This window comes from Spermophilus citellus (genome assembly GCF_964194105.1).
Source record: "Spermophilus citellus genome assembly, chromosome: 1".
NCBI classification, from domain to species: Eukaryota; Metazoa; Chordata; class Mammalia; order Rodentia; family Sciuridae; genus Spermophilus; species Spermophilus citellus.
In genome coordinates this window covers 176,462,622-176,750,979 of record NC_138182.1, presented here as the reverse complement: position 1 = coordinate 176,750,979, position 288,358 = coordinate 176,462,622, and the positions used below count along the sequence as shown (strand labels likewise).

At 38.9% G+C, this 288,358-nt stretch overlaps 2 protein-coding genes and 1 pseudogene across 16 annotated transcripts; all 3 read left to right on the top strand.

Moving 5' to 3' along the window:
- Positions 1–79,806: 79,806 nt before the first annotated feature.
- Positions 79,807–102,866, top strand: LOC308651426 (glutaredoxin-like protein C5orf63 homolog). Of its 12 annotated transcripts, none has more exons than XM_081298446.1 (7): positions 79,819–79,862; positions 81,699–81,799; positions 86,850–87,038; positions 87,198–87,288; positions 95,925–96,045; positions 98,985–99,041; positions 99,673–100,822. In XM_081298446.1, the coding sequence occupies exons 5-7, from the start codon at positions 95,932–95,934 to the stop codon at positions 99,847–99,849; spliced, it is 348 nt and encodes a 115-aa protein (XP_081154572.1). In that variant the 5' UTR covers positions 79,819–79,862; positions 81,699–81,799; positions 86,850–87,038; positions 87,198–87,288; positions 95,925–95,931; the 3' UTR covers positions 99,850–100,822. The 12 variants fall into 12 exon arrangements, with proteins under 12 accessions (XP_081154573.1, XP_081154570.1, XP_081154572.1 ...); XM_081298442.1 differs by lacking the exon at positions 79,819–79,862 and adding an exon at positions 79,869–80,052; XM_081298440.1 differs by lacking the exons at positions 79,819–79,862; positions 86,850–87,038; positions 87,198–87,288 and adding exons at positions 79,869–80,052; positions 102,238–102,866 and having other exon boundaries at positions 99,673–99,728.
- Positions 95,983–271,105, top strand: MARCHF3 (membrane associated ring-CH-type finger 3). Of its 3 annotated transcripts, XM_081298412.1 has the most exons (6): positions 95,983–96,045; positions 98,985–99,041; positions 231,960–232,203; positions 235,145–235,349; positions 260,086–260,295; positions 266,565–271,105. In XM_081298412.1, exons 3-6 carry the CDS (start codon positions 232,016–232,018, stop codon positions 266,721–266,723), a joined length of 762 nt encoding a protein of 253 aa, XP_081154538.1. In that variant the 5' UTR covers positions 95,983–96,045; positions 98,985–99,041; positions 231,960–232,015; the 3' UTR covers positions 266,724–271,105. The 3 variants fall into 3 exon arrangements, with proteins under 3 accessions (XP_081154538.1, XP_081154537.1, XP_081154539.1); XM_081298411.1 differs by lacking the exons at positions 95,983–96,045; positions 98,985–99,041 and adding an exon at positions 123,538–123,724; XM_081298413.1 differs by lacking the exons at positions 95,983–96,045; positions 98,985–99,041; positions 260,086–260,295 and adding an exon at positions 123,538–123,724.
- LOC308651402 (elongation factor 1-alpha 1-like) lies at positions 270,928–272,453 on the top strand (annotated as a pseudogene). Its single transcript has one exon. The product of its transcript is annotated as an elongation factor 1-alpha 1-like (transcript).
- The last annotated feature ends 15,905 nt before the right edge of the window (positions 272,454–288,358 follow it).

Below are 288,358 nucleotides of genomic sequence, written 5' to 3'. Positions count from 1 at the left end.
TTTTTAGAATTTCATCTTTCCTCACTGATTTGGGATGTTGCCTTTATTGTATGCTAAATTTCCATGTGCAAATTTGCATATTCCTTGTTTTTATTTTTGTCCCACAGTTTGTCTGTCTATTCATTGTCAATACCAAGCTGTCACCTATATGGGGTTGATGGCCCGTTTTAACGTTTGGTACCAGCAGCCCCTTCACTCTCTCACCCGATTGCTTTTTCTTGTCAGGGTGTTTGGCTATTCTTGCTTGCTTGTTGTTCAAATTACAAATTTTATAATTAACTGGTCTGGCTACAGAGATAAAAAATATCTGATGATGTGCTTACTGAAAACTTCATAAATTCATAAGTTAAAATAGAGAAAATTGATATTTTCATGATGCTGAATTTTTCTACCCAAGAACAAGGTCATTTTCCATTTGTTAAAATTGACTTTTGTGACTTTCAAGTGTGTTTTCCTCAAATAGGCATTTTTTTTAGGTTTATTTCTAATCAAGTTGATATCTTGGCACTTATTTTCTTTTTTATATCATAAATGTCATCCGCCTTCCCATTATAATTCGTTTATGCTTTTGTTTCCATCGTGAAAACTATTGACATATAAATGTTGAATTTCAAAGCTACTACTTTACTAATTATTTTAGTTTGAGGAAAACTTTTAATACATTCTTTTGTATTTTCTGGATATATAATCATGTCATTCCAAAATAGAATTCTAGCTTTTAGTTTCCAACTATTCTAACTTTTAGTTTTCTCTTGTCTGATTATAATAATTAATAGCTTCAAAATGATGTTATGTAGAAATAGAAACTGTATGACCCCTTTCTGGAACCTGACTTTGGTGGGGAAAATTTCAGTGTTTCCTCATTAAATAAGATGCCGGTTTGGGGGCTGAATTATACATATTTTATCATTTATAAAGTATGTCAGGTCCAATAATGGTCCCCAAAGATATCAGGTTCTATTCCCTAGAAATTGCAATTGTTACCTTCTAGGTCTAAGACTTTGCAGATAGGATTAAATTTAGGATGTTAGGATAAGAGATTATCCTGGATTATACACATGGGCCCTAAAAGTAATCACATGTATCCTCAAGAAGGGAGACAGGAGATTGGACATCTACAGTAGAAAAAAGGCAATGTGACAGAGTGATTCTGCCACAAGCCATAGAACACTGGCAGCCACCAAAAAAGTGGAAGAGGCAAGGAACAAATTGTCGCCTGGAGCCTCCAGAGAGCCTGCAGATAAGCCAAACCTCAACCTCAGTCTAGTGACACTGACTCCATATTTCTGATCTTCAGAACTATGTAGTAGTGTGTAAGAATAGCAGAACAATGAGCGAATACATTTCTGTGATTTTAAGTCACCAAGTTTATGATCATTTGTTACAACAGCCAGTAAACTGTAACAGGAAGTATCCAATAAGACTTTTTAACATGAATGGACAATGACATATCAAAAGTCTTCTTTTCATCTACAGATACAATCATGAGGTTTTTTCCCTAGCTCTGTTAATGTGATGGATTATATTTATGCATTTTCTTCGATTAAACCACCTTTGTATTCCCGTAATAAATTGCCCTGAGTAGTAATGTCTTATTTCAGACCTGCTTTATTAATTCTTTAAGATAGTAGAATGAAATGAATATTATTACTTTATATATACTTTATTTATGAATGCATGACCAATGGGATTCTACAACACGTATAATCAGAAAAATGAGAAGTTATACCACATCTATATACGATATATCAAGGTGCATAAATGCATTCTACTGTCATGTATAACTAATTAAAGCAAATTTTATAAATTTTTTAAAAACAATTTTGCTTCCATACCATAGGCAGTAACATTGATATGTTTTCTCTTTTGGTGCAATCTGTCTCAAGTTTTGAGATCACTATTATTCTCAAATTCATAAAACAAATTCAGAATTTTACTTTATTTTCTAGTCTTGGGAATGATTTAAGTAACCTGTTCAGATGCAAATATCTAGAGCTGGTGCTGCTTATTGTGGGGGAACTCATAAACTACTCTATTTCTATTTATTCAATAAAAATTGATCAATTAAGACTTTGTGTTTTTTAATTTTAAATTTTCTTTTAAAAAATTGATTTTACCTCAATATTATTTATACTTATTTGCATAGATTTGGGCAAAATTTTCTCATGATTTAAAAAATTTCACTTATTTTTTTATTCTTATTGCTCTCTTGTCACTTTTAATTTTTTTGTATTTTTCCTTTCTCCTTCGTTTCCTTCATTACATTAGTTTTTTTCGAAAAAAAATGTCAGTTTTTTTAATTCCATTGTTTTAAATTTATCTTATTAATTTCTGTTTTTGTTTTTATTAACTTTTCCTTCTTCTTTCTTCCAAAATACATTTTTTTCTAGCTCTTTGAATTTGGTGCTTAATTCGGTCTTATTTTTTAAAATCATTATTGCAATAGAAGTTAATGTCATGATATTTTCCCTGATATAGCTACACACCACAACTCTGGTATGTTGTGTTTCCATTATCAATGTTTTAAAACAGTTTTCAGTTTTATTTTGCATTTCCTTTAAACTCCCAAATCATTTAATAACAGGTTTCAAATTTACAAATTGAAGACCTCTTTTAACATTTTGTTATTAATTTCTATTTGTTACATAAAACTCAGAAAAAGTGTTTTATTTCTTTTTTTTTAGAATTCATTAAAGCTATTTAAGATAAGGTCAAATTTTCATGGCTGTTCTATTAGCACTTAACAAAAATATACAGTCTCCATTATCAGTGTTTGATACTTAATATATCTATAGAATTATGTTATTTATTATGCTGTTCTCTGTATTCTAGCTAAATTTTTTCCTCTTCTCTTATATACTTACAACGTCTACCACCGTTTATCTTTGAAGATTAAATTACCTTGATTTAAAGGTCACAACTCGAAAAAGATGGCAGCGATGGGAGTGCATCACCCCAGTGTGCCGCGTCACTGTGCGGGAGAAAGACGAGGTGAAACGGCTGAAGGCTACCTTGTTGGGAATTCCCAGTGAAATCGAGGTGCTCCAGAATCTAAAGGACAGATTTCCAGTGTGCGGGATTTGACTGCGGGGGCTCGGTCGCGGGCGATTTCTCCGCACGGAGGGTAGCAGAACCTGCTCGGCGGACGGCCCCGCGGATGGAGTCTGGGGCGCGCGCTGAGTAGCGGCGAGGTACCGAAGCGGGAGTACAGCGATGCGGATTCTGGGGGCTCCTGCCAGCGGTGCACTGGCTGTGCATAGTGCTGAGTTCCGGCTTTGAGACAGAGGAGAGAAGCAGTCCAGTTCGATTCTCGACACCGGTCGGACCACGAAGGAGGACAGCAGCCGCCATCTTGAGGAGCTGATGTAATGATCCCTGTTTTCTACTGATCTCAGCTCATTCAACTACGGAACAGGTGATTCCAGACTGGTATTTGCCTGTGTCTCGCAGACAGATCGCTCAGGCTCAGAACAGGAGAACCTGAGGAGAATACTCTTCGGGGCTCACTCTTGGCAAGGCGGGTGCCGGACTTTGAGCGGCCGGATTCTGGTTCCCCGGGCTGCTTTAGCCCAGGGCGGGGGAACCTGCAGGGACTGCGTGCCGACACCAGCTCCAAGTGGAACATGCGCTGAGGGGCGGCGGGGCTCTGACTCCCGGAACAGTTTTGGCCCGGAGCTGGGGAGCCCGCGGGGACTGCGTCTTTGACCCTGCTCCTAGCGGAGCGTGCACCGAGCCGGGAGAGTTTGGAGCGACTGGGCTCGGGCTTCCGGGGCTGCTTTGGCCTGGGGCTCGGGAACCCGCGGGGGTCGCTCTGTGGAGCCTGCTCCTAGAAGAGCGTGGCTGGGATCGGAGAGGCCGAGTTCTGGCTCCCGAAACTGCTTTAGCCCAGGGCTGGGGAACCTGCGGGGACTGCGAGCTGACGCCAGCTCCAGGTGGAACGTGCGCTGAGGGGCGGCAGTGCTCTGACTCCTGGAACAGTTTTGGCCTGGGGCTGGGGAGCCCGCGGGGACTGCGTCTTTGACCCTGCTCCTAGCGGAGCGTGCACCGAGCTGGGAGAGTTTGGAGTGGCCAGGCTTGGTCTCCTGGGGCTGCTTTGGCCTGGGGCTTGGGAATCCGCGGCGGTTGCTCTGTGGAGCCTGCTCCTAGCAGAGCGTGGCTGGGGTCGGAGAGGCCGGGTTCTGGCTCCCGAAGCTGCTTTGGCCCAGGGCTGGGGAACCTACAGGGTCTGCTTCTCGGTCCGGGTCCTGCTGGGTGCTGTGGGGGCCTGGGGGGCAGAGTGGAACTGCCACCTGCGCCCAGAGCAGGCCAAGTGACCGGCCGGCGTGGTATCACGACACCCCAACTGCAGCTGGGGCCGAGGAGAGTAGCCGCCCACGCCTGGAACAGGACCAGCGACCCGACTGCGCAGTAGCCAAGTCACCCCATTTGGAGTGGGGGCTGTGAAGAGCCGCCGTCTGAGCCTGCAAGGTAAGCAGACCTGCGACCCACTGGCAGGACAGGCCCGGCAGCCTGCCAGTGTGGTGGACAAGTAGCATCGAGGCAGTCACGTCACACTGGTTGGAGTGAGAGTTGAGCAGAGCCGCCGCCCGTATCCGGAAAAGGCCCAGCGACCCGTTGGAGAGGCAGTTAGGTACCCCCACTGGGAGTGGGGGTTGAGCAGAACTGCCGCCCGAGCCCGCAAGGTAGGCAGATCTGCGACCCACCGGCGGAACAGTCTTAGAGGCCAACCAGCGTGGTAGACACGTCACACCAATTGGAGTAGGGGCGGAGCAGAGCTGCTGCCCACATCCGGATCAGGTCCGACGACCCGAGGGCGTGGTAGTTACGTCACCACAATTGGAGTGGGGGCAGAGTAGAGCCGCCACCTGCGCCCGCAGGGTGGGCAGACCTGCGACCAAACAGCGTGGTAGATAGATCACCCTAATTAGAGGAGGAGCATAGCCACTACCCGCCCTGCAAGAGAGATCTCCCGACTATACAAGAGCAATATAAATAAATAGGGGGAAAATTTCAAAAACACAACAGTTTCACCAAGCAGAAAGAAACGTGAGCAGTATGAAAAAGACAAGGAAAGAAAGGACCACAAGCAATGCAGGTCAACTCAACTCTAGAGGAGGTAATAGCTGCAACAGATGGAATGTCTGATAAAGAGTTCAGGATATACATGCTTCAGATGATCTGGAGTCTCAAGGAAGACATGAGACAGCAAAACCAGACAATGAAAGATCACTTTGACAAGGAACTACATAAACAAATCCAGGAAGTAAAAGACCAATTTCACAGGGAGATAGAGGTAATAAAAAACAAACAAATAGAAATCCTAGATATGCAGGAAGCAATAAACCAACTTAAAACCTCAATTGACAATACTACCAGCAGAGTAGATCACTTAGAAGATAGAACATCAGACAATGAAGACAAAGTATTTCAACTTGAAAAGAACATAGACAGCTCAGCAAGTCTGCTAAGAAACCATGAACAGAACATCCAAGAAATATGGAATAACATTAAAATACCAAACTTAAGAGTCATTGGGATTCAGGAAGGCACAGAGCTCCAAACCAAAGGAATAAACAATCTGTTCAATGAAATAATACGAGAAAACTTCCCAGACTTGAAGAATGAAACAGAATACCAAATCCTAGAAGCCTACAGGACGCCGAAAGTGCAAAATCATAAGAGATCCACACCTAGACACATTATAATGAAGATGCCCAGCATACAGAATAAGGAGAGAATTTTAAAAGCTACAAGAGAAAGAAAGCAGATTACATTTAGGGGTAAACCAGTCAGGATAACAGCTGATCTCTCAACACAGACTCTGAAAGCTAGAAGATCCTGGAATAACATATTTCAAACACTGAAAGAAAATGGGTTCCAACCAAGAATCATGTATCCGGCGAAATTAAGCTTCAGGATGGAAGATGAAATTAAAACCTTCCACGATAAACAAAAGTTAAAAGAATTCGCAGCTAGAAAACCATCTCTTAAAAAAATCCTTGGCAAAACATTACAGGAAGAGGAAATCGAAACAACATTGAAAACCATCAGTGGGAGGTAGGACAGTAAAGGGGGGAAAGTAATCAAAGAGGAAAACAAATCAGGTTTAGTAACATTAATAAACAAATATGGCTGGAGGAACAAACCATATCTCAATAATAACCCTAAATGTTAATGGCTTAAACTCACCAATTAAGAGACACAGGCTAGTTGAATGGATCACAAAACAAGACCCAACAATATGTTGCCTACAGGAGACGCATTTGATAGGAAAAGATATACATAGACTGAAGGTGAAAGGCTGGGAAAAATCATTCCACTCATGGACTGCGGAAACAAGCAGGAGTGTCCGTTCTCATATCAAACAAAATAGATTTCAAGCCAAAGTTAATCAAAAGGGATAAAGAAGGACACTGCATACTGCTCAAGGGAACCATACACCAACAAGACATAACAATCATAAATATATATGCCCCAAACAATGGTGCAGCTACGTTCATCAAGCAAACTCTTCTCAAGTTCAAGAGTCTAATAGACCACCATACAATAATCATGGGAGACTTCAACACACCTCTCTCACCACTGGACAGATCTTCCAAACAAAAGTTAAATAAGGAAACTATAGAACTCAATAACACAATTAACAACCTAGACTTAATTGACATATATAGAATATACCACCCAACATCAAGTAGTTACACTTTTTTCTCAGCAGCACATGGATCCTTCTCAAAAATAGATCATATATTATGTCACAGGGCAACTCTTAGACAATATAAAGGAGTAGAGATAATACCACGCATCTTATCTGATCATAATGGAATGAAACTGAAAATCAACGATAAAAGAAGGAAGGAAAAATCATGCATCACTTGGAGAATGAACAATAGGTTACTGAATGATCAATGGGTTATAGAAGACATTAAGGAGGAAATTAAAAACTTCTTAGAGTTAAATGAAAACACAGACACAACATATCAGAATCTATGGGACACGTTGAAAGCAGTTCTAAGAGGAAAATTCATTGCTTGGAGCTCATTCCTTAAAAAAAGAAAAAACCAACAAATAAATGATCTCATATTTCATCTCAAAATCCTAGAAAAAGAAGAGCAAAACAATAGCAAAAGAAGTAGAAGGCAAGAAATAATTAAAATCAGAGCGGAAATTAATGAGATCGAAACGAAAGAAACAATTGAAAAAATTGACAAAACCAAAGTTGGTTCTTTGAAAAAATAAATAAAATCGACAGACCCTTAGCCATGCTAACGAAGAGAAGAAGAGAGAGAACCCAAATTACTAGCATACGGGATGAAAAAGGCAATATCACAACAGACACTTCAGAAATACAGAAGATAATCAGAAATTATTTTGAATCCTTATACTCCAATAAAATAGAAGATAGTGAAGGCATCGATAAATTTCTTAAGTCATATGATCTGCCCAGATTGAGTCAGGAAGATATAGACGACCTAAACAGACCAATAACAATAGAGGAAATAGAAGAAACCATCAAAAGACTACCAACTAAGAAAAGCCCAGGACCGGATGGGTATACAGCAGAGTTTTACAAAACCTTTAAAGAGGAACTAACACCAATACTTTTCAAGCTATTCCAGGAAGTAGAAAAAGAGGGAGAACTTCCAAATACATTCTACGAGGCCAACATCACCCTGATGCCTAAACCAGACAGAGACACTTCAAAGAAAGAAAACTACAGACCAATATCTCTAATGAACCTAGATGCAAAAACCCTCAATAAAATTCTGGCTAATCGGATTCAAATCATATCAAAAAAATTATACACCATGATCAAGTAGGATTCATCCCTGGGATGCAAGGCTGGTTCAATATACGAAAATCAATAAATGTTATTCACCACATCAATAGACTTAAAAATAAGAACCATATGATCATCTCTATAGATGCAGAAAAAGCATTTGACAAAGTACAGCATCCCTTTATGTTCAAAACTCTAGAAAAATTAGGGATAACAGGATCATACCTCAACATTGTAAAAGCAATCTATGATAAGCCACAGGCCAGCATCATTCTGAATGGAGAAAAATTGAAGGCATTCCCTCTAAGATCTGGAACAAGACAGGGATGCCCTCTCTCACCACTTCTGTTCAACATAGTCCTCGAAACACTGGCCAGAGCAATTAGACAGACGAAAGAAATTAAAGGCATAAAAATAGGAAAAGAAGAACTTAAATTATCACTATTTGCAGATGATATGATTCTATACCTAACAGACCCAAAAGGGTCTACAAAGAAACTATTAGAGCTAATAAATGAATTCAGCAAAGTGGCAGGATATAAAATCAACACGCATAAATCAAATGCATTCTTGTATATCAGTGACAAATCCTCTGAAACGGAAATGAGGACAACTACTCCATTCACAATATCCCCCCAAAAATACTTGGGAATCAACCTAACAAAAGAGGTGAAAGATTTATACAATGAAAACTACAGAACCCTAAAGAGAGATATAGAAGAAGACCTCAGAAGATGGAAAAATATTCCTTGTTCATGGATAGGCAGAACTAACATCATCAAAATGGCGATATTACCAAAAGTTCTCTATAAGTTCAATGCTATCCCAATCAAAATCCCAACAGCATTTCTTGTAGAAATAGATAAAACAATCATGAAATTCATATGGAATAATAAAAGACCCAGAATAGACAGGCTCCAAATTCCTTAATAGGACACCCATAGCACAAGAGTTAATAACAAGAATCAACAAATGGGACTTTCTTAAACTGAAAAGTTTTTTCTCAGCAAGAGAAACAATAAGAGAGGTAAATAGGGAGCCTACATCCTGGGAACAACTTTTTACTCCTCACACTTCAGATAGAGCCCTAATATCCAGAGTATACAAAGAACTCAAAAAATTAGACAATAAGAAAACAAACAACCCAATCAACAAATGGGCCAAGGACCTGAACAGACACTTCTCAGAGGAGGACATACAATCAATCAATAAGTACATGAAAAAATGCTCACCATCTCTAGCAGTCAAGGAAATGCAAATCAAAACCACCCTAAGATACCACCTCACCCCAGTAAGATTGGCAGCCATGATGAAGTCAAACAACAACAAGTGCTGGCGAGGATGTGGGGAAAAGGGTACTCTTGTACACTGCTGGTGGGACTGCAAACGGGTGCGGCCAATTTGGAAAGCAGTATGGAGATTCCTGGGAAAGCTGGGAATGGAACCACCATTTGACCCAGCTATTGCCCTACTCGGACTATTTCCTGAAGACCTTAAAAGAGCACACTACAGGGATACTGCCACATCGATGTTCATAGCAGCACAATTCACAATTGCTAGACTGTGGAATCAACCCAGATGCCCTTCAATAGATGAATGGATAAAAAAAATGTGGCATTTATATACCATGGAATATTACGCAGCACTAAAAAATGACAAAATCACGGAATTTGCAGGGAAATGGATGGCACTAGAGCAGATTATGCTTAGTGAAGCTAGCCAATCCCTAAAAAACAAATACCAAATGTCTTCTTTGATATAATGAGAGCAACTAAGAGCAGAACAGTGAGGCTGAGCAGGAAGAAAAGACTAGCATTAAACAGAGACATGAGGCGGGAGGGAAAGGGAGAAAAAAAAAAGGGAAATCACATGGAAATGGAGGGAGACCCTCATTGTAATACAAAATTATATATAAGAGTTTACGAGGGGAATGGGATAACAAACATGGAGGGAAATGAATTTCAATAGATGGGGTAGAGAGAGAAGATGGGAGGGAAGGGGAGGGGGGATTTTAGAGGATAGTAAAGGTAGCAGAATACAACAGACACTAATATGGCAGTATGTAAAAATGTGATGTGTAGCCGATGTGATTCTGCAATCTGTATTTGGGGTAAAAATGGGAGTTCATAACCCAATTGATTCTAATCTATGAAATATGATTTGTCATGAGTTTTGTAATGTTGTGAACATCCAATAAAAAAAAAAAGACCCAGAATAGCAAAAACAATGCTAAGCAGGAAGTGTGACTCAGGCGGTATAGCGATACCAGACTTCAAACTATACTACAGAGCAATAGTAACAAAAACAGCATGGTACTGGTACCAAAACAGGCGGGTGGACCAATGGTACAGAATAGAGGACACAGTAACCAATCCACAAAACTACAACTATCTTATATTTGATAAAGAGGCTAAAAGCATGCAATGGAGAAAGGATAGCATCTTCAACAAATGGTGCTGGGAAAACTGGAAATCCATTTGCATCAAAATGAAACTGAATCCCTTTCTCTCGCCATGCACAAAAGTTAACTCAAAATGGATTAAGGAGCTCGATATTAAATCAGAGACATAGCGTCTGATAGAAGAAAAAGTTGGCTATGATCTACATACTGTGGGGTCGGGCTCCAAATTCCTCAATAGGACACCCATAGCACAAGAGTTAACAACTAGAATCAACAAATGGGACTTACTCAAACTAAAAAGTTTTTTCTCAGCAAAAGAAACAATAAGAGAGATAAACAGGGAGCCTACATCCTGGGAACAAATCTTTACTCCTCACACTTCAGATAGAGCCGTAATATCCAGAGTATACAAGGAACTCAAAAAATTAGATAATAAGATAACAAACAACCCAATCAACAAATGGGCCAAGGACCTGAACAGATACTTCTCAGAGGAGGACATACAATCAATTAACAAGTACATGAAAAAATGCTCACCATCGCTAGCAGTCAGAGAAATGCAAATCAAAACCACCCTAAGATACCATCTCACTCCAGTAAGATTGGCAGCCATTAGGAAGTCCAACAACAACAAGTGCTGGCGAGGATGCGGGGAAAAAGGGTACACTTGTTCATTGTTGGTGGGACTGCAAATTGGTGCAGCCAATTTGGAAAGCAGTATGGAGATTTCTTGGAAAGCTGGGAATGGAACTACCATTTGACCCAGCTATTCCCCTTCTCCAGTCTATTCCCTAAAGACCTAATAAGAGCATGCTACAGGGACACTGCTACATCGATGTTCATAGCAGCACAATTCAAGATAGCAAGATTGTGGAACCAACCTAGATGCCCTTCAATAGATGAATGGATAAAAAAATGTGGCATTTATACACAATGTAGTATTACTCTGCTTTAAAAAATGACAAAATCATAGAATTTGGAGGGAAATGGATGGCATTAGAGCAGATTATGCTAAGCGAAGCTAGCCAATCCTTAAAAAACAAATGCCAAATGACTGCTTTGATATAAGGGGAGTAACCAAGGACAGGGTAGGGACGAAGAGCTTGAGAAGAAGATTAACATTAAACAGGGATGAGAGGTGGGAGGGAAAGGGAGTGAGAAGGGAAATCGCATGGAATTGGAAGGTGAGCGTCAGGGTCATACTCAATTACATATAAGAGGAAAGGAGGAGTAGGAGAAAAATAATACAAGTGAAGAAATGATTTACAGTAGAGGGGGTAGAGAGAGAAAAGGGGAGGGGAGGGGAGGGGAAGGGGGATAGTAGAGAATAGGATAAACAGCAGAATACATCAGTCACTAGAATGGCAATATGTAAATCAATGGAAGTGTAACTGATGTGATACAGCAATCGGTATACGGGGTAAAAATGGGAGTTCATAACCCACTTGAATCAAATTGTGAAATATGATATATTAAGAACTTTGTAATGTTTTGAACGACCAACAATAAATTTAAAAAAATAAAAAATAAAGGTCACAACTCAGTTTTTTCCTCTCCCTGATATACTTAGATACATTATATATCTTCTGCCCTAAATCAGTACTGTCATGAAGTCTGATGATAATCCATTTTCCTTTTTTTAATTTTTTTCCTTTCTCCTAAATGCCCAGAGAATTCTCTTTCCTTTTTATAACAAAGTCCAAAAGTTTTGCTAGACTTTAAATGTTAGCCGTTCTGGGTTGATTTTCCTGGGAACACAGTGGATCTTTTTAACATATGATTTCAAATTTTTTGAATTTTAGAAATATTTTCTTAAATCAACTTTCGCCATTTATTCTCTTTCATTTCTTTGGTTTACTTCCCTGGGGGCTCTTTTTATTTGCATGTTGAATCTTCCTTGCTTTGCATCATTATTCTCTCCTTCTCTCTCTTTTTTTTAAATTTATAAAATCTTTATCCTTACGACATTTTATTTCTTTTGAAATATTTTTTTGTTATATATATTTGACCTTTTTATTTCTGTAATATTTTTTCTTTCATTTCTAATCCTTTCTTGAGTCATCTCCCTCAAATAATTTTTTTCTTAATGGCCACATCTCCATATATAATCTCAATAGTTGTTCTCATTCTGTTTTATATTATTGTGTCCTAGGTTTTCTTTTTATTTCTCCATCTCATTTTGAAATATTAAGTAGCAATTTTAATTTCTTTTCACCTCTACAGATGTGTTTCTTTATCTATAGAAATGTTATCTTGCCTCTTAGTCTTTTCTCTTTACCAGCTTATATATGATGTGACCATACCTCTAGCTTGGTGGCTGACACTTTCTGAGAATCACCTTCTTTGCTCCCCTCAGCCTTTTTCTCTTTTCTTTGTCCCTATTGATTCTATTCAGCTTGATTTCAATCATATTCTGGTCAGTTTCTCCTCAGTGTAAAGTTCTGCTTTGAAAGAATGGATTTGCTTGTTAATTTTAAGAGTTTATAGACCAACATAATTCCAGAATAGTCAGACTATTGAAATCAGGTCCATCTGCATACTCCTGCAAATGTGACCTTGCAGAGCATTGTCCTCCCTACAGTTCCAGCTTTTTATCTCTTCTTGGCTCGCTGTGCTTTTCAATGAGTACACCATGGCCGTTGGGGGCATTTCCTATTCACGGGAACATCAGGAACCCTGATACTTTTCCTCCTCTTTTCCCACTCAGATTTTGATAATCAAAACTGGAATATGACAGTGTTTTTCCCACACCTATATATTTAGAGGCTCATTAGGATGCCTTTTAGATATTGTCTGAGTCTTTAGTTTAGACATTCTTATTCCTTTATTTTTATGAGTCAATATGGGAAGATTCAAAGTTATGCTGCCATATTCCCACAATGCTAATTATGATTACTGGAGAAATTTTGAGAGTGTTCCTTTTATGATTGGGACTACATCATGGATATGCACATACATTACTACTTTCCATACTCTAAAAGTCATGACCAAAGCTATTAAGAATAAAAACAGAGTGGACAGATTGAAAGAACAAAGATTAAAAAAAAATTTGATTGCTCCAATTTGCACTCCCACCAGCAGTATTTGAGTGTACCTTTCCCCCCACATCCTTGCTAACATTTATTGTTGCTTGTATTCTTGATAATTGCCATTCTGACTGGAGTAAAATGAAATCTTACAGTAGTTTTTGGTTTGTATTTCTTTAATTGTTAGAGATTATGAACATTTTTTCATATGTTTGTTTATCAATTGTACATCTTCTGTGAAGTGTCTGCTCAGTTCCTCAGCCCATTTATTGACTAGGTTGTTTGATTTTTTGGTTTTAAGTTTTTTGAGTTATTTATATATACTGGCAATTAGTACTCTATCTGAAGTGTGTGTGATCAAGACTTTTTCCCATTCTGTAGGCTCTCTCTTCATATTATTGATTATTTCCTTTGCTGAGAAGAAGCTTTTCAGTTTGAATCTATCTCATTTATTGATTCTTGATTTTACTTCTTGGGCTTTAGGAGTCTTTTTATACATTGCTGGTGGAACTGCAAATTAGTGCAACCACTATGGAAGGCAGTATGGAAATTCCTCAGAAAACTTGCACCATTTGACCCAACTATCCCACTCCTCAGTTTACACCCAAAGGACTTAAAATCAGCATACTACAGTGACACAGTCACTTCAATGTTTCTGGTGCAAACTGAATTGGAATTCAAGTCAGATTCTTAGTCTGACTCTAAGTGGCTCTGGGCATAATCTGAGATGGACGGATGGATGAATAGATAGATAGATATAATGGAATATTACTCCACCCGAAAGAAAAATAAAATTATGGCATTTGCAGGTAAATAGATAGAGCTGGAGAGTAATATGCTAAGCAAAATAAGCCAAACCCCAAAAACCAAAGTTTGAAAGTTTTCTCTGATAAGGGGATGCTGATCCATAATCAGGGGAGGGTGGGTAGAAAAGAATAAAGGAACTTTATATTGGGCAGAGGGGAGTGAGGAGAGGGGAGGGGGTGTGGGGGTAGGAAGGATGGTGAAATGAGATGAACACTATTACCCTATGTATATGTATGACTACACTACCAGAGTGACTCTGCACCATGTACAGCTAGAGGAATGAGAATTGTGCTCCATTTGTGTACAATATGTCAAAATGCATCCTACTATCATGTATAACTAACTAGAACAAATTTTTAAAAATAGAAGGAAGACCAGTAGAATAGAAGAAGGTGATCAGGGGAGAGAGGGGGAGAAAGGGGAGCTACTGAGGAATGAAATTGATCAAATTATACTATTTTATTGTGTGCATGTATGAATTATTATAACAAAAAATTATATAGTATCTAGGAATTAATTTAGACTTTGTAAGAAAAATTAAAACTATAATGAAGGATATAAGGATTATCTAACAACTGAAGATTAGATTCTTGGATGGTATGACTAAATATTATAAAGATGATAATTATCTCCAAGTTGATCTACTTCAATGCAATACCAATCAAAATGCTAGCTGCATTTTTTGATTAATTGATAAATCAAGTCTACATATTTTATCGAACAAATGTCTGTAAATAGCTAGATGAACAATGAAAGATTGAAGCAAGAAACTTGCTAACTCAGATTATTAGATATATGATGAAGCCTTTATTGAAATTTGTGGTATGCTTTGCAAAAACAGACAAATAGACCAAAGTAACAATGCAGAATGCTCAGATTATGCCCAGAGCCACTCAGAGGCATACCCAGAATCTGACTTTAATTCCAAATGAGGTTGCACCACAAATCAAATTGAAGAGTTTGTTATTTAGGAGTCAATGTTAGAAAAATTGATTTGCTATGTAAGGAAAAACAAAGTAACTCTTGGATCCAAATTGGTCAGCAAGTGGATTAAAGACTAAGCATTTAAAAAATGGAAAAATATATTTGTAACCTAGCCAGAAAGAAAAATATTTTTAAAAAACCTCAAAGACACAAACCATAAAACAAAAAAAAAAATATGGACTTGATTAAAGCAAAACTAAGGATCTCTATAGTCAGTGAACAAAATGTGGACAAAATTAACAGACAAAAAATTGAGAGAAGATATTTTCAAAATGTAAAACTAATAAGGGCCTAATATCTAGAGTACATGCAGAAATGCTGCACGGCAACTAGGAAAAGTCTCCCCAGGAGCAAATGGACAAAGGTTATGATCAGGTAATTCACAAGGAAGAAAATCAAAAGACTAAGAAATATGTGGAGAGCTATTCTAACTAATCAGTATTTATAGAAATGAAAAATAAACTTAATTGAAGTCAGTTCTTCCCAATTTGATCTACAGATTCATCACAATTCCACCAAAAAATCCTAGCAAGTTATTGTTTAGATAATGATCAACTGATTATAAATTTGTATGGAGAGGCAAAAGACCTAAAATAGCCAACACAATGGTGAAGAACAAAATTGAAAGACTGACACACCCCACTTCAAGGCTCACTACATATCTAAAATAATCAAGACACTGTGAGGCTGGGGTTTTGACTCAGTGGTAGAGTGCTTTCATAGCACATGTGAGGCACTGGGTTCAATCCTCAGCTCCACATAAAAAAATAAGCTAATAAAATAAAGTTTTAAAAAAGACACTGTGGTATTAGAGAAACAATAGACAAATTGATCAATAAAACAGAACAGAGAGCCCCAGTGATAGACCCACATAAAGACAGTCAATGGATCTTTGACAAGAAAGCAAAAGCACACCCGGCAAAAGATTATTTTCCACAAATAGTGCTGTAACAACTGGATGTTACACACCCAGAAAAAGTGAATATAGATACAGACTCACACCCTTTACAAAACTTAACTCAGACTGGATCCCAGATCTAAATATGAAATACAAAACTATCAAACACCTAGAAGATAATGTAGAAGAAAATCCAAATGGCCTTAGGTTTGGGGGTGAGTTTTTAGATATAACCCAAAGAAAGGACAATCCATGAAATAAATAATTGATAAACTGACTTCTCTAAAATTAAAAACTTTTCCTCTATGAAAGACATTGTCAAAGCAATGGGAAGATAATCCAAGACTGGTGAAAGTATTGTCGTCCAAAATATATGAATAACTCTTTGAACTGAAAAATAAGAAAGCAACCAACTAGATTTTAAAATAGGCAAAAGGCTTTAACAGACACCCACCAAAGAATTGATGCAGAAGACAAATAAGCATAGGAAAAAAGTGTTCCATGTTATATGCTATTAGATAAATACAAATTAAAATAATAATGGGATACAACCACACATGTATTAGAGTAATCAAACTCTAGAACACTTTACAACACCAAAAATGTTGATCAAAGATGTAGAGCAACAGGAACTCTCACTCATTGTTGGTGGGAATGCACAATGGTATAGCCACTGTAGAAGACAATTTGGCAGTTTCTTATAAAACTAAATATACTCTTATGATATGATGTAGCAAACATGATCCTTGAAATTAATCCAAAATGAGTTGAAAACAGATCCACCCATAAACCTCCACACATATGTTTATAACTATCTTATTCATAATTGCCAAAACTTGGAAGCAACTAAGACATCTTTTGGCAGGTGAATATATCCAAATGATGGAATATTATTCAGCACTAAAAGGAAAAAAAATTAATCAAGATATAGATGAACCTTTAAATGCAAGTTACTAAGTGAAAGAAGTCAATCTTTTATATTAATTAATTAATTAATTAATACTACTTATGTATTATGACAGTAGAATGCATTTTGATTCATTGTACACAATTGCAGCACAACTTTCATTTCTCTGGTTGTACACCATAAATGCAGTCATACCTGGACCTAGGGAAATGATGTCCATCTCATTCCACCATCATTCCTGCCCCCCTATCTCCTCCCTATATTGCCCTCCCCTTTGTCCCATCAAAGTTCCTCCATTTTTCCCATGCACTCCCCATTATGGATCAGGATCCACATATCAGAGGGAACATTCAGCCCTTGGATTTGGGGGATTAGCTTACTTCGCTTAGCATGATATTCTCCAACTCCACCCATTTACCTGCAAATGCCATAATTTTGTTTTCTTTTAATGCTGAGTAATATTCTATTGTGTACATATACCACAGTTTCTTTATACATTCATCTATTGAAGGGTATTTAGGTTGCTTCCACAATTTAGCTATTGTGAATTGAGCTGCTATGAACATTGATGTGGCTGTGTTACTATAGTATGCTGATTTTAAATCCTTTGGGTATAGACTGAGGAGTGGGATAGCTGGGTCAAATGGTGGTTCCATTCCAAGTTTTCTAAGTAATCTCCATATTGCTTGGTTGCACCAATTTGCAGTGCCACCAGCAATGTATGAGTATACCTTTTCCCCCACATCCTTGCTAACACTTATTGTTATCTGTATTTTTGATAACTGCCACTCTGACTAGAGCAAGATGAAATCTTAGAGTATTTTTGATTTGCACTTCTCTAATTACTATAGATGTTAAACATTTTTTCATATATTTGATAATAAAATGTATAACTTCTAAGATGTATCTGTTCAGCTCCTTAGCCCATTTATTGATTGGTGTTAAGTTTTTTAGTTTTTTTATATATCCTGGAGATTATGTTCTGTCTGACATGAGCATGGCAAAAATTTGCTCCCAAAACGTAAGATCTCTCTTCACCTCATTGATTGTTTCTTTTGCTGAGAAAAAGCTTTTTAATTTGAGCCTATCCCATTTATTAATTCTTGATTTTATTTCTTGCACTTTAGGAGTCTTATTAAGGAAGTCAGGGCCTAATCTGATGTGATGAAGATTTGAGCCTCCTTTTTCCTCTATCAGGCACAGGATCTCTGGTCTAATTTCTAGGTTTTGTGCATAGGAGTTTATTTTCATTTTTCTGCATATGGATTTCCAGTTCTCTCAGCACCATTTGTAGAAGAGGCTATCTTTTCTCCAATGTATGTTTTTGGCTCCTTTACTAGTATTAAATAACTATATTTATGTGATTTGTCTCTGTGTCTTCTATTTCGTACCATTGGTCTACCTGTCTGTTTTGGTGCCAATACCATGCCATTTGTGTTGGTATAGCTTTGTAGTATAATTTAAGGTCTGGTATTGTGATGCCTCCTGCTTTACTCTTCTTGCTAAGGATTGCTTTGGCTATTCTGGGTCTCTTATTTTTCCAAATGAATTGCATGATTGCTTTTTTCTATTTCTATAAGGAATGATGATGGGATTTTAAATGGAATCACATCTAATCTGTGTAGCACTTTGGGTACTATGGCCATTTTGACAATACTAATTTTGCCTATCCAAGAACATGGGAGATCTTTCCATCTTCTAAAGTCTTCTTCAATGTATTTCTTTAGTGTTCTATAGTTTTCATTCTAGAGGTCTTTCACCTCTTTTGTTGATTCCTAAGTTTTGCTTTGTTTTGTTTTTTGAGGCTATTGTGAATGGGGTGGTTTTCCTAATTTCTCTTTCAGAGGATTCATCAAGAAGACCATCTTAAAACTCTACATGCTGTATGATTCCAAATACATAACATTCTAGAAAAACAAAACCATGCAGATAGAAGAGCAGAGAATGGAGGGAAGGGAGGGCTGAATTAGTGAACTATAGAGAATTGTTAGGACAGTGAAACTGTTCTGTATGATGCTATAATGGAAGGTAGATGTATACATTTATCAAAACCTATTGAATGCCAAGAGCAAACACTAATGAAAACTATGGATTTGGTTGGTGATGATGTATCATTGCAGGTTCATTATAACAAATGTACTTCTCTGGTACTGGATGTTGATTGTGGGAGAAGGCAGTGAGAAGTACAGACAAGAGCTCAGGATATATTGAAATTCTGCACGTTCTGCTCAGTTTTACTGTGAATCTGAAATTATTCTAAAAAAATAAGTTTAATTAAAAGGAAAAATTGTGACCTCACTTTATTCCTATAATATAGGCACATAGAAAACCAGCTAATGCCAAGTGTTAGTAGAAAGCTGAGAATACCACGCACAGCTGGAGGTAAGGTAGACAATACACATTCTATATCACAATCTAAAAAATTCATAGCACCATTTAGTCAGATTGAGGGGGGACCCATTCCTGGGTACTTATCTAATAGTCTCACACATCTGGAAGGGGGCATACAAAGGACAAACATTTCAGTGTTGATTGTAGGAACAAAATTGTATCTGGGTGCTCATGCCTTGGAGAAAGGAGAAGAAGATGAATGGAAGAAGGATGATGGTTGCAGCAGCTAGAAAACCACAGACCTGATATATACATGACAACATGTATGATATTAAAATCAGTGAAGAAAGGACAGATTTAGAATGAGATATAGAATATAGTTTCATTAAAGCTATATTTAAAATATTCATATACACCAAAAAAACATATATCAATAAAATATTTGTATTCTATATATATTGAAATAATATTTAACAGATGAAGATAGGAGGGAGAAACATGCATAGAATCTTTAATAAAGTTTTTAAAAAACTAAATTCAATAGCAGCCTTGTGCATTCCTGTATATCAGCAACAAAACTTCTGAAATGGAAATGAGGAAAACTACCCCATTCACAATATCCTCAAAAAAAATAAAATACTTGGGAATCAACCTAACAAAAGAGGTGAAAGATTTATACAATGAAAACTACAGAACCCTAAAGAGAGAGGTAGAAGAAGATCTTAGAAGATGGAAAAATGTACCCTGTTCATGGATAGGCAGAACCAACATCATCAAAATGGCAATATTACCAAAAGTTCTCTACAGGTTCAACGCAATGCCAATCAAAATCCCAACGGCATTTCTTGTAGAAATAGATAAAGCTATCATGAAATTCATATGGAAAAACAAAAGACCCAGAATAGCAAAAGCAATTCTAAGCAGGAAGTGTGAATCAGGAGGTATAGCGATACCAGATTTCAAACTGTACTACAGAGCAATAGTAACAAAAACAGCATGGTACTGGTACCAAAACAGGCAGGTGGACCAATGGTACAGAATAGAGGACACAGAGACCAATCCACAAAATTACAACTTTCTTATATTTGATAAAGGGGCTAAAAGCATGCAATGGAGGAAGGATAGCATCTTCAACAAATGGTGTTGGGAAAACTGGAAATCCATATGCAACAAAATGAAGCTGAACCCCTTTCTCTTGCCATGCAAAAGTTAATTCAAAATGGATCAAGGAGCTAGATATCAAATCAGAGACTCTGCATCTGATAGAAGAAAAAGTTGGCTCTGATCTACATATTGTGGGGCCAGGCTCCAAATTCCTTAATAGGATGCCCATAGCCCAAGAGTTAAATTCAAGAATCAACAAATGGGACTTACTTAAACTAAAAAGTTTTTTCTCAGCAAGAGAAACAATAAGAGAGGTAAATAGGGAACCTACATCCTGGGAACAAATTTTCACTCCTCACACTTCAGATAGAGCCCTAATATCCAGAATATACAAAGAACTCAAAAAATTAAACAATAAGATAACAAACAACCCTATCAACAAATGGGCCAAGGACCTGAACAGACACTTCTCAGAGGAGGACATACAATCAATCAATAAGTACATGAAAAAATGCTCACCATCTCTAGCAGTCAGAGAAATGCAAATCAAAACCACCCTAAGATACCATCTCACTCCAGTAAGATAGGCAGCCATTATGAAGTCAAGCAACAATAAGTGCTGGCGAGGATGTGGGGAAAAGGGAACACTTGTACGTTGCCGGTGGGACTGCAAATTGGTGCGGCCAATATGGAAAGCAGTATGGAGATTCCTAGGAAAGCTGGGAATGGAACCACCATTTGACCCAGCTATCGCCCTTCTCGGTCTATTCCCTGAGGACCTTAAAAGAGCATACTATAGGGATACTGCCACATTAATGATCATAGCAGCACAATTCACAATAGCTATACTTTGGAATCATCCTAGATGCCCTTCAATAGATGAATGGATTAAAAAACTGTGGCATTTATACACAATGGAGTATTACGCAGCACTAAAAAAACGACAAAATCATGGATTTTGCAGGGAAATGGATGGCATTAGAGCAGATTATGCTAAGTGAAGCTAGCCAATCCTTAAAAAACAAATGCCAAATGTCTTCTTTGATATAAAGAGAGCAACTAAGATCAGAACGGGGAAGAAGAGCATGAGGAAAAGATTAACATTAAACAGAGACGAGTGGGGGGAGAGAAAGGGAGAGAGAAGGGAAACTGTATGGAAATAGAAGGAGACCCTCGTTGTTACACAAAATTACATATAAGAGTTTGTGAGGGGAAAGGGGAAAAAAACAAGGGAGAGAATTAAACAACAGCAGATGGGGTAGAGAGGGAAGATGAGAGGGAAGGGGAGGGGGGATAATAGGGGATAGGAAAGGTAGCAGAATACAACAGTCATTAATATGGTATTATGCAAAAATGTGGATGTGTAACCGATGTGATTCTGCAACTTGTATTTGGGGTAAAAAATGGGAGTTCATAACCCACTTGAATCAAATGTATGGAAGATGATATGTCATGAGCTTTGTAATGTTTTGAACAACCAATTAAAAAAATAGCAGCCTTGTGCAAGCTAATGGTAATAATATGCCATAAACTAAGGAATATAATTAATTTATACCTCTGCACCTGAGATTTAATTAATGAAAGAGAAGAGGCACAATATTAAAGAAATAATTCTCTCTATGATTATGGCCATTGAAATATTACCACTACCACCAACTTCAGAGTATGGTCAGTCCATTTGACCTTGTTTTTGTAACAAAAACAAAATTTGAAGGTTTCTTATTACCAGACATAAATACCAGGCATCCAGTCCTCCACTCTCAGTAAATCCTCTCCCACTTTTTACACTGCGTGCCAAGAGTTCTGATGCCTTCCCTGCTCATTATAGTCTGACATGAGCTAAGCTAATGGGATAATAGAGAAAAGGTTTCCCTACACAAGTGAGGGAGAGAACATCCTAGAAAGGAAGAAGAGCATCTGCAAATGCAGGATGCATAGAGGACACATCTGGAGGACTACATTTAGGCCATTTAGAAGCCTGGTATAACAGCAACTTAGAGTAGTTACACCAGAGAGCTCTAGAAGATGAATCTGCAGAGGGAGATAGGTCAGATTAGTTCAGAGGGTGCAGGTGAGCCTAAGGAGTCTCAACTTGGACCTCAGACAACTGTGGAATCATCAAAAAAAAAAAAATGCTAAGCAAAGAAAGGAGTGACTTGATTGAAATTTTGTTTAGAAAGATCACTGACAGCCAGGTGGAGGAAAGGGAACAGGAGCAAGGGAGCCCAGTCAGAGGATGCCATAGTCATCTATGCTAGAACCTTCATGAATTTAACAAGGGAACAAGTAGCCTGATTCTCTTAATGGATTAGATATCAGATTGTAAAGGCAGAGAACTAGATAAAAAAAAAAGGTTTCCACAGGTTCCTCCCTGCTCTATAATTTTTAAATTCTGCTTATTTTATATTCAATCAAAGGTGGGAATGATGAGGCATAAACAGAGAAATTTGCAAATTTGTGATCAATATTCAGAACTCACACTCAGCAGACAGGAGGCATTAAAGGCCATACATGATGCTGATTGCCTAGATAATTCCCTGTGATCAAGCACACTTTACAATTAATGATTAACTTTCAATTCATGTGAGAACTGCTGTTTTAAAAAGTTTTCGTGTTTGAAATGTCATGGCAAAACTCTGTTGAATTTAATGCTGAATATTCTAAATAAAGGCAGAAATATTTTAACTTCACTAGAGTCACTTCTGTGTCTCCCATCCTAAATAAGATTGGATTTGATAGAAAAATCTAGGCCATTGCCATGACAATTACCAGGCTTAGTCTTAGTTCCACTTAGGCTTTATATAACTCCAATCAGACAAAAAGCAAAGGTATATGAAGGCCAGAGTGGGAACTCACCCCTGCCTCTTGTTATTAGAACATTCTGACTCAACAGTAACTCAACATGACATTGGGCCACCAGTTCCCAACCCTGGCTGCGCATTAGAATCACCTGAGGATCTTTCAAAAATTGCTGGTGTCTGGGTCCTATCTCTGGAGTTCCTAAGTTAATTGGTCTGGAGTGAGAGGGGCTTTAAAAGCATCCCAGGCGATTTTAATGTGCAACCTGGGTTAAGAATCACAGCACCACGTAATTATCACAGCTCTCTAAAGGTGCTGCCCAAGGATAGCTAGAAGTAGGCAACATCTTCCAAGTGTCTGCCAGTCTGAATTATATTGTGGATTTGGGGGAAAAAAATACAGATGTATCACATTTAAAACAACTCAGCTATTGGGAGAAAATATTTGCAAACCATATATCTGATAAGGGATCAGTAGCCAAAATATATAAGAAGCTCAAAAACTCAACAGAAAAAAAGAAAAACCTGATTAAAAAATACACAGCACTTAAGTAGACATCTCTCAAAAGAAGACCTACAAATGGCCAAGTGTTTTAGTCAGTTTTTTCACTGCTGCAACTAAAAGACCCCACTCGAACAATTTTAGAAGGAAAGGTTTATTTGAGGGCTCATGATTGAAGAGGTCTTAGTCTATAAAAGGCTGGCTCCATTTCTCAGGGCTTGAGGTAAGGCAGAACATCATGATGGAAGAGTGTGGCAAAGGGAAGCTGCTCACATGGTGATCAGAAAGCAAAGAGGTCTCCACTTGCAAATATACATAGACCCCATAGCCATGTCTCCAATGAACCACTTCCTCCAGCCACATCCCATTTACCTCTAGTTACCACACAGTTAAGTCCATCAGGGAATTGATTTACTGATTAGGTTAAGGCTATAATTTAATTATTTCTCCTCCAAATCTTCTTACATTGTCTCGCACCTGAGCTTTTAGGGGACACCACATCCAAACCATAACACCAAATATATGAAAAATGCTCAACAACATTTATCAGCAGGGAAAATCAAGTCAAAACTAAAAAGATATATTACCTCACCTTTGTTAGAAAGGCTATCAAAAAGGAAGAGAGGGGCTGGGTTGTGGCTCAGTGGCCTGGCATGTGAGAGGCACTGGGTTTGATGCTCAGCACCATGGAAAAAAATAAATAAGTAAATAAGTGTATTGTGTCCATCTACAACTAAAAAAATATTAAAAAAAAAAAAAAAAGCAAGAGAGCCCAGTGCTGTGGCACAAGCCTATAATCCTAGAGACTGAGGAGGCTGAGACAGGAGGATTGCAAGTTCAAGGGCAGCCTTAGTAATTTAGTGAGATCCTGTCACAAAACACAAAAGAAGGAAGGAAGGAAGGAAGGAAGGAAGGAAGGAAGGAAGGAAGGAAGGAAGGAAGGAAGGAAGGGCACATAGCTCAGTGGTAAAATTGCCCCTGGGTTAAAAAAAAAAAAAGAAAAAGTGCCCCTAGGTTCAATCCCCAATATATATTAAAAAAAAAACAAGAGAGCATATAAAACTCTTATATATTGCTGATGGGAATGTACATTTTAGTATAGTCATTATGGTAAAAGTATGATGTTCCCTATAATAATTAAAAATAGAACTACCATATGATCCAACAACCTTACTTCTGGGCAATATTCATGACAGCATTATTCACAATAGCCGAATATGGAAACAACCTAAGTGTCCATTGATGGATGAATGGATAAAGAAAGTGTATATACACAATGGAATATTATCCAGTCATAAAAGAAGAAAATTCTGCTATTTGCTACAACATAAACAAACCTGGAAGACATTATACTAAGTGAAATAAACCAGACACAGAAAGACAATACTATAAGATCTCCCTTACATGTGGAATCTAAAAAAATCAAATTCATAGGAGCAAGAATAGAATGGTGGCTGCCAGGGGCTGGGGGGTAGAGGAAATAGGGAGATATTAGTCAACGAGTTCATTTATAAGAGGAATAAGTTTCTTGCCTTACTCATCAAGGGGGGGGGGGCTCCTTCTTTGCCTCTTCTTGACTTCTGATCGTTCGCTGGCAATCTCTGGTGTTTCTTGGTTTGCAGCTGTGTAACTCCAATCTGTGCATTCGTTGTCATATGGCATTCTCACCATGTGTCTGTGTCTTCACAGGGACATCTTCTTAAAAGGACACCAGTCATATTGAATTAAGAGCCCCCTATTTCAATATAACATCATCTTACCTAATTATATCTACAAAACCCTATTTCCAAATAAACTCACATTCTTAAGTTAGGACTTCAACATATCTTTTTTATTGTGGGGGTGGGGGCACAATTCAACCTATAATAATATCTGACTAGGTTATTTAGAGTTTAAAGATACGCAAAATCTTAACACTTATGGAACTGATTGACTTCCACATGCTGAGATAACTTTTGATAAAGCCATTTCATTTCCAATATTGTTTTGCAAAAAGCCCAAAAGTGAAGTGAGTCTCTGGGTTAATAAAAGAAATCCTTAACTAAAAGAATATACCCTTGGGGACTATTTTTCTGTAATTTATCTTCTTTTCAATTAAAGCAAAAGGAAAAGTGGAGGGAAACTTCTCTTCTGGTTACTTTTTGACTAAATTTTAGTTAAGAGTTCATCTTAAAACCTTGAGTCATGTTGTTAGAGAGGAGACTGTCTTTTGGGAATATGAAAAGCCATATACTTATCAGTGTGAAACATTAGAATTTAAAAAGACTGAGGAAAAAAAATCCACTCTAGTTTTTGAAATAAATATTTTCTGTTTGCAATACTTATGGCAATTTGAATTAGAAAGACCTTGATAATGCAATTTTATTCCTCAAGGTTTTTTATTGGTAAAATGACCCACATGGTTTTCAGTTCTATTGTATGAAATTTTATCTTTAAATCTATTGAACCAAAAAGAGTATCCCTATAAAGGATATCATGTCAAACAACCAAAAAGAAAAAAAATTTAAATTTTTTCTCTTTTGTATAGACTTATAGTACAAATTGATATACATAGGTAGGTGCATAAATATCAAAAGTTGAAATACATTGTATTTATTCACTACTGCTATAACAGAAAAAAAATGTATTTAAAACAGAACCAGACAGATCAGAAAGATAGAGTATCACAGATCAGAAAGATAACCCTCACATCCAAAGGAGCACCAAGGCATTACCTGGGCACCAAGAGAGATGTTCCCCTCATCCACACTGCCCAGCCCCTATGTGAGTGTGGTCATGGTTGTGCCTTACAATGACAGGTTGTAAATGACAGAAATCCAATACAAACTTCCCTAAGAAAAGAAAAAAATACTCATAGATAACTGAATACATAACTAACAAATTACAGCCAGAGAAAATGACAACAGTGGCATCAGAGTTCCACTCTCTTAATCTCTTCCCTTTGCTTTCTTTGGCATTGGCTTGGCTATCCATGTGGAGACACCAGGCACATTCACACTTTCAGCTTCAAGTTCAACATAAAGGAAGCACATCTCTGTAGTTCCAAGAGGAAGCCCTGCACCTGCAATATGCGTCCATTCTTGAGCATTGGCCAAGAGGATGAAAGCCCTTAATGGACAGGCTGAAGATCAGTGCCCTCTCAGAAATAGAGGAGATTGATCAGCATCACTTGGACTCCGAAGATTGAGGGAAGGAGAGACTGTGTCCTACACAAATCACTAACAGTCACCAGGGGCTTAGACACTAGACAGGCAAAAATAACCAATATCTACTTCAAATAAGAATAAAGAATCCAGAAGAGAAAGCGGTCTGGGGGGTGGGGGGCACACACAAAAAAACTGGACCTTAAGTCTTTTCTTTCTAAAGTTGTGAAATACACCATCTTTACTTTTTCTGCTGTCCATCAAAAGCAGTGATAACTGCTCCATGCTACAATGTGGATGAATCTTGAAACATAATACTAAATGAAAGAAGCCAGACACAAAAGGTCATATAAGACATTTGTCTGTTGACATGAATATTCACAAAAAACAAATCTATGGAAACAGAAAGCAGACTGGCAGTTATCAGTCACCAGGATAAGAGGGCAAGGGAGAATGAGCACTTAATGGTTACAGGATTTCAGGGGGTAGAGGTGGTGGAATATTTTGGAACTTAAAAAAGCATATATTTTAGAACTGTCTACAGGAGAGTGTTATGCGACATTGTGAATACACTAAAAGCTGCTGAACTTTAAAATAGTTAATTTATGTTATGTAAATTTCACCTCAATAAAAAATAAATAAGGGGGATTCCAGTTACTATGCAAGATGGGGTAGAAACCCTGATTGTTCTTTCCAATCACCTGTTCATGTGTTGATGGAGGTTAATTACCTATTTACCTTTTGTGACCTGGCCTACAGCATTCAATCTGCACTCTCAGAGAAGTGGTCTTCCCATCCTGTTTCTCTGCTAAAGCCAGCCATCTAGAAGTTTCCTGACCAGGTGGTTTTATAGGACTTAGCCTCTGATCCCTCACTTGCTCCCATTTCACCTTCATCAGCCTCCAGCAGATAGAGAGCTGGCATGCTTTGACTCAGGATGTATTCTATTCCCTTGTTTTCTGTCTTCTGCTAAGTTGGTTCTGTTTTCAGTGGCCAGGGGTTTAACTAACACCACATTGCCAAGTTCCCATTTCACATTTTGCAAATTCCAGCCAAGTCTCAACATTTAGGCCATGTAACATCCTGCTTAGAATGTTTTCAGCAGAGTCCAAGCCATTTGAAAGATGGCTCTGGTGGGTTTTGCTAAAGATTTTATTTCTTCTAAGTGTCATATCGAATTTTCTGGACTGAAGTTTCTGAATTCTGCATAGTTACCAGAAAATTGGTACCACAAGCAACCGCACAGTTTTGTGAAGACTGTGTAAATTTGTATATGAATCCTGCCTGTGAAATTTCAACAGTTCAAACAATGACAAGAGTAATTGTTTAAGACATATTTTGGGGAGAAAAATAAATTGATATAGTGGGAATGAATTTCAGTGAATATATTCAGGGATACCAGAAATAAAATTGTATTCTTCTATAGTAAAATATAACTTCTATTTAGAAGGCCTATCCGCCAGAATGCTGGAAGTTGTCTTCTAAGTTGAAGACTTTGACCCTTACCCCAGGGTTGTGGTTAAGTGCCAGCAGTCAACATCATGAGAGATTTCAGGAAGCAAAGCCTCTGGTCCTTATTTGCAGTCCATGCAGTCATGGCTAAGACATCCCCTGCTTCCATCACCTGACCCCATTTCCTACTTCCATGCACTATCATGATCATTCTGCTGATTCTCTGCTCAAGTGGGACATGGAAACCTTCAAAGCTGTCTATACCCTGTAAGTCCAGCCTCTATGAAGACATTCTCTTTCTGTAGTCTTTCAACCTCACCAGGACTCTGCTCAAGAAGCAGAATTTATTCCTCTTCTCAGATCTCCTCTTTCTCTTCTCACCTCAACTTCCCTTTATCTCTTTCCATTCACACCTCCCAGCATGCAAAACATGCAAACAAATACCCAGCTAGGGAGAATCTAGTGAGGATCCCAGAACTACCTAAAATGTAAGGGAGGGAATTGGTGTATATTTCAAAAATATTCTACTTGCTTTGTTGCTTTGAAGATTACAGACTAGGATAGTATGATATCACATGTGACTTTCCCTTGACTACCCACTGCCACAAAAATAGTTGACAAATCCCAGGCAAAAGAATTCACCTGGTTTCAAGACTTTAATACCAATTCTTTCCTGAGCTGGGGCACTGGCTTCTCTGTTTGCAGGCCCTCCCTAATCAAGGAGATGCATCACCTAACTGGGATACCTGCACATGTGTACTTGAACTTCAACATGATTGAGATAGGGAGAGTGCTCTAGCTTTAAAAATATTCAGAATGATGGCTAATGTCCTAAATATCTGTAAGAGCATTCTGATACACATCTCTAGTTAAGAATAAGAATCTGTTCCAGTGAGCATTTTTGCCTACATGAATGCAAAGACACTCAAATCTTGGTATTAGAATTTTGATAACCTATATTGTCATGTACTATTAAATATGCATTTGTTTACTGGGGAGCAGTATTTGTTCCCCAATTGATCCAGAGGGCTTGGACCATTTCACATTCCAGTGTTTGTTTGCCTCATTATTTTATTCTGTGTGCACAAAACAGTGTTCTGAAGATGCCTTAACAATACCTACACAAGAAGAAAAATGAATGAAAACTTTTACTATTAAGGCTAAAACAACCTTGAAAACTCATCTAGCTTTTCTGAAACCTTCAAGTGGACCATAATGAAGTCAAATAAAATAAATATTAATTGAAATTTTTAAAACTCCAGCAAAAAGAAATCTAAATCTGTTTTAAAAGATACTATTAACATGATATTCAACAACTCTATCTAAAACTTCCTCAACACACATAAACTGAATATTACAGCAATATTACAGCAAAACACACTGAGCCAGGGTCTGCAAATCTGGATGGCCTTGGTCCTTGCATCCCAAGGACTAACCTCAGCAACACCACTTACACTCTATGAGTTTCATTTGTAAAATTATTGGGATCAACCAGAGCACCACTAAGTCCACTTCCACCTACAAAATTTATCTATTTACCATCTTTTATTTCAGGACATAAATGGGTGAGGCTGTTTTAATATAGCAACTGAACCTTGTGGTATTCCTTCCCTTGCTTTACTTTTTTGAAAGGATAGAACATAAATGCTTTTCTAATTTTCCTGGGAAGAATGGAATATTAACAGCCTCTCCTGCCACCCCAGGAAGGAAGAATTAGATTTGGGATGGCTAATGCATACAGGGTCTATTTTTGAGGGGCCATTAAAGTCTATTTTTAAAGAGCAACAGAAAAGACGTTCATAAGAGAGGGCACATCTTTGATAAAACTCAGAGGGGAATTTCCTCCATACAAAAAGGAATTGAGATCATGAGCAAGGAATGTTTTGGGGAGAAACAGTTTGTGACGAAAATTGTAGTTCTATCCTGGGGAAGTTTCCCTTGAATTAAAAGGTACCTGTGAGTTCAGAGAAGTTCTTTAGAGCTGTGTCATTACTTACCACTGCCAGGGCTTTGGGCAAGGCATGAACCTCCCAAACCTGCATCAGAGCCCTCCCATTGATCCTCCTTTGGCTGTACTTTGAGTCTTCTTGGGGATGGACACCCACCAGTGCTAGGCTTTGTTCAGTTCTAGCCCAAGTACCCCATGGGAACAGCCATTGACACCATGCACCAGAAAACCCATAAACATGAGAATAGAATGGGGCAGGACATCTAAGGGAATGGTGGTTAAAAAAAAAAAATCAGACCTTTAGCCAAGACTCTGAAGCTATCTGTGAAGCCCCGAAAGAGGAAGACCCATGTTTTGGAGCTCAAAACATAGGCAATTTAAAACCCTTTTTAAGAAATAAATGCATTATACACGCAAAATTAGGCAAGAACAGGAAGATTTATTTAGTAGGATATAACAAATCACAAAATTTTAAAAACTGACAGAGACCACAAACATCATAAGATCCAGAAAAATAACCAAATATGCTTTATTCATTAACTACTTGACATAACTGCATCATTCTTGTTCTGTACATTTATTGGTTCATATTGTTTGATGGCCTTTTCACATGAATTATTTCATAACATTTTTATAGAGAAAGTAAAAAGATGTCAGTCTTTCTTCTAGCATGATTAATAAAGTTTTTATAGCTGGGATATGTAAAATGTGACTTCACACATGGTCATGATCACTGCTTTGTAGAGTGCTGTGAATTTGTGCTATTAATACAGAAATACTGATAGATTCTATTTTGTGCAAATCCCAACTAAAAAAAAACATGTAGGATGTTTATAATTCTATATACTACATTATGAAAAATATTTCTAATAGGTAAGAACTTCCAATTTAACTAGGTATCAATGAGAACATAATCCTCAACCTAAAACTTTACATATCAGATATGCTCAAAAGAATTAAAAGCAGACAGACATTACAGGCATGCCTGTAATACCAGCAACTGGAGAGGCTGAGGCAGGAGGAACACAAGTTCAAGGCCAGTCTCATCAACATAGAAAGGCCTTAAGCAACTTAACAAGACCGTGTCTCAAAACTTAAAAAGTAGAAAGGACTATGGATGTAGCTCAGTGGTAAAGTGCCCCTCTGTTCAATTCCCACACCCAAGGGGAAATTAAAAGAAGAAGAAAACAAACACAAACAAACTGGGATTTGTAGTATTTGTATAACCATTTTTATTAGCAGCATCATTCACAATAGCCAAAAGGTAGAAGCAATTCAAGAGTTCATCACTAGATTAGTGGATAAACAAAATGTGGTCCTCATATATAATGGAAGATGAATCAGCCTCAAAAAGGAAGGAAATTCTACATCTGGGGGTGTGGTTTAGTGGTAGAGTACTTGCCTAATATGTGCAGGCCCTGGATTCAATCCCTAGCACTGCAAAAATAAAAATAAAAAAAGGAGAAAGGGATGCTGACCCATGCACGAAGTGGATGAACCTTGAAGACATTATGCCAAGTGAAATATGCCAGTCACAAAAAGACAAATATTCTACCATTCCACTTATATGAAGTTCCTAAAGTATCCAAACTCGGGGTGGCGGGGGGAGGTAGAATGGTGTTTGCTGGGACCTAGGAGAAAGGGGAATGGAGAATGATTGTTTAATGGGTACAGAGTTTCAGTTTTGCAAGATGAAAAGAGTTTTGTGGATGGATGATTGTGATGATTAAACAACAATATGAATGTATTTAATACCACCAAATTATACATTTTAAAAATATTGATAAACTGTATGTCTATTTTACCAATATGTAAATGTCTCTTTTACCACAATTTTTTAAAAATTTTAAAAAATGCATCAGATGATTGAAAGAATGTTCCAGAGTACCTTATAGCCCTGTATATTTCAAACCTCTTCTCCTATACTACACAGATACTTCCAGATTTGGATGCTGTAGGACAATGTTTATATCACTATGTGACCTCTGGAACCACACCTTTATGGCATGATGCAGTGAACAGCAGTTCTCCTGGAGGTTACTTCTATCCCAAATAGCTGAGGACAACTTAAACTACTTATTGAAGTGATTGTTATCCTCATAATTGTGTTCCACTAAATGCAAACTAAAAGCATCCTTAACTCAATTTCCTCTTATTTGGATACTAGAGAGAGGCCTCCAGTCGTTCCAGCACCATCCAACACCAAAGGAAGTATGACAGAGGGGAAGTTGGATTGGAAACAGTGATCTGAACCGATTGTGTTTAAAATGTATTAATTACACAAATTTTTGCAAAAACAATAGAACGTGTGGATATATGTCTCTCACATTTCCTCAGTTATTAGAAGGGGTCCACACAAATAAGGGTACCTGAAGGGTCAGCTCCATTGGCCTCTTAAATCCACCTCTGAATGCCCACTTTACCATAAAATCCTTTCTATGTCAGGATATTCCCATTCGTTTTGTTCTCACATGAAATGTGAACTGCCAGGTCAAACTTTGTACAATAATCTTTTTCAATAGACATTTTATATCACCTTTTATATTCTTTTCAAATATTTCTATTTTTTAACTTGTCTTTGCAGCTATTTTTTTTCAAATATTTCATCATGCTTTTATCTGTGTGATCTATAACAGATTGTAAACTACTTGAAAACAAGAAATATTTGTCAGGAAACTCAGTGGAATAATACAGACATATATTTATCACATACTTGATAAGTACATGTGGACACTATGTGTGTGTGTGTGTGTGTGTGTGTGTGTGTGTGTGTAAGTGTAGTAGGGGCATCTACTCTCAGGAGCTTGCCAAATTATCCAAATACATCTTCAATTGTGGAATACAGAACCAGACACTGAACTCTGCCTGGGGTTAAAATTTTTGTTTGAGGTGTGTGTGTGTGTGTGTGCGCGCGCGCTTACTACAAAATATATACCCATCTGCATCAGTTAGGAATTGAGTTTGACTGTCAGTAGTAAAGACCTGCAAAAAGAGTGAATAAACTAATACAAATTTGTATATTTTTTCTCACATGATAAGTCCGATGGGGAGCCATTGGATTGCAAGGGAGCTCTCCATCATCACTAGGAAACCAGGTTTTTTTCAGATCAGTTTCAGCAGTGCTGGCTCTCAGCCTCATATTTACATGATTGTTACTGGAGCACAAGCCCTCTGTACCCAACGAATCCACATACCTAGCAGAAAGAAGGATAAAAGAAGTGGAAAAACAAAAAACAAAGAAAGAAATGTTTTTTAAGGACTTTTCCTGTTTTTCGGACTGTCCTGGAAAATTCTGCTAAATAACTTATGCCTGTATCTTATTGACCACCACTAGCTGCAAGGAGTAAGTTGGGGATGGGGTGGGGGTCTGGAAACAAGGTCTTTCATTGGATACATGTTCACCTAACATAAAATGGAGACTCAGGAACCACAGAGACAGATGGCTCTTGGTTCAGTTACCATCGCCTCTATTGCAACACCTCAGACTGCTCTGGCCCTAAGCAAACTGTGAAGAGCCATGGCGGCCCCTTGCCTGGCTTTTCTCCCTCCCACCTCCACCCAGAAACAAACATCTTCCTCCGTCAAGAAAAGAGCCAGACATTCATTCACACTTAGCAATATGATGAGAAATACTAAATGCCACCTTTCCCAGAATTGGTATTTTAATCAGGAGCAAAGCCTTGAAAGAGAAATAAAGCCATCTTCATACATATTCAGGTATCAGTAAGTAAGATACATATGATTAGGTTTGGGGAAAAGGTGTTTCTCTTGTTCAGAAAAAATCAGACCACACAAAACAATGTTCCTATGTTGCTGCTGCTGCTGCTTGCCTGATTTAATTTCAGTGCATCTCTGAGCACTAATGGTGAATGTTAACCGCCATGAATCCTAATGTTTTTTTTTCTTTTTTATTTGCACGCAGCTCATCATTTCCCTGATTATAACTATGTAATGTAGTATATTTTTTTCTCCCTGAAATGGGTGAAAGTCTTTTTAACACTAACACTAATTTGGGCTTTAGTGCCCGGGGTTTTTATTGGATGTTTATCATTCACACAGGCATAGTGGCAAAGTGCTTTTCATTTTGTGTTGTGGTTACTCAAGAGCAGGCCTGCTTCAGCACACACTTAGGCAGTGCGTGAGCGATGGCGGGTGACTTTTTATTCCACCAAGTCTGTCAAGTGGGCATTATGCAGAAAATGAGGCTTAGTTTCCCATGCTGCAATAAAACATATGCTTTAAAAAGGAATACAATTGCCTTTGAATTACTGTTGCTTCATTTTGTGCATTATGGGGTCTTCAGGCAAATATTTCTGCAAACAGTTTTTTAGAAAGGATGGCATTTGTGAAGCATGTTCTAGTTTTCAAAGCATTTTTATATTTATTGCCAGTGCCTAATTTTTCCGTCCTTAGCTGCTAGCAAGCAGGGATCTCAGTTGCAAACTCTGAGATGGCCTCTGGGACAAAGCTTTTGCTCTCCTTTGCCTCTACAATGGATACCATCAGTTTTAATAATGTCCTAAATCACAGGTTTCCAGAACAAAAGAAACTGACCATTTCCTGATCTTTTTCTACCCCCAGAATAACACTATTCCTTTTGAAGCAAATAGCTCCCTGCCAGAACAAGTCAGAAAGGGAGGGGGTGAGGCAATGATTACAAAATGGAGAGGAATGTTGGAAGCAAAGAATAATTCCTTTCCAACACTTTTTATCTTTTCCCCTGTTCTCTTTTCATGGTAGCCTAACTCAAGAAACCACTCTAGACCAACAAATGTATTTATGCCTCTTTGAGCCATCAATAAATCAATCAGTGAACCTCAGAGTTGACAGAAAACAAAAACAATCATTAAACCCAATCAGCCAGATCTGCACTAGTTGCCTTAGAATGGGACAGACTTAATCTTCTAGAAAAAGCAAAAGAATCAGGAGTTCTGATTCCCAGGAGGCAATAGGCAGTCCAAGTCAAAGATGATAAGACCTTGTTCCAGCCCAGCTTTCATCCTATCTTCTGAACATTTAATCCCTTAGACTATAAAAATGCTCAAGCATCTCCCATCGAAGAAGAAGAAGAAGAGGAGGAGGAGGAGGAGGAGGAGGAGGAGGAGGAGGAGGAGGAGGAGGAGGAGGAGGAGGAGGAAAGTAAAAGGAAGAAATGATCACTTAGAGTCTAATCACCTCAACTAATGCTTAGTACCTTTCAATCCTTTCTCATTCAAAATTCTCCTTATAGAGTTCCACACTGATCAACATCACTTCCCATCCAATCCTCAACCTATGGAAATCTGATTTATTCCTGTCACTGTTCTCCAAATCTTCCCCTCCTAATCTCCAACTTCTTACTGCTAAAAACCCAATGAACATTTTTCAATCTTTAATCACAAAACTGCAAAATTTGGCATGTTGACACTTTTTATTCTCTTGACTCTCCTGGCCTCTTCATACCTCCTTGGAGTTTGCTCTAACACCTTTCCAAGCTGCCTTCCCTGGTTCCTGCACTTCTTCCTCTCCTCACCTTCCTGGCTTAGCGCATTCCTTCCCTTCACTTTAACTACTACCTCTGTGCTAATGCTTCCTCAATCTGTACTTTGGGCCCAGATTTCTCCTTGCACTGCAGACTTGGATATCATTTTTTCCTAAAAGAATACCTCCACTGAATTGCCCTAAAACTAAATACATTGTCTTCCTTCAAACCATCGCCCTTTCCTACTCCATTTTTCATTTGATGCTTCTGCTATTCACTCATCCACCTGAGCAGGAAAGCCTAGAGAATCTTCTCTAGTCTACATTCAGTCTATATATTTCTCAGTCCACTTCCTCTCTCTATTTCTGCTGTTATGACTTTAGTTCATAACTTTGTCACCTCTTGCCTGAATGACTGCCACATCTCCTAACTGATTTCCATACTTGTGTATTATACTTCCAGGTGATTTATCTGAGGAAAAAAAAATCTAAGATTATTATTGTGGCACAAAGACTCTCACTGCTTTAATCCTAAGCTCCTTCTCCAAATCTCACTCTTCCATTCTATCTATCACGTCCTTTACATTCCTGCAAAATGGAGCTAGTGGCATCTCCCAGGACTTAACTATTTGTGATCTTTGCCTGTTTGTGGGCCTCTATGTTTGGAATGCTCCTTTCCCCTCTCCTTCATGTAGTTTAATAACACTCAGGTTTCAAAATTAATCAGGGGCAATTTCCACCAAGAAGCCATCCCTGACTCTGAAGGTTTAGGTGTCTTTCTGTGGTGCCTTCATAGTACACCCTGCATATTTTTACCTCAGAACTTGACCCCTTTAATACTTGCTTATCCACACAGGTGAGTTCCCCATGAAACTGAAGAAGCTTCAGGGTCTTCACCACATTGACCCCTTCCAAAGCCCTTACCTAAATATATACTACAGTATTGCATTTTTTTTCCTTAATGAGGGCTCCCACAAAATCAACATCCACTTCTTTTTGGGTCTATTTAACTTCCAGTCAGTGAATTCTATAGGGGCAGAGCCTAGGACTCATTTATCTTTGTATCAGCTACACACATTAGACACTGAATGATTGGTTGCTGAATGAATGAATGGCCCAGAAATCTAACACAAGTTTGGGGAAAAAGGAGAAAACCTGAAACAGGTGCAGGCTGAGGAAGGATACAGAAGATTAAGTTTCCCTGAGAAATGCCAGGAGAGGGACATTATACAAGACACCAGGATCAGAGCAAGGTGGTGAATCAGACCTCGCACAGAGAGCAAGGGTCAGAAGCCAGGCAGACAAACACAACCTGGAATGTGCAAATACCAGTGGGCAGAGCAGAGGAGAAGGTCCAAGTCCAGGCCAATAGCCAGGAAACAGAGGAGCAAGACAAGATTGGCAGGAAGACCGAAACAAAACAGCAACAACAAGCAAACACTTCCTGCATAGTTCTTCTATAGTTCTTTGGCTACAGAACCATCCCAGGAGGTCAGCTCACTGGTGGGTGGGAAAGGGGAGGGGGACAGGAATTCAGAGCACCCGGCCAAAAGATAGGGCATGTATGAAGGGGACAAAGGATTCTGGCTGTTAATGTTTTGTTGTTTTCCCACACACACACACTTGAGTTGGTGTCCAGGGGATATCTTTTTCCAAACCTGAGTATCTACTAGAAATTAAATCATTAAAATGCTGCTAAATTCACAAAGCCCTTAAAAAATTAAAAAAAAAAAAAAGAATCAAAACTCTGTATCTGCCCTGTTTTGAGGTATTCCTTTAAAGATTTGCTTTCAGTGATGGGACAATAAATGGTTATGGTGTAGTATGAAATCAGGACAGCAGTTATGTAAAGGAGGCAAAAATTGCTTCATTAAAATGCACGAAGGGAGAAGCGATGGATTATAGTATAGATCATGCTAGAGATGAGCAGATTACTGAGCACCAGGCACACAAGGGAGACAGATTAATGAAAAATAAATAAAGGGGCTTCAGAAAAATAGCATGAAGCTGAACACTGGTCTGCTGCATATCACAGAATATAAGTGCAAAGGTGTGGGGGAAACCATTTCTTTTCATTTGGAATGCTGATTTGAAAGTTCATGCTATTTGCTTCTTTCCCTATTTCACATTTTATTCATCTTTTAGGTAATTAAAGATAATTTTCAATGATAGGAAACATCAACATGTTAGAGCATCTAATGCAGTTTTGTTACCCTTGAAAAAGTCAAGGACAATACAATACTCTCAATGATATGGATAATCCTTGAAAACTATAAATAAAAGGAATGGAGAATAGGCCCGGGTCCATCCTGCCAGCAGCAGACACACTCTGGAGCTCAGGCTCCAACACAGGACCACCTCTTCAGCAAACCACCACGGGAGCTCAGGCCTGGCCCAGATCCTCCCACACTGACCTGTGCAGGACCCAGGCTCACAGTAGACCGGGTCCATCCCACCACTGGCAGACACCAGCAGGAGCTTAGGCTCTGGAATAGGACTGCCTCTTCAGACCAGCAGACCACCATAGGAGCTCAGGCCTGGCCCAGATCCGCTCACACCGACATATGCGGCACCAAGGTCCAAGGGAGGTCCAAGTTCACCACCACCCCCCATCTGTGAGCCCAAGCCTAACCCACTTCCATCTTGGGACACTGCAGACATTGCCATAGCCTTCCCCACACAGAGGCCCTACATTTCTGACAACAGACAGGGCCTAGAAGCAGCTGCATCTCACAGCAGGCATCCCAAAGACAGTGTAAGGCCCATCCTTTCAGCCCCATCTCTGTAAGACATTGCATTCATCTTTGGGCACCTCCGCTATTATCTCGAGTTACCTCAGCTACTGCCACCACCACCTTTAGTTGCAGTAGCATACTTTGATGTTGGAAGCCCAACATCAAAGTGAGGTACAGACAATCTGCACAGGTACTATAAGAATATAGGGTAGAAACTGCAATGTCTCAGATCCACACTGCAAGAAAGGAAGACACATAGACAATATGAAAAAACAAGGAGGAAAGTGCCCCAAACAAACAGGATACTACAATAACAGAACCTATGGACAGCAAAGTTGATGAAATGTCAGAGAAGCAATTCAGAAGGTTCATAATTAAAATGATCTGTGAATTAAAGATTGACCTAAATGAGCAAATACAGGCAAAAATTGATCACTCCAACAAAGAGTTAAGAGAGCAAATACAGGTATCAAAAGATTAATTCAAGAAAGAGATAGAGACTCTGAAAAAAAAAAAAACAGTCAGAAATACTTGAAACAAAGGAAACAATAAACCAAATAAAAAACTCAATAGAAAGCATAACCAGCGCATTAGATCACTTGGAAGATAGAATGTCAGATAAGGGAGACAAAGCATACAATCTGGAAAATAAAGTTGACCACACAGTTAAGACAGTAAGAAAACATGAACAGAACATCCAAGAATTATGGGACAGCATCAAAAGACCAAATCTAAGAGTTAATGGGACAGGGGAAGGCACAGAGTTTCAAAACAAGGGAATGCACAATCTCTTCAATGAGATAATATCAGAAAATTTCCCAAGCATGAAGAATGAATTGGAAAACCAAATATAAGAGGTTTACAGGACACCAAACGTACAAAATTACATTAGATCTACACCAAGGCACATTAAAATGAAAATGCCTAGCATTCAGAATAAGGATAGAATCTTTTTTTTTTTATTGGTTGTTCACAACGTTACAAAACTCTTGACATATCATACTTCATACATTAGACTGAAGTGGGTTATGAACTCCCAATTTTACCCCAAATGCAGATTGCAGAGTCACATCGGTTACACATCCACAATTTTACATAATGCCCTATTGGTAATTGTTGTACTCTGCTCCCTTTCCTACCCCCCACTATCCCCCTTCCCCTCCCCACCCTTTTACTCTCTCTACCCCATCTACTGTAATCCATCTCCCTCCTTATTTATTTTCCCATTCCCCACCCAGCCTCTTATATGTAATTTTGTATAGCAATGAGGGTCTCCCTTCATTTCCATGCAATTTTCCTCATCTCTCCCTTTCCCTCCCATTTCATGTCATTGATTAATGTTACTCTTTTCTTCCTACTCTTCCTCCCTGCTCTGTTCATATTTGCTCTCATTATATCAAAGAAGACATTTGGCACTTGTTTTTTAGGGATTGGCTAGCTTCACTAAGCATAATCTGCTCTAGTGCTGTCCATTTCCCTGCAAATTCTATGATTTTGTCATTTTTTATTGCTGCATAGTACTCCATTGTGTATAGATGCCACATTTTTTTTATCCATTCATCTACTGAGGGGCATCTGGGTTGGTTCCACAGTCTAGCAATTGTGAATTGTGCTGCTATGAACATCGATGTGGCAGTATCCCTGTAGCATGCTCTTTTAAGGTCTTCAGGGAATAGTCCAAGAAGGGCAATAGCAGGGTCAAATGGTGGTTCCATTCCCATCTTTCCCAGGAATCTCCAAACTGCTTTCCAAATTGGCCGCACCAATTTGCAGTCCCACCAGCAATGTACAAGTGTACCCTTTTCTCCACAACCTCTCCAGCACTTGTTGTTGTTTGACTTCATAGTGGCTGCCAATCTTACTGGAGTGAAATGGTATCTTAGGGTGGTTTTGATTTGCATTTCTCTGACTGCTAGAGATGGTGAGCATTTTTTCATGTACTTATTGATTGACTGTATATCCTCCTCTGAGAGGTGTCTGTTCAGGTCCTTTGCCCATTTGTTGATTGGGTTATTTGTTATCTTATTGTCTAATTTTTTGAGTTCTTTGTATACTCTGGATATTAGGGCTGTATCTGAAGTGTGAGGAGTAAAGATTTGTTCCCAGGATGTAGGCTCCCTGTTTACCTCTCTTATTGTTTCTCTTGCTGAGAAAAAACTTTTAAGTTTAATTAAGTCCCATTTGTTGATTCTTGTTGTTAACTCTTGTGCTATGGGTGTCCTATTAAGGAATTTGGAGCCCGACCCCACAATCTGTAGATCGGATCCAACTTTTTCTTCTATCAGACGCAGAGTCTCTGGTTTGATATCAAGTTCCCTGATCCATTTTGAGTTAACTTTTGTGCATGGTGAGAGAAAGGGATTCAGTTTCATTTTGTTGCATATGGATTTCCAGTTTTCCCAACACCATTTGTTGAAGATGCTATCCTTCCTCCATTGCATGCTTTTAGCCCCTTTATCAAATATAAGATAGTTGTAACTTTGTGGATTAGTCTCTGTGTCCTCTATTCTATACCATTGGTCCACCCGCCTGTTTTGGTACCAGTACCATGCTGTTTTTGTCACTATTGCTCTGTAATATAGTTTGAAATCTGGTATCGCTATACCACCTGATTCACACTTCCTGTTTAGAATTGCTTTTGCTATTCTGGGAGGATAGAATCTTAAAAGCCGCAAGAGAGAGGAATCAGGTCACCTGTAGGGGGAAACCAATTTGTATCTTAGCAGATTTTTGAACCCAGACCCTCAAAGCCAGGAGATCATGGAATAACATATACCAAGCTCTGAAAGAAAATGGATGTAAACCAAGAATCTTATATCTGGAAAAATTAAGCTTTAGATTTGATTATGAAGTAAAAACCTGCCATGATAAACAAAAATTAAAAGAATTTACAACTAGAAAGCAGAACATCCTTGGCAAAATATTCCCCAAAGAGAAAATAAAAATAGTGTTGAAAATCAGCAGAGGGAGATATTACACTAAAGGAAAAACTAATCAGAGGAGAAACCAAGTCAAGTTAAATACCAAAAATAAACAAAAATGGCTGGGAATACAAATCATGTCTCAATAATAACCCAGAATGTTAATGGCCTAAACTCACCAATCAAAAAACATAGACTAGCAGATTGGACCAAAAAAAAAAAAAAACCCAACAATAGGCTGCCTCCAAGAGACTCATCTCATAGGAAAAGACATCCACAGACTGAAGGTGAAAGGTTGGGAAAAATTATACCACTCATATGGACTGTGGAAGCAAGCAGGGGTTTCTATCCTCATATCAAATAAAGTAGACTTCAAGCTAAAGTTAATCAAAGGGATAAAGAAGGACACTATATACTGCTCAAGGGAACCATACACCAACAAGACATTATAATTATAAATATATATGCTCCAAACAATGATGCATCTACGTTCATCAAACAAACTCTTCTCCAGTTCAAGAGTCAAATAGACCACAGCACAATAATTTTGCATGACTTTAATACACTTCTTTTACCACTGGATAGATCTTCCAAAAAAAAAGCTGAACAAAGAAACTGCAGAACTCAATAATACAACTAATAACTTAGACTTAACTGACATATATAGAATATTTCATCCTTCAACAAGCAAATACACTTTCTTCTCAGCAGCACATGGATCTTTCTCTGAAATAGACCATATATTATGCCACAAAGCAACTATTAGCAAATACAAAAAAGTAGAGATTCTACCCTGCATTCTATCAGATCATAATGGAATAAAATTAGACATCAATGATAAAATAAAAAATAAAAGCTACTCCAACACCTGGAGACTAAATAATATGCTACTGAATGAACAATGGGATGCAGAAGACATCAAATAGGAGAATAAAAAAATTAGAGGTAAATGAGAACACAGATACAACATATCAAAATCTATAGAACACTATGAAGGCAGTTCTAAGAGGAAAGTTCATTGCATGGAGTTCATTCCTTTAAAAAAGAAAAAGTCAACAAATAAATGACTTAACACTATATCTCAAAGCCCTAAAAAAGAAGAACAAATCAACACCAAAATCTGCAGAAAACAGGAAATAATTAAAATCAGAGCTAAAATCAATGAAATTTAAACAAAAGAAACAATTGAGAAAACAAAAAGTTGGTTCTTTGAAAAAATAAATAAATTGACACCTTTAGTCATGCTAACATAGAGAAGGAGAGAGAAAACTCAAATTACTAACATACATGATGAAAAAGGAAATATCAAAACAGACACTACAAAAATATAGAAGATAATTAGAAATTATTTTGGAAACTTGTACTCCCATAAAATGGAAAATATCGATGGCATCGAAAAATTTCTAGAGTCATATGATTTGCCCAGATTGAATCAGGATGATATACAGAATTTAAACAAGTCAATTTCAAGCAACAAAATAGAAGATGCCATCAGAAGCCTACAAACAAAGAAAATCCCAGGACCAGCTGGATACACAGCCGAGTTCTACAAGACCTTTAAAGAAGAATTAATACCAATACTCTTCGATTTACTTCAGGAAATAGAAAAAGAGGCAGCACTTCCAAACTCATTCTATGAGGCCAATATCCCCCTGATTCCAAAACCAGGCAAAGACACATCAAAAAAAGAAAACTTGGGCTGGGGATGTGGCTCAAGAGGTAACGCGCTCGCCTGGCATGCGTGCGGCCCGGGTTCGATCCTCAGCACCACATACAAACAAAGATGTTGTGTCCGCCAAAAAATAAAAAATAAATATTAAAAAATTCTCTCTCTCTCTCTCTCTCTCTCTTTCTCTCTCTCTCTCCGTCTCTCTCTCACTCTCTCTTTTAAAAAAAAGTAAAGAAAACTTTACATAGATGCAAAAATTCTCAATAAAATTCTGGTAAATTGAATACAAAAACATATCAAAAAGATCGAGCTCCACGATCAAGTGGGGTTCATTCCAGGGATGCAAGGTTGGTTCAACATATGGAAATCAATAAATATAATTCATCACATCAATAGACTTAAAGATAAGAATCATATGATCATCTCAATAGATGCAGAAAAAGCATTCGACAAAATACAGCATCCCTTCATGTTCAAAACACTAGAAAAACTAGGGATAACAGGAACATATTTCAACATTGTAAAAGCTATCTATGCTAAGCCCCAGGTCAACATTATTCTAAATGGAGAAAAATTGAAGGCATTCCCTCTAAAAACTGGAACAAGACCACTTCTATTTAACATATATGGTTCTTGAAACACTGGCCAGAGCAATTAGACAGACAAAGAAATTAAAGGGATACGCATAGGAAAAGAAGAACTCAAATTGGCACTATTTGCTGATGATATGATTCTATACCTAGAAGACCCTAAAAATTCCACCAGAAAACTTCTAGAACTAGTAAATGAATTCAGCAAAGCAGCAGGATACAAAATTAACACCCATAAATCAAAGGCATTTCTGTATATTAGTGACAAATCTTCTGAAAGGGAAATGAGGAAAACTTCCTCACTTAAAATAGCATCAAAAAATAAAATAAAATACTTTAGAATCAACTTAAAGAAAGAGGTGAAAGACTTCTAACCATGAAAATGACAGAACACTAAAGAGAGAAATTAAAGAAGATCTTAGAAAATGGAAAGATCTACCTTGTTCTTGGATAGGCAGAATTAATATTATCAATATGACCACTATCAAAAGCACTATACAGATTTAATGCAATTCCAATCAAAATCCCAATGACATTGCTCCTAGAAATAGAAAAAGCAGTCATGAAATTCATCTGGAAAAATAAGAGATCCAGAATAGCTAAAGTAATCCTTAGCAAGGAAAGTGAAGCCGGTAGCATCACTATACCAGAAGTTAAACTATACTACAGAGAAAGAGTAACAAAAACAGCATGGTATTGGCACCAAAATAGACTTGTAAATCAATGGTACAGAATAGAGGATACAGAGACTAACCCACATAATTATAGTTATCTTATATTTGAAAAGGGCACCAAAAATGGACATTGGAGAAAAGATAGCCTCTTCAACAAATAATGCTGGAAAAATTGGAAATCCATATGCAACAAAATGAAATTAAACCTCTGTCTCTCACCATGCACAAAACTCAACTCAAAATGGATCAAGGACCTAGGAATTAAACCAGAGACACTGCATCTATTAGAAGAAAAAGTAGGCCCAAATCTCCATTATGTCAGATTAGGCTCCAACTTCCTTAATAAGAATCCTATAGCGCAAGAATTAACATTAAGAATCAATAAATGGGATGGAATCAAACTAAAAAGCTTCTTCTCAGCAGAAAAAAAAAAACAATTAGTGAGGTGATCAGAGAGCCTACTAATTGGGAACAAATTATTACACCACGCACGTCAGATAGAGCACTCATCTCTAGGGTATATAAAGAACTCAAAAACCTTAACACCAAAAAAAATAATAATAATAACACAATCAATAAATGGGCCAAGGAACTGAAAAGACACTTCTCAGAAGAAGTTATAGAATCAATCAACAAATATATGAAAAAACATTCAACATCTCTAACAACTAGAGAAATGCAAATCAAAACTACTCTAAGATTTCATCCCACTCCAATCCGAATGGCAGCAATTATGAAGACAAATAACAATAAATGTTGGTGAGGTTGTGGGGGAAAAGGCACACTCACACATTACTGGTGGGACTGCAAATTGGTGCAGCCAATCTAGAAAGCAGTATGGAGAATCCTTGGAAATCTGGGAATGGAACCACCATTTGACCCAGCTATATCACTCCTTGGTCTATACCCAAAGGACTTAAAAACAGCACACTACAGGGACACAGCCACATCAATGTTTATAGCAGCACAATTCACAATAGCTTAAGTGTGGAACCAACCTAGATGCCCTTCAGTAGATGAATGGATAAAGAAACTGTGGTATATACGAAATATTACTCAGCATTAAAAGAGAATAAAATCATGTCACTTTCAGGTAAATGGATGGCATTGGAGAATCTTATGTTAAGTGAAATAAGCCAGTTCCAAAAAACCAAATGCTGAGTATTTTCTCTGATATGAGGATGCTGATCCATAATGCGGGGGCGGGTGTGGAACATGGGCGGAAACTTTAAATAGTAAAGGGGAGGGGGGAAGGAAGGGAGCAGGGGGTAGGAAAGACAATGTAAGGAGATGGACATCATTACCCTAAGTACATGTATGAAGACAGGAAGGATATAACTCTACTTTGTGTACAGAGATATGAAAAATTGTGCTGTATATGTGTAATATGAATTGTAATGCATTCATTGTCATATATAACAAATTAAAATTTAAAAAAATAAATGATACTTTTTTCATAACTTTACTGTACATTTTGCCTGAAAAACTTTATGGATGTTATTCTGAAGAGGAGTTCACTTCAAATATTGAAAAGAGACCAGAATTTAGGGTCTGATGAATTTAGGGTTCAAAAGCCAACTCTAACATTTCAAGTGTGTTATTAGGACAAATCACCAAGTACCTTTGAGTTTCAATATTTGGTAGGGGGAAAAAATGGTACCTACCATAATTATTCCAGCATTTTCAGTGTATCTTAGATGATATAAGAAAAGAGAATTTTAAAAGGCTGTGCAGACATGAAATGTCAACTGTATATAACAAGCTCCATCAGATTTCAACTAAATATCAGTTTCACATAATCATTAAATCCAATGTGTAAGAAAACATGCAGCAATCACCCCCCAAAAAAATTACACCCACCATTTATGTGTCAGTAGTGACAGAGAAAGACAGGTAGTAACTATTTTTAAGAATGATATTAGTTTCTGATTATTTACTTAATCGTTTTTAAATTAATCTTATAATTTCTACAATGTGTAAGGTTAAACAAACACCTCTTTTGAATTTAGTAAGCTGCATTAAAGAGTTTTTGATAATTATATATACTTCTGAGCATTTATGTGCTTAGAGGCTGAAAAGCTATGACGCAGATAAAAATAGCTGCGCAACATGTAGGAACTCTGAGGAAAAAAATGTAGGAAAATGCTAGCAAAGAAATAAAACTCTGTGACAACAAACAATGAAAACAAAAATGAAGCTTTGAGACAACTCTGTACTGGGACAGTCCCTCCATTGTTCACGGGCCTTTTTCCCTGAGGGGAAACTTAGGAGGAGGAGGTTAATGCTAAGGCTGCATTTGATCTTGAAACTATAACCAGTACCACCTTGATCCCTTGACCATCCTCCACTCTTCATTCTGACTTCACCTTACTCTCAGATATTACTTCGGCTGGTCTTGGTGTCTTACCTGGTTGTAAGATCCAAGCTTTTGTATGAAGTTTGGATCTTACAAGCAGGTAAGTTGCCAAGAGAACGTGGTACCATATAGAGGTCTCCACACTTGAGGTCCATTCCAATATGTCCATACACATGTGTCTACTTCTTCAATTTCCCAGTGTTTTCCTTCTATGCCCCTGACCAGCTTACCAGATCATTGGTTACTCTTACTTCACACACAGTGAATGACTGGATGTACCAATTACAGCTTTACTTGTTAGCAAGAGTTCCATTCATGGATGTCTTTCAAAGCTAAATCTTAAAGAAATTGTAACACAGACACTGTCTATATATGGTTTACACTAATAGACTGGACTTATTCACCTGTAAAACAAGTTTGGAGATTTTTTTTTATCTTTTTTGACATAAATGTGAGCTGAGAGATGGCTTTGGTGAAACTGGTGACAGGAGATATGGACCAACACTATTCATGCAGTTTATTCATTCCTCCTGATTTTCTTGGGCTTAATCCTAGAGGCACCATTTCTGACTTAAGATGTACTGTTGCTAGTTCTCTATTACTTTATGGTGCATGGTTACTTGGTACCACATATTCAAGCATCCCATTTATATCAGAGCCCTAAAATATGTCAGGAATTGATTCTCAAATAGCTGTGAAGTTTTCTGCTGGGATGATGAGGCTTTGTTCCGAAACTTCAGGCCTGCATTATAAATCCCACATGAATTTGTTCCCACCATCAACACCTCTAGCTTCTGTAGCTGGATCATGTGGCCTGGCAATAGAGCTGTTTGCATTGTAGTCGAAACCTGCTGACATAGGATATGGGACAAAGTAAGGTTCCTGTAGAATGTGCTACTTCTGGAGCCCAAACAGATGCTATGCTTCTTTATGGTAAGGGACATAAGATGTGATGACTTGTCTTTTACTTTAGAGGGTACCCTGACTAGTAGAACTCTAATAAAAGTTTCCTGAAAACATATCCAGAACAATGACAGCAAGTTGGATTACCATTTGATTGAATTTTTCCTAGTTTACAATCTTTCTTTAGTGTCCATTCAGTTTGGGTAGGATCCAGGCTAGTCTATTTTAAATAGAGATCTGATAAAGTGTAACCATTCCCACAGCCTTCAGGTCTTTAACAGTGGTTATTAATCCCCACCCTTCCCCCAGGATTTATTTATACTCTTGGCCATAGAGGATTGGGAGATTCAGGAGCTTCCACTTGACCTTTCCCATAGCTAAGGATCTAGTGTGGGGTTACTCCAACTGCTAAGTATATCAGTTCCAATAATGGATTCAGACATCAGAGAAATTATCTGGGCATATCTTACAGAACTTTGTACCTCCTAGAAGCCAGATATTAGCCAAGACTCCATTTATTTTTCTGACCCATGTAGCCCCAACTCTAATAAAGGCAGTCAAGATGGTGCTTGGGGCTCCAGGTGTCAATTCAGACCTATACACAATAGATCTCAAAATGTCTAAGAATCCCTTTCTCCAGAATACACTCACTCAAAGAGTCATCACAGCATATTCTTGCTGCAGTATTATAAAGTCCTTCTCTCTAGAAGACCAGCCATCCTTCAGTCAATAGGTTCGAGCTCTAAATAGGCTAAAATCCAAGCCAGTTGGAATAGAACAAGGGATTCAAGCTCCTGCTCTTCCATTCCTGTTTCCTGGTTGTAGATAGTCAGCAGCACCCTTGTTGGCTGACGGTCTAAGTTGCCTATAGAGATCTTTTGTTTTAGTAACCTCACAACTGCTCATAGGTCAAACGCCCTGGGCTGCCCCTCAAACCTTTTAGTCATAATAGTAATTATGACCTCCTAGCTTCAGTCAGTTAGATGTCAACACCTGTCCTCTATTACTGTGGAAAAGGGTGGGATTATTCTCATGGTTGTTAATGAAGTCAGCTCTGATGACTTGTGATCAACATTAGCCCTGCTGAGGAGAGCCTCCACTGGGCTTAGGGATGCTGGTGCCATTTTATTGGCACATTCATGATGGCCTTATAAGTGGTGTATTATCTAGACCCTCCCATAAAACACAATCCTTTGGTAGATCTCTTGGCCTCACATGTCCTATCCATTTTGCCCACTTCCCTAAGGCTTTTTATTTCTTCTTCCTCTACTAGCTTCCAAAGAGACTTGGGTCTTTCCATTTTTCTCCTCATGGGTGATAAGAGTCACCCTAGCAGCAATTTTGCCCCAGCTCCTGAAATTATTGCCAAGGTATTAAATTCCATATCCTGAAAAAGTGGCTCTGAACAATGAATTCTTAAAATCCAGTCTTGTGTTTGGCCACCTTAATAAAGGTCCCTCAGCATCCAATTCCAGAGAAACTCCCCTGGATCCTATGGCACAGGACAGCTAATGCTTACTAATCCTTCAGGGCATAATCTCTTTCCTCCCTTATTGGGTCTAGCATGTCACCACCCAGGCTTAACCCAAGCTGTGGATCTAATAGCCAGGAGAGGAGATGGGGAAAATTCCTGAGGGAGATCCAGTGCTTCTCAGTGTCTTCTCTCATGGAAGAAATGCTAGTTTTACTAAGAAGTGGTGGGCCAATGGCATAGGTTCTAAGGATTCAAAGTTTCTGCAGAGTTACCATCCTCAGGAAGGTTCATGCTGATGTTTCCATCTCATATCTCAGGTTCCCAGGTTTTTCCAGTCAAGGCTCTAAAGTTAGTGTAACAGATCTGCCTTTGCTGAGCACTTAATTGTATCCCAAACTGTTGTATTTAATTACAGTAAGATTCTGCTTCTCAGCTGTGTATGATCTACCAGGGAATAAGGGCCTTTTTGTAAGGCATCCAAGGCCTTCAGCACTCATATTTAGCCTTTAGTTAGTTGTTCCTTATCCACCTCAGTTTTTTTTTTTTCTTCTTCTTGTGTCCCTTACCTCACTACAATCTAGTAATAACCAGCCAACCTTGCAGCCTTGATAGGCATTATCCCCCCATTTCTTTCAAATACCTGAATTATCAGAATGGTAAAGGTTCCTCTCTACCTGGACATTTTCATGCTATTATGAGTAAAACATTTTCAGCAACTGGCCCACCATCTATGCCAGGAACTATCCACATCCTACTTTCCTTTCAGGATGGAATCTTTTTGCCAACCAGGTAGTGAGTGGTCCCCAGATCTTGTATTATAACTATTTTCTTAGACCACTACTGATATCACCTGTCATTTTGATTCTTACAAAAAGCAGACACCAAAACGGGATTAGATATGCAAGAGATTTATCGGCAAACATGCCTATTAAGGATAAGGTTGCAAAAAGCAGAAATGAGCAGAGCAAATGTGCAGACAGCAATGGATGTCTGACATCTGTGGATAAGGATGAGGAAAGAAGAGCCTCAGGGTGCAGTGCAGTTCTGAACATTTTTCAGCCAGGTCAATATGGAGACCCTATGCAGAGGCTGCCCATGAGAGGAGTCAAGAACATACCTGGTTCCAGTGGCTCTGCAATGCTCAGTTCATTGGCTGGGAGCATGACCTCTGTGTGAGCTCTGGGGCATATCAGAAGATACAGCAGCAGCACATACCAACTGCACTCCCATAGCAAGTTCTCTGAAAGGGAAATCTGAACAGCACTCCTCCAAGGCACTACACACATGCAACAAAACACACAGATAATGACATATTCAAGTAGAGGGCACAGCTATGAAATTCTGAGTATTTTGCATTCATAATGGTCATATTAATGGGCATCAGAGCTAATTACCACCTTAGTATGCTTCATATTAGGATCAAGACAGAACTAGATAAATAAAACATAAGACATTTTATTAATAAAAATTGTGATTTTCCAAAATGATATATGTTATGCTAGATTAAGAGTCAATAAGAAAGGCTACAGTGATAGTTCATTGCCTCTTTCTGATGAAGAAAGTAGACATCTATCAGCAATAAATCTGCAGAAAACACATCAAGAAAACATAAGAATGCCAGGCCTGTACATTTTTTCTCATTCTGTCATTTTTTTACTATTTTTTTGCTAAGTGTATATCATATTTACTCCAAAGTACAGATGTAAAGGGGGCATTAAATTTGCTAAAGACACAAACATATCCAACTAATCCTGTCTTTTAACCTTTAATGAAGACATTTTTCTTTCCCATATAATAACTTCTCTTTTCTGCATTTGAAAGACTCTTAAGGCAGTTATAATATGGTTCTGGGAGAGGATAATTATAGGTGTGATGCAAAGATTGTAATTACACAGCAATAACATGAAGAAGGGTGAGTTATACATATTATCTGATCAATATGGGTAGACACTCTGGCTAGTTCAAATTTCAAAGAGTTTGGGTGTTGTTCTTTTTAAGTGAAAAGATCTAGATTAGGGGTCTTTTATCATGGCTAATACACCAGATAATCTGCCTCATTTGTGCTGCTTTTACATAGTTCACTTCAATCTCTCCTTTTTCCAATGTCCTTGAGAACTTAATATTCATTCAATACAAATTTATTTGTGTTAATCATGATTTATAATAGCAATACTACTTTTTACTACCATTTTATGTTTTAGAAACTGTTAAGACTTGAGTATATAAAAATTAAGAGGGCACCCTGAGCTTGAGGAACTCACAATCTAAATGGTGAGACGAATATATAAACCCATAATTAAGTGGTGGTGTCAAGATATGGACAAAACACTCTGATGTTGTACAATGAACAATGGATGAATACTCTCCTACATGGTCCTTCAGCTGAATGGCGTATGGTCAAATCTCTGAAATCCCACACTTCTTTCCCAAGCACTGCTTCAGTTTGGCCTTATTCTTTCAGTGTACCTGGTAGATGGGGAAGGCAGAGCACCTCACCATCTGTATGACATAGTGGTCTTTGAAACATCATCCATCTATCCTTGGGGTGAAACCATTGCATTCCTGTACTTTGTCTCTATTAGTCCTTTTCTCCAGTCCAGCAGTCAGTCTTACCTCTCTTGTCTAATCTCATCAAATCCAATGGGGTACAAAATTCTAGGAAAACCCTGGCCCAATTTCACAAGGATTTCTTCAGTTCTTACAATTTCAGTTTCTCCTTTAAAAATTCTGAGATGTTACTCTTACAAAAAATTTTAAAAGCATTCCTTTTAGAAACAACACTGCCCTAGAGGAATATTGCCTTTCATAATGTCCTTCCTGGCAAACCTATTATTTTCCATTTATAGATAGAATTTTCATGTTCATTTCCTCTTCAGTGAACTACTTTCCAGAATTTCCTTTCCTCCTCCCTGTAATTAGTGCCACAAACACTGGTAAAAGACCAACATTATTAGAGAGAAGGAAGCCACAGGAGCATGTTGCATGTTCTTGAAGGAAAACAATCCATCATATGAGTTTACATAATCAAATAAGAAGTCGTATCCCACATGAGCAAATGGGAAACAAACACACTAGAAAGCTCTTTTTTCTTTATAGTATTCATTTACTCAACAGTTACTTAAAGAACAACTATTATATGCAAGATGTGTGGATCCTTTAGAATACAGAGTTGATTCTATACAAATATTGCCCTAAAGGAACTTATTGTCTAGAGAGGAGTAAATAGAGAAAAATCTTACCAAGGTGAGTGAAGTACAGATTGGGGAGAGATTTTTTTTTCCAAGCAGAAGTCTAAAGAAGTACAGTGAGAATAGATGGGGGTGGGAGTGGGATTTGAAGACCACAATGAAGAGGAGAAAAATGCCAAAGGAGAGAACTGAATGAGTATAGGACAGTATCTACAAGGAAGTTGGTCAATGCAGGGTACCAAGGATTAGAGCGCTCAGTAGTGTGCATGCAGGAGAATAAGAGAAGATAAAATGGGAAAGATGTTTAGAGACAAGCCTTGCAAAGCCGAGACTGCCTGAGGGAAAATAAGACAGTAAGAATCCTCCAGGGGATGTGTGATCAGAGGGAGAGCAAAAAGAGAGCACTGATGCATAGGAGGGTTAGACTGAGGCAACACTGGAAAACACCAGCCAATTATAGGGTTTTTGTAATCATAGGCTGGGCCTTGATTAAGTGGTAGGATAGCAGATCAGTAAAATTAGACGGGAGGAGGAAGATTCCAAAGATGTTTTGTAGATAGAATTGCTAGGATTTGGCATCTGCTGGACTGTGGAAGATGGGAAGGAGGTAGGAGTTGAGGTTCACCCTCAGAGTCTGAAGCTGGCTGATTGGGATGAAAAATGAAAATTAGGGGATGAATTATTTGGGAGGGGAAAATGTACATGGGAGAGGCTATAGAAAATGCCTAGTGACTATTGGAAAAATCATTTTTTTTTTCAGAAAAAAAATCAAAGCTGGAGGTACAAACAAATGTTGAAATCATCTGCACAAATGTGACAACCAAAGTCACGACTTTAAATGAGATTTTTAATCGAGAAAGAACCACAATTACTGTCTATACATCACAAAGTCAAATGGTGTTTTGCTAATTATCCATTTAGTTTGATGAATGTAGACAGCCAATATCAGATCATTACAGCCTAGATATTTTGCAAACTGAATGGCCCAGTTTCGTAGTCCACATCAATCAAACTAAACAAATCATTGTCAAATCTGCCCTTAGCTTTATGCTGTGTCAATACAGCCAGTGGGTACATACATACACTGAAACTGAAAACCTAACACAGGACCCTGAAATGCCAGTGATTTCCATGCCTCCAGGGATCTCAACTGTCACCTGGCCTTAGCACCCTGTAGTCCCACTGTGTACATACTTTATATAGCAGTTTCATGAATAGCATATTCTTTAAATGAGAGTCAAACATATTAGGTAGGTTTATTTCCATTATAAAATACAGATTCAGAAACCCAAGGCTTAGAGAGGGGCAAATTATCTAGGGTCATATGGCTGATAGAAAGTGTAGGTAAAGCTAGCAGGTAGGGATTCAGACTCAGTAAGTTGTAGGGAGGTGTTTGTTATACTAAACTACGCTGTGACTGCCTGATCTTTTTTAAAAAAGGACTGCGGGCTGGGGAAGTAGCTCAGTAGGAAAGCAGTTGCCTACCATGAGGGAAAACCTGGGTTTGAGCCCTAACACTGAAAAGAATAAAAAAGGAATGTTTTTCTCATTGCTAATTAGCATAGCTGAACAGGGCAGGAGGTTATCTGTGCTCATGGTTCATTTATTTGCCCTTATGGCCACCTCTTTTTCCTTCTCTGTATTATTTCATTGGACTTGGTTGAATGAATGGTGTATATACTCACACACACACACACACACACTCCTTCTCCACTAGTATCAACCCAGTGGGCCCACTTAGAAGGAAATAATACATATTGTCAAAATCATAGGGCTTGTTTCTAAGTGTACCTTTCATAGCTCTTGGAATGTAAAGCAACCAACATCAACAACCAAATCTGCATGTATCACAAAATAAATCTGAAATTCTGACACTCTTCAGAACATAACTTCTAAGCCAATCATCACACTGAATTTCAAACTTCCAAATAAAGGCCACTACATTGTACAAGAAAAGATCAGCATAAATGAGAATCAGGATTATTTTCCAGGTAAGATGGTAAAAAGAGTAAGAGGCTGGTAAAAATAATTTTCTATCTAACTCTATGCTTAATACACTTACAATATTTCTCCAAAGTCTGCTAGTTGCCAGTACAAAAGGTTCATGATACTGTAGTTCACATTGGATTTTAAAAAATAGTCTGAGAAAAAGCATCCTTGCCCCAGTTCTGTCTTTCCACCAAGAGTCAAAAAGAAGAATCCACTGGACATTTCTTAATTATAACAGACAGCTAAGATGAGGCAAGCATTTTATCTTAAGTGCATTTAGGGAATGGCCTAAAGAAATAGGCTCCCTCCCCTTTACCACTGGTACCCACTCATTATCATTGGAAATGAAGAGGTTCCCCAGAAACAAAAAGATCTGAGCTATCATACTATTGGAATTCAGACATAGATTACCATGTGGGTGGCCCTAGTGAAAGTCACACTATAAAGAGGATCCATGGGACTTCTGAGTGAACATCTCCACTAAAGCATAGAGTTGATAAATGTTACAATCCAAATGCCTTTATTTCCATGCAAAACTTCAGAGTTGGTAACAAGAATTGGTGAGACATCTCTTAGACTTTTCACTGATATGGAGGTCATGAAAACACCTAGTCTCAGAAAGAGGTCTTTGAAGAAAGAGGTTTTGTCTGAAGAAAACGATGCTCTGTGAGTCATGCCTCTCTCACCCAGTATGGCAGGGTGGGTGGAACCTGTTCCTGATCTCAAGCCTAATGACCAGAATTTCAATGCATGACTGTTTAGGGAGCACATGGGCTAGTGTCATTAAAAAATTTAAGTGGGTTGATGAATAAGTCAAAGAATATGTGGCTATGCTGAGCAGCCTATACTTTCAGAGTTTATCAAGGGGAAAAATGAGTGTTTCCCCCAGGTTGAAGTAGCTTGCCTAGGGAAGAATTAATGTGGGTCATTTTCAGTCCTGCCCAATCAGATTTCCCAGAGGGACAAACAGACCTTAGGGGAAAGAATCTAAGAATATTGCCAGATCTGGGGGTGCAGGAATCAATAGAGACACCTTCACCAATCACTTGTCAGGCCCACAGACCACAAACCCAACTCAAAATAGTTTCAGTCAGGAGAATATTGTCCTGCTCCTCTTTTTTCTTCTTCCCTACTCTATTCCAGGCTGGCAAGGTTGGAAGCAGACGGAAGAGGAGGAGGAGGAGGAGGTGGTGGAGGAGGAGGAGGAGGAGGAGGAGGAGGAGGAGGAGGCACTGACTCCATGCTTTCTACCTCCATGGATGTCCTCTCCTTCCCCAGGAGGGGCAAGGCTTAACGGGAGAGGGGAGATTTGATTTTAAATCCACTTTGGAATTTGACTTTTTATAGGCTGGACTTGCTAAATAAGGATTATATTGGCAACCTAAAATTTTTATCTGAGGGTTGAGAGAGACAAATAAAATTGTTTCATGGTACACCCCGAATTCTGTTTCTCCACCTGTCAATTGCACACACTCTTCCTCTCATTTATCCATTTGCAACCAGTGTTTTCCATTAGTCTGAGGAGTGTCCTTAGTGGAGGGAAACTAAAACTGTGCTGGGATTCAAACACACACAGCCACATGGGATGTATATTTACACAGCTTAGGAGGGAAGTGAAAGATTGCAAGGGAGTAGGTTGTCATCCAGACACCAGTTGGGGTCATCTTGTCCTGAGAATTATATAAAATGGGCCAACACCCTCCTACCAGGTGGTTACTGGAAATACAGTCTCCTTCTAAATATTTCTGTAAGAACTCCAAATGTCCCTAGCCTATCCCATTGCTGTTCAACTTGCTCTGCATTCTAGTTACTCAAATTTGGCTTGGAGATTTCTTTGGTTTTCCTTGAAACACAACTCACACAAGATCTGGCTGCAGGCTATTCAGCACAGAACAAGCTTACAACAGAACATAAACATCCTTGTCTTTGAATATCCTCTTGCCACTGGTAGTATCTAACCTGTGGCATTCCCCATAGACTAACAACCTTCCACTCTGTGGCTTGACCTCTTGCTTTTCCTGCTCCTTCCTTTCTCTGCTCTTCTCCCCAGAAAATCCTTGTTTACTTTTTGTGCTGATTGGCTTAGTTATAGCCTTATTCCAATGTTCCTTCCAAATCATGCCCTGGGGGCTTCATTTTTGCTAAATAAAAGGCTATTTACTCCAGAGAGAAATTATGCTACTTCCTTCCAGGCTGAAGCTGCTGCAGTCACTTATGGTTTTAAATAGAAATTGCTGTATCTCTGCCATAAGATCCAGCAGTGGCTTGATTTGGAGGGGAAAATAATTATGGTTACAGGGTGGTGGCAGGTTTCAAAGCTCTTGACACCCAAGGAAATTAATAGCATGCCTCTGTCCTGAGGAGAAAGGGGTTCTGTGTGTTGACTGAAAATACAATTCTGTGACTCTTTTGGTTCTGATAAACTCATCATGGGACCTTTTAACTTTTCCTTCATCTCCACCTCTCCACTTGCAATTGCATGTGTGCTTGCATGTGTACATGTGCGTGCGCACACACACACACACACACACACATATACACACATAAAAAAGGAGAGTGTACTTCATTTGGTGGCCATGAGATGACCTTGAACACAATGGAGGGTGGTGGACTTCCAGTTTTACCTGCATCCATGCATATATAACAAAGGCAATGGGAAGGAGTGTTAGAATCACACATCCATTCGAATTATTGTTCCTAGTCTCTTTGAAACCCTGGCTTTGCCACCTGTAGATGAGAAGAACTCTATCAGCCATTGCTCAAGCAACCTTGCCAGAGCACTCCCAGCCGAGTGTGAAATAATAAAAAAGAAAGATCCTCTGTCCTCATAAAACCAACAACAAGGATATTAAGCCTTGAGGTGCAGTGGTTTTGTTCTATTTTTTAAAACAACATCAGGTAGGGAAACGTCCATCTTCATTAGCCACAAAACAGTAGCACTGATGGAGCAGCTTGGAGAGCTTGGATCAGCACCTCTGGGGAAGTGAAGGGACATAGAGCTACAAGTCTGGGCTCAGCAAACAGTGATAAGGAATAATTGTGGACATATGCTAGCACCCCTCGGTAGGTGCTCTGTAAAAGATTGGGCTTCCTTGAGTCAACAAGTAGTCAGTCAAATGGGGTTTTGCTCACTGATATTGACATTTGGGGTTTAATATGATGTGACTGCATTTGCAATCAGCAGCTGCTAAATCCTGAGACACTTGGATTACATGACTATAAACGGCTTTTGTCTCTAAGTCCATGAAATTTGCAGACATACAAGGCTGCATTGCTGCAGAATTACTCAGTAACTTTAAACCATTCTACTGGCAGTGCTTTCTAGAACACCATAAAGAGATTTTCATACAAAATATTGTTAGAAAAACTAATAAGAATACCTGAATACCACCTATAAGTATTAAGTGCTTTACCCACCTTATCTCATTAAATCCCTACTGTTACCCTAAGAGGTAGATGTTCTTTATTCTCACTTTAGAAACATAAAAAAAGGTTCAGAGATTTTAAATAACTTCAGGTCAGATGACTAATAAACATTGAAACTACTTAAATGAAGATATGAAAATAAAGACTAAACTAGAACAGCCAAAAGATTCTGAAACATACCTCTCTGATACCCTTTCTCTTAAGCCAGGTTCCTGGAACCAGAATTTGAGATGAGGGTTCAAGTAGAAATGATTTAGTGGGGAGGTCCTCTTGGAAGTCACTGATAATGGGATAAAGGAGACAGCACTGGGAAGGGCAGGGAATCTAGCAAGTGGGATCTCTGATAAAGACACACAGAGAGTGACTTCACCTAATCCCACAGGGGTCCCCAGGCTAAAAGCTACTTCAGAGCTGTCCCAACAGAAGCGTTCTCACACCTGTCATTCAGGGCTATCCCCAAAGGAAACAAAGTCATAAATATTCTAAAAGCAAACAACACCAAACCAACTGGCACACACACACAGAGTAGAAAGGGACCTGAAGAGTCGGTCAGAGGACTGACATTAACCAATGTACCCATTAAATGGTAGAGCTGGTTCACAACCAGCTGCAATCCTTGAAAGCCATTTCCAGTGAGAGCAGAATTAGAGGGCATTTCCATAATTATGGCTTCAGACTGAGGGTGTATACTCACAAACCATACACATAGGTCAGATTTTTTCATTGTTGAACTGGTCTGTGAAGGGAAGCGAGGAATGAGAGACAGGTAAGTGAGAAATGAAAGACAGAGACCAGGCAGAGATTCACATAAGAGTTTATTTGTCAGAGCTGACAAATAAAGGCCTTCTGTCTATAGGAGAGAGAGGCAAAACGGCTTGAATTCTGGGACTTTTATGGGAGAGGCTCAGGAATCAGAGCCAGGAGGGTCCTAACGCAGGCAGTTAAAGGTTGGATTGGTAAGTGGTGAGGCTTTCTCAGAAATGCCCTTGGGCCAGGAAAGTGAAACTTTTTCCTTAAAATGGCGGCTGTCACTTAAGATGGCCATCCAGATGCCAAGCAAGGACCTTATAGTTTGTGATTCAGGAGTCCAGCATTTTCAGGTTTCAAAAGGTAAACAAGTGTGTTGTCAGTGAGGCAGCTTTATGTGGTCAAAGGATCTCTGTCTTTCAACCCACAGTTGAGGTATGCTTCCTGACATTCCCCCCACTGCCTGTCTCTGTGACCCTGGGCAAATTATTTAACCATCAGAGCCTCCCATCCTTTAGAAGGAGAAGGAAGAAAATTACCCACCCAGAGTTTACAGGAATAACCAAATGAGTTGATGTTTGCTAAAGTGCTTTGTAAATGGTCAGCATGATACAGATACAAGTTTTTAGTAGCATTAGGTAGTAGTTGGATTAAACAGAGCTGTTGAGAGCCACAGTTTAGTCAGAATGACGCCTGGCATTTTGCTAGAGGGAATGGTTGAAAGGTGACCCTGCTCCGGGATTAGGGTGGCTCTGGGATTAGGGCGGATCCTGCTGCCTGGCACCCAATACTTTGGAGTTCCGTTGAGTTCTCGTGGGGTTCCAGGAGAATCGGTGTGCGGAGCCCGATGGAGGGAGTGTGTTCCCCGGAAGTGTGTGTAGAGTCCCGGTGAGAGTTCGGGAATAAAGAGTTGCTGTTTGGGTTGGGGATGTGGCTCAAGCGGTAGCGCGCTCGCCTAGCTTGCATGCGGCCCGGGTTCGATCCTCAGCACCACATACCAACAAAGATGTTGTGTCCGCTGAAAAACTAAAAAATAAATATTAAAAAATTTTTTTTAAAAAAAAGAGTTGCTGTTTGAACCTACAAGGCTTTGTGGCGGCTCGGTTATTTTCAGACTGCGGCACAGAGAGAATCATATTTCCATTTAAATGGGCTGCATGTGAGTAGTGGTTGGATGTAAATTTCAAGAAAATGGAGGCTTTTTTCTTTCTTTCTTTCTTTTCTCTTTCTTTTTTTAATTCACAAAGAAGCTTGACTCTGTTCCCCAACATCTCTATCCAATCCATCATCCAGCTGGAGATTAGATGGATTTGGGAAGAGAGCAGCCTTGAGCTTCAGGAAATCCCTGCTCACAAGGACACAAAGTGGCCCCACATTCTGGAAGCTTCTACACTTCACATCTCTCACACATCCTGTAGCCCCAGCTCTGCAACCCTCCCTGCTAAACTTGCACTGAACTCCCAAGCACCAGGAGAATATGATAATGAACACATTCACATGAAGGTCAACTGGCATAACAGAATAAACATCCTCTCACTGTGGAGTGCAGCAACCTGGAGGAAAAGCTCTATGAAAAGCTGGTTACAGAGTATAGAGGTCAGATTTGGGCATGCAGGACAATAGTCTAGAAATTGCACCAGAGACATGATTTGCAGTTAAATAAAGTTACCATTCATTGTTCATGAGAAGAATGTTCCTCTTTAGAGTGACTTTCAAGTGCAGGACACAAAGGAACTCAATTATTACAGAATATTCCTTTCTCAACATCTCTTGAGCAAATGAATAAAGGAAGAGATGACTTCAGGATCAGAACAACTTGGATTTTATTCCTGGCTTCAATATTCACCACCTTGAAAATTAACTGAACCTCAGTTTTCCCATCTGTGAAATGGAAATAAGAGTACCTCTCTCATGAAGTTACTTCAAAAATAAAGTATATGTAAACTGCATGGCACAGTTCCTGCTTTATGGCAGATATTAAACAACTATTATCCATAAGACCAAAATAAATATAAAGGGAATAGACCAGTAACCTTGACTAGTACTATTACTGTTGTTATTATTATTACTGCTACTATGCTCCTCAGGTAGCATTTCAGTGGTTGGTACTTGATAAGCATATGATAAATATTGATTAAATTAATGAATATACAAAGGTTGAGGTCAACAAGCTTCTTAATCCATAGAGAAAAGAGAATACTTCTAAATTCCTTTCCTAAGAATCCCTTACATCATAAACATCTTAAAAAATGGCCCCAGTACCTCAGCTCAGGTTTCATGTACTATGCTGTCTTTGTGCCTTCCTGAATGACAGGCTGCACCTGAGGGCTGTGAGTCACCAACTGTTTCTGTCTGGGATCAAAGCAAAAAGTGTTGTGACTGTGGGTTGGCGCTAATTTCCTTGACTCCAAAGTCAAATGTCAGAAAAGAACATCACAGATATGTTTGTTTCTGGCACCTACTTTGACTTTGTGTAAAATGTGGAGCTATCAGATATTCAAACACATCTCCAGTGACAGTGAAGAAAGTATAGAAATACAGAACACCATCAGTATCACAATGAGATATTCTCACTTTCTCTTTATAGCTGCCTTGACTAATGCCAGACAGTCCTTCCTTAGAATATTTTGAAGGGGCAGAAGAAGGTGTATTTGCTTATTCAGCAACCAATCCTAGAGAGGCCTCTGTCTTTGTGAGCTAGACCTGACAAAAGCCAGAGGGAGGAAACTAGGATAGGAATGAGGGTGGCTGAACAACCCACAAAGAGATTACATTGGACACAGGAAAGAATCATATGGGCTGAAGCCCAGTTTCAAACAGATATCACAAGGGTAATGGCTGTGGAATTCTGGGGAATGAGAACTTCAGTGAGGAAGGGGAGAGAGGTAATATTTACTGATAATCTACATGACAATAACAACTGAGAACAGAGGATGACCTCTGTGCAAAAATCATCTCACAAATCTGCATAATAAGTTTATTATAACAGGTACAGTGTATGTTTGTTAGAGTTGTCATAACAAAATACACAGAGTTGATGGCTTAAAGAACAGAAATTTATTTTCTCACAGTTCTGGATGCAAGAAGTCCAAGACCAAGGCAGCAAGATTAGTTTTCACTGAGAAACATAATGGAAAGAACTGTCTAAGACTTTCTCCTTGATTTACAAACAGCCGTTCTGATGTCGTCTCTTTTGTTCTTATAAGGACACCATTCAGATTGGAATAAGAACCTCACTAAAGACGTCATTTTTACCTTTTTTAAAGCTGTATCTCCTAATCCAGTCACAATCCAAGGTTCTAGGGTTAGTGCTTTAAAATATGACTAGTAGAGGGTCATAATTCTAACCATAGTTGGTACTATGATTCTTATATTATCAATGAGGATTTTAAGGACTGCTATGTAAAACATAGCCAGTAAAATGATGAAAGCAAGATTTGAATTGAGCTCTATTCGACATGAAAGACCATTGTCTCCACAGTATGATACAGCTTCTAAAAGCTCATGAACAGTGCAAGGACATGAGGCTCAGAGTGGTATAAACATCAGTATTTATGGGCTACTGGCATGTCTAGAAGGGTTTGGTAGGTGGTTTACTTAGAAGCCTGTTTTGAAATGCATAATAAGTGTAAGTCCTGCAGTTGTGGATTAATTTACATTTTGTTCCTTCGTTACTATAGAAAATTTCTCTAAGCAACAGAAAAATCTGTAATCCGCCCCTGCACAGGCACATACCTGCCCTGACTAATTATTTAAGACATTGTTCAAAGCTGTGCTCCTAATTAATAGTGTGCACTGCCTATGCCAAAACATGAGCCCAGCATCCCTCACAGTTTGTAATCCATCTGGTCTCCCGGCCCACGCACCCATGTCAGGTATGGTTGCCGTCCCAACGGTCACCTCTCCTTCCCGCATGAGGTGGGAGGAGGGGTCCATGGTGGATAATGAATCAATAACACTCAACAAATTCCCTGGACTCTGTTGACATGCAAGGCCAGTTTTCTCTCATGATTAATTACTTTTGCTTTTGCAGGAGGATTAATTCACTTTTCTGGAGAGCTTTTCTGATTTTCTGCTATTAAAAAGCCAATCTCAACAATCACCCTAACTCGGAAGGAATGGAGTCCAGTTCAGTGTGGGTGACCAAAACTGTCAAAATCGATGGCTTAAAGAAAAAGCACAGTTACAACTAGAAGCATCGGAGTGTGTGTGGGTGCATGAATGTATGTGTCAGTGTAGATACATATAATATGCACATACATGAGTATACATATAAATCTCTTACAATTACGATTTTTCTCACTAGGGATCCTATATGTCCCCCTTTTAATGGCTGCTACCTATTTCACAAAGCCTACTAAATTAAATGTGCAAGCAAATCAGATACTGCACATTTCAGATAATAATACAGTCAAAAAAGAGGAGCAGATAATTGGAGACATATTCACAATTAGACATAACTCTCTTCAAACAAAGAACGACCTCCAGTTAATTAATGTTTGTCAAGCACTTTAAAATCATTTAATTCAACATCCTAGACATTCCTACCTAAAGATAGGAAGACAAAGAGTCGGGTGGAGGGGGAGCAGCTTAGGCTGGCTCTGAGTCTTGTCTTACTCAGTTATTCATCAAATTTACCAAATAGGGAGGGAAAGATCCATATATACACAAAGTAGTTGGAACTAAATTTCCTTAAAAGCTATTGCTCTGTCTCTTCCTCTCATTTTTCTTTATGAGTGAAGGGGGAATAATTCTTCTAAAAATCATTTCACAGGAGCAGTAACATCAATTCTTAATTATTAATATCACAATTTGTTATTTATTGAGCATCAACCGTGCATTAGAGGTTGCACAAAATAGATAGCACCAAGTCTTAAATCAAGGTGATTCACTTAGAAATTTGGATCTTTAGTCATTTTTGTTTTGTTTTGGATTTTTTTTCTTTTCTTTCTTTTCTGGATGGGTTCTTGGGCAATGAGCCGATTGATGAGGAACTACCTGCCTTGAAGGCAAGTGTCTTCCAAGCACTTAGATTTTATCCCCCACTACTTAGGTAAGAGCAAAGGATATACCTAAGAATTGAAGACCTCAAACTAGGGATGGACCTCAAAGAATGTCTCATCTAATAGTCTCCAAATTTAGCTGAAAACATTCTCATCTTAGTAAAATATTTGAGAAGCAGACACCCTATTATTTTTATGTATTCACTTATAAGCTGCATGCATACACTAGTTTACTAATACATCATAATTATTATACAATATATAAAATGAAAAATGTAAAAGACAACATGAAGATAAGATATTTAAAATGATTTTTGTTTTATTAAAAGGAAGAAAATTACAGTAGATGGGGTAGAGAGAGAAGTTGGGAGGGGAGGGGAGGGGGGATAGTAGGGGATAGGAAAGGTAGCAGAATACAACAATTACTAATAGGGCATTATGTAAAATTGTGGATGTGTAACCGACGTGATTCTGCAATCTGCATTTGGGGTAAAATTGGGGGTTCATAACCCACTTCAATCTAATGTATGAAATATGATATGTCAAGAGCTTTGTAATGTTGTGAACAACCAATAAAAAAAAAAATGAAAGTGCTTAATAACCTAAAAAAAAAAAGGAAGAAAATTTTTTTGCTCTCACTAAATAGATGCCGCCATTGATAACATTTCTCTACTGAGACTAAGCAATAGAATATTTCATTTTTAAAAAACCTTGGTTTAGTACTTTTGTGATACAGAGATTGAAAGTTTTGTGCAGCTTTAATTGCTGTCGTCACTAAGAAAAATGATTCCCCTACTGCCACATCAATGATCACAGCAGCACAATTCACAATAGCTAGACTGTGGAACCAACCTAGATGCCCTTCAATAGATGAATGGATAAAAAAAAATGAGGCATCTATACACAATGGAGTACTACGCAGCACTAAAAAATGACAAAATCATAGAATTTGCAGGGAAATGGATGGCATTAGAACAGATTATGCTAAGCGAAGCTAGCCAATCCTTAAAAAACAAATGCCAAATGTCTTCTTTGATATAAAGAGAGCAACTAAGAACAGAACAGGGAGGAAGAGCATGAGGAAAAGATTAACATTAAACAGAGACGAGTGGGGGGAGAGAAAGGGAGAGAGAAGGGAAAGCATATGGAAATGGTAGGAGACCCTCAATGTTACACAAAATTACATATAAGAGATTGTGAGGGGAAAGGCGGGGGGGAACAAGGGAGAGAACTGAACAACAGCAGATGAGGTAGAGAGGGAAGATGGGAGGGGAGGGGAGGGGGGATAGTAGGGGATAGGAAAGGTAGCAGAATACAACAGTCACTAATATGCCATTATGTAAAAACGTGAGTGTGTAACCGATGTGATTCTGCAATTTGTATTTGGGGTAAAAATGGGAGTTCATAACCCAATTGAGTCAAATGTATGAAAGATGATATATCATGAGCTTTGTAATGTTTTGAACAACCAATGAAAAACAAAAAAGAAAAGTAAAAAAAAAAACAACTTAACAATGCTCAAAAAAAAAGAAAAATGTTTCCCAAAAATATGTGTAACCAGAAATGAATATCATGCTAAGTGAAATAAGCCAGACTCAGAAACTCAAGAGTCAAATGTTTTCTCTCATATGCAAGAGAGAGAGAGAGAGAGAGAGAGAGAGAGAGAGAGAGAGAAAGAGAGAATATGAATATTTCATAAAAGGTGAGGAGAATCCCACGAAATTAGAAGGGAGACCAATAGAGTAGCGAATAGAGAGGAAGGAAGGAGAGGAGGGCATGGGGAAGTACTGGGAAATGAAATTTACTAAATTATAGTATGTCTATATATATATATATGTGTGTGTGTGTGTGTGTGTGTGTATAAACACAAATTAAAATGACAACAATAGTAGAAGGCAAAACAGTAGAACAATGGAATCAGAGAAAGGGAGGGAAAGGGAAGGTACTAGGGACCAAGATTGATCAAATTATGTTATGTGCATGTATGAATATGGCATAAAGAATCTCACTATTATGTATAATTATAATGCACCAATAAAATAAACTAAAATAAATAGTAAACAAAAGTTAAAAAGATATGATCACCTAAATTTTAGAAAAAAAATACATTGTTGGCTTCCTAAATATGTTACTTATTTTTAATTTCATCTACCAGTTATATGAAAGTTTTCATTGAAATTTGCTAATAAAATTATTTTTTCCTGCTCTATCATTTGCTCTTGCCAACAACTGGAATTTTCTATATTTGTGTTTATTTAATAAATGAGTGCCTCAAATATGCCCAAACTCTTTATTATAAAATCAGTTTTGAAATTCTTTCAGTAGGTTTTCTAAATTTGCAACAATTTTTAAAAGTTTGCACACTTATACAGCTTTGGCAACAAAAATAACATTAATGATTGAAACATTTTTGGTCATTATTTCCAAAATGCCTTCTCTGTAGCACAAGTTTTTCTCTCTTTCTTTCTTTCTTTTTTCAAAAAGGAACTGATTTCACCATAGAGAAATTTCTCACTGTAAACTATGGACTGATGAAAAGCCTTCACTTAAAGCCCACTTTTTCATTGATTAACTGAGTGACATTGAGGAAGTAACTTCACTTTTCTGGGTCTCTGTTTCTTTCTCTATAAAATGAAGCTAGTGGTCCCTACCTCCTAGCATTGCATGTTGTATTAACAGCTTAACCCATTTAGAACAGAACATTGTCTGGCCTGTATATGTATGGAATTGGAACCTGCTGAATGTGTTTATTTTTCCAAAAATTTTTAAGACACTTAGTGTCAATAGCTACTTATCATGGCAGGAGGTCAATATAATTGCATGTATCTTTTTGCTTAAAAGAAAGCAATGGAATGTTAGTTAAATAATTTAATCATAGTTAAAGCAAACTTTAACTATGATTAAATTATTTCACCCCAAGATAACCCACAAACCTATTTGTAACACTAAAGATTGTCATGGCTGATTCCTCATTTCATTTGAATTATTGTAAAGATTCTTCTGTTTGTAATTCTTCTATTTAACCTTTAACAAGGCCCAGTTGAACTCTTAAGACATAAAAACACACTAATGTGAATGAACAAATGAAGATGTTGCTGCAGTTCGTGCTGCTGGAGGACTCTGTCCCTCTTTGCTGCAGTACCTTGGTCTAGTATCTGGTTCATTAGACATCAGATACTAGTAAGCATACTATTTTTATTTAGTTTTAGATAAAATGGCAATAAATAAAAAGACAATTTCATTTCTCTTCTGGCCTCTATTGTGGAGTTTGCTGCCCTGGTCCAATGGTTACCTAACAAATGTTCCCCAGATCTACCCGAGTGACTAAGTCAGGCTCCTTGGTTGAGGCCTGTTGCTCCACCAGCTCCCAGCCAGCTTCAGTCTAACCCAGTGTTACCTATATAATATCCCCACCTGGGTGGCTCCTTTCTTATAGCTTTGACAGTTGGCCATCTTCCTGAACACTTCTGATAACAAATAGCTTATTACCTTTTGGTGCAGTCCATCTCATTTCTGGACTCCTGTAATTGTCTGGAAATGTGTTCTTCTGCCTTCTTGTAATTTTACCCTCTGCTATAGTAGTTTGCTCTCTGGTGACACACAGAAAATAATTCATACCATCCCATCTCCTGTCTCCCTATATCCTTAACTCAATCCCCATTTCATATGGTTTCTAGAATGTTTTCCCCATCCCAATTCACCTCTCCTGCCTATTTTCGTATTTGGAAATGATAACTCGCTATTCCTTATGTCATCAAGCCATGTCAGAGCACTGTAAGCATGTAACCTCCTCTGATTGCTGCTCAACGGCTTTGTTAATGCTAGAGAAATTCATCATCATCAGCTGAAGTTTGCCTGTTCTTTCCATTTAGATACTTCATATAGATGTACCACATATCTTTGTTGATAGTAGAAATACCTTTAATAATTGAATTGGGGGACATTTAAACTCTCTTCAAGACAGTCCCTGTGTCTACAGGTGTATAATATTCTGGTTCACACTGCAACATCCTACAAATATGGTATTATCTATTTGTGTCTCTTAGTCTCATTTGTTACCATTTAAAAAATATGGCATTAAAACAAACACTGAACCTGGAGTCATATCAACAGAAGGTCTAGCTCTGTTGTGTGACTTTCAGCAGGACACTTTTTCTAAACCTCTCAACCCACACCAAGAATGAGAATATCAGTGCCTACTCTCCAGACCTCCTAAAGTTTCAGTGAGATTTAAATGAGTTACAAATTGTGAAAGTCTTTTTAAATGGCTTCAAAAATATAATATGTATTATTATTGCAATACAACCTGTAGACCCTTAATAAATATTAATGGAGAAATGAAACAGATAAATGATAGAGAGCAGACTAAATAATGACAAGAAGGGAAAATCAGAGGAAAGATAAGACATAACATCAATTCAAGCTCTTGGCACCTCAAGCCAGTGTCTGTCGCCGATGGCAACACAAGGCGAATCACAATGCTTTAGGTCCAGTGCAGTGTCTAAAGAATGCAGGGCTTACTTTCTGGTGAGGGATCATACATGATTTCCATAGCTCCACACAGTTAATGAGTCATCTAGTAGCCCCTGTTCAGAATTTACCCAGGAAGAAATGTAATGGGTAAGAGGCAGGAGCCAAGAGGTGGGGCTCACATTCATCAATGCACATTGCTAATCTTCTGGGGACAGCAAAATATTTAACTGCTGAGCAGCAAATTCCATTTGACTGTTTAAGTAAGAGGTAATGATTAATATCAAGCTAAAAGTATGTGCCTTTCTACATTTTATTATATAAAATACACTAATGGCATATTTATGAATAAAATTGCATTTTCAACAAGTTTTTCATTCTCCCTTGAGATAAGCATCACAAGATGTTTTCTCCCATGCATTTAATCATTCATCCATTTCTTTAAACAAATATCTCTTAAGTGAATATTATGTTCCAGGCTTTATCCCAGGCATAGTAGGACTAAAAGATGAAAAACCTTGTAGTCCGGGTATGGGAGAGAGGGGAGGGGTAGAAATTGAAATGCACTGCGATATGATAGAACTCAGGATGCAGCCAGCTGATGGATGATCAGACGGGACTCAGCTGCAGATCAGAAAATCTACTCTAACAAGTTTAAGTAGAAAGGGATTTAATACAGGGAATTGGGTGTTAACAAAAATCTTCAAAATTCAGAAGGAGCAGTCTCTGTTAAACCTGAGGGAATGAGGGAAATGAGTTCTAGAACAATACCACAGAATTGTACCCCCAAGGGGAGCTGCCATATTCAGAAAGTTTGGAAATCAGGCCAATGCAACCACTGTGGTTACAGGAATATACCTCATTTGCAGCTCTCCACAGATCACACTTGTTAGTTCCTATTATATGCATACTGAAAGTTCTGAGTTTAAGTCTTTTGTCAACGCACCTGATCAGCAAAGCCCCCAAACCACAGCTGGAACTCTAGCTGTAAGGAAGTATCTTTCCAACCTCTGCTGTACAGGAACACAGAAAAAGGGTTGAATAGCAGCAAGTGAATCCATCAAGCTCACCCAGTTCAGCAGAAATCTTAAGGATGAAGAGATCTTTGGTCAGAGAAGAGAGAAGTGCTAAAGGCAAGAGAAACAGTATGTGTATGTACTAACCAGCACTGGAATCAATTCCCTGATGAACTTGAACAGAGCCAAGGACACTGTTTTAAATATCCAATCCTTTTTGGTCATCGGTGTTACTGACATTGTAACACTAAAGTCAAATTCACAAGTGTGGTATTCTGGTGGAATAAATATGAACTCAGAGCCCTCCCTGGCTCTGCCACTAACAATATCTCTTGGAAAATCATTTAACATCTCTGATTTCATTTTTCCCAGAAGTAAGATAGGAAGAGTTTCAATGACTCCCTGCTAAGAAGAATTATGAAGAAATAGAAACATCAAAATTCTATCATCTTGCTATGAGTAATTGTACATTCACTAAAATATCCTATTTAATGGAAGGAAGAGAGAACTTCATGGTATTTGCAGAGATTTACTTTGTCACCAGTAAATTCCTATCCTAATAATATCATATTGTAATTTTGTTAGAATAATTTTAGAGCAGCGGTCATTCAACAAATGCTCATTAACATGAAATAAAAGTGCAATAATTATGGAATTCAGATTTTTGGGAATGTAGGTCTCTTCCCAGCTCTCTTCTCATGGCATGTACCAGAAATCTATAATTATGCAGCACATGTTGATTGGCCAGGTAAATAAATGAGAGTCAGAGCTTTGCATTGTTTGCCAGGCCTTGGACTCAGCCAAGGTGAGTGCTTAGCAAGCAAAGGAGACTACGTTCTGCAGTTTTCATGAATATGTAATCATTGAGTCACAATAGATGTATTTCGTGCAGTTTGGAAAGCCACATGTTATTTCCTTGTTATAATGGCCTCTTCTGCCCTGTCTAGAGGTTTAGCAGCTGTTGAAGATCAGCTACCACAGAGTTATCCTACTCCTGCAGACAATAGAAACCATGTGGCATGTAAATCACCTGCAGGAGCACAGGCAGCATTAGATGATGAACTAACTTGAAACACCTCCTCTCTCTCTTTCTTTCTCTCCAGACCAAGAGGAAAAAGAAGTCTAAGCAAACTATGAAAGATAATGTACAATCAGATAAGGTTTTAAAATGGATAATGGGCAGAGACAATGCAATGAAACATGAACTATTCCTTTTGGTTAGTTTTTCTCCCTCATCATCGGCACTAATGTGAAAATCCATGATGACCAAAATGGAGAACAAACAAGCCACCAATAACCCACAGTGACAACAAAACCAAGAGTAGGTATCTTCAAAGTGACCATCTACCTCATGATAGTGGAAGGAAAGAGTAATACTTCCACTTTCCCCAGATGAATGGAGCTAATAATACAAGTCTCAGCTGTTGTCTTCTTTTCCTAATTTACATGTACACACACACACACACACACACACACACTCACACACACACACTTATGAGTCAGAAATTTCATAGAAATGCTCTATGCCGTAACCAATTAACAATTACAAAATAAGAAATATGACCACACTATAACTGAATTATCACCAACAGTACAGGAGGGCAATGCCAAAGTTTCCTTGTACTTATAATAAAGAGATCTTTCTTTTATCTCACCAAGTTCATGCCAATTTTAACTGTCTTCTCTCTTTGACTAATAAGAATAACTGACCCCATATTTTCTTTCTAACATTCATATTTGTCAAAAAAAATTGTTAGCTTTTAGTCTTTCTGCTTTTTCCCAGAAAGTAGTTACTGCTTTTGATTTTATAAAGAACTGTTTTAAGTTTATTGCCATTTTGAGAGATTGCTTCTGAATCTTAGACAAATTGACTTGGTATTCCTAAAAAAAATGAAATTTTTAAAATTTAAGAATGTTATATGTCTGCAGGGTAGTAAGCACCAATGAACAGCTGTGTGACTAGTTTAAGTTATATTTTTTTCCTCTATATTAATGTTCTTTTTAATGTGCAATAGGTAGCCATAGAGTCTGCACAAAGCTATGAGAAGACAGTGTTAGACTTGGGATGTGGTCAAAATAAGGGTGCCATGGATGCTGGCACATTTATAGGTTGGCTGAATAACTGTCTTTAAAGGGTTTTTGTGAAGACTGACAAGAGGCAGAGCAGGAACTATGGAAAAGAACCATACACAGACTGAAAAAGGCTGGCACCTAGTGTAGGCCTTGGGTCAAAGGCAACTTCAGAGACCATTCCTCCAGGACTTCTGGCCCTGAAATAAGTGCTTTTCCTGTGGAGGACAATTTCTCCCAGCCTACAAAAGCACATGCTTTGGTTTAAGGAAGATATCTACTCATTCTCAAAGGCTGAAGCGAATGAATAGCAGGTTCATCAAGAGAAACTGTATTTCCTTAGCCAGCAGAGAACAAAACTTACCCTGACATAATGCAGGGGAATGGATGGGTTAGCCAATTCCTTGAGGAGTAAGAAAAACATTATCCAGCCATTCCAACTAACAACTCATGCAGGACTCACAAAGTGGGAGAAGACCCCAGTGGTTTCTTGCCTTTATATCCAACCATACACTCATATTGTATTTGAGGTCTCTGGATCATTGTTCTGCTTTTTGCTTCATTCTGTCTGCATAGCCTCAGTGCTCATGAAGCACCTGTGATCTAAGGTGAAAGTTTCCACATAGGTACAATGTGTTAGCCACAAAGAATACCTTTATCTACTGCTCTGGCAAATGTTCCCATTTTCCTTGAGCTGCTTATAGAAAAAAAAAACTGCTTTATTAATTATTCTAACCATTTGCCAGTTACTTAGGTTTTAAGGAGGCTTTTATGTGCTTTAAAACCACATTTGTGTTAAATACCAATGTAAATGAACCACAGAAACGAACAGAAATGCTGTAGTGGAGGATTGTAGTTCATGGAGATGGTAGTTTCCCTCCCCACTTCAGGCTATTTCACTCTGAGGACATTAAACCATTATTAAGATTGTCTTCCCTTCAGGCCTCAAGGACGGATTTAATTTTGTACAACTCAGACTTGATGGCTAATAGCAATAATGCTGAACACAAACATCTGGACTCACTACAGGAAATCGTTTCCTCTGTTTTGAGTAGAGGCACCCACCTGAGTGAAAGGAGTGTAAGAGCTCCAGCACCTCAATCACCAATCCAGAAATAAAACACAAAGCTGTACTATGAAGTAAGCAAGGAGATCAACAAAAAATGAAAATTGAACTTCAGAGAGCAGCCTCCTACCACCAAAGCGATAGGCTATTTCCAATTTTTATATTTAGAAAATGGTAGGACAAGAGATGCAGGATTTTTTTTAAGTTCACAAGCATTCCTAACATAGCTAAAATCCTGCATGGTACCCTGAAAAGGCTGACAGCCCCAGAAAAGCTGAACATTTTTCACAATCATATTGGAAATCCAGTCCAACAAGATGGAGAGAAGGTGGTCAAAGGCCCTTGCTAGAGACTGGGAAGATCTTACATTCCTCTGAATATCTGGGTATATGGTGGTGGTGTAATGTGTGGGCATGTATAAGGGGGGCAGGGGGTTATTGGCTAACAGAATTACCTTTTTTCCCTCCAGCTTTCTAGCCTCTATTGAATTGCTCTCAGGTGGTGGATGATACCCTTTATGTTAGTGACCCTAAGTCAGGACCCAAGAGCTTCTCTGTGACTTCACTTATCACTTGACCCTCATCTCCACCATCAAAAGTTTAACACAAGCATAGAAAGAACTTTACTGAAAAGGTATAAGTCACACAATTAGTGCAGTGGGGATAAAAGCACTTTAAAACTGCTTTTAGTTCTTCCAGGCATCCTGCCCTGGCAATTTCTTACTGGTTGTTGCTAGTCTACATACTTAATCTCCCATGAGTTTTCAGATCCTCTTCCCCTCTCTCCCTTATGCCTACTATAGCTTGAATTGTTTCCCCAAATAAAAGTCCTGAACTCCAGTACTGTAAATGTGACTTTATTTTGAGATAGTCTTTACAGCTGTAAGCAAGTCAAGATGAAGTCATTATGGTGGTCTTAATCCAATGTGACTGGCATCTTTAGAAGAAAAAGAGGCTGGGAAGTGGGCAGCAGAAGCAGGGTTGGATGGATACAGCTGTAAATCAAGGAACACCAAATATTGCCAGCCACCAAAAGTGAGGAAGAGATGCTAGAAAAAGTGAGGAAGGATTCTCTGCAGAGCTTATGCTGCTACTTTGATTTCAAATTTCCAGTCTCCAAAACAGAGAGAATAAATGTCTGTTATTTTAAGCCACCTGTTTTTAGGACTTCATTATTGCCACCTTAGGAAATTAATACAAAAGCCCCCTTCTTTCTCACTCCCTCCCTCTTATTTTTCTCAGCAGAGATATTTAGCATCTCTTTTATTATCTTGACACTTACCCTCAGATCCTCATCTTTGACCCACAAGCTGCAGGTGAATGCAATTTCCTGAATAAGGACTGTTCCCTCCCTAAGAGAAATCCCAGGGCCAGAGGTTAAGAAAATATTTTTTTTTCTCCACCACCTGTTTAGACTGAAAATATGAAGGTCTAAACTTTACCAGTTGGCCCATTGTCAACAGGGATGAAGACCTCCATGCTTATCAAGAGTCTAGAAAGCTGGCATGCAGTGGACATGACCTCCCCTCTCCTTCATCCTTGACTACTCTCTGGTCCATCTACACTGGCTTCCAGCTTATTTTCAACATATACTTCCTTAGGCCTCACACCATTGACCCTGTGTGGGTGCCTGGAGCTTTCTTTCTCTAGGCTCCTGCTCCAGCCCTTCTGAATTAACTGTAATGACTTCTGATCTCAGTTCAACTGTGAGGTCCTCTGAAGTATCTTTCCTGGCTTCTCAGGACAAAGGCATATCCCTCAATTAAATACCTTTATGGCATCCATTGCTTTTCCTTAGAAATGCTTATTAGTTTTTAATTACAATAGAAGCTCTTTTAATTGCGCTCCTTAGGGACTTAACTGATGTTTTCAAATCCTTTAGTAAGATGTATTGACTGATTGCCCAGAGCATGATAAATGCTCCTAACTTCTGTCCCCCGCCCAGTACCCTCATCACATCCACTCCCACCAGCTGAGTTCCATACTTACTAAGAGTGGGTTGTTTTTGTTCCCAAACCTGTTTATGGCAGTTGTGCTTGATTACTATAATTACATAGTTTAATTAAATGTCATATAAACTATTCAAATATGAACATAAAAAGAGAGTTGCTGTTTCCATGAAAGCTAAGTTAAATGCTTTGGAAAGACCTAGAAATGCTGGGGGAAAATTGCTCTTAAATTAGTTGAAGGTAAGACAAGTGTAAAAGATTTGTAGAAAAAACTTAAAATCTAAATGAATTCAAATTAGTTCTTTCTCCATTTTAAAGAATCTGAAACTGGAAATTGTAGATAATAATATATATTGGATCATTTTGAGCAGGCTTCATGTGAGAAAGATGATATAAAAACTTCAATTACTGCACAGGTCCTCTAAGAAAGAATCTTGGATCTATCAAATTTGGCAATTGGATGTTGACCTTTGTGTCTTAAGTAAAAAATATAATGTTTAAATATAAATATATTTGATTTTCTATTTCACATTTTCCAATTAACTAGCTATTAACTAGAATTTCTATTCTCATTGGAGAAAGAGACTTATATAGCAAATACTTATTAATGTCATCATTTGATTATCTCCTTTACTTGACTCCATGTGTTTTTTTTTAACCCTGGAATTCCAGTGTTTAATGCTGAGACAATAATAGGCAATCAGTAAGCATTACTCTGAATAAATAAATGAAAGATAATTTTCCTTTGTTTTGTGCTATGTAGACATAGCAGATGATATGGTCAAATATTTAAGCATATTTCTCTGAAGGAGGTTCAAATCTGTAAAGTAAATAAATATATTTCCTTCAAAATTCTAAGCAATAAATGTTAAATTCAAAGATGTGGAAGATTATTCAGTATGTTGTAGGGGTAAATAGGGACTTAAGAACAGAGAAATACAGAATCTTAAGGGAAACACCCTCAAGCAACTGAGATGCAAAAAACACAGTTGCAAACCTTGGTCCATGCTCTTGTAAAATGAGGGAAATACACAAGTGCAGGAAAACTAGTGTCAAATTGTACAGCTCCACCCTGGATCCACCTTCAGCCTGGCCCCTGATACAGCCCTGCTATAAATATTGGACCCCTAGCCCAAGTCAAGTCTGCTTCTCATGCTCAAAACAGCTTGCATTCTCCCTTGAATGTCAATCTACCTTCTAAATAAACCCTCTCATGCCTTTTTCTGGCTTGTGCTGAAATTCTTTTCTGTCACATATGCCAAGAAACCCACTGGTCCTGACTTGAGTTCTCCCCTCTCATCTGGGAACTCCTCAGACCCTTCTCTGGAGACATCTCTTGTCCTGTGACAGGGGTATGTTTGAGGACAGCATTCCTTTTCTCTCTGATAGCTGCCTGGTTTTGCCTGACCAGGGCTCGCTGGATAGATGTGGATCTGACCAGGGAACCAAGGAGGTGCTTCACACTCTTCTCTCCTCTTTATGCTGTGAAAAAAAATCTATCCTCCTCCATCATCCAGTCTTAGTGAACATAACAGATGGGTTTAATCCATAAAAATGAAAAACTTTTCCCATTTCAAATCCGTTTCCTCCTCCCTAGGTAAAACAAAACTTTCCCTGAGGAAATGATGTAAATGTGCTCAAATATTCTTAAAAGATCCTACATAGCACAAAATATTGCTGCAACCTAAACCATATTTCTTTTCATTGTCACTTAAAAAGAATTATGAATGAGGTAGTGGAAAAAATATAGATAGGAGTTAGAAAATGCTTTCCAATCCCTGCTTCATTGTGATCTCCCTCCCTAATTTAATTTCCTTGTCAATAAAATGGGATTGATAAAAATATATGCCCTGGGCTGGGGATGTGGCTCAAGCAGTAGTGCGCTCGCCTGGTATGTGTGCGGCCTGGGTTCAATCCTCAGCACCACATAAAAACAAAGTTATGTTGTGTCCGCCGATAACTGAAAAATAAAATATTAAAAAAATTCTCTCTCTCTCTCTCTCTCTCTCTCTCTCTCCCTCTCCCTCTCCCTCTCCCTCTCTCACTCTCTCTTTAAAAAAAAAAATATGCCCTACCTATCTTACAGAATTATTGTCGGGGATCAAATCAACTAATATGTATGAAAACCCCTGAAATACTACAAAGGGTGATACAAATGAATATTGTTGATGTTCCAAGGTCCCCTACACCATTTTTCCTTAACAGCTTCAGTCCCTGAACTTCTTCCTTGTGTCTGGCAGGCTGCACAAGATTCATTGCCTTCAGCACAGACACAAGCAATCCTGTTATCACACATGAAAGAAGAATGGAGGGTACTGAGCTTGCAGTAGACAACAATGGTCTTGCTCCAACAAACCTTCTGGGGAGATCTACAAGATACGGAACCCCTAGCTCACCCCAAAGTCTTTTTAAGATATATAAAGAGGCGTGAATCAAGGTTCCTGTGAAAACATAATTTCATCACCAGTATAAGCTTAAACTTTAACAGCTTTGGTATCCATCTGTAAAAATGTCATTTCTGTTGGTTCCATCCTAGTAGCTCAAACAATAGAAAAATCACATATTACCTCCCTCAGTAAAATATAAAAGTCTACAGCCTCTATATAATGTATGGGCACTCAAGCTATACTAATTTATTCTACAATTACTTTTATTTTTTAGCATTTTTATTTGGCTCTTACACTACATAATTAATGGTGTTTACACAGAAAGGTTGTTTAACTAACGTAAATGGCATAAGTGGATTAGTGAGCAAGCCTTACAACAAATAAACATTTTTCTCCTTTGAAATTTTTTTTCACTCTCCTCTAAATGTCTGGCATTAGAGCGGAGTTTTAAAAATGTCAAGGGGATACAGAAATCAGTTTTCTGAGGTCCATTCTCCCCTGGTGGGAGAGGCTTATAATTCTGTTTCCTACAGTGGTTGGCCTAGGGGGAGTCAACAGTGACCCCAATGATATCCCAGATTCAGAAGGATGTCTTTTCCTTGGGAGGTTGCCACTGTTTTTCTCCATGGTCTTAAACATAACACAATATCTAGTTCTTACAGATTGTTTGCTGTAGAGTTTTCAGTACTAGGGATGACAGATTCATGAAATAAACAAATATGCTCACTCTACATACCAGAAAAACACAAGGGGAAAAATCCTACTAGGTTTCTGAATACCTTCATCACAATTACATCACCCAATTGTGGCAACTACTGGGATTGCTCCTCCTAGTCAAAGTTCAGATCACATGTTGTTTGAGTGGTAGCCTAGAGCCAAGTTACTGTAAAATAGAGACGGCATGATAGTCACTATCTGCCAAAATGCTATTTTTCTAAGCTATTCTGAAGGGAAAGGCTTGACATCAAAGGCCACATCTTTACTCCTGCTTTCCCAGAGGCAAAGCCAAGGAAGCAGAAATAAAGCTGCCTCTCTCCAAACCCGCATGTCTAGACTTAAGGAGGACTTAAAGAGAAAGGTTCGTTCCAAGTCATCTCTGTAAGAACAGATAATGTGTCCTGTAAAGTATTCATGAGTGATCTCAGGAGTTACAGACCAGACTGTCCATTCTGGCCATTCTCTAGAGTAGGCTTTTTGGACTCAGAGCCAGCCACTGAGCTGACAGGGCCGGAGATGTAAGAGAACAACTCAACCCAGGTGAGTTCTGAACTAATAGTCCAGAATTCAGAGACTCCTGCTCCAGTCCTATCCGGATTCCCAGGTCATGAATTAGAATTGGGTCCAGACTTAAGAGGACAAAATGCAGGTCAAATGCCTATGACAAGCATGTCTGAATGAACAAAATTGTACAAGACTCAGTGTCATTTTAAGATCTTCACTTATTTTCACATCACCTGAACATTAAAAGCTGTACATAGCCCACATATAATAATTTTTCTATAAAAGAATTTTTATAGATTTTACTTTTACATTATTTGTCTAAAGTAACTAGTATGTTGTAATGCTGTTATCACATACATTTAGGAATTCTCACTTGGTGAGAGCATCTCATTTAAAAAACTGTTTTCAAATGTGATGAAGTTGTTATGAATGCTAAATCTAGCAATTAAGCTGACATAATGTTCTATTTTGTGACCACTGAATAAATGTTTATTAATTTTGCTTTGGCTGTTCTTTTTTTTTTTTTTTTCTTGGAGACAATCATTTTTCCTGGTCAGACACCAGACATTTTCCCAAGCAGATCTCTATGCCCAGCACTGGAAATCCTGGACCTAGAGGTTAAACTGATCATCTGGAAAACTGGCCCTCAGTCAGGAACTCCCAGATTGGCTGGGCATCAACCATAGTGCATGGGGGATTCCCAGGCACCCTCAACTGAAAGGATAAAGAGGTGGTTCCATCACTTAAAACCCAAGAAATTAATTCTTAAAAATTAAACACAAATTCTGGAAATGAGTGAACTTTTGACTCCTTAGAGGAATTTGCCCATAACCAATGCTAAGAAACCTTCACTGTTAGCCTTTGGCGAAGCCATCCTTCTCCTGCAATTTGTGAAATCAGGTTTCATAAATCTAATTTATTTTACGAAGCTTCATTTTTCAACAAGAAATAAGATTTGGAAGCTGATCTGGAGTTATATTTCTAGAAAGCTTTTCTATCACTCCACGAAATGCAAGCTGTGCATGTTCTACCAACATGTTTATAACTGGACCCAAGATTACTTCTTTAAAGATATCCTATCAGCAACTATTATTTTTTCCCCAGAAAGATCAACTCCTAGGTTGATACTCTGATACACTTATCGGAATGTATCAACTTAAAAACAACCAGAGGTGGTCTATTTACAGTCACAAAATCCCCTCTATTACCTACTATGAAATGCAGAAGCAATAAAATATGAACTTGAAAATTCTACTTCCTAAATGTGTCCTGTAGCCATGGCATATAATCAGTGTGGTTTGCTTAAGGGATTCATTCCTGACCTTGGTTTGCTTCAAATCTTTTTAAAAGTCACTGAATACACATTGAGTGTACACTGGCAAGTTCATGAAGATTGGCAGCAGACAGCATGACATGGAATTTCAACTGCCTTTTTCAAGCTGTGAGAATTTGGGCAAGTTATAAGCCTCCATTTCTTCATCTGTAAAATGGTACTAATAATACTTAATAGGATTGTTGGCAGGATTAAACAAGTTAATGAGTGTAAAGCTTTGGATGAGCAATCAATAAATATTAGCTTTGAATATTACTATAATTATCAACCATCATTTTCTCTCTATTTAAGGTATCACCATTCAGGCCACCAAACCTGACACCCAGACTACTAGTCATTTCCGTACTTCCCTTCTTGTTCCACTCTTCCCTATTCTAAACGCTTATCTCCTTCCTGAAGCCGAGATCCTTTCAGAAAGTTAAAGTGATCAGTCCCAACCTCCCTCCCACATAAGGGCAGAAAGAATCAAATGTAAAATCCTCCAGCTGTCCTTCGCACAAACTTGAAAGACTCTGCTTGGCCACCTGGCCTGGCTCCATCTCACTCTCTCCCCCATTCTCTTTGTGCTTCAGCCATACTGCTCAGTTCTTCTGTACAAGGCCCATGCTGTGCTCTCTCAGCCTGGAAGGCTGTCCTGGTCCCCAGCCCTTCACATTGCAGCCCCAAAGCTACCTCTTCAACATTTCATAGGTCATATGCCTACCCCCCAAAGCTCTTAGTTTAATAAATACATGACCTACTTATAGGGTAATTTGCTAATGTCTGCCTTGCCTACACCATTTTAAGTTTTGCTTGTCCTGTTCTCCATAACCTAGTTCAGCTCAGAACCCGAGGACAGTAAATATTACTTTAATCAATGAATGAACGCATGCAGTGAGGAGTTAAAACGGTCTGGATTATAGTCTTGAAAAAGTTGGTTACTAAATGGTTCCTAAACTTGCGGAGTCACTTTTCCGTGGATTTTCATTTCAAGCTCCGGCGCCACTTTCCCTGTGAGCTGAGACCGGGCCGGATCCGAGATAAGCGAGACCCGCCGGCAGGGCGGCGGGCGCGGGGCGGAAGTGCGGGGCGCTGGGGCCGGCGCGGGCGGAAGCGCCAGCTCGGGCGGAAGCGGCGACGCAGGCGGCGCGAGGCTGAGGTGGGTGTCTGCGCCCGGGAGCCGGCGGCGTGCGCTGGCGGAACTGCGGTTCGGAGCCCGCGCGCCGGCCGCAGAGGGAGACCCGTGAGCCGTTTGCTGTGCCGTTCGCTGACAATTTCGATTGTCGTTGGAGGGAATTTAATTAAGCCGGGAGCTATAAGTCCATGAACCACCGAGAGACATTATAAGCGTGCGTGTGTATGTGTTGTGATGGCGCTCTGGGAAATGAATAAATGACGGCAGGGAAAAGGCAACTTTTTAAAGAGAAGGCAGAAAACATCTCAACTCAATGCTTCCAGTGATTCACAGATGCCCCAGTCCCGGGTTTAATTGAATTCTATGAAGTGGCAATATAATCACACTTGGCAGCCTGCTGAGATGACTGCCTTTAAATAAATATTTTTGAGCAGCCGTATTGACCTTTAATTGGGGTGAAAAGGTTGAAAAGTGCAGGAAAGAACATTGCGAGAGCTAGGGCTCTCTGGATCAGCTGCCTGCACCTTTTCTCTGCTTTACTGGGCAGAAGCAGTCTTCTGGGCACGACACAATGAGAGAATAAATCAGCGACTGTACAATTCCCAGCAAATGTTTAGCCTTGTCAGTCACCCCTGACAAATATCAGCTCATACAATTTTTTAATAAGTCTGAAGGGTAGAAAAGTCCCCACTAAATTGTTACTAACATGAATAGGCATGTGATTGTTTCTAGGGCTGTCTTTAGCAAGGAATTTTCTTCCTGGGTGATCTTTATTCTGGTTTCTAAACAAATAGTGTTTATATAGTACTTTATATTTTAATATGGCCAGCATGACCCCAAAATTCTCAGCTTCTCAAGAACATTTCCCAACAAAAAGCCAGGCTTCCCAAAACTATACACTTGGTTAAATAGTAACTCGAGCTGTGTGCCAGTGAGCAAACTGTGGTGGCTATAGAGGCCACAGTCTTCTCATTTAGTAATAATCTGTGGAATAGCTTGTAAAATGCAATTGAAGTTCTCTACCAATATTCAGAACCATATACATTGAGATGCCTTATAGGTAAATAACAGATTTAAAACTTGGAGAAATAAGTGAACCCCGGCAACACTGAGTGATTATTGTAACACTAGGACAAGGCAGAACTAATCATGGTTCTGTGTGAAATGTTATAGCCTAGTAACCTAGGTCCTGCTCTACTAAGGAATTGTGTGGAATCAGAAAGGCCCAGTTGTAAAACTTAAGATTTGTGAGGTTGGTGCTTTAGGCACATTCCAGATTTTCTTTCTTCCCAGTTTTCTGGTAATAGCCATTTGCCAAGAAAGGACCAATATTTTTGTTTTCTTACCAGAGGAATATATCATTATATAGTTTTTTTTTTAAGAGAGAGAGGAGAGAGAGATAATTTTTAATATTTATTTTTTAGTTCTCGGTGGACACAACATCTTTGTTGGTATGTGGTGCTGAGGATCGAACCCAGGCCGCACGCATGCCAGACGAGCGCACTACCGCCTGAGCCACATTCCCAGCCCCATTATATAGTTTTATTTAGATGGACTATTCACCTGTAATATAAATGAGAATTTTCCAACTTTAAATTTATTGGATTATGTTTCTGTCTTGTTCCAGATGCCTGGCTATATTCATACTCTGAAGTACCTAGAGGCAGTGCCTTCAAAATGAGTTTGTTTTTTAATTAAAAATTTTGTATTTCATAACTTGTATATACTTGAGCTGGCTGATACATTCAGTCACTCTAATACTAGGGCTTGGGGTTTCAAACATAGCAAGACCTTGAAGTGCTCTAGTATATGTAGTAAGTTTTTTATTTTAAATCTAATTTTTGTCACTGCTTTATTCAGGGCATACATCGGAAGAAGCCAAAAGCCAGCTGGAATAGCCCCTGAATGCGATTTTAATCTTGTTTGCAATTATTTTGAAGGAGAGAAACCATCTGTATCAGGTATGTTTAGCTACACAGGTAGCAAGGACAGCGTGAGTATCCACAATCATTCCCTTTTTATCACATAGCAAATTCTAAGGACAAACTCATTTGGAAAAGAATATGCAAAAAAAAAGTTGTAACTCAGTTTAGCATAGGTATATGATTCCATATCTCTAACTCACTATTCCAGTATAGACACAGGGGTGAAAACACTACTCTTTCTATTCCAATTCTTAATTAAGAATTAACTTATAAAGATGGAGGCAAAGTTCAAAGGATCTATGTTTCTAGAAAGTATCCATCTTCAAGAATTTCAGAACATTTCATTAGTATCTTATTCTTTCTTCTGTTGCTATAGCAAAATACCTTAAGCTGGGTAATTTATAGAGTGAAAAGGTTTATCTGATTTATAATTCTCATATCCAGAAGATCCAAACACTATGTCAATGTGGTCCTAGCAAGGGCCTTCAGCCAAGTCACAGCATGGTGGAGAAACAGAAAGGAAAATGGACATGTGCTAAAGGGGCAAAACGTGGGGTGACCTTGCTTTTATAATACCTGCTCTCCCAAGAACTAATTCACTCTAAGAGACCAACATTAATCCCTTTTGAGGGCAGTCCTCAATCCCTATGGATTACCTTCCACTAGACAAAACCTCTTAAAGATTCAGCCACCTCAACACTGCCACACTGGGGACAAATCTTTCAGCACATGAATCTTTGAGGAGTACACTCAAATCATATCTAAACGATAGAAACAAATAAAATCAAGTAACAGCCATTTTATTGCTATAGCCTTCATGACTGTGGTATTGTATTATCCATCTTTTCTCTGCCCAAGGTATGAGTTCTTTAAGGACAGGGACAATATTTTAATTGCTTATATTTATAGTACCTGGCATAATGCGTGGCACATTGCAAACACTACATTGCTATAGAAATGAAAGGGCAGTGTCCCGGAAGGGAAGCTGAATCTATAAGGGGCGTGAAAACATCACTAGGATGGTATAACAAGAATATGAAATAATAGTCTCCTTTTCAGAGTTTACTGGATAAAAGTAATGCTTTGATTAACAGCTTGGAGCAGTGAAGGGCATATTTGAGAATCTACACATGGTTACCAGACTGCCTTCCAAGGATTTCTGCCTGGCCAGTTGTGGAGCCTTTGTTGTGTTGAATGACATATACAAACTGAAAGGCCTCACCAGCCCTGTCTCCACACTCCCCCCAGGCCTGCCATGCTCAACTCTTAACTAAAACACCTATTTGGCAAATGTGTGAAGTGTGTCCATGAAGGTACACTAAATTACATACGGCACCAGTATTTTGCTTTGGCTCTGCATTAAGAGTAGAACACTGGATATTAGGGCTCTATCTGAAGTGTAAGGAGTAAAAATTTGTTCCCAGGATGTAGGCTCCCTGTTTACCTCTCTTATTGTTTCTCTTGCTGAGAAAAAACTTTTTAGTTTAAGTAAGTCCCATTTGTTGATTCCTGTTATTAACTCTTGTGCTATGGGTGTCCTATTAAGGAATTTGGAGCCCGACTCCACAATATGTAGATCGGAGCCAACCTTTTCTTCTATCAGACGCATAGTCTCTGATCTGATATCAAGCTCCTTGATCCATTTTGAGTTAACTTTTGTGCATGGCGTGAGAAGGGGATTCAGTTTCATTTTGTTGCATATGGATTTCCAGTTTTCCCAGCACCATTTGTTGAAGATCCTATCCTTCCTCCATTGCATGCTTTTAGCCCCTTTATTGAATATAAGATAGTTGTAATTTTGTGGATTGGTTTCTGTGTCCTCTATTCTATACCATTGGTCCACCCGCCTGTTTTGGTACCAATACCATGCTGTTTTTGTTACTATTACTCTGTAGTACAGTTTGAAATCTGGTATCACTACACCTCCTGATTCACACTTCCTGCTTAGAATTGCTTTTGCTCTTCTGGGTCTTTTATTTTTCCATATGAATTTCATGATTGCTTTATCTATTTCTATAAGAAATGCCGTTGGGATTTTGATTGGCATTGCATTGAACCTATAGAGAACTTTTGGTAATATCGCCATTTTGATGATGTTAGTTCTGCCTATCCATGAACAGGGTATATTTTTCCATCTTCTAAGATCTTCTTCTATTTCTCTCTTTAGGGTTCTGTAGTTTTCATTGTATAAATCTTTCACCTCTTTTGTTAGGTTGATTCCCAAGTATTTTATTTTTTTTTTTTGAGGATATTGTGAATGGGGTGGTTTTCCAAAGACCTGAACAGACACTTCTCAGAGGAGGACATACAATCAATCAACAAGTACATGAAAAAATGCTCACCATCTCTAGCAGTCAGAGAAATGCAAATCAAAACCACCCTAAGATACCATCTCAGTCCAGTAAGATTGGCAGCCATTATGAAGTCAAACAACAACAAGTGCTGGCAAGGATGTGGAGAAAAGGGTACACTTGTACATTGCTGGTGGGACTGCAAATTGGTGCGGCCAATTTGGAAAGCAGTATGGAGATTCCTGGGAAAGCTGGGAATGGAACCACCATTTGACCCAGCGATTGCCCTTCTTGGACTATTCCCTAAAGACCTTAAAAAAGCGTACTACAGGGATACTGCCACATCGATGTTCATAGCAGCACAATTCACAATAGCTAGACTGTGGAACCAACCCAGATGCCCTTCAATAGATGAATGGATTAAAAAAAATGTGGCATTTATACACAATGGAGTACTATGCAGCACTAAAAAATGACAAAATCATGGAATTTTGCAGGGAAATGGATGGCACTAGAGCAGATTATGCTAAGTGAAGCTAGCCAATCCCTAAAAAACAAATGCCAAATGTCTTCTTTGATATAATGAGAGCAACTAAGAACAGAGCAGGGAGGAAGAGCAGGAGGAAAAGATTAACATTAAACAGAGACATGAGGTGGGAGGGAAAGGGAGAGAAAAGGGAAATTGCATGGAAATGGAAGGAGACCCTCAATGATATATAAAATTACATATAAGAGGTTGTGAGGGGAATGGGGAAAAAAAGCAAGGAGAGAAATGAATTATAGTAGATGGGGTAGAGAGAGAAGATGGGAGGGGAGGGGAGGGGGGATAGTAGAGGATAGGAAAGGTAGCAGAATACAACAGTTACCAATATGGCAGTATGTAAAAATGTGGATGTGTAACCGACGTGATTCTGCAATCTTTGTAATGTTTTGAACAACCAATAAAATAAATAAATAAATAAATAAGAGGAAAAAAAAGAGTAGAACACTTATATTTAATCACTATTTTAAATCTAGATTTCTTAAATAATATTAAGAAAAAGTCACACTTGTCTTTTCTCCTTTATTAACAACATTACAAATAGTTCAAAGTTGACAGCGTTTTCTGTGGTAAAAGGGTAGTCATGGGTTAAACGCTGCTTCCTTCGGTTGCCAATGAAATTGCAGCAGAAATTAATGTTGCAACTGTAAACAAATGAACTTCTTCCAATTGTTCAGTATTTTTTCATATTAATAATGAAATAATAGGGAAATGGTTTTTAGCTTAGTCAGATGGAAAGGACATGACATTGAATTATATGATTTTTTAAAAAAACTCTTCTTAAAACATAATCTTTGTATTCAGTCAAAAAAAAAAAAGGATACTGTTACTTAATAGAAATTCAGTCAGATGAGGCAATTTGAGACATATGCTTGGAAAAAAGAGATCTAAATTAGGCTGTTTCTCCAGGTCTAAAATGAAATTAATGTGGATCTTCTTAAGAGTTAGAGATCAGAACCTCATTCTATGGTAAAAGAATTTTTCCATCTGAAACTGAGTCTTATTCTTTTCAACCTTAAAATAAGCCTTAAACAAAACTTGGTGTCTGTTACTTGAAATACACTGAGAATTAATATATAAGGCTTTTAGAGATTTTTAGAAGAAAGGGGGCTGAACTTAGAGTTATCTTCTAGTTCTGAAATTTTATGTTGGACTTATTATATATATAAAAATATGTCATTGTTCAAGGAGAAAATATAAAGAAATGAAGAAAGACTGTATGAAAAGATTTGGTTAAACAAGTCTTATCCATAAAGCAAGCAGAATTTCCAAAGACATTTCCCAGTTCTAAAATATTGAAATATTCCATCAATGGTGACTGTTAAAGAGTTGAATAGGACTTAGAAGATTATAGAATCTCATCAGGGCCTGATCTCAGGAGTGGATGATTCCCAATGTTCAGATTTGGCATTATACTTCTGTGAGCCTAGGTCTTGTTGATATCACAAGTTCAGTGGAGTGTATATGTAACATTTCATATGTCCAAAGCCATTTGCCACATAATGGCTAGAAATTAATGAAATATCTTTCAGGTCTTTTGTAGTCATAAGGATAACATTACCTCTTCATCAAGAAGCAATGGAAATGGGTAGAATATTAGTGACAAATGGATGACACTGCCTGAGTAGATGGATTTTGAATTGAAAACAGTTTTTAGGTTTGAGTTTATGTGCTTTTCAATACCAAGGAAACTAGTATTAGAAGCTGGAGACAATAAAACTAAGATGTTTAATAAAATTACCTTCTTTCTGGGTCAGTATGAAATATCAGAGACATCTTCAAAGGTAATGGGTCATGTTGGTTAAGAAGGATAATGTAGAAAGGAGTCTGAATAATTCCTATGCACTTTGTTCCCATTCCTTGAACTAGATGATTTTGCCCTCATCTTAATGCTATCTTTATGGAATGAAGGAATTTTAAAATTGGTTTTTAAACTCTATTAAGCTTTCATATATGATATAACCCAACCACATTATTCAGGTTTTCTTGGCTTTCAGGAACAGCTTTGCAGCCATTATGTCATAATTGAACTGAACATTGTTTCACACTTTGAATTTGGAATATGCTTCTCTGGCTCTTGACCAGTTGCTGAGTCAGTACCTTTAGGGTTGAGGATGGAGGTGGGGCCTCTGTGTTAAAGATGTGTTAACATATATTAGTCCAGAGTGCTCTTTGAACTCTTGGGTATTAGAGGGAGTGTATCATCAGAATACATTACTGTTCTTGATTAGCATCATCATTTTATTTTTCTTAGCTGAATGTTTTCTTGGAAACCTTTCTCTGACATTGTCATGTGAACCAACCCATTAACAAGTAGACTCTTCTGAAGCAACAATCTGGAAAGAGTGGCTGCTAAGGTCTGAAAATCCTAAAACAAACTCTTACTTACACTGAAGATTCCTCTCCCTTTCCACTCCACATTTGCATGGAAGAGAATACCAAGGTAAAGAGCATCTGTCATTTAAAAAATTCATTAAAATTTATCTAATAGTAAGAGAGAAAAATGCATTCTTTTTATAAAAGCTTTTCTATCTCAGGTGCTTAGATAGTTTCAAGATGGGTGCCCAGGTACTCTAATGTCCCCTCCTCCATTTCCTGACAGTCTTTTCTGACACCAAGGATTCCCAGTTATGATTGAAGAATGAAAAAAAGAGTGGGCAATGAAAAAAATGCCTTTACATCTCCCTGGATCTGTAAGTAATTTTGGTCCTCTTTAAAGGGCCAAGTATTTTAGTTTCCTTCAGACTACTTCAGATACTCTGTTCAAGGCCTTATGCAGTCATAGACTTTTGCCATGGAGTTTCTTCAGCATGAGATTTCCTCTTCTCAGATCAGGAAGAAGTTTGACACCCAAAGCCTGAGGGCATAGTTCCTCTGGGTCTCTGGAAAATGGGAGAACAAATGGTAGAATTTTCATTTTACAGTTGATGAGACTAAGGCTAAAGAGTTGAGGATTTGTGAGTCCAAAGCCAGCCTCAGCAAAAGCAAGATGCTAAGCAACTCAGTGAGACCCTGTCTCTAAAAATAATACAAAATTGGGCTGGGGATGTAGCTCAGTTGGCGAGTGCCCCTGAGTTCAATCCCTGGTACACCCCCTCCAAAAAAAAAAAAAACAAAACATTGAGCATTTGCCCAATGTCTCCTAATTAGCTAGTGTCAGTTACCTTTCTCTATGAGGTATATATTTATGTAATCATCACCTTAAAAGTGCATTCAGAGAACTCAAATGTAGAATTCCAACTGAAATGGCACGTGAAGAATAACTTTAAAGTTCTAAATGAAGTATTATACCATTTATGCTTACTTTCTCTGACTGATGAGTTAGCAGGAACGATGTTCATTTACATTGTTTTGACCCTTCTAGATAGTTTATTTAGTACCACTTGGGACAAGTTATATTTAAAGGTATTAATAAAGTCCAACTTTACCATTACATAGGCAGCTTCTGTTTTGACATTCATGGATCAAGAATAACATTGGTAAAGTAGTAAGATTCTGAATTTTTCCGTATTTGAAAAAAATAAAGGCAAGTACTAGAAAAGAGCAAGTGGAAATGGACTGGCCTTTGTTTTAAAAGCTATTGGGGTAAACTTTGATTCCTGAAAAGTTCAACTTCAGTGTGCTGTTTTGATATTTTGTGAAACCTGAGTGAACTAAGCCAATACCTCATACCAAGATATTAGCTGGTCAGTCTTACCTAGATTTAGTGACTTCCTTAATAGCAGATAAATATATTGGATCTTTGATCATTCATGTCATATCTGAGAGTTTCATACTTAAGTAATGCTTACAATCAATTTTTCAGCCATTTCTGTTAGAAATATTTTCAGTTTTATAATTCCCCATTTCTGAGATTGCTGTGATTTCTGAGATTTAAGTTTTCCATTTGAGGCCAATAAAAGCACATTTCTTTTAGTAGAATCATTATCATTATTATTGTTATTCATAAAATGCCTTAGAATGATTTATTAACCAATAGTCTTACTTCTCCATTTTGTTTTATGACTTACGCAAAGGTTTTTACATTTTTTATCCGTTTTTAAGGTACTCAGTCAACTTTTGCCTTCACTCTTCTCCCCCAACTCACTATCGCTATCCCTACCCAAAATCTTTCTCTTTAGTTAAGATGTTAAACTAGGTAAGAACCAGTCAAGATAGTTTGTTTTAGAGGTAGGCATTTATTGGAAGAATTAACTCCTTTGGAGCCACATTGGACATATCTCTTCTGGATGGTGTAGGTTATTTCTTTGCCCCTATTCTGGGCAAGTCTTCATCACTCTGTTTGAAAATGAACCATTCCCTCTTTCTAGAAACACTTTATAAATAAAACTAGTCTTGCCGGCATCTTATTCCAGTCCATGCCACCATCCTCTCTCAAACTGCTGTAGTCACCTGTTAACTAGGTCTCTGATTCCATCTTTGCTCTTCACTTGGAGCCTTTTCATTTACTATTTTCTCTTCCTGAAATATTCCTCTTTCAGATCTTTACACTGTCTCATCCTTTAGTTTTGGTTCGAACTATATCTGCACAGAGAATACCTTATTTAAAGAACCTCCCTTAGTCACTATCACATTTGAATCTCCTTCCTGTACACCTCACTGTCTGACACGGTAAGACATAATTAGACTCATAGGAGTCTCTTTGCTAGAATGTGCACCTCACGAGGGCAAGGTGTCTGGCTTTCTTGTTCACCACTGTACATACACCAGCACCTATAATAATATCTGGTACACAGAGAAATGTAGGTAATTGTTAAATGAACGAATACATCAGTGACCCTCATCCCACACCTGGATTATCAAACTGATCTCCATTTAGCTTTCCCCCATTCAATAGCCATGGCATTCCTACCTCAACACCTTTGTATCTATCCCTAAATTTGAAATGTTTTTCCTTTTATCTGTATATCCAAATCCTAAATGATTTAAAATCTTTCTTTTGTGAAACCACTTCCAGTCTCAACCCATTGTACTCTTCTTTCCCATTCTCTTATGGCATTTAAAATCACCTTTTATGTGATTTTAAATTGTTGTTAGTTTCCTGTTTTTATAATTTACCTGTATATTGGTACATGTCTTACCTTCCAACCAGATTTTTTAACTCTTCATGGGTGAGGATTCTCTATTCACTCTCAATCCTTTTTTCCCTCTTCACTTGTAGAATAAATGAATAAATGATATCATTAGTTTTCTGATTACTGAGAAGCCTATCATAATTTCTTGTTTCATTTAAAAATTTAACTCCCTTCTTTTCAACCCACTAAAATACAGCTAGAATTCTTGTTGCTCATATCTAATGTGTGAAGTTGACTACTTAAGAACTTTAGGAAGGAAAGAGATTGACTAAACAACAAGCAGGATAGAAAAAAAAACTAATGGCTTACTTAGTTTTACAGAGAATTAGAAGGAGGTAAAGGCAGTATGCATATATTAAATGGTGGACACATAAATGTCATATGTTTTTAGTGAAATCAATTTATTGGATAGGCAGAACCCATACTTCAAACAGCTAAAGAACTTTTTCACAGAGTACTTGCAAACTGGATGTGCGTGAATACAAATGAATGTAGCACCCATTGAGTCCAAACAGTGGAATAGAGACATCCAGATCCTTGGAAATCCCATGGTCATGATAATAATTTGAAGGGAAATTAAAAGGGTTTTGTCTGTGGGCACTCATGTGATCAGTCAGTCCTTTCTGGACTCTGATTCTCTACTAGTTCTCTAGTTCCCCGTGTGGAGAAACTGTTGGCACTGAGATCTGGACATAGAAACTGCAGGGAGGGAGTGTGGTATAAGGAGCTACTCCTTGCTTACCCAGGCCTGGGTCATGAAATAGGCCTATTTGTGGTTTACTGTGTTGTGTAGAAGCAAAGCAGATATCCAGATTGCCTAATCAGAACAAAGCTGAACAGGATGCCATGTGCAACAGACCCACAGGTGGATAGTTAGCTCAGGATCTTTGTTGCAACATCTTATCTGAATTGGCACCACCTTCTTAGTAGTTTCCCTGGCCAGGTGAATTAGGGCCCCATTTCAAGTTGGAGCTTCTACCCCCCCACACCCATTCCATATTTTCTGTTCTGTACCCTCATTTCCACTCCCATTTTAGCCCCCTGGAATTGACACCTCACAGTAGCTGTTCAGTTTTCAGTTTTGGATTTTTGTTTATATAGTGCCTTTCCTTGTCACTCTTGGCTTCACAAGGGCCATACACTCTCTCTCTCTCTCTCTCTTGTCCTTGTACCCAAAATCCCAGTGTAGACTGCCACTTGTTCAGGAGGAAATGAGGGTCAGACAGACATGACTGATCAGAAATACAGTAACACTGGAGAGGCATTTGTCCCTATTTTCCTGAATTAGGTAGAGACCCATGATCCAGAGGAGTCCCTTTAGAGAACCTCACTTCATTACATAAACTTCTGGTGATCCAAAATAATGGGATTTGTTCCCCCAAAGAGGTGTGTATCAGTGTCTGTTTCTGTTCATTCCAGGAAAAATAGGAATGTTATATTTAGATGATAATGAATGTGAAATGGAGCACTTAACTTCTCATATGGCACAAATGACCAAACGGAAGCCCTGAGCTCTCTTTATGGAACACAGGTTCAGCAAGAGCTATGGTAATAGTATTTGGTTAATGTCAGCTCAACATTAAATGTACATTATACTCTTGTGAAGAAGCTCCAGCATTATCTGTTAATAACCAAGGCGGTACCTGGGTTTATGTAGACTTTTTGATTTTGCACGTGAATTAACACTGCAGCTTGCTGATGAAGGATCATGTGAGCTTGGACTTTGGTGTGCCAAAGACTCTTTGTATGAATAAAATTCTGGTCAGTGAAGGTCAGTTTCTCTACTCAAGCGAGAACAATGTTGTTTCCCTCCTAATCAGATACACACAGTGTTAGAAAAATCCAGGAGCCCTGCATAAATGATGTGCAGCCATAGCCTGGGCAGCTCCTCATGCAAGAAATGAATAATCCTTAATAAAGGTTCAAACAACCCTGGCTTCTTTCTGTACTGTAATTGTTGCTTTAATGGTATGCCCTTCAGTGCTTTGCAGGGAAATTGCTATAAAGTTATCTTCCCTATCTTGTTTCAAGGAGGGCTGTCCAGTAGACTCCCTCCCTAATATTGTGTTTGATTCTGCCATAAAGACCACTGAAGTCAGCCTGAGTTTTGTTGAAAGGCCAGCATTCCCTTTCTCTTTTAGTGGGATCTATACCTCTGAGCAGCACTGGACTTGAAACAGCAGGAGTCACCATCTTTATTGTTAGGCTGTGGAATTTGTTTTAAGCACATTCTAAATCTAATCTTATATCTTTTGCTTCTTCTTTTTTTTTTTTTTTTGTAAGTCTGTGACAAAGGTGACCCAGTTGTACCTCTTTGATATTATGAACACAGCTCTTTTTGCTCATATCACAGAGATATATAACAAAATACAAAGGATAAAATTGTGTGTCTGTGTAATAAGGACACATATTTCATGACTAAATTCAATGACATAATCAAAAAAGTTGTTTTCTCTGCCATGAACTAATAAGCAGAGACCACTTTTCATGATTTTTTAATTTTTAATTTTTAATTTTTTTTAGTTGTCAATGGATCTTTTTTATTTTATTTATTTATTTATATGCAGTGCTGAGGATTGAACCCAGGGTCTCATGCATGCCAGGCAAGCAGTGTACTACTGAGTCACAACTCCAGCCCCTTAGGATTTTTTTAATAGTACTAAGGTACCATTCAAAAATAATTGAACTAGTGAAAATGTCACATTGACAAAGTAACCCATACTAAGATTTTACTTCAAGAAGGCTCTATATGGTGAATGTGACATTGACAGCAGTGGTGTTAGGGTTGACAGTTTTTCAGTAAGATGTTCTAAGAAGATAATTAAAGAGTTCCTACGGAAGTGTGTCATGTTGCATTTTATTTTTTCTAATACAAAGTGGACTCCACAAATTAAGGAATTTTAGCCTTACTGTCTGCCTAAGAGAGGGATAGGGAGTTTTTTCCTTTATATCAGATTCTAATATAGTTTTATAATATGATACTTCCAAAGAAATAAGTCAATTGAACACTATAGTAAAATGAATATGCCTTGAGCATTTAAAAAACATACGCAGGTTGTAAAATTGCATAGCATGGATACCTTTCCTGGTAAACGAATGTTTTATGATTTGATGATTAAAAATGCATAAAAAATAGAAATGGAGAATAATTGGAAAAAAGAGGGAGTTGTATGCAGAATGGTTGTAGCATCGCTAAAGACTTGACTTAGCTCTCTGTGTTGGTTTAACAAATATTCCAGCAAATCTGGAATGAATAGCAACTCTGTTTACTATGACAGGTTTTATTTGTCTTGGGTGCAACCAAGACCACATGCTGTGTTTTGTCATGTTGGAAATACTGAAGCAGATTTTCATTGTGCATGTGAATTTTTTTAAAGCCTTAACACCTCAGCCTCAACTCAGCTAGGTAAAAGCAATAAGTTTTACTTCCCTTACTGGCCATACATCAATAAATCTTCAGTCCCTCCACTAAAAGCATGTAGCTAGTTCACCATTCTGATTATTAGTCTTAGGTCACCACCATAGATGACCAGATCCTTCTGATTTTCAAAGGCTGTGTTTCTGTCTTTTATAAGGTTAATTTCCTATTTTATTTCTTCTTCATATATTGTATAACTTCTTTGACACTATATCCAGCATGCCACTGGTGACATAGAGCCTTTCCAAGTCCAGTGACTTAGAAATTTCTACATAATATGAACATGGCTAATATTCTATTTTTTCTCTTCATTTATGTCCTGTGTAGACAAAGGCTGTTTTTAGAAGCTGTGTCTCCAACAACACTTACTTATTGGAGTTGTTGATTTTGCTGAATTTACAGAGAATGTTGATACCAGGGCTTAACATTTAGTTGAAAGTAGAACAGAATATTGGAAATTATTTAGATCCACTTTCCATCTTGGAGTAACTCTGGATAGCACATCCTTGCAAAATTCTTATCACATTCCTTTTTTTTTTTTTTTTTTTTTAAAGATAGAGTGAGAGAGGGAGAGAGAGAGAGAGAGAGAATTTTTAATATTTATTTTTTAGTTCTCGGTGGACACAACATCTTTGTTGGTATGTGGTGCTGAGAATCGAACCCGGGCCGCACGCATGACAGACGAGCGCGCTACCGCTTGAGCCACATCCCCAGCCCTCACATTCCTTTTTTTATGCATTATCAAGATCAGTTAGTTAGCCAAGTGATCTGCTAAAACTAGAAGAGTAAGAAAGCCTTAACAATGAAGGCAAAATTACTGTTGTCGTGGATCATTATCTGATTTTTTTTTCCTGTGGTCTTTTTTTTCTTTTTAAAGAGAGAGGGAGAGAGGGAGAGAAAGAGAATTTTTTAATATTTATTTTTTAGTTATTGGCGGACACAACATCTTTGTTTTGTATGTGGTGCTGAGGATCGAACCCGGGCCGCACGCATGCCAGGCGAGCGCGCTACCGCTTGAGCCACATCCCCAACCCTCCTGTGGTCTTTACCATAGTTTGATATAGGTTAGTGGTTTTCTCTAAAGTCATATCATTCTGTTTGAAATGAGTTTAAAGCTAATCTTACACTCAGGAGTCTGATTGCCAGTAAAGTTTAACAATTAATGCAGTCATGCTCTGTGGAGCAGATCAGGAGGTGATTCAAGCTGGTGGCAGTGAAGATGTTAGAACCAGTTGCAGCACCTCAGCCCAAAATCTTGTGGACACCCTGAGGAGTATTAACGTTTAGTTATAAGGTAGGACTAAATAGTAACTGCTATACATACTGAATGATTGAAGGGAGTTAAAGGTGAGAGTGGGGAAACCTTATTCCAATACTTTTTTAAAACATTCAAACACATATTTAAGCATTTATTAAATGCCAGGTTGATTGTGGGTGCTTAGAGATAGAGGGTTGAACCTGCTCTAACAGAATTCACCTTGTAGTAGAGGCAACGGAATTCAGTTTATATAACAAAGGACAAAAGAAAGCTATTGCAAGGTATGAGGATGGAGAATTATGAACTGGCTAGCATTGGTAAGGTGGTCACTAAGACGTTTTCAAAGTAGGTGACAGGATACCCGGGCCAAATGAGTAGAAGCCACTTAGGAGATTTTCATGCAGAGGGGAAGCATGTGCAAAAATCCTGATGAAAAAATGATCTCTGGGTATTCAAGGACTAGAAGAGAACTTTTGCAGCTGCAACTCACCAAGGGAACAGAAGGAAAAGTGATAGATGAAGTTAGAGTAAAGTGAAGTTAAGAAATTGTGATCCCAGGAATGAGTTCATCTTGGGAATATTGATAAAGCCAACAGTGCACATGTGTTTTAAAAGTGAAATTATAATATTTGTAGTTTTAAAGACAAAGCTGGAGTCTCAATAGAATATCTAGAAATAATAGGGTGTCTTATGTCAAGCAAAGCAGGATGAGGGAGCTTCAAAGCCTACTGTTTGACATGCTGCTATTAAGCTGTTCTTGGAATCTCTCCAGTAGAAACACTAGTACATTTGTGTATGAAGTTATTGAAAATTATGGCAATCTCCTTTTAAAATACTTCTTAAGGAGTTGAGCAGAGATTTATTTTTTTCTTTTTTCTGACAAGTTAACTGAGTCTGATTCTCCTCTGTAGTTCCTTTAACTACAGTTTTATGTTTCCCCACCTCTTGCAGTGGAGTAGCATGGATCTCTAAAGAGATAGCCAGCACCTTTAGTGGGGACTTGTGCTTTTCATTTGCTTATTATTTCCCTTTCTGTGATGGTAGCTGAATGCTTGTCTGTCAGTAAGATAAGCTATCTCTTGGTGAAATGAAATTGATCAGATTATGTTATGTGCATGTACAAATATGTCACAATGAATCCCCCTGTTATATATGATTACTATGCACCAAAAAGATGTTTTTAAGGTCTGATTGGAATAAGAAAGTTTACTTAAAAAAAATAAGCAATCCCTGTGACTATATCAAGATACCTCTAATTTTAGGAAATCATCAGGATACCAGCAAAAATCTGCAGGTGATTTTGTATTCAAATTAATAAGCTCATGGAATTAACTTACAAAAAACAACTAGGCACACAACTAAGCCATAATGTGATTTTTTTCCCCATTCTGTTCTGTTTGGAATACAATGAATGTTGAGGCATTATGGAGACTTGCCAAACATCTGGGCACTCCTGGACTCCAAGGAGCAATTCTGAAGCCTTCAAATTCCATCATAAGCTTGCAGCTTAACTATTTGTATTATAAAGGGTAAAAATCTAAGGCACAGAAGTTTACTGGTTTATTTTTCTTTTGGCAGAATTAAGATGTTCTGGTTTCAAGGAAATAGCATGCAACTTGCTAAATCTTCCTTTGGACTCTACTTGAGAAATCTCTCTGCCTCTAAGACAACTTTGCCTGTGCTGACCTTATTCACAAAGGTACAGAGTGAAAAAATAAAATTACTACTTTAAAAATATAAAATATTAAGATTTTTGGTGCATACAGTTGTACATTTACAAATACAGGACAAATCTGAAAGGAAGACAGTGGAATAAACTCTCTTTAAACCTGCTCTCCAATTTCTCTCTCAGCACAGTTGCAGTAACTGTTTCCTTCCCAGACACTTCATTGTCTTCACAGTTATCAGAGAATAAATTAATATATTTAATTGACATCTGACCCCTATGTTAAAAAAGTATAGATTATATTATGTTTAAAAATGTATCATTTGCAATTTTAGTAAGGCTTTAAGCAACTTAGCAAGACCCAGTCTCAAAATTTAAAATAATAAATAAATAAAAGGGTTGAGGATGTGACTCAGTGGTTAAGCATCACTGGATTTGGTCCCTGGTACCAAAAAAAAAAAAAAAAAGTATCTTTGGAAATAAGTCAGTTTGTGGTAGTTATATTCTATAAAATCACCACAAACACAGAATTAGCAAATACTGAATCATTACTCCTAGAGAAAATACAGGATTAGGTTCCCATGAGCCTGGTCATAGTATTTTTTTCAAATGACCAAATATATAACCTTATGTATAGTTTTTAATATAAAAGCAAAATTTTTATTACATTTGGTATTTCTGAAAATAGGCATATTTTTATTTTAATAAAAGGCATAGCATTACTGTGTTAGACCTCAGTTTATAACAAGTGCTTTGGCAACTTGAATTTTTTATCACTCTCTGCATGTTCATGTACATAAATAACTGCAAAAGTGTTTCAAGTATCAATTTGAGGGTTTCAAATAAGTTTTAGCAAGTAGGCAAGTTCACAAATATGGAATTCATGAATAATGAAGATTGAATGTATTTCTTTTTCTTATCCCTAATACTACACCCCACCCCCACCCCCAGTACTAGGGATAGAAACCAGAGACACATTGCCACTGAGCTACATCCCCAGCCCTTTGTATTTTTTATTTTAAGGCAGGTTTCACTTAGTTGCTTAGGACCTCTCTAAGTTGCTGAGGCTGGCCTGAAACTTGGTATCCTCCTGCTTCAGCCTCTCCAACCTCTGGAATTACAGGCGTGCGCCATTGCACCTGGTTAGTTTAAAATTTTTAATTAGATTTTCTACTTGAAATTTATGACCAAACATTAATGATTTCTTTTTGCTAGTTTACATCAGTTTGTGCAATTTATAATCAAAAAAGAAAGTGCGGATGGGGCTGGGGATGTGGCTCAAGCGGTAGTGCGCTCGCCTGGCATGCGCAGGGTGCTGGGTTCGATCCTCAGCACCACATAAAAATAAAATAAAGAAGTTGTGTCCACTGAAAACTAAAAAATAAAATATGAAAAAATTTTCTCTCTCAAAACAAAAAAGAAAAAAGAAAGTGCAGAGTAATAGAAGCAACTTTTGTGAATAATTCTGCAATTCAAATAAAAAAGGGCTCTTAATAGTTTTTTTTAAAAAGATTTCAAACATTTTAACAATTTGAAAAAATCTAGCAGTTATCTAATAACGAAACTGAAGTAGTGTTTTTGAATGAATTTTTGTTGAGAATATTTAATTTGTACTACTTTTTATATCCATGAATATGCACTCTTGGGAATTAAGGAATAAAAATTATTTCATCATATGAGAATCTATGATGGCAAATTCATGTGAAAATTAACCACAAAAATAAATAATCCCTAAGGCTAATCGTACTCATTTGGCCTACTGTTGTGCACTGTTTTTCAGCTTGCGAACAGTTGAGAGTCAAAAACATTTATAAAACAGAACCAACAAAAACCAACAGTCCATTTAACTCAATATATGTACCAAACCCATGAGGCACATAATAAAGACATCTTAATGAAGTTTTGGATATAAAAGCAAAATCTTAATACATCTGATACTTTTGAAAATTAGTATGTTTGTGTTTTGTTTCTGCTTTTAAGGTCTTAGGTTAACTTTTTTCATACTTTGTCAGAAAATTTCAGCATGATTGACTTAAACTATAATCTGTTGTTGATGCTAATAACAATTTGGTAAGTCTCATTCTCTGACCCGGGAGAGTAGAGCCAAAAAGACCCAGAAAGATCTCTGTCCTTATATAAACCACGCTGTGAGTTAAACTGGAGGAAGGGTCTCTTTTTAACATAGTAGCTCATCCCTTCCTGATCTGTTAAAATGTAGATTTTATATAAACATCAATAATGTTGTATCTATCTTGAGCTCCTACAAGAGAACCTATAGCTAGTCCCTTTTCTTAGACTGACTGGCTGAGAATCCTTTAAAATCCGCTGATGATCAATAGTGTTCTCAACATACTTTTCCATGGTATGGTTGAAGAGTTTGTTACAAACAACAATGGATGCTAAAACTTCTTGCCTTTCAAGTAGAGTATTAGCATTAGAATACCTGTTGCTAATACTACTTATACAAGAAAATGGGTAAAATAATACAAATTGGTATCATTTTAAAAGATGGAACAATAACTAACTGTGTCATGAGGGGTTTATTCCTGCGGACTGATCAGGAAAAATAGGCCAGCAAAATTCAGCGTCTCCCAGTCAGAACAGACTATAAGCCATTCTGCTGGTGGCAGCCAGGCCACAGAGGTGCTCCTCAACTCAAGGAGCCTCTGGTAGATAGATCAGAGAAACAAATAATAAACATCTAAATTTATCATAAATCCACACATCCATGTATATATATATGAGAAAAATCAAAACACAAAACCAAAAGGTGCAGAGAGCTCACCTATCATGGAATAGTAGCTTTTTTTTTTTTTTTTAAAGATTCTATGGTAGTGTTTAGCTTTGAGAATAAAGCAGTCTAATTAACATGGCAGAAAACTGTCCTTTGAAGTAAATAAAACCTGTGGGTTTTTGGTTAGGCTGAAGATCATTCTTTAGGTTTAACAGCTTTATTTTTTTCCTTCTTGTAGGATCCATGCCCACTCTGTGATGAAGCCAAGGAAGTACTCAAGCCTTATAAAAACAGGGTAATAGTGTGGCTTTTATGAATGTGGAATGGATATTGTATGTGGTATAAAGTATCTATCTCCATCCTTTTTTTAGGAAAAGAGATTAAATAATTTTTCATTTAAATTTTCTTTCTATTCTTCAGAGAGAGAGTTTAGTGCTGATTTCCATAAAACTCATTACCCCTAAGTGTTTTTCTCTGAACAGTACTGATTTTCTTACTCTGACTCTTAATATGAGTCAAAGTTAACTAGCAGGTGCAATATTCATGTTTTCTTTAAACCTTTGTCCCCATTTCTTTTATCGTATTTCATAACTTCCATGGAAATGTTGTCATATAGCCAAACCATCACACCTTTACCATTCTTACAACCAAAACACTTCTTTCCTAGGCAGCTCCCCAGCTGGGATGTGTTTTATTTCATCAGAACTGAGCAGGGGTGTGATGCTGAATGTAGTAGGTGTAACAGAAAAGTAGCAAGATCTGTAGGTAGGGAATATGGTATAATGAAACCAGTCATTTTGGAAATTAGGGGCATTAGATCAAAGTGGACCTAAAACAAATGACCAAAACCTCTCAGCATTAGAAACTGCAAATTTGCATTGTTCTTAGTCTCTAAAATATAGAGCTTTAGCCTGTCTGTGCTTCAGTTTATTTTACAGGAGGTGGACATCACACTTCCAGAAAATTCTGCTTGGTATGAAAGGTATAAATTTGACATTCCTGTCTTTCATTTGAATGACCAGTTTCTAATGAAGCATCGAGTAAACACCTCAAAACTTGAGAAACAACTTCTGAAATTTGAGCAGCAAGGTGCTACAGACTGACTAATGCCTTCATGGTTTTCTACCCTCTCTGTCCATAATGCATCTTCCTAAGGAAATGACCATGGCCTCATACTCCTTTTGTCACTTTTCACAGAGCCCTAAGGCTGTTTTGAACTCAGTGGTGCCACATAAATGTTGCCATTCCTCTCTGATTGATGGAAGTACCCATGTGGGAACTGTTTACTTGTGGGCATTTTGTAAAATAAGAGGAGTATATTGGCAGGGAGGGGGATGATGGAAGGAGGTAGAAATCCATTTGTCTTACTTATTTTTCCCTTTTGTATTAATATGGAAGCACTTCACGTGAACTGGACAGTGCTGTTTATAGGAAGAAGGCTTTGCATTCCTGCGCTGCCCTGGAGGGCTTAACTTTTTAATGAAAGAATAAATGCTCTTCCACTCAGTAGATAAAGTGAAATGTGAATTGTTAATAACTGTGCACAGTCAATAAAGGGATGTTTTAACAAATACATCTGCATGAAGCCTATTTCAGTGGGATTTAATAATACCTGTTTAAATTTAGAGTTCATTTTTGTTGGGTAGAAGAGAATAATTATACTAGCCAAAGAGACTTCATTTCATAGAGACAAAAGAAAGACTTAAAACCCCAAAATGTATAGAAGAACCTAGCATGCTTTGCACAGACTCAGAGAATTGATCTGTAATATTGAGAACTGCCTTTGATAGTTATTCAGTTATCATCAATTAAGTTAATTCAACTTAAAAGACAGTAGTTTTGTCACTTTTTAATATATTAGGGAAAATTCACTTCTAATCATAACTGAATAGAAAAGTCATTTAAAGACAAAATACTCCTTCACTATTCTATATAAAGAATTAAAAGTGGAGTTTTATACCTGTATTTACATTTTGTCAAATCCAGCCAATCTAGGAATGAATTCACATAAAAACAAAACTTCCCTTTTTCTTTTAAAATCACATCACTGCAACTCCATCTGTAATGAAATTCTTTCATGAACTAGTTGGATAAATTTGGACATTACTGACCACTAGATTTTAATTTGATCACTATGATTTAGTCTTAGAAATTATAGAATACTGGAGCTAACAAATCTTAGATATTTTCTTCATTTTATACATGAGGAGGAACCTAAAATTCATCAAAGACTTAGCCTAAGATTGGTCACCCAGCCAGTTAGCTGGTGGGCTGGGTCTTGCCTCACAGTCCTGAATACCAGCTGAACTCTCTGCAGGGGTCTCGTGTTATTTCAATACAGCATCCCTAACCACTTTGGATCCAACATAAATTTGCAAACAATTTAAGTCCTCCAAAGTGACAATAGAAAAAAAAATCTTAGAGATGTTTATAATTTACAAGTCTGTGGAACACATTTAGAGATTATAAATATTTGTTGAGCTCTGTAGTAGGCAGAATTCTAATGACCCTAGTGACCTTGCTCTTATATAATTCCCTTCCCTTTAAGTGTGGGTGGAAATATTTCTGCTGTGATTATGTTACATTATATGGTGAAAGGAAAATTATCCTGGGTGGGCCTGATCTAGTTGGGTGAACTTTTAGAAGCAGAGAGTGCTGGCCAGGTGGTTTCAAAGAGGAAAATAGAATGTGCTCCAGCTAACCTGAAAACAAGCAAACATCCATTACTGCCTAGTGGGACCCCATGGCAAGAAACTGTGGGTGGCCTCTAGGAACTGAGTAGTTCTTGAACAACAGCCAATAGGAAAATGGGGATATCAGTCCTACAGTTTTGAGACAGTGAATTCTGTCAGTAATCAATAAGCTTAGAAGAGAACCCTGAGTGCCAGATGGGAACTACTGCCATGGCCAATGTCTTAATTTCAGCTTACTGAGGCTCTAATCAGAGAATCCAGCCACATGCCTAGACTTCTGATCCATAGAAGCTGTAAGCTAATAAACGTATGGTAATTTTCTGTGTAACATGTCCTTACAACATTGAAGTACAGTGTTGGGTGGTGAGAGTGCAGCAATGAAAAAGGCACAGCCCTTCCTTGTGTTTGAGGCACTCACTCTCTGAAGCAGGGAGAAGCAAATTGATAAAGCACAGCAACATAGTGCAGTGAGGGCTGAAACTGACACATGGAAAATGGTACAGTGGATTAGGAAAGTAGCAAGAAGGCTTCACAGGAAATTAGACTTAAGCTGACTCTTGATGGCTGAACAGAAGCTATGCAGGAGGCTCTGGTGTAGGGAAAGTAGGGAGAGTCTTCCATCCTGAGGGAGGAACATAGGTAAACTCTGGAGGTGTGGAAGGGCATGGCACAGTCAGGAAATGGGAAGTGGCTTTTTATGACAGAAATGAAGGAGAAGGGAGTTAGGAAGAGGAAACTGCAAGATGAATTGGGCTCTGCATTGTGAAGACCTGAGCTACTATGCTTTTTTCCCAGCAGATCCGCCATTGCTTCCTGCCTTCAACCAGATTCAGCCCTCCCAGTTCCTGATTCCTGTGGATAGCTGAGTTCTCTAGCCCCATCTATTGCAGTCCTTCTTCCAATCATTTAGCACACTGAGTGCAATAGTCCCCTGTAGTAGCTCTGCAGGACAGTTACCCACTCAGTAGAATCAGAAGGCACCATAAACAAGGTCCCTCACTTGTGAGTCTAGGTAGTCTGTGTTCTTTACAGCCTTCTCCAGTAGGGTGAGAGTTGTGTGGCCCCTGGGTCCTAGGGTTTCTGATCCTTCTCTTGGACCACCCTTGGGAAAGTCCTAACAGTTTGTCTCCTCAGGGAAGAGGGGGAGAATCCATTCAAAAAGCAGAGCTAGCCAGAAAACCTGGAGGTTTGTTCTTGGGCACTACTTTTCTGAGTGTAACCATGTGGTTACAGTGTATAGGAAATACAGAGACAAAAAGTAGAGTAGTACTTCATTCCAAACAATAAAGTTCTGCCATTCACATATTTTCTTACAGGATGTTCAAACTAAAGTATTGGTTAAAGAACCAAGAAATATTGTGTGATACTTTCCAGGAAATACTGTGTCTCCTCAAGGAGTGTTAGAGATTGGGGAAAGGATATTGAGAGGGTTTTTAATTTGTGTAAAGAAATATGTGCTCTCAGTTCCCACCAAAGTGAAAGGTTGGGAGTCACCTCACACCAAGACAGAGGGATATAAGTGTGTCTCATCAGAAAGCTGGATGTATATCCCTGGGTAGAAAACAGTGGTCTGACTTTATCTTGGGCAATCACACAAAAAGTGGGCTAGCAAGCATCTTCAGTATAGTTCAGGCAGCTGTTATTGCTTCAAGATTGTCCAGGGGAAGAGTGTGTATGTGTGTGTGTGGGGGGAAGGGGGGGGTTTCCTCCTGGATTGTATGTGGGCCAACCATGAGGGAGGGCTCCTTCAGTACAGATAGGGCTCAGAAGTGGAGAAGCAGAAGGGAAACACCAGGTAACTGGGCTGAGAAGTTTGCTTCACTGGAACACATTTGCACAAAGGGAACAATGGGCAAGACATTACTAGTAATGGCTGCAATCTCCCAGAACCACAACAACCTATACAAAATATGGCCTTCTTTAAACATTTAGCAGGTCCAGGAAAGCAGGATGACAGCTTATAGCTCCAGTGTTCAGATAAGAATATTCCCACTGCTTCCCATTTCTCTTTCCTTCTCCCATCCCACCCTAGAAGGATCAAAACCTTCCAGGAGCAAGCAGAGAAGGGCCTTCCTCTTCCTCAGCTTTGCACCTGTACATGGTTTCTCATGGGGAAACTGTTAGGACTTAATTTTCAATCAAGTCCTAAGTTTTTATTATGACATGAAATCAGATGCACTAAACATGGTTGGAAGTGACTGTGGGACTTTCTGTTACATGAGAATTCTGAAGAGTCCTGACATTGCCTGGGTTTTTAAACAGGAAAAAAAATAGTCTGAATACATTTATAGAGATAATGAGAGACCTAAGTAAAGATGCTTTCTGATAGTATCTCATATTCAAAATATTGATTAAATATGCCTAATATTCTTTTTAATCTATTAATCTTCAATAAATTTACTTATTTGAGAAAGGAATATGGTGATGTGACTAAGAATCCTGGAGATCTTCAGCATTTCCTCTAGTCCCCATCACTGGCAAAAGGAAAGACAGATATCTCAAATCATGGCATCTAAAAGGTAGTTTGATTATCCCACTATTAACAAATATTAGAAAAATGTTATATCAGTTACTGCAATAATTTGCGTGTGGTATTTGTAGCTGAGACTATTTTCCCTTTCTGAAATTATGTTTACAAGGGATCGATTTGTTCTTACATAAAGATTAAGTTTCACATCAGAAACTCATTATTAACCTTTCTTTCTTCCCCCTTAAGCTAATGCTTTAAGAACTGGAATAAACAGTGAGTTTGGGACTTCATTTTGCTGTCCTTAGCATCATCACATTGCTTCTTTCTTCCAGATGTCTCATCATAACATTATAAGGGCTTACTGGAACACATAATTGTTAGTTTATTGCAGGAAATAGGGGTTCACTCAGACTAGAGCTTTTGGTTTTATCTTGTTTTAATTGTGTAACAATCTTATGAACATGTGAAGTAGAAAACACAATGTGATTAGGCTTCAGAAAGTACAACTAAAGAACCATCAGACACTGAGACATCCTTTTCACAACTTCTTTCTTATCCTGTTCTCTCTGGGCTTCCAGCTCCCCAGCTCACACAATATCCACATCGCCATAACTGCGGCCTGCTCATGCCTGAACTTTCTTTTTAGCAAAACGTTGGTCTGAACAGCTTCAGACTAGCTTCTCTCAGCTTCTCTATTCAAAAATTTGAAAAGGAAAATTTTATTCAGCTTGTATTTAACAACCAGTCATCCAAGTTATAGATTGGCTGACCAAACCTATAGAAGATTTGGGACAAATGCCAATTCCTGGCCCAGTTGGCTATGAGTGCCAAGATCATGAAGGATGCAGATCATAATCACTGCCCATTCATCAGAGACTGGAAGCCGGGCAGGCAACAATCAGTAACCTGGTATACATCCAAAATTTTGAGTGTGTCATTCTAACATGTTCGAGAGAAGTTGAGAACAGAGTGGTAAGTTCACTTATATCCTATCCATGGAAATAATGAGGATTTGAACCAAGAAGTTAGAACTATAAGTAGTTTTTAAATCTGAGTTCGACAGAAGTTCATAGACTGGACTGAGGAGAGGATGGTGGTGGAGGAGGAAATAGAAAGCATGAAGTCTGGGATGACTCCCACTCTTCTTGCTCTGGCTATTGGGTAAAACCTAGTACTTGCTCACTGATAGAGAATTAGAGAAAGAAAATTTGGTTTTGGTTGTGCTTGGTGGATATGAAAGATAAGACATGGTGAATTTGTCGTGCTGTTCGACATCCAGATAAAGATAAAAGTTGGAAATACAAAACAGGTCTGGGCTTGAGTGCATGTATGAGAGCCTACAGGATGTAACTGGAACTGTGTCCACCTAGCATATTAGGAGAAAAAAAGCAGGCTAGCAATAAGCCCGGGGGAATACTAATCTTGACCCATGGGAACAGAAGAAGTTTCCAGTGAAGGAAAAAGAGAGTGAGATAGGATAGAACTAGAAATGAGAGAAGCTCATCCAATTTCTATTAGATGACGACTTTGGTGATTTGATAGTAGCAGGCACACTCAGTGCACTAGGAATAGAGCAATAAAAAAGATAGCCAGAGTTCTTACTCTCAGAGGCCTACATTCTAGAAGCAGAGACAAAGATATCATATCAATAGAAAATAACTATCTTGAAATTCGGGGGAGTCGCTTTTCCTAGAGTAACTGAAAGCCTCAAATATTCAAGGAGTTAGGATAGGGACGGAAAAAAACACTGGATTTGAAACTAAGAAATCAGTCTGCTATAGGCTGGATATTCAGGTTCTAATCCCTAGAATCTATGAATATTATTTATATGCAAAGGGAACTTTGCAGTTAAGGCTCTTGAGGTGGACCCTACAGAACTATAAGAAAATAAATTTATATTATTTTAAGCTATCAAGTTTATGATAATTGATACAGCAACAATAGGAAACTAAAAAAAAATGTTGGCCTTATTGAGAACAATTTTGGTAGGAAGAAGAGAAAGAGACTGAAAGAAAATTGTAGTAGGTTGATAAGTGAAAGATTTAGAAGGTATCCATCTGCTAGGAAGTTTTATATATTATAACCATCAGGATATGACAGAAATCCATGCTGACCACAGAGGCAAAGATAACATAGAATGACTTCGTGTGATAAGTTTGGTTTAGGCACTAAATTTTTGCATTTTACCACTCAAAATTTTTTTTAAAAAATGACTCCAAAGCTAAATGTCTAAATTTTAAAACCTAGAAGGTATAAATCTTCAGGAAAAGGGAAACATAATTATAGAAAAGATGGAGAATAGCAGCATATAGGAGCAGTTCCAGCCAATAAATTAGAGGCAATAAGAAGAAATCCAGCCATAGGCTCATACTGAAGAGCATCTCTTCCTCAAGTTGAAATACTTTATTTGAACTATTCCTGATAGAAAATTTACTATCAATTACAACTTTTCTTAATGATTGGGATCACCAAAAAGTAGAGAAGACAGGAGATACAGGCAAGTTGAACCTGTGACCTCACTGTGCTCCTCACAATGCACCAATAGGACCTGACTCCCCTCAGAAATCCTGACAGCCTAGGTGCAGGACTGCACTGCACAGAAGGCCCCAGCAACTATCCCAAGTCCTCATGACAACAAGGTCACTGAGACAGGAGAAAGGAAAACGATGTTTGGAAAACACTTCCCTCAAAAATGGGTTTAAATGTACAATGACATTATGGGACTATGTTAAGTGACAACTGGAATCTCCTTTATCCAAGGCAGCTTTTCTTGACTATGTAAGTGAGGTACTGATATATATTCTTGGTTATGAATTTAATGCTAAGAAGAGAAAATGGGCATTGATTCATAACCTGGGGAATAAAACGGCTTTGGAAGTTAGGAAAGAACTGCCAGAGGAACGAAATTTGGGAATTTAACTCCATGTCCTCCTGTATTTTCTTTGTAAAATTATTCTCAAAATTAAGCCGGTATCACTCTCAAGATCCGTGTAGATTAAGACATTTAGAAACCACAGATCGTGGGATTTATTCCCATTGTGATTGCTGGCTTCTAGTATCAGTCTCTTGTTCAGCATGGTAGCTTGTCTTGCAAACTAACAAGAGCTTTGAATTTGGCAAGAATCCTGCTCTGTGAAGCATATTCAAGTTAAGGGTTTTGGCAATGTCAGATTTCTCTAAGTCAGTAATAAAGAAAAGGTTGTGAGGGCAGAGGATGCCACTGAATCCTCACCTAATAGCACAAGACAACCCCTCAGCTGGCAGGTGCAGGCTGACACATCCAGGGTGGTCATGACCTTCCAGTTAGTCTTTCAAATCTCCTCAACTTACCATATAACTTTAGTGGATAAACTTAATTTAGATATGTCCCCCCTTTAACTATATTTATATATTGTGGTGTTTTTCTATTTATGTATACATACATGTACATGGAAAACATAATATTGTACTTCTTGATATGTTTATTAACTGCCCACATAATGAAACCCAATGATGACTTCAAGAGAAATAAAGGACACTGCTGTCATTCTAACTAAATTGTCCAGAGAAGGAAGGAAGAGTAGAACAGATGATTACAAATACTTAGGAAGAAACATCACTTTGCCACTGGTGCAGAGCCTGTAATTATGTGCAATTCCCTACTTAGACTTTTTAGCTATGCTGAACGTTGAAAAAACTAAATGATGGGAGGAGAAAAGAGAAAGGGGGAATTTAAACAGTCAACATAGATGTTCATTTAAATGGAGGCATTGCCTCACTGTAAGGGGGCAGTTAAGGATCTGATTGTCCCCCTAGCATGCTATTATTAAATTATTTTTTTAAAGCCATGGATTTGGGATCCTTATAAATCTTCATTTATTTTAAAGTCAAGAATAGTTCCTTCTCTTCACAAAACATGATCACTTTTCATTGATTTTTTTTTAATGCTGTGACTGGTTTTTGCATATCTGGAAAAGATAAATCTTCAAGCCTTGGAAATAAATCTTCCTTTTCCTCCCTGCCAAATCCATAATATGATCCTTTTCTATCACTGACAGCAGCATCAGATAAGTGGACGTGCCTTGCTTGGTTAGAAGTGTACTGTAATTTTCAGCAGGAACAAGAATGTAGTTATAGACCCAGATTAAGACATGTTCAGCACACATGGATACAGATTCTTTTTAATTGTTTTTGAGGTATCCTCTTAAGTCCCAATTTGATGATGGGAATGCTTATTCAAGGGCCAACATTCTTCCAAATTAAGTGTCCTACAGAGAAGAGAGAGAAAATCTTCACGATGTGAGCTACAGCAGGAGATAAAATGACAGGAAAGTAGATGAATACAGGGGCTTGGCCTTTTCAGATTCCTCTGGGCTTCCCTCATCCCTCACACTGGAAATAAGTTTATACTTGAATAGGTGCTCAGAACAAACTGGGGAGGGAAGGCAAATCTGAAGGTGAGTTCAGCTTTTCATTACTGTAACAAATACCTGAGATAATTAACTTCAAAGAGGAAATGTTTATTTTGGCTCACAGTTTTAGAGGTTTCAATCCATGGTTGCTTGGCCCTATTGCTTTTGGTCCTGTAACAAGGTCACACATCATGGCAGAGGAAGCTGCTTGCTTCATGGCAGTTAGGGAGCAAAGAAAGACAGGGACAGGCTGAAGAACAATGGCTCCTGCAGGAGCCTGACCACCTCCCATACCCTAACTTCCTGTCACTAGGCCCCATCTCTTTTTTTGTTGGTGGTGCATTATAATTATACATAATAGTGGGATTCATTGTTAAACGTTTGTACCTGCACACAATTTAACAATATAATTTGGTCAGTATCCTTCCCCAGCATAGGCCCTACTTTTTCAAGTTTCTACACCTCCCAATAGTGTCATGGGCTGGTGACGAAACCTTTAACACATGCATTTGGAGGACATTTCAGACCCAAACTATAGCAATAGCTAAACCATGAAACTATTCAGAAGTGTCTGAAAATTAAGTTTGAAATTCTACTATAGTACCAATATTTTTGTTATTATCTGTCATCATGTTTAAGTAAAAGGTATAATAAAAAAAGAAATGACAGTTACACTACACAAAATTGTATATACATTTTCTATTTTCCCCATCTCTATTTTTAAATATTTTTTTTTTATTTTACTCTTTCAGCAATCCCATGATATAAGTCAGGTTGGCATTATTATCCTTAATTGTGAGATGAAAACAGTGAAGCTCAGCAAGGGGAAATGAAATTTACAAGGTCATGTATTGAGTCAAAGACAGCCCAAGGGAAAATAAATACCTATTTGTGCTCTTATTTAATCAAAAACATTTACCATTCTGGCTTTACACATCCCTTTCCTTCTCCCTTTGGTGGTTCTCTTTAAACATGATCCCTCACCAACTGTGGAAGGAGATGAATCCATGTTCAGAGTTGCAGAGTAATGTTTAAAGTTCCCCCAGCAGGTGGGTTTTCACTGCTTACCCTGTTTAAGCCTGTGATGCAAGTTCCTTGAAGGTGGCTACTGGGCTTTTTCCCACTTAAGACTGTTGTAATTAGCTCCACTAACAACTGTGATTGAACCATGTCATAGTCATTATTTACTGACAGGCACAGATAAGCACATCTCAGTAAGTGGTTAGCTCTAAATGGTGTTATCTGCTTGGTAAACTCCTATAAGGCACTTGCCAGGGACACTGTTCTCAAATTCTGCTGGCAGCAGACAGTGTCATTGCAACACTTTCCAAAGCTCACAAAGGAGGCCTAAACAGATCCTCAGGGAGTATACTACTGTGCCCTGGGAGAGGCTATTTCTATTTTGACCTTGCCCAGGGTCTGGCTGCCCCTCCTTTTAATGGGAAGCATAGGTGTGACCTTACATGATTAAGAGAAAAGGTGTCTTTGTCTCCCTCATCTCTGAGATTCCATGGTTTCAGATCTTACCTATCAGAACACTTGTAAGTGAAAGTTAAAATGTATGATACAATCAACCTATACTTTTCAAAGCCTGTACTCTTTTTAGAATCAAAACAAAATGCTATTTATGAACACCTGCTGGAGAGGACCAAGCCAAGAGGCAGTGTGGGCGTTGGATAGGAGGTGTTGCCCTGGCAGTAAATCCAAGCTGCTCACACCAAAGGAAGTGTTTCTAGGGAAGCTGTCTGAGCAAGAGGTAAATACTTAGTCGTTTAGAAAAGGCCATAAATTAATGCTTCATCTCCAACAAGGGAGGCTCTGCTATGAGAGTACTCACAGAATGATAGGATAGTATTTCCCTCTTCAGTCCACCCTTGATTCACAATACACATTCCTTTGTTAAGAAACTAAGGCTCTCTGTAATCAAATCCTTGTCAACAAGATTTTAAAGAGCTATGATCTGGCTGTTAGATGTCATTTAAATAATAGTATTTGCATTATGAGGGGTGTGTGTGTGTGTGTGTGTGTGTGTGTGTGTGTGTGTTTATTTATTTATTTATTTATTTATGTATGTATGTATGTATGTATGTATGTACCAGAGTTGGAAAACAGAAGTGCTTTACCACTGAGCTACATCCCCATTTTTATTTTTTAGATGTTAGATGTCTTTTAAATAATAGTATTTGCATTATGAGTTTTGTGTGTGTGTGTATGTGTGTGTATATATATATATATATATATATATATATATGTGTGTGTGTGTGTGTGTGTGTATATATAATTAAAATAAATATATATATAATTTATTTTAATTTTTTTTTGTTCCAGAAGTAGAATCCAGGAGTGCTTTACCACTGAGCTACATCCCCAGTCATTTTTATTTTTTGAGACAGGTTCTGGCTAAGTTTGCTAAGGCTGGCTTCAAACTTGTAATCCTCCTGCCTCAGTCTACCAAGTTACTGAGATAATAGGTGTGTGCCATCATGCCTGGCTGTGTTAGGATACTAAATAGCAAATCAAAAAAGGACCTAAGCCATTATGTGGTCTCAAACTGGGCTATATATACCCCGTATTTTCTCACCTCCTCTCCATTATCAATGTTCTATGATTCTACTTCTTAACTATTTTCTGTCTCCTATTTCTGTCCTCATTGCTATTGTCATACTTGAGACTTCATTATCTCTCACATACACATTTCAGTAGCCTTGCTTCCTAAGTGGTCTTTCTTGCTCACTGCCCTTCCATACCATCTTCTATCTACCTCATGACCATCTCTAATTACCCTTCCAAATTACGTGTCTGATCAGGCCATTCATAATCACTTAAGGCATACCATGCCTACAAAAATGAAAAACAACCTTCGGCAGTAAAAGTCCTACATATAACCCCATTTACTTCATCCTTTATGTATCCTAAACTGTATCTATATTCCAGATAATTTGCCCTTGCATGAAGGCACCATCACTGACTATGTCTTTGAGCAAGACTTTTCTCCTTCCACCCTGGGCACCTTAAAAAAAAAATCACCTTTTTTGACTTGGCTCAAAGGGAATTTTATGCCACTTTTTAAAAAATCCAAATTAATTAATGACTCCTTCCTCCAAGTTTGTATAGTTAGATCTGTTTCTCTATCTATCTATCTATGTATTTATCTATCTATCTTATTGAGAGACATAATTCCCAGACAAAATGATTTACTCATTTGAAGTGCATGATTTAACAATTCTTAGTATAGTCAGCAGAGCTATGCAATTATTATAATTAATTTTGAACATTTTCATCACCCCAAAAAGAAACCAGTTACTTTAAAAGTCATTCCCCATTTTCTTTCAACCTTCTCCAGCCCCCAGCAACCTCTAATCTATTTTCTTTCTCTATAGATGTTCCTATTCATGACATTTAATAAAAGTGGAATCATATAATATGTGGCCCTTTATGACTGGTTTCTTTCACTTCGCGTAATGATTTTAAGGTTCATCCACATTGTAGCATATGTATGAGTACTTCATTCCATTTTATTGTTGCATAGTTGTTCATTGCATGGTTTTACCACATTTATTCATTTATTAGTTGATGAACATTTGAGTTGTTTCCACTTACATGAATAATGCCTAACACTTTGGTTTTACATTTTGATTATAATTTAATATGTATTTGATTGGTTGGTTGGTTGGTTGGTTTTGCCACTTGATTATAAACTCCTTGTGGCAAAGATCATTATTTTTACTCTGAAATCTCCACATAGCAGGTATTCAACCATGTTTGACAGATGGATGAATGGGCATGTACTATAGGTTCTTACTATGTGGATTATAAAGAAATACAAGATACTCAGAATAAAAACTTTAAAGTGGACCCATAAATAACCCAAAACCATGTTTGTGGTTGCTCTTGGCCTAACTGGGGTTATTACTGTAGTCTAGAGTAGTGGCTCTTGATTCTGACTGAGGATCAGAATCCTCCATGGAGCTTTTTAAGGCACAGATGATCTAGGCCCCCCTACCCAGATTATGATTTTGTAGGCTGCATTAAGACCCAGGTATTCTCATGTTCTAAAAACTTTGCAGACATTTCTCATATATAGCCAGGTTCAAGAATAACTATTTCAAAAGTCACTGTGAGGTTAAAAAAATTAATCTTATAGAGCATATAGAGACCTTACTCCTGGAGAATGTTTTACCCATCCTAGGATCATATCCACTAATACCGCCTAACATTTATAAGCACTTTTTATTTGGAAAGAGCTTTGCAGTCATCTTTTATTATCTAGGCTTGTATGCTGGGTGACCTTGTACAAATCACATAATCCCTTTGTGTCTTAAATTTCCTCATATGTAAACTGTAGGCAGTAATACTGACCCACCCTCAAAGGGTGATTATAAAGACTAATAGGGGACTGTAAATCATTCAGCAAACATAAAAATGTTTCATGAATGCTTATTAGACAGGTAAGAAGTTCTAGTCACAGCCTTTTAAAATGAGACAAATATCAAAATAAACACTTCATGGGCCTTCCTGTAACCTTCCTCATCATTTCAAGGATCTTTTCCTAACACCAAAGTACAGTAATTCTTCCTCACCACCAAGACTAATAAGCAGATACAGTGTGCAGTCATAGGAAAGACATGTCCAATCATGACAATAAATAAGTACATAAAATAGCCCTGAAATAAATGTGCTATTCTGCTATTTTTCATTTTTAATGCAATTAGAGATTATACCTATAAATATACTCATCTGAAAAATATTCTTAGAAAATATATATGAATGTTCACAAAAATCTTTAAGCTGACACTACTCACCCACCCTTGATGTTAAGCCTGAGTTGTTTTCTAGTTTATTGATAAGTCCTGTATAGTAATATTGAGCTTTTTCTCATTTCTTCTATTCGACTGAAAGAATATGTGGTCAAAATGACACCTTCACAACTCTTTCACATTGGGAAAAGGTGAGAAGGCAGATATAGGGAAAGAATATCTAACCTTGGAATTAAGGGCAGGTATCATAACAATGGTGACCCACAACTAAGGGTACATTTGTGCTATATACTCAGCTTCTTGAAAAAATGAGGCAGAAAACAAATATGTTTTTTCTTCTTTCCCATTTTGCTTTGAAAGGGTCACATATTTTAAAGTGCCAGGTCCATTTTATGTATGTCAATTCATTCACAATTAAATGATTTCTGTGACTCTGAATGAGAATTAGTGCCCTCCCAGTAGCTAATGTGAGCCGTGAGCCATGAACCATCAGCAAGTTTCTTTCTGGGCCACTTGACCTTGACCATGCTTTTTCCTCTTTGGGTCCCTCAGGGTTTAGGTTGTAGTCCCAAGGCAACTGACTTTTTTGGTTAAGCTCAGGACTTGCTAACAACTAAATTATATATATATATATATATATATATATATATATATATATATATATATATACACATACACACACACACACACACACATACATACATATACATACATACATACATATATACATACACACACACACAAACATACCCATACATACACATGTCTTTGTGGATAAAACTCTAGTGCTTGCTGTGGAGGCTGCCAATAGTCCCTTGAGATGCCTATGGCGTTGCCTTGGGTTCCCTGAGTCAGGGCAAGCTGTCAACCTCTCCATAGACTCCCAGGGTTTGGTCAGCTGACATACTAGTTTCCTGGAGACTCCTAGACTGGCTTTCAGCAGCTGGCAAATTAAAATGCCATTTTTTACTTCTCACACAACATTTTCCTGCTTGCGACAGCTATTAGACCCTGATCAGAATTCAGAAGCTCTGGTGGAAAGAGCGTCAGTGCAGTGAGCCACATTGGTTGGGGAAATTATCTATTATGCACAGTTATTGTTTTAAAAATAGGTTAATTCCAGCATATTTCTACCTCAGTAATCTTTGAGAATCTCAGCATTTTTGCTGAACTTCTGAGTAGGAGAAAGAGCCACATAGACTTCATTTCAGTAGTTTGAAGAAATTAATACTAATACAGCCTTTTCAATGGGATTCACTTAAGTATTCTTAACACTTTCGTCCATCAATATGGAAAATACCCAGAAGTGTGCGTGGTGGATTTTTCCCCTGTAAAGATATGTAAATGATTACAATAAGTTATACGATTTCTTTTGAGATTTTCAAAATTTTGTCTTCCCAATATCTCAAGGTAAATGTTCATTTGCTTTACAGATCTAGAAGTTGAGGAATCATTAATTCATTCCATCTTTTTCCTCAGTGAAACACAGTCCACCTGTGTTTACTTCACTGCCCTCCTTGAAATCAGAGAAAAGGTCATGGGATTTGAAAGATAGGGCAGCAATAGGTTCATTTTTTTTTTTTTTTTGGCCTAAAGCTTGTTTTTCATATCTTTCAAGGAGGAGCCTTAGGCTCTTATCTGAAACTTAATCACATTTGCATGTTAACTTTGCTTTCTTTCAACTTCCTAAAAAATAAAATAAAAAGAAGAAAAAACACTCAACCATTTACTTGTGAGTCTCCATAACTTGGATTAGAAAGTACAGTCTGCTAAACAAGGCACTGGAGGGTTGAGGGATAAGGAGAATGTTGCATATTGAATTAAAGATTTCAAATTTCCACATTTGGTGGTTTCCCAATTTTCTCTATGTAGAAGGTCAACAATAGCCCAACACTTGTGGTAAATATTTGCTTTAGAGAAAGACTTTTCTCACTGATCATAGACAGGAATTTTCCAAAAATATTATTCCTCAAAACCTGATCAATGAGAAGCACCCTATTAACAAATGTTAAATTTTTCTGTTTTAATTTTTATGTCACCTAAGTAACCACCCACCTCCTCAGAGCCTCTCTTTATTTTCTTATGGATATATTTAAATAAGCAATCTGTTTTCATTCTAAATATTTTTGGTTTAATGATAGTACTCCTCTCACTTGTATTTTAGTTTTGATGATTAAACATTAAAAATGCAAATTAGTAGCCTGTACCAAAAGCTATTTCTTGATGGGCAACACTTCAAGCTGGCATGTGTCCCTTATAGGGCACTAAGATAAATGGGTTAGGTTGCAGGGCTAAGGGGAAAGTTTTAAGGACCAAATTGACTAACTCTAGAGAAAGATTCTGTCTTAGTGGAAAGATTGAAAACAGAATGTATCAAAGATACCCATAAGACCAACATCATCAAAATGACAATATTTGTTGTAGGCCAGAAAAATAAGGGAAAATACCCTTTGTCTTTCTTTTTAACCCAGAACTGCCTTTAGACATAAAATAACCTACATGTTATGGAATTAATTTTATTTCCCTTTATGTTCCTCACTAATTCTGGGAAGATAGTTAGCTGTAGTGAGGGGCACATTATTGGATGGCTATCCTGAATATCTTATTCAGAATCTGCATCTGTTCTTTCCATTCTCTGAGCAGAAGTTAGCGGTCCTGTTTATGAATAACACATCTGTCAGTTATGAGCCATATGATTTTTTTAACTTAGTTGTAGATGAACACACAGTATATTTATTTATTTTTATGTGGTGCTGAGGATTGAACCCAGTGCCTCACACATGTGAGGCAAGCACTTTATCACTGAGCTACAGCCTCAGCCCTGAGCCATATGATCTTGTGCACAAGTCTCAACCTTCAAGTATATCCGCTTTGTTTATCCCCTAAAAGAGGAGTAATAACATGTATCTTTTTGGAATGATGTAAAGTTTTAAAAAGCCAATGTGTGGGAAAATACTGTAGACTAAGCATATATTAGCACTTTGTCTAACACATGTAGAATAATGAGTGAATGTGAGAAGTCAGAAGATGAGTCCAACCCCCAGTACCCACAAGCTGAAATCCATATATTTTTGCGGGGCATTCAGTGACCTGGAAAAGCTGTTCCTCCTCTTACTCTCCAGCCCTTTCCCCGTAACTGCTGTGCTATAGTCAGACATTCTCCAGGATGTCTTGAATTTGCCTACCTTCATGTCTCTGTGTCATTCCTACCTTCCATGACCTCCATTTATACGCACCCTCAAAGGGTCTTGAATCCCACTGTCTTCAGGAAGCTTATCAAACTCTCACTTTCTTTAAATCTTTGTCCTTGGTGTCTGGAATGTTCCTAAATGATAAACCACTTATTGCACCAGCAGACAGCAAGTTCTGCAAGGCAGAGGTCAAGTAGAGAGTACCCATCTGTGCGCACTGCCACCACATAGATGCTGGTGCTCTGCCAAGAGTGGTGCTGAATAGATTGAATGAATGATTTCTCACCCAGCCCCTATGGTGCTCTTGGACTAAACCCCTTGCCTCTTTCAGTCTCAGTTGCCTCAGCTATGAACAGAGGATAACAGCATGGATGTACTCCTCAGGTGTGTGTGAAGAATAAACCAATGACTGGAAAGCAATTTGAAAATGTAAAATGAAATGCTATATATAAATTTTACATAATCAAAATCATTTTCCTCTGTATTATGTTTTATTTGGCTTTATATCTTCAAATCCTTTGTGGGTTTCAGAATTTCACAGATGCAATACCATTCACATTAGCACCTAGATTCTCTTGGGTAATAAACAATTTTGTGTATTATAATTCACAGCTACTTTTCCCTGGCATGCTTACATGTGAATCTGTCATAATTGGGGTATTCATAATAACTAATGATATGATTCATTTCAAAAGGATAATCCATTTTTTTCACTGTTTGCCTGGTCAGTTATTCCAATACTGCTTCCTCAAGGGAACTAATTCCCACAAAGTCTAAAATCCAGTTGATGAGTACACGGTTTAGAAGCCCAAATATTTTAGGAGCTTACAATGAGACTTGGAAAATGATTTGGGGTTTTAAAGTACCACTCATTTTCTATCACTCTTTTTGTCCTAAATTCTAAGTCCCTACGTTGCTTTATTGTGATACATGTGCAACCATTGCAACTTGGCTTCTGAGGTATCAGGGAAGGGGTAAATTAGCTCTTTCCACATGAAAGCAAGGCAATGCTAGTTTAAGATGGTATTTTCATCTTTAATATGTTCAAGAAAGAGGATGTCCATAGAAAAATAAATTTTCCTAGAATATCTCTAGTTCCTATAAAAAGAGAATTTTTATTTTTAGTACATAGCAGGATATTATTCCTTGAATAGTCCTTCAACTTAGGAACTCTAAGGAAGAGAAGATGGCAGCAATATTATAAGCTTATCATGAGGATCAATTAAGTCATTAGATGTAGAAGTTTAAAAAGAGCATAACACCTAGTAATAAATACGAAGAATTATTATCAGTAGAGATAGGCCCTGTGCTAGGCTCTCATTTGAACTTCAAAACAACCTCATGAGACAAACCGAATCACGTCCACATCCACTCCATTTGGTTTAGAGAAGCTAAGTCACCTGCCCAAGATCTCACTTGTCCAAAGCCCATACTCTTCACACATTGAGAACTTCCTCCTGTTTTTATTGTATTTGTGATTGTTAATTTTATGTGTCAACTTGACTATGCCATGGACTGTCCAGATTAAATATTATTTCTGGGTGTGTGTGTGTTTCTGAATGAGATTAGCATTTAAACAGGTGGAATCAGTAACGCAGATTGCCTTCCCCAATTTAGGTGGGCATCATTCAATTTACTGAGGCCTTTAATAAAACAAAAAGGCTGAGGAAGTAGGAATTCAACCCTTTGCTTCCTTTCTGTCTGCTTGACTGGGACATCAGTAATTTCCTGGGAATTATACCATCCTATCGGCTCACCTGGTTCTCAGGCCTTCTCACTTGGACTGGTGTTAAATCACTGAAGGGTCTCGGGTTGTAGAGAGCAGATTCTGGGACTTTTCTTTGCAATACTGTGTGTGTGTGTGTATATACATATATATGTATATGTATATCCTAATTCCTTGTTTTCTGGAGAACCCCACTAATAAGAATCTATTCCTAACACCCCTCCTTCCACCCTGACCTCCAGCACATGGCACATAATCCTCCATTTCCAAATGGCTGTCTAGTCCATTAGGGCTATTCATTTTATAATTAATTTTAAAAACTAGGAGTATTTTTTGAAGTCTCTTGCAGTGGATTCCTGGACAGTCTGTCTAGTTTTATATCCAGCTATCATTTACCAAAGTCACTGTGGTCTCCTATCAATTGTCTTCAGTGGCATCAATTCTTAATTAGTTCAGTATAGTTTTTCTTCCAAGGAATGTATGATAAAATCCAAAATTTTTGTGCAAAAATTGCCCTTCCCTACCCATTTCTGTTAGCACATTTTAGGTTAGTTGGTCCTGTGGCAATATAACTCAATGGGGAAGTTGCTTTGGCTTTCAAATGTAATGAAATAGCATTGTTTGGTGGGTGGTATCATACTTGCTACAGATACCATGCCAGAAAAATGTCTCTGCTATAAAAATATCTCCTAGTTGCTGTATACAAACCAACACCATTTAGTTTGCCCAAAATACCTACATGATATTTTATAGTCTAATCATCAATTAATATTTCAAAGTGCACTTTTTATTAGTTATCTCTCCCATCTCCAAAATTGGTCAGAAGTATCACTGCAGTGTCATAGATGGGAAACTAAATATGAAAGATAAATGACCTGGACAAGGTCTCAGAATGAATTCATAGCAGAGCTGGTATTAGAACCTGTAGCTTCTGACAGGAATTTAGAAATAAACTTCTTTTTCTTTCTTTCCTCCTTCCCCTTCCCCTACCCACCTTCTTTCCTTCCTTCCCTCCCTCCCTCCCTCCTCCCTTCCCTCCTCCCTCTCCCTTCCCTCCCTCCCTCCTCCCTTTCCTCTTTCCTTCCTTCCCTCCCTTCCTTCAGTAATTTCCTGGGATTTATATCATCCCATCCTACTGGTGATTGAACCTAGAAGTCCTCTACCATTGAGCCACAACCAAGCTCATTTTGAGACTGGGTCTTGCCAAGTTGATTAGGCTGGCCTCAAATTTGTGATCCTCCTGCCTCAGCCTCCTGAGTTGCTGGGATTGTAGGTATATGCCACCACACCCAGGCAAAAATGTAGAAATTTCTGCATTTCTTTGCCAAGATTTTTAGTGCAAACTGTTCAGGTTGTAAACAATTTTAAAAGCAAATCTATGTTGAGAGGTGATAGGAATGGAAAAGAGGGAAACATACTATTCACTTATGTAAAATTTTCCTCAACTCTAGGTTTGCTTTTTGTTTGGTGACCCATTCCCATTTACAGCTTCCATGTGGTAACTGAAGAAAGATAGTAAAGGGCCTTTCCCCCTCATTTCCATTTATGGAAGGTCAAGAATCTAATGACTGAAATAGATAGAAATTTAGTGTATAAAAAACTGTTCAGAGCACTCTGTTTTCCCATCTCAACCTCACTTTCTCCTCCTTTTCAAAAATCAGTTTTATTATAAGCACAATGGACTTACAGTCTTTGTAACCACTGTCATGGGGTCCCCCTTGAGCAACTAAACAAAGTAGGCAAATTCTGCCACCATTGTTGACCAAGGAAGCATGGGGAAAAGGAGGTTATCAGAAATGCTTACCACTAAAGCCACTCAGATTAGAAGCCATCAAATTGAGAAGGTTCGAAAATATTGTTTTAGTGTCAGAGAGGGATGATAATACCTGAAGATAACTTTATCATTCACAAAGGAACCAGCCCTATTTCCATGATTCCACATGAGTCTTCTCATCCTCAAGTTATTCCAGAAACTTCCTGATTCCTTTGAGTGAAATAAATTTCCTTTCATGCAAAAGGTTGGAAGTAAGAAAATAACTTCCACATCATTTTTTTAAAGAGAGAGAGAAGAGAGAGAGAGAGAGAATTTTTTAATATTTATTTTTCAGTTTTCGGTGGACACAACATCTTTATTTTATTTTATGTGGTGCTGAGGATCAAACCCAGCGCCCCGCACAAGCCAGGCAAGCACGTTACCGCTTGAGCCACATTCCCAGCCTCTCCACATCACTTTTTAATGGTTTTCTGTTTGTTTCATACATATTAGTGTGAGTTCTCAGGAACAGATCTCATTTTCCTTTGTAGAATATCAAGCTCACCCAAACTCAAAAGATTACAGCTGGGGTTAGGGATTTAGCTCAGTGGCAGAGTTCTTGCCTAGCATGCATAAAGTGCTGGTTTCGGTCCGTCTTGAAAAAAATAAAAGATGTTAATAAAAGAAATGTAAGTCTTGTGTTCAAGTGATGAGCTTTTGTTGAAAACCAATTATAACAAAAGAAATTGTAGAAATATGAATGTAGCCCAAATATGCTCTTTTCTGTCATGTACTCTAAAAGAGAAAATGAAACCTGCTACTTGACAAAGAACCATGGACAGACCTGTCTGTATGAAACAAATGAAAAACCTTAGAAATTGGGACATGAAAGTCACCTAATTCTAACTTATTTCACAAAGGAAATTTCCTTTTTCCATCATCTAACATAAATACTTTGGTAAGTTTAGTCACCAGCCAGTCCTTGGCTCCTATTAACCAGGTGATTTGGAAAATAATCAGTATCTGTGAAACACCTTCACAGGATATGAAAATGATAAGCACTTTTGGCAGACTTTGTCTCTAGTTTTTGTTTGGTGACTCAGGAGTGTAGGGAGGAAAATCCAAAGAAATATATTTTTTTTCCCCTGAGAATTCCAATCAAGGATGATGCTTCATGGTAGGTTTCAATGGAAAGCTTACAGAGGTTTATGAAAACAAACAGAAGAGCACAATTTTTAAAAAATGATCAAAGTGAAGTTTTTCTGCTTGCTATAGATTGTTAACATCCCCTAAAGGCCCATGTATAAAAAGGTCATTCCCCAGCCTGTGGCACTACTGAAAGGTGGTAGAAGGTAGGGCCTACTTTAAGAACCTTATTCCATTGGAGATTATGCTCTTGAAGGGGATATTGGGAAGCCCATCTCTTCCTCTCTCTTTGCCTCCTGGACACCATAAGGTGAGCAGCCTTGTTCTATCCCATGCTCCCACCATGAAGTACTCTGCTGCCACTGACCAAAAGAGGTCAAGTAATAATGGACTGAAACCTCTGAAGGTGCAAGCCAAAATAAACCTTTCTTCCTTAAAGTTGATTTTCTCAGATAAAATTTTGTCACAGTGATGAACAGCTAACATTACTGCTAGAACCAGGATAGGAAGTAACATCTTCTCCTAAGCCTTCCCTTCTTCTGTCTGGCACCTCCAGCCCTGTTACCACATCCCCCACTCATCCCAACATTGGCAGATACTTAATGTGTATTTCATTCATGTGGTCTACATCTAATTCTTTGTGGGCAAGGGTCATTCTCCTCAGTCATGCAGCAGCATACTGAGTAATCCCTAGAAATTAATAAGGATGGTCTTCCTCATCTGTACCAGACTTCCTGTTCACTAGGCAAGGAGGGGTTTAAATATGTACCATTTAGGCATCACTTACCAATTTTTTAGGGCTGCTAAGTACTGTCCAGGCCCTATTCTTGCCCTTTTGATAGCCTACCTATGAACCTTCCCCCACTGAGAAGGGGATCTGAGGAGACTCATTGAAACTCAACCCAGCAGAGAGCTCATCAAAGAGTTGCAGCCTTCCCTACCACAGGGCCATCTGCTTTCCAGTCACAGGCCAGTCCTTTGCCTTTCTTTTCCCTAGTGACCTCATTAGAACCTTCTTGTGAGAGGTCAGCTGTGATGCAGGACCTTATGGATGGCCATTAAAATAATTCCTGAGGCTCCCTCACATATTAACAGTTCCTTACACTGAGAGACTAAATTCTAAAGGACTTATGGAATTCAAGAGAGACAATGCTCTCAAGGGCTTGAGCTAGAAGCAAAAGGATGGGGAAGGGGTGGGGGGTTGTCTCTGCAGGTGTCAGGGTGCTAGGAAGTTTGGTCTATTTCTTGTCTTGCATTCCTATATTCCTACTAACATGGGTTGGGTGCCTATCTATGGCAGGTGCAGTTTTAGGCAGAGGCTCCTCCCACCTGGAGCAGACAGTCTAGGGCTCACTTACATTATAGGCCTCAGATGGAAAGTAAGAGCACCCAACCCTCTGCTTTTGATAATACATTTGCACGTGTATGTGTGTGTGTTATACCCAGGATGAGGGCTTAAAATGAGCAGCAGCAGTGACCCGGACAGCTAGGTGGGCTAAATCCACAAAGCCATATTCCAGAGCTGTTCTGCGATAAGTGATCCACATAGCTCAGGCTACTGATGCCCTCTTATTGACATTTCTGAGATGGCTCCATGTCTCCCTCCCAGCCTGGGAGGTGGAAGGAGTGGAAACACACAGTGGGACAGATACGGCTCCTCAGCAGCTTCCTGACCACAAAGATGGATGATCTTGGTCCCTCGAGAATCCTGGTAGACCCAGAAGACAGTCACAGAAGCCACCCCTGAGGATGCTACTCTGCAGGTCAGCCCGCCTGAGAGGGGGAGGGTCTTGCAGATTCTGGCGCCTTCCAGCACTGGTGCCTATTCCTGGTCCCGGCTCAGAGCTAGTGCCCCGGACGTCATGTGTAGGGAAGAAGGGACCTAGGCACCTGTAAGGTTTCCTAAGACAGTGGTGTGGAGGGCAAGAGTGAGGAGGAGGGCCTATACTGAACTTTTCGTGAGGTTTCTGGAGCTCGTGTTTTGTTTCGATGATGATAATCTTTAGATCAAGATCAGAACGTTTTCCAGGGAGCCCGGGGCTCTCAGTCTCTGGCCCAGTCTTCCACTGGTGGCTGGGTGGTCGGTCCTGGGCCTCACCTTGGGGTCCTCTGTTTCCTCCGACGGCGGGGGCTCCTTTGGAGCAGCCACGTTCCGCGCCTCTGGCAGGTTCCAGATACAAGCGTAGTCAACCGGGTCTCTGCCTGCGCTGCGGTTGGGCTTCTAGCTCCACAGTACGCCGACACGTGATGGCTCTGGGGCCTCCCGACCTCTCTCGGCTAGGGGGCTTCAGGGGCCGCCGCCTCCCTCCTGAAGCGTCCAGGTCCCACTGCAGCAAGCCATGCAAAACCCGCCAGCAGCCACCACACTTTGCAGTAGCCAACTTCGCCGCCGCCAGAAAATACCCCCAGCCAGTCCTTGGCCGCAGGCGATTGGATAGTGTCTGCGGGGCGGGAACGGGTGCTAAGCACAGCCCGCGGTCGTCGAAGGTCCTGGCGCCACTACGATTGGCTGTCGGCTCCATCAGTCACGGGTTGATTGACGCCCCGCCCCGCGAGGCCGGCCCGGGTCTGGCTCCGCCCCCCTCACCGTCGGGTCCCGCCTCCCTCCGGAGCCTGATCTGCTCAGCCCGGCGTTCCGCCTCATTCGCTGATCAGGTCCGCGAATTGTCAGCGCGCTCCGGAGACTGCTGAGCCGGGGCGGCCGCCTGGCTTGCGGTGCTCCCTTCGAGGTGCGGGTCAGATTCAGTGTGTCCTGGCCCGCCGGGGCGTGAGAAACCACCGGTTCGGGGCAACTTGGAACTGAGAACCTGCAGAAGGGGCGTCGGTCTGCGATCGGGACTCGGCAAGGAGGGTGAGTGGCCGCGCGCCGGGCGAGCGGCTCCTCTCAGCGCCGTTCCGCGGCCGGCGAACCGAGAGACCGGACGCTTCCTGGCGTTCTTCTGTCGGTCAGTCAGAGCGTGGCCGCTGTGGGAGGTCAGATGGGCGAAATTTACTCAATGCCAATATGCCCACTCCCGAACTTGTTTTCAAAGCATCCCAACTCGGCCCCGAACGCGATTCGCTGTACGCACCAACTTGGCGTAATTGCCATTATTAGGTCCGGACGCGTCCCCTGTCCCTCTGCGGCGGCGACATCGCGCAGGGGGTCGGCTACCGTGCCCTCCGGTGTGCGGACAGCAGTTCCTAGATGACGTGCGGACGGGTGCCTCAAACATTAACCGGCGTCCCAGCCGGTGCGGTGCGGTAACCCGGCGTTGGCATCTGAACCCGTGGGCTGAGCGAGCGTTCGTGTTCTGGGTGGGTCTTCAGCCGCCAGAAATTGGCCAGCCGGGTGGGCACCACAGCGGGGGCTTCAGTGCTTTGCAGATGGAAAGGAATTGACAGCGCTGCTGGACGTTAAACTTTGTAAAGTAATTACTTCCTATCAGCAGTTGCATCCGCTCCCCTCTTGAGGGGCTCCAACCTCCGAGACATCCACCCGCAAGATGTGTCTGAGGGACTTAATTAGGACCGGGGTGGGGGTGGGGGAGCTGCTGTGTCTAACACTGCCTCAGCCCGGGAGAGACCGAGGCAAGACTGCGAAAGGGACCGCTAGCTGGTCCGGTGGCGTTTGTTTGAGCACCTGTGTGTTTAAGTGATGAAGTTGTGGCAAGAACTGACAACAGAGGAGTCAAGGTTAAACCTGACACTTTGTGACTCGGTCTGGATTAGATTTCCTTTTTGTCTTTTAATGCAGCTTGTTTTATCTGAGGGCAATTACATACATGAAGTTTATGTTATGTGTTGACTAAATAGTATCCAGTACAATATTTTCTTCTCATTCTTATTTGAAATGAATGAGAGCTTATTGAGAGTACTAGAAAGAGACGTGGGTCCAGAATTTGGGAATAGCTCTTTGAAAAATACATAAAATGTTGACATATATAGTTATATGTGTGTATGTGTGTATGCATATGTGGATGTACATATATATGTATTCACACATATATATATACATATATATACATACATATACACATACTCGTATATATATGTATGTGTGAAATTGATAGGTAGATGAGGTAAAAATATATGAAGGGGAAACAGCCTTGAACTTTCCCTGGGTCACAGAGATGAGCCCTTTGAGCTGTGGAGTGTATGGTGAGTGTATATGTGTAAGCATGTCTGCATCTGCCTAGTCTGTCTGGGTCAGTGTTATGTCCATGAACTTTACGAGCATTCAGTTCAATATCACTAGGTGCAGATTCCGCCTTCCTGTTTTACAGCCCAGCAGCCGCCAGCCTTCCCATCTGTTAAAACATAATATGTATACTTGAGTCAGAGAACTGGAGTGGAGGGTGAATAGGGGGCAACCCTTTAGCAGAACTAACGTGCTACAAACAAAGCCTGCCTCTCAAGTTCTATTTTCATTCATTGTTTGTCCTGAACTTGCAGTTTTAGTGAGGGAGAAAGGAAAAAAGGGAATATTGTCTCTAGAAGTCACAAATTGTATTTTGTGAAATAATTGTAGCCATGATTTCAGGGAGGGAGAGCTTAATGGAGAAAAAATAATCCCTCTAGAAAAAGGAATGTGGTGCTTGTCACATCACCATGCAACACTGGTTTACTGCTTTGCAGTAGTGTGTATATCAGAAACTGTTTTCTTTTTCTTCTTAAGAGAATGCATTGAAACTGAATTATTTTGTACCCCACAAAAAGACACTTTAATATAAGTAAAGAGAGCTTTATTGCAGAGACTGGAGTTAAGACTGTCTTAGTAATTTTAATGAAACATGCTTTTAAGGAATTTATAACTTGGACATAAATTCATATTCAGCCTAAACACTAGTAGCAATGTTTCACAATTTATAGTTTAAAAATGATAAAAAGGCTTTATCACAAAAATTCTGATGACTAAAAGGGTATGGGAGGAGTACAGCAGCTTAATAAGTTCCTGAACCCAAATGACTGATATTTTTTAAAACTATAAATTCCTTTAATAGCATTTGGGTGACAATAAAGGCAGTATTTTTTAAAAGCATAGTTGATATTTTCACAATAATTTTATGCTCATAATTACATTTTAATAATGGTTTTCATTATATGTGGGCAGAATAAACTGGAATGGTTTTGGGAACTCACCACAAGAAGTATTGTCTTCACTTCTATGGTATATATAAACATTTTGGGGCAAATATACAAATCCCTAATATTTGCATGTCTAAATTTCTAAGAGCTATATAGATACAGTAATTCTCCTGCCTTAATATGAACCGTCCAAATCAACTGGGTTGCTCCTTAGAAATTTAGTTTTTAGGATGGACTCTAGTCCTAGGGATTCAATTCTGGGGTCTAGGGTGGTGCTTAGGAATCTGAATTTTCAACAGTTACACCTAAATGATTCTAATACCAGGGATTCCCTCAGGGAAATCAAGAAACACTGGAATGGTGTTTTGTGATATAAAAGGACATAGGCTGTGAACTGATTTAACAAATAATTGTTCAGAAATTTCCAGGTGGCATTTACTGGCCTTGTGAAATTTATAGGTAATGCATTAACTCCCTTTCCTCAACAATGGGTCCCTTTTGTCCAGTGTTTAGAGTTGTTTTGGAATCTTCAGCTATTCCTATTGCAGGTTGGGCCCAGTTCTAAGGAAGTTTGTCTTAGGAAGCAAGGTAGTTTAAGATCCCTGCCTAATCTTATTCCTTCTACCACCCACTCCCACTCCTGGTTCCTGGGAAGCTGTGAGTTGATTTGGCCAGCCCTAGTACATATTGTTGGACATTTCTCCCTGGAGGTTAGGAGAGGAGACACCTTTCTTCTTTCTAAAAGACATTTCAGGATGGAAGCTGAAACCAAAGTGCACACTTCAGCTGAGCTAATACAGACGTATGTATCAGGGGTCTCCTTGGGAAGTTTCACTGCTCTGTTGTTAGCCAGCAGACTATCCCAGGCCACCTACTCATGAGCCCATGGTTTTTTTTTGTTTGTTTGTTTTTTTTTGTTTTTTTTTTTTTTTGTTGTTGTTGTTGTTGTTTTGGGCACCAGGGATTGAACTCAGGACCACTTAACCACTAAACCATATCCCCAGCCCTTTCTGGTCTCACTGAGTTGATTAGGGCTTAGGGCCTTGCTAAGTTGCTGAGGCTAGCTTTGAGCTCATGATCCTCATCCTACCTCAGCCTCCCAAGCTGCTGGGATTACAGGTGTGCATCACCGCACCCTGACAGGGATACTCAGCTTCTGAAAGTCACCTTAGAAGAATCTTGAAGTATTTGTCTAATTAATTAGGTGAATTTTCATTTTATCAGAGAAAGATGCATTGAGAATTGGTTGTTACTTCTCTTTTCACTAAAATTAGTGTGGATTTTGATTTATTAATTATTGTCAATTAGTTTTTTATTTATCATTTGATACTGACATCTGGATTCTGTTTTACCATTTCAGAATATATATATATAATTTTCCATAAAAGACTCCTAAATAAGATATGAAAGAGAATGAATCTATTAAAGCTGCCCTTCCCTTTTTCTACCATTCTAGTACTTAAAATACTAAATGACTTCTCAGAGGTCAAAAGTGCTCAGAATATTTACTTCCCTGATGACAAAAGGACGTGGGCCAGAGCATTGAACTTGGATTGTTCCAGACCATTGGATCATCGCTGGGATTTTATGGAGCAATTTCTGTTTAAAGAAGCACTTGGCAAGCATGTTGATAGGTCACTTATCTTAACAATCCTTTGAGGACACTGATTTTTTCCCACTTTGTTCCACATGAGCAAACAGCAGCCACAAAAGGATAATATTTAGATCCTGTCTTTCATATTCAAATATGACATCAATAGCTGAGAAGCTGGGCTTATGTTTTGAACTGTTTTTATTTAGCATTGTGGTGATAAGATAGGGTTATGCTTAGTCATTTATACCATATATCTTTTTTTTATTCTTTTCTTTTAATCTTTTCATACTGAATGTGACATTATAACAGTTTTCTTTATAAAGTTAACCATCATATATGATAATTGGTTCAATAATCCTGACCTTAATCAGCCAACCTTGACCTAGAGAGGCAAATAATTTGCTAAAGTTCCCAGAGCCCAACGGAGCAAAGCCTATGTGAATTCTTTGGGCCTGTATTTTAACCTTGTGCTGGTTTGTCTATTGTCATGTCATGCTACCTAGAATGTTTTTAAACTTGCAAAATAGAATTACTTATATTTTATTTGCCTAGCTTCTGCATGATTTGATGGACTAACAAAAGTTGAAAAGCCTGAGGTATACCACAGTCCCTGACCATACAATGGCCCTGGTTTGAGCCTAATTTAAAAACAAAAACAAAACTTCAGTGAATTGCTGCTTTTCTTAAAACTAGGCCATAGGTCATTGTTTCTATGTAACAATTTTAACTTTTTTTTTTGGCCATGGCATACTTCTGGCATCTAACTTTGACAAACTCTTTTCAAGTTTTTGACCCTTCTTTCCTTATCCTTATTCCCATGGTGAAGTCAACTTGTAAAAAATCCACTTTTCAAGTCAATCTGTTCTTTTAGCTTCTACTGATACTTAAATGTTAGACATTTTAACTAACATGTCTCCAAAACATTCCTTCAAGCTCCTACCTTTGCTGTAAATTTGTGGGTCTACTAATATCTCCTAACAGTGCATCTATTTGAGCTAGAGAAGTTTTACTTTAGCTTTAGCTTTGTGGATTTAATGAAACAGCGGTTTAAAAAAAAAAAAGAAAAAGAAAAAAGTGAAGGATGATATTGAAGTCATGTTGATATGTGTATCATATTAGATATCCCAGCTTATAGTGTCAGTGGGAAATTTAAGATCCAGAAGAATGAAGTGACAGATGCTCTCATCTGTGGCCTTACAGACACTCATCTAACATAAGCTGAAAAACATAGCTGAAGACAGCAGATCCAGGGTTACACAAGGAAAACAAATGTTAAGCTCTGAAAAAAGAATTGGGCCAAAAGTAAAGGGTCAGGAATGGGGATGGGATGGGGAACATGTGGGAAAGAAATACCTCTATTAAAAAGCCAGGCAGGGCAGTAAGAAATTTATAGAGGTGCAAATGGTTTGGGGTTTCTTGGGGACATTGATTCTGTTTTATACTATCTTCACAACCCACTCACCCTGCTTGCTTTAAATAATTTATTATAGCAGAAGGCCTTCCCCTGGTTAGTTCCTTTTTTTATATAACTTCTTCCTTCTCATCTCCGGGTCTAATCAGAGGCATATATAATAGTGTGGCTGCTCTTGAGTACTTAGGAAAATCCATGATCAATATCACTACATCATAAACCCATAGCCATTCTGTTCTATTTTGTAGTGTTTTCTTTCCTGTTATATTAACTTGGTATCTATGTTTTAAATGATATTTTATTAATCTTTGTACAATGAGACTTCTGGTCTTATTCTTCTTGGCTGGAACTATCTTTTGAGTAATCCATCATCGGACCACCATTGATCTAATGATGTATTTATTGCTTACTATTGCAGCACTGGCAAGAAATCCAGTATGGGTCTAAAAATTTGATTAAAAAGAAATCAAGTTTTTGCAAGGCGTAGCCATGCAATTACGTTAGGAGCTGCCAAGTGTATTTTATGCTAAAATATACACACATATTTCAAGTGAGCAAAATGTGTTCTTTTTTGAAGGTTTAAAAAACTTTTTGCTATGAAATAAATACAAGAAGAAGATGCCTTGTAATTGGAAAAATTATGAGTGTACTTTCCCACCCCAGCTAAAGATAAGATGCAATATTTTTTCAGATTGTTATTATTGACCGATAAAATTGATAGATTTGTTTTTTAAAAGGACAATAATAAAAACAAAGGCAAAAAAAAAAAAAGGCGATAAGAACTAGCTCCAAGTCCTTAAGTGATCTTCCAGGTACTCAGTACAAACAAAAATGAACTGAAATTAATTAACAAATATTAATTGAATACCCACCATGGGTAGTACCTCTTCTTTGCTTAGCTAATTCAAAATTCAGTTCAAGTATTAGTGGCTTTGGGAAGATTTTCCTTGTGCCCCTTTGGTCCAGTACCCTCTTTGGGAAAAGCCCTTATCTTCTGTATTCTGCCCTCCAGACTGGGAGCCTCTTGAGGGCAGGGATCACACTTTTCATCTTGTAGTTTCTTGAGAAAGTTTACTAAAAAAAAAAAAAGAAAAAGTAGTTGCTAGGTGCATTAAAGGCTACGAAGAATTATAAGTGAACATCTAAGGCCTTCAAAAGATGTGCAATTGTAGGGCTCTGCTGTCAGCTTTAGTACCACTCTCAGTACTTCACACAAGATCACTTATTCCTACCTCACCCATCTTCAAAGTCCTTTTGCTTCGTTCCTGTCTCACTGCCTCCTCTCATTCCTGTGTGTCTTCAAGGATGTCACAATCCCTGTCTAGGCCATCTCCTCTCCTGGCTCCTCTTTTGTTTGCATGTCCCTTGTTATATCTTAAAAGGTGGTTGATTTGTGGGTCATGCTTTGAGATTTGAAATAGCCTTTCCTGTCCTGTGAAGTTTCAGATGTTTTGGTTCCTTGGGCCATCAGATGCAGGTTACTAGGTAGCTTTGACCATGGGTTTGGGAGACCTTTGAGGAGCAAGATGGTACTGTGCCTAGAGGCAGCTGGTGTCCAAAGCTCAATGTTATAGGGAAGTTTTTTTTTTTTTTTTAATAGTTTTCATTTATAAATCTTGCTTTCTTCAGGATACATCCTCAACATGATCATTTTTGTGACACAATCTTTTGGCTTACATGAACACTACTCCTGGGAGCTGTATTTTTGAGGTTGTGTATAGACCATGGTCCAGGTGGAATTTGTGGTTTAACTGAATTAAGCATAACTGCCTGAAATAAAGACCATTAGGATATCCCTTTTATATTAGATCTCTTTTTTTTTGAAGCAATTTTTTTATTATTTTTTTATTTGTTTTAATTAGTTATACATGACAGTAGAATGCATTTATGCACTTTGATATATCATACATAGATGGGATATAATTTCTCATTTTTCTGAGTGTACATGTTGCAGAATCATATTGGTGATGTAGTCACATATATACTATAAAGTAATAATATCTGTTTCATTCTACTATCTTTCCTATTCCCACATCCCCTCTCCCCCACCATCACTTCCCTCTACCTAATCTAAGGTTAATGGTGTTCTTCTCTAGTGCCTCCTGCCTTATTGTGAATTAGCATCTGCATATGAGAGGAAACATTTGGCCTTTATTTTGTGGGATTCATTTATTTCACTTAGCATGATATTCTCCAACTCCATCCATTTACTGGAGAATGCCATAATTTCACTCTTCTTTAAAGCTGAGTAATATTCCATTGAGTATATATACCACATTTTCTTTATCCATTCATCTATTGAGGGACACTTAGTTGGTTCCGTAGCTTAGCTATTGTGAATTGAGCTGCTATAAACCTTGATGTGGCTGCATTACTGTAGTATGCTGACTATAAGTCCTTTGGGTATAAACCAAGGAGTGGGATGGCTGTGACTGTGGCTCAGTGGTAGCACACTTGCCTGGCATGTGTTAGGCACATGGTTCGATTCTCAGCACCACATATAAATACATAAATAAAATAAAAGTCAAATCAACAACTAAAACAAAAAAATAAATTTTTAAATGGTGGGTCCATTCTCAGTTTTCTGAGGAATCTCTGTACTGCTTTCCATGGTGGTTGTACCAATTTGCAGGCCCACCAGCAATATATGAGTGTACCCTTTTCCCCACATCCTCACCAACACTTATTGTTTTCTGTATTCTTGATGATTGCCATTCTGACGGGAGATGAAATCTTAGTGTAGTTTTGATTTGCGTTTCTCTAATTGCTAAAGATGTTGAACACTTTTTCATGTATTTTTTGATTGTATTTCTTCTTCTTTGAAGTGTCTATTCAGTTTCTTAGCCCATTTATTGATTGGGTTATTTGTATTTTTGGTGTTAAGTTTCTTGAGTTCTTTATATATCCTAGAGATTAATACTTTATCTGAGGTGCATATGGTAAAGATTTTCTCCCCATCTGTAGGCTGTCTCCTCATGGTATTGATTGTTTCCTTTGCTGAGAAGAAGCTTTTTAATTTGAATCCATCCCATTTATTGATTCTTGATTTTACTTCTTGTGCTTTAGGAGTCTTTTTAAGGAAATCATATCCTAGGCTGACATGGTGATTTGGGCCTACTTTTTCTTCCATTAGGCTCAGGGTCTCTGTTCTAGTGCCTAAGTCTTTGATCCATTTTGAGTTGATTTTTGTGCAAGATGAGAGATAGAGGTTTAATTTCATTTTGCTACATATGGATTTCCAATTTTGCCAGCACCATTTGTTGAATAGGCTATCTTTTTTCCAGTGAATGTTTTTGGCACTTTGTCTAGTATGACAAAACCGTATTTATGTGGGTTTGTCTCTGTGTCCCCTATTCTGTACCATTGGTCTCCAAGTCTGTGTTCTTGACAATACCATGCTGTTTTTGTTGCTATAGCTCTGTTGTATAGTTTAAGTTCTGGTATTGTGATGCCTCCTGCTTCACTTTTCTTGCTAAGGATTGCTTTAGCTATTCTGGGTCTCTTATTTTTCAAATAAATTTTATGATTGCTTTTTCTATTTGTATGAAGAATGTCATTGGGATTTTAATAGGAATTGCATTAAATCTGTATAATGCTTTTGGTAATATAGCCATTTTGACAATATTAATTCTGCCTATCCAGGAACATGGGAGATCTTTCCATCTTCTGGGGTTTTCTTCAATTTCTTTCTTTAGTGCTCCATAGTTTTCATTGTAGAGGTCTTTCACCTCTTTTGTTAGATTGATTCCCAGGTATTCTTTTTTTTTTTTTTTAAGGCTATTGTGAATGGAGTAGTTTTCCTAATTTCTCTTTCAGTGGATTCATCGCTAATATATAGGAATGTGTTTGATTTATGGGTATTGATTTTATATCCGCCTACTTTGCTGAATTCATTTATTAGTTCTAAAACTTTTCTGGTGGAATTTTTTGGATCTTCTAAATATAGAATCATGTTATCAGCAAACAGTGATAGTTTGAATTCTTCTTTACCTATTTGTATCTCTTTAATTTCTTTCTTTTGTCTAATTGCTCTGGCTGGAGTTTCAAGGATGATGTTGAATAGAAATAGTGAAAGAGGACATCTTTGTCTTGTTCCAGTTTTTAGAGGGAATGCTTTCAATTTTTCTCCATTTAGAATGACGCTGGCCTTGGGTTTAGCATTTTATATTAGATCTTATGGGTCTTTAGAGGATGTAGGAGATCAAAGACTCCAATTATCTCTCTCATCTGGGAGATTGAGTCTCACTTAATATAGGTACTTTTTCTCATACCTGCCAAGAAGATATTAGAAAAATGAATGATTACATCAGAAGATATCTAGATATTCAAGGCCATAGAGAAGAGGAGCAACCCTGGATTAGGTTCTAGGCTTAAACACTGGTTTCATTTGGATCTTATAAGTCAGGAGCACCTGTCCCTGCACATGCAGGACTTTCCTTTAATCTTTTAAGGTGGGGGCCTGGCAGGACAGGACCCCAGGGAGACTTCAAGTAAGTGTGTAGAGGCCAACATCTGTGGGACAATCAGCTATTCCCTTCTCTGCAATGAGTAAATATTCTCCTTGTGGTGTTTTGCTTTGCATTTTCTCAAATCTGCTTTTCTTGTCTCAGATATCAAATCTTCCTTTTATACTTTGTATATATGCAGCACAAACAGAGGCTCTCAGTCAGAAAGTTGTTATTCCTTAATCTTTAAGTATCCCTGATTTCAACTTCTCTCCTTAATTCAGTCCCCACCCTCCAATAATGTTTTCATTTCTTTGATACTCTCTTTCCCTTCTCTTCAGGTAGAACTCCACTTTATAAAAGCCCTACTACAATCAGTGTCACCATTAATCTTTTCCCTGCCAGAGTAACTACATTCTTGACCATTATCAGAGGACTTCTTAGAGTACTCCAGTGTATTTTTCTGATGGGATATTGCATGCCCTGACAGCCTCATACGGTGCAAAAGTGATTAGCCCACAAAACCTCAGTTTTTACCAATGTTAACATCCTTACCAGTCATACCCTCTACCTGCCTAATCACTCTTATCAACTCCTGCTCACTTACCTGTCATTAAGGAGCAAGATCATAAAGCTTCACTGGCAATAGACATGTTTATTACAACCAAGGAGATGAAACTTTGTACAAAACCCAAAGAGATACACACTGAATAGGGAGAATAACGGTAAGGCTGCCTTGATTTCTTTAAAAACAGGATGTGTAGACTGATGTGACTCTTCTCCAATTCTTAACTTCTTGTTCACTAGCCATAGCCTATTTCTCTTTAAGGCTGGCATGTTAATTGCCTTGTACCCAATGTCAACAGTTGTCACTTTTTCTTTCCTTTCAGAATTATTGCCAGTGAACTTCAGTTTTCTCTTCTTCATTTGTTTTTTACTTAGTTTTCATTTCTGGTGTTTCAGGTTGTTTTTCCTTACTTATCTAATTAAGTTGTGTTGTTTCACATCATATATTTTTCTACCACTTTCATGCCCCTGGCAATATCTCACAGTTAGATACTCTCGTCACATTGAATGAATTTCCACTTTTGCTGCAGATTAGTAATGAAGACATTAAATGGAATCCTGATAGTGACCCTTTCAAAAACTAAGACACCATTTACTATTCTGCTTTAATTATGGTCTCTTAGCAAATTTTCGCCAGTTATAATGTTCGCTCCATTTTCCAAGTAATGTTTCTCAAATACTGTATGAAATTATAAAATCTGTATGCATTACATTTTCTGTTCTCCATTATGTGCTAAATTTATAATTCTATAATTTTCTTTTAGGAAAAATGCTTATTAGACTGGAATGGTTAATTTGATTTCCACCCATACTGGTTTTTTTTTTTTTTTTTTTTTTTTGCTTGTTATGAACCCTTAGACATTTATGTAATCCTTTATTGACTTCATTCTCAATCCCCACCATAAGCTCCCCAAGCAGTAGTCCTGCTCCAGCTCTTCCCTTCACCTATTTCATCTATGCTTTTTTCACAAAATAAATTTTACTGATCCCTGATATTTTCGTTTTTTTAAAATTCCACATATCATTTGATGGTGTCTTAGTTTGTTTGGGCTGCCATAAGGGAACCATGAAGTCAGAGCCCTCATGACCTAATAACTTCCCAAAGGTCCCCCTTTCTAATACTGTTACATTCGGGAATTAGATTTCAATGTATGAAATTTGCAGGGGATGCAAATATTCCTACCTATGGTTAGGATGTTTTTTTCCTTCCTTTTTAGATAAGTCTACCTCCTGACTAGAAATCCCAGCACTCTACATCTTCTCTGGAGTACTTCTCCCACCTAGTCCTTATGTCTGCAAAGTATAAAGCTTCTTTTGATTCCTTAACTTCTGACCTGTGCCTGGGTCTATGATAGTCCATGTGATCTCTTTTGAAACTCTTATAATTAGATAAAGATGGAGTTGGCAGCCTTAAAGAATAAAAGATTCATGAGAAGTATGCTTCTTAGGAGAAGAACGGATGTCCCAAATGGGTGGGAGGCAAAAGTAAATATTTTAAATAAGTAGGGAAAGCCACAAACTATTTGGTCCTGGCTACCCATTTTCTTGTTTTGATTTCTAGAGTGTTTACCCTTGGGATTTTCTAGTTGACTATCCCAGTGTTACAAATTAAGATGCTCTTATCCCATAACTTAGTGTTCTTGGAATTCAGTGAACTAGAATCAGAGTCCTCATTCCAATCCTAGACCTTCTCAGAGTCAGAGAAATGAGTGATTTTTTTCCCCCAAGAATGGAACTGTCCACATGGAGAGGTAATAGAGTCCACTTGCTGAGATCTTCTACATATAAAACAAAAGACTCCAACTTAAATTGGCATACACAGTAAGGCAATGCATTATCCTATGTGAGAAACAGAGCAGATGACAGGATTGGTTGATCTACTTACACAATGTCATCATCAAGGATACAGGTCCGTTTCTTCTCTCTGCCTCTGTTGTCCTTGGGGACTGGTTCACAGTAGGACTAGTCATTCTCATACTCGCAAGATGGCTACAGCAGTTCAGATGTCTCTTGCAGCCACGACAATATCTAGAGCACAGAAGATGAAACAACTGACTGCATTCCAAGGTTTCCTTTTAAAGACTATGAAAACATTATTAAGAAGATTCCCAGAGGGCCTCTCACTCATTGATTGGAATTGGTTCATATCCTCATCTCTCAGTCAGTCACTAGCAGGGAATCATTGCCTGAGAGAGAAGATGGATGTGAACAAACTTAGGATTCTTTTAGCAAAAAAGATGTATGGTGTATGTGTTTTGGGGGAGGGGAGGTGGGGAAGGTAGATTACTGGGGTATCTGTGTCTTGTTGTGACTTGGAAAATAACTGAAATTCCCTTCTTGACTGCTGTATAGTTGGTAGATACCACTGAATGGCTACACATTTCTGGACACGAAAGGGCAAGACCTAGGTAGACAGACAAAAAAAAAAAAAAAAAAAGCCACAATACAGAACAATTAAAGGAAAAATGATCCAGAATCAATAATTGTCCTGATTAGAATCACAATAAACCCTACTGAATTTGAATGTACTAATTTATGTCTTTTAATCCTCAATAAATGTATGATCTTTACTGAATAAAAAGAGATTAAATAACTTATTTATTTGTCAATAATTCTGTATTTCCAATATGTTATTTTGCATTGTAGGCCTATTTAAATGTAAACTTTTTTATTAACTTTATTTCTATATCATAGTGTTAATAAGACTGATGATTACTGATGATTACAAATGACTATTGTTGAGGGCCCTTTCATAAATTAGGATTTTAGCATCCAAGGAGAGCTGGTAATTTGCTTTTGTCACACAACAAACATATAAGTGGCTAAGCTAGGATTTGGACTTAGGTTCATCTGCCTAACCCTTCCTACTCTCCATGGCTTCCCTTCACTTGGAAAACAGTCCCCAGTCTACCATGATCTGCAGGGTATTAGGTGATAAGGCCCTGACCAAACTTCAAAACCTGTGACCTTATTACTTACCCTGTTGCCCTCACTCAGTTTGCCAACCATATGTCTTCCTCATTAGTCTAATAAGCCAGACGCATTCCCACTTGTGACCCTTTGCATTTGCTCTTCCCTCTGCTTAAATCACATGTATTTGGTTCTTACAGCTACATCTTCCCCTTCAGGCCTTTAAATGTCTCCTCTTCACAGGTACCCCTTATTTTTATCTGTCTCCTCCACTAGAATATAAGTTCCATGAGGGCTGAAACTTACAGTAAAATGAGTGAAAAAAACAAGTGAATAAGTTAATGAATGAATATTTATAAGTTTTGATTTCTAATAATCCACAGTCAGTCTTTATTGCCTTCCCTAAAAATAAGGTAAGATGTCAGTTGTCATTTAAACTTGAATATGTCCATCTCAGATTTTTCCCTATAAAATTTGAGGACAAACAAAACTTATATTTCACTCTGTTTGAGGGCAAGAATAGATATGGATATCAAAATTCTTTAGAGAAGATATACTTACTATGGTAGTATTATGTGGGAGTTTTGAGAGAGCCTAGAACAAGAGGGAATTTGAGTCATACTCTCTAGGTTTTTAAAAATTTATTATAGTTTTGAGGATATCACCAACACTTTTATTTTGGCATAAGCCCTTAAAAAATGAAGTTACTTCTAAGGCTGAGTTGTAAACTGGGAGAAATTTTAATTGCATCATTCGTGATGGCAGATTCATGTAAACAAAATAAAATTGTTTTCTTGGCATACACATAATTTTTCATTTGAACTCATGTATCTGCTAAAGTGATTTCTTCTCAGAACTGTATTCTTAATTATTTTGAAGTAATTATGAAGGTGCAAATTGAAAACTAGCTTTACCTTACATATTAATTTCCAAGGGATCAACAGAAATAAAACAGGGTGCTTCTTTGCAAAGTTCCTTTTCTCTGGCTTTCACCTTCCCCACTTATGTAGTTATTTTGTGGAATGTTGTTCTTCTTCTTTAACTGTTTCTCTTTGGGTTGTGGTGCTATTTGCTAACTGTTATGCGGCATTATTTTTGAGACTTGCAGTGTGAGTGTCTGAGACTCATTTGACTTTGACAAGAACTTTGCATTCCCCTCCTCCCTGTTTATCTTCCTGAGGCTCTCCCCAGGCGCTCTCACAAGCTCTGGTGGTTCTGCACATCATATCATTCTAAATCCTTTTGTCTTCGTTTTCTGTCTCCTGATGTACCCACTATCAGAAAAACCTGTTAGAGTCACTTACAATGATATATACTTCTGAGCTAAACTCCCCATATCGGATTTCCAAAAACAGATCTAAATTTTATGGTGAGTAAAAACACATCTGTATTTAGAGTCATTTTTAATCCAGTTCTTGCAGATTGTTTTTAGGTTATGTCTCAGAAACAAGTCATAAAAAATGGAGGGGAAAGAAAGGGAAGAGGATATTATGCTGTTTGCCTGATACTATGTATGCTAGCGGGGACTACTTTCTTCCTTACTTTATTCTCATTTTATAACCTGAGTATAGTTGGGTGTATAATTGTGTGAATTTATCAGGGATCCAGGTGAAAATGAGATCAATAATTAAAGGACTTAGTCCATGAACCATTATTATTTAAGTTCAACAGGTGTACAGTCTATGTAAGCTCTTGACAGCCTGCCTTTGACAGGGCAGTTTTCATATACAATAGATTGGCCCTTTTATGGATCAACTGAAGTTCCCCCCACCTTTTTTTTCTTTTCTTTTTTTTTTCTTTTCTATGTGGGTGAAAAACAGCATGACACTATAGAAAATGTATAGCAAAAGCTGTAGCAATGAGAACGAATCCATAATGGGTACACACACATTGCTGGAATATTTCCCAAGTACTTTGGGGGATGGCAGTGAGACTTCTTTGGCTGAGGCAAAGTGGAACATGTGCTTTTCCATGTGTGAATACTGTGATTTGAAAGGTCCTTTTATGATTCACAAAAGCAGCTGCTTTTGAGTTGGTGTAGTTATGGAGTTTTGGAGATTCATTTAAATAGGTGTATTGCAGACTCCTGACATCTGTTCTGGAGATTTGGTTGGGTTTTAGGAACTTGCTTATTCACAAGTGACATAGAACAAGTATCCTTCATTGAACCCTTTGCTTGTTTCTTTAGGATTTGTGGAGCAAAGCTAACAAAAAGACAAAATTTAGAAGAGTCATTTACTGTGTTACATACATCTGCAAGGATGGCCTTCCTAATTTTAAAAACTATGAATAGCAGTTTTTCTTTGCCTAGTAAAACATTATGAGTTACCCTCAGGCATATTTTGTTGCATTGGAAATCTTTCTTGTTATATATTTGTAACTACTGGGGCATTATTTTTCAGTGAGTTTTTCATTTTTTTCCCCATAGTTTTACCTAAGGAAAAGTGTGAATCTTATCTATATTTCTATTCCATCTCTCAGTATTAGTTTTTGTCTACTCTTTTTTGTCATTATGAAGTTATTTTCTCTTTTCTAAGGATTTTAGTCCTAAATGATACTAGCAATATTGTTTCCTATCAGGCACTTTCAACAAAGGTCATTTGTGATCAGTTCTTCAAATGAGATAATATATAACTAGGATATGATTCACTTTTTTCTAGTTGGTTTTCAATTTATTAGATACTGATATAATTTAGCATTTTTACAGGTTCCTTTAAAATGAATGTGAAGGTTTTTTTTTTTTAACGGATGATAACTATTATGTTTCTAAATGACAAAGCAAAAAAAAAAAAAAAAAGATTACCCCAAAACAAGATTAGTGTGGATATCTTGAGCTGGAAATCATCTGAAATGTTTCATGGCTACATTTGTGCTAAATATAAAAATAATTGTGTTGCCCATGTGTGAGCATCAAAAGTCCCAGTTGGAAAACCGCGTGGTATAGCAAGTAGGTCACTATTGATGGTAGAACATGAGACAGGAAATGTCAGAGCTAAGATTAGAGGCCCAAGCAATATGTCTCGCCATGCTTGCTGCATTGGTCATCCAAAGAAGAAGAAGGACTCGACAGGGTATAACTAACTTTAGCCCAATTTGAAAGTATTAGCAAGGGTTGCCTTTTAATCTGTCATTCCCATTTGTTTCTAGATAACTCACTTCTCCAGTTGGGCAAAATAATTGAGCTGCCTGGGTTTGCACATTGACAGATCTCTGATGCCAATTAGAATGGCAGCCTTGACATTCTAAAAGTATACATGGAAAGCAATAATCAGTTATGTACATCTGTGGATTTACCTGGTATTTGAAACTGTTTTTTAGGGAATAACCAATCAGTTAAATGTGAATTATCTTAAAAATCTGATTTATCTTTATATTTGAAGGTGTGGTAGTATAGGGGAGAATGGAGGGGAGTACACTTTTAGGGAATGCTGTAAACTTTTCCTTTTTGAGGGGGGCAGTAAGAGGGAGATTTATTATTCATATATTGGAATTTTTCATCACAGAAGGTATTTGATGTTTGTAAGCATACTTGCATGTACTAATTTTTAAGCAAAAGGCTAGGGGGAAAAAAACAGTGCTCTCCTGGCTCTGCTCTGATGAGAGTTAATACCACATTCTTGGGCTCAAATCAAGATGGTTCCTTGGATTCTGAGCATAGCCATCCCCTTATGCTAGATTAAGCAGTTGAACACATGCCCAAAGAGCCTGCAGTTATTTGGATGAGTAGATAGAGGCATGCCGTGTTGATTGAATTTGGATCTGTCGTTAGAGCCGTATTCATTCATTTCCAGCACAGAGTCCTTCACAGAAGTACCCTGGCTTATGGATTCAGTGAACTTTGAGTGGCTAGTTTTATTGCTTGAATCTCAGAGGCCTTCCTAGGCTCATTTTTTTCAAAGGTTATTAATGCAGATTGAAACACTCTACTTTGAGCTAGGATTATTTTGTGTAGGTTATAACTTTTAAGAGGAGAGGTGAGTTGTGTGAAGTCTCAATGGAAAAAAGTACTTTTAAAAATGTATTATTTTATGGTGGTGAAATACAAATATAACATAAAATTTAACTATCTTAACCATTTTAAGGCATACAGATCAGTGGTATCAATCCATTCATGATGATGTACAACCACCTCCAGAACTTTTTTTATCCTTTGTAAAACTAAAACTCTTTAAACAGTAACTCCTATTGTCTCCTTCCCTGGCCCTTGGCAACCATTGTGCTCCTTTCTGTCTTTATTATTTTGACTACTCCATCTCATATAAGTGGAATTATATATATTTGTCCTTTTGTGACTGGCTTATTTCACTTAGCATAATGTTGTCAAGGATCTGACATGTTATAGCACATGTCAGAATTTCCTTCCTTATTGAAGCAGAATCATATTCCTCAGGTGGAAAAGAATTACAACAGTGTTTTTAGTGTTTATTAATTCTCCATATTAAACATTGAGCCTATATTTTCATGCCTGATCCAGGTATAGTATATTGAGAAAGGGTTGGAAGCACAACCCTCTCAGATGGTTCTTCAGAATGAAAATTCTGGGAATGGTTTCGGAGTGGCAGTAAGAGATCTGTCTGTTGGCTTCTGGTTGGAGAATACACTAGAAGTGTGACAGTTGTTGTGTCAGCTGGGCCTGGTTCATGTTGTGTGCCTGGTTATCAGCCATGATGGAGGAGATGGTTGGAAGCTATGGAGTTAGCTTATTGCCTAGGCCTCTGTCAGGGAATGTGGGCAGACAGTTTGATGGGACCATGCTATAAAATATCTAAAAGTATCTGAAATATATTTTTTATTTGGAAAGAAGGTTTAGATTTTGGTTCCCCTTTCTAGTTTCAAGAATGTATGAGTAACTAATAAATATTTAAATCTTGATGTGCCTGGTGGAACCACTTACTACTTTATGAATTTAGTTGCCTAATTTTGGTTGCTGCTATGAGATCTCTCTCTCTCTCTCTCTCTCTCAAGTCAGTGTAAATGATCAGATGGCCATGTCCCCGATTCTGCTTCCTCCCCAGTTGGAGCCCTGAATCCCAGCCCTGGCTGTGCTTCTGACTGGAGATGGATGTAGAGAGTCGCCAGGCTCCTTCCTAGGCCTTATGTTCTTCTAGGAAAGGAAAGAAAACTGGATCACTGCTGTAGACTTGTTCTGGTGTTTAATACTATATGATTTCATTCATCTTTCAAGTCTGTTGATGTTGATTTCTCCCTTTTTTGGGGGGGGGGTAACTAGATATTGAATTCAATTCACTTACCTTACCACTGAGCCACATCCCTAGCCCATTGTTTCACTTTTTATTTTGAGACAGGGTCTCACTAAGTTTCTTAGGGACTCGATAAGTTGCTGAAGCTGGCTTTGAACTTGTGGTCCTCTTGCCTCAGCCTCCTGAGCTGCTGGAATTACAGACATGCACCACCATGTTGGGCTATTTTTCCTTTTTGTCAGTGGAAACATGTAAACTTGGTTTCTAATTAGTGACTTTTATTGTAAAGACAATACTCCCCAGGTTACTGACTGGCTGCTGAAGTTGCTCTTGTGACTGTTTCTTTAATCTGTGTTGTATGCTGCATATTTTGATGCAAAGAGAAGCAAGATCTTTTCTAAACAGAGTGGGGTGGTTGGGGTTGGCTGAGTATGGAGGGTCTAATTTCATGGTAAAATAAAGAGGGGGAATCCAATATGCAAACATGTAACAGGAACCCAGTGAGGATGCACGTAGTTAATAACCTCTGTCCCTTCATGGAGGAAATGCAATACCAGTGCTTATAAACCTATGTGTAAAGATGAAGTACAAATAAAAGTGCCATTTATAAGAGCCATCTCGTCCCTTTCCAAAAGACCAAAATAGAAGAGGTATTATAACTTTAAATAAGATACAAACAACCCTTTCTTTTACTTAGACTCTCTGATGATAGATAATGTTGGTTGAATCTCTAAAATAGCAAAAAACAATCTAGACCTGTTTCTTTCTCTTGTCATTTAGTTAACAAAACTTTTTTCCAAACAAAAAAGTACCAAATGGCATCTACATTGTATCTACATTCCTGTCCTCAAACACAGACATAGCCAATCAACCATTTTCCTCAGGGCAAATTATTCTTATCTTTTATGAAGCACTCCCGTTAGGAGAGTGATTAACCCCTGGAAGGAATTGAAGAACAAGACAGAAGTTCATTTTCATGGAGAAAATTTGACCAGACAGATTTTAAAGGGCATGGCTTGGTACTTTCTTTCTTTTAAAACTTACCTTTGTTATTGTAAATTAGGATCTTAAGAGATTTTACTTATGGATGACTAGTTCTTGCTGCTATAGAAATGATTTCTCCTCAATGTTTATAACTGTCTTTTCAGACTCTTAATATTGGCTTTGCCCACTGGACCTGGTTGCAGCCTGCTGATGGTGTATAGCTTCATTCCCCCTACCTGCAATGGTACACATTGGAGTTCCTGAGCTCCTGCCCCTTGGCGTACCACATGCAGAAAACTTTGTTTAAAGCAAATAATCCAAGTGGTAAAGACTAGATTTAGAAAACTTTTACTTTCTACATAATAAAATAGGGTCAATTTCTTCTTCCCATACAAAATAGAACTGTCCAGAAGAAAAGCCATGAAAATGCATGACCCCATCACATTCCTCCCACCATTTGCAGCTGTTATATCTTCCAAATACAATTTGTATCCAGTGAATAATTTTGTTTTGAAAGAGACTTGTTGACATTTCTCAGTTCTTCTCCCAACTCTGAGAGGATTCACCACTCAGAGGTGAGTGACTACAGGAGAAAACTCACCTATCAACCTTCCTGCATTCTTTATAGGGTGGGCTTCTGAATGGAGGGTTTCTCTGGAGCCAATAAGTGGAAACATGAATTTGGGGATAGTCAATAGTCAGACAACGAGGGCCTGTGTTCTTCTAGCATAACCTCCATTGACTTCATTTATGAGTTGAAAATGGCATTCAGGATTATCTAAACTAGGTCTCCAGAGTGGAGTTTGCAAGATTAACTACTTGGAGTATGGGAGAAAATACTAAAACTTTAATTTTTTTATATTCAAAAAATAAGAAAGGTTACATTTTACTATCTACAACATATGAATCAATATAGGCACCCACTCCTGTTCTTTAGGTCAGAAAGCCATGTGTTAAATAGGATATAGGCAGTGCCATGAGAAGGGAGTGCATTTCTCTTACTTGGAGACTTCCACTGTTGTTCCCTCTCGCGTGGGCAGCAAGTTGCCTTGTATTTATATGTGCTCAGGTAAGTCAGTTTTCAGAAGATTAGTTATTTTCAGACCTCAACACCAGTGACACCAGACCTCACCACCAACAATAGAACAAGAATTCTGGGGGTGGAGTGGGGGGAATGAAAGCAAACACCAAGTATGATTGAAGCTCTCATTGTCTGTGCCAACAAGCACAAATGAACAAATAAAAAATGGATGAGTTGACACTTGGCTAAGTTATTAGCCAAGTTGTGGGTTAAAAACAATAACAATCCATCAAGTCTTATAAGTTGGCCCTCTGATCTCAAAATTGAGATAACTAATTAAAATACAGATTTATATCTACTATCATTAATAATGAGCATGTTGAAAGGAAGGGTATACTTTGCTCTGAAAAACTTCCTAATGATAATATGAAGATGTCATGATTAGAAAAACAGAGAATAACCTCTACAATTTTTCCTTCATGTCTAATTCACCTACTAATCCATGAGTGTGTACTGGATAGAGAATGGTGGAGACTGAATCCAGGCCCTCACACACGTTCAGCTTGTGCTTTACCATTGAGTGGCATCCCAGGCCCCTTACCTAATTATGTGAATAAAAATTCACTAAACTAAATGGCAATCGTTTTGAATCCTCTCTTGAAATTTTATACTCATATGCAAAAATATAGAAGCTATCTATCTTTCAAAACACTTGTTCTGCCCCTAACTTTTGTCCTTCCTGCTTGTTCTTGTCCTAAAACAAGATAAGATAATATGTTGAAAAAACACAATCTAAAATGAGTTTCTTTGTCAGAAAAGGCCTTTGAAGGAATTGGTAAAAATGTTGCCAAAATCTTAAAGAAACCATATGAGAACAGATCACAATAGGCCAAAGTCTTGCTCTACCTTTAGAAGATGTTAGATCTGACCTATTGAGCTTGTTAATTTCTGTTTCACTGATGAAAATATACCAAGAACTGCTTTTTGATCAATTACCACTAGAGATTAGCTTACAAAGTTTATAAAAATGTTTTTTTTAGCGGGGGGAGGGGACCTGCATAGCTTTTCCTCTTAAGACGCAGCTGTTTCTTAGAGAAAGATTCCAGGGTAAAGTTACAAGAGATAAGTTTATTCACTGTATCATTAATTAGCAACCTAGTGCAGCCAAAATGTTGATACCCAAAGTACAGGAAATGTTACAGATGTTACTAATGAGATTAATTTTATAAAAACAAACCTTTAATATATAATGTAGTAGAGGCCTACAATATCTGAAAGAGGATCCATGAAAATCTTTTTACCTCACAGAGGTTTGCTAAGTAGCTTTATTGTTTGACAAATAGTTGTAAACCTTTCAGATAAGTTATATTCATTTTTCTTATTATAAAAGGAAATGTCCCATATTTTGTTGACCATTTCTGTGATAACCGCAACTTCAATAGTGTGCTACCTAGCAGTAAAAGAACTAAATGTAATGAATCTGTCCTTTCAAGATAAATGTGTCATTTTTAAAATGATAAGAAAATAACTGAACTATAAAGAAACTGAGTTTCTCAACTGTGTTGAGAGAGAATATTATGAAAAACAGCTCTTAGAAATGTTTATATTATGTGTGATTTTATTGCTTTAAACTATGACAGTCACTAAAATCCAGCTATTATAAAATAAATTGAACTTAGAACAACACTTTCAAATTAACATATCACAAATAATTAGACCTAGAGTTTCAAACACAATAAAGCATATTCTAGTCACATTCCTCTTGATTAAAATGATTATTTAGTAAGATAAAAAAAGAATGTGTACTGTTAGAGATATTTAAAGAAAATATTTTAAAGTATTATTTAATATTTATATCATGTTTTATAATTTCAATGTTTGTTTTACAGTGTACATAGTATGGCACATGAATGTATATCTAGTACACCAACAGATATTCATACCCAAAAGTTTATCAGTGTTTGGATTTATAATCTAATAATTTTCATATTAAGATTCAAAATTTAATAATTTTCTTTTTTAGCTTTAGTCTTAAAGATTCTTAAACTTGTGAGTCCAGAGAATGATTATTTAAACTACTTTGAGATAATAAAAGACATGTACCTTCAGAAAAACTATACATATTCTGCCAAATAAAATTTTGCCCAGAATTTCAGGGTAATCATATGCTCACTATTGGCTGCTGTCATGGTCGCTAGTTAAATCCCCTGCATGAGGACATGAATACCTGTGTAACATAGCCAGGGTCGTATAGTGACATAATCGGATCTTTTGATCAAGACTTCCTGAGCATGTGTAACATTCCAGGCTTGGGTCTGGCTACTGAGGATGCAAACATGAGGATGGAACTTTCAGATCCCTCCCAAAGTTCCCAAGTCCAGTCGGGACTCCAGATTCAACAAATAATCACAATAGACTTGTGTTTAGAATAAACTTGTTTTTCTTGTGGGCATCAGCTGACACCAACTGTGTGAGGGTATTTTGCTAAAATCCTGGGAATTACAGAAACGAATAAGGCAACCTCTGTAGAGAATCAGGTCCCAATTACTTTATTTGGCAAAATATGTTGCAGTGTGGCTTTTTCTAACATGCCTTTTATATTGGGGATCCTCATGGCAGTCCTCATTGATATTTTGCAGCAATTTTTCTCTTGCATGAATGATGATGTACATGTAAAAGAAGGTGAGGCAGAAAGTCAGACTCCTTCCTATTTCTGAGCAACCCAAAGCTCTCTCTTTGGGTTTATGTGCATTGACATGTACTTTTTTTTTTTTTTTTTTTTTTTTTTTTGCCTGTGGGATAAAGAACTGAACTCTTAGATAAATTGGCAAATGGAAGAAAACAGGGAGTAATAAAGGAGGTGTGGAATTTTATAAGCTTCATGATCTCCTTCCCCAAAGGCCTGAATCTATGTAATGAGGTAGTAGAATAAGTGCCTGCTGAGTCTGAATTTATTTCTACAAAAAAAGAAAGTAAAAATAAATTAAAATTTTTCTGTCTTGGTCTTTAGTTGGTGGTATACCTGAAGGTGATATGGAGTTTTTCCTACAAACATTGGACTCTGTGTAGGGGGCTAAAAATCAACAGAGCAGCATGGGGAAATGGGCAGGCATTATTGATCTCTGTGGGGGCTATTTCTACTTTAATGTTTGCAAAAGGCACAGCCTAGTTTCGCAACCTATTTATAGAGAGAAGATCATTCTTTGCTATATACAGATGATAAAAACAAGGTGGATTGTCAGGTAAATTTTGGTTCATATCAGGAAATAGAACTAGAAGGGATCTCCCTGGGAATGAGTGAAAGGGGCTCCTCCATGGGGTTTCTGTGGAACAAAGAGCCTGGAGTTAAGTACCTGGAGCTGCCTTGCTGGTGGATGTGCCTCCCTGCTGAATTCCACCTCCACTTGGTGTTTGTCCTCACTGACGCCCCCAGCCTCCTCAACCACCTTGCTTCCCTGTCCTGGGTGCTAAAACCAACCCAGAGTGCCTCCCAGAGCCCTCTGCCTTTCATCCTTCTAGTGAGTTCTAATTCCCCATTGTTATTTATTCTGTGTGTGCACACATGTGTGACAAATGTGTGTATGTGCACACCTGTGTATAATTGTCCTGTTTTTTATGGAATGCTTTTTAAATTTAATTCTCCATCCATTTTGGGGGATAAATTTTTGTAATTTTTTCTCTCTATTCCTCTGGTCCCAAAGTTGTTTACTCCTCCAGTACTCTCAAACCCTTAATTTCCTTCAGTTTCCCACCCCACTCTCCAAGCTTCTACCTCTTAGCCTTTTCTTTTTCTTTTTTTCTCCTTTTCTTATAGTTGTTGTCAGTTCAACAAGCATTTTGTGAATGCTGGGCACCTGTTAGGTTCTGGGGCTAAAGAGATAAATAAGACAGAATCTCTGTCCCCAAGTTGCTCAGTCCAGTGAGACCTGCGGTCATTTCTCTGCTTTCTTCTCTACTCTGCTTATCGATTGCTCCCTCCAGGCAGAGTTTCTGCCAGCACACTCCATTGCAACAACAGCTAAGCAGTAGCCCGGTGGAAATTAATTCCATCTTAAACCCCTTGTTATGTCTGATTTATGGAAGGATCTGGGCTTTAGAAAGGGGCTCACCCTTCCAGAAAAATGGTATGAGAAAGGGTTGGATTCTCTGTAGAATGCCCAAGAGATGCAAAACGCCTGGCTACCTTTGGAAACCTGCAGTGATGCTGTTTCACCTGAGAGCAAAGTGGTCCTGGCCACAGCAAATGGCTTTTTGACAGTTTACCCTCTGACATGGTCATCTTAGTGCCAGTGCAGCACCAAAATAGCTAAGCATTTTTAAATCAGTACAGAAAACAAACCAACCCTCCTTAGCCATGGTAACTGTTTATTCTAGTTTGTGGCTAGTGAAATTGCTTTTCATCTCTATGCCCATTTCTTCCCTTTAGATCTTTTACGTGTTCAAGTTTCTCTGTCCATTCAAATACAACAGGCATCAGTTTTTTGGGTTGTTTTTTGTTTGTTTGTTTGTTTGTGGTTTTGTGTGTGCATGTGTGTGTGTGTGTGTGTGTGTGTGTGTGTGTTTCTTTTTTCAGTAAGAGAGCCACCAAGAATAGAGACAGGCAGATAGATAAATCTTTCACAGTCACAAAACTATGCCAGTTGTATATAGGCCAGACTTAAGTGGTGGGGAAGGAACTTGAAAGCTAACAAACATTTAAATATAACCCTCATCTCTATTGCTCAGTCTTCTGGTAATCACCAGACAAATGGTATCAAGGCTGAGATAATGCAAGATCTTTTCCCTTAAAGGCCGTGTTGTTTGGCTGGAATTCTTAACCGGTTTGATCACTAGTGATAGAGTAACATCTTCCTGGTGGCTGGGTATCATTGGTTTCCCAGCTTCATTCTTTAAATCCTTTCATGCCTTGTCATTCTTCACTAAGTCTATTCGATTCATCCTCTGTCTTTCCCTGTTTCTCATTCCATACCCTCTGGAATGTGTCACTATGTGTAGTGTCCATTCTGTAGTGTTCTAAGTGGCATGCATCCAATTGATTACAGCTGTCTTACTTCAGTCCTACATGAAGTAATTCATTCTTGCCTTTTTCAAGTGTAGTGATGCCATGAGATCACCAGCTCTAAGAGATTCAAATTACCCCTCATCCTCCTGTATGTTATATCACTGCCCAGTACACAATGTCAGATTTGTTGGGACCAAATTTACCATGACTTACTTGCACGCTATGAGCACCCTGATCATTAGCTGCTTTGTGGAGAATAGATTGTACAGGAACAAAAGTGGAAGCAAGGTAAAAAGTTAGGAGGTTACCACAGTATCCCAGAAGACACCTGATGATGATTTGGGTAAGGTGATAGCAGTGAACTCGGAGAGAAGGGTGTGATTTCCAGGTGGCAGAACAAATAGGGCTTGATAATGAATCGGGTATGTAGAATGAGGAATTGTAAGGAAGCAAAAATGATGCCCAAGTTTGGGGGCTGAGCACCTGGGTAGATAGTAGCATCATAGAAGAGAGGCAGGTTTTCATATGTGGAATCAAGAGTTATTGGCTACATTAAGTGGCATTTTATAGACAATGTTGAAGTTCAATTCTAAATAGAATTAGATCAGAATAGTTAGGCCATGATATGTGAAAAAAGAATCTTTTTGACCTATTATTATAAAATGGCAGGAGTAAAACTGGATTACCAAATTTCTACATTTTTTTGTCAACAATATTAAAAAGCTTCTAAAATTCTACCAGTAGAACTTCTAAAAAGTGCAAACTCAAGAGTCATAAATCATCACCTTATCTATCCAAACTCCCTTTTTTTCTGCCTTGTTGGTGAATTCAAGTCGAATGAACTATTAAGTGTTCTTTGCTCGTAGGAGTGTGTGGACTGAGGATCATTCAAGCAGTATTTATTTCTGCTTGGTCCTACCTGTTAACTCCTTTCAGTGGATGACTTGATACTGTTAGGTTGTTTGGAGGTATAGGGATGATTGAAAGACCAAAGATCCTTTGGCTCTGCTGCCATATAACTCACTTAGCCACCCTGGGCTTATTGAACTCTTCAACCTAGATCTGATCTGTCATGTCATTTTGGGCTCCCAAATTTTGTTTCTTCTAGCAGACCAGGCATTAAATAGATAACCCAGAATTAGGAAACATGTTTCTAAAATATTCTTATTGAGGCTATAGAGAGAGGGAGATTTATGAGGAAGATATGCTAAAATGGATAGGAATAGAGGTAGCACAAATAAGGTTGGTTAAATGATGTTAAGGGTGGGCCTCTTTCAATTCACTAGTAATAATTTGACCTGAGATCATTAACATATACGTATATATATATGTATATTTATACACACACACACACACACATATGATCCATGTGAAAACTATAAAGTTTAAAATGAATCTGAAGTAGTAGTATTATTTTGCTTTGGTTCCATAATATGACTTTGCTGGGATTGGCTGATTTCTATCCAGTGTGGTATATTAGTAATAGGTAAGTGCTCTGAGGACCAGAAGAGTGCCTTATTAATTGTACCTTTGGCACTAACAATCTTTCAATAAGAGATGTTTAGTATGTTTGTTGAACAAGTTATATTTTATTTCTGGAGAATTTTTATAATCTGAAAGCAAATAACATGTTTTTTGAAAATATATCACTCTGTAAGGGGTAATAGTACTCCCCTCTGAAGTGGTCAGGTGCCAGAGTACCAGGGACCAGGTTAGGTAGGAGACATTACTGCAAAGTGGCTGATGGGCTGGTGAAATAGTAATGGAGGTTAGGTAAATGTATGCCTAGAAATAGAACAGTGGGGGTCAAATCTGAAGTTCAGGGAGAGAGTAACCTTGGAGGTACAGGATGTAGGTCAGCCTAACCAGGACCTTGTTTACAGATAGACTCCCAGTCCCCAGGGGTCAGACTGCCTAGGAAGTTATGCTGACCTGCCTGGCTCTAATGGACTCATTGAACGCCAGTCTGGGCATAATTGTCATAAAAATGGGCATTGTATAAGAAAAAAGAAGTCTGCCGTCTGGAAAAAGGAATAAAATGGACACATTTTCTGCATCATCTACATTAAATAAAAACTTATTTTGCAGGTTGGCAATATTTCATGTGTTTGACCAGATTGAGTCCTATACCTCACAGACCTGCCAGTACTATAGGATCAATATAAAAATTCCTGTTATTTTGCTGACTTAGGTATTCACTGAGGAATTATTTGGGAGGCAGACCTGAAAAGCAATTATGTGAAAAGTACAATATGCTTGTTCTCCTTGAGAGGGGTTGCTGAGAAGGAACTTTCTGGGAGCCTCTCTAGATTTTTGGCACATATGCTTTCCTCCTGATGTCTTGTGGCATGTGCTGATATTTCTTCCAGTTCTAAGTCACAGTTTTTTACTTTAATCCATCATTTTAGATCTTCTTCAGGTAACATTTGCAGATATTTTGGAGCTTTTTCTTTCATCCACAAATCTTTACAGCTTCTCAATTTGCTGTGGCATGGTTCTGGGGATTGACAGGGAGGGAGTGGAACAGGGGAATGAGTGAGTTGCTTAAAAATGGCTTTTCTCAGGTTGACATCCACAGAAATATCCATGAGTTGTCTCTCTTAGATGGCTTTTAAAATATTCATGAGGCATCCTCCTCCTCACCCTCTTCTTGACCTTCTCCCTCCCTATCTCCCTGTCTGTTTTCTCTGTGTGAGAAAGTATATTGGTGGCATGTCCACCTGATGGTGTGTGTGGCCTCAGCTGTGGAATGCTGAATGTTTGCATGGGGTTTGCTAGGAGCTGAATCTAGGAATAAGCGTGTTGGAGAGAGGCCAATGCCCATCTAGTGTAGCTTCTCTGGTTTCATTCTTGATCCAAGCTGGGGTACATTCTCAAAGTTGGAGAAAGCCAAGGAGTGGCTTGAAATGAAACCAGGAACTTTGTGCTTTATTCTTAGCCACTAGAGCATAATTCTGATCTAGACTAAGTCAGCACTTGCTGTTTCTGATCAGCAGACGGGCCCATTTAATTCTGGGTTAGGCAGCTCTCTGGCTGCCACATGGACCACTTGGTAGTGGTTTGTGCTTCCCCAACTCCTCCTTCCCCCTGCACATGGAGTTTTCTAATTTACTTTGTGACCTACAAAAAATTAAAAGAAAAAAAATCCACCGAGACCTAAGATTTCCCATGTTGTGAGATATATTATTTCTTGCTGTTGAAAAAGTTGTTTTATGATTCCAGCCAGGAGAGTTTTTAGAAACAGGGTAATATTCCTTTTTTTTTTTCTCTCAATATTTCCTCAGTTGTTCTTAAACTGCCTATAGCCTCAATAGTTTTCATAAGAAAAGTGCTTCAGTATTCTCTTTCTAGTGATAAATAATCAGCATTTTTATTATGATCATTTTCCAAAATAACTGGCAGTGTTTCTTTGCTTTGTTGATACTATAGCACAAATAATTCCTCAAGGGTGGTAGCAGTCAAGCCTGGCTTGACTAAATGTACCCATTTGACAAAGAGAATTATTACAGACCTAACATAATTTCTCAAGAGAAAAAGAGGGGGAAATTTTGAAGGAAAAAAAAAAGGATAATCGGATTTAAAAAGTATCCAGTCAACATGGATAAACTTGGAATTTAGAGAAATAAATTGAATTAGTTGTTATTCTGCGGTATCTGGGATGGTGAGAGACAGCAAGCCTACTGATTACGGAGGTGGTTTTCTCTAATCTGAAGACTTACTCCCATCCCCAACATTTGCAAAAATGGGACAGTGTTTCTCAAGGAGACTCTCAGGATTGAGCTCTCATCAAATATTACTTTAAATATGTGGCAAAGCTTCTATATTTAGCAAAGAAAAAATCAGAATTTGCTTTAAAATGCATTTGTACACATTAAAGCATGCATGAGGGCAAGAATTCTTAGTGTTTTCCCATTATTAAGTCAAATTCATGAGTCTTGATCCACTTTGGTTCAGTCTTTGGAGTCTTTTTTGGAAAGGTATCTGTTTTCTGTTTGAGAGGGATCGAGATATTCAGGTTTGGGGATTCTTTTTTGCTTCCAGTACTAATTGGATCTAAAAAATAATTGAGAAAAGGCAAGTGCCTTTTTGTTTTAGAGTCATATCCTCAGAGACTAGGCTGGATAGGATCAGGACTTTTAGAGCACTCCCCAGGAATACATCAAGCAGACTTAGTTTGGGCAACCCACTGGAAAGGGTATGTATTTTAATCCCCAAACTCAGGGGGATGAGAAACATTCCATCCTTTAAAAAATAATAATCAGCTTATATCACACTGTAAGCACCTAATCTTCTGTGCTGGCTCAGTTTGCCTTTGTTGATGTCTCTTTCCTCTTTCCTCAGTTATACAAATTTCCCAGGCTCTAGGCAGTGCTAATGCATTCAGAGGCCTCTCCTTGTCACCAGTCTCATCTTGGTACATACTGGTTAATACTGAGCTATCTAGTTTCTTAGCCCCCATTCTGGGTCAGTGGTTCCCAGCCACACCAGTGCGGTGCTGAGTGGTCCAGGAGTGCAGTAAGGGGCACCCTTTCACTTTCCCTTCTGAGGTGAGTTCTCACCACATTGACTTCCCTCTTTGTCAGGTGAAAAGCTCACCATGTTTTTGTTTTGTTTTTTTTCTTGCCTTCTTATTTTCTTGCTTACTCTGCGTTTTTTCTACCTCATCAATTCAAACATAATCCTCAGCCCCACCAGGAAGTCTTCTCTGACTGCCTGGCTTTCCAAGTGCTAGGAAATAGAAATTCACATCACATCTGCTGACTTTCTTTTTGTCTTGTTGCTATGCCCTATTGTCAGCTGCTTGAAGATTGGACAATAATATTCCCACTACCTATTAAGTTAAACTTTTTTAATAGTTGCTGAATTTAACTTCTAGTGCTCATTGGTCCTTTTACAACAGTAGCCACTGTTTTTATACTATATCTCAGGCCAACCCCAGAAAGTATTCTTTAATACTTAATGTCGTTGTCATTGTCTTCATCATCATCATCATCATCAACATCTGCATGGTTGAAAATAAACAAGCTCTTGTCAATGTGATCTTTGTGAGATTCCACAATGGCATACTATATAGCCAGAGCCAAAAAATTACAGGTGTTGGTATACCCGATCTCATTTTCAGATATTTACAAAATAGATGCAGGATGCAGGTGTGGCTCTATGAACAAGTGAACATGCAGGTGGAGGGCTGTATTATTGTTTTTAATGAGTACATGAACCTTGTATTAGATGATACAGAGGATTCATTCTTAAAAAAAATTCTAAGAACTAACTGGGGCGGATCATGCTAAAAGGAGATGATAATATTCTGCTACAAAGTGTCTGCAACTAGAAATGTTCAATGAAGTGAGAAATTGCTAAGAAGACAACACAGTTTTGTTTGTTGGTTTGTTTTTCAAGTGCCCTTTGTTAGGAGTACACTTTTCAAACATTTGTTCATATTGTTTTTTAAAAAATATTTATTTTTTAGTTGTAGTTGGATACAATACCTTCATTTAGCTTATTTATTTTTATGTGGTGGTGAGGATAGAACCCAGGGTCTCACATGTACGAGGCGAGTGCTCTACCGCTGAGCCACAACCCCAGCCCCCTGTTCATATTGTTTTGATTACCCAATGTTATAACCAGATGAAAATAAATTATGTGGGATTGCTTTTATTAAGTAGATAAATAGTTACAAAAGGGTATAAGCTGAACAGCGGAGTTTTCTTTCTCCTTCCCTCAGTTTACATTCCCCAGATATTACCATCATTAATAATTTTTATGTGACCTTCCATAAATTTGTATACAAATGTAAACATATATAGAAGACTATTTTACATACTCTTCTACACTGATTTTTAAATAATTTATTATAGAGTTCACACTTATTTTTTTTCCTTACTGGCTTCATTGTATGCCATGTACACATAATCATTTATTGATTTAAGAAGTTCTCTGTTGATGAACATTTAGGTGATTTCCAGTTTTTCATTAGAAATGATAATACTGCAGCAATAGTTTTCCTGATACATTATTAGTTCTTTTCGTCAATACATTCCCTGAGGGGATTAAAGATCCTGGATGCATACTGCACTGGAGGAGAGCAAGTGCTGCTGCCTGTCTTGAAGCCTGCACCCAGTGTGGCCTCTTCTCCTTTTTCTGTTCTTTCTCACACTCCCCTCTCTACAATCCTGTGCTTGACCCATCAATATGTTTAAACCAGGGTCCTTGCTAAAATGCCTTAATGGACCAGGTGGTGACTGAAATATGTGAAGCTATAGCAAGTAAGAGGACCTCACCAGATCTTGTGCCCACTGTCTGCTAAAATAAATTTTCCTGTCAAAGCTGCTTCATGATTTCTTAATCAACTCAGATGATTGGTTCTGTTCTGCAGGCAATATGCTACAACATTCAGAACTATTACTATCCCCACCTAGTGCTCTCTTAGGATACAGTAGTCTTTATGGAGAACCGGAGGGATCTGAGGCCTGAAGACATTGAATTTGACTAAATAAATAAATAAATAATTTGAGTGCCCTTGACTTTCAGGCTTCACCATACTAGCAAATAGTGACTGATATAAATAAATGTGAACTGAAAGTATGTAAAGTATTCTCTTAGTCTGGAATATCTAGAGTCTCACATCTTATGCATCCTTCAAGGATCCCGCTTAAATTCCATCTTCCTAGATTGTTCCAATCTTCCCTCCTTGCTGCCTGAGCAGTATATTTATGCCTCTGCTTATAACACACCACATGCTGCCTTCCATTGGAGATATTAGTTTCATGTCACAGCCATTCGAAATGGAGGTGGTATATTATGGTCTTGGCATCTGTGTTAAGTCACATTCCTGTTGCTGTGACAAAATACCTGAGATAAACATCTTAGAGGAGGAAAGATTTATTTTGGTTCCTGATTTCAGAGGTTTGAGTTTATGGTTATCTGGCTCCATTGCTTTGGGCCTGAGGTGAGGCAGAATATCATGACAGAAGGGCATGGTGGAAGAAAACTACTCAGCTCATGGTAGCCAGGAAGCAGAGGGGTTGGGGAGGGTCTGGGGACAAGAAATATTCTTCTGGGTATACCCCAGGCGACCTACTTCCTCTAACTAAATCCTGCCTCCTACACCTTCCAATAAGGTCCTCAAATTATGATTCCATCAGTGGATTAATCCACTGACTCGATCAGAGCCCTCATGATCTCGTCACTTTTCCCCAAAGTTCCACCTCTAAACAAACCTCCAAACTCTAAATGTTGAGCACCAAGTCTTCGACATGTATGCCTTTGGAAGATATTCTAGATTCAAATCATAACAGCATCCAATAGAATATTAAACTAAAACCTTTGAATGTCCAAGACCTGGATATTTTTTCTGCCAAAAATAATTTTGTAGAAGTCATCTATGAAAATATTACTGAATTAAGGAAGTCCCTTATCTTTGTGTTATGTCCTGTCAGAATAATAAAGATTAATTTGCTTCATCATAGAAAACACACTTGACTGGCTCAGATTCTCAATCTGAAATAATTTTTTTATTCCATGATTATGATACCAGTGGTATCCAGGTAGTTAGAACTCCAGGCAAGAACATGCACAGCAATCTGCAAAACAAATGAGACTTTAATATCAGAATATTAGAAGCTTTCATGAAGAACAGGCTTAAAAACATCAAATATCATAGTGATACAGGTGCAATTGATTTACATATTAGTGCTTTATTTAAACTGTGTCCTAAAGTAAAGGGGCATGTGTTTCTAGAGTGTTGCCAGACCCAGCCCAGGAGAAAGCCTCCAGGTCTTGACAGAATTGGTAAATTAATCTGGTCTTTTTTTTTTTTTTTTTTTGGTGTTTTTTGTTTTTCAGTACTAGAAATTGAACCCAGGGTCACTCTTACAATAAGCTACACCAGCCTATTATTTAAATTATTTTGAGATAGGATCTTATTAAGTTGCTAGGGCTGGCCTTGAACCTGTGGCCTTGAACTAGCAGCCTTGAACTTAAATTCATCCTGCCACAGCCTCCCCAATGGCTAGGATTAGAAGTGTGCACCATTACACCCAGCTTGAAGTCTGTTTCTTACATTGAATATTTTACATATATTTTGCTTTTAAGGTAGAGTTTTTGAGATACAACTTACGTATTGTAAAATTTCTTACATACAGTGCTATGCATTTTGGCAAATAAATGTAACTACCACCACAGTCAAGGTATGGAACAATGCCCTCACTCCCCAAAATTCTCTGGTGTCCTTTTGTAGTCAACTCTTCCTTCACCCACAGTCTCTGCCCACACTGACCTGATTTCTGACCTTATATTTTCTGACCTTGCCTTTTTTAGTATGTTACATAAATGGAATAATATATAGCTATTTGAGATCTGTCTATATTGATGTATATATCACTAGTTTAAAAAAAGTTGCTTTTTATTGCTGAGTAGTATTCCTTGGTGTATGTGCAATTGATTTAATCACCAGCTAATTTTAATTGTTTGAATTCCAGCATTTGTTTCTATTTGAATTGTTTCCAGATTTGGGTCATCATGAATAAATCCACTGTAAATATTTGTATACTGTTTTTGTATGAACTTATATTTTCATTTCTCATACCTATGTACCAAAGCATGAGATTACTGGGTAGAATGACAGATGTATGTTCAATTTTTGTAAGAAACTGTTGAATCATTTTCCAAATTGCTGAACTATTTTGTATTCCTGTAATATTCATAAGAATTTAAAGGTCTAGAATTAAGGTTACATCTATACCATTTTAGATCCTTTCAATAAGATTACATGCATAGGTAGCTTGAAAGTCAGTTAAAGGTTTTGATTGGGTTGTTCTGCCTCGACTGCAGGTGATTAAGAGGAAGGGAGAGATGTGGAAAAGGGATGTAGACCCTATCTCAATGGGTTAAGCTTTTTATTTATATACAGAAATATTTCTTTTCTTGCCTGAAAATGATTAAAGTGAGTATTTGGCTGCTTGGCAAGTGTCTGCCCTGATATTCAGGGGCGATTAGAGCAGCTTTGCAGATAAGCTCAGAAAATCTACTGGGCCACACTGTGATTTCCCAGGCCCTTCAGGCAACACCCAGTGTTGATGGCATCTGATAATGTTGTGTATTGGAAACTTGAAGATGGACATATCTTTACTTATACAGTATTTCCAAGTTTTATTCAAATTCTCAATTGTCCAATAGCTGCTTCCTTTAGCTCCTTGTCTGAATGTTTTCAGATTCTGACCACTGGAGACGCTTTGCTTGTAAGGCTTCTTATCATATAAATTTTATGTGGTTGAAATAGGGGATTATAGACTTGGCTTCTACACCTGGCCTTGGAACTTTGGCCCTAATTCCAAAGGGATGTGTCTGTGTACTGCCTGGCTATTGCTGCCGTCAGCATCTTTTGTACTGAACAGAGAAATCAGTGCAAAGGCTATGTGGTGAAGGCCTCATCTGTCTGTGGCCTGTTATGGGTCATGGCGATCTGCTTTAGAATCCAATCAGATGGCTGTCAAAAACAGGAAGAAAAAAGAACCAGTAACTTGTGGACCTCTGATGTCCCTTGGTAACCTTCAGAGTTCTATGGTAACTGTCTCAGCACCCCCGCCTGGAAATCTGGGCAGTAACCTCAGGGAAGCGGTAACTCAAGGATTAAGCAGGAATTAACTGAAGGATCCTGACTAAGGAAAACATTCAGCCAAGGGCACCAGAAACCCAGTGGATTTTTTGTGTTTCACTCACAACTCTACTTTAACAAAATAGGAAGCAGATGAGAAAACAAATGGAAAATGATTATTTTCTGTGTGATTATGCTTCGGGAATGTCCGTTCAGGCGCCTATCAGTCACAGTGCTCCTGCTTCCCTCCTTGGGCTGTCTTCTTGAAGGAGCCTTTGCAGCATCATCAAGGGGTGCATGTGTTGCAGGTTGATTGACATTCTTATGAATGTCACTTTGGATAGGGTGGTAAAGACTAAGAAGTCTGATATCCTGTGGTCTGGAGATGAAGAAGTTTATTTTGTTTCCAGCTACAGATTTGACAGCTGGTGAACTTTTTAGGGCTGAACTGTCAGAATATGAGAGCAAAGAGAAGCTGGGGGAAAACAATCACAGTTTTTGATTGTACCAAATACCCTGGAGCATCCAGCAGTTTTGTAACTGTTCACTTGGCATTAACCAAGCCCACAGGATGTCTTTCCCTTTTATTGCCCAGTAAATTATTTTCCCAGACTGCTAGTGAGTGCAGCCCGAGTGAATTGTTCAACATTGTATATTCCACGTGGCCTGAAGAAGATCCACTAGACAGAACCTACAGATCAATTCAGAAAGGCAGTAAGTGAATGGAAATATCTTTGAGCATTCTTGCTAGGCATGGGAGTTCATAAAGCCAGACATTTGATCAGGCTCAGGAATACAGTTGCCAAGGAAAAGAATGCAGTGATAATGGATGCAGGGAGGAGAAATGCAGTAATGAAAGAAGCCTGCATGCCACTTCTTAATAAAGGCAAGTTGATATGATTGCAGAAGACACCAAAGATCAGTGCATAATATAATAGGAAGCTGTTCATAATTATCATTGATGTGCTTTAAGCATTATAATTAATATATTCATATTACTACTATCAGTGAAACATTCCCTTTTTCTACAAGCCTTACAATTTATGGTTTGCTACATCACAGAACTGATCATAGAACACTCCACAAATCTCACTCAGCCAAAGAAAGACATCAAGATGAATCTGTGTCCCAGCTTGTAAAGTTATTGGTGCATTTTTGCATTTGGATTTACAATGAATTGCACTCATAATACTGATGAGATTGCCACAGGGGAAAGAAGAGGGCAACTAAATTGTTGATTAATTTTCTTCTTTAAAAAATCTTTTTTGGGGGCTGTGGTTGTAGCTCAGTGGTAGAGCACTTGCCTAGCATGTGTGAGGCACTGGGTTCGATTCTCAGCACCAAATAAATAAATAAATAAATAAATAGTGTTCATCTACAAATAAAAAATAAAATATAAAAATATTTTTTTAAGAGAGAGTGAGAGAGGAGGGAGAGAGAGAGAGAGAGAGAGAGAGAGAATTTTTAATATTTATTGTTTTAGTTCTCGGCGGACACAACATCTTTGTTGGTATGTGGTGCTGAGGATCGAACCCGGGCCGCACGCATGCCAGGCGAGCGCGCTACCGCTTGAGCCACATCCCCAGCCCCTATAAAAATATTTTAAAAACAAAACAACGACAACAAAAAACCTTTCTTTGCTTTCTGACAAAGAGGTCAGTGTAGAAATTCCCAAATTGTCCTGTTGCTAGAACCCCTGAATCTGCTTTTGAAATTATTCCCCTTTAGTCCTATCATTATAGATGTTTTTCTTCTTCTATCAAGTGTGTTGGTGATGTCTGTGGGAGTTACTTACATTTAAAAATCTCCTTTTTCATATCTGATAGAATATTTTTGAAGAAATTTCTTCCCTTTAAGTTTTTGTGAAAAATATATGCATAGGTTAAGAAATAAAACAGCACATAAATGTTTATAATGAAAAATCATGTTTCCCTTTCCCAGGACAAAATTTCTTTTGGGAGCAGATGTTCAGGCAGTGAATGACTGGCTTAATGGGTTGATAATAATAATAATAATCTTACATACTGCTGCCTTTTTGCTGTTTGTTCACTTATGTTACCCTTGTCCCTAAGTTGCTAGTTGTTATTTTAATCATTCTACTGATGATCTTGGTAACTTAAAAATAATAGTTTTAAGCCTCCATTATTTGTCCTGTCGATTTATGTAATTTCTCTCAACTCTCCAGTCTGTTAGATGAAAATATCAATAATCCCTGTGGAAATGGAGTCTGAGTTCTCTTTAAATTTCTCATGCTTTCTGAGTTGTCTGTTTCTTTGAGAATCAGATGTCATGTTTAATTACTTGACTTTTCTCTTTGATGCTTGCATTTTGTTTTTAAATATGGGTAGTGAGGTTTGGTTATCCATCCATATTTAAGAACAAAGGGCTGGGTCTTATTTTTCTTAATAGATGGTGTGGATTTCCCCTGCTGTTCTATATGTAGATCTGATTTCCTGTTATTGCTGCCCATGAATAGGAAGTCTTTGTGGAACCTTGATGGGTGTGGGGGGCCGTCTCCTAGTAGTTTCACTTTAGGATCAACTGAGAGTAGGCAGGATTTTAGTCAGAGGTTTATGTGGGTGTGGGGAGCAGGGCAGATATCAAGGAGGGGGTGTTTCACTCTGGAGTGTTGACTCTGGCCCTCCTAGCTCTCTCCAGTTTTCACTTTTTATTTTGATCTAATTTTAGACATAGAGACAAGTTACAAAAGTAATACAGAGTTTTTGTATATACCTCACCCAGGTTCCCCTTATATTAATGTCTTATCTACCGTAAAATTTCCAAGCAGTTTTTAAATTTCTTTATAGATAAAAAGTCCTCTGATATTTCTGCAGCAAGTTCAATTGTGTGTTCCCATCACAGTGCAGGAACCTAAGGCAGCTAAGGCCAGTGTTGTAAGGAGGAGAATGGGGGGTGCCCCAGGCCAGTGAACCTCAGGCAGCCTTCAATTCCCTTCTGTCTTTTCCACCCCAATTTGAAATCCCAGTTTCCATTGCTTCCGGCAGTAAGCTTGGAATTTTAGAGGAATTTGGCCATACAGCTCACTCCCACCCTCCCACCTTCCTAGTTTTTTCCTGGGTATTTGAGGCTTTTATATACTCTTTTTGTGTCAGTTTTCTCCACAGAGAGAAAAAAATGGGAGAGGGAGGAAAACAGAAAGAGAGATAAAAATATTTGCTTCTGGTTTACCCAATAGTGGGTGCTGCATAGACCGAGATCCACAGGGCAGGCAGACATTCCAAAAATTCAGGTAAAAGTTGATATTGTGGCTGGGGTTGTGGCTCAGTGGCAGAGAGCTTGCCTAGCATGTGTGAGGCACATGGTTCGATTCTCAGCACCACATAAAAATAAATAAAGGTCCATTGACAACTAAAAATATTTTTTTAAAAAGAGTTGATGTTGCAGTTTTGAGTCCTGACACCATAGGGCAAGCAAGCAGACTGAACACCAGGCAGGATTTCTATTTCAAATTATTACCATTATTATTATTATTATTATTATTTTAAAAATGCAACATGAGATCTACCCTCTTGATAAATTTTTTCAGTACACAATACACTACTGTTATATGGTTATAGGTACAACGCTGCACAGCAGATCTCTAGGGAATATTCATGTTGTTTGAAATTTTATTTATTTATTCTAATTTGTTATATATGACAGCATTTCAATTCATAGTACACATATAGAGCACAATCCTGTTTTCTATGCTGCAGTCTTCAGGAGAATTCCTTCCCCAGGAAACCTCAGTTTTTGCCCTTCAGGCCTCAGCTGATTGGATGAGGCCCACCCATATTATGGAGGGTAGTCTGCTCAACTTGAAGACAGTGGATAGAGATAGCCACCTCCCTGCACCTATACCTTCACAGCAATATCTAGACTTGTATCTAACCTCTAACCGAACACCTGGGCACTGTAGCCCAGCTGAGGTGACACATAAAACTAATCATCATTTCTACACTAAATGTTATCTTCTTCCTCACCTCCAGAATTCTGTTTACTCTCTCTTTCCCTGATGTTCCTCTCCCAGTTTCTTCAATGTCACATCCTTCCCTTTTAGTATCATTGTATATGAGTATAAAGAGACTAAGGCTAGTACTCATTCTACCTTCTACTAAAACCAAAGTTCAGTTGTTAAAGAGAACCCAGTTGTTTCCAGGTGCCCCTTCTAAACATAGGCATAGGCCAGCAGTCTTCTTGAGATTAAAAATTCACTTGCTTTACATATACTCCAGACAAGCTCAGCAATGTTGATTCTTAGACATTTATTACATTGTAATTGTTTGATATTTTTCACATACTCATTTTATTTACTATAACTTATATAAATGGAACTGGCTTCTTTTTTGGATCTAAGTCCACCCAATTTGAAATGTTTTTAAAAATCTTCATAATATGAGTTTGGTTGTAAAATAAACAGATATTTGAAGGGCTTATTTGCTAGAGCAATACTTTGTTCAAATTAGGCACTGAAAGTTTTTTTTTAATACATTTAAGTTTTCTAAAAATTCTTTAGCTTTATATAATAATGGCATAATTTAATATGTCACTTTAGAGATTTCAAGTGTTTAATTTCTGATATTTCATTTATTGCTCATATTTTTTGTTCTTTGGTATTTATTTATTTATTTATTTATTTGCAGTGGTGCGGAGGATTGAACCCATGGTCTTGCACATGCTAGGCAAGCACTCTACCACTGAGTTACATCCTCTGCTGTTCACATTTGATGACTGCTTGTGAGGAAGGAGGTGGCAGGCATATTTAATCTCATTTTGTATGTAGAATATTTGGACTGTGTCGGAAATGTTCTATAATTTGCCTGAGGTCATATGCCTTTGTCTCAAGACTATTACATACTTCAGGTCTTCTGACTCCTAATTTCTGTGCTCTTTATTTTGCATATGTTTCAATATACTGTACACATCCTTGGGGAACATTTGACAAGGAGCATATTTCTGTAAATCCTAGTACCTTTAGGTAGGTTGGCAATGGACTCACATAAGACATGTTCTGCTTATAATTTAAACAATCTCTTTCGTGAGAATCTAAGTTTCCTTGGACAATCATTCTGCCCCACTGTGTCCCTTGCATGTTGCATACCCAGGGACCAATTCAAGTCATGCATGAAAAGTCCTCCCAAGGTCAGTTTTTCAGCAAAAGTGTGTTTAAGAATCAAAATCTACTGTATATTTTCAGAACCAGAGCTTTTCCATCACTCCTAAAAACTCATCCATACAAGGCTGGGGATGTAACTCAGCGGTAGAGCACTTGCCTAGCTTGTGCAAAGCCCTGGGTTCTCTCCCCAGTACTGAAAAAAAAAAAACCCACACATACTAAAAAAACATGCTCTAATATTGATACAAAACACCAAATTAAATCAATTGCATAATTCACTAATATCACATGTAGCTGTTCCTCTCTCCTGCCCATACCTCCCAAGTTGTATCTTTCAAGAGTCAAATTGTGGTTATCATCAACAACCAGATGAAATGTAACAATGCCTATATTGAGAGAAAGAGAGAGAGAGAGAGAGAGAAAGGCATCATTTCAGTATGTATTTTTGTATACATACTTTTTATTTTTCTTTGTTTTAGAAATGCTATGTGCCTTAATGTACTACAAAATATATGCTACAAAAGCTAAGAGTAGTTCCCAAAAGTAGAGTCCCAGCGTCAGGACCCTCTATCGATGTTCAGAATTACCACCTGCCATGAATAGGAGCACAGTTTTCTCACCATCACCCGCCAACTTTGTTTTTTCAATTATGCTATATTTCTCTTTTCTTCCAGGGCTGCCTCTGAGACCTCCCTTCCACCCTCCCAGCCCCCACCTTTCCCCTGGAATCAGGCCCACACTGTCAGCTTAAGTGCCTAACTAATCTTTGCTGCAAATTATGTATTATTCACACCGGTTTCAGGCCAGGCTTCATATTATTCCACTTAGTTTGCCAGAGGTTTAAAGGATTAAACAATCCTTCAAGTATTTCCTGTTATCACTCCTCTTCTTTCTGAGCATAGATACATCCTCCAGGCCTGGGGTTCATAACCTTGGGTCTGTGCCCTGGCTTTTGGGGACCTGTAAATCCCCAGAAGTGAAAGGTAGAATATGTGAGCATTGGTGAATTTTCTTGGGAATTGGCTCTGAGGTTTTCCTCAGATCCTAAAAGATATCCATGACCCCAAAATGTTGAAGAAGCATGGCTGCTCTCAGAGGCACTCTGGGCACCCCTGCTCACCAGCTCCTTCTGTATCCACTGAAGCCCTGGGCTGGGTTCTGACAGTGATACCATAGGCCCTAGAGCAACAGATTATTTCCTGCTGATTGCCCTGTCAATCTCACCTCATCTGACCTGTAGGGTTGTGCCTCCTCTAGTCTTTCTCCAGAATGCTGTCCCCTTCACTGGACCTAACCTGCCTGACTTCCCTTATTCCTTTCCATAGCCCACTGACCCACTTCAGAAGGTGTTTCTGTCTTATTTCCCAAGCACCTTTACTCTGTATTGGTCTACCCCAGAGTTTCTTTTCTGAATATAGAGTATCACTAGAAGTTTTTGTTTTCTTTTCAATTTCTACCCCCTCATCAGTATACCTGGCCCATTCCAGAGCCATTGTCCTCTTCAGAGATGGCATATTACCTTCTCAGGGAATGATGTGTCTCAAAAAGACCATGAACATCCAATGCCCTGAGAAATCCTGGCATTATCTTTGCTCCCAGCTCCCTAAGATTGCAAGATCTCAATCAGCATTAGATGCTATTCCTCCACTCCAGCCTAGAGCTAGCTGAGACCAAAAGCCAGTTTGCCTTGCTACAACCTGAACTAACAACTGCTCTCTCTCTTAGTCCTTTGATAGTAGTTTCTACATTTTCTAGTTAATTTCTCAATATTGAAATTGGGAGGGGAGAATAGCCATATTATTCCACTTCATGTGATTGAATATGAAAATAAAATCAAGGAAAATAAAAAGAAAAAGGAAAGGTACAGGAATACAGACTTTCAATAGTTTCTTTTGGTTTAGGTCTTTGCTTGGGGCCATTTCTGAGAGAATCCTTTTTGTCCTGTGCTCCTTCTGATTTGCATCTGAGAGCAGAAAGGGTGCAGTTAGAAAGTAAGTTGAGGGTTCTGGCTCTTTGGCCCTGTGAGTCTCAGTGGACTGAGCCCAGTATCATAAGTTGGCAGCAAGGGTAGATTTGGGGCCCTCAGCAAACTGCCATTCCAGTCCAAAGTTAGCTGCCAGTGAGGTTTGCATTCTGAGCCTGCTGACACTTCCGATAGCCTTTGCTGATATCCAAAGGAGAGAATTCCAGCCTTGCCATATTTAGATTCCTGCTCTAAGTCAGAGTTCTGAGCTGTTTAGTCTGACACAGGATCCTCTGCTAAGGAAGTGACTAGACTGTGGCCTTTTTGACTCACAGCAAAGCTCAGTCAAGGGCAGAGACCTAGCTGGTTCCCATCCTCAGATAGGGATGGAGGCACCACCAGATCACTTGCCCTCCCACCCATTCTCTTCCTTTCCCTTCTGAAGCTGACTTTTCAGAAGATATTATTTGTCCCTTCATTAACTGAAAAGTAAGCAGCATTTTTATGAAGCCAAAGCCAACTCCCTTTTGGGGCCTATGGCGGCTGTTGGAGCAGTAGTGCCATGCAGTTATGTGAGTCTTCCACACATCTCTAATCCAGTGCTTCTTCTGCAGCAGGAAGACAGAGCACAAAGAAAAGCAGACAGCTGACTCCACACTGCCTCCATGCACCTCAGCTCCTCTCACCTTTGAAGAAATTAAAACAACATACAGTGTTGGGATATCTGTGCACCTGTGCCAGGATTAGTTGTCAGGTCCCAAGTATGCTCGAGCATAAGTCAGCTGAGCCATTTCTCTTTCATCAAAGGAGTCACCCGAATGTGGGGCCTTGTGAGAGACAAACAAAACAGTTGTCCTTCAGCCAAATTAACTGTGATGAAGACAATTCAGAACAAGACATCTATACTTCACTCTGCTCCCCCTCTCTAAGTGCCTTTTATGTGCCTGGCACTCTATTTGTATTTCACATCTGACCTAATTAATACCCAGAGCATTTCTGTTAGGGTGTATTTATCCCATGTTGCAGATGAGAAAATTGAAGGTAGAGTTAATGTGCCCCAGATATCACATCTAGCCTTTGGTAAACCTAAGTTTGACCCTCTAGATCCCTCACTTGTCTTACTGCACCATGTCATCTGGTAGACCCTGGGGCTGTACCTTAGAATCGTGGCAGGGGTGGTCTGAAAATAATTCAGAATCTCTGCAAGTGGAACCTATGCCACCTAGGGAAGAGATGTGAGCATGTCAGCTTACTCTTCTGCCCTGATAGGACAGCCTGGCTTTCTTTCCATTAATCATATGTGTCCTAATGTGGGTCCAAGCAAAACCACCAGCTCTCCTATGGTTCCTGCCCCATGTCTGCCTTCAAGACTGAGCCATTTGCTGAAGTTCATCCAGTGCAGAACTCATCCTTGGTCGAGGGAAGATTGATGCTGGGAGAGACAAAAGCAGTCATGAAGAGGGACTGGGTCAGGGAGTATCTCTGAGGATGCAGTCAAGACATTGTTTGGAGGCTGAAGAACAACAGTTCCAGCATAGTGATGGATGAATTAGGTTTGAATGAAGTAAAAATGACTAGGTTTTAAAGTTCTGGTGGACAGATGGTTCTACAGTTAATGAAAATGAGTACATTGAAGATAAATATTGGGTTTGGAGAGGGAAAATGGTGAGATTAACATGTTCACAGAAGCTTCAGGGCAACAGGCCCTAACAATAAGATGTCTACTGGCAAGTGAAAATTTTAGTTGAGAGACAGACTTTCTGAGTGGCTCAAATGCTTCAAGCAGTGATGTAAATAATCCAAAGAGGGTGAGAAAGCAAACAGTAAGAACAGGCTGCCCAGGTCCTTATGGCACATTCAGACAATGTCCTTGTGTACCTCTGGCACTTAATTTAAATACAGGTGAACATGGTTGAACCTCGAAAACATAATGCTAAGTGAAAAACACCAGAACCAAAAGGCCACATATTGTATGATACTATTTATACAAAATATCCAGAATAGATAAACTTGTAAAGACAAAAAGTAGATTAGTGGTTGCCAAGGGCTGGGGGATGAATGAGTGAAGAGTGACTACTGAGGGGTATGCAGTTTTGTTATGGTTTAGATATTAGGTATCCCCCTAAAAGCTCATGTGTAAGACGATGCAAGAAAGCATAGAGGTGAAATGATTGGGTTAGGAAAATCTTAACCTAATCAGTGCATTCATCTATCCACAGGGATTAACCAGATGGTAACTGTAGGCAAGTGGAGTGTGACTGGAAGAGGTGGGTAGATGGGCTGTTCCCTTGGGGTATATATTTCATCTGTGGTAAGGGGAGCTCTCTCTCTTCTTCCTGGTGCCATGTTCTGAGCTATACCTTTCCACCATGATGTTCTGCCTCACCTGGAGCCCTGAGGAATGGAGATGGTTGTCTTTGGACTGAGACCATGAAACCATGATCCCCCAAATAAAATTTTCCTCTCTAAAATTGTTCTTGTCAAGTCTTTTGGTTACAGCAGTGAAAAAGCTGACCAAAACAAGTTTCTATTGGGGTGATGAAGATGTTTTAAATTAACATTGGTGATGGTTGTACAACTCTGTAAATGTACTAAAATTCACTCTGAGTGAATTTTTGTAAATAATGTCTGAAATTTAAAAATAAGAATATGTATGTGTGTGTGTGTGTATATATATATATATATATATATATATATATATATATCCTGCTCAAGTTGTCATTATTTACTTGATGAAAATAAAATCCAAACAAACTAATTTCTAAATTATATCTAACCTTTGGTTCTCAAATATATTAGGTACCTGGACTCCTTATGCAGAGAAGATATACCACTTTATTCAGCTACCCTTGGTAGATTACCTTAACTGTCAGCATGAGAAACAACTGGGGAGAGGGAAATCAGCTTAAGGAATAATTAAATTCTCCATTTCAAGACCATATTTATTGGAGGAAAGAGAAAACTCTTGTTTGTTGTATTGCTTGATCCTTGTGAAAACCAATTCTTATTTAGTCTCTTTTTAACATACAGGTTCTTGTATATCTAGGAATTGAAAAAAGTAGGATAAAAAGGAGAGATTGAACATAGGTTCTTTTGGGGGACTTGCATTGAAATATGACCTAGGTCTACAAATTTTCAGCATGAGAAGCACAAACATTTAGCCATGGAACCAGGTTTCATCATCACTGGGTTGTCCTCATAACATGCTGGAACTGGGCACTGGAAAGTCTGAGATAGCCTGAAATTAGAAAGTCACAATGTACCAAGTTAACATATTAGAAAAGGAAGTTGTTAACAAAAGTGGAAAATGCCTTTTGGAAACAGCCTTAGATATTTCACACACACACACACACACACACACACACACACACACACACACACCAAACCCTTGTGACTACTCCAGTACAGGGATTCTAAAAGCCATAGTAGTCAAGTTATGTATTTTCCTTCTAAAATTAAAAGGAACATGCCTGACAGCCAATGAAAAGCTGTTTTATTCCGTATATATTTGATATTGTTCATACTTCAGTACTCTATTGCTTTTGGCTTGGGATTCTCTCTTATTTACAGAAAAAAGGTTGGGTCATTCTCAGTTTGATGGTACTATATTAGAGGGAGGGATATCTGGTACACACACAAACAGAAATCCTTTCCACTAAACACCTCCAGTTTGAAAAGTAAGTGTATTTAGTATTATTTCCCCAACCTTGCAAAGTTCATTAATATTCTGCATCCATCTCACTAATGTATTTAAAGAAAATAAGGCTCAAGGAAGCTTTTTCCAAGTACATTCTTAGATCTGCAGCAGAAACTAATTCCTAAAGGTCTTAGAAGTCTCATCTTTCTAAATTGTGCTTTTGCATGGCTTCCTCTATGAAAGCCACAGAGATTATGCTGTCCAAGAAGTAGGCAGAGGGCCTGAGTACTCATATGCCAGAATAGTAGATCCCTGAATGGATGCAGATTTATTTGGTGTTTTGCACAGCCTTGCCTGGGTAAAAGGAGAAGTATGGTCCTCTTGTTACCAGAGGTTCCATTCTTCAGAGAAGCTTTTCTTCCTTTCTGGTCAGTGACTGTCCACAGACGCCCTGGAAGCAGTCATTGTTCACTGCTGTAGGCTGATTTGCTGCCCCTCAAGTACATGCAGTGTAAAAAGACATGCAGCAGGTTGTGGATTTTTTTTTTTGCAGATTCAGCAGAGTGCTATACACTAACAATCAGCTTGAAGAATGCTGAAGTCATGTGTCAGTGCACACCAGGCCAATTCGTTGTGCAGCAGAAAGCTTGACTGGTAGCTTATGGGAGAAAGTTATACACAATAGTACCACCCTCTCTTGACACTGGGTCTGGTGCCATGGACAGCATATTTCAAATCCACAGATAGCCTGAAAGCAATTTTAGTCCCTCTCTCAAACATTTCCCCCCAACAAACCCATCAGAAAAGATGCTAACAAGTAGCAAAACTGAAATCATTGATCTCACCTTCCTCCGTACCCTTAATCTGCCAGACTGGGCAGAAAATTGCTCTGGATATTACCCACATTTGCAAACTGGTGACCCACAGGCTCACCCAGCCATATGTGATGTGTTTTACTGGTTTTCAAAAAGTATTTGAGTGAGTTGTCAGCATCTAAAACCCAGGAAGTTCCATATACAATCTACATTTCTGGCTTCTCTTTACAATTCTGAAAATCCAGTCACCTTGGGCCCACACTCTCAAATGACAATGACACAGTGAAGCCAAGAGACAGCTCTTTCCTCCAGAATGGATGCAGGCTCCCCTTCTGGCCATCCTGCTTCCCAGCAGCATTCATTTTACTTCTATTCCCTATTAAACCCTGTAACATCAGAGTTTGAGGACCCCAACAAGAAAAGGAGCTCAGAAAAAGAAAGATTTGCTTTCATCCTAGATATCCATGGTGGCAAGCTCCTGTCAATCAGATTTCAATTTGATCTACTAATGAACAAGATTCTCCTATGCCAGAGTGCCAGAATCAGAGATAGTTAAACAAGTTCAATTTAGTATACAGGGTTTTACTTCCATTTCTAATGAGGAATAAAGACAATTTCAAACAAAGTTAGGAAAACAAAGAAGAACATACTTATGTGAAAGACAAGTAACTAGAGTTTCTGATGCAATCCCCTCCCCATTGCTGTTACCTAGTTTCTTTATCCACATGATGGAAAGGGTTATCCATCACCTCATTCTGCATTCATTCATTCAACAGAATTTACAGAGAGCTGTTGACATTGAGGGTTCAGAATCTTCCAAACTTGGATCTGCACTTAGACTTCATTTGCCTCATCTATAAAATAAGAATCATAATAATAAACACCTCGGTGTCTAGTGTACTCTGAAGACTGTCATTGTGAACTTTCATTATTTATCAAGTACCAACTGTTTGCCAAGCTTTATGCCAGGCTTTTGAAATACAATATAAAGACATGAGCTCAATGTCTTAAAGAGCTTCAGCATAGTTGAGGGAAAAAATTCTGGGCTAGCAAGTGGAGTCAGTGACCTAAAGAAAAGCTCCTGAGAATGACTGCACTATTACTGAAACATTAATAGGTGGGTGAGCTCACCGCTTGTTGCAACATCATATTAAATTAAGGACAGTTTCATGTGCAGCGCCGGCCTTTAGGGATATGTACGTATATACTTATAGGGTGTGTACATATATGCATAGAATGCAGAAGCAGGTTCCAGAAGAGGGTCTCAGTTACAAAGAAAGAAGTTACAGAGAGTGGTTCTGTGTGCAGGCAAAGGACTGGGGTACACAGAGGCAAAGTGGCCCATGAGAGGGATTTTTTTAATGAGAAATAGTTTCCATTTTTTTTCTAGATAAAGCAGATATTCCTGTAACAAATAATGTAGTCAGAGCTAGCACTTGGTATATCTGCCATGTGCATAATTATGGCCACTCTGACTCATGTTAAATTCTGGAATTATCTTCTCTCCTGTGACCCTATCAACCTTTTCCTAAATTACCACCTGCCATCTGGGTATTTTGAAAAGGAGTCTCAATATTTATTAAGCCAGACCATTGCTTCTGCATGTGGATTTCGATTTGGCTTATTTGCTCTTTTCCCTCATACTCCAGTCTTCCTAGTTTTGACTTTCAATTCCCAATATGTGCAGAACTGACTCCACATGGGACCTGATTATCTATGGTGACCCGGATGGTCTGGGCCCTCTGGGCAGCCTATATCCTTGACCCTCTCTGACCTTTAGGTCATATGCAACACTTTATCACATTCCCTTCAAAATAAACCCAACTGCAAAAGTATTGGGAAATAAGGTAGGTTTTACTGAGAGTTTGGGAGGCAATTTGAAGAACTCCCCATATATAGAAAAAATATCACAAAATCCCCATGGTGCAACCCTCAACTGCCAAGGCCTTTCTCTTCAAAGGCCAGCCTCCACACCTTTCGACTTTACTACCATCTCCTGCAACTGTGCTCTGTAGCTTGTGCTCTCCAGTCCATAAAGGTAGCCCCCTTTGCTTTCTCATGCCTGTCATTTAATAATGCTTTTTATTAGGGGAAAGACTGGGCCGAGCATGACAATTCATTAGTATTCCAAAATGCACATAAGCCATCCTTAGTACTTGCGCTATTTGTGGCGGGATTGGCAAGAGATTTAAATAAAAAATATATCTACTTTCCCAAACCCAACCATCAGTTTCCTTATTATTCACTGAATACACTAGAGGCATCCTTGATGTTTGGACATATAAGTTCATCTCTCATTTTTGAATGGCTGCATAGTGTTCCCTTGGATACATACAACATGATGTATTTAGCCATTCCTAGACATTTATCTTATTTTATTTTTCTATTAAAAACAATGTTATGATCAAATAGTGCACACTCATGTGAGTGTGACTATAGGATAAATTTCTGGAATTGGTATTTTGGTGTCATGAATATTGTGCATTGTAACATTTACTAGACATTGCTCTCCAGAAATTTATATTCTAACCAACTGTATAAGCAAGATGCTGTTTCGATTTTTCATAACTTACCTTGTTTTATATGTCTGTTTGTTTATGTCCCACCTTGATTCAGGAAGGGCTTAAGGTGGCTGGCAAGGAAATATAAATTAGAGGTAGATGGGAAGGAAAGGTCAAAAATAAAAGTAAGGAATAAAATGGAGTAGTGATTAAGATTATTTTAAAAATTCACTCGAATTCATTCTAAGCCCTAGGCAACTTTCAGGTTTAGTACTAAGCTTTCTTGCAGCCATTGTAAAGAAGAGAAACTGATAATAATGGATTCTATTGCTAAGACAAAGCCATGTCTTGGGACCTCATAAAAAGGACGTTGCGCAGTGTGATGATGTCATTAGTAGTATGACCTGTGAAGCCCTCCACACCTCTGTATCTGCCCATTTGCCTCGAACCCAAATTTGTTCCCGGAGAGCAGAGCCTGTCTTCAGTCACGCACACATGCTAATACTGTCGGATGGAGAACATCCTGGCCAAGACTGATAAGCCAACACTCTGACCCCCAGTGGGGCCAGATGGCAGGACAGGTCATCACTTCTACACTTAGACCTTCCTTTCTCCTAAAAGCTTCTAGGAATTGCCTTGTAGTATGGGAACAGAAGCAAATATGGGATAGGAACCTGGAAACCAGGTCAGGACCACACCAGGCAGGATGTGAGCTGCCTGCCAGGCCAGCAGGCAGAGTGCCAGAGGGGTGTGCCCTCCCTGCTGTCCAAAATTAGGGCAAGGATCTCCAGAAGAAGTGAAGCACAAGGGACCACCTATGCAACTGTATATGCTGAGGAGTGGCCTCCCAAAGAAGTTTGGGGCATTTTAATTCCTGACTTCAGAAACAGGAGTCAGGAGGAAGCCAGAGTGAGTTGAGCTGGGTGGGGAGAGTGAGCTAATCAGCTGCTCTGATGTGGGGTGGGCCGGGTGCAGTCAAGGATAGATAAAAAGAGCACAGGGCTCAGCTTCACAAACAGCCTGAATGCTCTGGCAAAGGGTCACGTGACTTGCAAGGAAGCCATTTGGCCTGAAGCAGAAGCAGTGGAGCTGGACATCAAGTAGCAAAGGAACTGAGAGAGCAGACTTGGATCTGAATCTGAAGTCAGAGCAAACTAATAAGAAAAGTACATGACTTCTAGGGTTAGGGATGGCAAAATTGATTGAGTCATAGGAGATTTTGTCTCCAGACACCCCTAAGAATTTTACCCTCAAGGTATTCCATACTGTAGTATGGACACCCAGACACATCCTAGAAAGGACTTGACATTAGGAATATATCACGAACAAGGTCAAAAAAGCGTTAAAAACATGTACCTCAGTCCCATTAACATAGAAAGAGAAATATCCCCCTTTGTCATTTCCTGGGTGATAGTAGGAGAAAGTAATCCCAATGGAAAAAAGACAGTGGAAACCTGATCGAAGGAGCTTTTTTGAGCATCACCCTGGGGAGCCACAAGAGATAGGCAGGAAAGAACAGCAGGCAGCTACAAGGAAAGTAAAAGAAACCAAAAGAGACAGGCCTAGTGGGGAAATGATATGGCAAGGGAAGAAAATGAGGTACATTTTCTAGTTAAAGAAGATTGATGTATTCAAAAGGCTTTCAGTTTCCTGGATTCTTTTGGGTGTATCCATGGGAAGGTTTAAGTTTTGAATCATCCTGAGTTTTAGCCAGTACAATTCTGGCTTTTAGCCTCCCCAATGTAGATCCTGGTCTACTATCTACTGCCCTTCTGAGAGCCATTAGATTCTGCATTTGCTCTACCTGGTAGATTCCTCCTCCTCACCTTCTGCATCCCCCCAGATGGCAGTGAAGTGCTTCCCCAGGCATCTGGCCCATAGCTTTGGCAGAACATGGCCATTGTGGACATAGACCCCCAAAACAGGCTGTTTTGCCAGAATGTATAAAAGTTAAAAAATAATTTGAATTTAAATATGGGAAAACTATGAAATATAATAGTAAAATATCAATGTTAGAATACCATATTCTACTTTAAAATAGATTTAAGAAGGAATGTTAGCCAAATGACTTCAGCTGGCACATGTAACTTACAAAACTTTTTTTTTTTTTTTAGAGATATCAACAAATGTATTTGGAGGCAGACAGCTCTTTTAAAACAAGTTTTTTGTTAGACTTTTAAGTCAGAGATAAAATTAATTTATTGGAAAAAAAAGTAATGATCAGAGCATGATTGAATATGTACAAACTTACTAAGAAATGCATCTTAGCTTACAAAAAGAGGGCCATTTTCTTATTGTCTAACTAGCCATCATGTCTACAACTTTAATCTGGTGTTCTGAAATCTTGGCCAACACTTGAAAGCTATTTTAAAATGAGTTCATCTGTTGAACAGTGCTATAAGTCCTACTTTTGATCAATGTAATGATTTTAATTTAAAAATCTCCAATTGATGTTCTTAATTATTTCCCTGGTGACATAGAATTTTGAACAAACCACAAGGGTAAGAGTATTCTGCAAAGGTTATTTATTTTCCCTTCGCCTTTGATTACCCAGAGAATTATGCCAAAATATAGAGGAGGTGAGCAGAGGGCTCTTTTGATTCAAAGAACAGAAGTCAGAGTAGAACCCACTGGGGAGGCTTCTCCCTCCTACTGTGGTTTTCTCCAGTATTGTTTCCCCTTAATGAGGTGTAGCTCTGACAGGGGAAGGTAAGAACCAAGGGCCTGGACCATGGTTCCCAGCAACCAGACTCTCCTGGGGAATGGAGGGTTTCCTTCCATCTTTCCTTCATTCTGGTCTCCCCAGCTTGAAAAATAGCTTTTACTTGGTGTTCTAGATATGAAGTACATAGTTTCCCTAAGACATCCTTCATTCCCCAAATAATAATTAATGTTTTAAAATAATGTCTTTTTCTGCCATCACTTTAAGTGGTTTATATAGTGATGAGCTACAAAAATGTATATCACATATGTTCTAACAGATAATTTACTGATTTATAATTGCTTAGAAGCAGTAATCCTTACACAAACTTGTTTTCTAGTACTATGGAACTAGATGGAGTCATTTACACGTATTTAAGCAAAGGGGAGTGGTGTGAGAGTTGAGAATTACCCACTGCCCCCTATTCCCTATTTACATTATTACCTTCTGTACTCCTGCTTGTGCTTTAGCATCTAAGTGTTAGAGACTCAGTTGTAGCATGAATCAAGAGGTGTGACCTCAGGGCTGCCAGGGTTGCAGATGCATCCCCCGCAGGTGTATCCCCTTACTCTAGGTTTGTTCCACCTAGAGGAAGCCTAGAAGAGTGGAATTCCACATGTTGTGCTCAGGTATCCACAAAGCACGGGCTGCTGCAGAGTGTGTTTACTGGGTTAGTGTGACCCAGCACACAAACATGTGAACACAGGGTAAGTACAACTCCCACAGCAGCCCACAGGAACTATGCAGGTCAGATTTTGAAAGAGCACCCAGAGTGATTTAGAAGGGCGTTTGGAATTCATGAAGAGATTGGTTTTGTTTTAAATAATGTTCATGGCACCAATAGAAAACAATGAGTGTTGATTACACTTTTATTCTAACTTTGGTGATTCTCAAGGGAGATATCTGCTATGTGATTCTCCAGGGAGATGTGGTGACATGAAACTAGGTCCTGTAACCAGGTGTATGGCAAAAATAATAACGAAGAGAATGGGAAAAAAAATACTGAAATTGTAAGAAAGTTAAAATGTGATACTATAAAATTATGAACAAAGGGATCATTTGTAATCAAGGCAAAAAGAAAATATTTTCAAACTGATTAGGTATCAAGTAATGTAGAGAAATAGGTATATAATTTTTGTTGGGTATTGGGGAAAATGCTATATATAAATTATGAAAAAAATTTCTCCATAGATGGAGGGTATTTGGGACTGATATCAAAACTCTAATAATGAGGGTTTTGTGTGTGTGTGTGTGTGTGTGTGTGTGTGTGTTTTATATCCAGTCTCAACATCTATAGACATTTGGTCCCCTCCCCCAAGCTCTGTATATTTTTTCCCCCATTTGAACAAGAGACCAATGAGAATAAATTCATGCATACAATTATAAAAGCCCCTCTCTTCCTCCACTTAGCTTTTGACAAGCAACCACACAAAACAAAACCTACCAGGCACGTAAATGGATGGTGGATGGTGGTAAGGCAATCCCAGGTGGGAGGAATATGCTGATGGAGGAATCTGGCCCTGGGTTAAAGAATGGCATCAACACCTTTCATGTTGAATGGTGTACCTGGTGCCTAGGTGAGACAAGCAGGAAGAGGGAGATCCTATCTTGTTAATTGTCCTAATCTCACCTCCTCCCCTTAAGAGACTTGTAACACAGAACTTCCTTTAATTCATCAGACTTCCTCACCCAGAGAGGACACAGCAGTGATTATGAATTATGATAATGAATGGAGAGATACTTTGCCCCCACTTCTTGCCATTATTTCCTCTATAACTTTACTTAAGAGAAAGCTGACATGTTACTGACTCCTTGGGTGGGGGCAGGAGGGGATGTCAGTTTTTTAGAATAAAATTTTTTGGTTTTTAGTCCTTTAATTTTAAGCAGTCAAATCCTCTGTTTCAAAAGGAGTGCAAATCCTATCCATTATATTTATAACTTTGTATTATAAACGTTGGACTCTGTGAAAGCAGCAACAATAATGGCGTAACCAGTGTGGATAATGAAAGCTTTTGGTCTGGGAAAGGAATAAATGAAAAGACCTGTTCAGAATTGCAGAGCCAGGGAGTCTGGCAGTTTTCCCTCATATTTCTCAGTGATAGACAAATTGTTAGTTCCCACATGTATAATTTATTAGTAATTGCTCTAATTTGCCTCCTAAGTTTCTAAGTTGCCAGTTCACTGAGATCAACTATTTTGTACCCATAAAATAGGAATCATACAGTAATTTAATGAAGTAGCTAACCAGTTAGGGCGATTTCGGTACAAATGCAGTTACTGTCATTGTAATTTAGAAAAGTAGGGGAGGAATAACAGTGTCAAATTTCTTAGAAGACCAGTGACTGTTATCACTCACTAGGATAAAAACACTACACATATTTTCCTCTGGTGGACATATGTGTACTAAGATAACTGGCTTTCCTCTGGGTCTTATTGCAGTCTGTTTAAAAGATACTTCCTACATGCATGTACAAATATGTACCAATAAATCCCATCAATATGTACAACTATAATGCACCATTAAGAATATGGGAAAAAACAAAAATAAAATAAAAAGATACTTTCTCGGGGCTGATGCTGTGGCTCAGTGGTACTGCGCTTGCCTAGCATGTGTGAGGCACTGGGTTCAATTCTCAGCACCACATATAAATTAACAAATAAAATAAAGGTCCATACATCTAAAAAAAAAATTTTAAAAATACTTTCTCCTTGGAGCATTGCAAGGACTTCCCTTTGATAGACTCTGAAGTCCTCCCGTGTGATCTGGGAGGCAGAGCACCACAGGGGAGATGAAGCCACAGGTGGACATGCTATGAGGAGGTTGGAGACAGGGTTGGCATAGAACTTGTATTTTCTTCTTGAAGGAAATGTTCTATTTTCCTCCAAACAATTAATTGACTTTAGGTATGGCTATAAGAGTATAAATACAAAAATGACTTTTTGTGGCCAGCCTGATAAAATTCTGTCTATTCTTGAAACTCCTCAATTTACCAACAAAAACAAATTTTCTACTTATCTTCTTTACTGAAGAGCCAAATGAGCTAAGGTCTCATTCTTCTTCATGTGACATCAGCAAAACTGTCAACTCCCTTCTGCTTGCTGAACTCTAGTTTTGCTGATTTGTAAAGAGGCAGGAACATTGCTTAACATTTGGTTTTCATGTATAAGCTTATGGTCTTGGAAATGGCATAAAGTAGGAAAATGAAGTTTTTAGCCAGGCTTTGAGAAAATTGGATGTAGAGGTGACAGAATAAATGTAGATTGCTCTAGACATTTTTGGAAAGTCACCCTTTTACCCAACTCAGCTGGCAACCATCCTAGGACTGATAAAATTCCTTTGCACTTCATCAGGATTTAACTTTGGCTCAATCTGTCAAAGTCACAGCCACATCTCTCAGGAGTACCATTTGGCCACAGGTCAAATACATTATCACAAACACAGTGGATGTTCCTGAATAGCATTCCTAACCCACAGCCAGTGACCACATGCATTTAGCAACATCAAATACCAAAAAATATCTGAAAAAACAAAAACCATTTAGATCATCTCTGATGATTTTATCGAAATCAAGATACTTTCCTAAGTGACTAAATGGCATTTGGGAAAAATCATAATCCTAGAACATGAAATGTGACTATTAGTGATTAGAAATTTTAACCAAATTTAGAAACCATACTTAGAGCCTCTTGACTTCTTTAGTATACTGCTGGCATATTCATCACCAGGCAGGATTACCAGATGAATCTCTTGACCTAATGTTTACTCCACGTTCAGTAAGCACCAGGGCAGGAGACTCAGTCCATATATCTGCTGAAAGTATGGTTTCAGGGACAGTATTGTCATCAGCATCATCTGAAAGCCCGTTGGAGAGGCAAATTCATGGTATGGAGCCCAAAAATCTTTTTTTTTTCTTAATTTAAATATAATGTTTATTTAAATTAGCAAAATGCACATTCAAACACAATTACCAATTGTTATAAACACATTAGACATTAAAAATGTATTCCAATCACCTGATAGTGGGTGAAGTGAGTGATATGAAGGAGGAAAATGGAAAACACAAAAATAAAAAGTGCAAAACTAAGGATAAATTGCTATAAACTGAAAATGTGTGATTTTAGCTCACCTCTTTGAACCTGAGGTCAAATTCAAATTGTGGAAAACACAAAATAAGATGAAAGACTTAAATTCAAATATATTAATAATCATAATAAATGTAATTAGATTAAATTTATCTGTTACAAGATATAAAATCCCAGATTAAAAGGAAAACTTTTTGTTTTCTAATTAGAAAAGACAGGGAAACCTGAAAGGCCAAAACTAAAGAGACAGAAAAAATGCATATCAGAGAAACACTAACCCAAAGAAACCATATAAAAATTTTAATACCAAACTAAAAGATTTGAAGTGACCAATGGTGTAGGGATAAATAGTGTTTTATCAACTTTTTTGCCGCTATGACCAAAAGACCTGACAAGAACAATATTAGAGGAGGAAAAGTTTATTTGGGGCTCATAGTTTCAGAAGTCTCAGTCCATAGATGGCTGGCTTCATTGTTCTAGGCCCAAGATGTGAGAGAGCTTCATGATAGAAGTGTGTGATAGAAGAAAGTGGTTCAGGACATGACCACCAGGAAGCAAAGACTTCTCTCACCAGCAGTCAAATATATACTATACCCCAAAGGCACACCCCAATGTCCCACCTCCTCCACCACACCCTACCTGCCTACAGTTATTACCTAATTAATCCATTTCAGGGGAGTAATGCATTGATTAAAACTCTCATAATCCAATTTACACTTTCTTGCATTATGATTTTACAAGCTCTCAAACTGATTCTGATTCAAATTTGAGAGCCACTGGCCTCTTTATTTCTGGAACAAACTGTCAACCAGCAGTTGATGTTGGTGGTTGTGCCTCAGTGTCTTCTTTCTGCCGATGAAAGAAATATGCCTAAACATGCCATACTTTCTTGGTTGGAAACCAGGTCCCAGATGCTAATATTTGCATCCTTTTCTCTACAGCATCTCCCAATACCTGGATCAGAACTGTGGGGCACCATATGTTGAAAATATTTTATAACAACAGTTTGTATTTTTAAATTTAAAACTGTAAGGAGCTTTTCCTAAACAAGTTTATACTAATTTGTTTTATTAGTACTATGAGCTGACCATATACAAAAACAATAGTACACCTTTCTAGAATCATCTGTGAATATCTGTGGACTTTTTAACCATCTGCAAAATAGGAAAAAAGAAAACAAAAAAAACAGAAAGCAGATCAAAATAGGTCTCTGATCATTGGACATGTTTCACAAATCCCACACCAAAATTGATACTTTTTTTCTGAACTCTAGGAGGCTATCAAAATCTACTTGCTCTTTCTTTCCCAAACTGGTTTGCTATTAAAGTACATGAGTTTAAAAGTTTAGATGCAGAAGACTTAAGTTTAAGATATAAGGCTATAAAACTCTTAGAAGAAAACATTGGATGACATTGAATTAGGTAATAGTTTCTTAGATATATAATCTCTAACAAACAATAAAAGAAAAAAATTGAAATTAAAAAGTTTTGGGGACTGGAAGAGTCCTTTCCTAGCAAAAAAAACGAAAACCTTTTGCACTTCAAAGGACACTATCAAGATAGAAAGTGGGGGAAAAAAAACTGCAACCCATGGATTGGAAAGAAATTTTTGCATATCATTTATCTGAAAAGAGTTTAGTATCCAGAACATATTTTTTAAAACTCTTTCATCCCAACAGTAAAACAAACAACAACAACAAAAACAGATAACCCAATTAAAAAGTGGTGAAATATTTGATTAGATATTCTCCAAAGATATACAAATAGTCAACGTGCACATGGAAAGATGCGCCACACCATTAGTCATTAATGAAATGCAAATCAAAACCACAATGAGATGCTACTTCACACCCACTAGGATGGCTAGAATAAAAAAGATGAATGATAACAAGTGTTGATGAGAATTTGGGAAAACTGGACCCTTCATACATTGTTGGTGGAAATATAACATGGCATAACCACTTTGGAGAACAGTTGGGCACTTCTTCAAAAATTTGAACAGTGGTGACTATATGATCCAGCTATTTGAACTAAAATTCAGTAAGAAGTATGAACACAATGGAAACAAAACATATTCCTACTAAAACTCATATATGAATGTTCACAGCAGCATTGTTAATAACAGCTAAAAAGTGGAAACAATACAACTATCCAGTTGATGAATGGAAAAACAAAACGTATATATTTTTACAGCATGATATTATTTACTCATAGAAAGGAATAAAGTGCTGATTTATGTTATAACATAGGTGAACCAAGAAACCATTAATGTATTTGAAAGAAACAGGACAGAAAAAGCCACATAATGCATGATTGCATTTACTTGAAATGTCTAGGATAGGCAAAGCTGTAGAGGCAGAAAGTTGGTTAACAATTTTTAAGGGCTGCAAAGGTGGAAAATAAGTGACTGCTGATGAGTGTTGGGTTTCTTTTGGAGTGAGGACAATGCCTTAGAATTCAATTATGTTGATCTTTATACAACTTTGTGAAATGCAAAAAAACAATGAATTGTACACTTTAAGAGAATGAATTTTATGGCATAAGGATTATGTCTCTATTTTTAAAATTAGGCAGCAGATTGAACCTGTTTTGTGGGATGATGGATTGCCACCCTTAGTTCTAGTGGGGGGAAAAAAAGAGCAGGGGGCAGATAAATGAAAAAGATTGATGAGATATTGAATATTCTTGAAGCTGGATGATATGTATATGGTGGTTCATTATACTATTTTCTCTACTTTTGTGTATGTCCAATATATACAAACATATTTCTATAATTTACAAATCATGTATGGCTGGATATGGTGGTGTATACCTATAATCCCAGCTGCTTAGGAAGTTGAGGCAGGAGATCCTGGGTTTGAAGCTAGCCTCAGCAACTTAGACCCTGTCTTAAAATGAAATTTAAAAGGTGGTAGGGAACTAGGAATAGGAACACAGCTCAGTGGTAGAATGCTTACCTAGAATGGGCAAGGCCCTAGGTTGAATCCTCAGTCCCATGCACACATACACACACACATACATAAAATCATGTATGATGCTCACTGAGTAGATATTAGAATCACCAAGGTTGAGGCATACACATCTGTCATTTTAACAGGTTTCTGGTTCTTTTGAAACCAATAAATTGCTGGTTTGAAAATCAATATAAATCACTGCTCTCTATATAGTTCTGTTAACTTGATTGTCTTAGCAGTTTAGAAAAAAGGAAAGCCAACTTCAATGTGAGACAAATAGGCAATAGGAAGCGGGGTGGGGGTGAGGTGGAGGGAGGATGTTAACAGCTCAACAAGAGAGAAACTGAAAAGAAAAGTCACAAATACAAGAACTTTAGAAATTCAGTATTTTGAGACCACTTAGCATAGAAGCAAACAGCCCTATGTGCCATAACAAACTTTTAAATCATCACTGTTTACAGAATAGCATGACTTTTTATCTTCATAATGATGACCTGGAAGCATTCAGAGAGGATTGAATTATGTCCAGTAAATGTTGTTTAAGCCTTATGGAGGTAAATGCTTATTTCAGAAAATAGTATTTTAAGAAAACTACATTCTTAAAACCTCAAACATTTAGGACATCTGATTAGCCAGGAAAAAAATGGTTTAAAAATCCTTAATAGCTTTATTTCAAGGTCTTCTAATTTTTCCACTTGACATTTATAAACAAAAATCTACCTTGCAACTAAGGAAAAATAACAGGATATAAACTTCCTTTCTGAAAAAAGCCCTGAATATGGAAAACATTTTGAAGAAGAAAAACTGAGATGGAAGAGTTTTTATTTTGCTTTTAATGCATACTCTCTTCTAAGCCACAATCTTTTTTAAATCAACTTTATTGAAATAAAATTTACATGTAATAAAATACTTTATGTATATCAGCTGAATACTCCTGACAAATGTATATACTCTTTTGTAACCACCATCCAGGTCAATATGTAGAACATCCCCAGATTCTGTGCCCCTTTGCATTCAGTCTTCCCCCCAACACCTATTTTGCCCTTGGAAACCACTGAAGGGATTTCTGTCACCAATGATTAGTTTTGCCCCAAGAATTTTATATAAACAAATTCAAACTGTGTGTGCTAGTGTCCAGCTTCTTTGCTTCACCATACCTATGGGCTGCATCCATGTTGTTGCATGTTGTAAGTTGTTCATTTCATTTTATTGCTGCACATCTGTCATTAAGTGAATATACCTCAGATTATTTATCCATTCTCTTGTTGTTTCTGTTTGTGTAAATAATAATGCATAACTGTTTGGGGGGATATGTTTTCATTTTTCTTAGGTAAATGCTCAATGCAAGGTCATATATTAAATATATGTTTAACTTTTTAAGAAACTGTCAAACTCTTTTCTCAAGTAATTTCATCATTTAATACTCCCACTATTCAATGAATAAAATTGCCAGTTAAAGCCCATAACCTTGACCTAAAAAATAGCAAACAGAAATATTTATAAATTCTTTTTTAATTTTTATTATTCACTATTTTTTAAGAGTTTCACCTTGTATATATGTAAAACCTCACTGATATGGTTCTAAACCCTTCTTAAGCTTCAATCAAGCATTAATATCAGCTCAACTAAAGTCTTAAGTACAATTTATTTTTTCCAAACACCAATAGCTAGAAAACTGTTTCTAAAAGGACATTTATTTATGTTCCTTTCTATTAAGTAGGCAATGAATGTAAGTTTTGAACTATTCAATATCTTGGCAGCTTTTGTGGCCTACCATTTTGAATGTTGACTTCCTATAGAAGTCAGCACCTCTGTTCAAGAAAGAGGAGCAGTTCAGTGTAGGGACAAAGAGCCCAGCTTGAAGAGGTAATCAAAGTCTCTTCAAAGCCAAGGTATGAGAACCTTGGCTTCTTTCCATGGACCAATTTTGTAACTTATACAACCTTGGTTTCCTCATCTGTAATCTAGGTTGTAGGGGCCATAATTATCTTTATCTCATATGATTGTTGTAAAGACAGTGATCTCATTTATGTAAAGCCTTTGGCAATGTTCCTGGTCAAATTTATTGCTCAGCAAATGGATGCTTTAAAAGAAGACATGTTCCAATATGATTGAAACAAGGTCATCATAAGAAACATAGAGGATGTATCGTTCAAGGATTAAATTCCCTCTTCTTTCTGCTTTGACCTGGAGCATTTTCCCTCTCCCCTTTAAAGTCAGGAAGCTCCCATTCCATCAGCTTCCAATAAGCCCAGTCTTCTTCAAGATTATTCCCTCCCCAATGTCCACTCCTGCCCGCTGTTCAGTATGAGAAGGAAGTGTGATCCTTCTCTCACCAGGTTCCAGTCTAGTTCAGTTGTTCAGTGGCCTGTACACGAAACATGGTTGCTCTCTGCCTCACCTATTTCAACTCATCTCACACTGAAACATCCTGCTTCCTTTCACAAGTTGGCCTTGATGTCCCACATACTCAAGAATCTTAAAAAAAAAAAAAATCAATGGACTGAGAGATTAAGATGCATCAGCTCAGGGCTGGGTTATGGCTCAGCGGTAGTGCGCTCGCCTCACACATGCAAGGGTTCAATCCTCAGCACTGCATATAAATAAATAAAATAAAGTTATTAAAAAAATGTATCAGCTTTGTGGTCCCAGACTAACTATGGAATCTCTCTTATCTCTTTCTCTTGAAAAACAACCATGGTAGGAAATAGGAAAACGTTCACTGAATTCACATCTTAAAATTCCAAAAAATGGTTCTTAATTTTCCAAAGATATGTGCCATAAGGAAGAAAAATTGCCCAGTCTCAGCCTTCCCATTTAAAGACCATTTTGTAAATGCTTCTCTTGGCCCTTGCACTTAGGGCCTTTACAGAGTAACCAGCATTGTATTTCCCCAGCTACTGAATCTGTAGAAATTGAAGTCTATAAGGAAGTGAGTGAATCATACCAGATAGATCAATCTCTAGCAAATGGAGCATCCAGAGACACTCTCTAATGCACTCATCATGTCAGACTCTCCACCTGAACTCCCATCAGTTCCATTCTTATTATTCTCACCTGTATGTATGCTATGTTTTTTTTTATTTATGCAGTTAGTCTCATCTTCAGGGCAAGGATGAGACATAGCAAAGAGGAAGATGTGGATGCTGGATTTGGTTTCCTTTTTAGTTTTCTTTTTACATGCAACATTTCCTTTTACTTTTTTACTATTCAACCCTAAATTTCTAAGGATTTTTTTTCTCCTTTGGAACTTGTGACAAGTTACTTAAGACTGTTCAGATCTTCTATTTTGGTGTATGTGGGTATTATAATTAATGCTGTCTGGGTTTTTCCTGCAAAATACAAACATGATGTATAATTAGTTTATCTTTAAAAAAGGAATTGCATTATTTTAGGATTCTCTCTTTTTTGTTGAAAAATGTATCACTAAAATTCAAATGTTTCTTTAACTATAATTCATCAAAAATATTTTTGTAATAATTCATAAAAATAGTTTTCCTTCCAAGGAGACAACCATAAGACTAGTAATTCTTTGCTCACTTGTTTCATAAGAAAAATAAAGATGATTATAATAAATATAATAGAAAAAGGCTACTGAGTGCCTGCTGGCACTAAATGTACCTACATTATCTAGGTAATGCTTACAACATGTTATAAACAATGATAGGAGCCACCATTACTTTAATTTTGCATATAAGGAAAACAAAACTGAGAGAATATCAATTTGTCCATTGTTACATGGGAAGAAAATATTTTGTTATTTAAAAAATAATAAAATGGATTCAGTAGCAAGTTACAGAATCACAAATACATATTAGTTTTGTTTTGTTGCTCTTATTGGAAGCATATAGTTATACATACATATACACACATATACACATGATTATTGTTACATAATCTTAGACTGGAAGGGAACCACTATGGAACATCTGATATCCTCATTTTCCAAATGAAGGAATTAAGGACTACAGAAGTAAAATGATTCACCCACAGGGACACAACTAGTTCATTGAATTTCAGGATCGATCAGTAGATGTATATCCTGTGCCTGCTGTGAACACAAGTTCCCTGAACATCGGCAATTTGGCCAAAACTTCCTTCCCTGAGTTCTCATGTAGCAAACTATAAAGTTAATGTCATGGACCCATACTTGTGCCTTCACATGATGCTTCCTCCCTAACTCTGTAGGTCAAGGGCATGTACTACATATTCGTGTTCAGTCTGGCAGATGCCTGTTGGTTTCGTTGTGAATGGGCAACCATGGTAGCTTCAGCATTATCACTCACAGGCCTGTCCATGTAATTCTGTAGTGGTGTCACTGGGGTTGTGAAACAACTAATAATATTTTTCTTTGTGTTTATATTTAGCCATGACTGTTAATGGCGTGATTATAGAATGTAAACAAGCTCCACCCAGAGCAAGCACAAATGACTCAATGATTGCCTGGGGACAGGTTGCCCAATGTGATTGCACTCTGCAATGAAAATATCCAGCTTAAACAACTTCATTATGACTATAAATTTGGCTTCCTACTATTACCACTTCAAGCCAAATTATATATGTTTGATGAGGCATAATTTCTTATTAGATCCAGAGAATACTAGGGCAGACTACATTGTGATGGAATTATAATTTGAATTTTAATCAAGTTTTGTTCATTCCCAAGCATTAGCTAATGAAATAAATTCAGTACTGTAGTTATACAAGCGAATAGAGGACAATATGCAACAAAAAACAAGAACAAATTATATTGCTTATCATAATTTTTTTTTAAAGAGAGTGAGAGAAGAGAGGGAGAAAGAGAGAGAATTTTAATATTTATTTTTTAGTTTTCGGCGGACACAACATCTTTGTTTGTATGTGGTGCTGAGGATCGAACCCGGGCCGCACGCATGCCAGGCGAGTGCGCTACCGCTTGAGCCACATCCCCAGCCCAATATTTTTTATAATAGAAGTAATTGTTGGCATTTTTTTCTGACCTTTCCATGAACTCTCTTTCATCAGCCTTGTGTTTGGTCGCTTCTGAAAGACAGATGTCTGGCTCTGAGTTTTGGCATCTCTGGATTTAATGCACCATATTCTGCTTTCTGACAGTTCTCTAAAATTTTGTTTTGATAACCTCTACACAAACCCTGCATGTAGATCAATGTTCCCTGTTTCTGACAAAGAGAATATGTTGAGGGCTGGGGTTGTGGCTCAGTGGCAGAGCACTTGCCTCACACATGTGAGGCACTGGGTAAGATCCTCAGCACCACATAAAAATGAATAAATAAAATAAAGACATGGTGTCCATGTATAACTAAAAGAAAAAAATTTAAAAAGAATATGTTGAAAGCTTTCCAATAAAATATCATTAGTGAAGTGGGGAAGGAATTTCATGTGAAGAATTTTGGTTTCTTTGGTTCTGCTTGCTGTATTTCTCTTTTCTTCATCCAGCACATCCGGGATTCAGACGTTTGAAATAAATATTACAAGGGGTGTCATTGAATATATGAAGTCATAGCTGGAATTGCCACTAACACATTATCTTATCTGTGCTAACCACACCATGAGCTTCATGAGATTAACATAAATAATATAAACATTGAGTTACCCACATAACGAGCTGTTTCTCCTTAGTCTTAGCCACTTTTAATTCATGCTAATGAGTACTTAGCTCTTCAGGAGGGTATTTACTGTCTGGTCATTTTTCTATATTACAGTTGCATATTTGAATATGTGAACAATTACAGTCATAAGAGTTAACGTGTCACAAAGAACAATCCAAGGGAAACAAGGTGATAGATTTTTGAATACTATAGTATTTGCCAAAGTGCCAGATAGTCTTCTCTTTTTTAATGCATGAGAAATAGCAAAATATCATTGCTATAAATGGCGTGGAGACCTGGTAATATATTACGTTTCTAAGTATTTAAGTCATCAAAACAGTAGCAAGAGGTCAGTGTCCAGTGTTGCTTAATAGCTGGAGGCAGATTAGGAAGATCTTAGATTTATATTTCAAGACATTTTCACAGGGGAAAATATTAATCAACATTAATAAAAAATTAAAAAGAAAAGTTTTAGGGCTTGCATAAAATAAGCGGGAATAAGATTTATGCTCTGTCTCTGTAAAGGTATTGAATATCATTTCAATTTGCAAATATTGATACAACTGTCATATTATTTTCACATTGCGACAATTTGAGTTTTCTTCACTTGAAACGTTGTCCCAGGGGGCATTGTGACTATTAAACTAATCTTTATTCATGATTTATACAGCTTGAACTCAAATCTCTAGAACAAAATTAATAAATCATATGTCAATGAAGAGTATTGTAGAGAATGTGAACAATTGGATGAATAATTTTTAGGTAAATGGTTACCACTTATGTCAACTTTTTGTTTATGGAAAATTTCTATTTGGAATATGAAAATTATCAGGACTGTCTGGAAACTATAGAAATTCACTTTCTTGCCAGATTTACTCCAGGAAGGGCTAAATTTAGGCTGGACCAAATCATCGTTTGGTCAACTCACACTTTAAAAGGTAATCAGCAAGGAATATCACATAGCTAGCCTTCATAGCACAGCGAAGCGCAACTCTAACTCAAACACTCTGCTTAGATTTCTATCCATTTTCTTGCTGTTTTCTCAGAGGACCTCTTACAGCATAACCGAGTGCCCCCTGTGGAACCATAGCTAAGCAATAACCTAGAAGACAAAGGTACACCGGTAATTAGTCCAGGAAGCAATGCTGGTTGGAATACCAAGCAGAGCTGACTGGCTGTTCACTGAGTCATTTTCCATGGAGATATAGTAATCACAGCTCTAAGGATGCACAGGAATTATTGACTATGACCACTTAAGGTGTGACTTTTAAATAAACTCATTTTTAGAACAGTTTTGTATTTACAGAAAAATGAATGTCGAAGATAGTACAGGGAGTTGACATTATTAACTATTAGTTTCCCTTATTTTGGGGGGGGGGGCGGGGTAACCGGGTATTGAACTCAGGGGCACTCAACCACTGAGCAACATCCCCAGCCCTATTTTGTATTTTATTAGAGACAGGGTCTCACTGAGTTGCTTAGCATCTTGCTTTTGCTGAGGCTGGTTTTGAACTCAAGATCCTCCTGCCTCTGCCTCCCAAGCAGCTAGGATTACAGGTGTGCGCCACCGCACCTGGCCTAGTTTCCCTTATTATTAAAATCTTATGTTAGTATCAGACATTTGTTACAACTAATGAACCAAGATTAAGGCATTATTTTTAATAAGACCATACTTTTTTATTCATCATTTTTTAAAGACCATGCTTAATTCAGATTTCCTTAGGTTTTTTTAATTTAAATTGAATTTCTAAGCTCATACCGTAAAAAAGTGTATATATTTTATAAGTATCACGTGATATTTCAATACAGATATACATTGTGCAGTGTTCAATCAGGGTAAACATTTACTTCCTCAAATCAAATTTCCTTAATTTTTACCAAACATCCTTTTTCTGAGCAGGATTCCATCCAAGATCTTATGGTACAGTTTCTCCTTAGGCTTCTCTTGGCTGTGATAGTTTCTCACACACTCCTTTTTTTTTTTTATTAATATTTATTTGTTTGTTTTTTGGGTACCAGAGACTGAACTCTAGGGCACTCAACCACTGAGCCACATCCCCAGCCCTATTTTGTATTTTATTTAGAGACAGGATCTCACTGAGTTGTTTGGCACCTCTCTATTGCTGAGGCTGGCTTTGAACTCTCAATCCTCCCACCTCAGCCTCCCAAGCCACTGGGATTACAAGTGTGCACCACCGTGACCAGCCCCTTGTGACCAGCTCCTTCCTTGTTTTTAATGAGGTTGATTAACAGTTTCAAAAGTACTAATCAAACATTTTGTAGAATGTCCCCAAATTGGGACTTTTCTGGTATTTGTTTTTTCATAAATAGACTGGGGTTATGGAATTTGGAAAGGAATAAGTAAAAGTACCATTTTCATCACATCACATCAAAGAAACATACTATCAACATGATTTATTGTTGAGGTTGACCTTGATCACCTGGCTGAGGTAGAGTTTTGTCAGGTTCCTCCATAGTAAGGTTATTCTTTTTTTAATTTTATTTGTTCTTTTTAGATATACATGACAGTAGAATATATTTTGACATATTTATCCAAACATGGAGTATATCTTATTCTAATTAGTATCCCAATCTTGTGGTTGTACATGATGTGGAGATTCACTGTGGTGTATTCATATATGTACATAGGAAAATTGTGTCAGATTCATTCCACTGTCGTTTCCTATTTCTATCTCCCCTTCCTTACCTTCATTCCCCTTTGAGTAAGGTTATTATTTTTCCCACTGCAAACACTTTTAAAGGAAGTCACTATGCCCAGCCCACACTTAAGGAACGGGGAGAAGGAACGGGGAGTTGTGCTCTACCTCCTTGAAGTCAAAGTATATACATAAATTATCTGGATTTCTTCTACACAAGAGATTTGTCTTCTTCCCTTTATTTATGAAATCATTTATTTGAATCAGTATGGACTAATGGATATTTATTTATACTTTGGGCTATAAGGTAATGCTACTTTATTTTGTTGTTGATCGCTCTGTCCTTGGCAATTGGGTGCTCATTCACTTGGATCCTGTGTCCCTTTAAATAGTTTCATCATTATGGGGTTGGGTTTTTTTTGTTTTGTTTTATTTTAATGATTGTCTTTAAGTTGATTGTATATTGCACCGAAAACTCAAACTTTTCTCCTATTCCAGTGAACAAGTGGCATTTTAAAATCAAGTCATATTTGATTATTCAGATACTATTCATACCATTAGTTTTTCTTCTTCAATATAATACCAGTTCTTATACCCTTTTTGGATTCAAAGATTAATTATTTTAACATCAGTGATGAACAGATTCAATCAGAATTAGCTAGGGAGGTAGCATGAATTTGAAGAATTAGATGATGAAAAACAAAAAAAAATAGATACTATAAAAGCAATGGGCTTTTGGAAATAAAAAAGTGAAATGTGTTTTTTAAAACCTTATAATTCAAGAAAAGTAAATGAATTAGACCATCTATTAAACTAACTTCTTAATAAAATCAAGAATGCCTCAGTCAGAGAAACAACATAGAGCATCTTAATGGTAAACCAGAAGCACCTCATTAAAATCATAAACAAAACAAAGATACAGAAGTCACTTTTCATCAAGACCATTCATTATTATCCTGAAGCTACAGCCCATCTAAGAAACAAAAATCAGGGGAAAGGAGGAGAAAGATAATATGACTTTTATGTTATATTTCAGTTTACCTAGAAACTTAAAATAGTTAATAGAAAGTAATGTAATAAATAAAAATTTGATAAAATAAAAAATCTATATACAAAATAAACTATAATCAATAATTTTCCTACCTTTGGGCAGGAAAATGGAAATATATGATGGAAATATCCCTTTACATGAATCTAAGATATTCAGTAATAAATCTATATTTGGAAAACTAACATACTTTATTGAGCAAACAAAAGAAAATTTGAAAAAATACTATGTTCCTAGATGAGAAAACTAAATATTTTCAAGATCTACTTTTTTCTATATTATTATTTAGATTAACCCATTTAAAACACAGTATCAACTTTAACATCACATAATACCCCAAAATAAATTATAAATAGACTAAAGAATATATGAAATCATAAAACCTACAGAAAATCTAGGGTGATCGTTTACTAGCACCTGTAATCATAAGAACAAAAGAAAAGAATGAAAAGAAAATTATCAATAGGTTTAACTTCTATAACCTGTTTGTCAAGTAGACGATAAACAAAATTAGAAAACAAATGACGGGAATTTTTTAAAGCTAAAAATACATGACAAAGGGTTACTATCCTTAATATATACACAGGTAATTCTTAAACATTACTAAGAAAAGGACAAGAAAATAGAAAACTATGGAAAAAAGACATGTCTAGACAAATCATAAAAACTAAATACTATGGCCAAGAAACACATAGTGAAGTTCTAAAAAAAATTATTATTTAATACTTATTTTAGTGTTTATGTCCAGAAGCTGTAATAATAAAATAGCCTTAACCTGCCAATTTGTAGAGATGTTTTAAATGACAAAACCCAGTCTTGGCAAAGATTTGGTGAAATGGGCAGTTTCATTCAACTACTAGTAGAAATAAAAATTTGACAGAAAATGGATACTTTGGGGGAGGGGGGTGTCAGTGGAGGGAGAGAGGACTAGAATGTAGATTAAGGCCCTAGTCCAAGCTTTCCAGCTGTCTTATTGTGTGGACCTATACGGGAAGTATAAGATTCTGTACCTTCATTTCTTCATCTGTGAACAAAGAGGTTTGATTGAAAAATATGGTCAGTGGAAGTGAAGAGGTGTCCTAAATTTGGGGAAAAGATGGACAATTTAGAGAACATAAGAAAATTGTTTTTTAAAAAAGATTCTGACAAAAATCTGAGCACTATTCATTGTAACAGTGTAGAAACCCCCAGGGACAATCCACCAAAATATATAGAGGAACATGGTCTAGAGTAGACTAGCCATTAAAAGTGGGTGGAACAACTGTAATACACTAATAAAAAATGTGGAAAAAATAGGTGAGAAAAGAAAGGATTCATTAATAAATGATTTATCTCTCATAATGAAAAAGAATAGTCTCATCCCATATAGATGGATACAATCTTAGATGTATTAAGGGCCTGAATGTGGACAATAAAACTTTAAAATTATTAGAAGGAAATTCAGGAGAATATCTTTATGACTGCAGGGAAGAGATTATTTCTCATTCAGTACACAAAAAGGATAGTTCATAAAGGAAAAGATTACATTAAGAAGTAAAACTCTTATGCAAAGTCCTCATAAATAAAACTAAGAGACAAACCTTGGACTAGAAAAATGTATTTTTAACACATAAAGCATAAAATATGTTCATTCATTTTCAGACTATATAGATGGGGAATCCTTACAAATCACTATGAAAAAGAAACAGCTGACTATGAAAATGGATAGCAAAAGATACCTTCAGGTAATACGCAGAGAAGGAGATTTAAAGGACCAATAAATATGAGTGAGAAATGATACTGAACCTTGCTAACAATTAAGAGAAATGCCTGCTAAAACAAAAACATACCCCTCCTCGCCCATCATAATGGCAAAAATAGGAGGCAAAACTGTTCAGTTGTTGGGCAGGATGAGTTGAATGGAGAATTTTCTGGGCTTGCTGGGCATGTGCCCTAGTTCACCACCTCAGAAAGATAGCTAATGGGCAAAGCCTGGTAAATTCAAAATGTTATCTATGACTCAGCAGATTTACCCCTAGAAATAGCCCTTAGAAAAGCACTTGTGTAAAAGAAGGCCTGTACAAGGACATTCACCAAAGCTTTTTTTTTCCCCCCCAGTCATGGCAAAACTTAATGTCTCTTAATGGAAGTAAGATAACCTAAGAGTATGTTCACATTGTGTGTGTGTGTGTGTGTGTGTGTGTGTGTGTGTGTGTGTTCTTCGTTGCTGTGTCTTCTGCCACCAGAACAGTTCCTAGAACATTGCTGATTCACATAAATATTTGTTGAATAAACGAATATGATGGAACACTCAAATAGATTTGAATGTATCAACATGGATGAATTTCAGAAACAGTGGGAAACAAAATGCTTTGGGAATATGTATGTTATGGTATAATTTTAATACACATAAAACAATCTTATATATTGTTTATAGCTACTTGTATAAGTGGTAAAAATATTAAAACATGGACTGGAAATAAACCAAAGTTTACAATGGTGATTGCTTCTGGGAAGAGAAGAAAGAATGGTAAGAAAGAGAAAGAAGGAAGGAGGAAGCTAAAGGAAGGGAAGGAAAGAAGGAAGCTAAGAAACAAAAGGAAGACTTGGTTTATATCTGTGGCTATTATAGTTTGGATCTTTAAAGTCTCCAAAAGCTCATCTGTTGAAGGCTTGGTCCCAGCTGATGGCGCTGTTGGGAGGTGGTAGAATCCTTAGGAGTTGGCTTATGGCATTTGCCATGTACCCTTGAAGGGTAGGGATCTTGGCTCTTCCCTCACCACCACCTCTCTTTCTCTCCCTCGCTTTTCTTCGTGGCCTCCATGATGGGAGTAGCTTTGCTCCACTGCTTGCTCCTCACCATGATGTTTTCCCTCACCCCAGGCCCAAAAGCAGTGGAACCAGCCAACCATGGACTGAAACCTTTGAAATCATGAACCAAAATAAATCATTTCATAATGGCTGCCAATCTTACTACAGTGAGATGGTATCTTAGGGTGGTTTTGATTTGCATTTCTCTGACTGCTAGAGATGGTGAGCATTTTTTCATGTACTTGTTGATTGATTTTATGTCCTCCTCTGAGAAGTGTCTGTTCAGGTCCTTGGCCCATTTGTTGATTGGGTTATTTGTTATCTTATTGTCTAATTTTTTGAGTTCTTTGTATACTCTGGTATTAGGGCTCTATCTGAAGTGTGAGGAGTAAAAATTTGTTCCCATGATGTAGGCTCCCTATTTACCTCTCTTATTGTTTCTCTTGCTGAGAAAAAACTTTTTAGTTTAAGTAAGTCCCATTTGTTGATTCTTGTTATTAACTCTTGTGCTATGGGTGTCCTATTAAGAAATTTGGAGCCCGACCCCACAGTCTGTAGATCAGAGCCAACTTTTTCTTCTATCAGACGCAGAGTCTCTGATTTGATATCAAGCTCCTTGATCCATTTTGAGTTAACTTTTGTGCATGGCGAGAGAAAGGGATTCATCTCACTCCAGTGAGATTGGCAGCCATTATGAAGTCAAACAACAACAAGTGCTGGTGAGGATGTGGGGAAAAGGGTACACTTGTACATTGCTGGTGGGACTGTAAATTGGTGTGGCCAATTTGGAAAGCAGTATGGAGATTCCTTGGAAAGCTGGGAATGGAACCACCATTTGACCCAGCTATTCCCCTTCTTAGACTATTCCCTAAAGACCTTAAAAGAGCGTGCTATAGGGACACAGCTACAACAATGTTCATAGCAGCACAATTCACAATAGCTAGACTGTGGAACCAACCTAGATGCCCTTCAATAGATGAATGAATAAAAAAAATGTGGCATTTATACACAATGGAGTATTACTCTGCACTAAAAAATGACAAAATCATAGAATTTGCAGGGAAATGGATGGCACTAGAGCAGATTATGCTAAGTGAAGCGAGCCAGTCCCTAAAAAATAAATGCCAAATGTCTTCTTTGATATAAGGAGAGCAACTAAGAACAGAATAGAGAGGAAGAGCATGAGAAGATCACCACTAAACAGGGATGAGAGGGGGGAGGGAAAGAGAGAGAGAAGGGAAATTGCATGGTAAAGGAAAGAGACCCTCATTGTTACACAAAATTACATATAAGAGGAAGTGAGGGGAAAGGGGGAAAAAAACAAGAGAGAGAAATGAATTACAGTAGATGGGGTAGGGAGAAAAGACGGGAAGGGAGGGGATGGGAGGGGAGGGAAGAGGAGGGGAGGGGGGATAGTAGAGGTTAGGAAAGGCAGCAGAATACAACATACACTAGTATGGCAGTAGGTAAAAAAGTGGATGTGTAACCGATGTGAATCTGCATTATGTATATAGGGTAAAAATGGGAGTTCATAATCCGCTTGAATCAAATGTATGAAATATGATATGTCAAGAACTTTGTAATGTTTTGAACAACTAATAAAAATAAATAAATAAATAAATCATTTCCTCTTTTAAGATGAGTTTTCTTAGGTATTTTGTCACAGTGACAGAAAGCTGACTAAAATAATGGCCTTATTTCTTTTAATAAGAATAAGAAAATTCGCCTGAAATGTAAACTTTATAAATATTCAGAGTTTAAATACATTATCTTCTCTACTTAATAAATTTTTAAATAAAAAGATTTTTTTCCATAAAATAAGAAAAATTTATTTTTTAATTCTCTATGTAAATGGGAATTAGCAATAAAAAACAGTAGAAATGTAAAATATGATGGGTGAAATTTAAAATCCATTTACTAGATCTAAAACAAAGTAAAAAAATCTCTTGAACCATAGGAAAATGATAAAAAGAGAGAATATTCCAGAGAAAATTTAAATTTAATGGTCATAGATATCCAGTCCTAGAAGTCTAACATCTGGTTACTAAGAGATTCAGGAAAATTGAACAAAGACTAGGAAAAGGAATAGCAATTAAAGAGATAACAGAACATGTCTCTTAACTGAAGAGGGGGCAGAGCCTTCAGATTATAAGGGAAAATCTTTATGAAATTTTAAATGCCAAAAAAATTTGAGGAGACTGGAGGAATTGAAAAAAAATAATCAAACTGGTGTTTTACTTCCAAATTTTATAGCAATATGACATTAAAGGAATAACTCTAAAATTCTGAGAGAAAATTATTTTGAACATAGAATTTATGTACTTTCAAGCTATTAGTTAATACAAAGCCAAAATAAAGATTTTTTAATATCTTTGGAATAATGATTTCTGAAGAAAAAAAAACAATTGAGAATGTTCTCTAGCAAAAGAAACAGGGAAACTAAAAGAGAAAAGAAACATCATTCAAGAAAATATTGAACCTAATCTCAAAGAACAATGAAAAAAAATTGTAGGGTACTGGCAGGTTTAGAAAGCAACATATCTGAATTACAACACAGAGTCAGAAAGCAGCAGGAACATGTCATCAAGAAGAATCTGGATTTCCCACAATGATTTGATTGTAGCTGTGATCTTAGCATTCAGGCAAACAGTTTCTCTCATCAACAAGGGGAAAGAAAACAAAGGCAATGAGAACTGTCAGGAAAAACAAAATCTTCCATAAGAAATACAGAGTCCAACTATGAAGCAAATGGAAATATATTTTGATTTTGAAGAATTGGTCAAATAAAATTAAAAAGGCTTGACCTTGAAGATTGGAGCATTCCCTTTCAAGTGTAGTTAAAGAACCCAGAGTCTCTCTCCTAGGGTTCAACCACAGTACTTGGTCCTCAAGTAAATAATACCTTTAGAAGCATAATATTGAAATGTTCTTCCACTTCTGGAATTGTTTTTTCTCAAGAATCTTTGGAAGACAATTATGATTACAAACAACTCAAGTTATAAATTTTAAGAATGTAAAACTGATTATATGGCTGAGAGAATCTGGGTGCTGGGAGAAGAAGGAGCAAGGAAAAGAAGTGCCTGTTTCCTCAATCTGCACAAAAATTTGGAGATGGTTAAGAGATATTTCCCTAAATTGATGGAAAAATTAAGAAATAAATATGTAGGCATATTATTTAAAGCTGTAAAGTTACATTATGGTTTTGATCACACATGACCCCAAAAGACTCACCTTTTAAAGGTGTGCATGCCAGCCTGTGATACTGTTGGGGAGCCTATGACCCAGTGACCTAGAGAGTTAGGTTAGTGGGAGAATGCCCTTGAAAGGTATATTGGGACCCAGGCCCCTCCCTGACTTTTCTCTTTGCTCCCTGGCTGCCATGAGTTGAATAGCTTTTCTCCTCCCTGCACTCCCCTGCCATGATGTAATTGTTACCACAGGCAAAGCAATGTAGCCAGTGACAATGGACTGAAACCTCTGAAACTGTGATCCAAATAAACTTTTCCTTCTTTAAATTGATTATCTGTGGTCTTTTGTCACAAAAGAAATCTGACAAATATAGCAAAAAACTTAAAAGAAAAAATATGGGAATTGAGAAAGGAGAGAACAAAAGTAAGAGCTAAGTTTCTAATTTTTTTAACATAAGTTAATAGATACCATGTAAAGTCACTAAATCAAGAGAGGATTTAGAAGCATTAAGAGAAGAACTAAAACTAAGAATTATTTCGAAATTACTAGGACTAGGGATGGTAAGTGAACTGGAGATGCCAAGCCTTCACTTATTTCCCCCTTTGAGGATTGGATTTACATTATCACGAGTATAGGCTGCTTCAGTAACAAATTTTGATAGGGGGATTTTAAAAAATTTAAGGTCCACTTCCCATCTTGATTCTCTCTCTTCTCTCCACCTGCAATAAAAAGTCTGACTGGAAAAAATGTTGACTTGTTGGGAAGCTGTTGAGTAATATTTGTATCCTCCTTAGAGAGTGGGGATTCTGGTTCACAGTTGTGCCAAAACAGAAAAATCTAGAGGAAACACTGAACAATGGAGGAAAATATCGAAAAAACTCAAATGGAAACATTAGAGGTCAGTGCCTTACAGACAGAACTATTGTGTACATCTAATCTACTCTTAACCAGATGCATTAAACATGGTCCAAAATTAGCAGGGAAGAGATGAATCCTGTAAACATAGACAATAGAGAAATAAGTGGGCTCAGAATGGTTTGGGTGAGGCGAGGAGTGGTATAATAACCAAGATGAGGTTGTCCACTCAAGTTCATTGTTCATTTGAAGGAAGTTACTTTTGTCAAAGAATGTCTCAAAATATTTCATGAAAAAAATTTTGCAAGTAGTACTACATATAATTTGGTACTTTTAACTCCATGTTTATTATAAAAGAATAATACTAATAACTAACACTTTACTGAGTGTTTAGTACATGCCTGATACTGTGCTGATGCTTTACATATATTATTTCATTTAATCTTCAAAGGTATCCAAAGAAACTGTTAGGATGCCCATATTAAAAAAAAAGAAAAGAAAAGAAAGAAAAAGAAATGGAGTCATCTAAGTTAAATAGAGTCATTTAAGTTAAAAAATTGGCCCAGACTTGCAGAACCAGTCAGAAATGGAACAAAAATTAGATCCCAAATCTGCCTAAATCCAAAACGTGTGACTTTAGAAAACATGAACACATTTTAAAAATTTATTTCTTTATTTATTTTAATTAGGTATATATGACAGCAAAATGCATTTTGATTCATTGTACACAATTGCAGCACATCTTTTCATTTCTCTGGTTGTACATGATGTAGCGTCACACCCTGTGTGCAGTCGTACTTGAACCTAGGGTAATGATGTCCATCTCATTCTACCATCTTTCCTGTGTTGTTTCCACATTGGGGCTTTCATGAATCGATATTGCTATGAACATTCATATGCAAGTTCTTATGGGAACATATGTTTTCACTTGTCTTGCATATATAAATAGGATTTATTAGGAATTGTTAGGTCACGTAGTAACTCTGTGTTTAACTTCTTACCAGATGTTTTTCCAAAGTGACTGCAACAGGGAGAAAGCACTTTAAGCAGCCAGTGCAAAAGCATACCAGAGAAACCAGGAAACAGAGTGGAGCCAGTGAGTCAGACATAAAGCCATAATGGGGGAAGGGCTAGAATATGTACATCTTTTAATGCCATAATAGCAATTATGGCTTTTATTCTAAGTGGATCCATTGGAAGATTTGGAACAGAGGGTTGATTTTTTTTTCAAGAATCAATATGGCTTCCATATGAAGAATGGACAATAGGGGAAAGAAGATTCAGAGACCATTATGATCCAAGCAAGAGATGACAGTGGCTTAAGACCAGGGTGGAAGCAATGGAGGTAGTAAAAGTGATTAGATTTTAGATATGTTTTACAAATAGGGCCACCTAGATTTTCTGATGGAATTTTGGTGGCAGGGATGAAAGAAACTAATCATGAATAACTAAGTCTCTGATGGATGGCCTGGGCTTTTGGAAGGATGGAAATGCCATCAATTGAGATGAAGATACCTACAAGTGGAACAACTTTTTGTTGGGGATGGTGGATTCAGGAGTTCTACTTTTGTCATATTTGAGAGGACTCTACTCAGCAATATGGAGATATTAAATAGGCAGTTGGGCATATGAGTATGAAGTAGAGGAGAGAGGTCTGGGATAGAGATATAAATTTAGGGTTAACCATTCTACTGGCTGAGGATCATAAAAGGAGTCAGTGTAGATGGAGAGAAGAGGATCATGGGGCTCTCTAGTGTAAGATGATTAGTAAGAAGGGGAGGCACTAGTGAGCAGCATGGGTGAGAGGTAGGAGGAAAACCAATCAAGTGTAATGTCCCAGAAGTCAAGTGAAGAAAGTGTTCCACAGTGGAAGGAGAAAACAATTAGGTGGCATGTTGTGAAGAGGTCAAATAAGATGAGAACCAAGGGCTGGCTCTTGGATTTAACAATGTGAGATGACCCATGACTTTGATGCGTGGTTTCAGTGCATGTCCATGCCAGAAGCTTGATTGGAATGGGTATAAGAGAGAAGGGAAAGATGCAGAAAGAAATTCTGGAGTGTGATAGAAAGATTTATTTTCTTGATTGTGGTTGTGGTCTTATGGCATATACAGATGTCAAAACTGATCACATTATATATTTTCAGTTTGTGCACTTTAGAGTATTTCATTTGTACCTCAATAAAACTTAAAAAGAAAGGAAAGAAATGGAGAAACTCTATCTTTTAAGGAGATATTTTTTCCAAGGGGAGCAGAAAAAAAAATAGGTGATTAGCTACAGAATACATGAGGCAAAAGAAGAATCTCTCTCTCTCTCTTCTCTCTCTCTCTCTCTCTCTCTCTCTCTCTCTCTCTCTCTCGGATGGGAGGAATAACCACATATTTATATGGTATGAAAAATAGTCCAAAAAGGGAGAAATTTGATTATGTTGAAAAGATTGAGAGCTGCTAGAGTCCTGTACACAGCCATATAGGGGGATGGGATCTAGCACAGAAATGGAGGAGCAGCACAATGATTCACATGTGGTCACAGGTGGAGGTATAGAATCTATGAAGGTGAGGGGTTAGGGGTGGGGTCTGTGGAAGTTCTCTTTGGATTGCTTCACTTTCTCCATGAAGTGGGAAGCCAGGTTATCAGCTTCCAGTGAGGATGGGGAGAAGAGATTGAGGTTTGAGGGGAGAAAGGTCCTTGTGAACTTGTCAAGGAGAGTGAGAACGTGTAAATGAATGGAGTGAGGAGTGATTGCTGGCAGCATGAATCCCTGAGTCATGAATTGAAAGCAAATCTGTTAAACACAGTCTGTTTTTCTCTAGCGGTGTTGAGCTGCACGAGTGCAAGCATAGGTGTGTTAGAGTTGGATCATAGTTTTGCCAAGCCTAGACAGTACATGTAAGAGATTGATTGTAATTATGGACCACTTGATTAAACTGAGTCAGAAGTGAATAGAGGTTACATAAAGGGGTGCAGAGAAAATGAAAAGCAATGGATCACTTGATTAAAGTTCCCAGCGAGTCGAAAGATTGTTGGAGCTAGATGTGGTAGTGCACCCCTGTAATCTCAGCAACTTGGGAGGCAGAGGCAGGAGGATCACAAGTTCAAAACCAGCCTCAGCAAATTTAGCAAGACCCTGCCTCAAAATAAAAATTTAAAAGGGCTGGAAACTGGGCACCGTGGCGCACACCCTATAATCCCAGCAGTTCAAGAAGCTGAGGCAGGAGGATCGTGAATTCAAAGCCAGCCTCAGCAAAAGCAAGGCACTAAGCAACTCAGTGAGACTCGGTCTCTAAATAAAATAGAAAATAGGGCTGAGGGGGCTGGGGTTGTGGTTCAGTGGTAGAGCACTTGCTTAGAATGTGTGAGGCACTGGGTTCAAGTCTCAGCACCACATATAAATAAATTAAACAAAGGTCCATTGACAACTAAAAAATATTAAAAAGAAAAAAAAAAGAAGAAAGAAAGAAAATAGGGCTGGGGATATGGCTCACTGATAGAGTGCCCCTGAGTTTAATCCCCAGTACCAAAATAAAAAAATTTCTAAAAAGTGCTGGGGATGAGAAGGGAAATTGCATGGAAATGGAAGGAGACCCTCAGGGTTATACAAAATTTCATACAAGAGGAAGTGAGGGGAAAGGGAAAAATAATACAAGGGGGAGAAATGAATTATAGTAGAGGGGGTAGAGAGAGAAGAGGGGAGGGGACGGGAGGGGAGGGGGGATAGTAGAGGATAGGAAAGGCAGCAGAATACAACAGACACTAGTATGGCAATATGTAAATCAATGGAAGTGTAACTGATGTGATTCTGCAATCTGTATATGGGGTGAAAATGGGAGTTCATAACCCACTTGAATCAAAGTGTGAAATATGATATATCAAGAACTATGTAATGTTTTGAACAACCAACAATAAAAAAATAAAAAAAAGAAAAATAATTATTTCAGTAAAAAATAAATAAATAAATAAAAAGTGCTGGGGATGTGGCTCAGGGGTTAAGTGCCCTGGATTCAATCCCTGGTACAAAAAAAAAAAAAAAGATTTTTGGAGTTGGGATACTTGAGGGAATGAACTGAAAAGGTAGGAGTGGAAGTCAAAGAATAGGATGCATAATATAGTGTCACATTATATAGATGTACAAATTATGTCTACCCAGTTAGGATCCCTTCCTAAGAGATGACAGTAGGATCACAAAAGCTATCTCCATTACTTCTGCCATAGCTATTTCTTGCCCATTGCTGTTTCTCCCTGAGGTCCCACGAATTTTGGCAATCCTCAGATCACCTAACCCCAACCTAACTATTCTCTGTAACTAAGGAAGGAAATACCTTAAGAGTATTTCCTTTGCTTGTCTGATCTCAACTCCCTGACAACATCTGCCCTTGAATCATACTGGGAATTCTATGATTCCTTTGGCAACCAGAAGGGAAGTGAGAGGTTATGCATGTGCTTGCCATGTGTCTGTCCCTTCGGGACCTCCTGAGAGGTACTCCCCTGTGTCAGCAGCTGGGTCATAGATGAAGGGTGGCTAGAAGGGAGGGAGGTAAAGTATTTCCCTTTCACAGCTTAGGTCCAACTCCCTGACCCAGGACTGCAAAGGGATATAGTTCAACCTTTGGAGTTGGGATATTTGAGGGAATGAACTGGAAAGGTAGGAATGGGGGTCAAAGAATAGGATGCTCACAGTGTTGAATGTGATCTGTCCTAGAAAACATTCTATATTTTCTGTTCCATCAGTACCAGTCTAAACATTATTTGTAAATACACCAATCATTGCAATGTCCCCATACTTTGCTTGGTTCAAATGATTAGTGTGTTATAATCTTTAATGGGAAATCAGTTTCATAAGATAATTAAATCCTCTAGGGAGGATTAATTTGAGATTCCACATCATTTATTAGCTTGCAAGTGCCTTGTTTTCTTTAACATATGTTCATGTAGGAGTGAAAGCATTTGTAACTATGTTTACCTCCTAAGCAATGTTTTTTAAGGTATTTCCTCCACTGGGATTTCCTTTGAATAAAGCTAAAATTCTGTTCAAAAAAATTTTATGCTTATATTATAAGCCTTGTTAATTACCAAGATTTTTCTTCAGGATGGGAAGAATCCTCTGTCCTCTCTAGCTGCCCTTATTGTTCATCTTCCCCACCTGCACAGCTGCAAGCCAACAAAGGCACACTTAGAAAAATGCACACAATTGCCACCTGTCCAAGAAGCCTGCTCTCACCATGACACCTTTCTTAGCTCACTTCTGCCTGGTGGAGATATTTAAGCTATCCTTTATAACATCACATCAGCACCAACCCATGGAGGGTACACCCACAATTCTGAGTTCCTTGTGGCTTCTGTCCTGTTTGTACACCAGTCTTTCTATAGTTATCACCAAGTTCCTTGACACAGAGTTGATGAATCCATGGGCACTTAAGAAATAATTCCCCTAAGACCTAGCTGAAAGATCATACAGAACTTCATTGTAACAGAGACTCCAGGGCCACAACAGGAGGTTACTTTTAGCTTTTGGTTCTCCCATGCATTTTCATTCTATGTATTGTTTCTCCATGGAGCATGGAAGTTATCAGGGGTAAAGCTTTCTTTTTCCTTTGTGTGATTCACGCACTGATGTTCAAATAGAAATTATTAACAGACTATGAAAATGGGCAGTCCCACTGAGGTACCCAGTGGAACCTGACCGGGGCCTATCTGGGGTTGGGATAAGAAAGGCTCCTGATAAGGTCTGGGAAAAAGGAGTGGGCAGTTCCTACCTTGGCACTGTTTCATTGACTGGAAAGTATATATTGCGTTTTTCCCTCCACTAAAAGTTGCTTTTGATGAGGGGAAAGTATGGTAGGAAAAAGAAGTTAAGCCAGGAATTGGGTACCTGCAGATCATTAAAAAGAGGTCCTGTTCTTAGGCTGCCCCACCCCCACACTCCCACACCCTGTGTGAGGGTGGTCTCAATGCCTGTGATTTCGAATTGGCATGTAAGATCCTTCACTAAGGAAAAGCTTTTCCGTGAATATATTAAATTTATTTGGGTTAGTTTTATAAAACTAAAAACTTTTTTCTTAAAGGATTTGAAAATTGAGAACAATTGAGAGTTGGGTACAGAGATTTCTTATATAACTATAACCCCACACACGTACACACAGTCACCCACATCATCAACATCCCCCAGTGGATGGGCACATGCATACAATTGATGGACCCACTCTGACACATCATAATCATCACCCAAAGCCCATAGTTCACATTAGGGCTGCTGTGGTGTTGTGCACTCTCTAGAGTTGGACAAATGTGTAATGAGTCCATCATATAGTACCATTTGGAATAGTTTCACTGCCCTAAAAATCCTCTATGCTCTGCCTGCTCCCACCCCGCCTCCTGCCATGTTCTTTTGTTCTTTTCTCCTGCACCTTCCACAGTGGAATCAAGCAAGGGTTTAAGAGGTTATTTTTAGCCACTTTTATCAGGAGGGAAAAGAGGAAAGTAAAGGAGCCCTGATGTCAGTCACAGCTCCCTGTAAAGAATGGGCTTTAAAAAAAACATCATTGGTGAAGATTAATTCCTTTGTCAATAAATGTCGGTAGCTAATCTAGTGCCAATTGCATATGCCTGGGGAGTGAGCCCTGTGGTGACTGAGGAAACTAAATCATCATGGGGTGCTTGTTTTTTTCTGCCAAACACTGACCAGGACTCTGCCATTACTTTCCATTTTTTAAACTGAAAAGGAAAAAAAGAAATACCAAACAGTTTTTGCAGCTCCAAAGGGCAAACTGGATATGTTTTGACATATGTTGAAAATAAATTATTCTAAAATCTGTTCACATATAGAATTATCTTTCTGGGAGACACCAAACTAAAAGTCAATTTCACATGCTTAGTTCCTTTGTGTGCCAAGTGGTTGGGCAGCAACTTGCCTTTCATGGTTCCAGTAACTGACTTTGACTCACTAGTAATAGTCCAAACAGGGCAGTTGCAAGTCCTTAGTTCCCATCCCCCAAAACACGCACACCCCTATGTAGAAGAAGCCCTCTCCCTCTCTGGCCTTTGGGGCCTCTTCCATGAGCTTTCCTCTTTCTTGGTTTTAGAGGGGACAGATAAAGCCTAGGCTTTTGCCTGGTGGAGGTAGGATCGATTTATTTTAATTGGAAACCAAAAAGTCCTGGAAACCCAGAGGAAAGAATCCCTAACTGAGATGTTTCTGGCTCCTGAGGTTGGGAAAGGGCAGGCTGGCTCTGCTTGTCTTGTCCTCTTCCAGCCCCCAGAGTTTGTAGGAGGTTTCCTGTTGAAGCAGGGGTTTTCACACTTCTTAACGCTGGTCCTCAGGAATGTATTTCTCAAGGCAAGCCATCTCACACTTCCATAAAACTTACGCTTAAAACGTACAGTGGACTCTGGTGATTTTTATTCAATTTTATTTCATTTTTGAAGTGCTGCTCAAGACTTACTAAACTTAGATTTCAACACTAACTAATGGGTCCGCATCCAGAATGTGAGAAACTAACCTGGATCAGTAGACAAGCAGAGTTTTAAGGCAGCAGACAAGTCCCCACCCCTGCAGAACATGTGCTTCTGCTTCCTGGTTAGTGCTCTGTGCTCGGATGCCTCCGGGACAACTGAGGAGCCAGGCATGTGAGGAGATCTTTACCTCCACCTTCACAACCACCCCAGGAGGTGTGAGTGCTACAATTACCCCCACTTTATAGGGAGGCTTAGCTGTCATCTGAGGCAAGAGGCTCCCCTGAGGTCACCCAGATGAAGAGCCAGAATTCAAATGCCATCTCTCTGACTCTGAACCCCACACTTAACCTGCCTGCTCAAAGCCCATTGGTAGCCACCCACTGTCCTCAGGGTCAAATTGCACCTCTTACCTCTTGGACCTCATTCTTCTCCCCTCCCTTCTACTGTGCACCACAGCAATAAGAAATTGCCTGCTGTTTCTCTAACACTGTGGATCTCTGCACCTATGGTTACCTCTACCTGGAACTCTCTTCTCCCTCCTCTTTACCTGCCTGACTCCTTTCATCATTAACATCTCAGCTTAAGATTCATTTCTTCCAGGACACTTCTGAATGCCACTGCCCACATGCCATAACTATGGTAAGTGATCTCTCATGCTTCCAGGCCACTATGGACTATCTCCTTCTTAACATTTGTGATACTTTACTATTTTACTTCTAAATCCAAGAGGTGTGCTGGTAAATGTTTAATAACCAGTTCTCTGGATGGAAGAGAAGGGAAGTAGTTTATAACATTTTCTGATTCCATAACATAAATACTCTCACTATTGCCAATTCTAAGCCATCAATATGGCTTCACTGAATGCAGAGTCGGGAAGAGAAGGATGAGACAGTACCAGCTGACTCCTGCACCATTGTATGTCTTGTCATCTCTGTTGGGGGTACAGTGAAAAGGAGGGATCATCTTGCTTTGCTGAACATTGTATATCTCCTTAGTGAATAAAAAGAAAGGAGGAATGGGAAAAGAAGCATCAGGCAACAGAAAGGTGTGTAAGATGTAAAGTCAAATGTATTGCTTTTTCATAAAAAGTGTGGACAGAATGGAAGAGGCAAGGAAAATACCATGTAATAAAAATAATGATCAACAATTACTCATTCCTTATAAATAATGATACTTCTACATACATTGTGTTATTTGGTCATATCCGTAAGGAGGTCAGTGTTGTTTTGCAGATGAAGAAACTGGGTCTCCCAGAGGTCAAGTGATCTATCCAGAGCCACACAGCTCACCCCTGATCTAAGACCTAGGACTCCTAAGTTCCAGCCCCACCTTCCTTTACTAGTCAGGACAGCTCCCCATAACCACATACCTACTCAGAGTATAAAAGCAGATAGTTGGACACATGAAAAAACTGAAAGATGGAGGGGAAAGATGCAGGGAAGGCTGAATACTTTATGGATATAATGCATGTTGGGTGGTAAAGATCAGAGATGTGAATTCATTGCTTAGGTTTAAATTCTGATATATGACCATGGGTAAGAAACAACCCCTTTGTGCTGTAATTTCCTACTTATACAGAAATAACAATGAAAAAATAGTCTCTGTCTCAAGGAATCATTGTAAGAATTAAATGAGATGGTACAGGCTAAATGCTATGATCATAGCTTGTCATATAGCAAACACTCAATATTGTCTTTATGTTCTTTAATAACTTTCTGTTTTTTTCTCAATAAGACACTAAGGCGGCTGGGGATATAGCTCAGTTGGTAGAGTTCTTGCCTAGCATTCACAAGCTCCTGGATTCGATTGCCAGCACCACTAAAAAAAAAGAAAAGAAAAGAAAAAGACACTAAGGCATTTTAACATCCTTGTTTGATGTAAACCCTAGGAAAGGAAAACCTAGCCAACAGTGCTGTTAATACAGTAGGGGATACGATGCTATCTAGCATTTGAGTTTGGGAATGTTTTAGTAAGCGGTGTTTCTGAAGAAATTTCCAAACAGTTGTCAGAAAACTGCCCCAAGATAGTACAGAGTTAATAATGAGAGATGACAAGAACTCTGATGATTTTTCTTCTTTATGTAAATTCACCAGTGACTTTAAATGGCCTAAGACATCCCTTGCAAAATACAGTCATCAGTAAAAACTTATAAGGATATTAAAAATCTAGCATCAGAGGTTTACCTTAACCCATCATCTTACAGAGTCAGGTGTAGTTATTTCTCCAGATTGTGTTTGCATGTTTGCATCAATGTTCATTGCTTTAAATGGTAAATTCCCATAGGGCAGGCACTATATCTGCAGTTTCAGACCAAGATAATTACTTTTACATTCCTAAATTTTTTTAAACAAAACTAAAAGGAAGACTAGTATTTTATGACACATGAAAATTACATAAAATTTGAATTTCAGTGTCCAAAATTAAAAGTTTATTGAAATACAGTTGTGCTCATTTGTTTAATGCCTGGAGCTGTTTCCATGCTACAATAGCAGAGTTGAGTGGTTGTGACAGAGACCATATAGTCACAAGACCTAAAATATTTACTATCTGTCCCATTACAGAAAAGATTTGCTGGCTTCTGCCTAGAATAACTAATAGATAGATCCCCTAAAGAGTTAATATTTAATCAGTAAATGCTACAGTGGCTATGTGAAGGCTTTCGAGGTTTTTATTGCTTCTTAAACCATGTGGGGAATGCTGGAAATTGTTGCAATACCATTTTTTAAAGCCACAATATGATTAGCTAGAATGCTCAAGAGTGCTTCTTTTCAGTCTCCAAGATAGCTGTGGTGGGGTTATGAGTTAATTTTAGGTAGGAAGCACTAAGCGGGAAGATGGCACCTTGATTCTAGACAGCACCACCATTGTATAAACCAGGAATAATAATATACTGCACAGAGCTGCTTCAAGTAACTGAGATGAACTGTTTGGTATCACTGGATATGAGATACCTACACTGTGTGCATATACCTCACAGGATCAGCTCTCATCTCCCTCCAACACCTCTTCCACAGGCTGAATGCTGGAATGTCTGACTTAGATGGAAGCAATGGTAGCAATGGGATCAAGGTACATGATAGCAGTTCTAACAGCAGAAGGGCCCCAGGCACACACTTGCATGATGGGCTTGTTTACAAACTGACAAATAAATGAGTGAGTGAATGAATGAATGAATGAGTATGCTTTCCAGGGGTCAGGTCCAAACATGAATAGTCATCCTGCCAGAATCTTATTTTAATGTTGTCCTAGACTTAAGTACAAATCTGTCCTGCCTCATTCAGATTCTACTCCTTGGGGCACTATTAGCATATATAACATACTTTGGCTTAAGTTTTGAAAACCCAAGCACAATTCTGAAAACTGTTTCTAACAAGTGTGAATCTTCCCACCTAGTTTGGTTTTTTTCTATTTATTACACCTCCTTGTTGGGTAAATGGTGTCAAGATTTTCCACCACAGTTTAGAGAAGTCAACAACTTTTAAAAACCTGATTTGAACTTCTGATCTTACCTGCAGTGTTGGAAAGCTCCTGAAATGCAATTCAGCACAAAAGCATTTAAAAGGACAGGGGCATATGTTTTGCATATATTCCATTTAGCACCTTTCCTTTTCTAGAGTTCTTAGTAATTGTTCATCATTGTATTAAATTCTGAATAGACCCTTTTCTGAAGCTGAGTAAGTTATAATGCATTTAATGGTAGTTTTACCTGGATTATAAAAGTAACTTTTGAATTTTTTTAGTGCTAACTCAGACTCAAAACTTTTCCCATTTTTTAAGACAGGAAAATGGAGGAAATTTTGTGAACTCATGGTTATGTATTTCTATACCCATATTCCATTAATTAATTTTTGAAAAATCAAAGCTTCTAACTTCTGTTTACTTTAAAAAATAATATGCAGTTGCACTGTAATTATGATAACTATGTAGCATAAAAATATTTCTCAGTGCTCATCATAGAAGATTAATTGAGACCATTAAGAGAAAAGGAGAATAGGAGAGAATTTAGGACAAAGGGGGATAAACAAAGCATGATGTGCTATTGGATAAAGGTAGAATCCTCATTATTCATGGATTCCATATTTGCAAATTCCCTTACTTGCTGAAATGTATTTGTAACCCCCAAATCAATACTTAAAACAGTTTCACAGTCATTCGTGGACATCCACAAAGTTGCAAAAAATTGGAGTCATCCCACATGGACATTCTAGCAACACTCTGCCTTCTGGTTTTATCTTTGTTAGGTTAAAAAAACTTTTTGTAGTCCATTCACTGCCACAGGTTTCACGTTTTTGTGCTTTGGTGGGTGATTTCCGAGGGCAGTGTTAAAGCACTGTCTAGTGTTCATGAGTTCAAGAAGGCTGTGTAAAGTGCCTTACAGAGAGAATACATGTGTTAGATAAACTTTGTCCAGCCACAAGTTACAGTGCTGTTGGCTGTGAGTACAATGATAATGAATCAACATGAGTTAAATAAAGTGTGTTCAAGCAGGGACCCACATAAAACAAGGTTATGTGTTGATCATTGGATTGCTGTCCAGTGGCTCACAGGAACCTAACCCTGTATTTCTTCTAGGAGCAATGCTTAGTTTTCACTGATCCAATGTTTGTAGCAATTTATTGAACGCTATCATGAATAACAAAATCTACAGTATTTGGATATCCTTTCTACTGAAGTCTTAAGAGTTAGGACGTATTTTTAATCCTGAAGAATCTCTGGTGTTAAAATTATAACAAATTATTTCCCAGAATCGCTAACAGTAATTTTTCAGTTCTTCCAAGATACTGTATTTCTCAGTTTTATTTGTTAATACCCTACCATGTAGCAAAAGGAATCAAAGTGAAAGTTGATCACCCAGCACAGATGATAGGAAGGGTAGGGGTGAGAAATAAATGAAGAATGAGTAGTAGCCAGGGGTGTAGTATGTGTTCTCCCATCCCATCCACTCCTAGACCTTTTGACAGCCCTGGCCAAAGTTTATGCCACCTAGGGAATCCTTTCTTTCAAATGAAAGGGCACGAAGAAAAGTATTATGGGAGTGAGATGCTGATGGTAACCTTTTCACATAGGGAAGATATACCCAAGGGGAGGAAGCTGTCAATGAATAAATAATAATACCAGTGTTTAACTGGTGGGTCACCTGTTTAAACCAACCCTAACACAAGGTTATACTTATTGTAGAATCAATGCTAACAGGAATTTGTACACATGCTATTATTACATAGTATCGAAGAAAGGAGAAACTTCTGGCAACCTTTGTAAAGTTTCCTAAGAAAAATAGTCTTTTGCAACCTTAGAGGTTCATATATCCACAGGATTCATTTTCATTAAATGAGAGGATAATCTTAGACTCCCCTTTTTACTCCAAAATACCTTATTTTAATAGCTGAAGGAAATGATATAGATTTTCTTGTTATGTGTAAGAGGTAAGGAAAATTATTTATTTTGTCTTCTGCAAAACTGAGGAAATATCACATTTTCTTCATTGTAATGCGCATATGAAGTTATTTCCCTTGAATCAGATTCTAATTTTCTGTAATTCAGTAGGACAGCTCGCAGAACTTTCTTGCCTACAGTTCTAAAGTGCTGGCAGTGTGTGTGTGTGTGGGGGGGGGGTGATTAAATCATTGCAGAAGATGGGAAATGAGTGAGTTGTGCTGCCTAGAAAAATGTGTGATGACTCAAAGATATGAAGTTGCACACACAGCATGGGACTTTGAGAATGTGAAGGAGAGTGAGTCAGCTTTAAGGGATTTCTTAATATGATTTTCTACTTCTTTGCCCTACCTGTTAACTCTCAGCTTTAAAAACACAAAAATGAAATTATATAGAATCAGCCCAGCAGAGCTGAGAGTTACATTCTCCTCTAAGTTAGCAAAATGTGGATTGAAAAAAGCTGAGGTGCTCATCAATGTCAATGGTACCTGCTACAATGATATATTATAAAATTTAATCATGAAATCCTGCAACCTTTACACACTGTCTTGCCCAAGCGTTAAATACCAAGATTCTTCCTATTTCAAAATCTGAGTCTTATCAAGAGACCTTGTCTCAAAATAAAATTAAAAAGGACCAGAGATGTAGCTCAGAATTAGAACACTCCTGGGTTCAACCTCCAGTACTGCCAAAAGGAGAAAAGGAAAAAAAAGCCTGTATTTTCCCTTAAGGCTACAGTCCTACTCAGTGTGATTAGGAAACTCGGGAAGCTTTTTTGTGGTATATGTTTGTCATTGCTGGATAAATAACCAACTTTATTAACTCTAACCTGTTGGGGGAAGGTTTTTATTTCTTTGTTCCTCTTGCCCTACTCTTCCTTCTCACACTACCCCAAAAAGAATGACTAAGAGCCCCCTGGTATTTAATCAGTAGTAAATAATAATAATAGTAGCAAGTCACAGAAATTGGGGTTAGAAGTAGAGTTCATCCTGTTTCTTCCAGTAATTTAGGGTGCTAAGAAAATCATCAGATTCCTTTGCTTTGGTTTCCTCACTATGAAACAAGCGAGGTGACACTACACACCAATTTTCATAAGGCCACATGTTTAGATATACAATTGCTGGCCAGGCAATTTGGATGTATAAATTCTAAACACAGATGATAAATGGTGCTTTATAAAAGCTTGGCAGATTATTGTAGCTAGGTCCTGTGTATAGATTTGTCTTCTCCAGCAAGAATATGACTCCTGTTAAGTATATGGATTTTTAATTTAAGTTGGCATATTTCTGGTTAAGAAGGAAAAAAACAACCACCACCACCAAATGTTAATTTAGGCATATTGAACTGTATAGGGAAGAAAAGAGGGAGTATCCTGGCTGGGTCATTTTGTCTTTCTACTGTTGACATCTGTGGCAGCCACCAAGGAAGGAAGAAGAGTCACTGGAGGATTCAGCCATGACCTTGTGGTGACCACTGGTGACCAGTTGTTAAATTGCCATAGTGCTCTGCTCTTGGAAGTACTTGTGAATTTGCTGCTTCATTTTATTCTGACAACACCCACTGTAGCTCAGAGACTGATTCTCATGTGTTCTTGATGAAAGACCTGAAGCAGAAGGAGATTAAATGACACATGGGTGATCCCATGGCCAGTCAGCATCCAAGAACCTTGGGGCCTCTGGGGCCTGACCCACGCATCTCCCTACTCACCCAGTTATTTCCTAAAGCAGGCTGCTGTGAGGAGAGGTTGTTGAATTTCCTTCCCTGGAGATCTGTAATGTCCTTTCTGCACCTACAGAATAAAGGAAATCCTCTGATTGCCTTTTGTATTATTTATGATGAGGGTATGTGCTTTTTGTGGTTGGGTTGGGCTTGTTTGGGTTCGATTTCTGTATTTATTGTTTGTTTTCTCTGGAGGTGGTTTAATATGCTTCCCTTCTTAAGGGTTATAAAATGTTATTTGTTCAACCTTTTTTTCTAAATGTAGTAAAAAATATATTTTATTTCAGAAAATTTTAAAAATGCAAAAAGCATAAACAATAAAAGTAAAATAATTCTCATGTATTATCTAGGGAGAGCCACTGCTCATATACCAGTATACCACCTTTCTCTCTTTGGTAAATTACAGTTGAAATTATAAGGATTAGTACTTGTATGTCTCCCCCCCCCCTTTTTTTTTTTTTTTGGTATGTCCTTTTTTTCACATGGCCTTATATGGTATTTTCCAGAAACATTAAACATTTATTACAAAAGCAATATTATTAGCCTACTAATAATCCATGATATGGATATACTTTTTTATTTAACCTTTCTCCAACTGTTGGGTAATGTTGTGCTACGAGAGAGAAACACTGCAGAGTATAAAAAAGCACTGCCAATTGCACATAAGTTCTGTATGCATTTCTGATCATGTTCCTAAAATAGATTCCTTCAAAAAAAAACTCAAATGTTATGTCCTAAAAATAGATTGTTAATGTTAGACAAGGTGGCATGCCTGTTATCCCAGTGACTCAGGAGGCTGAGGCAAGAGGATCACAGGTTCAAGACCAGCCTGAGCAACATGGAAAGATCCTGTCTCAAAATTAAAAAGGCTGGGGATATAGCTCAGTGGTGGACCACCCCTGAGTTCAATCCCAGTAGTGCAGAAGGAAGGAAGGAAGGAAGGGAGGGAGGGAGGAAAGTAAGTTAGTTCCTGAAATGAAATGAATGTCCATGTTGAGGTTTTTGATATCACCAGACATATGTGTAAGAGTTCATCACTCATGCTCAGAAGAGGTTGTGTCACCTCTGCTCAGCATACCCCAGTCATCTACTCTTCTTAGTGTATAAAAAGATTACTTTTAACATAACCTGAGCATCACCAAGAAGATAATTAGGAATTTGCTTACATTTATGAATCTTAAAGCTATATATGCATGTACAGTTTTGTTTAGCTTACCAATATTTTGGTCAACAATGAACCATATATGCAACAGTGGTTCCATATGATTATATCCCCGGTAAATATACTCTATGATGTTCACACATTGACAAAACTGCATAACAACACATTTCTCACAACGTGCCCCCATTGTTAAGTAACACATGACTATGTATGTGTATATATGTATTTTATATATATATATATATATATATATATATACACACACACACACACACATACCCACATATGCCATATGTACATATGTACTTTTTAGATTATTAGCTCTTTGTTATTCCTCCAGAGAAACAGAACCAATAAGAATATGCACATGCTTGTGCACGCGCACACATACACACATACATATATTTAATATAAATATACATGTATATATGGATATAAAATAAAGAATTGGCTCATGTGATTGAGATGGATATATCCCAAGCTCTGTTGCCAGCAAGCGTGGATCCTAAGAAGTCATTGACGTGATTCTAGTCTGAAAGCCAGCTGGTTTAGGGCTCAAGACGGGCCCATACTTCTGTTTGAGCTCAAAGGAAGGTAACAGCTGATGTCCCAGGTATAAGGCAGGCAGGCAGTCAGGAGGAGTTCCCTCTTCAGGGAAGGCTTAGCCTTTTTGTTCTGCTCAGGCCTTCAATTGGTTGGATGAGGACTCCCCACATTAGGAATAGCAATCTGCTTTACTCAGTCTATCGATTTAAGGGTTAGACTTTGAACTCATCCAAAAATACCCTCATACAACTACCCAGAATAATATTTGACCAAATATCTAGGGACCTTGTGGTCTAGTCAAGATGACACATTAAATTGTTCATCATACCCGCACCATTGTGCCACCTTTGCTTGGCCTGTCTATCCCAACCAGCATCTACAAATAACCATTTGAAATGACAACAACAAAAATATTTTCCTTCAAATAGTAGCCATTTCTGATAATTTTGCCACCACTGCACATCATTCAGAAACAAAAAGTAGTTCTTACATAAATAGAAACTGGGTTATGTGGTGTTTAGATTCTAAAACCAGTTCATAAAAGCCCAGTCACTCATAGTTTTTCTGAATATGGAAGTAATGGTACCATTCCAACTCTAACCAGCCATTTTACCCACAGTGGGAAAATATAGCAGTGAGTTTTGAATCAGGGCACCAAAGGTTTAAGGGGATAAAAAATAGGCAGCCATCAAACAGCAGAGGGGATGCTAAACTGCTTAAAATTTAAGTCAGATAGAAGAATATCTATAAGTAGAGAATCTGTATTAGCCCTATTTGTGACTGAATCTAGATCCAAAATTTGACATCAAGTTGGTGAATTCATTTATTCATTCAGTGAGTCAGCAAAAATTTTAAAGTGTCCATTATATGCCATGAAAAAAAGGCACTCATGAAAAAAACTAGGTCCTCATATCATAGGAAAAGAAGGTAGAGAGGGGCTGTCAGGTGGAGGGAAGTTCTAGGAAATGTGCCTTTTAGTGCAGTCTCTCGATGACTGCATTGCCATTAGAGATGATTGCTCATGTAAAGAAACCACGTATGTTTCTGCAGTTTAAAAAATAATGCAGTTTACTGAAGCAGATTGGAGCTTTATTCCTTGCAACTAATAAAAGAGGCTTATGGGAGTTAGAAAGAAATAAAGAGAATGACTTTACAATCATTTGTAGATAACACAAGTATCTTTAGATGGCCTCTTTACTCTTTTTAATGAAAATATCCAAAAACCTCCCCAGTAATGGGTAATTCACCTAGGAACTCGTCTTCATTATTTGTGTAATTTTTAATTCTCCCAGCTTTTAGTTTCATGTACATCAAAACCACTTAAGGACTCTAAAAAGGTACTGTAGAGAATACCATGTTTACAGCAGAAAATTCTGTTATCGAATTTACCATAGTGATCATCATTTGTAAATCTAAGAAATGAGTCCAATTTGTGAATAGACCAAGCTGGAGAAATCAGCAAGCCTCGTTTGCATGCATCTGCACTGTCACCATGGATTAAGCTTTGGTTGCATTCTCTCCCCTAGCAGACAGGATGTATATTTCATGTCACCTTGAAAGTAGAACTTAATAAAAATCAGGATGTAGTGTATTCTAGCCTCTTTCAAGCATCCAGGTACTTATGACCCAGATATCCAGCAGTTGTAAATTGAGCAAATCCTTGTTTTGTTTTTAAAAGCCACCCGTTTCTCTGTCACTGTGTAAACAAGGTGAAGGGAGTACTTGGTTTCTAGAAATGTTGATATCAAGGGATGAAAGCAGAGTTTGATTCTCCCCTTTGTTGTTAGAAAAGTGCAAAGACACCTCCTTCCCTGAAAAGAACAGGGTCATTTATTCCTCTGTATCTGTACTAAATGCTTCAGAGTAACTGGGGCCAGAATGGTAACTGGCTTTGGTCAAACTCAGGATAAAAAGAAAGCTCTAGGAGCTACAGTGGTGCATCTGGGCTCCCCCAAGCTTTATGTATACCCTCAAAGGCAAAAGCAAAAGGAGACCATTTTCTGCGTTGTACAGATGCTGTGTTTCAAGATAATGTTCTCTACATTTTTCACCTTTCAGTAACACCTAATTTTTTTAGGCTCCCAGTGTGCTTGGGTATGTGTACTCAGGCTCACCCCAGTGTTCTCCAGCCCAGGATCACACCATCTAGTAGCAGGATTCGTCAGGCCCACCTCTGTCCTTCTCCTGATCCTTATATAATATTCTAATAATGAGAGTTACCACTCACCCAGCACCAAGACACTTTAAATACACTGTGGGATAATTGCACAAGGACTGTAAAGATGACACTTTCTTCTTATTCACAGATAGGCAAATTGATATGCAGAGAAGTAACTTATCCAAGATTGAGGTGGCAGAAGCTTAGTGTGCCTAATCCTAAACATGTTTCTTTCTGTTCCTTCACTCTGCCTCTCAAAGTACTGTGTTGCCTCCCATATAGATGTCAGTGTTGTGATAAATGTTTGTTGGCTTACACAGAAATACTGAAAGCAACAGGGTACCCTGGAGACGTTGGAGGTTGCTATAGCCCTAGCACAGTAATTGCAGTCAGCAGTGTTTGCTGTGTGCCAACCTCTATGCAAGGAACTTCATATGCATTATTTCACCTGGTCGTCAAATCTCAGATGGGCATCATTTTATCCCCAGCTAGAGGAAAATGATAGATGGAAAATCAAAAGGATTCAAACCCAAGATGTCTGACTCCAGGGCTTACATGCCCAATCGGTGTACCAAATAGCTTTCTCCCACTTTGTTTTTAAAAGGGAAAATGTATCACTTCTTGCTGCTGAAGCTAGTGATTTGTGGCTTCTACCCCAGTCAAGTGGATGATTCCCACCTAATACGGTGGCACCTATTTTCCTCCATTGTGTTCATAGTGCAGTTAGGATAATACTTCAGTTAGTCCCTAGGTTCAGTGGTTAGTTCTAGTATGGTATGATTTTGTAGTAAATTATTAGCATAAAGATGGCTTTACCTAGAGACTATGATGGGGTGGGATTGAGGGTGCTTTTTTTTTTTCCTTTCATTAGTCAAGAAGTCAGGACATGACCTGAAAATGAGACTAAGATCCAAATATCTAAGAGACAGTATTACTTTTCAATACAGAACCATTCACAAGAAAGATTATCAGTAAAAACCAAGTTGCTTTTGGCAGTTTATTTAAAGTTTGCACTTCTCTTTAGCCTCTGTTTCAAAGGAAAGTATTTGTGCTTTTCATAACACATGCAAGTCCTCCACTTCCAGAGCCTTGGTGTTTAAGCAGCTCTCAGTGAGTGCTAGTGAAGACAGGAAAAAGGACTTCCCTCTTTCCCAACTTCGCTGGCACGTGTTGCCCTTAGATCAGGGACCCCACAGGTGATGGACCTGTAGACATCTCCTCTTCCATCCCTCTGCTCTTCCTTTTTTCACTGCTTTTCTATTTTTCACTCAGTTTCAAGTTCAGTAAAAATGCAGATGGGCATGAGCATCTCAGTTTCCCAAAATACACATTTTCACAAGTGCTTCCCTCTTGAAATGTGTGGACAGAACCAGCACATTATCTTCCCATTATCATTCTGTTTTAATGTCTAACTGACAGATGCCTGTCTGTAAAACAAGGTGATAATGCACCCCCAAGAAAAAATTCTCTGCTCTTAGAAAACAGAAAAGAAAGACCCTGGATTTCTGTCAGTCTCAAACATGCTTGTCAGCCATCCTTAGGGACAGCTTATGAATGCTTCTGTGGGTAACACCTTTGAACAGCCTAAATGTTTGTACCCTTATTAATAGGAAGAAGAAAAGTGAGACGTTTCTCATATATGTACAGATTCTTACCCAGGTAGAAGCTTGCCTAGCATGTTAATGTGTCACCATCATGGTGCTGGCACGGGGTGTGGCCCTGCCAGATGGCACCTGTAGGCTTCATTGTGCAGGACTGGCTTCCTGATAAATCACAGACAAAGCCTAAGCAATCCAGGCAGGGTGGCCTTGCCTATGAGTCTACAGAGGCATTAGTGCTGCTGACCCCCTTCCATGAGCTTAGGCCAGGCCTCCAAGTGTATCTAGTAAATAATATGAAAACAGAGATCTATGGAGGCAAGGGACACCAAAGTTCTGTGCAAGAAGCAAAAGAAGGGATGTTTTAGAATTGTTCTTATTATTCCTAAGGAATCCCTAAATACAGAAGTCTCTAAGAGAAGACTGTGTCAACCAGGGAGACAAGAGTCTTAGATACCAAAGCAGCTACAGAAATGGCACCAACTGCCAACCAAGCCTTCTGTGAGATGGCAGGGACCATGCCCTCACCTCATTTTGCACTTTTTAAAATCACAAATCAGTTATCTATACTCAACAAGAGGGCTTCATTATAAAAGTAGTAGTTTAATTTTTTTCAATAAAGCAGGTAGACAATAATAATAAAAACAATTCAATTAACATTGGATGTAAATAAGACACCGATTTCTCGCTCTGAAAACTGGCAATCATAGGAAAGAATTAAGCAGTGATTATGCCTTTTTCGCACAATTTGCGATTCAGGATAACCACATTGCACAGGTTGATGAAGGAAAATTCTTCTTTACAAAAGAATTCCAGCTACTAAGTGTGGAAGGGAAGTTAGAATTGGAAAAGCATATTTGTATAGCCCACAAGTGAAATTATTGATTCAGACAGCTGTCATCAATGGATGCAGATCTTTAGAAATGTCAAAATGGAAACTTCCCTGAGCCTACTAAAAGTGAGATGACCATACTTTACTTGCCTCCTGATGTCCACCACCTATGAAACATTATAGGTTGAACCTGACATCAATCAATATGATCCACACAGTTTCAGAACATTCAGGAAATGGAGGAACTAGTTAAACGGTACCACAAGTAAGTGGACAAATCAAGAATGGATATTGGGACAGAGTTCTGGAGGAGCCATGTATGAATTTCTTCAACATGAAATGGCAGGGGAAAAAAGTGAGAGTCTTGGAATATATAAATCCAAATGTGATGCATATACAACTTGTTTGAGTCATTTAAACAAACCACCAATACAAAATTTTTCAAGACAGTCAAGGAAATTTGAATATAGTCTGGGTATTAAGTAATAGTTAGATAATAGTTATTTTAAGTTAGGCATAATAATATAATGACATATATAGGAAACGCCCATATTTTTAGAAATTCATATTGAAGTGTGTAGAGGTGAAATGACATTGTTTCTGAGATTTACTTAAAAATCTTTTTAGAAGGAAAGAAAGATAAAACGAGTGGCAGCTAAGTGCAATGGTGTATACCTGTAATCCCAGCAACTCGGGGAGCTGACACAGGAGGTATCACAGGTTCAAGTCCAGCCTTAGCAACTTAGCACCCCGTCTCAAAAAAAAAAAAAAAAAATCAGCTAGGGATGTAGCTTAGTGGAAAAGTATCCCTGAGTTCAATCCCCAGTACCCCCCCGAAAATAAAAGAATTTAGGGAGGGATAATGGGCATATGTAGGTTTTCTATAGTATTCTGTTTGACATTTTGCATGACAAAAATATTAAGGAGAGAAACAGCAAATCTTTCTTGGGGATTGTAGCGGGAGCCCAATTGCCTTTAGACAACATAGGAGCTGTGATCAAAAAAAGGTCACTTTCTGTGATTCAATTTTTTTTCTTAAGGTTTTGAAGATCCCTGTGTTTAAAAAAAAAAGGACAAAACTAGCTCTGTTGACTTTATTTATTTATTTTGGGGGCGGGGTAGTCACTATAAATGAATTCATTGCCTGATATCAGGCACTTGAAAGAGAACCTGGGAAACAAATTGTCTCTAGTGTTAAAGTTAGTGCTGATCTTAGCTGGAATAACTTGCTTTCTTCAGCATCTGCAGTGGCTGGTCCCTAGGGACTACATGTGTTTTTCACATTTATTAGTGAAATTGGAGATTCAAGAATAAAACACAGTCCTCAGGAACATTGTGTTAATTTGTGACACGCCAGAGATTTTTTAGCTCATAAAGCAAATGAATGACTTCCATGGGGGTAGAACTGTTATTTTCACCCTAGAAGGCAGTAAAAACCCACTGTATTTATTAAGTGCTTAGAAAATGGAAAATGAATAGTGCCATGAAAATAGTAAAATACACTCACACTATTGCCATTAATAGTGTAATTTTTTTTTCTGTTCTGAAGGAAACTACCATTAGTGAAAATTTAAAAGTGTAGACCTCTGTGTATTATTTAGTTGTTTTGTCTTGGATAATTACGTAGTTCAGTGTCAATATCAAGTTATTTTGTTTCTGTCAAACAGGCTGAATTGAGTTTTAAGAAGCCCACCTATTATTTTTGGCAGGATTGGATATATAGGGAAAGGAATAGACCAGATATTTGATTATCTTTCTCTGCAAGGCCAAGAGGTTTTAGGGGACCTTCTGATGTGAATACAGCCCACTATGTAAGCTGACACACTGGAGCATTTGGATTCCCTGGAGGATGGGGAGAGAGCTGGCCAATCCTCATGTTAAGGAAGTCCAGATGGAGCCCACCCTCCACAAGTCCACAGGTGGGTCTGTGTAAGAGAGGCCACTCTACCATGGTGCAGGGGGATAATGCAGATAGAGGCAGACAGGTCCAGTCTTAGAATGCCTGGAGGCTCCTTTGAAGAGATTAGTAAGTGCTTTGCATTGAGATGAGTAGGAAATAAGTATCATAATCCAGAAAGAGACCCTATTTGCCAATTTCATGGTCCATAAGAATCCAAGTTACAAATTGTGAAGAGATCAAGTGATGAAGTGACCTCAGGTAACTGGGTTATTGACTAGGTGTTATTGTATTCTTGTACTTGCTGGTATCTTGATTATTTAAAAAGATTGGACCCAGGGCTGGGGTTGTGGCTCAGGGGTAGAGCGCTCACCTAGCACATGCAAGGCACTGGGTTCGATCCTCAGCCCCACATAAAAATAAACAAATAAAATAAGAGTATTGTGCCCAACTATAACTAAAAAAAAAAAAAGACTGTACCCATTTTAGAAATCCCAGAAAAAAGAAAATCGGGTTTTTTTGTGTGTATGTGGAGAGGAGCCCAGTTTCTAAGACCAAGAAATGTCCCAGAGGACATTTCTGTGATTTTATTTTTTAATCTATATTGTACAAGACTGTCCAAGCAGATGTTAATGGTTCTGGACCTCCCTCCCCCAGATGTTTTCTTGGGACTGTAACAGTGAGTGAGGAGGATGGCAGAGACATGTGAGTTAGGTGAGGCAACCTAGAGGTGGAATCTGGAGGCTCCTGCCCTGGCCCCCACTATTGTGAGACAACCCTGTTGCACTGTAGTCATAAGCGCTGCCCATTACAGAGAGCCTCCTGTATGCCAGGCAAATACCTCCCTCAGGTCCTCAGTGTCAGGGGAAATAGTCGGAGCATCAAATAACTGCCTCTTGTTGATAAGCAGCTGGGTGGCAGTTCAAAGCCAGGACCCTTTGATTCATAACTGGAGCTCTGTGCTGTCTCCTCCCAAGATTCCCAGAAAGCTTCTGAGTCAAAACAGAGAAATATATAAAAAGGCAAGGGAGGAACACCCAGAGACTCAGACAGGTCTATCTTCAGAGCACACATGAGAGAACAACTGATGATTTGAGAGCTTGTGGTAATATGAAGCATATGATAGGGAGTCCATCTATAATCTGTTATGCCGAGGACAGGGTAAAAAGCAAAATCAAGAGAACTCTTCACTCTGCCCTTGCTGTAATGCTCCTTGGCAAGCTGCGTAGCCATGGTCACCTCCTGCATGAGTGCAGAAGATTGCAGCCAAATGTCTCATGGATCCTGGAGACTCTGAGATCACTCCAGGGAACACACAGAGAGGCCTGGCCATCCAACCCTAGTGGAGTAGACACTGATCTGTGAAAGTCTGGGATTGCAACCTCCCCATGGTCTCGGTGAAACAAGGACGAGAAAAGCTCCCAGGAACCCTGGCTAAAAATCAGCCGGCAACCGTTTCTGTCCTGGAGTGTGGAGTTAGCACGTCTGTGCAGCTAATACTGGGTTGCTTATGCAGAGGAAGCTGAGGTACAACTTGACAACGAGTCCCAGATCAACTTCCTTAGCAGTAGGCATTCATCTGCATGCTGATAGATCATATGCATGAGCCTAACAACAAATTAGGAACTCCCAGTTCTTAGAGTGTGTTTCGCCTCATTGTCGCTGAGATGTCTTTCTCTTGCATGATCAGGTATCCTGTTGAGCGTCCTGTACCTTGCCTACCTTTCCTTGCACACACTGGACAAGGAACTGTTAATTGGCACTGGGTTCTCAGAGTATCGTTTAAAGAGTGTACTTTTATTTATCTCCTGAGTGATGTCCCATGAATATCTCATTGTTTTTCCTGCTTGCCTTGATATTTTTTAACTGGATATTTAAACCTTCTAATGTGCCCCCAGCACTCTTGCATGTGGTCCCACTTCATCCCCTCCCCTGGCTCAGTGGGGCTCTATGTGTAGGAGCCAGTTGTTATTTACAAGTGTAATTCAGCTGTCACTATATCTTTGAACACACAGAGTTGTTGTGGGATTTTTTAATTGCCATTTTCATCTATCTAATTAAAATTAAATGGAAAAAAATGGATAGCCTCCAAAATCTGAATTAATTTCATGAGTACTTCTTCAGGGGAAAAAATGTGTATAAATATGATAATTGGTACTTGATTTGCTTTCAGCAGAACTAGAGGATTTTACCTGGATGAAGAGAAAATATAGTAATTTTAAATGGGGGAAAAAAAGAGTTGTCTGATGTTTCTGAAAGTTCTTATGGCTAAGAATCAAAATTAATTATATGGATGGGAAATGATAATAAACCGAATATAACTTTAAAATAGTACACTGGATATATGTTTTGGGAATTTCCTCTGTATCCAAGTTGCCTTATGCTAGTCTGGTTTTTGGTTTTATTTTTTGTTTTTTTCCCCCTTTCTGTGGCTCATCTTTGGTATTTGCATATTCCTCAAGAAAATGCCATTACCCCCACTCAAAACTTCTTTCATGCTCAAAGGGGGCATTTCACCTGCTCACTATGTACTATAAATGTGGCAACAAGCACATAGCAGAAAATAATGAGACAACCAAAAGAGAAATTTTTTTTTTTTTAATTCATTGGCCCAGCCAGTGTTTCCCTCCTCAGACTCATCAAGCGCCTGATGGACATGTTTATAAAGACTTGGATGGTCATTTTATTTGGAATGACAAACTCTGTGCTCTACATAATGAGGTCAGTGAAGCATCCAGGAAAGAAACGTATAATTTGGAAGCGTGGGTCTATAAGCACAGCCCTGCCATGGCTATTTAAGTTTAATGAAGCAGCTACTTTGCCGCTACACACTCTCAGTGAATAGCCTCCTTGGTGTGTTTTTGAAAACTTCAATGTTGCTGATAATCATGTCCCAGCAATCTCCTTGGAGAGCCTTTGTGTCCTGTTCTCAAAAGAAATATGCCACTTTTACATGTTAATGGTTTTGAAATTAGTCATTTGTTCTATTTTCACTGGAAAGGAAGGTCACTGGGTATTTCCTGCCTCTCCTCATTTGCTCTGAACAGTCAGGACACTTAGTTCATCAGCCATGCAGTGCACTGTCTGGTTTTAACATTGCCTGAGAATCAAGGAAATGTTCTATCAAAGAGCCTTCCTAGTCTCGGAGATTGTTCTTAAAATTCAAAGTCTGCAAATCTTAACTTGCCTGAGAAAATTCCTGGGCAGGCCATTATCACATTTTTCCCCATTTCCGTCTCTGACTGCATTGTGTTACCTACTCTTTGGTCTCATTGGAGGAAGCTGTGCTTCTTGTGTTGCTGTCTCTCCCAGAAAGCAAGGGAACATTGCACAGCTCCTTTCTGAAGCAGATCCACTCATGTGAAGCTAAGGCCAAGCTTCTGAATCCTGGACCAGTGTTACTGACCCAGAACTCTGTGGGAGCACAAAGATACCCAGCCATTCCACAGCTCTGCACTCTCATTCCTCCCAAACTTGGAGCATCCCATGGTTTTCCTTGAGTTATCAAGATCTCATCTGGAGAGGTATCAGGTCCACATGGCTCTGTACCCCCAGAAGAGGTCTGGGGGAACACAAGATTGGTAACCTGCACTTTTCCCTTTAAAATATAAAGTAGGGGGCTGGGGATGTGGCTCAAGCGGTAGCGCGCTCGCCTGGCATGCGTGCGGCCCGGGTTCGATCCTCAGCACCACATACCAACAAAGATGTTGTGTCCGCCGAGAACTAAAAAATAAATATTAAAAATTCTCTCTCTCTCTCTCTCTCTCTCTCTCTCTCCTCTCTCACTCTCTCTTTTAAAAAAATAAAATAAAATAAAATAAATAAAATATAAAGTAGGATTTGAGATGGCTAGACCCTGTACCACTAGAAATAGTAGTAAGTTCCCAAAAGCATTTTTTGAAGATGTATTTAGTTGGAAGAGTGAATAAATGAATTTGCCTCTTTGCTTTATTGACCAACCCTGGTTGTAGAGACAACAGAGGACGCTTCCAAAACATATTTGGACCTGGGGAGTGTTCATCTTTTTTCTTAAATTGCATTTTATTATGTAAGAATACTTAACATGAGATCTACTCTCCTAACAGAGTTTTTTTTCCTCTCCTAACAGATTTTTAAATGTATAATAATTATTATTAACTATGGTTACGGTGATCTCTAGGCCTTATTTATCTTGTTAAACTGAAATTCTATGCCTCTTGATTAGTAATTCCTTATTACTTTAGGGGCCATTTCTATAGTTCATTAACACTTCTTAAAACCTCTGGAATTGGATAGTAAAGTTGAACTTAGAGGGCCCGTCTTGCTCTATACTGCCACTACAAGCATGGGCCTTTTCAGACCACCACCCAGGTGTCTCCTGTGACCAGATTAGTGCCAGCCATCACTCACACATGCTTGTGCTGCCACCTTTAAACCTTTTGGGTAAATTTATACCCAAACAGAGGTACCAGAATAACAGACATCCCCTTTGTAACTGCAACAAAGAGAATAAAGTTCATTTGGCACTAAAAATGCTGTTCTAATACAAGTAGACCTGAAAAAGAAATTGAGAGTGGCTTACACTTTATTTTCTAGTGTATTCATCACATGAAAGATTAGTAAGCTAATGGTGGTATCCTATGCAAGGTTAGTAAAGATGAAGGTAGCTGCTATAAGTATCTCCAACATCATAGAAGTTTTTTTATCATATGTCTTTATTAAGCTTTTTTAATCTTTATTAATTTCTGGATGCATGAAACCTGTGTTTCAGATCTAAAGGAAATGGGGCTGGAGAGAATGAGAACTGAGTAAACAAGGATGAGAGGATGAGGCTCCCTAGCTAAGAGATGAAGTGGTACAATGTTGGAGTTCAAGTGTGGCACAAAAGGTGCAGTGTGGGATAGGTTGACCACCATGCAGGAAGATGGTTTTAAAAGACAGAAATGAGGGCTGGAGATGCAGCTCAGTTGTAGAGTGTTTGCCCAGCAAGCATGAGGCTTTGGGTTCAATCCCCAGCACCCCAGCCCCTCTCCCCCCCAAAAAAAAGACAGAAATGAGATGGCAGCTAGAAAAAGAGCAGGAATCTCAATTAATGTAGTATAAAATACAAACTTATGCATGCATAGCACATTCCAAGTTACAAAGCATGTTCACACATATTATCTTATGCTGTGGTTTGGATGTGTTTGTTCCCCAAGGAATCATGTGTTGGAAACTTGGTCCTCAGGATGGCAATGATGTTGAGGTAGTAGAGCCTACAGAAATCTAAGGCAGAAGGATCAAAAGTTCAAGGCCATTCTGGGTGTTATGGTTTGGATATGAGGTATCCCTCAAAAGCTCATGTGTGAGACAATACAAGAAGGCATAGAGGAGAGATGATTGAGTTATGAGAGCCTTAACCCAATCAGTGAATTAATCCCCTGATTCTAACTGAATGGTAACTGAAGATGGGTAGGGTGTGGCTGGAGAAGGTAGGCATTGTGGGCATACCTTTGGGTGAGTGAAGTCTCTTTCTGCTATCTGATCATCATGTGAGCTGCTTCCCTCCACCACACTCTTCCACCATGATGTTCAGCCTTACCTTAAGCCCTGAGGAATGAAGTCAGCTGACTATGGACAGAGACCTCTGAAACCATGAGCCACCAAATAAACTTTTCCTCCTTTAAATTGTTGTTGTCAGGTCTTTTGGTCGCAGCAACAAAAAAGCTACTAAAAATACATGGCATCTTAGCAAGAACCTATCTCAAATTTTAAAAAGGGCTGGGAATATATCTCAGTGGTAGAGCACTTGCCTAGCATATGCAAGATTCTGGGTTCAATCCTAGTACTGCAAAAAAAAAAAAAGAAGAAGAAGAGGAGCCTCATGGGAGGTAATTAGGTCATTGGAGGTCCTGCCTTCAGAAGGAATCAGACAAGTTCTCATAGGATTTCAGTTCCTACACGAGTAAGTTATCATAAAAGAGTGAGCCTGACTGACCCCCAAAAGTTCTCTGGCTTCCTTTCTTACCATGTGATCATTCTCTTTTGCACCTTGATGTCATCTACCATGATGTAATGCAGCTATGGAGGACCTTGTGAGAGCTGGTACCATGCTGTTGGGATTTTCAGCCTCCAAAACTGAGCCAGATACTTTTCTTTATAAGTTACCTCTTTATAAGTTATTTTGACATAGCAATGGAAAACTGACTAATACATATTGTTTTAGGCTTTACAAGCAACCAGGTGGGATGGCTCAGAAAAGTCTGAGAAGCAGAGTGACTTACCCTGGTGAGTAGTGAACCAGGGTAAAGGTTTGGGGGTTATGCCTCTAAAAGCAGAGCTTTTCCCTTAACTTCATGATCATCATGGAAGTTCAAGGTTGCTGAGGCCCAGGGTCTGCAGAGGTTAGCAGGGCATGCTTTCTCAAGTGCTTTCTTTCCCTTGCCTCCATGTCCTGAGAACATGTCCTCATGATGCCAGCCACATTCCCATGGAAATCACCAGTGGCAGCCTGTTCCAGAAACTAGGCAATTATTAGCTGCAGCCTAGTTAGTCTCTTCCTTTTGTGAAGCCTGTACTCAGTTTTTTGAGGGGTCACAGTTTAACAGACAAGTCTTTAACAATCCTCTGTTCAGGCTTTCATTTGTTTAGCCACTCCCTCTGTTTTCACTGTCTCCCTCTCATCCACCTACTCCCACATTTCCCACTGTTGAGCAGTTGAGTTTGGCCAATGCCAAATCATGTTTTATTCTCAGTCTGAGAAAGAAATTGTACAAGGTGTCAACTTGGCCAACAAAGGACCTGTCCTGCCAGTGTGGTTTGAGGTTTTAAGTTTATACATATACTACTTTCTCCCAGCACTATTTTTTTATCCTGAGGAATCCCAGAGAGAAGTATTCTTGAGTGAACTAGGAGGCTGCTTTCCCACAAGAGCAGTAGTACACTAGTATTGATAAGAAAGCAATCGAAAGGTGCTTGAAATTTTGCAGAAAACTCAATGAAGACCAGTGCTAGACTGCAAACTGACAGCTCAGCTCTTTTTAGCATCCAAGGCAACAGCCTGCTGTTTTCCCAGGTGGCTCTGAATGAGACAGGAATATGTAGTGGCCCATTTGTCACTGCCCCAGGTGCAACATATGCATGCCAATTGGTGCATGCAGCCTGCAGGCCCACTCCTGCCTGCCCCTTGCCTGCATCTCAGTCTCTGGGCTTCCCTTTCACTGAGATCACAGCACAAAGTGTTCCCTTCCCTCTCACTCCACCTGAGTAGATGACTAAATCTGTTCTCCTGGCATTAGAATCAGCTCGTCCATTCTCACTGTGACCAAGTATGTCAAGTTCTATGTGATCCCTCCCATGTGTTTTAAATTCAAAGCATGGGGGCTGGGGATGTGGCTTAAGCAGTAGCGCGCTCACCTGGCATGTGTGCGGCCCGGGTTTGATCCTCAGCACCACATACAAACAAAGATGTTGTGTCTGCCGAAAACTAAAAAATAAATATTAAAATTCTCTCTAAAACAAAAAATTAAAAAAAAAATAAATTCAAAGCATGGTCTTTTAGGACTGTTGGGACTCATTGCTGGCATGCCAGCCTTTGTATCTCAAGGTTACTCTGGTGTGTGGTATACAGCAGACATGCTGGCAAGTTCTTCAGGGAGTGCTGAACTGGAATATCACTTCGGTTAGACCCTAAGTTGAGTGAAGACTTAGAGGATCTTGGGTGCAGAATTGCAGACACAGCACAGAAGAGGTGGGGTTTTCTTGGAAGAGAAGGCAAGATAGTGATGTCCTATGTCCCTTTATGCTGAACTCAGTGCCTGGTACCCACCACAAATGGAATAAACTGATCAGTAGCTAATAATATCCCTTTTGCCTCTCTGAGAAGTGAAATGAAATATAGCATACATAAGTGACATTACAGATATAAAATTAGCTTAAGAGAAACTCTGCCTCTGGAATATTTAAAGGGCATTTTATTGTGAATTTTGGCCACACATTTAAAACTACTTTCTTTGATGAGGACTTAATCTAAGTTACAGGTGAATGAATGTATATAATTAGGGTAGCCTGACTGCTGACAGCCCTGGGTCCCACTGACACACTGGGCACCCCCTCTACCCACTTCCAGTTCCACTGGGAATAGGGAGGGACCACTTGGCCCTCTGAGCCGGAGATATGCAAAACCTGAATATAGACTCTCAGAATGCGCCCAGACACAGTGATTGCATTCGGCAAGAAGGTCACTGTGTCTGCTTTTCCTGCCAACACTCTCTGGCTCTTAATCTATGGCTGCCTTGTGCAGCAAGAGAGCTGTGCCAGGAAGCTACACTTTGTGACTGTGAGGCATTTTGAGAATTTAAAATCATGTCAATGGGGTTTTGTCAGGGTAGGCTGGAGGAGGAGAATTATACACGGGTTTAGAAGAGTGCCATCTTTTAACATCCTTTTGTTTGTTGGCCTGAGAGCTACCATAGTTCATTGAAAAAAAAAAAAAAAAGACTCTCTGACCCCAACTACAAATAAAGTTCACCCTTCCGATTCTGCCCAAAATATAAAAAGACATCCACCCAAAAAAGGTACTGTTTATCCAAATGATGGGATTATGGGTGAATTTTATTGTTTTCTTTGTGCTTTTCTGTATTTTCTATATTGCATACTTCTTGAATTTGCAATGTAATATAAAGCAACAAATCTTATTTAAAAAGCAAAACCCTACTCTATCCCAGCTAACTGATTGTATTTCTCTGGGTGTTTGGTATTGGGTTTGTAAAAATGTCATGGGCAGGGTGACCCTTGCCTGTGCCCCTGCAACAGACCTCAACCAAGACCAGTAGCTACAGTTCTCTCCCCACTTATTTTTTTTTTAAAGAGAGAGTGATAGAAGGAGAGAGAGAGAGAGAATTTTTTAATATTTATTTTTTAGTTATCGGCGGACACAACATCATTGTTTGTATGTGGTGCTGAGGATCGAACCCGGGCCGCACGCATGCCAGGCGAGCACGCTACCGCTGAGCCACATCCCCAGCCCTCTCTCCCCACTTTTTTGCCAGTTCCAAAGGCTGCTGGGCTGGGGCAAACACCCACCCTGAAAGGACTCTGGCAGCAGGGAGGACCAGAAAAGGAAGCTGCTAGAGCGATGCTGGCCAGATATCTCAGCAGCAGCAGGAGGTTTATGTTCATATCCAGTCATCTCCAGAAGTCCAGCCTGCCTGACATGTGCTTGTTGGGAGGGAAACTGTCCACTCAAGTTCATCGCCCTGAGAACATCTAGTTGATGCACATTGTTCTGGAAGTTGGAGAGATCCTGTTTTCTGGACCTGTAGGAATTAAATAAAATGTAATAAGTAGAGACAGATATCTGGGAGGAAACTACCCATGGAGGAATTCCAGATATCCCCTTGGGGCTAGGGAGTGGTGGAAGACAAGATTTTTAGTTAGTTAGATTCAGGGCTTTGACCACATAGGCTAGTTATTGACTCAGTCCATCAACCAATCCTGCCACTGTTACTGAGCCCAGGCCATGTGAAACATGAGGTGAGCAGGCTGGCAGAAAGGGCATGCATAGCCCTGACATTGTGTCATCTCACCTTTGGACACAATTCCTCCAGCAAGCTTCTTCAGAAGCCCCCATTTCTTATACATCACATGCTGACCTATTATTGAACGCAGGGGAATTCCTCACCCCGGGGGTCTTAACACTTTGAACTTGAGGTCATGACCCATGCCCTGCACCACACAGTTCAGGAACAGAATTCCTAATAGTTTATATGAGAGAGTCTACTGGGGAGGTAAAGCCCTTATTAAAAATAGATTATTTATAATTGGTGATAAGAGCTCATTCATCACCTTCTTATGTTCTTCCATGTACTTTCTTATGATGATGCATGTACCCCTCAATTTTAGGAAGTACACAAACAGAAAAATCAATGCTAATGCATTTATTTTAACATCCATTTGAAAAAATATAAAATAAGCAAATCATATCATGAATAACTTTAAGAGATTAAATTTTTAAATGAAGTTAATTTTCAAGTTTTAATTTTAAGTAGATATTGAATTATGGGACATGGATTTGACAAAAGTCAGAAAGGTGATACAATAATTGAATGATTTATGTTTGACAAGCAGTGTTCTAGATGTGCTACTTAGCCAAATTTGCTTTTTCCTTTTTTTCTTTCTCTATTTTTAACCCTAGTATCTTAGAATGAAGCTGCCTGGAGATAAATTGCTTACAAGAAAAAATAGTTGCACACAGTTTTAATAATGATTCTAGCAACTTTTAGAGAGTGTCAACAAAGACTTTATTGCTTCTCTGGTAGAGCAAGAGATTGCTATCTTCTCTTCAAATCTGGGCTTCAGAGCCATCATCTGTCACTTCATGGAAAACAGGGTTGCTGAATGTTTGTATACACCACCTTGCTTTTTGTCTTGTTTATAACCATATCCACTTGTGGGCTGTGTGTGTGTACATGTATGCACATGCACGCACACTTGTATTAAAGGGTAATAAGATAAGTGCCACATCTGGGATGCCCTGTTATTTATATTAAATAATGACATGATGATGTTGGTGACCCATAATTCTCCATTTTCTATTAACCACCCTGCCCAAGTAAACTGTTTTCTGATCTCTCTTAGATGGAAATCCTCTATGAATGTGGAAGCCATTAGCAGAGTAATTGCTGTCTGTTGCCATGACAACCAGCCGCTGCAGTCACCTGCCTGAAGTCCTGCCAGACTGCACCAGCTCCGCTGCACCCGTGGTGAAGACTGTGGAGGATTGTGGCAGCCTAGTGAATGGGCAGCCACAGTATGTCATGCAAGTTTCAGCCAAGGACGGGCAGCTGCTGTCAACAGTAGTGCGGACTCTTGCCACCCAGAGGTAGTACCACAATTAAAATAAATGAATCTGTAATTGATCTGGAGAACTGTTTATCAGATGGAAAATGCTAAAGGGAATGTAAATAGTGCTCAGGTCTTTGTGTCAGGTGAGAGGAGGTACTAGTTAAAAAAAAACAAAAAGACTACACAAGTTCTGTCATCGCTGTTTCTATAGCAATCAGATATAAAGCAGAGATTCACGTTGTCTAGTGTTTTGCTTAAAGTCACACTTTCAGAGAGCCAGGCAGGAAAGGATCCCACAAGATGCAGGGTTGCTTGTTTACATTTATTATTTTGACATTGCTGTCGTAATTATGCTCTTACTGTCTTCAGAAGCCCTTTGTTAGAATAGAATGAACAAGGCATCTGATTTCAGGTGACTAAGCCAGTCATCGGATTTGTGGGCACAACTTTTGAAATGACATTCCTAGGTTGCATGATGCAGATCAGCACTGCCAGGTGGACACACTATGCAGGTTTACTCTCTGGATGTGGGGACCTCTTCTTTTGTCCCCTCCTTTGCCCCTATGGTCCCCAACCCTTCACATACAATCTGATGTGGAGTGCTATTGTTAAAACCTCCATGGCTATTTTCCCTATGATTAACCAAAGCAAGGGTGAATGAAAGTTCTGAACAACTCAGAGACTACTTATAGAGGCCGGCACTTTGATCCTGGGGGCTATTCTTGTGCTGCTATTGACCAATGGCAGATTGGAAGCCGTGGGTTCCCAGGCTGATGGCTGCACCTTGGCTTCTCCAAATTTCTTTCAGAATGGTTAAATTCATAGGCTTTTGACCTTTGAATGTCAAGTGTATGTCACCACCAGACTTGCCCACTAATGCCAGTGCTCACACTTCTAACCCTGAAACCTAGGACCAGTTATTCACACTTAACCATTTACCTCAGACAGAGAGATAGGACTGCCCCTCTGGTGCAGGCACAGATCCACAGGACCATATATGTACCTGCAGTAGGACTACTGGTAGCACCACAGCCCTCACACATGGAATCACACCCATGCATGCTATAAATGTCCGAAAATCTTCTATTTAAAATCTATGCAGTTGTCACAAAGCAAAGAAATAGAAACATATTGAATAGACATTTTTTCCACTACTTGGAAAATTTCCAACAATTGATTAAGACTTAGAACAGGTGAAGTGAAGTGAGACTGGATCACTGGGTGTGCACCAGTCACCCTGGCAGCCATCAATCACCTTGGTTGATCAGGAGGAGCAGACTACAGGTGAAATGACTGAGACCTGTGAGCCAATGAGTGTGTTTCTGTCCGTCAGGCATCCCTGCTCTCCCTTTATATGGCAATGCAAACAAGAGGGCTGCAGAGCTTTGCATGTACATGGCACAAATTGAATGAAGGAGAACAGGAGGAAAAAGTCAACTCTGACACCTTTCTTCTCCCCCCAGCACAAGTGGGTCTTCCATGCAAGTTGGAGGGAGGTCTTTTTCTTCACTTATTCCCAGAATCATTCCCAGAAGACCTTTGGGAAACAGCACTGTTTCCATGGCTGTTTTCCATTGGATCAAAAATTATATTGAAGAGAATGATGTGGCATATGCCTTGGTCCTGTCATCTTTGGAGTATGTGGGAGAGACAGGGAATTGAACAAGGAGGCTGGCTGTAGGGTTGTCACATATATGATAATATTTTAAAGTCTAAAGCCCAACAAAGCATAGCACAAGCAACACAGGAAGATATGGATGTGGGCTCACTGGTAGAGCACTTGCTTAGCATTTGTAAGGCAGAACTTCAGAGAGAGAGAGAGAGAAGAAAACATGGATCAGAGACTTCTCAGAGGACAAAATACCCACTGAGAAGTGAAGCTATCTGACTTTGATCCTTTCACTGGCACTGACTTCATGGTGCAGCCATGTTATTTCATTTGGGCCTGAGTTTTTCTATGAGTGACACTAGCTAACATCAACTAGGCCTTTACTATGTGCTGGTCCCTATTTTAAGTTTCTAATCTGCGCTATCTTTTCTCATCCTCAAAATCACCACACAGGGAAGGCGTCATTCTTAGTGCCCATTTTAGAGATGAGGAAATGGAAGTACAGGAAGATGACGTTTCCTGCCCAAAGTGAGCTGGCCATAAGCCCCTGAACTGGGGTCTTAGCCCAGGCAGTTGGGTTGCAGAGCCTGCACTGGGGTCAACTAACTGTACTATACTGCCTTCACACACCATGCAGGAATGGTTTTTCCAAAAGTAAAGGCAGCACTCTATGCACAGGCCTCCTTGGTAGGACATACTCATTACTCTATTTCAGTTCAGTGTCTTTGGCATCCCAGAGATCATTTTCCAAAAGCTCAAAGGGCCACCCACCACTCTACTTTGTCCACGTTTCTCTGTGGCGGCTTCAGGGTTTGTTGCCAGCTCACTTTCCTCCTCTCATTCTCCCACATCATTAAAAAGAGAAACAAAAGGAACCTCTGGGTATATAAAAGTGTCCTGGCCGGTTCAAAAGATGTAATTTGTCTAGAAACTACAATTGATATTATTTCAAAACCATTTCTGTTCTTTGTGGTGAGGAATGATTTTTATTTTTTGATTGGTAGTTTGCCTGAACTTCATCTACGTTCAAGACAAAAATAACATGTTGTTCTGTTGTTCATTTTCACTCATTTTTGGCCCTAGGCCACACCTGGCTTCTTTGATATTGGCCTTTATATTTATATATTTTTATATTTATATACTGGCTAATTTTATATTGGTAAAAGTAGATGGCCTGAGTACTCTGGAGTACCTAAGACAACTGGCCCCATTGCCAAGGTCAAGTATAAAAATCTAAGGGGTCTTAAAGCAAGTATCTGTTTTGAGCAGATGTCACTGGAGAGGGCCCAAACAACACAGAGCTAGAGGCCATCCACATGGCAGTGGGTCACAGCCCAGTGACCAGCAGGTGCCCCTCCTTCTCTTGCAGCCCCTTCAATGACCGGCCAATGTGCAGGATCTGCCATGAGGGCAGCAGCCAAGAAGACTTGCTCTCTCCATGTGAATGTACGGGGACCTTGGGGACAATTCATCGGAGCTGCCTGGAGCACTGGCTATCGTCCTCAAACACCAGCTACTGTGAACTCTGCCACTTCAGGTTTGCAGTCGAGCGCAAACCCAGGCCGTTAGTGGAGGTCAGTAAGTGGGGCACGTCCTGAAAACTTAGCTCTAATGAGCAAATGATGTCTGCTTTTATGCCTGGATCACAAACCCTGTACAGCTTCACTGAAGCACAGTAATAGCTCTGTGTAAGTGTGTGTGTGTGTGTGTGTGTGTGTGTGTGTGTGTGTGAGAGAGAGAGAGAGAGAGAGAGAGAGAGAGAGAGAGAGAAAAGCAGACAGGGAGGGACAACTTGTCAGCTCATTCTACTGGGATCCAGCAGTAGAAGGGTAACCTCCACAAAAGTGGACCCAAAAATAGAGGAAATTAGTGTAAGGAGAAAGGGAACGTTCAGAGACATGGTCTCCATTTTTCAATACCTATGAAGTGGAACAAACAAATTGAACACCTCTCTGCACACCCTCTGACCAACGTGGAGCAATAGATAAATGGGCATTCAGGTTGCATATCCCAACAGGTCTTCAGGAGAAAATATAGCTGCATTTACAATGGAGTTAGACCCACACTTCCTGGGTTCTATGGCCTTGGGTAAGTTACCATATCCCTTGTATTTGCCATAAGAATGAAAGGAGCTAATATGTATAAAACACTTAATAACTCAGGGCACATATTCAAGTGTTTGAATAAAAATATCCTTCCTGGGATATCATGCATAAGCTTTTTTCAGCTAATAACCTAGTATTGGAATTGCTTTTCTTAAAAGTGATGCTATCAACCCAGCAGCCATTAAAATGACAAGACATTCTTTTCTGTGTTTTTGGAGGCACAGGGCTATTCTTGAAGGTCTGATCTGAATTTAATCAGAGAAGTAGAAAAAAATATATACTATTTCTGCCCTCCCTCCTACCCCCAAATTCAGGTAGTAAATTAAAGGCTGGATATTAGCAATAATAAATATTTTAGTGCATTGTGAGGCAGAGCTAGCTGAAAGGGGTTAAGACATTGTGTCTGTGATCCAGACGAGCTCATAATATTATTTCAGCAGCTAACCCAGTGAACCCCTGAAATTAGAACTAGAACTAGAACTAGAGATCAAGAAGCCATTCTTAGAGACCACTAAATAAGTGTATTGGCACCAAGGCACCTGAAAAGCTCTAGAGAGCTCTGTGTATACATCTCTTGGTTTTGACCTTGAAATTTTAATCAGGATTTGCAACTGGGGCTTGTTTTAGCTATGACTTACTTGCCAAACAGCACAAAATTTATTTGACTTGCCCCAGCAAATGCTGGATCAAATGACCTCTAAATTTAGCCATCTTGCCACTTGACATCCACTTTCAGAAATTCATATTTGTAAATTTTCCATCAGGAATTTGACCCCATGCCAGATTCACTGGGAGTTAACATTTCAGAACCCCTTCTGCAGAGGGGAAATGTAATTGAATAATAATAAACAAATAGGGTGATAATTTCTTAAGCACAATGGCAAAAGTAAAAAGAAGTCTATTTCTCCTTTCCAGAAGCTTCTTGGAATCTTCCCAATTAGATATTGCAGCCTCTCTAGGGCAGCTGGCTTCCCAGAGTGAGGAAATCCTGCTTTTAAATGGATTGCATCCAGAGGTCTTCTTTACTGGTCCCTCTCCAGTGAAGACTTTTATTTTCACTCGATAAAAATTCCAGTGTATGCCTGTAATCCCAGCAGCTCGAGAAGCTGAGGCAGGAGGATCACGAATTCAAAACCAACCTCAGCAACTTAGCGAGGACCTAAACAACTCAGCGAGGACCTAAACAACTCAGCGAGACCCTGTCTCTAAATAAAAAAAACAAAAAAAGGTGGGATGTGGTTCAGAGGTTAAATGCCCCTGTGTTCAATCCCTGATACAAAAAAAAAAAAAAAATTCCAGTGTATGTACCCATAAATATGTAACAAATGTGTCGGGTATGCATGTATGCATATGCCTCAATCTTTCTAATAACTTGGTGTCAAATCACCCAGTCTCAGAGAGGATAACACCCACACAGAAAGGTTTCTTCAAAGTTACCAATTTCTGGTCCCAGACTGACTCCAGAATGGCAGGCAACTGTCATCAAACAAGGAAATGAGTCAAATGACCTTGAGAAGGTGTGAGGTGCTCTATAAGATTTAGGACCTCGCCTACAAAAACTTCACCCAAACGGTCACTGTGGTGAAATTTTCATTGCACAAATGGAATGTGACAATTTTCAGAGTTAATGATGATTGAACAAGTTGAAAGTGAAAGGCAAACTTCTCAGGCTGGGGGAGGCTGGCTGTTTGATCATCCCATGGTGAAATGAACTTGCTGTTTGACCACAAGCAATAAAAAGTTGTCTTTGGTTTCTAGGCTGTAGGACAAATGAGAACCAGGTGTGGGCAGATTTTTAAACGACTGACATGACTAATTGACTTTTCCCTTCTTACCAAAGGGCAGGCTTATTTGTAGTGAGCATTGCGTCTCAATATTTTTACCCTGAGATAAACATGCATCTTTTTTTAAAAAGTATATCAGTCAAACCTGCCTATTTGGGTTAAGGATTAGGAGTATCGTTACTTTATTTCTTATTTTTACTCTTTTAATTGCTTTAATCATTACTTTGTTTACCAGCTGTATCTGCCTTCTCATTAAAGCAAGAAAATTCCATAACATTTAATTTCAAAATCGATGTGACAATAACAGCTCTTGTTGCTAGAGGAAGCAGTTTTAAAAGTCATTTATAAATTTTATTTGTCAGCATCTAGATGCTAACATTGGTTGGAATTACTTTAACACCTCCAACTCGCACTTTTCAGCAAACCCTTTCAGCCCTCTGTTCACACAGCCCTTGGATCCCCTTTACTTACTTTCCTAAGGCACTACTTGTCAGTACTCTGCAGCCAGTTGTTGGATGTTCATTTTTAACTGATGAGGAACACAGGGCTGTTGCATATACACAAGCTGCCAAGGTTAGTCTTTTCCCCCCAACACGGTTGAGTTTCTATTCATATGGCCAAATCAATGGACTGGTTTTATAAGAATCTCCATACTGGATATCCCCTCCCCACTTTGCCACTGACCATCTGTGTGACTCGGTTAGTTTCTCTGAGCTTCACTATGGAAGAGGGCAAGCAAGAAGCTCTCCATGACTTCTTCTGGGTCCTATAAGGCTAGAAGTTCTTGTTTTAAAAAAAAAAAAAAACTACATTTAGCCAGCACAGTGGCATATGCTTAAAATCCCAGTAATTTCAGAGGCTGAGGCAGGAAGATGGTAAGTTTGAGGCCAGTTTCAGCAACTTTTTGAGACCTGTCTCAAAATAAAAACATGAATAGGGTTGGAGATGTAGCTCAGTGGTAAAGCACCCCTGGGTTCAATCCCAAGTATGCCCCTCAAAAAGAAATCTACACTTTAAATAGGTACCTTGTATGGTATGTAATTTATGTCTCAATAAGTTGATTTTATGTCTGTCTGCTTACCTCTCTACCTACTTACCTACCTTGCCTACTGACGCATATGGCCAGGATGTTTTTAGTCTCTTTTGGTGGTTGCATACAAATTTTATACCCTAAATAGTTTCTTGCTGCAACGTAAGCCGGTAAAACAAGAGCTGGTTTCAACCCAAGAGAGCTACGCTGCAGTCATCTAGTTTAGTCAGATGTGGATGAATTTCTGTCCTAGTCCAGCTAATGCAAATCTCATAAGGTCTGTGTCCAATCATGCAAAGCCTGAAAGCATTCAAAACGTACACAGCAAAAAGGAAGAGCAGTTAAAACAGACATGCATTTTTTACCTCCACAGCTAGCTTCTCTTGTGAAGGCTACGTGGTTTTTGTTGATGATGGAAAATTGCACCCTGTGGCAATTTGTAAGATGAATTATCCCCAAGAATAATGACCCACTAGAACATAGTAAATAGATATCCACTAACCATAAAAGGATTCACTGAATGACCAGCCTGGGTGGTTTTCTGTAAGGTGAACTCTGATACCATTCTTTTATAACAAATGGTAAAATATGGCAAGCCAATAAAAATACTATGATTCATCCCCCAAAATGTGTACCCCAACTACAGCCTATTGCCATGATTGCATTTCTGATTGACCAGTTTGCAAAGAACCCCATCTTGCTATGTGCAAATAGCATGCTGGTAACATTTCTTTCTAGTGATGGGATAGTGCCACTAGGCTTCCCTGAGACATGAGTCGGTAGCTTCCTAGCCTGGCCCAGAAAACCCATGAAGTTATAGATCAGCTCAACAATATCGTGATTAAAATGAAACAGCCAGGAAACAGTGAAAATCTGGAAAGCAGGCTTTCTAGGCTCTGATCTTCCTCTGATGAGGGAGACGTGGTGATTTTTCACAGAGGGCGTGATTAGATTTCCGTATTCCTATTTCCTTTACACAGACCTAGCTGATTGATAAGAATTGTATGAACAATTTAAAAGCTGTTCTCTGCGAGTCAGAGGTTTAGCTAAATTGAAACCGAGTGTTTTCATACATATCAGTTACCCAGAATAATAGGATGTAAAGTAAAGCCAGGGAGATGAGGATTAAGGATTTTTCCTAACTTTTTTTATTTATGAATTTTTTGAAGTCACTAGAAGAAAATAGTTGTGAAGTGTGCCCTGGATTCAGTATAATCTCCAGCTACACAACAGAGAGAAAGTGCCCATGAAGCAGAGAGAACTGCACACAAAGAAACCACTTGACACTTGCTATTTAATAGATTCAAGACTTCACTTAACTCCTAATATAGATATATAGATATAGATGTAGAGATAGAGATATATAGATAGGTATTGGATGTAGGTCAGGAACTCTTATTATAGTGTATTTGGTTTTGATTTTTAATATTCATCCAAGTAAAAACGTGAACTTTTTGTTTCAGAGTATTCAGTTTCATCAACAAACTCTCACAGCACTGGGGGTGATTAGGGAATTATACCATAAAGGATATCAACTGATTCAAGGAGATGCACAGGCGAGAGGCCCACTATTGCATTCCTCATAGGAAGGCAAATAAGCTTCTTTTTTCACTCCAACCTGTGAGAGCAGCCTAGCAAATAAGGTGGCTAGACCATGATCGTAGCATGTGATAGACATGTTTTATTGGGTGGATACTTCTTTTAACTAAAGAATGAGAAGACCGTTAGGTGGTTCGTGCACTCCTCCGTCCTGCCAGGCCTTACCTGCTGCTCACCCCACCCTCAGCCCTCTTCCCTGGCTCCCACTGCCTACTATTGACCTGTGAGACTCCTGAATTGGATAATTTCTCCCACCTTTAAAGGAGTTCTCTGTGCATTTCTTTCTAAAAAATTTTTCTTTTAGGGAATTATAGATGGAACCTAATTATCTCCTTCTTGTTATCCCCCACATTACAAGAAGCTGAAAGGGTTGATTTAAAATCAAGGTAAATGTAAGAGACAGTGTACTCACATGGACAGTGTTAGGAATAACTATGATTACTCTACCTTGCACTTGAGTGTGCTCTGGTGCTAGCCAAGTGTTTCCTTGACCTCTGACAAGGTCACTGAGTGGGCTTCCATCAGAACACACTGCCTCCATATGGACTTGTAGCACCAGTCTTTGTGTCAGCAGTTGAGGTGACACAAGTGATGACCGAACCCCAGCAATCCTTGATCCTGCAGTTGTTCAGCCTTGAATTTTTCTCTTGGTTTTGGTGTCTAATTTGGCAGTTGCTTCATTACTTACAGCTTAGCTACAAAGATGCAGTTTTAAGGTATCTATTAAATTCACAGCTTGCTTCATTAAAAATCACTTCATTAAAAAAGCAAGCCAACTGAAGTGTTCACATGGCCGTGCCAGATGGAAGTGAGCTGTCTGCTCGATGCCTGTGTTTGCAGCTCATCCATTGCTGGTAAAGGATTAATTTGGAGGGAAAAATCCAGTTCCCTGCATAAAAAGAATTACATGAGCAGGTTCTTTTATTTTCAATTGTACTGATCCTTGCAGTTAACTTGGGTTGAAACATGCATTAGAATCCACATTCTCAAGAGGATGTGATTCAGTCAGTAGCTGCTCTCTTTGTTGCCCCAGCAGAGAACTCCTGCAAAGACAAAACACACACACACATAAAATCACACACAATTACAAAGACACCAAACACTGAGAGTTGTTACACATGACTGTATTTTAATTATTCTATGTTTCAAAAAAACAGAGGACAAATAGGTATGTTTCCTCATACTGAGAACTAGCAAATGTTAGCATTTTGTGAGCCTCAGACCTTTCATAGGACAGCTTCTTGGTGGGCAGAGAAAACATGTCTGTGGAACTCAGTAATTCCTTACACATTCTCAAATATGAGATAAGATTTACCCAGGTTTTCTTTAAGCATATCTTCTTGGCCAAGAATAAGAGGAAGTCAATAAAATAAGACAGGCAATCTTGAAAGATTCTGGACCCTTTTAGTTAATGCCAAGTGTAAGAACAAATAGTGCAGCAAATGTTGACTGTCAAGGGGTTCATGTCTTTGAAAGGCAATTAGAAGATATTACTTGGGAGTTGGGTGGTGGAGGTGATGGTGTCCCTGGGCTGATGGCAGAAGAGCTTTGTAAAGGGCAGTCAGAAAAAGCAGTGAAATGTCACTGACTGACTACCACTGGTAATTATCTTTTTCTTGAATCCCACTAAAATAGCAAGGCACAATTAACCCTCAGAAATTGCCCTGTGCAAGGTGCGGGCACCTCATAGAACCAAAGGGAGACATAAATTGCAGGAGCCCTGTACACATTTCTGAAGCAAAGTTATAGAATATACATAGCACTCCGTGTTAAGAGTTTATTTTCTTTAAAAGTTACCTGTTTCAGTTTTGTCAACAAGTAACTTTTAACTCTGAAGAAAGAACATACAGTCTTAAAAAAATAATACTGTGAGTTACTGTGAACAGTACATCATTATAGTTCAATTCTGCCTAATAGTTATTATTATGCAATAGATATTGCCAATATGAATGTGGTCATTTGTATTGCTATATAAATTAGTGACATGGAGAAGTATCTTCAGTGGGAGGTCAGTGGTCCTTTATGAATGGCACCCTGCTATCACCTTTTGTGCTAAGAATTTCATTTTCCACAATAGTCATGGATGTTGACTCTAGTCCCATGGCATTCATTTATTTTGAATCCATCAATTTTTAGCTTTAAGATGTTCATACCCTATTTTTTTCTTGAATTTTATGTTTACCCATTTCGTAGGCAAAAGGGAAATATTACATGCTGTACACTTCATGTAATCACCTTACTTCAATGTCTCAAGTATCCCTATAATGACAAAGAAATCCCATTTTGTAGATAAGAAAACTATGATTTTGACATATTAAAGTCACACTTTAGAATAATCTTAAATGTTTTTGGCCTTAAGACTAGTAAAGCACAGGAAGAAAAAGAATCCAGATCTGTGTGGCTCCAGGGTCCACATTCTTCCTACTCTCCCTGGCATCTTAGCTCAGTTGGGCTGCTATGACAAAATACCATAAACTGTGTAGCTTACAAGCAGTAGAAACTTACTTCTCACAGTTCTGGAGGCTGTGAAGTCCAAGATCAGAGTGTGAGAACAATCCAGTTCTGGTGAGGTCTCTTCAATGCTGCACGCTGCTGACATCTGGCTATGTCCTCACATGTTGGAATGAAAGGCTAGCTTTCTAGGGTCTCCTTTATAAGGGCACTTATCCCAATCATAAGGGCTCCACCCCATGAACTAATCACTTCTCCAAGACCCTAACTCCTGATACTATCAGCTGACAGGATTTTAACATGTGAGTTTGGGGGACACAAACATTCAGAACACAGAACTTAGCTTCATCCTTTCTGCCTCTTGGTTTTTCTTCCTTCCTTTGCTCATTGACACATGTGTGCACACACAGAGTCAAGGACTTCTTTACCAATTACCAGCCTTTCCACTGGACAAGATGTATATCAGGAAGAGGAGAGTGAAAAAAAGTTAAGATGAAAGCCCAGGTTTCCTCTTGGCATTGATTTTGTCTACTAACTCCAGAGCTGTTAGGGAGGAGGAAAGGATAGATAGGTGGAACACAGAGGGGTTTTAGGGCAGTTGACACTATTCAGTATGATATCAACATAGGTTCAACAGTTGTATCATATGTACCACTCTGGTGGGATGATACTTGAGTAGAAGATACTCAAGATAGGGGCAAGGAGCATATGGAAACTGTGCTTTCCATTCAATTTTGCTGCAAATAAAAAGTGCTCTAAAAAGATACAATGATTCTCTTTATACTGTAGTATAACTGGAAAAAAAAAAAACTTTGGGCTACAACAGCCTATGATAAGCCAAAAATCTTTCTTAGTTTCCAAGAGACTTTACCCATCCTTTCTTTTTGTCTTCTTGTCAGTTACTCTTTCTCTGCATTTGAGTTTTTATTTTAGTGGGTCATTATGTCACCAATATCTTCTGAGATTTCTCCCAAAGGAGAGATGTTATAAGGAAGCCTGGTGAACTCAAAAGTTGTTAAGAGCCTTGTCACTTCTTCATGAATGGTTGTAAAGGTTAATCACTCATAATGTGGCTGAACACACTTGTGAGGTAAATTTCTTTAAAGACTGTCATTGTAGTCATTCAGATTGGTAATCCTTGTTTTGTAACCCATGAAGGACAACACTGATTTTTCCTTTGAATTATTTGTATAACTGTCTCCATTCTTCGCTTTGCTGTCTTTGACAGATGCAGCAGATTTGGGGAAAAATAAGAAGAGACTCCGTCAGATCTCTCAGTCCACCAGCTTTGTCTTCCTTTTCATTCCCCCACCCCCCCATCATATATTTGGGTGCCATACTTGGTCACTGCCTCCCTCCACCGTTGAAGAGATAGGGGCCCTGTGAGATTGTCTTGGATAAAACTGTTTCTTTGCAATCCATTGAGTTAGAGAGATAGATTTACACTGTGAAGGATATGTGAGAAGAAAGTTATGTTGTGCTTTTATAATGCGAAAAGGGGAGGACTTCTTAAGGGTTTAGTTTGGGATTCTGAAAAATAAATTTAATCCTTAGATGTGCTGCTTATGAAAATGTATAAGGATCTGTTTGTGACAATTGAGGTCAGATTAGGAGAAGAAAACAAATATTTTATACTTGTTATTTTGTCATTGCTTCACCTCCAGCAATGCTGTTAGAAATAGAAAGTTGGAACAAGTAGTGAGGTTCAAAATCTTTTAGGACTTTGAGGAAAAATGGCTAATATAGTTAATATGAAATCTGGGCAAGTAGGAGCAGCAGGAAAGTTGTAAAATAGAATTTATAGACATTTAAGGACTTCAATCTTAGAAGAATCAGTAAAAGCAGAAATTGGGAGATGAAGGGAAAATAGCCACCATCTTAGAAAATAATGCAGCTCTTCCTCACAATCCACCTAGTTGCAAAGGCTTGCTGTTTACTTTACACAGCCAGCAGTGATGGGAGTAAAGTCATAAGAGATGGAAGTAATAAATGGCTCCAATATTTTTCTTAACACTGACTCATCTGCTTAAAATCTATGACTTTAATGTTGAACCCCAGAAGCCATTCATTTATCAGGATATACGCATTTTCAGCTGCTTGTAAGACACACCTGGTACATATCTGAAAAATCACCCTGTTAGATGAAGATGTGGCAAAGCAAAAGGAAATACCTGTATAAGGGAATTTTTGCAAGATGGAAATGGGGGGGCGGTCCCTAGGAAAATTGACAAGATGCTTCATATGTTTTATTAACCAAAGGCTTTTCCAGGGTCAGATTTTTTTTAACAGCTTTATTAAGATATAATAATTACCATATCACACAACTCCCCATTTTAAGTGTACAACTCAGTGGCATTTGGTATATTCGGAACTGTACAACCATATCAGGATCAATTTTAGAACATTTTCATCAGCCTGAAAAGAAACCTCACACACCTCAGCTTTTATTCTCCATTTCCCTACCCCCATCCCTGGGCAACCATTAATCTACTTTCAATCTCTATGGATTTACCTTTTCAGGACACTTCCTGTAAAGAAGTGATTCTTTGCAGTTCGCTTCTTTCATTTAACATAGAGTTTGCAAGCTCCAGTCTCAGGTTTTATAGAAAATGTATCCTAACCTTCATTAATACAATTATACTTTTTATAATGATACCTTCTATTTACTTTAACATACACCTCCTACTACTACCATTTATTACCTCCTGAGGCCTTCACCTGTGCTGCTGTTCTTTGCTCAGTAATGCTCTCCTTTTCATAGGTACAAACATCTACATTTTAGAAATGAGGAAACTAGCACAGGGATGTCTATGGTTTCTTCCCCTCTTGAGGTTTGGCTTTCTCCCTGTCACAGTTTATGTAATGAAACCATGTTCATTTCTTACTCTTTATGTAAAACCATTTGTACATTGATTTTTTTTAATATTATCTGAATTTTTGCCCTTCCTATTCAACAGGGACCCTTTTCTTCCTTTAGGCCCATTACTTTAATTTGATTCTACTGTCCTATACCATCTAAACTATACAGTTAATTTTTTTTAATCTTACATTTTATTCCTGACTAATTTTCTACTTCAGGTGGGATAGTGAACAGGGTCTAAGGAAAAATAATGATTCACAGAAGGCAATCAAATCCTATTGCCCATATTCTCAAATTCATCAAACCTCAGAGTTGTGATGGACCAAGGAATATCCTCAGCTATTTCAGAAATGCTCTGAAACAGTGACTGTAACCCTTTCCGGGGTCTCAGATATGCTTGAGAATCTGATAAAAGTTTGAACTCCCTCCTCTTGAAATGCAGACATGCAGTGGTCAAATACAGGTTCAGAGGGGTAGAGGGGTGTCAGGTCTTCTGAAGCCCTACACTCTATATCAAGGACCCCTGATCTAGAAAAATAGTTACATAACTATAAAGGGACATGAGACTTTTTTTAAAAGTGTCAAGAGCTTTGTAATGTTGTGAACAACCAATAAAAAATTTAAAAAAAATAAAATAAATAAATAAAAAGTATCACCAAAAAAAAAAAAATAAAAGTGTTTTCTATGCTCTAATATATCTTAAGCTTGAAAAGTAAGAGAAGCTATCATCACTTCATTGCCAATTTCCTCTTCCATGAGAAGACTACATTATACTTCTATGTGCACCATGACAAAGGGTGTGATTTGCTAGTCTTAAAGGAAGATTCGGTGATTCAGTTGTGCACATATACAGAGACTGGGCTAGTTATTAACTCGAGTTCTTCCATGGTTGGCTTGGTTTGTCATGGAGACACCTGGAGGGTGTATGTTTCAGAATCACTCAAGCTCAAAATATCTCTGTGTCTCCCAGCTGGAATAGAACTTTCCCACAGACAGCAACTGTTCATCCAGCCAGTCTCTTGCATGTCCCTCTGAAAGTGCCAGTTCCCCGTGTCATGACTAATGTCATTTGAGCTGTTACCCCTTACCTCTTAAGAATGTTGTTAGGCTTTGGATCTTAGGTGTCTCCCAAAAGCTCATATATTAAAGGCTAGGTCCCCAGTGCAGCAGTGTTCAGAGGTGGGGGCTTTGAGAAGTGACTGTATCATGAGGGCTGTGACCTCAGGAATAGGTGAACATAGGAAATTTATGTCTGATTCATTTTACTGTCTTTCTTATTTCTATCCTCCACCCTCCCTTCCCTTCATTCCCCTTTGTCTAATCCAATGAACTTTTTTTTTTTTTTTGGTACCAGGGGATTAAACTCAGGGGCACTGAACCACTGAGCCACATAGAACATAATCAAGATAAGAAATATGATGGAAATAGTGTTATCCTGTCCTGTAATAGAAGGATTTATCTTCCCCTAGTCGTCTGCTGTTCTGGGTACCATACCCAATAAAGATATCCAGGAACTCCAGAGAAGCAGTGAAAGTGGATGGCTAGACAAGAAGAAAGAGATTCTTCTTTAAAAAAAAAATTTAGTTGATGATAGATCTTTACTTTTATTTATTTATATGTGGTACTGAGAATCGAACCCAGTGCCTCACACATACCAGGCAGGTGCGCTACCACTGAGCCACAGCCCCAGCCCTAAGAGATTCTTTAACCTAGATCTGAGGAAGCTAATGATAGGTATGTCTGAAATCTTGAAAATCAAGCTTAGATAATGTGAGTATAGAATACATAGCATGTTCCAAATTGTTTGTGTGATGGAAAAACTCCCTTTGAATTTGAGGACAGAGTTTCAAACAAAAATAAAGAGGTGCCATCACTGTCAAAGCTCATGAACTAAAGTCATAGCCTTAAGTGGAGCCTTGAGAGAGTGCAAATCTACTCATTGCTAGGATGTGCTCAGTGTCCACAAGACCCTCTTAAATATTTGTGTATCTTTTTGGCAGAAAAATGTGAACCAGAGAAGTCATGAAACTCAAAGTTTCCTGTTCTTTTGGTCCGTTCCATCTAGCAGAAATTATAGCCCATCCTCTCATTCTTGCTTACTTTGGGAGTATGTGGAGGGAAAGCCTCATCTGTCCTCTAGCTTAAACATGTATTGTTATTTCATTGAATTTTTCTACCACATTCTACTTGGATAGTTTTCTTACATTCTCACTATTCCTGACGGACACAGATTTTTAATGCAGTTCCTGCATTTTGAGGACCTGGCTTTGAATTTTATTTCTGCCTCTCTATTCCTGTATTCATCCCCAATTATCAAAATAAGAATTTGTTATCCTTTTTGTGTCATTTCTTATACTCTTATCTTTTGTGCAGTGTTCCATATAGGGCTATCACTTGGTACACTGCCCTGGTACCTTAACCCCACAATCCATGCTTCTGCTGGAGGTAATTAGATTTTCAGAAGCCTGAGCTCCAACAACAGGCCAGCAGAGTGGACAATGAACACCAGTAATTGTGTGGTCTGGATGGTCAGGGGGCCAATAAGGGTAAAGGTAAAGCAGGATTGGGGAGTGGGAGCTTTTACTTGTGATTATAAAAGACTACACAGTATGAATCCACTATTCCTAAAGTAAATAATTTCTCTTTTGGCACTGTACATTTTCTTATCAATTTTCTCATGGAAATTTGTATTTTCTTGTTCATCCTCTCTTGGCTGTTTATCTCCTCTTCTTATATTTCCGGCATTACGTTGATCACATATGCCACATAATTCTGCACTATATTCTCATATTTCAGATAAGCAACCTCCATTTGGCTGTGATCACTTCTACACAGTGATGATCTAAAATAGAGATGATTCCCATTTTGCTTATATCTGAAACTGCAAGTGAATATGTGAAATTATTTTGCCATCTAATCCTGCTGTGCCGCTAATCTAATCTTTGAAAAATTTCAAACCATTGGTATAGATGTGTGTAGTGCTTGTTTAAATAATGCTAGAGCCATATTATAATGTTTCCAGTCACAAATACAGTATATCTGACACATTATAGCCCATTAATTGGCTTATTGGCCTGAGTTCTCTAGGGAGTGTCACAAGTCTCCAGGGTGCTCTTGAATATGACTTATGCTTCAGCCAAATCACAACTGTGAATGCCAGAGCAACTGCAATGTATGCGCAGGTAGCAAAAAGTACTTTAGTATATTTTCTGGGAAGAATATGGGTGCATGATCTTACATACATATGTATGTTTTTCAGTTATACTCATCTGAGTTCTGCCCAAAGTGATTCTCTGGTTTGAAAGGATTTGTTTCTTCAGCTAATTTTTATCAAGCATAAATTCAATATTTTTAGAAATGGGAATGTAGCTATAGACAGGCCAGATGAATGTCATGTTCTAATAGAGTTTATCTGCTAAGGAGGAAGGCAAAAAAGGAATAAGTAAATAAACAAGCAAGATCGTGTCTGACAGTAGTTAAAATTATAAAGGAACTAAAGCAAGTTGTTGTGGTAAAGAATGACTGGGGCGAGGTTATATGTCTGGTGATTTGTGAAGGCCCCTGTGAAGAAGTGTTAGAAAGTGGAAATATGACCCAGGAGGAGGAACCAGTCATGGTGAGAGTTCCAAGCAGAGGGAGCAGCCTCCACAAAGGCTCTGAGGCAGGAACTACTTTGGTATTCTGAAACAGGAAGAAACACTGCAGATGAGTGTGAGAGATCAAAGGAGCAGGATTTGAGGTGCTTAAAGCTTTTCTGTCATGGACCCTTTGGCAGTCTGTCGAAGCCTCTGGAGCTCCTCTCAGAATCATATTTTTAATTGCATAAAATAAAATGCATAGGAACACAAAAGGAAATCAATTACATTAAAATAGATATCAAGGGGCTGGGGATGTGGCTCAAGCGGTAGCGCGCTCGCCTGGCGTGCATGCGGCCCGGGTTCGATCCTCAGCACCACATACAAACAAAGATGTTGTGTCCGCCGAAAACTAAAAAATAAATATTTAAAAAAATAAATAAATAAATAAAATAGATATCAAAATATTTAAAAGACAAAGTTTCAGTATAAAATATAAGTGCTTCATTATTAACATATTTTGTGGCCAATATAATACCCAACTTTGAAGTAGCAAGATTTCAAAATATCCGTAACAGTAATAATGTGATATAAAATATATGTGATTATTAGTGACAGAGTCACAGGAACTGCTAACTCCACTGAGATTTTCTGCATAATTCAATAGAATGCTAAATTTTTTTCTTTTTTTTTCTTAGATCATTTTTTAATTTGTTCTTTTTAATATATATGGTAGCAGATGTTTTTTGACATATTATACATACATGGAATATAACTTATTGTAATTAGGATCCCATTCCTCTGGTTTAACATGATGTAGAGTTATATTGGTCATGTATTCATATATGAACATAGGAAAGTTATGTCTGATTCATTTCACTGTCTTTCCTATTTCTATCCCCCTCTCCTTTCCCTTCATTTACCTTTGCCTAATCCAATGAACTATTTTTTTTTTGGGGGGGGGGGCACCAGGGATTGAACTCAGGAGCACTCAAACACTGAGCCACATCTCCAGCCCTATTTTGTATTTTATTTAGAGACAGGGTCTCACTGAGTTGCTTAATGCCTTGCTGAGTTGCTGAGGATGGCTTTGAACTCGCAATCTTCCTGCTTCAGCCTCCCAAGCCACTGGGATTACAGGTGTGCACCACCTCACCAGGCTAATACATACAGTGAACTTTTATTCTTCCCTTCCCCAACTCCCATGAATGCTAAATTTCAGTTCGAAGTGGGGGTAATAAGAATGAGATTTTTTTTTTCTTATCTCATCCAAAATTACAAATGCTATGACTCCTACCATGGATCCCTTAGAGCTCTGTGGACTACAGGGTACAAATAAATACCTAAGACTGAATCATCCAGGGCTTTGTAGAAAATGGGGAACTGTAAGCAAGAGAAATGGTGTATCTTGCTGCTTTATTGAAACTGGCCTTAGGGTAACAGGAATGGAAGAGTGAGAAAGTAAGGAGAATATTATGTGGTTCAGAAGAAAGATGAGGGGTTCTTGGAAAAGAGTGGGATTAGAGAGATGTGAACATATTCAAGATATGCTGGAAGAATGATAGGAATTGCTGATTGCTTGAAATATTGGGGCAGAGGGATGTGGAAAGGGAGAAGTAAGGATGGTACTAAGTTTGTTTATAAGAGCCACAAGGTGTTTCTGTAGCCACATGCAGGTATGGCCCCACCCAGGAGAGGAATAGGTTTGGTGGATGGTGGATCCAGTGTTCCATCGTGGACCTTATAAAGTCTGAGCTGTGTATTGTGCACATGGAGAGATATCAAGTAAGCAAGTAGGTCCACAAGCCTCAGGCTCGAAGAGGGTTGGTCTGAAGGATGATACATGTACTCTGTATTTGAACTGATGTTTTGAGCTGAAAGGGAAACTCAAGAGCTCTGTGGCATCACTATGACAATTAGAGACTAAGGGTCCTTCCCTCAAAGCTGTACCTTCCTCACTTCAAGGAAACTGTCTCTCTCTTTTTTTTTTTTTTTAACTCCCCTACAGAGATGAAAGAACTTGATAAAGGCCACATAGCATTTGGGAGAACCAGCAATTGGAAGCTGTGTCCCATCTCCTGCTTCCAAACCCATGTTTATTCCCTGCACAAAGCAACTTTGCCAAATTTATCTAAGACTAAGATTTTAGGTAGTATAAAAGAAACTGAAGGAAACCCTGAAAAGAGATTAGGCTGGGGGTTTCAAATACTGGTTCTTCCACCATGGAACCTTGAACAAAGTATTGTTAACCTCCCTGGGCCTTAATATCCTGATCCAATGGGAATAATAACACTATCTGAGGTTTTTAAATTCAGTGAAACTAGCACATGATAAGCCCTGAACACATGGTTTTTGATGAAACCAGAGTTGCATAATTTTTAAAAAGGACATTTGGTATTTTTCTCAAATATTTCAGGGTAATTATCTTCTAGGGAAAAAAAATAGTAACTGAAACAGTCAAAGGTTCTTAGAAATTTACTAGATTTCTCAGGCAATTTCATGACCTATGGAAGGAAAGATAGTATGCCACAGTCCTTTTTATTCAAGAAAAAAAAATAGAAACTACAGGCTTTTCACCTAGTAGCAACAAAACAATGTATAGATTCTTCTCTTGGAAAACAAATATATGTGTGGAATGCTTTCTCTAGTCTAGAAAGCTAAAAGCAATGAACTTGATAACTTGGTGTTTACACACCAGCAATCTCTCCTTTCCGATCAATTTAATTCATCTAAGTAATACTATAAGTTCATTTCTGGCCAGGGCCGCTAGCAACTCAATTGTTTATTCATTCATTTTCATTAAGCATCTACTGTGTTCCAGCATTGTTCCTAGGTCAAGACAAATAAAGCTGAGTAAGAATGAAGCCCCTGCTGTTGTGGTGCTTTCTCTCAAGTGATAACAGTGAGCAGACAAGTGAACAGACAAATGAATGGCATCCTCTCAAAGAATAGTGTGTGCACTGGAGAAAATACAGCTGGGTGGTGTTCACAAGTGTAAGGAGCACTTTCAGGGAGAAGGGGCTATTTGAGCTGAGACCTAAATGATGAGGAGCCAGCTGTACAAGAACATGGGCAAAGCCTGTTCTCCATATGGCAACAGCCACAGGTACCAGACAAAAACGAAGGAAGCCAGGCTTGGTAGTACACATCTGTAATCCACCAGCAGCTTGGGAAGCTAAGGCAGGAGAATTGTAAGTTCAAAGCCAGCCTCAGCAAAATAGCAAGGCATTTAGCAACTCAGTGAGACCCTGTCTCTAAATAAAATATAAAAAGGGCCGAGGATGTGGCTCAGTGGTTAAGCACCCCTAAGTTCAATCCTCAGTACCAAAAAAAAAAAAAAAAAAGAAGGGAAAGCTAGTAGGAGGCATGGTTAGAGTGGTGGGAAGGAATGAGGTCAGGCCAGTCCAGAGTCAGTCCAGAGTTTGGACTTCATTCTAACCATTGGGGAATTTTGATCAAAGAAGGAACATCATGTGATTTCTATTTCTACAAGTTCACTCTGACTGTTGGTTTAGGATTGAACTGTAGGGAGACCAGGATGGGTGCAGGGAACCTGTTGCCTCCAAGTAGGAGATGATGGTGACCTAGGAATGGTAGCAGTGGGAGAAAAGTACATGAACTGCAGATGTGTGTTGAAGGTCGTGCCAGCAGGACTTACTGAGGTGTGGGGTAAGACTGAAAAGAAACAGGAATGCCTGGGCATATGGGAGGGTGGAGTTGTCATTGTCACTGATATGGAGTAGATTTGGAAATTAAGGGTTGTGAGTTACATGCTACATCAAGAGCTCTGTGTTGGGCAGATTTATTTTGAGTAGTCTATTAGTCATCTAAATGAGGATGTTGAATGGGCTGTTGGATATGCACATCTAGAGCTTTGGAGCAAGGCCAGTGCATGAGCAGATCCTCTGGTAAGTTTTCATGTGAGGTGCATTGCTTCAAGCACGGTTTGATGGATATCTAGAGCAAGCATCTCCTGAGATCCCCTGGAGTCAGAATCTCTTTCTGTATGACTCCAGCTGTCCTGGAAGCTCACTGACAGACTGTGGAATTCAGGGACTTAAACACTGGGAGGAGTTTGGTTTTGTTCTGTGCTCTGTTTCAGTTAACTGAAAAGCATTGTTTCAAATCATGTAAGAACCTATCACTTCCTCCTGATCATCACACTGCCCTCTTCATATCCCAGCACCACAGACAAGCAATGCAAGTTAGTGCAGAATGTGTTGGGCTTCCAGAATAAGACCCAGCCCAAGAAAGGCAAGTGCTTGTTAATAACTCTGCCGGTGTCTGGTTAACAGGAGACACTCAGGCAGATAAACCCAAGTGAGTAAACACTGTGAGGCCATACCTTCTCTTTTTTTAATTCCAGCTCCATAAATTTGTTATGGTTTCCCTTCTATCAGTTTCTTTCATTCTCATGATGGTTTCTCATTAAGGAGATTCATGGGGAAGGATATAATCGATGAGAGCTATTAGCCACCAGAGTATAATCTGGTTCTAGTGCAAACTGACCTGCATGATGTCCTGTCCACCTTAGAGATTTAAACTGATTGACTCAGAGTCTGGAAGGCAGAATCTAATGTCCTGTAGCACCACACCACCACCACTACCACCCCACACAACCTGACCCTCCAGTAAGGGATTTAACATATTGACACTGTAATTAGATGGAAGCCACAATCAACCCACCCCGAAAGCAGTCTCTGGCTGGTGCCTGTTTACCTTGAATGCACATTTACAGCCAGTGAATGATGCTGTGTCATTGGTGGTAGAATGCTGCTTTAATTCCCTCAACTGGTTCAGGCCCTGCTAATTACATTGGGGCTTTTGTTTGGTTTGGTTGGTTGGTTGTTGAACTTATTTCCAAGAATAGATCAACCTCCTTGTTCAGGAACAAGTTAGTGATTGGAATGAAACCTCTATAGAAAAATAGGCAGCTCACTGCCAGAGCTTTCAACAGCATGATCTTTGTCTGCTTCATGTTTTTGATGAACAAGAGAATAAGAGGCAGGAAGGATGGCCTAGGCTGCCCACAGAGCGCTGGCAGCCACATTGGTGGGCCTGCCTGGTGAACGATGCCATACAAATTTATATTCTTAATCAGTGACCTTGGCTTTTAGAATACAGCCAACTACCAAGTATAAGATGAGGACTGAGGTTAAACTAAAGGCTCTTTAAGAGTGGCATTTTAGTTGCAATGGCTATGCACAAGGGGCAGGATGAAATAATTGGTATCATCCTAAGAGAACCACAGTAAGTCAAAATTCTCCTAGGGATAAGAACAGTGAAGAACATGATCATCCCTTCTCCCTCCACCCACCCACCATCCGATTTTTTACTAAAAATGATAATGTACTATAGTGGTTAAGAACACAGTCTTTGGAGCTGAACTATCTAGACCAAAGCCGAGGCCAATCTTATACAAATTATTTAACTTCCCTGGGCCTTATTTTCCCTATCTATAAAATGATGCTAATAATAATACCCCTTTTAAAGATTATGGAGGAGGAATAAATAAATTATTACATATAGCATGTAAGATAATTCTTGGCATATACTAAGGGCTGAGGAAACAGGCTGTTGTCATCCATTCAGCAGGTGCTGTACTGGACACCACTGTTATACAGGTGGGGCCCAACAGGAAGACGGACACAAATGAGCCGACCATCTACCTGTGCCTGCCCTTTACTGAGAACTCAGGAGATGGGGACTACTACAGAACAGCTATGATACTCATTGAATAGTTAAGTATAACCAATAAGAGAGGCAGAAGACATATAACAACCAGAAATGTAATAGAAAAGTAATTGAAGAAATCAATTTTTTTATTACTAATTAGGACAAAATGTGTGATAATGTACCTGAGATTAAGTACCCAGAAATTAGACCTCATTGTAGTTTGGTAAAGGAATTAACAAAGAACAGAACAGCAGCCTAAGAAAATTTTATAAAATTACCTATTTACATAGACGAAGGGTAAACACACACACACACATATTTACACAAATTATTCATGTTCATTTGAGAAAAATAAGAAGATACATACCAAAAAAGTTAAAGTATACTCATAACTTTACCACCACCAAAAATAGCCACTATTTTGCCAAGTATTCCCTGGTTGTTGTCTGTGTAAATATACTACATCTATGTAAATATAAATTTCTATGTCTGTGTAAATATATCATTACATACACAGGATCAAAGTACACATTCTGTCCAGAAGAATTTATTTTCTACTCAGCAATATATCTTGTCAATAAATATTAAATGCACATTATCACTTGAAATTACTATATGGTATTCTAGTTTAAGTAAATTTCATAATTTATTCAGATAATTTCATATTGTTAGAAATTGAAAACTGTAATCAAATTTACTCTACTTTAATAAATACCCTATATCCAAGGTATTTAGGTACTTTGTCAGTAGTCCTTACCATGGCTCAGGACAATGATTTTTCTTAACAAGAGATTATTTTTCCTTATTTTTTATTGGTGCATAGTGATGAGATTCATTGCTATATATCCATACATGCACATGATATAACAATATAATTTGACCAATGTCATTCCCCAGTATTTTCCCTTTTCCTCCCTTCCTTTCTCTTCCTGGTCCTTTTCCTCTACTCTACTGATCTCCCTTTGATTTTCTTGAGATCCCTGTCTCACCCCACTTTTCTTTTCCTTTTTCCTCTCTAGTTTCCACATATGAGAGAAAACAAACAACACTTGACTATCTGAGTTTGGCTTTTTTCACGTAACATAACGTTTTCAAGTTCCATCCATTTTCCTGCAAAAGACATCATTTTATTCTTCTTTATGGCTAAATAAAACTCCATTGTGTGTGTGTGTGTGTGTGTGTGTGTGTGTGTGTGTGTGTATGTATATATATATATCACATTTTCTTTATCCATTTATCCATTGATGGACACCCAGGCTGGTCCCATAGTTTGGCTATTGTGAATTGTGTTGCTACAAACATGGGTGTGCATGGATGACAATAGTATGATGACTTTAATTCTTTAGGATAAATGCTGAGGAGTGGTATGTCTAGATCATATAGTGGTTCTGTGCCTAGGCTTTTAAGGAACTTAAATTAGTACAACCACTATGATTTCCATAGTGGTTATACTAATTTACAATCCTACTAACAGTGCAGAAATCAATTATTACCTCTGATTGTTCACAGGCCTGCATTTGTATGAGAAATAAGTAACATATAGGCTTCTGAAGAAAATACAGATTTCATATAATAGTATCTAAGAACACCATACCTAAACATGACTAGCAACAAACAACAAAAGGAGTAAGCTGCCCCCAATAGAAAACAATCAGAAAGTTGGAACAAGCTATTGTAATTTCTAGCTTGTCTTTTGCACATTTATTTTAGGGTCTGCTGAATATTGAACCCAGAACCTCATATATACTAAACATGCACTGTACCATTGAGCTACACCCTCAGCCTCTGCACATTTATTTTACATGGGAGTAAATAATGATTCATAATTATCTCCTTCCATAACCGAATCATTGCATTGGGCCCTGTCAAGATAAGTAATGCAGATAAGTATTGCATTAGTGTTAATAAAATGTGTCCCAAATTCCCAAGCAAAAGAAAGGAAGGGCCGGTTTGGTGGCACACGTCTGTGATCCAAGTGACTCAGGAGGCTAAGGTAGGAGATGGCAAGTTCAAGGCCAGCCTTGGCAATTTAGTGAGACCCTGTCTCATAATTTAAAAAGGGGAAAGTAGGGATGTGGCTCAGTAGTAAATCACCCCTAGTTTCAATCTCCAGTACCACCAAAAAAAAAAAAAAAAGGAGAAAGAAAAAGAACTGAAGCTGTAGCCCAGACGGTTAGTGTGTCTGTGCACATATGTGGCATATTTATTAAGAACCTACTGTGTTCCATAAAATGGAGGCATAGTGGTGAGTAGCCTGAACTTCCTTCTGCCTCCAGGGAAAATTCAAACTCTGAGGGAACTGGATTGCTACAATTTGGACACCTTCATTTTAAGAATTTTAATGTCTTGCAATTTCAGTTTTCAAATATTTCACTAATACCACATCTGAATAAGAATAGAAAGATCCTGATCCTCTCCTCAGTTCAGCCTCTGAATCACCTGGAGCAATCATTTAACCTTGCTGAGTCTCTGTAAAATTGGGATAATAATGCCCTATTTCTGCTCTTCACTTCATGGCGCTATTCCTTGTATTTAGTCAAGAAAATGTTAATTAATAACAGCTCTCTGAATTTCTTTGAAGCTGCTGAAATCTCTGAGGCAGTGTGACAACACAGGGCAAGGTCAATATATTTGTACTTGGTAATTTTTGTATTTATATTAAATACTTACAATGCTGTATTTATATTCACAAACATGTCAACAGATGCTTATCTGTGTCTTAATATTTATTCATGTTCAGTTTTGAGCTGAAATTGACTTCTTTGGCCCATCTTTGATAGGTTATCCCTGGAAGTTGGTTTGTTGGGGATCCAAACATCCATGGAAGGATCCTGCCCAGCCAACTTGCTTCTGAGCATTTTACCTCCTCTCTTCTGCTCGTTTCATGAGGCTTCCATCAACCCTTCCTCAACTTGTTTGCCCTCTTTGCAGCTCTTCTGTTTCCTCTTTATGTCCTTGAGAATCATGATCCCTTCCCTTTCCAGTTGGTCCACTCGCCCTTGTCATGCCCATCATTATCCTTTCCCTCCCACCAGTGGTTTTGCAGGAGTTGCTGCCCTGCCTACTTGGTGTGTCTCCTCTAGCAACCTGTCATGCTCCCATTGGGCACCAACAATGTGTCAGCAGACAGACAAAGCTGGGATCTGTTTGTTGGTGGAGACAAGATGGAAGACAGAGTCCACCAGTGGGTCCCACCCCACTCCATCATCTGTTTGATCTCATATCTTCTCAGGACTTTTGGGGCTCTGCCATTACTACATGGACAATACAATAGTGATACCAGTTATCTGAGGTTGTATGTTAACACTAATCTAAGGAAAAGTCACAAGGCTATTATTAGTTTGTGCTGACAATAGTATGTAAGCTTTGGATGACATTGTAATCCATTGTAGAAATGGACCAAGGGAAGCATTTCAGCAGTTATTCAGCAGTTACCAAGTGGGAAGACAACAACTCTGTTTCCCTTCCTACAGAAATTCTCATCTCTGGTCTTTCAACAGTCATGCAGTTTTCCTCATCCTCTTTGGGGTTGGTTCATTCAAGATGGTAGCACTATCAGGATGTCAGAGGGGTTCCTAACTGAGGAGGCTCAGGGTCCTAGAAGCCAAGAAAGGGGCATTACTGAGTTCATGGAGTCAAGTGAGTCTCATTCTGTGTGAGGGTCCCCAAGACCACCCTTAGGCTCAAGATTCTCTAGAATTCATAAGATTTAGAAGAGCTGTTATACTCATGGTTATTGTTTATTACAACAAAAGGACACAGATTAAAAGCAGCAAAGGAAGAAGAAAGTGCCTGGAGCAAAGTCTGAGAGAAACCAGCACAAATTTCCATTTGTCATTTCCTAGTGGAATCATATGGAAATACTTAATTTTTCTAGCAACAATTTGTAATAGTACAGGTAAAGAAGCTCACCTGAGCCCTGGTATCCAGGCTTTTTATTGGGTTAGTCCCATAGGCACACAATACCCATACAGACCACAGGTGCTGAGATTCCTGACCCCTAAGACAAAAACAGCCATTCAACTTAAATCACATTATTAGTAGAACTTTCTGATCAAACTGGTATTGTGTGGCTCAAGGCCTCAAGCTCTCATTGGGCAGAAATTACAAAGACTCAGTGTTCTTTTCTTAGGAGCCATTCCAGAACCAAGCCTTTCTTGGGGATTTGCAGAGTTTGAACAACCCAGGCCTGCTGAGTTAACCTTTCTCTGCACATAGTCCCAGGGTCAAGGCTTTGGCCCCATGACCAAATTTCCTAACCCTCATCTGAGGCTGCCAGCCTCCCTCACCTTCTGTATTAGTCAGCTTTATATTACTACAATGAAATACCTGAGGCAATTAACTTACAAAGAAAAACAATTTATTTTGGATAATGATTCTAGAGGTTCAAGTCCAAGATCCTGTCCATCAGTTTGGTTTTCCAATGAGGGTGGCATGTCATGGCAGGAGCATGCATCAGAATGAATGGTCACATTGTTTTTTGTTTTGTTTTGTTTTGTTTTTTGGTACCAGGCACTGAACTCAGGGGTACTTGGCCACTTAGCCACATCCCCAGCCCTATTTCATATTTTATTTAGAGACAGGGTCTCACTGAGTTGCTTAGCACCTCACTCACTGTTGCTGAGGCTGGCTTTGATCTCACATTCCTCCTACCTCCACCTCCTGAGCCATTGGGATTACAGGCATGTGCCACTGTGCCCACCTAAGTGGTCACATCTTGAGCCAGGAAGCAGACAAAAATCAGACTGGAGTCCCACAGTCCCCTTCGAGGGCAAAACCTCAATGACCTAACCACCTCCCACTAGGCCTCACCTCCTGAAGGTTCACAGCACCTCTCCAACCCTCTACCCGGGGACCAAACATTTATATCTGATCCTTTGGGGACACTCATCCAAACCACAGCACCTTCAGAGAGTACACCCTCTCCACCTTGCCTTCCACCGGGGATCACTATGATTCAGAATAGTAGCCTTTGAATTTCTTTCACAAAAAGCAAGTCAGCTACAACAAGGACATTGTAAACTATCATTGTTATTATTACCATAATAATTATTATTCAAGGGGAAGAGGCATGACAATGAGCTCTTAATGCTTCCTTCTTATCTCAGAACAGGTCAGAAGTGCCTTTTCCCAGATTCTGAGGGCAAAAACAATTCAGAACAGTGTGTCCCCACTCTACACTGGCATTAACCTTCTCCCTTGCTTTTCTCTGTCTCCCTTTTTCTGGCAGTGGCTCAGAAACCCTGGCCCTCAGCATGAGAAGCGGACCTTGTTTGGAGACATGGTGTGCTTCTTGTTTATTACCCCGCTGGCCACCATCTCGGGCTGGCTATGCCTGCGGGGCGCCGTGGACCACCTGCACTTTAGTAGTCGGCTGGAGGCCGTCGGACTGATTGCACTCACTGTCGCACTCTTCACTATTTACCTCTTTTGGACACTAGTAAGTATGGCCCATGACTGGGGGTTCAGGCCAGCTGGAGCTGCCAGACTCCCAGCTGTAGCATATCTCACCTGCCCAGTACAGCACAGACCTTCAAATGCTGAACAAAGTGTGTGATTTGATGTATTTCTGCATGTGAGTGTATATGCATGTGTGCGTGGGTTTGCACCACAAGGAAGAACAGAACAAATAAAGAAAAAGCCCAACTTCTGAGCATCCATCAATCAAAGACACACACCTAGGACATTTCTCTCCTCCAGTAGTCTCAGACTCCTCCTGTTATGAGAAATGGCACTTTCCTTCTCTTGTTTATGTTTCTCATTTTTGCTGGGATTGTAGTATATTGTGAATGATGCACTTGGCCGCTGTTGCTGCCGCCGCCTGCACAGATCATGAATCCTCCCTGCTGGTTATTTTCTTCTTATGTCCCAACACAGCCTAAAGTCTTTGTTGGACGTGGAGCTGCACTTTGCCTGATGATTATTCCCTGTGTTGGGATATTGACTCTGCTGCCCATAAAAGCACTAATTTATCTAGCTGAGAAGCTGCCACCAAAGAAAAGCCATTTCCCAATAAGTGTTCCTGCTGTATATGAGGAAGAATTTTTAAACATCTTTTTTTTTCATTCTTTTAACTTTATGCAGTAAGTTGATGGCTCAGGCACAGTTGGCAGCACCCACAAAGTACAACATTTGCTCTCTCTTAATGCTTCCCTGTGGGAACTGCGGGAAGGACGTCACTTTCCTCTTGAATGTTTTCAGAAACCCGGTGCCCTGCTTCCTGGCATTACTCTCCTGTGCCTGCTCATTTCTAATCTGAGCACGTTCCATTGTTATTCAATCGGTGTTTCCTGTCTAAAGTGTACCTTGCCATATCCCATAGCACGGTGTCAGCATGTGGAAGCTGCTTCTCAGGCTCACACTTCCTCCCTCCCTGTGTCTCCATCAGCTGCTACTCCAAGGACCCTGCTCATTTCCCTCTTACTCATCATGTGGTTCTGCCAGCCTTGTCTGGCCCCTCCCAGGAGAGTGTTCAGACAGCAAGAGGACACATTTTAGTCTCAGGAAGAGGGACATGACTTGAGCCTTGGTAAGCTGGGAGTTTTCTAATGCAAAGAACTTATCTGAGTCTTCCAGTTAACTTAGATATCCTGTTTCCAGGTTAATGAAATTCCAAATGACACTGTTATTACCTCCCCTAAAAGTCCATGCTTCCGAAGTGTCCTACTTCATTGTGAATCAAGCAATGAAGCTGATCCAGAAGCTTCTATTGTGATGAAAGAATGGTTAGAAATAAGAAATTAAATAGTCTAACTACATCTATCTTTCTATTGACTACACCATCTTGGGAAAGTCATTTTACCTCTCTGAATTTCAGGGGCCCCTTCTATAAAGTGGGGGTGGCAGTAATGACCATATGGCCAACTTCCCCTCATGTTATAAGATTGAAATGGAAGAATACATAGGAAAATACTTTGGGAAATAATAATTATGTGTAAGTTTTTGCCATATTTAGACTTTTTCTGCTCTGTAATTTTTCTTAGAAGATTTCCTGTGATGAAGGATGGATGGAGGTGAGACCTACATGCTGGGCTTTCAAAACCAATTTAAGGTCTTTTTGAAAACTTGCTTTGTAAAGCCACACACTTTCCTAACAAGAAGGAAAAGTGGGAGGGCAGGGAACAATGGATGTGAACCTATTTCATCTCCTATCTCAGGTGAAAGGAAGGTTTGGGTGGAAAAGGTACTTAGACTAGGCTGCCTTAGAAGAACATACTTCATTTCAGAAATGTGTCTGAGAGATGGTGCTGCATAGTAAAAAGGGCATGCATTTAGAATCCAGAGGCCCCGTGTTTAAATCTAAGATTTAGCATCCTAATATCTTAGTAACTCAAATAGGATATTTAACCTCTCATCCTTCCTCTTATACAAAAAAAAAATGGAAGAAATAATTTATAACCCCTGGGTCAGTGGTTATTATGAAGATTAAGTGGGATAACACCTGAGAACATATATCCAAGCACCTAGCACAGTGCTGGCTCAGGTTGTCACCCTGTAACTTCCCTCCCCACCCCCCACTCCTACCTTTCCCCAGCCCTCTATAAAATGCAAAGTAGCAGGAGGAAAGAAAGGCATTTCTCCCCTTTGACTGGTGTGAAAAACGTGCTGTGGAGTCAGCTCAGCAATAGGTTACTGAATATAGAATAATTCCTTCCCAGATAAATGCTGTACTGAGCAGCCCTGGCAAGAGCCGTAATTCAGAAGCTGACAGCACTTGGAAACTGCCCTCCGGCAGAAACCCATTGTAAACAAGCTGTCAAGCTTAAGGAGAATATGCTCTGAAAATGTCTTAGATAAACAAACACAGTGTCAGTCCAAGCCAGGCTCCTCAGAGGAGCAATTCCTTGAAGGGCCTTGCCACCCTGTGCTGTGAAGAGGGACAAATGGTCATGCCACATGCCTCCAAGTGCCTTTGGACTTTGTCATGTGGCCATCAGGAACCATCTTGATGCAAACTTGGTGTTCCAGAAGCATACCTGGAACCCAGGAGGCCTGGCCCTCACCCATTTCTACCCTGTGAGCTCAGGGTAGAGTGTCCCAGAAACATCACTGTTCCTGTAACAAATGACCTGAAGTCCATGGACAGACACAGAAAGAGCTTACTGGGAACCAAGTCCATGCTAGCATGATGACACTGATGGACATGGTGTCGGCCCCAGTATAGGGCTGCAAGTCAATGCACCATGGGGCCCAAGTGTTTCTGTCACACCACTGATGCCGACAGTACCCAGCATGCACCAAAATGAATGGATGGCCTGGTTCCTCAAAGGCAGACTGCTGGTCCCTTAACTCCTTTAAGTTCCTATTGTGAAGGGGGAAACATCCAGTAGAACACTGTCCCAACAAGCCTCACTGTGGTTTTGACACATCTCCTACAGGTAGCCAGAGAAGGTTTGCTAGTATTTCTCCATGGTAAATTTACTACCAGTCTTCTTCTCTTCCACAATATAGTCGGAGAGAAGCAAGCTGGGCCCATGGCAGGGAAGGCAAATAACCAAAACCCCAGCCCCATCCATATACTTAGGTTATACCATAACTTCCGAGAGAAAGGGCAGAATCGAAAAATGTAATTAGATTTCCCAAAGTCGGCTGTGACTTCACCACAGCCTTAGTCACCTCTCTAATGGGGAAAGATGGATATTAACATTTCCTACCCCTTCTGCCATTCATAGTAGTTGCAACTCGTTGTAAACAGACTCTCCCATGATAGGAAGTTGGTAACTATCCTTTAGATACAAACATGAATAAACTTGAGGAAATCAATCCTATAAGAAGTAACATTTTTAAAATGATAACCCTATACCTTTTCTTTCTCTTCTCTCCAAAAAAAAAAAAAAAAAGAAAATTCAAAACTATCTTTTAAAGCTCCTAACATTTTATTTGTAGTGTCTTTTTTAAAACGTTTTTTAGATGTTGATGGACCTTTATGTTAGTCATTTATTTATATGCGGTGCTGAGAATCAAACCCAAGGCCTCACACATGCTAAGCAAGCACTCTACCACTGAGCTACAACCTCAGCCCTGTAGTGTCTCTTTTTTAATTTTATGTTGTTTGTTTTTTCTTTACTACTTCTTTATTTCTCTACATTAAGCCTCCTTTTTCCCTATGATATTGCATTGTAGGGAGGGAGTGTTTTGGAGCATCTAGAGACAGGGACAGCCATCAACCCAGGGCAGTGCAAACCTGTGGTCTCCTCTGCCTTGTGCTCAACTTCCTTTATTTTCCCTGATAAGGAATAGTCTTCATATGATGCTTTCTTCAGTGATTGAATTTGCCTGCAGACTGTGGTGGTTAATAGCAATTAAATAGCTTAATAAGATCTCATTTGGTTGTTGATACAAGTGGCTTTCTTTCTTTTTCTTTTTTAAATATTTTTAGTTGTAGATGGACACATCCCTTTATTTTATTTATTTATTTATTTTTATGTGGTGCTGAGAATGGAACCCAGTGCTTCATGTGTGCTAGGCAAGCGCCCTAAAACTGAGTGACAGCCCCAGCCCCTTTCTTTCTTTCTTTCCTCCTTTCTTTCTTCTTCTTCTCCTTTTTTTTTTTTTTTTTAATCTTGGCCAAGGAACAGGGAAACCTGCTAAATCCTTGAATCTCAATAATACTTGAAGCAGCGCTTCTTAGACTTGAATGTACATGCCAGTCACCAGGGGATCTTGTTAAAGTGCGCTCTCTTATTCCTTTGGTCTGGGTGGGGCCCAAAATTCTGGATAATCTAATAAGCTCCCAGGAGATGCAACCTGTTGCTGGCCCATGACCACAACTCAAAGTAAGGCCTAAGAGGAAACAGCTCAATCTCTCTCTTTTCAGTTTCTCTGTGCCTAAAGAAGAGTCACAAAATTGTCATCGTCTTTTTCAGGCCCAGAACACCACCACATATGCAAGGCTGACTAAGTGTGTTACGTGCTTTATCTCAGATGTTGTTATTCACATTTTACAAAAAAAAAAAAAAAAAAGTCACTAAAGCTTGTTGATGACAAATAACTCCACGAAGTCAGGCAGCCACTAGGTGGAGGATGAGGATTCCAGCTCTGGGGCCTCAGAATATGAGGCCTGCTTCCTGAGTGTACCCACAGCTTCTCAGATTACTAATGCCCAGTGTGCAGAGAATCTTAACAGGTTAAAGAAGGGCCTCTTGATTTGAAACTCAGCTTTTCTTTAATATTTCCAGATTTCAGACTTCATTAGCACTTGTCTTCATTCCACCTCCTTCCTGCACTTGGCCCTGAAAGCAGGCTTTCGGAGCTTCCCCTCTTACACTCATGAATAGCAGCAGGAAAGAGTAGAGAGACTCAAGCCTAACAAAAAAGAAAAAAACTGATTTACTTTAGTATGTTCAGGGCCTTTGGAAAAAGTACATCTGTGTGAGTTTAAGAGCATACACGTTCATACTCAGTCTCTCTGGCTCTCGGCTTATGTCTTCTGCTTCCTTGCCTCAGGTTTGAGCGAGTAGCCTTGAATTTCATGGTTCAGCCATGAAGGCTAAACAAGCCCCTCTGATCAAAGTCTACTCTCTGTTCTACTTCTACAAATGCTGAGCTTAAACCATCAGTTCAGCCCACTTTCTGACTCCCATGGACCCATACTGAGAGTCTACACAACCTTCCTACCCCAAGACAATTACACAGTCCAGGCCTGGGTGACTGGTCACCGTGAATCCATGGACACCTTTCTTGCTAGCACATACTAGATATCTGGATGCACTCAAACTGGAATCTACTCCCATTTTTAAAATGCTTCTTCAAAAGTATAGACTTTGAATTTCCTGGGCAGGCCATCAGTTTATGCCAGCCTTCTCCAAAACAAACAGGTCAAAGTTTGTCATTCCAGCTTTTTTACATAAAAAGCAAGTGCTTTGGGGTATAGTTATGTCACAATTGACCATAGGACTCACTGCTTACACTATCAGGTATAATGTAAGAAAGGCTTTAGTTTGAATCTGTGTTGCAATCAGAAATATTAGGATCTTTATTCATTTATTCATTCACTTTCAGCAAACTCTCTTGAGCAATATAAATGTCGGACACTGTGATAGGTGCTGGACATGCAACACAGAGCCTTCTATCAAGTTGCTCCTGCTGCACAGGGAGAGAAAAACAAGCACAGCACATAGAGTGCTCCATGCCATGTTCAGGGCCACCAAGTACAGTTGTTACAGTTTGTCCACAGCCCAGTACAGAGGATGTCTTTTGTATCACAGTGCAAATGGGATCCTTTGTAGTGCATGTCTAACCTGCAGGAAACTATATTAATCCCTAGTATTCCCCACTGAACAGAGGAAGCTGGTGGAGCAGATAGGTACACTGACCATGTTCCACAGCTGGACGATGGCTGGTGGTGTACCTAGTCTGTCCTGCTGCCTCCAGCAAACCTTTTTCACAACTAAGATCTGGGGGGCCCTGAAATAAATCCAAACTCAGAAAGAACTTTATTTTCCTGTTCATATCCTGATTAGCTATGTGGAGAGAAAAGGGAAGTCATCATGTAAGCCCTGTCATGTTCATACATGGAGCACTTTGGTTGATGGCCAGTAATATCCCAGCACTCAAATACTTGCTAGAGCTGTTGTGCCCAGAGTTCTTGCCCCACTGCAAGGCTGCAAGCCTCTGAAGCGGCTTTATGTGGCAATATTATTTCTTAGATTGATTATCAACTTCTGCCTACCTGTATACCTTCTCTTATTTTTCCTCTCCCATCCCCAGGTGTCATTTAGGTACCACTGTCGATTGTACAACGAATGGCGTCGGACCAATCAGAGGGTGATTCTCCTCATCCCAAAGTCTGTCAACGTACCTTCTAACCAGCAGTCCTTGCTGGGCCTCCACTCAGTCAAGAGGAACTCAAAGGAGACAATTGTTTGATGTTTGTGTTGGTTGGTTGATTTGTTGTTTTGGGTTTGGAAGTTTCTGCACTGGGGCCATGCACTGAGCCACCTCCAAGCCCTTCCTTAACCTTGTGGGTCTAAGAACATCCAGAGCTGTGTTAGCACATCGCCCGAGCAATGAACTCTGCCAGAAGAAGGCAAATGCTGTTTTTCTTCAAATCGTGGATGCTGCAATCATATGATATTTGCTAAGCTGCCAAACATGTTTATTTAGCAGATACTCTATGGAATTTTCTGAACACCTCTTTAACATGTGAGGAAGGTTGTCCTGCTAAGGATGCAATTCAATTCTTCCTTTTTTATTACTATTTCAAAATATATATATAAATATATATTAAACTTAGACGATAATCAAAATCGAAAAGCCAATGTAAAAACTGGTTTCTTGGTTTGGATGGGTTTCATTTGGCTTAGTTTGTTTCCCGGTTTCTACTGTGGACTCTTTGGGGGTAATTTGATAGCTTGAGTGGTCTTTTTCATCTCTTTCGTGTCTCTTACTCAAAGAGGCACCATAATGACTACAGAACAGGTCGTATGTTTAAAGGATGTTTTGTACTAAACCTCATTTAATTATTCAGTTTTTAAAGGGAAAAAAGGCGTGGCAACTCTCCACACAGTGAGCTGTTTATTTAAATATCATTAAGAAGAAAAAAAAATATGGTGAGAAGCACCTCCTTTCAACCTGTTTGGTACTGACAGCTCATAGAAGCTATTTTCTAATAATAAATATCCAGTGTGTGAAAGACAAACCCTACTGATTGCAATACTCTCTCTTTTTTTTTTTTAATCGTAAAACCTGTTAAGTTTCCTCAAAGTAGGTTTAAAAAAGAAAAAAAAAAAAAGTAAAGCAAAAAGGTTGGTGTTATCCCTCCCCTTTCATTGAGTGCATGTCTTAATTCTGCATTCCTAATGAATTGGTGGATCATTAGACATTTCTAGGAACCCTAGACCTGTTTTGCATATCAATTAGCATTCTCATTGCTCTATTGAATTTGTAGCTTGACAGGTAGATGTGACAAAAAAGCCTGTCCTACCGGTGCACTGAGTCTAAGACCCCTTTGTCTGATTTTTTTTTTAAACCCCACACAGTGCCTTTCCTAACCATGAGCCAATTCTGTCACAGGCCGAAATAGACTTTTTCTAAGGGCTTCGTGTCACCCTTTCATCCATCTCAGCTCAGAGTGTCTGACGCTTAGCCTGCTTTGTGTGTGCTGAAGCCAGGCAGCGGACGTGTCTTGCGAGGAGGACACTGGCTGCGGAGGCTCTTGCAGGGCTGTCTGCCACCCACGCGCCGCGAAGAGAGGGCGGGACCAGCTTCCGGGCACACTTAAAATATGGATTTCTAGAACATGACCCACATTCTGAGTATCAATGCAGCCTCCGCCTTATGCTCCCCAAGTGGGAGAGCGAAAAGTGCAAAGGAACATACAACAGCGAGGATAATGATTTTTGCCTGCAGATTGATGGAGCTGATGCAGGTGTCCCCTTTGTCGGACCGAGTCCTCCATTCACAGGCTGCTCCCCGGGCTGCCCGGGGAAAACAGCTGTACTGCTCACCCCTGCAAACCTCAGATGTGCTTTATGGCTTGTGACAATAGATTTCCTCCCCACTACGCTTCACTTCGACACTTCAATTCCAGTAAAATACATCTCGGCCCTTCTGTTTACGCGGCCCTGCTCACCCCTCTGGGCTGTCATTAGCTGCGGCACCATCAACCGTTTCTTAATTGACCTTTTAAAAATGCTGGACACCACTGGCTGCACGCAGCTGTCACACATTAAATTTCCAGAGCAAAAAGTGCAACTTGGTAGCCTGTAATTGCGACACTGTAATACATAAATGACGGTCACCCAGCCTCTCTGTGCGCTGTCAGGTGAACTAGTGGCAACCTCTCAACCAAATGGCAACCTTCCCTAGAGTACCATACCCTGCTTCTTCCAAGAATTAAGGAATCCATGGATCAGAATCCATATCTGTTGAGGCTGGCTGCAGAGAACCACTATCACAGGCAGGCAGCCAATTTTCTGGGGTTCCTGTGCTGAAAAGGGTAGCACATTAATCCTATACTTGGCCATGCCTCTTTTCCCTAGAGATGCATCCCCATCCTGGGAAGTAAAGCGGAGTCCAACTGGGAAGGGGTAGATTGCTTGTGGGGTGGAAGGCAGGACACCCCTGGCAGCCAAGAATAGCATCAGCACTTTTTTTCTCAGGTCACCATCCTGGACCTCCTAGTGAGAGGCTCTGATCTCCATCAATACCAGGGCCCATCTGGAATTCTGAAGACTACTGGGTGGCATTCAATCTCTTCTTGGTCTTTTAACCCTGAGGTTGTTCAAGGTGGGAGAGTTTAGGGAATTGCAGCATAGGCACAAAGGTACCTAGCCAACACAGCATGGGAAGGGGCTGCCTTCATGCTGTGCTACATAGAAGGGCTGCATGTGCCAGGAAAAGGGGATGCCTTTTGCTAATTATCACAAAGTTGCTAGTAGAATGTCAACATTCTTGCTAACTTGTATTCTTCCTTTGCTTCTTTATTTTTGAAAGATCAAAAATGAAGCAGAAAGACAGGTTTGGTGATGTGCACCTGCAATCCTAGCTACTAGGAAGGCTGAGACAGGAGGATTGAGTTTGAGGCCAGCCTGGGCAACTTAGTGAGATGCTGTCTCAAAATAAAATAGAAAGAGCTGGGGATGCAGCTCAGTGGTAGGGCACCTGCCTAGCATGTGTGAGGCCCTGGGTTCAATCCCTGTCACTGTTTAAAAAAAAAAAAAAATGAAGCAGAGGAAGGGACAAGGAGTGGGGGCAGGTAAGGACCCTGGTGTCTCACTGCATCTCTTCCATACTCCTTGCTGTGGTACTATCCTACTCATTTTTCTTGAGACTATCATGTGAAGACAAATGTGCATCACAGTAAAGCCAGAGAGGGCAATTGACAACTAAAATATTCCTGGTATGCTCATGCCCCCCGCCCCAGTTTTTGCCTGTTTCTGTGCTTGTCTCAGGGGAGGAGCATCCACAGAAGTTCTACAGTTCCTCAGAGAATTGTGAGCAGACACTGAGATGAACTGAAAATTCAATTGAGAATAAATAAATGGCACCATTTGGAAGTTACTCTGATTTGTCTTTTGTTGTCTTGGTCCCTCCTGCCCCAAGTGCTGGGGCTTTGCCACAGATTGTCTTTCATCTGGACTGTAGCCACAGTCTTTTCATTTTCAGTGAAAGTACTCATCTGGGGCCTGGAGGAAATGGAAGTGAAACCACAGCTCAGGCAACACCATACTTGGGCAAGCAGCTGGCTACAGGTTCCTTGTCCTCCAAGGGTTTTCTTTGTTCCCCACTGGGCAATGTCATTGGCCAACTCTGGGTCTGCACCTGCATCTTTGTGTCTTTCCCTCATATTTGAATGCCCTTGACTTTCCCTAACACTCTACACACCTTACAGAGTTGCCCATACTAGGGAATGTCCAAGGCCAAAAGAACCCAAGGAGGAAAGACAGCTAGGAATTAAAATCAGGAAATGCTTCCTTACCACTTCAATCCAGAGTGTTCCTGGAAACTGCCTAAAGATCACCCCCACAGCATGTAGTCCCTAGTGCTAGATGAGAAATGTAGAGTTGTGAATCTGAAGACTGATGTGGGATGGGACTTGGGACAGTGGGAGGGGACAGGGTTCAGAATGATTTTTAGGAAGAAAAAAGGTTGGCACCATGACAGCCTGGCTTGACGCCGCCCTTCCTGGCCAAGCACACAAAGGATCTATTGACTGGCAGACTGACTGCATGAAGCCTGGTGCCGACGAGGTTATTAGAGTCATAAGAAATTGGCACCTGGGTAGTGATGCCTTGGCAACTACTATCTCCCTCAAAATGTGTCAGTTCTGCAGAAATATGGGCTTTCATCCACCTTCTTAGCTTCACAATAGTTTGTGTCTAGGAGCTGACTTTAGGACATCCTGCCTTTCCTGCTCTTCTAGTCATTCCAGAGTGATTCCGACTCTGCTTCCCAATGTGATGGGGTGAAAAAGAAAAGCAGCTATGGAATCAGTCTACCCAAATTCAGCTCCTGACTCTCTAGTGTCCTGCTGCCAATTGTGGAAAAGTGACCCACCATCAAAGCCTCCATTTTGCCTCTGTAAAATGACGATACTACCTACCTCATATAGTCCTTGCATAAGATTTGTGAGACTTGGTTCTTTTTCGCAACGGGTTTGCCGCCAGAACACAGGTGTCGTGAAAACCACTGCTAAATCAAAGCCAAAATGGGAAAGGAAAAGACTCACATCAACATCGTTGTCATTGGACATGTAGATTCGGGCAAGTCTACCACTACTGGCCATCTGATCTACAAATGTGGTGGGATCGACAAAAGAACCATTGAAAAATTTGAGAAGGAAGCTGCTGAGATGGGAAAGGGCTCCTTCAAGTATGCCTGGGTCTTGGATAAACTGAAAGCTGAACGTGAGTGTGGTATCACCATTGACATCTCCCTGTGGAAATTTGAGACCAGCAAGTATTATGTGACTATCATTGATGCCCCAGGACACAGAAACTTTATCAAAAACATGATTACAGGCACATCTCAGGCTGACTGCTGTCCTGATTGTTGCTGCTGGTGTTGGTGAATTTGAAGCTGGTATCTCCAAGAATGGGTAGACCCGTGAGCATGCCCTTCTGGCCTCCACACTGGGTGTGAAACAACTAATCGTTGGTGTTAACAAAATGGATTCCACTGAGCCACCCTACAGTCAGAAGAGATATGAGGAAATCGTCAAGGAAGTCAGCACCTACATTAAGAAAATTGGCTACAACCCTGACACAGTAGCATTTGTGCCAATTTCTGGTTGGAATGGTGACAACATGTTGGAGCCAAGTGCTAATATGCCTTGGTTCAAGGGATGGAAAGTCACCCGTAAAGATGGCAGTGCCAGTGGAACCACATTGCTTGAAGCTTTAGATTGCATCCTGCCACCAACTCGTCCAACTGACAAGCCTTTGCGTCTGCCCCTCCAGGATGTCTACAAAATTGGTGGTATTGGTACTGTCCCTGTGGGCCGAGTGGAGACTGGTGTTCTCAAACCTAGCATGGTGGTCACCTTTGCTCCAGTCAATGTCACAACTGAACTAAAGTCTGTTGAAATGCACCATGAAGCTCTGAGTGAAGCTCTTCCTGGAGACAACGTGGGCTTCAAAGTCAAGAATGTGTCTGTCAAAGATGTTCGCCGTGGCAATGTTGCTGGTGACAGCAAAAATGACCCACCAATGGAAGCAGCTGGTTTCACTGCTCAGGTGATTATCCTGAACCATCCAGGCCAAATCAGTGCTGGCTATGCTCCTGTACTGGATTGTCACACAGCTCACATTGCTTGCAAGTTTGCCGAGCTGAAAGAAAAGATTGATCGCCATTCTGGTAAGAAGCTGGAAGATGGCCCTAAATTCTTGAAATCTGGTGATGCTTCCAGGATAGCCCATGTGTGTTGAGAGCTTCTCTGACTATCCTCCTCTGGGTCGTTTTGCTGTTCGTGATATGAGGCAGACGGTTGCTGTGGGTGTCATCAAAGCAGTGGACAAGAAGGCTGCTGGAGCTGGCAAGGTCACCAAGTCTGCCCAGAAAGCTCAGAAGGCTAAATGAATATTACCCCTAATACCTGCCACCCCAGTCTTAATCAGTGGTGGAAGAACAGTCTCAGAACTGTTTGTCTCAATTGGCCATTTAAGTTTAATAGTAAAAGACTGGTTAATGATAACAATGCATCGTAAAACCTTCAGAAGGAAAGGAAAATGTTTTGTGGACCATTTTGTTTTTTTTGTGTGTGGCAGTTTTAAGTTATTAGTTTTTAAAATCAGTACTTTTTAATGGAAACAACTTGACCAAAAATCTGTCACAGAATTTTCAGACCCATTAAAACAAAGTTTAATGAGAAAAAAAAAAAAAAAAGATTTGTGAGACTTAGCTCCCAATAGTTTATAAATGAATGACAGACCTTCCCATCTCCCTCCTTTTCCTCACTGTTGCCACCATCTGGGTTATTTTGTTCTAGCATGGCTTTCGAAGAACAATTTTAATAATCAATTTGAAGACTGTAAACAAATTGTTTTAAACCCTTTTCAAAAAGAAGAGGAACTAATTTTAAATAATCAACCAATATTTATTGAGCATTGTTCATGAAAGCAAAAAGAACTATTAAAGACCCTTCTGGGGGTTGAAGTTACTGACTTGAGATCTTTGAATGATGTGTATATTTTTGTTTTTTCTTACATTTCCTGGTACTGGAGCCTATGGCTAATTGAGAAATCATTACACATTAAAAAAAAAAAAAAAAAAAGCTAGTTCTGGGTCTGGTGCTACAGAGAAAAACAAATGTCTATCAGTTGTCTGGGTTCCCAGAAATGAGGGATCATGAGTCACTGAAATCACATCCTGAGCCTTCTTGGAGGCTCTAATTCTGTGCACAAAGACAACAGAGTAAGATTCAGTTTCTTTGTTTTTAAAATACACTTTTCACCTACCGGGGTCACAGTTTCCTTATGAAGGAAATGACTAAACAAATAATTAAGTTAATCATATACATTTTGGTCCAGAACAAATTTCTCTTGTATGTATGTATTTATTGTGGTGGTAGGATGGAAAGTGATAAACTTTTCATTCAATTTGCTTTACCACACTTAAGAAATGTGTTCCCACTGGGCACCATGTTGAACATCTGTAATCCCAGCGGCTTAGGAGGCTGAGGAGGACCACAAGTTCAAAGCCAGCCTCAGAAATTTAGCAAAACCCTGTCTCAAATTTTTAAAAAGGGAGCTGTGAATGTGGCTCAGTGGTTGAGCAACCCTGGGTTCAATCCCTGGTGGATGGGGGGATGATGTTTCCATGTCCCATGCTCCTGGGTGCTAGGTTAATCATTCTTGCCTTGGACTTGTTTCAGGGTATCAGTTTGGTTTGGAAGCATCAATCAGTTTGTACTCTGAAATCTAAGAACAGCCTTTTTTTTTTAACTGGTTTATTATAAAGAATATTACCAAGGAGAACAATGAATACCCAGTGAAGAGATGTACAGGACAAGGTATGAGGAAAGGAGCAAGGAGTCTCCTTGCAGGAACCCCCATGTGTTCAGCTATCTGAATCTCCATGACACATTTTTTTCACCATCTGTCTGTACAGGTCATGAGCCAAGAACTTAGAAAATTTCTTACTTTAATCCTCATAACAATTTTACCTAAGGCTATAATAACAAAATTCAGTGGTTTAAACAACCATAGTGCATCTCACTATTCCATGGGTCGGCTTGGACTCGGCCGGGCAGTCCGCGGGCAGTACCTCTTCTGGGGGTCTTATATCATTAGATGGCCTGTGTGCTTTTCCATGTGGCCTGACTTTCCATGTGCCATCTCGGTTTTAAGGGTTTTCTCATTGTTGTTGGAGTCTAGAAGAGGTAAGATATTTCTGTCCTGCTTCAACTCCGGGGCTTGGAACTCCCAGAGCAGCACTTCCTCTGCATCCTATTGGTCAAAGCAACCACAGACCTTGATGTGGTAGGAGCTTCACAGACTGGGATGAGCAGAAGCTAATCTACCCAGACTAATTTAAGGATGGAGGAGTTCAAGGAGAGAAGTTCATTGCCCAAAGTAGCAAACCTAGTAAGGGGCAAAGTTGCGATTTGGTCCCAGGCAATCAGCTGAGGAAGTCCAGGCTCTGTGCTATGATGTCTCTGAGTGGCTAGCTATAAAATATTTTTCCCTTCATCCCTAATCTCCACTTTCATCTCCTTCCACCATGAAGCCCACAAGCTAATATGTTCAGGTGTATATTTCTGTAAAATATATTGGTTTTGAGCATATATCTTAAATTTGCATAAAAGGTATCATAACTGTGTTGGGGGGGTTGTTTGTTTGTTGTACTTGGGTTTTAACCCAGGGGTGCCTTACCATTGATCCACATCTCCAGCCTTTTTATTTTGAGACAGGATCTCACTAAGCTGCTTAGGGCTGTGCTAAGTTCCTGAGGTTGGCCTGGCATTTGCAATCCTCCGCCTCAGCTTCCTGAGCTGTGTTGCTGCATGTGTATCTAGCTCATTGCTTCTGATGACTATTTGGAATTCCACTTTCTATTTCCATTCCCTTAATGTTACCTTCAAGTCCCTGACCCAATCAACACACTGGGGTGGACATCCTAATACACATTACCTAGGTCCCATGGGAGATGTTCTCTGGGTTACTATCCATGAGTGGGGATGCTGGGTTATGGATGTTGACATACTTAAATTCACAGTTTTTGTATCATTTTCCAGGACTCCTTTAGATGCCCTCCAATAGTGGTCATTTTCTCATTTCTCCATATCCTTTCCAACACTATTATTGTTTTTGATTCATTTTAGTCAACCTGATAACATGAATCTGTGTCTTTCTCCTTGTGTCTGTTCAAATTTACATTTCTTTATATTTCCTGTTGACTTCCCCATCTTTCCCTTTTTTAGTCTCTTCAGTTTGATGTGCTAAAAAGTCTTCTCTCATTTGTTTATCTTTCTTAACTTTGTCTACTCTATGTTTGCTGAACAGAAGTCCTTAATTTTGGCATAGTCAAATCTGGTTTTTGTACTATGGGTGATCTTATTTAAGAACATTCTGTCTCAGGGCTGGGATGTGGCTCAAGCGGTAGCGCGCTCGCCTGGCATGCATGCGGCCCGGGTTCGATCCTCAGCACCACATACAAACAAAGATGTTGTGTCCGCCGAAAACTAAAAACTAAATATTAAAAATTCTTAAAAAAAAAAGACATCCTGTCTCATTCCAAAAGTCACAAAGTTTTTTTCCCCACTTAATTTCTTTCTTTAACTTTACTCTATCTGGAGTGCACCTCTATCATACAAGATAGGGACCCAACTTTATCTCCCTCACCATCTACTGATTTTTCCATCACCATCTGCTGATCAGTGTCCCATTTGGTCATTCATTTATAGTGACAATCTGTATCTTATATATTCAGCTCCACACAAACATGGTCTGTTTTTGAGTACTCAATTTATGACTGTTCCTGAATTACCTCACTAACTTTCTTTTTTTTTTGGGGGGGGGGTGTTTGTTTTTTGGTACTGGGGATTGAACTCAGGGGCACTCGAACACTGAACCACATCCCCAGCCCTATTTTGCAGTTTATTTAGAGACAGGGTCTCACTGAGTTACTTAGCACCTTGCTTTTGCTGAGGCTGGCTTTGAATTTGCGATTCTTCTGCCTCAGCCTCCCAAGCCACTGGGATTACAGGTGTGCGCCACCATGCCCGTCTCTCACTAACTTTCTTACTTCGGTTCCACTGTGTCTCAATATCCATAGGAATGAACAGGTAGCTCCTCCCCACAATCCCCTGACAACTTCAGTCTCCTTTTTTTCAAAACTGTCTTAGTTGTTATCCAGTTTTTTGTTTGGGGGTAGAAATTTAGAATTGGTAAGTCATCAAAAAGTCTTGATGGAACTTTTATTGGAATTGTAGTAAATTTATTTACTATTCATGAAAACTGCCATCTTCATAGTTTGTTGTGATTCCATATGAGGATCAGAGCAAATTTATTAAGCTGGTTTTTTGTTTGTTTGTTTGTTTGTTTGTTTAGTTTTTGGTGCTATAATAGAGTTTTAATCTTTATCATCAATAAAATATTTGTCCTCATTAAATTATTTCCTAAGTATTTCAGAGATAGTGTTACAATTATAAATGGTATTTTATTTTTTGTGATGTTCTCCATTAGGTTAGTGTTGGTGTAGGGGAGAACTAGTTATGCTGTATCATTGCTGAACTCTGTATTAGTTCTCACAGTTTGTTCATCTTGACAATTTATCCCCTTCTAGTCTGTTCTTTCCTGTCTTAGTGCAGTGGTCAGGCCCTCCAGGTCTCTTCCAGTGCAGCCAGGTCAGCAGGCATATTTGCTGATTTCCCAGGCTTAAAGGATGTGTCCAAAGTTTCTCCACTATTATATTTGCTATATTTGATATTTGCTATACTTTTTAAATATGATTTCATTGAGTTTTTCTATTTCCTTTCTATTTCTGATACTGAGTTCTTTAAATTTTTATTTAAAATAAAATTAAAATAGCACTTTAAATAATACTAATGAAATGTAATTAATAACATTGAAAAATTTGTGACTTTCTCTTTTAATCCTATGTAGTAAGACACAAAATGTTGCAGCCATTCTTTCAACCCTAGATAAGATTTTTCTTTGTCTATATTGAAAAACAAGACTTCACACTGACACCACCAATTCCAATCCAATACCACGGAGTCAAATCTGGTCTTTTCCTTTTCCATATTTATATCTCCTTTTGCTAAAGTGAGGAGCCTGCCTTTGGTTGTCCTGGCTTTATTTACCTATTTAATCAATCCGTCTGCCTGTAAGCATCCTCCCATCTCCACAGCCACCTCCTCTCCCCTCATGGAAGCCGCCCTCACCATTGTGGCTCTGACACTCACATCTGGCCACCCCTCCATGGGGACAGCCTCCGGATCCCAGTCTGACTCTGAAGCACCATCGTTCAGTCTGCAGTTACTTCCCTTTTCATCTGGTCTTCTGCTTATTTCTATCCATCTTCTCCGTCTGGCAGAATGGGTTATTGGTGCATTCGGTAATCTTTTTGAAGAATAAATTTAGAACATTCCTAATCTTCTCTTTCTCTAGCCATCTTTTGTCCTCTATTTTATTGATTTTAGCCTTATTTTTATTATTTTTTTCCTTCTTATTATTGTTTTCACTTATCCTGTTTCAGTCTTGCTTATTTTAGGATAAATGATTTAAAACTAAATTTTTGTTCTAAGTCCTATTTTTATCCACCACAATTTTTGAAATTTTTTTGTTTAAATTTTAGTTCTATTTTAAAATTCCTCATTTCCTTTTTTTAAATTTATTTTTTAGATGTAGTTGGACACATACCTTTATTTTATTTATTTTTGTGTGGTGCTGAGGATCAAACCCAGGGCCTCCCACTTGCTAGGGGAGTGTTCTACCACTGAGTCACAACCCCAGCCTCTCCTCGTTCCCTTTTTTAACTTGAGTCCTTTAGTACTGAGTTTTTAGTTTTCACCAAATGGTAAGGTAGTGAAGTGGGGAGGGCTATTCTTTTGTGTTTCGATTATTATTATATTATGATCAGAGAACTATGATCTCTAAGATATAGTCTTTGAAATTATATTACTTTGGTGATTTAGCACATGGTTGACTATTGCAAATATATATATATATATATATATATATATGTGCTATGTATATATGCAAATACACATGCTACATATATATGTATATATAAGTAAATAAGCTACAGCTTATTTTGTAGTTCACATCTTCTTATCTTCATGTTTTTGATGCTCGATCTATCAATTTCTGAGAGGTGAATATGCAATTTTCTGATTATAACTTTTGATTTGTATATTTCTCCCTTTGGTCCTATCAGTCGCTGCTTTATATATTTGAGTCTCTATTGATAGGTTTATCTTCATCACTGTATCTTCTTAATATAGTATTCCTCTTACTAAAATATAATACTCTAATGTTCTATGGTCCAATTTTGGTGCTTTCTTTTGTTTTGTGTGTGTGTTTATTTTTTGTTGTTGGTCTTTTGGGTCCTGGGGATTCAACCCAGGGCCCAAAACATACTACACAACTGCTCTAAAACTATGCTACATCCCCAGCCCCAGCCCTTTTGGGATTACACACAGGCATGTGATACCACATCCAGCTCATTTTGATGTTTTGAAGTTCTCTTTTATCTGATGGTAATATTAAATATTTTTGTAACCTATAGATAACATACTGGTAATAATATTCTTTTTTTTAAATTAAATCTGAGGATCTTTAAATTAGTGGATTTATCTGTTTAAATTTATTTTGCTATTATGTTGGGTCTTAAATCTACCATCTTATTTCCCTTATGATATCATGTTTTCCTGGGGATCTTGACAGCCATGGCTAGTGATGTGGTCTTACGGTGTGAGGAGCGCAATCTCTGTGGGTCAGCAGAGACAATGGGCACACACCTAGGTGGGGAGATCCTCTGGTGTTGCCATTTGGACTCAGCCACTCTCTACCTTCCACACCTTAGCATGTGACCCTGCCCTCAGGGAGCTTCTGCATACCTCTATCCTGGTACTATTTTTTAGGTCCCATCTACATGGACTGTAATCAGCTTGCCTTTGAAGAGTAGAGGAAATGGGAACTCATATAGCTGTACCTCTGCCACACACATGGCATGCACCTGCCCCAGCTTGCATGGAATGCAGCATTAATATTATCCCAGTGACTTGATGGCACTGGGCTGAAACTGCTATTTTGTGTTTTCTTGAAATAAGCATAGCACAGTAGAGAGAAAACACACGACTCTCCCCGCCATGCCTGCCACCCAGGTATAGCATCCCACCATTCCTCACCCACAACTCTGGCAGCCCCCATGTTCCTTGGGTTTTCTTAGAGCCACAAACAATTCTCTCATTTATTCAGCTCTTTCAGGGCTGACTGGCAGAGGGAGTGAAGAGTCGGGTTGAGTTTGCTATACTCTCTGCCTCAGTATACCTCAAAAACTCCTTCTTAGAGCCCTGGAGTTTTAGTGGGAGACAGGTCATGGGGAAAAGACCAATAACCTTGGCTGTGGTCCCCAGCTGCTTTCCCTCTGCTTCACAGAGGGGACATCTGGGCTAGATTTCACTGGAAAGTAAAGGTCTGGGCTGCTGAAAATGATAGTGTTGAAATCTGCCAAGTCCCTTCTCCTTTAAGATTCTGGGCAGCCTCCTCTGGCTCCCTGGTTCTTGGAGACTGTATTCATTGCAGAGGGTAATGAAGCACGTGGTAGGAAAGTCCTGCACTGCGTGGGTCCTGCACAAAGAAGAAACGACAGAAGAAAGGACACAGCTCTTCCCTCTGTTATATAGTGCCAGAAGGAGGCAGCTGGGTCTTTCACCCAGCTGCAAATAAGTAACACTTAGAAGACATAAAAACTGTGTTTACTCTGTGAGGACTCAAAATCTGCTGACATGAGGACTTTTTTAACATCAATCTTACATCTTGTGAGGCAACATGTCTGGACACTCCTGGAGTGTGACTCCACGGGACACCCATCACAGAGCAGCCGGTGCCATGGAGGCCACAAAGGAGGACATCACCAATGATGGGTGAGTTGCATTACTTTTATAGTATAAAGCTGGAACTGTTTGCCTGCTCTTTAAACAGGAAGCCCAGGCCTGTGTTTTACTCCACAATTAACTTTGCCAAGGCACAAAATGTCACCAGACTTTCTCCATCACTGACCTTTCTTTTGCTGCCCCTGCCTAGTCATCAGGGCCGATCATATCTGATGCCTTCAGTTCTGCAGCTGAGAGCGTCCTGGCCAAAAGACACAGGAGGCAACATAAATGGCCTCCCAGGAGACGGAGATGGAATGATATGAACACTGAAAGAAATAAGGAACGCACTGAATTGGTACATATCATCTAGGTTAAATCTGTGTTGGCGCATGCCGGCAATCCCAGCTACTTGGGAGTCTCAGGCAGGAGAATTGAGAGTTGGAGGCCAAGCTAAACATAAACATAGCGAGACCCCATCTCAAAACAAAACAAAACAACAACAACAAAAAAAAAAAAACCTCCTGAGTTCACAATGACACTGTAAACAACAAACCTCATCAGTCACCTTTGCAGCATACTAAAAAATGAGATCCTTATTCTAATAACTGCTTTAAAAAAAAAAAAAGTTTCTTGCACTGTACTTTGGGAGCACATCAAAAGCAAATTCTTCTTTAGAGAAGTAATACACCTAACTACCAAAATAATAATAGAATCTATATGAAAAATTTATTTTCCTGATGATCATTAAGGAACGCTGAAACCAGTAACTCAGGGAAGTTGAAAATGGACGGATCGGACCCTTGACACTTAAACCCCCAGACCAACCTTAATATCATAAAAAAAAAAAAGGGAAAAGTTTTTTTGTGACATGATGGGCCTCCAGATGTGACACTCTAGGAAGTGCTCAGAAACACCATGGGATGCTGTTGCCAAAAAATTGAATCTGCATCTAATTAAGCTGCTAACTACTCATTTGCAAAAATAAATAAAGGGATAGCCAGGTGCAGTGGTGCACACCTTTAATCCCAGCAACTAGGGAGGCTGAGGCAGGAGGACCTGAGTTCGAAGCCAGCCTCAACAACTTAGTAAGACCCTGTCTCTAAGTAAAAACTAAAAGTGCTGTGGCTGTGGCTCAGTGGTTATGCACCCTGGGTTCATTCTCCAGTACCAAAAAGAAAGAAAAAGGAAAGAAAGAGATAAGTCATTAAATGATAACATTGCAGAATTTTTCAACAGTAGCATCACTAATATTGGGGGCTGGGTAATTGATTTCAAAGACTCTAAAATTCATCGCCCAATTTAGCTTATAGAATTAAATCCTCAAACAAAAGAAAAGTCTAAAATCACACCATGAAGCTATCAGGAAAATTCGAACATATTTGAGAATATTAGGGAATTACTCTTAGAGGTATAATAGAATAAGATTACATTTTTTAAGGTTCTCATCTCCTTACACATTCTGAGGGTTTATTAAGTTCCAGAGGGGTGATAGGGAGATGTTGGTCAAAGGGTACAGTCTTGATTGGAAGGCATAAGTTCTAGAAATCTACTGGACAGCCTGGAGAATAATTAATCACAAAGTATTGAATATTCAAAAGTTGCTAAGAGGATAGATTTGTTTGTTTTTTTTTTAATTAGAGCTTTATAGTTATACATAGTGTTTGGTTCAACCCAACAAAATCATACGTGCATTCTAAATCAGTTTATGATTCTCCCACTTTTCCCTTCTGTCCTCCCGCCCCTCTCTCATTCTCCTTCTTCTACTCTGCTAGATTTCCTTTGCTCATCTATTTATATTTGATTGGTTCTTTTTTCTTATACATAAAGGTGAAGTTCCTATATTTATACGTGCACATAACATGGTTTTTGAAAGAATTCATTCTGCACCGCCTCCCCTCTTCCATCTCTCCACTCTGCCTCTCCATCTCCTTCTTCTACATGATTTTCCTTTTTTAAAAAATATTTATTTTTTAGTTATAGGTGGACACAATATCTTTATTTTATTTTTTATGTGGTGCTGAGGATTGAACCCAATGCCTCACGCATGCTAGGCGAGCTCTCTACCTCCGAGCCACAACCCAGCCCCGACTTTCCTTTTTTTGATATCCCGTCCTTCCCTCCTTCTTTCCTTTATTTTACTCTAGCTGCCACATATGAGAGTAAATATTTGACCTTTGAGTTTTTGAGTCTGGCTCATTTCACTTGGCATGATGTTCTCCATTTCCATCCATTTATCAGCAAATGTAATGAACTCATTCTTCTTTATGGCTGAGTAGAACTCCATTGTATATGTATACCACAATTTCTTAATCTATTCATCTATTGTTGGGCATCTGGGTGACTCCATAATTTAGTTATTGTGAATTGTGCTGCTATAAACATTGAGGTGATTGTGTCATTATAGTATTCTGATTTTGGTTCTTTTGGGAAAATACTGAGGAGTGGGATAGCTAGGTCATACTCATTTCTAGTTTTCTGAAGAAACTTCATACAGCTTTCTAGTGTGGATATACTAGTTTGCAGCTCCACCAACAATGTACAAGCATACTTTCCCCCCACAACCCCACCAGCATTTATTATTGTTTCTATTCTTGGTCATTGCCATTCTAACTGGAGCAAGATGAAATCTTAGTGTAGTTTTGATTTTCATTTTCCTGATTGCTAGAGATGAATAGTTTTTCACATATTTTTTGGCCATTTGTGTTTCTTCTTCTGAGAAGTTTGTTTAGTTCCTTTGCCCATTTTTTTAATATTTTAGCTATAGGTGGACGCAATGTCTTTATTTTACTGTATGTGGTGCTGAGAATCGAACCCAGGGCCTCACACATGCTACACAAGCACTCTACCTCTGAGCCACAACCCCAGTCCCCTTTGCCCATTTATTGATTGGGCAATGTGGTTTTTGGTTTTGTGTGTGTGGGGGGGGTTATTTTTGGTGTTAAGTTTTTTGAGTTCTCTATATATTCTGAATATTAATTCCCTATCAGTGGAGTAGCTGGCAAAGATTTTCTCCCATTCTGTAGACTCTCTTCGCAGTCTTGTTTCTTTTGTTGTGCAGAAGCTTTTGTTTATTGATTCTTGGTTTTTTTTCTTGAGGTTTAGGGGTTTTGTTTGAGGAAGTGAGTGCCTGCACCGATATGATGGAGTGTTGACCCTGTTTTTCTCCTAACAGTTGCATAGTCTCTGTTCTAACTCCTAAGTCTTCAATCCATTTCAATTTGACTTTTTTTAAAAATGTTTTTTTTAGTTGTAAATGGGCACAATATCTTTATTTATTGTTTGTTTGTTTATTTATTTATTTATTTATTTTTGGTGGTGCTGAGGGTTGAACCCAGTGCATCACACATTGCTAGGCAAGCTACACTGAGCTACAGCCCTAGCCCTCGATTTGACTTTTATGCAGGGTGAGAGATAGAAATCCAGTTTCATTTTTCTACACATAGCTAACCAGTTTTCCCAGCGCCATTTGTTAAAAATGGTTAACAAATATGTCAAAAATATCTAACACCTGTATCAAGTATCAGATAGTTTTAAATATGTGGGTTTATCTGTGTCTTCTACTCTGTTCCATTGGTCTTCATGTCTATTTTGATGTCAATACCATGCTGTTTTTGTTATTACAGCTCTGTAGTATAATTTTTTTTTAAAGACAGAGACAGAGAGAGAGAGAGAATTTCAACATTTATTTTTAGTTTTCGGTGGACACAACATCCTCATTCGTATGTGGTGCTGAGGATCGAACCCTGGGCCGCACGCATGCCAGGCGAGCGCCCTACCATTTGAGCCACATCCCCAGCCCAGTGGTATAATTTTGGATGAGGTATTGTGATGAAGACAATAGATCTTAAAGATTTTCACGCACACAGAAAATGAGTATGTGAACCAGGCACAATGACATATAATCTCAGCTACTAGGAAGGCTGAGGTAGGAGGACTGGAAGTTCAAGACCTGCCTCACTGACTTGGCAAGACACTGTCTCAAATTTTTAAAATAAATAAATAAATAAGAGCCAGGAATGCATTCCAGTTTTAGAGCACACCTAAATTCAATCCTCAGAACTGTACCTGCAGCACACGTGCACACACACACATACACACACACACACACACACACACAATGTGCTCGATGTAATCATTTTACAGTGAATACATATATCAAAATATCACTTTGTTTTACTTTGTAATATACAAAATTTTTGTCAATTAAACTTCAATAAAGCTGGAGGGTTGAAAGAAAAAGTATACTGTGCAGCAGACATTGCATATATGTATTATTATTTTTAGTATGTTTTGAAGAGTAAAACTCTATTATTGTAAACTCTAAAAAAAGAGCAATGAAAGGTTGGGGAATCACTTTAAAATAATCCAGTGGATGGTGGGGGTAAAAGGAGTAGAGATGAAACAATATTGGCAATCTGGATAACTGTTCAAAGCTAGGTAGGTGATAGATACCTGGTACTTGTTATTCTCTCCACTTTTATCTGAGATTAAACTTTTCTACTGTAATGTTACTTAAAAAAAAAAAAAAAAAAAAAAAAAAAACCTCTCTCCAAAAGAGAGATCTGCAGAGAGCAGGGAGCTGAGAAGACTGCAGCTCAGGCAGGAGCACTGAGAGTTTCCGCGTGAGCACAAGAAACCAAGGATGGGTTTGGATCACAGGCTGTAGATTCAAGGCTGGTCATTTTACGCTGAGATGCTATGTGCACCAATGTCGAATATTTTGATGTTGGTCATACTGGAGTGTAAGTATGTCAGGGCTGACTGTGCATTAATTGTCAAGAGGAGAAGGCAAGTGGCAATCAGAGGACTCAAGATTCCATGCCAAGGATAATGCTTTTAGTCAGGGAAAGAAGGCCAGTATACCTCGGGGCATCTGATTAAAAAACAAAATCCAGCTGGGCATGGTGGTACCCACCCATGATCATAGCTGCTTAGGAAGCTGAGGCAGGAGGATCCCAAGTTCAAGGCTAAGCTCAGCAACGAAGCCAGATCCTGCCTTAAAATTAAAAAATGAAATTGGCTGGGGATGTAGCTCCGTGATATAGTGCCCTGGGTTCAATCCCCAGTACAGGGTGGGTTGGGGTGGGGGGAAGTTGGCAGCAGCGGCAGCGACAACAACAAAACCCATGGCCTGTTGAGATTGGAGGATGCTGATGAGGTTGCCACAATCCGCTTGCTATGGTGAAACGAGCCACCCCACCCCTCCAGACAGGAACAATGTCCACAAGATCCCCTGAAGCCCCAGCTCTGCCTACATAAGGCATGTCTATGCACTAGTACACACACAGCCTAGTTTGAATGTGTGTGAGCTGGCTTAGCTGGCCTCAGCATTCACCAGGTTAATACATGAAGTATGGAAGGTGCTTAGAATGCCAGGCCACTGTGCACATGGCAGGTCTGCCCTGAGCAAACTTTCCCAGCCCCAGAGTGTCAACCTCACCCTAGTGACCAGCAGAGGGGTCACAGTGAGTACATGTGCAAGCTCTGGGATACACCCTAATGTGGGACAAAGAGTATGTGCCTTGTGGGTCACAGAGCATTAATAAGACAAAAAATGGGGTTCCTTTAATATAAGAAGCTATTCTGAAGACCCCCACCCCAGGAAAATTAAAAATACCTGTGACACAGACACACACAGCATTAACAGAATCCCAGGGAGGCTCAGCACTGGTTGTGGGTATCAGCCAGTCCCAACGTAAAGCCCTACCTTCACTTTCTTCCTCCTCCCACCCTCCCAGTCCCAGCTCCACATGGCTCCATCAGGCAGGGCTGCTTAAAGATAGTGCCTGCGACAGAGTGGCTAGAGGAGGGGAAAGAACAAGGCAGTGGGTGAAGCAAGTCACCGCACCTGGGGGGCCAGGAGAGAGGTTGGGCACTCCTCCCGACTGGCAGTTGGAGCTGAGCAAAGGACACATCTGTCTCCACCACCTCCTGGTAGCTTTTCTGAACATCAGAGGGGTCACGGAGCCCAGACGGAACAATTTGCCATGTGATGCAAGTCCATGAACGAGCGTTTCCTGCCCCTCCTGTCTCTTCTTGGAACAGAGAGCCCCCCCAGACAGCCAACTTCTGTAATCCTGTCAGTTTCCTCGTTATCAGTGAGCATTAACTTGTTTCCCTGTTATGACCATCCAAAGTCATCCCCATCAGGCTGCTCAAGAACACACATGGGAAAACAAATTGCTGAAGAGCAAGACACCCTCTGGTTCCCCATTAAGGAGCCGATGTCATTACTGTAGCTTGCAATTCAGGTGCCAAGGATGACGAAAGGAGCTGCTTTCCTTTATTTCATAATTCAGTGTTTCCCAACCCTCCATCATGCATTTTGGGAAAGAGTTGCCAAAGGCCCATAGTCATTTCTTAGCAGCCTGAGTAAGGAAGAGAACAAAGAAGATTGCTACAGGGTCACATGTGGCTTTGGCATGCCAGAGGCTTTGCCTATTGACACTTCAATCCTGTGTCTCAGGTGAAGGCTGAAATTGTTTGTTTAAATGAAAATTTCTGAAATAAAACTAAGCTCTCATCGTGGACAGGTGAGATCCTGTTGTCTCAGTTCTACGGATCAGACGGAGAGCTGGTATTCAGCACATGTGTGGAGCACAGAGTTATTTTCCAGCGGCAGAACATGCAGGCCCTGTGTGCTGGGAAGTGCTAAAAGGAGGAGGGTGGCCAACTGGCACGAGCCAAAAGATTTCCTTAGTGTTTGGGTCTCAATGTGAAACTCAGAAGTGAGTGCCAAACATATTCCAGAAGTCCTCTCCATTTCCCATTTAAGCCCCGGGCAAACGGGGGGCACCTCCACAGTCAGTTAGCGTTAGTATTAAATAGGGGCAAAGGTGCCAATGTGACTGAGCTGTCACAACTGTTGACAGTGTTCACAAATGGCTGCTTGCCAGAAATGCAGAAGGATCTAGTAGAAATGACCTCCACCCAGTAAGCCACCTGATTAAAATGTGTAAAGGGAAATGAAATCACAACTTTGAAAAATGAATTGGAATAATTAAATACAATGGAGACTGCTTTGTGGGTGAGCTGACATTTGTCTAAAATTGAAAAATCCAGGTGCACTTTTGAAAGCATTTAACTAGAAAAGTCATTGTCCCCCATATATACTCAATTTCCAAATGAAGAAAAAAAGAAACAGATCTTACTCATTAAAGTTATTGCTGCCTTAACATATTTCCATCTGGGTGCAGGGTGAGAGAGGGGGAAGGTTGAGTCCGCTCAGGTAAGGGTCTTTGAAGTCAACACACCAAACCTCTTTGGGGAGCTCTAGACCCCCCAAACTTCCAAGTTACTAAGGCATATTCCCACCCCAAACCCACCAGTTAGGGCAGGAAGAGTCAAGTCCCGGAGAACAGTGAACCCCTGCAGTTGGCTGGATGAGGTGTGACAGACCCCAGGCAGGCTCTACCCCCATGAAAGCCTTCTGGACTGACCTGGGCCCTAGAGTTCTGGAACCTGTGAGTTTCACTGCGAGGACCAACATGGGACATCAGGAAAACAGGCCCAGGGCTCCAGGACACTGGTCAGGCTAGTCCTGACTGTGAACACAAGAACTGTCATCTTTGAAACTTCAGCTCCTGCTAGACAAATCCTTCCCAATGGCCCAGTCCTATGAGATCAGTGCCCCAGCAGCCTGATGTGTGTGGCACCTTCTCAAAACAACACATCCCACAGTTGGGAGTTTTCCGTATTTGTGTGAATATTTGATGAACATCTGTCTCTGCAATGAACTGTAAACTTCACCAGGGTGAGGGCAAGATTTCCTTTTATTCAACATTGTACTGCCAGTTCACAGCATGGTGCTTATTGTTTGTTGAATTTGTATTTATTCATGAAATGAGTAAAATGTGGTACTTCTGGTATTCTCAATAACAGCCCTTGTCTTACAATTGACCAACTCAAGGAGAAACATTAACTGTTACCCACACACTGTGCCCTTGCAGACTTATACAAACCAACAGTAATTAACAACTCTGCCTTTTATAAAAGGCTCACCTTCCTTCTCATCTTAATTCCCCTAACAAAAATTCTGACGTTAATCAGTTTTAAATTCCAACTTGTAAACAACTTACCACATTGGTATGCTTTTTTTATATGTTCTAATTTATTTCTATTAACTATGGAATAGGACTTTGGTGGGGGGGGGGGGTTTACTGGGGATTAAACTCAGGGGCACAACCACTGAGCCACATCCCCAGACCTTTTTTCTATTTAGAGACAGGGTCTCAGTGATTTGTTTAGTGCCTCATTTTTGCTGAGGCTAGCTTTGATCCTCCTGCCTCACCCTCCTGAGCCACTGGGATTACAGGCATGTGCCACTGTGCCTGGCCAGAACAGGACTTTTAATCCTACTTTATAGATAAGGAAACTGAGATTCAGGAATGTTAGCTTTTTCTGGGTCACACCACTAAGTGACAGCAACCTAGTGTCACTGACTGCTTTTTGTCAGGGGTTCTCTATTCACTGAGCTAGTTCAAAGGCAAAAACAATGCTGAGACTTATTCTATTTGAA

Excerpts from the sequence above, each read along its gene's own strand:
- LOC308651426 (XM_081298447.1), top strand. The coding sequence starts at position 95,932 with ATGTTCTGGTTTCAAGGAAATAGCATGCAACTTGCTAAATCTTCCTTT. Across the intron at positions 96,046-98,984 it reads TGCTGACCTTATTCACAAAG|GATCCATGCCCACTCTGTGA; the intron begins GTACAGAGTGAA and ends TCCTTCTTGTAG. Across the intron at positions 99,042-99,672 it reads TCAAGCCTTATAAAAACAGG|TTTATTTTACAGGAGGTGGA; the intron begins GTAATAGTGTGG and ends TCTGTGCTTCAG.
- MARCHF3 (XM_081298412.1), top strand. The coding sequence starts at position 232,016 with ATGACAACCAGCCGCTGCAGTCACCTGCCTGAAGTCCTGCCAGACTGC. Across the intron at positions 235,350-260,085 it reads AACCCAGGCCGTTAGTGGAG|TGGCTCAGAAACCCTGGCCC; the intron begins GTCAGTAAGTGG and ends TTTTTCTGGCAG. Across the intron at positions 260,296-266,564 it reads TTTACCTCTTTTGGACACTA|GTGTCATTTAGGTACCACTG; the intron begins GTAAGTATGGCC and ends TCCCATCCCCAG.